This window comes from Microtus pennsylvanicus, chromosome 21 (genome assembly GCF_037038515.1).
Source record: "Microtus pennsylvanicus isolate mMicPen1 chromosome 21, mMicPen1.hap1, whole genome shotgun sequence".
Classification (NCBI taxonomy): Eukaryota; Metazoa; Chordata; class Mammalia; order Rodentia; family Cricetidae; genus Microtus; species Microtus pennsylvanicus.
In genome coordinates this window covers 2795064-3083421 of record NC_134599.1, presented here as the reverse complement: position 1 = coordinate 3083421, position 288358 = coordinate 2795064, and the positions used below count along the sequence as shown (strand labels likewise).

The following is a 288358-nucleotide window of genomic DNA, read 5'->3' as shown; positions in this document are numbered from 1 at the left end:
TCTAAGTGATCCACAGACATTATTTAATCATTTAATCATCAAGGTAACTCAAAGTTGAGCAAATCTCTGTGAGTTTGAGGCCAGCCTGGTCTACATGTAGTGTGTGTGTGTGTGTGTGCATGTGTATGTATGTGTGAAGAGTGTGTAAGGTGTGCATGCATTCTTTCTTGGGAGCAGCCTTATCTGAGAATTCCTCTATCCCAGATCAAGTCCGAAAGCCTGGTGCTCTTGGTAGCTTTGGAAAAGCAGGACTTTGGAACCTGAAGGCTCCTCATGGTCTCTAAGACTCGCTCTGCTGCACTGGTCACTGACCTCAAATCTTTGGGATTGAAAGGAAGAAGATGGCTTAGTGGCTAAACCCTGGCCTCTCTTTGATCTCCTCACGGCTCCCCTATCAAGCCTCTTTCTCCACTGGGGGAAGTACATGGGTAGCCTTGTACATCACGGGTATCCCAAGGCAGGCAAGGCAGACACACCCAGCTCTCTCTTCCCTGTAGGATTCCCAGGGCTCCCCACAAGCACAGGGCTTCCATAAAGGATGGGTCTGATCAGCTCCCACTCTCAGAGGGTGGGATGTGGCAGAGCACCTGCCTGAAGCCATAGAACAGGTCTTCCCTTCCTGCCCCCACACCCAGCCAGGGAGTTACTTACACATGGCCCCACAAAGGAAATTGCTTAGATATTATCTTTCCTTGAATTGTTCCTGGAACTAGTGTTGGAGAGCCTCAAAGCCAGACCTACCTGCCTCTGAACCCAGCCGGAAGAAGGCTAATGGTACATTATGCTTGCCTAGTCAGAGAAGGCTAAACTTCTGGCTGACGCAGGGCCCTGCCTGCACTGAGGATGCCTGGCCATCAGAGAAGGCTCAAGGGAAAACAGGGATAACAGCAGGTCCTAGAAGATGGCATAGGTGTGGCTGTGTAGCAGGCTCTGCAGTGGCCTTGCTTCCTTGGTAGATAGGAGGCTTTTGGTAGAACACCACATATCATCATGTTCTCCCGGCACTACTGTTGGCCCCACTGCCAGCTCCACTCTTTGTTAAAGCTGCCATATTGCACATTCTGTTCTTGCCTCTTCCCACCTATATTGGATGCCGCTTCCTGCCACACCCTGAATGACTGAGTCCTGGAGACCTGACTGAGGCAACAAGGAAGAAAGATTTAGACACACATACAAAAAAGTTGGGGTCTGGCTGGCCATATAAACTCTGTTGAAAACACCAGCAACGACCCGGAAACACTGTGCACTTACTTTATACATCCAAACCAAGGAGCCAGGTCTATTGTATACAACTGAACAAGCAGGTAGGGCTAGCTAATCTGGGCAGGAGGTCTCTGTAACAGAGCAGTCTCAGGCTGCGGTTATCAAGGAGGAGAAAGTAGTCAACATCTGCCAGACCCTGGCCTGGGAACTTGTCATGGGTCTGAGGGACTGGGGTCATCGAAATGACCTTGGCCATGCACTTTGACTCAGGATTTATCAACTCTTTGCTCATTATTTGCTCGCGGGCTTCCTCACCTCCAAACACATTCCAGGCATTGAGTAAGTGCTGACACATCCCCCTTGACCTTGGGCTCCGTGCAGTGTCATCTGGAGCACCTCAGCTGCTCCCTAGTAGGGCTGACATAACCCTGTCTCCTGTCCCCATCCTAGCCTCACTATGAATCAGGGATCGAGTTCTTATTCCTGCAGCGAGCATAAAGAAGGCCTGGATTCTAAGGCTCTGTTTTCAAAACTACAGTGAGGCACGAGGCCCTAGGCACAGCAGAAGGGAATACTTCTTCAGAGCCCTGAGCTGCTGAGAGCTGCCATGAGATTGTTGCTGACCTGTTTCTCACCTGGTTGGGAAGGCTTGTACCAGATGGCTGTAGAGGTGCTCTCCCAGGCCTTGGGACCATCTGACCCAGGGTTTTCTGTCCACCAGCATCCAAGGTTTATAGGTGGAACTCAACCTGAGGCAGGGCTCCTGCTTACTGGATATGAAATCCATCCACACATGGTGTCAACTGGCCTGTCCCCAGCTCGGTGGAAGCCTCAGGCTCCAGGCAAGGGGAAAGCAGGGGTGGAAGGTCCAGTTCTCATATGGATACACAGAGCGGTGCCTCCTGATTCCCCTCTGCCTTTCACAGGGAGAAGGTGACTGTGTTCCTATGCACCTAGGTATACAGCCCAAACACATATACACCTGTTTACAAATATTTATACATGCATATATGCTTGTACATGCACAAATATACCAGAGTGCATGTCTGTGTAATGCTCCCAACCAACGCATACCTGTGCACAGGCATGTACATGAATGCACACACATACGTGTGAGTCACTCTGCAATGGACACATATGCGCACAAATGTATATACATAAGGCACACATGTATATGTGCATATGCACACAGTATGGTGCCTACACACATTTACATACATGCATGTACCCCACCCCCAAATGCTCTGAGCTCCAGAGCAGCCAAGGAACTAAATGCAATACTGCAGCATGATGCGATGAGACCAGAGTTCTCAGGCAAAATAGGCTATCCTGACCCAGCAGGATAACACTGAGCTGGGGATGGCGCTGACTGCCACAGGAGTCTTAGCAGGTCTCTAGAACTCAGCAAACCGGGACAGGGGATATTTGTTAAAGGGATTCTATCACTTTTTTTAAAAATCTACCTCTCTTCTTGTAAGGCCTCCAGTTTAATAACTATCCAGGGCTTACCCTTAAACTCACTGCAGCTTACCACTAAGGACTTTGTGACAGATTTGCCACTCATCTGAGAAGTGGCCTGAATCCAGGTTGTTAGAGCTGATAGATTTATCATAACTCTTGCTGGCTGGGAGCAGGAAAGGAGTCCCCAGCAGCCAAGAGAGGAGATGGGAAGCGTAAGGGAGAATTAGCAGAGGAGCCAGCAGCTGTGATGCAGGAAAGGGGGCCATGGCAGGGTTTAAGAAGTAAATCTCAGAAGATGGAAAGCACCTCTGGTTTCCAAGCCAAGGTGCACACGTTGCTCTCTGCTTCACTGAGGCAGCCCTGCAGATCTCAGCAAGTGTGGAGCAGGCCCAGCTTCAACTTCTGAGACAACAGCCACATGCAGGGCTCCTACACAGGACCTCTGTGAGGCCAGGGAACCTGACAAGCCTGCCTCCCCTGCCCGCTACCCAACTCTACCATTCTACTGAAAATTTACCCAAGCCCCTTGCTCTAAATTCACAGCTGACAGCTGCTGTACAGAGCGGCTCCTCTCAGTGCTCTCTGTACTCTTCGGGGACTTCTCCAGAGAGATGCCTTTAAACCCGCCGCTCTTGCCCTGCTGCTGGGCCCCTTACTTCAGTGACACCTTCTTGCTCAGTCACCAGAGGGCTTATGGCAGCTCTTTTTCTGCATAAACTTGACTGAACCATAGGCTGCCCAGAGAGTCAGTTCAGCAGTGTTTAGTGTTGAGGGCAATTCCCTGAGAGATTGTTGGAACCTGTAGCCCAGGTGGAGATGGTACTACCTCACATGGAGGGCTTCTCCAGTCAGCTGAGGTCTGAACAGAACAATAAAGCTTGAGCAAGAGAATTCAGTCTGCCTGAATGCTCTTTCAAGGACACCGACCTTCTCCTGAGTTCAGCTCAGCCCCTGAGGTCTATGTCTCAGCATTTCTGCCTTGGACGGGAACTGACCCACCAGTGCTGCTGGGCTTTAGCTTGGAGATGAACAGCAGGGGGCTTCTTGTTCTGCAAGGAGCCTATTCCTTGTGATAAATATCACACACACACACAACACAACACATACACACACAGAGAGAGACAGAGAGACACAGAGAGAGACATAGAGAGATGCTTTTTTACCTTGAAAAACACAGGACACGTCTCAGCACCAAGTCAAAGGCAGGGAGAAGACAAAGGTGCCCTCAGACTCCAGCAATTGGAACATTGAGCCCACACCTTGGAGCCTCCTGCTGCTCCCTGGTGCTCTTGGTCTTCTGATCAGCCACTTGTCCGGCTCCTGACAACGGCCCAGAGTCCTCTTTGAAACTGCAGCCTTCTAGCATCCCATCCCACCCACTGGAATCTCTGTCGGATCCCCTCCCACCCAGTGTGCTGCCACACCTCATGGAACCTCAGGTCACATTCGATAGGCCACAGACATGGAGAAAGGGAGGTACCAATGACACATTCGCCATCCTCACACGCTCTTAGCCGCACTAGTTCAACAACCACGGCACATGTGTAGCCGGCACTGGAGACACACAGGTTTGGGAGTTTGCGAATCACTAACTAGTATTGCTCTCTTGCACAAGGCAGCTAGCAGTTTGGCTTGGTGTGGGGGGGGGGGGATGCGGGGGCTGCAGTAAACAGGGCAAGGTTGCAAAAGGCATTGGACACTGAGATCCTAGTTCTGGACTAGAAGAATCTGAGCAGATTTCATTTACCAGTTGTGAACTCAAGTAGCTTAAACACTCAAAATGCCCAGTGTCCTTGTAAATTGGGGATTATAGCTGAGTGGCCATGAGGCTGAAGCAGCCTACACACATCAATCCCTTACATCGTACTCAGTGAATACTCAGCGGAGATCCACGGCCATAGCTTTACCACCATGGCATCCACAAAGCTGCCACCAAAATCAAGGCCTCTTTCCTTATCTTACACACTTGCTGATGTGATCTGACTGCGTGCTGTTGCTGTCTGTTTGGAGGTGGAACCTGGTTCAGGGGCTCCACTGTGGGTTTTGGTGGGGGCTCCCATATACCCCAGCACAGGCTTACAGAACCTACGGTTCTGAATCATCTGAATGTCATGTATAGTGGGGTAGATGCTGAGTTCCCAGAAGGTCCAAAATCCCTTTTAAACAGTGCAGTCCCACGTAGGACATCAGCAGCTTTGTCCAGCTTGTGTTCTGACCAAAGAGACAGAACCACTCAGAGCCCTATATGCATGCCTCCCATGATGCTCCTGTACAGCTCTCCCATGGTATCCCATCCCCTGCTAACACGATGCCTTGCTGAAACATTCATCCACGGGATCAGTAGGCACACCTTATGAGTCCTTAGCCACCTTGGTGTTCAGTCCCCCTGTCTAGACTGTTCAGAAAACGGCAAGAATTCTAGAGGAAACACTGCATGGCCCCTGAAGCTCAGCATTACTCCCCTGTAAAGAGACCTCGGAGAGAGGTGATTGGGGGCCCCCGCTGGAAGAAATGAAACAGGAGACAGTCAGAATGAAGAACGTGCGAGGTAACATGTCCAGCACTCTGTTCACAGGTGAGACGTCTCTGAACAGTGGCCGTGACAAGGGCAGGCCAGAGCCCTTCTGTAGGATTTCTCAGAGCCGTTCTTGGGCTGGATGAGAGACACACAAGAAAAATGTTTGAAAACCAAGGGCTACCCTCCTGGGGACAGTCTTTACATCTCAGGCCCATTCGCCACATCTTACGTCACAGGGGATTTGCTGTGCTTGGTTTTAATTCAATTGGGCAGACATAGTATCGGTGTTAGTTCTGAGGGTGCTTGGGGGCCTCTGATCTATAATTCTCAACCAAGATGCACGCTCGACATCTGGAAATTAAGATGTCAGAATGGGCACGTGTCAGCCTCCGTGATGATCTGCAGCACCACTGGGTGGAAAGATGCTAAGGTTAAAGGCATCGCCCCTGCCTCTTTGAGCCCCAGAGACCATATGGTCAAAGCCACCTGCTAACAAGCAGCCTCTCCACCCTGGGCAGCACCAAGCTCTGCAGACCTTTCCCAAGTGCTTCACAGACTGCACCTCTGTGGACTATCATCAGTGGCCCCATCCCTGCATCCCTGCAGAACTCTGCAGTGAGGGGTCGCTCACTGGGAGAAGCTTTCAGGGATCTTTGGTGAGATAGAAGACGATAGCCCTGCTGCCCTGGGCTCCATTACAGAAAAGAAGATGTACCTAGGTACCTAGGTATGGACAAGCGCTCCCAGCCCAGCCTCCCCTCCCATGAGCTAAGTGACTCAGAACCCCTTGACTCACTATTCTGAAACTCAGGCTCCTCATCTGAAAATGCAGTAGCAGATGCTGATCTGGAGAGGTGGCCAGAGGAAATGCCTCTTGGGAGACTGCTCAGAGCATTGGGGCAACGTGCAGGAGGAAATCTAGGAGTCAGGAGTCGACACAAGAGCCACAGGTGCTCTGGGCAAGTGGCACGCATGACTGAACTCAGCATGGTAGGTGCCCGTCCTGAATCAAGGTGGGATAACAGAGAAGAGAACATGCCTGGGTATTCCCAGATCACCATGTCTGCTGGCAAGTGGTTCAACTGGCCTGAGCAGAGGTCATCAAAGAGCTGTTCCCAGACTGGTTGTGGAGAGGAAAGTGAGTTAGAGGAACTCCAGGAAGTATGACCATCACCTCCTGGGGACCTGTATCCACAGTGGACTGTACTGATGACTCAGGATGTTGCCTGGCCTCTAGCCAGAGCTGGCAGGCAAGTGTCTACACTCTCCCTCCATCCCCTTCCTGTTCCTGCCAGAACAGCTTCAGCATGCTAGCATGCCAGGGCTGGAGGGTTCTGACCACAGCAGTCTGCAACCTTCTTGGATCTTGCCAGCAGCTGTCCAGCTGCTCCTTGATGGCCCTCCTGTTCATGACGGATGCTTCAGGAGGTGAGATGAAAGTCTGTCTGACACAAGGCCTTCAAGCCTCAATATGGGTTGTAGGAAGTATGGGTATCCATCACATGCTCCAAAGGCTGTCCTTTGTGTGTGTGTGTGTCAACAAGACTTATATATACATGCTCAGGCCACAGCCATCCCTGCTCTCTCTTGATTCCTACTCTGAATCTCTAACGGGTCTTTATATCCTTGACCTTGCAGCCCAGGATGGGGATGGGTGAGTGTCCTGTGAACCCCACTAGGGAGAAGGGTTTCTAAACTGCCTCTAAGCAGGGTCCAGGGCAAGTGCTCCTGAGGTGTGCAGGGAAGGCCCCAGGACACAAAAATCTCAAGCAGGAGGCTAGAGGCAGGAACTGGAGCAGAGACCACAGAGACCTGCTCACTGGCTTGCTACTAATGGTTCACTATGCTTGATTAATTTTATACACTCCTGAACCACCATGAGCAGGCCCTTCCAAACCAATTACTAATCAAGAAGATGCCCCACAAACAAGCCCACAAGCCCACAGACCAATCTGATGAAGGGGTATTCTCAGCCGAGGTTCTCTCTTCCCAGATGACTCCAGCTTGTGTCAAGTTGACCTAAACTAACCAGCACAGAAGCAAGGGAAAAGGAAACACAAAGACACCCGCAGCTCTGCAGTCCGTTTTCCATCTTCTAGAACAACCAGATTGGAGCAGTGACCTGAAATGCTATGGGGTCCTGCTACTGGTTGATCCCTTTCAGCCATCTCTGGCCAGGTCTGACCCTAGTGACAAACTTGTATTCCATTAGTAACATCCCACTGGTCTTGCCTGCGTCTTCTTTGGACTTGTAGATACTCATTCTTCTCTTGGCAGACAGAACGAGATGTGCTCTGTAGCTATCATACTCTCCCCATTGATCCCACATGGAAACACCACTTAGAAGTCATAAAGGAGACGCCATTAGCTGTGATCGACTGATCAAAACACACAGACGGCGCGACCACCAATCGCCCCTTAATCTTGATGATGCAACTTGTCATGCTACATCTAAGAGGACTCAGACACCCTCGGGGCAGGAGCTGCCCAAGCCACACAAGGTGGAAGATAAAAGCTCGGTATAGGTATGGCGCAGGGCACAGAAGTCTTTCTGTGGTAATGAATCAGTCTCTGCAATGCTCTATTCTTGAGGAACTGTCTGAACTGGGTAGCTCCCCACCCAGCACACACATTAATAGAATATCTTCCACCTCCCCCACACTCACCTCAGAACAGCATTGTGTTACAGAGCATGATAATACAGCTCTCTAGACTGGTGGCCCTGGAATTAAAAGGATGCACCTCTGTCTCAAGACGTTTCCTGGAGAGACTTAAAGAAATGTCAGTTCCCTCCAGATAATGAAGGCATTGGCCAACCAAAGGAAATACTCTTGTCTGTGATGGTTAATCTTGATTGCCAGTTCAAAAGGATCCAGAATCAACAAAGACTGATATCTGAGCAGATCTGGAAGGCATTTCCAGGGAGGATTTGCTGAGGGAGAGGGAAGATCTTCCCCCAGATCGGGAAGCATCTTCTAGGGCAGCTGGGTATGAGGACGTCCAAGGGAAGCAGAGCTGTTTGCCTGACTGCGTTTGCATCTTATTGGTGAGTGCATCCATTCTGTTCCGGTTGTTCCCGTCTTCTGTTGTCATCAGATGCTGGCTTCTGTAGCTCTCCAGGAATCCTCCAGACCTTCAGCATCAGGTAAAGGTGCTGAAGTGTCCAGCTTGGTGGACTGAGCAGCTACTGGGTTCTTGCCTTTTCCGGTTTTCAAACAGCTGCTGTTGGACCACTCAGTGCCAACCATGCAAGCCAGTCAGTCTAGTGAAACACTCTCGTACATACCCATCATCTAGAGGACCCCGACTAATGCTCTATCCAAATCTGGCTCGCTGAACTAATTCGTTAACTGTGGCTACTTACAGGAGCAGGTAATTCAAAGGCAGCTCTGAGATGCCCCACCTCTTATATCATGGCAAGTAGAGTTCCAGGGACTATGAAGGTTCTCTCAAGAATCCCACAAATCTCTAATCCTCCCCTTCCTCCATGATGGAATGCTTACAGTACACATCTTATGAGGATCTCATGCAGCCACATATTACGAGGGTCTCATGCAGCTGCATCTTATGAGGGTCTCATGCAGCTGCAATCTTATGAGGGTTTCATGCAGTCACATCTTATAAGTGTGTCATGCAGGTCATGAGAGATGCTCTGCTTCAAAATGGAGTCTGTCACGTCCAACCCATCCACTAGGCCTCCCTCTCCAATGTGTCACCACAGCAATGTCTGCAGCAGCCCTGCTTTCTAACGCATGTTGTTAAGCAGGAAACCAATTCCGACTGGCTAAGAAGTGTGTGAGAAATACCTTTAAAAGACAACTCTTCATTCCCAGCCCAGAAATTCTGCTTTGACAACTTTAGGCTCTGGCCAGGATCTGTGACACAAATAGTCCTTCATAGAGAGTGGGACACATGGGCTTTCTGCAAGGAGAAGACCACCTGCTGTGTGTCAGGCTTCCTGATAGGAACCCCAGTCCTTAATCCTGTCTTGCTGACTCTTCACTCTGACCACTCAAGTCCCCGCCCCAGGTCAGAGCCACACTTTGTGATTCCTCTGAGATGGTCAGGACCCGGGGCCTGTCCATTCCTTTCATTGTCTGTATATTATTAGTACGTTGGTTATAACCATATCACATTGAACCAGTAGGTGCCTCTGTGCCCCAAACGGAAAATTAATTAAGTTTAAGGCTTCGGGTTACGTAAAACAAATTAAGTCTCTGCTTCACCAATTTATGTCTCTAAACCTTGACTCTCAGTTTACTTAGGATATGAGATCTTTGAGTAAAACAGAATATACCTTAAAGAATGGAAACCATGTGGTTATGAGATTACATGAACCGATTCAACTTTGGAACTAGGTCAAAAATAAGGTTTTTAACCCCCATGCGTGGGAGAACTCCAGGCCGTTGAATTATTCATGCTACCGTGCACGCCACTGTTTTAAATGAGACGACTGAACGTTGGTTTGGAAGGTCATTACACCCAGGAAAAATGCAAATGGGTTTTTCTTCTTTTTAATTGTCACAGCCCGAGAATCGCCCCCACGTGGAAATTAAATGGAAGCAGGTTCCATCCCCAGTGGGGACACCAGCTCCTCTACTGACACCTCTTCTCAGATGTAGATTGGGAGCCTGTTCCCCAGGGCAACCTCTTCCCCACAGAGACCCCTCCCCACCAACACTTGATGGGTGAGGAAGAGATTGGAGATACTATTTAAAGCACGTTCTAATCATCGAATAATAAGGCGTCTCTTTCTCCGAGAGGGTGGAATTGGGGGCAAAGCTCAATTAGCCTAGAAAATGTCCCCTCAGTCTGACCACTGAGCCTGAGCAGTCCCACGGGATCGCTCCTGGGAGTCTTCTGGGGGCCCAGGGGGACTGGGACTTGCCTGGGGCTGCCAGCTATTTAATGATGAGTGGGTGTTTGACTCCCTTCTGGTCCCCAGCCTGATGCTCTCTTCTCTGTACCTCTGGTCTAACATTGGCAAGCCGAGCAGGAGACACAACAGTTCTGAGCAGGAGTCAGGTTGGCCCCTGAAGAACACTACAGGAGATAGTCTCACTGTCTGGTCACACGTCCCCTCCTGTCCTGAACTCCTGTCCTAAGCCAGGAACTCCCGTCCTCCAGCTGCTACCACCACCCTGACTACAGGTCTACCAGGTGCACAGTAACCCTGGGCAAAGTCAGAAGACTCTCCCGCTCCTGGAACCCCAGGCAGGGGTGGAGAGACATGTTTACAGATTCCCCAGGCTGGGGAAGGACTCCAGCCCCCAAGTTCCAACCACTGTTCCCATCCAGAAGAGCAATGACAAGATCTTTGTGTGCATAGCACTGCCCAAGGAACTTGGGGAAATGTAGATTCTTTGGGTATACCCAGCACTTGGGGTACAAGAGAATGTTAGAGAATAACACACAGATTTCAGCATGACTGTCTGACACCCTCCCCACATCCAGCAAGAATCATTCTGATGGTCAGAGTAGCAACCTAGTAGTAACCTAGGACAAGGCATGCTCTGAACATTCCTGCCATGCCTCTACAGACCCACAGACATGCTCTGTAGACAGAATAATTTTTCCAATCTCTGAACTTGTGACTGTCGCCTTACATAGAAGGGTGTTTGTGGCTGGGACTAACAGGGAAGACCGCGTCGTACCTTCTACTCGCTGCCCTGGCCTTCTAGTCTAACAGACATTGAAAGGCTCTGACTCAGGAGTAAGACGCAAGGCTGACCTGACTGGAGTCCAGGGGTCCATGGGCAGGAGGACAGAGCTGGCTCCTGGGAGTACTGCCCTGTGGCACTCCACAGCTCTCCACTAAACCTCTGCCCACCTGGGCAGACACTCTTCTTTAAAGGAGAAAGCGTAGAGGAATAAGGCCTTGGATCACTTGTCCCCACAGTGGGGAACAGAGAACTCAATGACCCTGTATTCCCAGGGTCCGTGTGGACAGAACCCCACCCCAGAATACAGACAGTTCTGAGCTGAAGTGCTGTCAGGAGGCACCAACACATGGGAGCATCCTAACTGCTTCCTTACTACTGCCTCACCTGCCTTTGCTTGTCTCCCCACCTGCCCTCACTGCCTTCTCATCTGCCCCTATCTGCTTTATCAGCTGCCCACACCTGTCTCCTCACCTGCCCGCACCTGCCTTCCCATCTGCCCCCACCTGCCTTATCACCTGCCCACACCTGTCCCCATCTGCCTACTCACCTGTCCCCCACCTTCCTTCTTACTTGCCTCCACCTGCCCCAACCTGCCTCCCCACCTGCCCTCACCTGCCTTCTTACCTGTCCCCCACCTGCCTTCTCACCTGCCCCCACCTGCCTCCCCACCTGCCCTACTCTGGCCTCAACACCTGGCCCCACCTGCCTTATCACCTGCCCCCACTCCTGCCTCCTCATCTGTCCCTACCTGCCTTCTTTCTTGCCCACATCTGCCTTCTCACCTCCCCCCCACCTGCCTCCCCACCTGTCCCCACCTGTTCCCACCTACCTACTCACCTGTCCCCCACCTGCTTTATCACCTGCCTCCACCTGCAGCTATTAGTTTACATTCTATCTATTTTAATTGTACAAGTTATTGGGATTTGGGGTGCCAGTTCTACATGTGTACCCCATGCATTAGTGAAACCAGCATCCAGTTTTCTTTCCTCCTAACCTCTCCTCATTACTACTCTGTACTCAGGTTGGCTTTTTCTTTGCTTCTACATCAAGAGAACGTGTATGGAGTTTGTCTGTCTCTGTCTGGTTCATTTCATCTCACACGACACTCTCAAGTTCCATCCATTTTGCTGCAGATAACAGTGTTTCATTCTTCTTTATGGCTGAATACTAACACTCCCTGTCCACTCCACATCTTTTCCATCCATCCCTCCTTCAACTGGCATTGAGGCTGGTTTCACATCTGGGTCATTCTGAAGGGTGTGGCAGGTCTCCCTGGTGCAATGACTTCACTCCTTGAATGAGTACCCTGAGTTAGAATAGCTGGTAGCTGGATTATCTCTGGTATGACAGAGAGGAGATGTGAGAGCCAGGGTGCAGAGATACAGCCTGTCCTGCAGAGGGACAGACAGAAACTTTATTGGGACTTCCACTAAAAGGTGAAGTGGTGGGGAGCAGTGCAAATCAGAAGGTACAGAGGCTGGATTCAGATATATGGGAATAAAATGAACATTATGGACGAGTAAGGTTCGTCAATCTAGGGGACATGGCCAGCTACTCTTGCCTGGGAGGAAACTAGAGACTCTACACCAAACACTGGCACTAGGCATGCTCAAATCCAGCACCAGCCTTTCTGAGTGTGACCTAGAGGTGAGTGATGCTGTCCTGACTCTGAGGCCTGTCCTCTTAGCTTCCATAGCTTTGGTGCTAGAAGTGAGAACTCAGTTCCTTGAGGGTCTCATGGTCTCTCGGGGAGAATGAGTCGTGGATGCCAGCGGCTGCATCTGACTGAGGAGGCAGGGCCAGCTCAGAGGGCTCAGAGGAACACATGGCTCTGTCGAGGTTCAGCTCCTAGATGACATTGGCCTCTCATTGGAGTCAATTCCTTCTCCTGATCACGTGGCTCCTTTCTCCTCCACTCCTCTAGCCCAGTTTCAAGAGCCAAGTCCTCCCTGGCTGACTCTCCAAGGCCACTGGCTGTCATGTCCTTCCTTCGTACGAGATGAGGCCATATGTAGTTCCTGTGTGGCCTATAGGCCTTCAACTCTTCCCTCGTTGGCCACACAGGAGTTCGCATTCTTTCTCTGCTCCTGGACTCTACCACATCTGTGTCTCGCTGGACTTTCTTGTCCTTCCTACAGTGACTTCAGCACTCCCCACGGCCTGTTCTGCATTCTACAGATTGTACCCCAGCCTCTCTTAGTTACTGTTCTATTGCTGTGATGAAACAACACGATGGAAGCAACATATAAGAAGAAATATTTAGTTAGGAGCTTGCTTACAGTTTCAGAGGGTTGGCCCATAAACATCATGGCAGGGAGCATGGAGGCGTGCAGACAGACATGGGGCTGGAGCAGGAGCTGAGAGCTTATATCCTGATCTGTAGGCAGAAGGCAGAGAGAGAGGGAAAGAGAGGCTGGGCCTGGCATGGGCTTTTGAAACCTCAAAGCCCACCCACAGTGACACACATCCTCCAACAATCCACAACTCCTAATCCTCATACAGTTCACCAACTGGGAACCAAGCAATATTCAAATATATGAGCCTACAAGGGTCATTCTCATTCAAACCACCTCACCCTCTACAACTTGAATCACTCTAGGCTGGGGACCAGTTTCACTGGTATGAAAAGTATAGTGGCCTTGGACCTGACTGTTATTTGTTCTCAACATAATTCAAGGATGGATAGGAACCACAGGGACAGTGGTAGGCAGCCCACCTGGCCTCCTCCAGCAAGTACCCTCTACAGCTGGACTTTCTTTTCTAACCACAATCCCCAAATAATGACACAGAGACTTATTATTAATTATAAAAGCTTGGGTTTTAGCTTAGGCTTGTTCCCAACTAGCTCTTATAACTTAATCGGATTCTATTGATCTACATTCTACCACGTGGCTTTTTATCTCCCTTCCATTCTGTACATGGAACTTCCTCAGCATCTTGCTGGTGTCTCCTGCCATTCCAGATTCTAACCCCGAGTTCCTCTCTCTGCCCAGAAGTCCTGCCTAGCTACTAACCACGCAGCTTTTTATTAAACTAATCACAATACATCTTCACGCAGTGTAAGCAAATATCCCACAACAAACTTTCTCCCTCCGTGTGTGTGTGTGTGTGTGTGTACATCAGTGTACTCTCCAGGGTGTACAGACTCCAGGAGTCAACATTGGTTGTCTATTGCTCTCTAGTTGAGTTTTTGAGACAGGGTCTTCCACTGAACCTGGACCTTACTGTTTGAGCTAAACTAGCGGCCCAGCAAGCCCTAGATTCTCCTGTGTTCCACCTTTTCTTGTCCTAAGAAGTGGGGTTACAGATCCTTGTCCTACTCAGTCAAGTGTTTATGTGGGTACAAGGGATCAGAACTCAAGTCCTTATGCTTGGGTAGAAAACACATTACCCACCGAGCATCTCCCAGTCCTTCCTCCTCCAACTTTGCCTTCGTCTCGCCCAGGAACCTTGTCCTTCATCTCACTTGAGCCTGTGCTCTGAATATGACTCCCAGTTTACCTCCTCCACACTTCCAGCTCATTCTGAAAGCACCCACCCTGCAGGGAGCTGCAGTCCAGTCCCCTCATGTCATACAGCCCACCCTGTGGGGAACCGCCCACCCCTCTGAGCCATTGCTCTGGTAAGAATCCTTCCTTGTTCTGTCCTCTTCATCTGACTTGCTTGTACCCGGAAGTGTGTACACATCACAGGGGGCGAGGAGTCACAGGGCTCTTGGCACCCCGTTCCTTATAAGCTGGGTTCAGTCAGTGGCCCAGGGTCTACCTCAGGGTTTCTAATCACCCAGGGAACCAGAAAGTGCCTCCCTTCCCATCACTAAGGCATTTTGGAGAGTTAACTGTTTTGTGCCCCTGAGGACTTGATGTCTGTCTTACTCTCGTGCTAGCCAGGAAAATACCATCCAAATGACTTTGGGGGAGTTGGTTCAAGGCATTTCCACTTAAAAAGAACCAGGAGCTTCTGCCCAGTGGCTAGCCTGGATCAACTGTGGACACCAGTCAGTAGCAGACATGGAGAAATGGGGCCCACAGTGATAATGGAGCTGCTCCCATAATTGATGTGGTGCAACTGGGTTACTGCAAAGTTCTGGGGACAGGAAAGTTTGTCATCACGAAAGCCAAGCTCTTCAGCAGAAGAGCTGAGGAGCAGAGAAAAGGTGTTAAGGGCACCTGTGCCCTGGTGGCTTGAAACCACACAGAAAGGTTCATTACATAGTAACACATGGTAACCACACAGGGAGGTTCATTACATAGTAACACATGTTAACCACACAGAAAGGTTCATTACATAGTAACACATGGTAACCACACAGGGAGGTTCATTACATGTTAACAACACTCTCTTCCCATAAATAAATGAATCAAGTAGAGAGCAATAGAGGAAAACATCCGGCCTCAACCCCTGGGCTTCACAAGGTCATACGCAAACTTGTATACACACATAGGAATTCCATTGAGTCCAGACATGGTGGCTCACACTCGTGATCCCAAGGTTTGGGAGACACAGGGAGAAGGATGGAGGCTGAGTTGAAGGTTGGCTTGAACCATACAGGCTGGCCGAGATTATAGGGCATGGCCATGATTTAAAAAGAAAGAAAGAAAGAAAGAAAGAGAGAGAGAGAGAGAGAGAGAGAGAGAGAGAGAGAGAGAGAGAGAAAGAAAGATGCCCTGGACTGTTATTTTGTCAATCACAGGCTTGAAAACAAGGAAGAAGAATTGGGAATCTCACACCAGAAGCTGTGGTGTAAATACAGGGACCATGTAGAGGGGTGCTCGTGTGTCCAACACAGTCTGACACAAGCTAGGAAAGAGCCCCCCGGGGTGCCAGAGACACCTGGAATCCCTGCAGCAGCAGCCTCAGGCTCTGAGGGTTCAGGCACGTCACTCTCACTGCTTGGAAAGCTGAGGCAGGAGGATGGTAGATCGAGGTCAACCCGGGTAAATTAGATTCTGTCTCAAAATAAAAAGTAAAATGAGGCCCCAGTGGTAGAACACTTGCCAAGCATGTGAAAGGCCACGAATTCCACCTCCTCTTACTGTAAAGGAGGAGGGAGGAGAAAGGAAGAGGAGGAGGAGGAAAAGATGAAGAAGGAGGTTGTTTGCCACTTGTTGAAGTTTAACCCCACAGTCATGTGACCTGGCCAGTGAAATCTGCCTTTTGTCTTGAGCTACATATGCACTAGGATTTTCTCCCTGCATGTGAACCAAAAGAATGAGTTGCACAAGCAGAAATGGGAATCCTACCATCTTCTGTTAAGCCAGCCCTTAAAGAAGTGATTAAAAAATTAAAAAAAAATATTACTCTTCATTCTTGAGACTGATCTTCTATTATTTGGGGGATTCAAACAAATATTCACCGAAGCATATTATGTAGTGTATCGCATTGCAACTGAAAATGAATAGATTTACTAGTGTATTTTAAACATTTCAATTTCTAAGACGGTAATAATCAGTAAATAGGTTATCAATAAGCAAATGTGCCTTCAGATCCTCATTAACTTCTTAAGGTGTAAAGAAATCAAAAGGTTTGAGGGTGTTGGTGCACTGCTGCTACATGCCAGCCACACCCCACCTCCTGAGGTTCACCTTCAACAATGAACCTGACAATAATTAAGATAACATACTTGTACCTTCAAGTTGGACAGCTGTCAGGGACTCTAGGCCAGTTCTAGAGTCCTATCCTATTAGGAATAGGTGTGAGGAAGGGCAACCCCCACACCGCACCTTCACCTTCTAACTCCCCCACCCATTCCCAACCCAGCTAAGGAATGGTTTGGGGTTTGGTGACCCAGGACTGGCAAGATCAGGCTGCCGACCTAGGAAGGCAAGGGGTGAATCCTCAGGCCTCCAAGGTCAAGATAAAAGTGTGCCAGAGCAGCTGGGTCAGTAAGACTGGGCCAGCCACTGGGGGCTGGGCAACGGGACGCCAAGCCCACCAGCCCTTCCAGGGGGAGTCTCAGGAGACAGCTCCACGTAGAAGCCTCATTATAGAGAGGTGAGTGGTCAATCATTTGGTGGGAGTTCAAGGCCCCATTCCTCCTTGGCTGATGGCAGGGAGTAGGTTTGGCAGGAAGCGGTCAAGTTCAGAAGGAAACATCAGGGTTGCCATAGCATCTGACCCATCCCCTGTGGCTGGAGAAGTGAGTGAGGGTAATTCAACCCACTGAGATAATTTAACATGAAAGGGGTCGGGGTATAGCCAAACTCCAGCCTTCTGCCTCCCTGCCCAGCAAAGCCCTAACTAAACCTGGTTGCTCGCTCTGGGTAGAACGGTTATTCCCAGCTAGTGGAGCTGGAACTGAGCTCGCTCTGATAGGTCCAAGGAGAGAAAATAGCGTTCTGCCCCTAAGGGTGTCTTTGTCCCTGCCTTTCCAGCTAGGTTCCTCTTCCCCATTCCATCCAGCCAGATATTTAGTCATTTAGACTTTATCTTGTGTCTTCATTGGATGGCAGGCCTTCCCCCCCCCCCCCAACAATAGCTTTTTAACGAGGTGTCTGAATCTCTTGCTAGAGTGATTTTCCCTCTGGGCCACTGAGGATGAGAAGGGGCGCTGATCCGTAATCTCCCCTAACCTCTGACCTCTCCCTCTTCTCCATCTCGCCCCTTCTCCTGTCATCCTCCTTCTCCAGGTTTCTCTAGAAAAACAGCATACAAACTTAAAATTTGCACGTCAGGTAGCTCAGGAGGCAATGACTATGAGGAAGGCATTTCCTCCCAGGTATGAGACTCAGATGTCACTGAGACCCGACTGGTCAGGGAGAGAGAGCCCTCCGCGCGTGCAGGTCGATATCTGTGGATCGATTTCTCTTTCTAAAAGGGGGCGGCGGAGGTTTCAGCTGTAAATGAGGTGGGGAGGTGGTGCCAGGGCGGTTGTGGGTGTCCGCTCCTCCTGTTACCTCCCCCAGTATGAGGGCACAAGGGAAGCAATCGATGATGTTAATTTTAAAAGGTACGAGTTGGCAGTGAGGGCTTTGAAAGACGTAACTATTCAGGGAGGAGACCTTCGCTCCGGAAGCAGCCGGATCAGGTCCCAGGCTGTAAGCTTTTGCCTAGGGTCTCGCGGAGAACTCAGACTTTCCCGAGCGCCAGTGGGGAAAAGGGGTGGTGTCAGCGGGAGCTGTGTCACCAAGGTCGGTGTTGGGTAGCCTTCTAGTCTTCGGGTGGGTGGGGAGTGCTATTGCGGACCGTGTCATTTCGGAGGGCCACCCTTTCACTGAGCCTTGGCAACAGGCTTTGAAGTTCCGGTCTTTGCTCCGGCCCCCTCCGCTGTCCCGCCCTGCGCAGCGCAGCTCCGCGGAGTCCGCCCGCGGTAAACCCAGCTTTGTCGCTAAGCTCTTATTGCAGACGCTCATTGGACCACGTCGGTGGAGCGAGCACAACCCTCTGATCTGTGAGCTGGGAAGAATTCAGCGGTTCATTCACAAATCCGCGCCTAGCGGTCCCTCTGTGTGCTTGGGGGGGGGCACAGGGGAGGAGGGTTCATTCCTGTAGCGTCCAGTAAGCCCTTCAGGGCACGAGATGTAGGGGGCGGGGCTTCGGGAAGCTGGCTTTAGCCTGGGAGGAAAAGCTCTCCGGCCAAACAGCGTCTAAGTCCTTAGTTCTGACTGCCTAGCCCTGGGCCGTGGCGTGCCCGGAGCTCCTCCTCCCTAGAAAGCAACGGCACAGCCCTAGCGCCTTGCTTCAAGCCAGGGGATGCCAGTGCAGACCTCCGTGTCCCTCCCAAAGCTCCCTCTTTGGGCACCTCGGTGCATACATGAAGTCACTAGGAATCAGTCCCAAACTGCTTGCCCAGGAAGTTGCTGCCGGAACAGATGAATGGGTGCCGGATAGCCACAAGGATTTGATTTTTCTCCACTCTTGGAGGAAACTTACCCAAAGTCGCTCTGGGAATCTGACACTAAAAGCTCGGCGAAGGGATTCCTCTAATCAACCTGGTGAAGCGGAGAGGGGCAAGTGGAATTAGGAGACCCGAAAGAGCAGCTGTGCTCCAGAGAGACCACTAATTTGGGGAGGAGAGGCTGGATCACTGGTTTCTTCCCGAGAGAAGCCCTACCCATCGATCCACACGCACCGCCACCTACCCTGGCAATACACAGCCAGCTCTCGCTGACGCGAGCCCTCACGGGACGAGCTCACCGGGCTGAACTACACTGAGACACTACACTCAGGCTAGCCGGGGCGGCCCGGCTCTTTTCTGGGCAGGGGTGCCGTGTGCTCCGTTCTGCAGTGCTGGGTCATTTCACAGGGAAGCGGGGAGCATAGGGCCCCTCTCCTCCCGGTTGGGCTATAGGACTGGATCGCGCAGGGGTGAGGGGGAACGCTCCTATCCTTCGGAGTAGGCCAGTGCCCAGCGCCTCCCTCTCCTCTGCTCTCCACTCTCACTTCCGAGGATTGCAACTACCTGGTTCCCCAGAGAGGGAGCTCTCCTTCAAGTAGCAGGGTCGCTTTTTTTGTCTCTTGGTTTTGTATTTTCCAGAAGTTTCCAATATGGAAAGGAAAATCTTCCCGGAAACGAAGGGTTACAAGCCTGCAACTAGGCTGTTCTCGGACCCTGGCCTACACTCGCGTTTGGGGGAGGGGAAAAATCTTTACCCCAAATCCGTTATGGCATCTGAGAAAATCCATCAATGAGGTTTCCAATCCAAAGAGACAATATCCAGCGTTGGGTTTTCAGGCTGCAGCCCTGAGGGTTGCTTTGCGGGAGGCTCTGCTGAATTTGTGCGTAGTTGAAGGCCGAAAGTGCTAAGTGTCGCCCGGCAAGTGACTTGTTTGAGAAACCTGTGTTTTGTTTACCGAAGAGGTTTTGGAACCTAATATTTTTGGGCCCAGGCTGACGGAGGCCAGAGGGAACCCCTCCCCCAAGGCGCGGCGCCCAACACCTGCAAACCAGAGGCTACACAAGGCTTCCAAGGTCAGCCCTGGCAGAGCAGACTGCGAACTGGAAATGGGCAGCTAATTAGAGCAGCTCGCATTTCTTGCTTCTGATGGATGGGAGAGTGAAAATCCTCAGGAATGTGAAGGCATTAGCTACAAACGCGGGATATCCTCGGCATATCCCATTTCTTTCTCCAGGCCGTGTTAATTCTCCCAACGGTGTAGAGTTGCTCACCTCTGCCTTCTTCTTCAGAGAGGCTGTTTGTCTCACGGGACTAACTGATGAGAGACACACAAAATCCAGAAACGCCCCCGAAATAAAATGATCACAACACAGAGGGGCTTCCAGAGAGAAGGGAAATCTTTTCTGGGTTTTGCTTTCTTTGGGACCAGGGGTGCTGGGATGGGAGTAAAAGGAGAGGTGGGTTTACTGAGAGGCACACAGTGGTGCCCCATGCCTGTTGGCAGTGAAATGGGACATCTGGCTAGGGTAGGCTGGACCTTGGCAAACGAGGTGTGACACTCGAGCCCATTTGAGTGAGTCCATGAAGGTCATAATGGAGGCTTTGTGCCTGAAAAAGGTTGCCACACTTTGATAGCATTTGCCTCTGAAGTTAACACTGAAATTGTCTTGACACAGGGACACCCCCACACACACCCTGCCCCCCCCCCACTGCACGTCTAAGGATGTATACAGGTCAATGGAAAGCACACCAAAGAAATGACCAACTCTGCTTGTCTCAGAAGAATTAGGCAATGGTTTAACGAATGTAAAAGATTCTGAATTGAGTGCACACTTTAGTCACATCTTTATATTTGATAGTGCAAAAATTAACTACTATTATTTCCATTTATTTGTTAAAAAAAAATCCTTCTCCCTTAAGTTAACCAAGTCCTTGTAAGGTGAGTACAAGGGAAAGGGGATAACGTGTGTATATCGTCTTCTCCTAATGGGGTTAGCATCCAAACAGGTGTAGTTCAGCTGGACCCACCCAGATGGCTTAGTTTAGTTTATCAGATAGTATTTCCAAAAGAATTCAGAAAGCCACCTTTCTGTGACACCCATAGGAGGAGTTGTCACATAGGAGGAGTCCTCCCTAGGATTCTCTCTTGAACTTCTTGCTTTCCCCCCTCCACTATAATAAGCAAGAGGAAGATAGTGGGTACCCTGTTCCCATGCTGACCTTGTGGAGTGTGTTCGGTTTTTTTCCCCCCTCAAAACTCATAACCTCAGACCATTCCTTCTAGTTTGGGAATACTTGGTTGGCTGGGCCTAGAGGGCCACCTTGCAAAGCAAACTCAAGTGTATAGTTTCTGGACTTGGTGCCACTTTCTTCTTGGCTGCCATTTGGAAGACATTTTTCCTATCCTTGGGCCATCTTTCCTAACACCCCAGGAAATGGTCTGTACCCCTAAGAGACAGGTGTGGAAGATCCAACCAGAGCCCAAGGCTGTGGCCAAGGCTGTAAGTTTGTTTGACTTCAGTGTTCCCTTTCGGAACAGTGGGCCCTGCTCGGCCTTCCCCAGACTCCACATTTGGGCCAGTCTGAAGACTAGCTCTGCAGCAGAGCCCGCAAGCTTTGGGGCAGCTGCAGGCAATTTGAGGGATTCGGGGTTTGCCAAGGAGAAAGTCCCGGTGGAGAAAACAAACCCAGGGGAGCCTGGGTGGTGACCAGAAGTGTATATCAGCACCAGCAAGGCAATTTGGGGATTCTCTAGAAATCAATTTTCAGGAGAGCTTGCAGAAAGTGGTTTTGAACGCCTCCTCTTGGGCGTGAAAGTCTGTCTGCCTAGTGCATTTTCCTTCTGGCTCTCCAGGCTGTCTTCCCGTGTCTCCAGTGGGTGCTTCGCCCCTTTCTTCCATGACACCAAGGAACCTTGGTTAAGTCATGCTGCTTCCCCAGTGATTCTGGTGTACATAGTCTAGTGGACTGAAAGGGCAGCATTGTGTCAGGCTCAGGAGCCGGGCCTGTGCCGGCACCAACTCACAAACCGGGCTCTGCTAGCCATACAGGGTGCTCCTAAAATCAGAGACTTGAAGACTAAGGGTCTTGGAGATTATGGCATAGTGCCCCCAAGCCTCCTTTCCGGGGCTGTCACTATGCAGTTTAACTTCATCCTTTCTGGGGTTATCTGGAGGTCTTCCTGGCCCTAGTCTAAGTGGGGTCACAGTCTGCAGGCCTGTCCACTCTCAGGTGAGCACAGACATGAGACCTCGAGCTCAGTGTCTGCTGCCCTTGTCCTTCCCACCATCCTTTGATTTTAGCCTTTGTCTAAAGGCGGACACCGACAGCATCAGGAGCCTAGAGCTGCTAGACTCCAGCGTGGAGGTATCTCTGCCGCTGTCCTTACTTCCCACTCAGCATTCAAAATGTGAGCCTCGATCCTGCCAGGGTGCAGGACTGACCCGGCCAGATTTTGCGGGGGGAGGGGGTGTTCTGGAGCTGGTCCGCTGGGGCGACAGGCAGAGACCTCGCACTCACTACTTTCGTTATTTCCTGCGGTGCCGGCATCACAGAAAGCAGCGAGGGCAGTGCGGGGTGGTAGAAGGGACGAGAAAGTCGTCTTCCGGAGGGCTTCGTCTCCGAAATGGGGGAAACAAAACACAACAAAACAAAAAGGCAGCAACGCTGGATGCGCAGCCAGGCACCGGCATTTGGGGCAGCTGCTTTCGATTGCAATCAGCTTCAGAGTTACAAAGTCTGCTGTGTGGGCGCCACTTTCCCCTTTGTGCCCTTGGAGGCCTCTCTCTTTGTCCGTTAGCCTCGGACGCACGGAGCAAGGTTCCATGTAAGCGGGTGCTTTGTGGGCCCGCTGCTGGTCCCTGGTACACGCAGAAGGGAAACGGTGTTCCGAAGTTGGAACCACCAGAAACGCTTCCAGAGGGACAGATGGCAGCTGCTGGTTCTTCTAATGGATCACCTAGGTCTGCGGCCATGGGGGCACTGAAAGCCGAGGAGAACTGGCTCAGCGTAGTTGCTGAGCCGAAGCCAGGGTGCTGGCGTCTCCTCTTCTTAGACTCAGGGTAGAGCTTATTTGGAAAGGTGTCCTTCAAGGCATCCCCTCAAAACACCCTGCCCCTTCCCCAGAAGGCGCAAATACCCAGACTGAACCCCACCCCCCAGCACAGTAGAACCCTGCTGAAATCCGGGTCTATATTTGTGCCACTTAGAATTTCCCCAACCCCAAGGCACTATGGCTTAATGTACCTTCACCACAGCTTCACCCATTGGAAAGGGTCCCCGCCCTTTGCTTGTGCCCATTCTTAAGGATAACTCACTGCTGGAGTTTTCATTTTGGGTAGCCCCATAGCCACCTTGATATTTGTTTTGGGGTTTCTCTATCCTTTCTTCAAAATCTTCCCTTCTACCTTCAGCCCCTCCCTTCCTGGGGACAACCTAAGAACTCACCTCTGTTCTTGGCCTAGTTGGGCTTGTTCCTGCGGGTAAGGCCGATCTTCAGGGCTTATGTTTCAGATCTAAATCTGAGTTTGGTGCAAGGGAAAGAGTACAAAGTCCAGCACCTTTGGCTAATTTAATGCTGGAGCAATCTATTCGAGGCAGAGGTTTCCAAGACATCAGATAAGGGCCTAATCATTTTCATAAGACAGGTAGGAAGATGAACTTGGACTGTGTGCAGGAATCTCGGAGCTCTAGCAGACCATATGTAATCTGGTTTAGGAGACAAGAAGAAATCAGAGCGTTCATTCACTGGCTGGTGATAGTTCAAGAGTCCTAAAATGTTCATAGGATGTTCCCATCTTCACTCACTTGGGCTGTCCCATGTTCGTAGAGACAGGTTTCTCATCTCTTTTCCTCTGTCCTGCTCTGCTTCTCACTAGGAACGACCCACCAGGTATTTTCTTAGTCAAAAACTTTGGTGAAACCCAATGGTGGCTGTTGTGGGCGCTTGCCTTTAATATTAGTACTCGGGGAGAGAGGCAGGTGGATCTCTGTAAGTTTGAGGTCAGCCCGCAATGAGTTTCAGTACAGAGAAATCCTGTCTCAAAAACAAACAAACAAAACAACCAAAAACAAACAAACAAAGAAACAGAACAAAAAACCCATGAACATCAACAACAAAAAAGGTTGTTGGGGACTCCTTTAAACAAGAAGAATAGAGACAGGGAAAGACACACCCTTCTCCCTGATACAGAGTGTCTTCTCCACTTAGACATTCTATCTGTCTGCAGCATGTATCCAGAGCAAGGCCATCTTCAGAAGCGTGAGTCTTGGTGGCAGTTGTGTCTGTGGGCTAACTTCCCCAAGAGACCCCTTTGGGAATTACTGCCTCTGGTGAAACCTGCCAGGAAGACAGGGTGCACAATGAGGCTGGGTGTGGGTCCAAGTCCAGACACAACTGCCAAAAAAAAAAATGGACCACAAAGTCCAGATAGCCTGGCAGGCCTCCGTGCCTGGATGCGCTGTTGGCCATGATCCTTGCCCTTCATCAGGACCTGGCAGCTCAGGACAGGTGCCACCTGGAGTTCAGGTGCGGTGGCCCACCAGGCAGGGAGTCTGAGCAAAGGCAGTCTGGGGCCTCCCTCTGATCCCAGGCTGTCTGAGGACGTTTATTATTATGCCAGCACTCCTGTGCCCTCTCAGTTGCCCTTCTGGGTCTTTCTGAAAGTTAATACATTTCCATAAAAATGCTTTTTTTAATGGACAGGCAAGCCTGTAGTAACCAGTATGTTTGGTGGGGAGAGGAGAGCAAATTGGAAGGACCCTGGGGGGAGGTGGGAGGGAGAGAACAGAGAAGGGCCATTCTTTCAGCAGCCAGAGAGGTTTAGAGGGGAATAAAGACAAGAAAAGGGAAAAACAAATTGGGGCCCCCACCCTGTCACAGCATTCCTATTCTTTCAAATTAGCCTTGCTTTCCCGCAAAACCAGCTTAATGTTTTAAGACAAAGGTAATGAGATGGGTGGCCTTAGCTCAGTGTAGGGGTTGGGGAGCTCTAATGATGGTGTGTGTGTGTGTGTGTGTGTGTGTGTGTGTGTGTGTGTGTGTGTGCCCAGCCGCATACAGGATCACTTTTGCTGCGGATGGTTTTGAGGATTTGGCTAAGCAGTCGTCACTCCCTTCTAATAGAAGATTGCGCTATAACCCTTCTCAAAAAATTCCTTTATTTCTCCTTCCTTAAATGGAGCACTAAATTGTATTCTGGCGTAAAGATCTATGTTCAGGTTCCTGAGGAACCCCCTGTCCACGGGTGGAATCCTTCCGTGTGCGTGCGCCTCCTGCACAGGCATGCATGCTGAGAGTAGGTGTCTGTAGGAGGAGCACCCTGTGTTCTCTCCTGGCGATTAGGACCCAATGCTGCTGGGTAACTAAAGTCAAATATAAGTGACAATTTTCCCCTCCACCAGCAAGGAAAGCGGGTTACAAACCTCTCTTTGTATCTCGGCAGCTCATTTAATCTTATTTATGCATTTTGTGCAAGGAATTGTGGGATCTCTCCCCACCGTAAACAATATAGGAATGTTAAAAATAACGATCTTCCAGCACGTGTCCATTTAGGCGTAGCAGTCACCTGGCAAGACTGTCACAGGTTCCTGACTTTTCCAAGCCGCGAGGAGAAGTGCAAACAAGCACAGAAAACTCGGCGGCCGACCTGGCTAGCTTATAGGCTCCGGAGCCCCAAGCCCTGAGAGCGGCCGCTTTAAGGAGGGGGGAGGGGAGGTGGCGGCGGGGGAGGGGCGGCAGGCGGTTCCTGTCACCAAGCTGCCGCCGGCGCATCACGTGGATACGCGGCGCAGCGGCCATTGGCCCGAGGCACGTGTCCAGGAGACCGGCCCGCGACGTCACTCGAGGGGGCTCTGTTAAAAATAAGAACAAAAATCCAGAGTGAAAGTGTCTCAGGTTGCGCTAAGTGGCCTGAAATTTTCCCGAGCCCGCGCGCAGGCTGAGGCGGCGAGGGCGCGCAGACTGGGAGGGAGCGCGGGAGGCCCAGCCCGGCCCGGCCTCCCGCCCCTCACCCATGCGGCTCGGGCCGCGGTACTGCGCGGGGCTCAGCGGGGGCGCAGCCGCTCGCCCGTGGGGCGCCCCGGCCCGCAGCGGGGCGGTGGCCTGGCGCGGGGAGCCCCGGGGCGGGTGGAGCGCAGTGCGGGCCCGCGGGCCTCCATGTGCATGTTGGCGACGGCGGGCGAGCTGAGCGCTCGCGCCCCGCAGCCTCGAGGGCCGGCCGGGACAGGCGGGCGGCGACGGCCGAGCAGTGGCGGCCCGAGCGGGCCCAGGCGGCGCTGAGCGCGGGGAGCGCGCTGCCTGCATGCGTGCAGCTCTGGCCCGCGGTGGCCGAGGCGGCGGCGCCGGAGCCCAAGGCTTCTGGCCACCGAGAGGAGCGTGGAGCGGGACAGACGTCCTAGGTCCCCGCTGGAGTGCGGTGACCGTCTGAAGCCGGGTGCGTCGCCGAGACCGGGACCTACCTCCTTTGAATCTCCCCGCGTCCTGGCCAGCTAGGAGAGTCTGGTTATTTGCTAACGCACTTCGTGGATACGAACGTGGCTCGGCTAGGAGCGCGCCCGCAGACCTGTAGGACTCCAGCTCTGCACCTCTCGCGCCTTTGGGGGACTCCGCTGGGTGGGGGTTCGCGGGTGTCGGTGTGTGCCGCAGACCGGCCGGAGGTTGCTTTGGAGGAAGGCCGGTGGAGAGGTGGTTTAAGATTTTCTGTGAAGCATGGAGGAGAATGATTCCAAGCCCAGCGAGGCAGCGGCGGAGGCGCAGAGGCTGCCGGAATCCAGCCCCGGCGGCGGCTCGGGCGGCGGTAGCAGCCCGGGCGATTCGGACACCGGCCACCGGCGGGCTCTGATGCTGCCCGCCGTCCTGCAGGCGCCAGGCAACCACCAGCATCCGCACCGCATCACCAACTTTTTCATCGATAACATTCTGCGGCCTGAGTTCGGTCGCCGAAAGGACACGGGGACGTGCTGTACTGGTGCGGGCGGAGCGAGAGGCGGCGAAGGCGGCGCTGGCGGTACAGAGGGTGGCGGCGGCGCAGGCGGAGCCGAACAGCTCCTGGGGTCGGGCGCCAGGGAGTCCCGACCGAACCCAGCGTGCGCGCCCAGCGCGGGAGGTCCGCTCTCCGCCGGCGGCGGCGACTCAGCGGCTGACGGAGAAGGCGGTTCCAAGACACTTTCGCTGCACGGCGGTGCTAAAAAAACTGGCGATCCAGGGGGTTCCTTGGATGGGGCGCTCAAGGCCCGAGGCTTAGGCGGCGGTGACCTGTCGGTGAGCTCCGACTCGGACAGTTCTCAAGCCAGCGCCACCCTGGGCGCGCAGCCCATGCTCTGGCCGGCTTGGGTCTACTGCACGCGCTACTCTGACCGGCCTTCTTCAGGTGAGCCCGTGGGACCGGGTGTCCAAACCCGCTGAGGGGAGACCCGCGGGACTGGGGAGGGTGCTTTCCCGGGAACATACACAGAGGGAAAGAAACACATTTTCTCCTGAACACACACACACAAAGACGCATACTTCTCCCCGACAGTGGCACTGTTTCGCCCATGCTGGACAGTCTAGAAGCAGGACTAGTTCTAGGGATACCGATTTAGGACCTTAAGAAGCAAGATGCAATCTCGTGTTCTCTCTCAGTCTCTCTCTCTGTCTCTGTCTCTGTCTCTGTCCTCTCTCTGACGTCTCGCTGCCATTAATGCCCTGCCCCACAGTAGTCGTTTAATGGGAATGGTGGTAGCTGGAAGGTCCTCAGGAAGTGAGCAACTGAGTCAGCGCCCCCCACACACACACCCCGCACTTGTAAAGTCTGGAACCAGGAAACTTTCTGCCACCCTCAGGTCCAGAGTCCCTCGCAGAGCCGGTTATTCCAAGCCTGGATGCTCTTCTTCTCCACTCTTGGCCTAGGAGCAGAGGAAGGACTGCAGGGCAGTGGTGAAAACTGAGACAGCTTTTCCCTTTGTCACTTTATTTGGCGAACCACGTAGTAACATCACAGCATCCTGCCAGGAAGCAGCTTGAAGAAGGTGCAGCCATCCCAGAGCCACCATCCCCCTAGCAGAAAGGAAGCTTGAAGGGTTTTATGGTGCTGCCAAGACTGAGAAAGAGGCGGTGGGGAGGTTTGAGACGTATTTTTTTCATTCGTTTATAATTTTTTAAGACTTCATAGAAACTACCCGCTACATTAGATGCGGGTCTGTGATCAGGAAGCGCCATTAGCAGTGGGTTTCATTTGTCCGGGAGCTGAGTGAGGCCCCACTACGCCCCCCCCCCCATCTTCAGTTATTTTACGAGTGTCCTTTACCTATGTTCATAGCAAAACTGGGTCGCTCTCGACTGCCTTCTTGTAGCATCCTGTGTGTTTCTGATAAAATCCAAATTTTTGCTGCTAGATCTGAAATTTGCTCCATTGTTCTCGCCTCCCTCCTTTGTTAATATTTAATTAACATATAGGCTCACAAAGCCGACTGGCCTTGAGCCGCGGTCGGCTTTGTGCGGCAGCGCCAGCGCGCGAGTCCCGGCCGCGCCAAGTCGTGGCGGTCCGCGGATCCTGCAGCATGGCCCCGCGTGGTTCGGCTCGCAGCCTTCATAGGCTTAACGAAATCCCTTCCCTTTAAGTAATATTTCTTTCCTGGGCTTTTAAGAAAGAAAGGAGGGCAAAGGGTACTTGCTGAGGTTTGTCTCGGTTTCCCTGAGTTCCCTAAGTGTTTGCCTTTTAAAAGAGAATTCACAGAAAGAGGAACCGAAAGTATGGTTTTAAGGAGACGTCGTTTCTCTGAAATAAGAATTATCAGAGACTGGAGTGTGTGTTATAGAATAGGAACCCCAGGGTGGAGGAGGCTGGAACACAGAGACCTTGTTCTTCCCCGGGGAGGGAACAAGGGGAGTCTGAGATCGGCTCCAGAAGTGGGAGGTCAGAGCTGAGTAGGCCAGGCCTCTTCCACACTCAGTCTCCGGTGCTCTGTGATGGTTCCAGGGTTCGCCCATGACCCTAGAAGCCTCACTGGCAGGGTGAGAGCCAGGTCCAAGGGCTCCAAGCCCGTGCTTCCTTGCCTTCAGCAAGGATGTGAAGGTGACCATGTCCGGAGGCGGGTGTGTGTGACTATGGGTACACCCAAAACATGAGGAGTTGTATCTGCCCCTCCCTGGATCTCCTCTGGTACCCACAGACCCTTTTAGGCTTGCCCTTTGATGAGATCCACTTGGCTGAAGGTGAGGGAGTTCTCACCCGCTCTTGCTAGGTCGGCTGCCCCTGCGCCCGGATGGGTACCGCTCTGGGCAGCTGGTGGAGAAGCCGGGTACCACACAGTCTGTTCCCGAAGTCACCCCCGCAGCGCAGGGCAGAACAGCGAGTCCCAGGCCCTGAAAGGGGAGGGTCCGGCCCTCTCCACCCTCTTCCGCTTCAAGCGGAAGGGGCCTCGATTGAGGGACGGCAAGTCGCCTGGAAAGTTGATTCAGGCTCCTTGCAGAGGAAGAACCAGAAAGAAGGTCTCTGCTTCTAGCCTGTGGCCTGGCTGGCTTTTCCCGCACTCTGTGTACCTTCTGACCCCTACAAAGAGAACCCTCTACCAACACTTTAACCCTTTACCCTTTCCCTCTGATGACTAGGTCCTGGGACCCTACTACCCTCCACACTTGCCTCAAACACTAGCAACTCCACAGGGAGAAAGGGGTGGGAACAGTAGTGGAACCCTTCGTGAGGAAGCTATTGTGAGGGTCACTTTGTGTTCTTGCCCAAGGTCAGTTGGGTGGTTTTTAATGAAGCAACCCCAGGCCTATGGTGGGAGCTGAGAGGGAAAAGCCACCATGGTCAGCACCCTGGCAGGAACCAGGTCCCTCTCTTGGACAGAGAGACTGAAGATGCCAGAGGCTCTCAGCAAAAGAGGTGGTGCTGCATTGGAGTCATTTTAGGAAACACTGAACTTGGGCTCACCAGGCCGCACAAGATAGGACTCAGGTGTGGTGACTCAGCCCTGAACCCTCTTTGCGAACCTACTATGGTACCCTGCCAAGGGTGTGTAGGGAGGATCCCCCCTGACTGACTCGCCTACCCTCTTCTTCAATCTTACCCCATCTCCTTCTTCTCTCACCTACCCGGTTCTCTTTGCTGGGGCAGGGGCAACAAACACAAACAAGGCCAGAAAGTTTTTGGTTGGGCATTCCTTCTTCAGTCAGTGATTATTAGGGTCCCCTAGTTTGCTACCGACCTTTTAGCCAAATCTGCCAATCCACTTCATTTCCACCACCACCCCTACACACACACACACACACACACACACACACACACACACACACACACCACCTTGTTCAGCCTTGTGTGCCTTGGGCGCATCATCTTTCTTCGAAGTCTCTGGAACCTCTCAACTTTGGCTGACGGGGCTTCCTATAAGCGGTAGGCTGCTCCAGCAACCAGTAACTTCTGCCCTCTTCTACAGGTCCCAGGTCCCGAAAACCAAAGAAGAAGAACCCGAACAAAGAGGACAAGCGGCCTCGCACGGCCTTCACTGCGGAGCAGCTGCAGAGGCTCAAGGCTGAGTTTCAGACCAACAGGTACCTGACAGAGCAGCGGCGCCAGAGTCTGGCGCAGGAGCTTAGCCTCAACGAGTCGCAGATCAAGATCTGGTTCCAGAATAAGCGGGCCAAAATCAAGAAAGCCACGGGCAACAAGAACACTCTGGCGGTGCACCTCATGGCACAGGGCCTGTACAACCACTCCACCACCGCCAAGGAGGGCAAGTCGGACAGCGAGTAGGGCGAGCAGGGCGGGGCGGGCCGGCCATCTAGGGCCGCGCGAAACAATGCAATAATTTAAAAACCGTGAACAAAGGGCCAGTGTATAAAGATTATACCAGCATTATCTGTGAAAATCCCGTGTGTTAGCTGTGGTTCTAAAATAATCTATGTACATATAATTTACAGGCGGTGTAAAACCCGAAATATTCGACTATAAAATATTTTTTGAGTTTTTTGTGTTTAAGAGGTTATGCTAATTTTATGTTATTATTATTCTTTCTGCAAAGGGGGCTGTTTAGGGTTTCAGCTCTTTTTTTTTCTTTTTTCTTTTTCTTTTTTAATCCCCCATTATGGGACATCGGACACTTTTTCAACACTTTTTTTTTCAAAAGAAAAAAATTAAAACAACTTGCTAAAGTCCAAAGATTTTTATTGCTGCATCTCACAGGACTGTGAACCGAATAAATAGCTCCTATTTGGTCGGCCGGCTCTGCAGCTTGCTTTGTGCTAGCTTGGCGAATGCTGTAGGACTTGTCAGCTTGGTGGTGGAGAGCTCTGGACTTCAGTGGGGAGAGAGGATGCATTTCCTTGGCTGAGGTCCCACAAAGCCCCCAGCTCTCCAGGCACCTCTCCAGCTGTCTCCTACTGCCTCTCATCCCAACCACCTCAGAGGCCCCAACTGGCCACCGCCATGTGTCTGCTTTTGTGTCGCTGACCCCTGTCCCGCCACAGCCCGGTGGCGACCTGCCAGGGCCAACTCTCCCGCCTTGGACACTGTGGGCAGCGCTTGGGATATAGGAAGAAGGGGAAGTTGACCTGAGGCTTCAAAGCTTCACTGCTGTGCTGCCACATCAGCTAGCCCTGACCCCAAAATCCCACCAGGTCAGCTTGGGGGGCCTGGCAGAGCGAGTTGGTATGTCTTCCTTTCCTTTTTTCCTTTTTTCCCCCACTTATGTTTGAGTGGTGAATACATGTATGTGTACATACTCGTGTATGCATGTGCACGCACACCCCAGGCCTGTGTGAAGCTGGGGTTCTGGAGCTTGCAGCTACCTTGACTTTCAAAGGAACTCGGAACCCTCCTGAATCTAGAGAAAGTGTGTAAATAATCATTTCTTATCACTTTCTGTCTTTTTTTTGTTTTTTTTAAAGAAGATATACATTTTATTTTTGAAGGTGTGGTACTGTGTAAATTAAATATATTCAATATATCCCTCACCAAGTACATATATATATATAAGTAAACACATTATATATAACTCCACACTGTCTTCTGTTTAGTGTATGGGGAAAGGTGTCCAAATGTCCACCTGGGGCCAGGGCAATGGCCCAGGGGTGTTCTCCGCTGAGCTGGGAGTCAAGCTGCCTGCTGAGGACTGACGGTGGATTTCTCTCTTTGCCTTAAACCTCTTTATTTCACTGCGCCAATACTTCCACTTTGTACATATTAGTGCCAACCTTCTGAAAAGGAAGTTATAAAAAAAAGTTGTAATTTAAAAGTCTGTGAACAACCATTTGCTGCTTGGGAATCAGTGAAACGACATGCCTTTTAGCAGGAAGCAAATCTGTCCTTTTTTTAAGTTTATAAGATGTGCATTTTACAGTATGAAATATTTATAATCTTATGAGAAATGGATGAATGTTCCCTACTTACAACTGTGGTTATCAAAATTGTGAACATTCCCACCCGTGCATTTTTGTGTGTTTAAATTCTTGAAAGTTACGTTAAATAAAAAGAAGTGACTCTTTATTATAAAATGTTGGCAGTGGAAGGTGGACTTTTTCCACGTCTGTGTCTGAGCTCAGGAACCACCCCAGGTCTCCCCAGTGCCCAGGTGCTGCACCTACCCTTGAAATAAGAGAAGATAGTCTTTCTAAAGACTGACCTTGGAATATTCAGCACGTAAGCACAGAGGAGAGGAAGTCATTTCTGTCCCCGTTTGGTCTCCAGGAGGAATGAATCAAAACATGCTACCTCCACTCACAGGAGTATCTGTCTCCACATAAGAAAATCTAACAGGTCTCCCCCACCCCCTCCCCACTGTATGCAGACTGGATGCCAGTGCCCACTGCATGGGCTGGGTGGAAGAATTTGTGCTCTTCCAGAGATACTCTTATTTCCCTAAATGCTAGTTTTGTTTCCCCCACCCCCAACCCCCAAAGCAAAGGACTTACTTCATCTCTGGATTCAGATGGGCTATGGACTGGCTGACTCGGAAGCAAGGGTCTTCTGCACTTCATGAAGCTAAACTGCTGTATTCCCAAACTTTCTTGGCTTGAAAGAAAGTTGCTTTGTTTTTCCCAAGAAGAGAAACTCAGTGTCAAGGGTTGTTTGTTGCCAAGGGTGATCTAGGCAGTTTCAGTGCACTGGCCACTGGGCCATCAGGGATTCCCAAGCAGAGGCTGGATCACAGCTCCTGCCACTCAAGGGACCCTCCACTGTGGAGGCACCAAAAGCCTCCATACCACTCCCTAGGAAGGAGCACATACACCTCTGAGGTTTAGCTTCAAAACACTGGCACAATTTACCTGAATCTGTTGGCCTCCCTCTTTAATAAGAACATAACAACATCCATCTATTTTCAAATCCTAACACTGGTTGGGAGGACATAAGGTAATGAGCTCCCAGGTCCCACAGGCAGCCAAGCAGACACCAGCCTGCCAATAATGCCAGAATTTTGGAACTTTAAAATTTGTTTTGTCTGTGATAGGGGACTGAGCTGGAAGGGCCTTCAGATCCTTGGGTTTCGACTTGTTCTGGTGCATGTCGCTTTCTTCTTTTTCTTCAAACGCAAGTTGCCAGAGCTGGTGACTAACGTGGAGCCTTTGCCCGGCTAGGCTTGCTTTCTCACCTGGGGCAAGCAGAAGAAACAATTCCCACAGCCGGACACCTACCGCAGACTCTGGAGCCTGAGGGAGCCCAGACACTGGGACCTGGCTAGGTCACCCTGCAGAAGGTGGGAATCCCAAGTAGGAGAGGCAAGTTCCTTTGTGAAGAACCACTTGCCTTTTGGATCTCAATCGCTCTCCTGCGCCTGGCCTTGGCATGTCTCAGTCTCACCCCAAATCTGCTACTATGGTTCTCCACAAGTCACTGAAAGGAGGGGAGCAGTCAACCCACAGAGAGCTGTGAGACCTGTAGGCCCAACCAGTTGGCCCCCAAAAAGGCCCAGCCTGACACTCATACTAGTCTGACCTGGCTCTGGGGTCCCACACTGTCGTCAGAATCTAGGGGTCAACTCTGCCCAAAGGCAGTCCAGTGTGGACCTGGCGTTAGCTTCCTTTTAAGCAGGAGGAAGAAGACTCACAGGTGGACCCCAGCTTGATCTCACAGAGTTCCAGTTCTGTGGGGTTTTTGTTGTTGTTGCTGTTTTTCTTGAGAGGTCAAGACAAATGTAAGGGGACTATGGCCGCTTGACGCGGGTCTAACTGGTGCACATAACAAATACCCAGGCCCTATGTTTGCCAACTGTCAGCCCAAGCAGGCTGGAAGGCAGAGGTTTTGGCAGGCCTCTGTTAAAAGTCTTTCTAGTCTCCTGCTAGTTTAATATCCGACCTCTACAGTCTTCTTTTGCCTGGGCCCTGCCCTGAGAGCCCTCAGGAGAATCCCGGCTCCACCGAAAACTACTACCTGCCAGGGGGACCCGCCTCTCACTGAGAGGTTAACACGGACTGACGCAGACACAAGGCTACGGTACCACCCCTGAAGGCGTGCACTGCGCCAGCGCCAGCGAGGCAGAAATCACCCTCCCGAGACCGATCTACCCCCACCCCTGAGCTCCCCACGCGGGGCCTCGGGGCTGGAAACCCCTTCTTTGGGCCTTGGTTTCATCCCTGAGGAAGGTTAGCTGTATCTAGGCCTGGAAGTAGGGGAGAAAGGGAGCCACAGAGGGGTTCAGCCTTGGGTTTCTCGGACTCTAGGGTAGCGCCGGTGTGGTGGGGAGTGCTGGCGCGCACATTTGCAAGCAAAGCCCATACCGACTCACAGTTGCGCGGCTGGAACCCTGAGTAGACCATGGCTGTTTTTATTAATAACCTCAATTATGCTATGCTGCCTGCCCACGGAAAAGAAAAGGGCATTCTTGAAATCGCCGGAAATGTAATAATATTCATTAAAGTCGGTCCTAATTATATGATTTAATCAAGTGTGGTGGGCCTGTGCTTTGCTTTTGCCAGCAAGAAAACTGAGGATGGTGTTACTATTGTTAGTGGTGGCACGACCTCGTCCTGGCCGCCAGTAAGACTTCCGGCTCTTCGGCTGAGGCCCAGTGCCCTCAAATGATGAATATAGGGGCGCCCCCCTTAGGGGCAGAGTTCTGCTGGAAAGACTGCTTAGTTGTGAACTCGGGATAAGGTTCAGGCCTAGACCCAAGCAAGACCTAAGCAACTCCTGGGGCTAGGCAGGATTTCTTCTGGCCCTAGGGACCATCTGTGGTGGTGGTGGGGGGGGGGCAACACCAGGGAGGTTTTCTGGGAAAGCAGAACTTCGGGTCCCGCCCCCTCCAGGGCTGAGTCCCGCGCAGCGCCTGGAGTAGAAACAAAGAGTGTTGAAGAGAGATCTGCCTCCCCGGCAGCCTTTTTACCCCCTCAGCCTGGAAGGCATCCCAGAGAGTCCTTTCCCCCTGTCACCACCCCCAAGACACAGAGGAATGAGGAGCCAAAAGCCCAGTGGGCCTGCGTGGCTGTCGTGCCCCGCGCCACTGGTTCTTTAGAGAGGGGGTTAGATGAGCAGCTCAGGCAGGAAGAGCCAGGTCCCATCCAACCTCGGATCCTCTGTGGGGGCTAAGAAAGGTGGGCGCCCCTGTTTAGTCACTGCATGACCGTCCGGGGGAAAAAAACCCGGCCAGGTCCCTGCTTGTTGTTTGACTCATCTGTCCAGACGTGAAACTTGGCCGCGTGGTCCCAGCGCGCTGCCTGCGGAAGGGGCCGGCTTCTCTCCTTTCAGCTGGCGCTTTGGGGTTCTCGCCTCCCGCCAAGTCCTTTGTCTGGGCGGGGACTGTCAGGCTCTGTCACCGTGGCTTGCCCTCCTCCTTTCCCCAACATCTACCCCCTCTACTAACTTCCTTTTCTCTTTTCTCTCCTCCTTGGATGGATAGTCACAGGCCCCAGCTGCAGCACAAGAAGCGTCTGCCCCTCCTGTTGCGACTGCCCGCTTCCCCGCGGGTCGCTAGGACATCCCTCGGTGCCCAGGATTTCGCATCTGGGTTTCTCCTCTAGATCAAAACTTGTCTCCTGGTTTTGAACTCAGAAACAGTAATACATCAATTTAAGTAAGCTGGAGTTCCATTATATTTAGGTGTTAAGAGACAGGGCACCACTATCTGCTCTTTGCAGAATTCAGCTCCTGCCAACCACATCGCTATTACTATGGGCTCCCATGATTTTTTATTGTAGTAAAATGACGACATTCACCATCTTAACCAGTTTCCCGTGTATACTTCTGTGGTGACATCAAACACACTTGTAAATACCCACAATGCTGTGAAATCGTTATTACTGCTCACCTCCGGAGCTAATAAAAAAAAAGGCAAAAGGGAACGGTTCCTTGCCTCTAGCTCCCCACTTTCCTTTTCCACCCCCGCCTTACCTTCAGTCTCTGCTCCACTGCGGTCTGAGCACCTGGAAGGTCCAAGGGTAAGGCACAGTCTCCTGATGGTTTCCAGGGTTAAAACCTCCCGGTGAGAATTGGGACCCTCCAAGTGAAATGATGGAGATGCATTCACGCTGACGTTTTTTCATATAGGGAAGGACTGGCGCCTACAGAGAAAGCATAAGACTGAGAGCTGTGTTTCAGCCTGACGGGAGGCTTACAGTCTTTCACAAATGGTCTGGGGATCACTTGGTTCTGTGTTTTTCATACAAATACTTCTGTCAAGCCTGTAGTGTTTTAAGAAAGGTGGTTCAGTGGAAAACACCTGAGTTTTGTTTGTTTTACTGTGATTTTGTGTGGCTGTTTCGAAGTCAGGGACTAAGAATCCCCCCCCACCCCGTGTGTGTGTGTGTGTGTGTGTGTGTGTGTGTTGTGCATGTGCTCTGCCACTGAGCTACACCCCTAACCCCAAGTTTTGACAGCAGATAGTCCTGTGTTCAAACCCTACTCTGCCGTTTACTTTCTGAGCTAGTGTGTTATAGACTCCCTGGGAGTGGAGTCATTCTTTTTCAAACAGAAAGAACATTTACCTAATGAGTTTCCTGCAAGGGCTTTTTGTGAGCTAATGAGCACAAAGGCCTAGTGCTGAATAGGCTCAGCAAGCGGGGAGGCTTACAGGCTTACTCTCCTCTGCTACTGAGTCCCTGGGTTTCCTCCCAGCTGCGCCCTCCCAGCGCAGGTGTCTCAGGGCTTCAGGCACCCACATTTTGCTTGCTTCTGCTAAGCAGCATGACATCTGTGCAGTTGTTTAGGCAAATGTAGAGAGGGGATAGAAGATGTAATAGCTAGGGGAGACATGTTTCAGGGCAGTCTGATCTAGTCAATAAAACTCATACAGGGAGAGGGAGAGGAAGAGAGAGGAAAAGGGGGAGGGGAAGGGAGGAGAAAGAAAAGGAGAGAAGAAAAAACAATAAAAGAAAAAGGAAAATCTACCTGGTCATAGAAAGTAGGGCAATGACCGGAGTAAGGGAACATGGCAGGACTTTCCAGTACTTTCCAGAAATGCTGCTTCCCCACACTCCATGAAACTGCTATTGTTTTCTTTGTTTCTGTAGCGGGCAAGCATACGCTTCCCATCTCCATTCCAAGGTGGGATTTATTTATCTTCGAACCAGAGTCTCAGGTATCCTGGGCTATCCTTACACTCCCTAAGTAGTTGGTGATGACCTTGAACGTTTGATCCTCTTTCTCTTGTTCCCCAGTGCTAGAATCCAGACCCATCCACCACATGCAGGTTATTTGGTGCTGGCGAGGGAGTCCCAGGGCTTCATGAATACTAAGTAAGCTCTTGAACTACACTCCAACCACTCTAGGGTTTCACTTTGTTGTTTCGTGTTGGTGATTGAACCAAGGGTTTTTTTTTTTTTAGCATACTAAGAATCTCCAACCACTTAGCACACCCCATCTCCCTTTCAGCGTACATATCCCCAACACGCACACAATTGTCTTGACTTCAAATAGGCAAGGCATTCTGCCCTGGGTTTCTATATAGCAGGCATAAAACTTTCCATGCACCTTGCTTTCTGGTCCACTTGATATTTTCTGCCTCAAGTAGAGGTTGCTTGGGGTGAAGTTGCTAATGAGGTCAACCTCACCCCAAGCACAGAAAGGGGACCCTCCCATCCGCAGGCTTCAAACCAAGTTGCATGACTGAAGATCACCTGCAACCCTTGTTTGCGGGTGGTAGGTAGTCTGTGCACACCCCTTGCATCAAGCCATTCTGCCATGTGGCTCCTCCCATAAGGATGAATGGGCGCCCTTATGATATAATGAGCTATTCAATAGCGAAAGCTCCAAGTAACCCTTTTCAATTAATTGATGTTCCTATAGCTAAAAGCATAACAGGCTTTGATTACATGCTAACTAGAACTGAGCATAATCCTGAGTTAATTATGTGGAGATAATTTTATAATTATATCATTCCGTTTAAGAAGCAATGTGTTGTTAACTTCCAATATTAACAGGAGTGACTATTCAGAAGAAAACAACCATGAGCCTGCACCTGTCCAAAGACCTCTTGAGCTGTGCCGTGGCTAATAGTAAGCAGTGGTCACTTGTGTGTAAGAGGAAGCGGAAATCACTCCCTGGGGAATCACAGAAGAGACTTGTTTGAGCAGAGTACTGCCCAGCACTACCCTTGCCTGCTCCCTAGTGCTAACACTATCTTCATTTCTGCTCTCGGCAGCTTGGATGTGCAAGTGATGCCCAAAGGGCCGGTGAGCCTTCGGGAATGCCAGGCCTTTGATGATGCTGCCCAACAGAAAGTCAGTAGAGTATGAGCACGGGCTGAAGGTCAATGCCCAGGCACCCCAGAAATGGTCCATTTCCATTTCTTGCAGAGAGTAACTGCCACAGACTCTAAGGCCAGACATGATAGGCACGCTATCTGAGATAATCCTCTGTCTCTCCTACCTTGTGTCACCACCCTCCAGCCATACTGGAAGAGGCTTCTGGCAGCATTTGTGGAATGTATTGGGTGTCACTCTGGGGTGGCTTGGGGCTTCCTCTGATGACTGGACAGCCTTTTCAAGCAGTCCTGAGGGATATGTGGTAGCTTGCCACAGCATGGTCAATGTGGTCACTTGTGAGTGAGAGAAACTGGAAAATACTTCCTGGGAGATGTATGTTAGCTGAAGGCTGGTGTGAGGAAAGCCCGCCACTTACCCCGCTCTCAGTGCTAAACTGCCTGTCTCTGTCTCTGTGCTGGGAAGCACCGTGAGTCCGGGGTGTTGGGGGAAGAGAGAGAAAGAACCTGACTGAGTTGCAATGTTCTCATTTTTTTTTCTTTTAAGATGATCAAAGACCTATTAGACTCAAGGAATTTTCCTTAGCTGACTGCCCTTCCTAATCGTGGGGTCACTGGGTGGAGGCTCGACATGTGTGTGGAGAAGACTCCTCTTATGCTGAGACGGCAATGCCACGTGGAAAAGCAAACCGCTTGTCGAAGAAGAAAGTAAAATGACTTTACAGGAGTCATAGGCCCAAGCAACTCGTGCGCCTTGCACCCAAGGCCCTTATGCGTGGTTCCAGAATGGACAGACATAGTATCCATCTCCTGAGGCCGGCGGAAGTCACATATACCCTGCCACCCAGGTAAGGACAGTTAGTGTCAGAGCTAGAGCCATCCCTTGCTTTCACCCCCAGGAAGATTTGCAGCTCCCCACCCTATCCCCAAACCCTCCCTCCCCCCAACCGGGATATTTTCATTGGTACTTTTTAAAAGAAATGCTTCCTGGTCAAACTTGAATATGCAATGAGGCACTGGAGCTTTGTGGCGGAAATATAATTAAACTGGTGAAAGATGTAAAAGATGAAGAATGGGATGACATCAGGCTGATTTCACACTTGGCAGTCGGATAGCTGGGCCCAAGCCGGTCTTGCCACGCAAGGCAGATCAAAGTGCCCTGCCACCACTAAAAAGGCAAAAGGAGACTTAAGTATGCTAATCCCCAGGACAAATATATTTTAATCTTGTTAGAATACAAGTTAATGCTGCAGTGCAGTGGCTGAACTTGGTCAGGCAGTGGAGACCCATTTTTATTTTAGCTATGAATAAGGTGGACCTCTTGGTTTTATTCATCAGTAATGAAAGTACATTTACAAAATGAACCCCTCTTCGGACTGCCCTACCCCCCCACTTTAAGCTTCTCTGGCCATGCACAGGGATTCTGGAGGCCCTGGATGGACCTGGTCCATAAATGGAATCACCTCTCCGTGATCTTTCTGCAGAGGGCCCTGACAGCTCAGCTCATTGGTGGGAGAGAAACAGGGAAACTCTGAAATTAATTAAAAGATCCTCCTAAGCCATCCGTTTCCCTTTAGGCCTGTGGTTTGACAACCAGACCAGTTCCTTCTCTCAGCCCTCTCACTTTAATTTTTACAACGTCAATTTTCATTACTATTAATTATTTGCCCAGCTCCAACTGTATATTTGGTGTGGCCCGATTAGCACGAAGCTCTTTAGGTTTGACCTCCCAGTGATTGTGAATGTGAAGGGGTGTGTGTGTGTGTGTGTGTGTGTGTGTGTGTGTGTGCTCTCAGTCACACAAAAGAGAAAAAAAATCACCTATCATGCTCCATTTGAAATACAAGCAAGGCGAGAATACTATACACAGTCATAAATGTATCTGAACAGCTGCCTGGGAGCCAGAGTGTGTGTGAGAGAGAAAGCAGTGTGCTGGCGCCCTGCACAGCTGAGCTGTGAGGTCGCAGAAGGTTAAACTGCCCTGCAGAACCTGCCTGCTGAATATTGCTGATGGCAGCCGTCTAAAAGGCAATTTCTGTCTCTCTGCTCCAGGGTGTGTTAGAATTCCATCCGCCTCAGGCAGAAACCTGGCTTCCCCGGCTGGGAGCCTCTCCTCGCCACATCCCACAGCTGCCTGGGCCCCAGCAGTGTAGTGGGGCAGGCGGAGCTGAGGCACTCAGTCTCCTGGACCTGGTGCAAAGGGGCTGCCAGGCTGCAGGGACAGGCGTCGCCCCCACCCATCCCAGGTGGGTAAAAGCACACAGCACAGAATCACCTAAACATAGCACTGAATGGCAGAATCCAAAGTGCTTGGGGAGGGAAACTAGAGGAAGCTAAGTAATCAGCAAGCAGAGACAGTCCCAGTCCTGTCTCTCTCTGCAACCGCCCAAGCATTCTGTCACCTTTAAAGACACCCTAATGCTTCCTTCCTTCCCATGTCTGCTCCCCAAGCCAGGATTTCCAGATATTTTTTGGCATCCTTCTGCTTGTTTGCTGTTTGCTTGCAGTGCTGGGGTTGAAACCCAGAGCATCACACATGCTAAGTAACTGCCCTATCACCGAGCTACAGCCCAGATCTCTTTCTGTCTAAAACAGTGATACTCAAAATATATTGAGTTCCCGCTATGTGCTAGAGTATTCGTTCATTCACTGGGGCCCCTATAACAGTGCTACAGGCTACGGAACTTAAACACCTAGAGCTCATGGCCTAGGTCTGGAGGCCCTGTCTTCTGTGTCCTTGGCTGTGAGACTCACTGCTCCAGGCTATGTGGCCACATGGCCTTGTACCTAGTGGGTCTCCTTCTTGGGACAGCAGTCATTTTTGACTCATTACCTGTTCGAATTTAGCATGACACTTCCCGCCTCCGGTTTGCTCACATCATCTAGTAACCTCACTTCCAAACGAAGTCATATTTTCAGGTTCACGAATGTGGGGGACAATATTCAGCCCAGGGCAGCCAGGACCAAGCACTTCCTGAAGATTGTTCCCTTCTCGCGGTTGTTATTCTCATGACCTCCCATGAGGGTGACTGAGCCCGGAGGTGGAAGCTGTTTGGTTAGCCAATGTGCAGTTGTGTCTGCCATGTGACATCACTCAGGCTCTGTCTGGGGTGGAGGGGGAGTTGTTACATCATCATGTTGGGGCCCAGCTACACCGCATACCTGAATCCTGCAAGAGACACTGCCCTGGATCCTCTGGAAGAATGACCAGTGTTACTAACTGCTGAGCCATCTCTCCAGCCCCCATTTAGCATCATCATTTTTTTTCATCTTCTAGGGATAGTAAGAGGTTGCGAGCCAAGGCAATGTGGTAGTGTTCCCGTGTGCCTGTCCGGGTGGCTAGGTAAAACCTAGCCTGTGTTGGGTTTGTCAAGCTCTGTCCCTGTACAAGGCTGTGTCCACCACAAGGAAGAAAGTGCCACCCACTCGCCAAGGTTTGCTTATTCCCTGCGACTGTCCAGAGGAGGAGACTTTCTGGATGGACAAGGTAAGAACACACTCAACACCACAAAAGGAAACACGATACCAACAAAAACTAGTGGCCCTACAACAGCAAGATTTGAACACCCCAATATAGATGAAAGGGAAGAAACTGACCTAAAAAATGACTTTTAGGAGAATGTTTGAGGCCCTTAAAGAGAAAATGAAAAATTCCCTCCAAAAAATGGAGGAAAAGACAAACAAAAAATTGGAAGAAATCAACAAATCCCTTAAAGAAAACAAAGAAAAAGCATTTAAGCAGATGAAAGAAACAATTCAAGACTTGAAAATCGAAATAGAGGCAACAAAGAAAGCACAAACCATGGGCTAGAGAGATGGCTCAGCGGTTAAGAGCACTGACTGCTCTTCCAAAGGTCCCGAGTTCGATTCCCAGCACCCACATGGCAGCTCACAACTGTCTGTAATTCCAATTCCAGGGGACCCTACACCCATGGCAAATCACCAATGCACATAAAATAAATAGATAAAAGATTTTTTTTTAAAAAAGAAAGCACAAACCAAGGGAATTCCAGAAATGGCAAATATGGGAAAACAAGCAGGAACCACAAATGCAAGCATAAATAACAGAATACAAGAGATAGAAGAGAGAATCTCAATAGACTGAATCAAAAGAAAAAGGTCCCCTTGTCACATAATAATTAAAACACTAAACGTACAGAATAAAGAGAGAATATTAAGAGCTGCAAAGGAAAAAAGCCAAATAACATATAAAGGCAGAACTATCAGAATTACACCTGACTTCTCAATGGAAACAAGGAAACAATGAAAGCCAGAAGGTCCTGGTCAAGCATTATGCAGACACTAAGAGACCATGGATGCCAGCCTAGACTACTATACCCAGCAAAACTTTCAATGACCATAGATGGACAAAACAAGGCATTTCATGACAGAACCATATTTAACCAATGCCTAGCTACAAACCCAGCCCTACATAAAGTACTAGAAGAAAAACTCCAACCCAAGGAAGTTAGCTACATCCACAAAAACACAGACAATAGATGATCTCACAGCAGCAAATCCCAAAGAAGCAAAAAAGACACAATAACAACACTAACAATGAAAACTAAAATAACAGGAACTAGCAATCACTGTTCATTAATATCCCTTAATATAAATAGACTCAACTCACATATAAAAAGACACAGGCTAACAGATTGGATACAAAAACAGACTCCATCCTTCTGCTGCATACAAGAAACACACCTCAACCTCAGAGACAGACATCACCTCAAAGTAAAGGGTTGGGAAGGATTTTTCCAATCAAATGGACCAAAGAAACAAGCTGGTGTAGCTATCCTAATATTTAACAAAATAGACTTCAAACTAAAATCAATCGAAAGAGACAAAGAAGGACATTTTATATTAGTCACAGGAAAAATCCATCAAGAAGAAATCTCAATACTGAAAATCTATGCCCCAAATCCTAGGGCACCTCATATGTGAAAGAAACAGTCCCAAAGTGAATCACACATTAAATCCCACACACTAATAATGGGAGTCTTAAACACCACACTCTCACCACTGTACAGGTCTGTCAGACAGAAACTTAACAGAGAAATAAGGGAACTAAGAGATGTTATGACTCAAATGGACTTAACAGACATCTATAGAACATTTCATCCAAACATAAAAGATTATACCTTCTTCTCAGCACCTCATGGAACCTTCTCAAAAACTGACCATATACTAGGTAACAAAGCAAACCTCAACAGATAAAAAAAAATTCAGAATAACTCCATGTATCTTATTGTATCACCATGGCTTAAAATTATAATTCAAATACAACATTAATTTCAGAATGCCCACAAACACATGGAAATTAAACAATGCTCACCTGAATCACCAATGGGTCAAGGAAGAAATAAAAGAAGAAATTAAAGACTTCCTAAAATTAAAATGACCACACACATATCCAAATTTATGGGACACAATGAAGGCAGTGTTAAGAAGAAAGTTCATAGCACTAAATGCCTACATAAAGAAGCTGAAAAAATCCCCACTAGTTAGTTAACAGAACACCTGAAAACTCTAAAACAAAAAGAAGCAAACTCACCCAGAAGGACTAGAAGTCAGAAAATAACCAAATTGAGAGCTGAAATCAACAAAATAGAAAAAAGAAAACAATACAGGACATCAATGAGACAAAGAGTTGGTTCTTTGAGAAAACAAAATAGACAAACCTTTATCCAAACTAAATGAAAGGAATAGCCAAATTAACAAAATTAGAAATGAAAGGGGGTCATAACAACAGACATGGAGGAAATCCAGAGAATCATCAGGTCATACTGAAAATCCGTACTCCACAAAATTGGAAAACTTAAAGTTAATGGACAATTTCTGGATAAATATCACTTACCAAAATTAAATCAAGACCAGATGAGCAAATTAAATAGATTTATAACTGAAAAATAAATAGAAACAGTCATCAAAAGTCTCCCAACCAAAAAAAAAAGGTGAAGACCAGATGGTTTCAGTGTAGAATTCTACGAGATTTTCAAAGAACTAATACCAGTATTCTTCAAATTGTTACACACAATAGAAACAGAAGGAACATTGTCATTCTTTTTGTGAGTTTACAATTACCTTGGTACCCAAACCACATAAAGACATTATTAAGAAAGTGAATTACAGACTAGTATCACTCATAAACATTGATGCAAAAATACTCAGTAAAATACTGGCAATCAGAATCTAAGAACACATCAGAAAAATCATCCACCATGACCATGTAGGCTTCATCCCAGAGATGCAGGGATGGTTCAACATACAAACATCTGTCAATGTAATCCACCATATAAACAAACTTAAAAAAAACCCACATGATCATCTCATTATATGCTGAAAAAGCCTTTGACAAAATCCAACATCTCTTCATGATAAAGGTCTTGGAGAGAGCAGGGATACAAGGAACACACCTAAACATATTAAAGGCAATATACAGTAAGCCAGCAGCCAATATCAAAATAATGGAGAGAAATTCACGGCATCCCACTGAAATCAGGAATAAGACAAGGTTGTCCACTCTCTCCATGTCTATTCAATATAGTTCTTGAGGTTCTAGCTAGAGCAATAAGACAACAAAAGGAGATCAAGGAGCTACAAATCAGAAAAGAAGAAGTCAAACTCTCACTATTTGCTGATGATACGATAGTTTACATAAGCAACCCCAAAAATTCTACCAAGGAACTTCTACAACTCATGAACACTTTCAGTAATGTAGCAGGATACAAGATTAACTCAAAAAAGTCAGTAGCCCTTCTGTACATGGTTGATGATAAATGGGTTGAGAAAGAAATTAGAGAAACATCACCCTTCACAATAGCCACAAGTAGCATAAAGTATCTCAGAGTAACTAACCAAACAAGTGGAAGACCTGAATGTTGTAGGGATAAGCCCAGCCCATTAGGGGGCATGTTCGCCTTGGGCTAATGTTTACATATAAATCTGGCGAGCATGAGCCCCGCCTGTCTCTTTTTTTGTATTTCCTGCTCATCGCTGGATCGCTGGTGTTGTAAGATACCCCTTCATTAAAATTTGCTGTTTCGTATTAAGCTAGCCTGGTTGTTGCACCGCCTACAGAATGTCAAGATTTTTAAATCTTTGAAGAAAGAAATTGAAGAAGACACCAGAAAGTGGAAAGATCTCCCATACTCTTGGATAGGTAGAATTAACATAGTAAAAATGACAATTTTACCAAAAGCAATCTACCAATTCAATGCAATGCCCATCAAAATCCCAACAAATTCTTCACAGATGTCAAAAGAACAACATTCAACGTCACATGGAAAAGCAAAAAAACCCAGGATAGCCAGAACAATCCTGTACAATAAAGGAACTTCTAGAGACATCACAATCCCTGCCTTCAAACTCTACTACAGAGCTACAGTACTGAAAACAGCCTGGTATTGGCATAAAAACAGACAGGTGGACTAATGGAATTGAATCTAAGACCTGGATATCAATCCACACACTTATCACTTGATTTTTGACAAAAAAGAATAAAATATGAAATGGAAAAAAAGCATATTCAACAAATGTTGCTGGCATAACTGGACATCAACATGTAGAAGAATGAAAATAGATCCATATCTATCGCCATGCACAAAACTCAAGTCCAAATGGATCAAAGACCTCAACATAAAACCAACCACATTGAGCCTCATAGAAAAGAAAGTGGGAAGTACACTTGCACACATTGGCATAGGAGATCACTTCCTAAATTTAACCCTGGTAGTATAGACACTCAGAGAAACAATTAATAAATGGGACCTCCTGAAACTGAGAAGTTTCTATTAAGCAAAGGATATAGTCAACAAGTCAAAAAGGCAGCCCACACAATTGAAAAAATCTTCACTGACCTCACTTTGGACAGACGACTTATCTCCAAAATACACAAAGAATTCAAGAACTTGGTCATCAAAAACAAAACAAAACAAATAATCCAATAAAAATGGGGTACAGACCTAAACAGAGAACTCTCAACAGAGGAATCTAAAAGACACTTAAGGAAATGCTCAACATCCACTCTGTAATTCTATCTTATGCCTCTAAGAATGGCCAAGAGCAACAACACTGATGACAACTTATGCTGGAGAAGATGTGGGGTAAAGGGAACACTCCTGCATTGCTGGTGGGAATGCAAACTGGTACAGTCCCCTTTGAATATCAGTATGGCAATCTCTCATAAAATTAGGAAACAATCTACCTCAAGACCCAATAATATCACTTTTGGGTATGTACGCAAAGAATGGTCAGTCATACCATAAGAACATGTGCTCAACTATGTTCATAGCAGCATCATTTGACATGCCAGAATATGGACACAACCTGGATGTCTCTCAAGCGAAGAATGGATAAAGATGTGGTACATTTACACAATGGAGTACTATGCAGCAGAAAAAATAATCACAACTTGAAATTTGTGGGCAAATAGATGGAGCTAGAAAGCATCATACTGAGTGAGGTAACCCAGAAAGACAAATATAATATGTACTTATTCATAAGTGGCTTTTTTATATAAAGCAAAGAAAAACTAGACTACATTTCACAATCCCAGGGAACCTAGACAACAAAGAAGACCCTAAGAGCAACGTATGTGGATCTAATGTATATGGGAAATAGAAAAAGACAAGATCTCCTGAGTAAATTGGGAGCATAGGGACCATGGGAGAGGGTAAAAGGGGAGCAGGAGGAAGGTAGGAAGCAGAAAAAACATATAGCTCAATAAAAATTTTTTAAAAAGAGAGACATGAACACATACAAGGGAGATAAGAATGTAGGAGGGAGGGTGGGTAGGAGGAAGAAGGGAGTGGGAGCTGGAGGGAGATTGGGACCAAATGCGGTGACAATGCCCTTGATACAAACAGAAGCTGACCAAAAACTGAAATACTAAAAATAATGAGAAAGGGATGGTGTAAAATGCCCTCCTGTATGCTGCCCATATGTGCTGCTTTTATTGGTTGATGAAAACTGCTTTGTCCTATGACAGGGCGGAATATAGTTAGGCTAGAAAGCCAAACTGAATACAGGGAGAAAGAGGGTGGGGTCAGGGAGATGCCAGCAGTTGCCGGAGAGCAAGGTAATAAGCTCAAGCCTTGTGGTAAAATACAGAATAATAGAAATGGGTTAGTTTGAGTTGTAAGAGCTAGTTAATAATAAGCCTGAGCTAATAGGCCAAACAGTTTGTAATTAATATTAAGCCTCAGAGTTCAGGAACTAGCAGGCCAGAGAGAAACCTCCAGTTACAAATGATCAAACATGTGAGTTTGATGCTTGATATTTTGAATATTCTGATTTCTCCTTAAACTTTTGCCTCTTGATGTTGGACACAGTCATGAGAACCCATCATCTTTCTCTGCTGAAAGCAGTGGGTTCTCTGAGGCCATTCCATAAGTGAGAGGAGCTGGAAGCTTTGGTCTCAGCACTGCACTGCCAAGCTGGAGGTAAGAGGGGTCTGAACTGCCGGGGTCAGGAGCTAGAACTGTGTAGAGGAAGGGCCAGGAGATGATCTTTCTGAGTCACTTCCAAGCAGAAGAGAGCTTTGTCCTACACGTGTCCCCCACACTGAAACTAGGAATTTCCTTGGTTTCTTTGAAGCCCAGAGCTGAAATGCAGGGTGAGGTCTCCTTGCCACTGTCTATGACTATTCCTGTCACACGGGGAGCTGCTCATGCTAGGACATTGATTCCTCACCTCACCTCACTCTGTTCTGGGCCTGGTGGCATCATGCTTTCTCTTCTTTCTTCAATGTATGGATGTTTTCCTTTTATGAGGACTTCTGTGTCTGCACCACTTTCTCATCGCAGGAGGCTGACAGCAGCTCCTTCTCGGGAATGGGGGCCAGGCCGAAAGGCATTGTACAGATGGGCTTTGCTCTGCGAGTCTTGCCTCAAACTTGCCCTCTCTTGGGAACAGACCTGACAGGGAAGTGATCCCTGTCTCCCCTCAGTGTTGCTTTATGTATCTAGTGATTACATACCTGGGTGGAACCATGCTAAGGAACGGGGTCTGCAGAGAACCAGTAAGTCAGACTGGGCACCTCAGCGCTCCATCTCTGAACTGGTGGCCAGTGATGCAATGAGTTGGGTGGTGTGCATACTGGCAACCCACCAGGAGCCCTGCTAAACTGGAGGCAGAGTCACTTCTTGCAGATGTCAGAAAGACCCACACAATGAAGCTGTGCCTGACATGGCCCAGGTGGTTGACAATGACAGTCATACTGTCAGGGTCTCCTTTGTTGTTATGTGCCATCTGACTGGAACCCATGTTAAATTCTAGAAGGAGTAAAGCCTCTGACTCATGGCCAAGACCTGTGTTTGGACTCAAATAAAACTTGGCCGATGTTGTAAGGAGCGGTGGGCTACGTTCCTGGCGCCCGGCCGAAATAATTACATGGAAACTGTATGTTTTTAAACATTGCTTGGCCCATTAGTTTTAGCCTCTTATTGGCTAGCTCTTACATATTGATCTAACCCATTTTTAATATTTTGTGTAGCACCATGAGCTGGCTTACCAGGGAAGATCTTAACCTGCGTCTGTCTGGAGTGGAAGAATCATGGCGACTCCCTGACTTGGCTTCTTTTTTTCCAGCATTCTGTTCTGTTTACTCCGCCTACCTAATTTTTCTGTGAAATTCGTCTATCCAGCGCCCTGCCCTCTTTGACCATGCCTGGGATTTGCCTTGGCTATAGGAAGTCAGTGGTTCAGTAATAATCCTGGGGCTGGCTTCCCTTGCAAGCAGTATGCTTCCAAACATTGGTCTTCCCTAAGCCTGGCTGCCTTCAGGCTGACTCCCCCTCTCCAGTAGCCCCTCCAGTTCTTACCCATACCCAAGCCCTCCAGACTCTTCTGTCCCCCAAATTACGATTGCTCAAAATAGATCACATGGCCTCCAGCACAGGAGGCAATCTGGAGGAGACCAGAGTCCCCGTCTATTTACAAAACTCCCCTGGACAAATGCTGGCTCTGTTCCTGCTATGCCCACCACGAGGTTCAAGGACAAGTTATTGTCATTTAGCAAAGGTGCTTAGTGACCTTTACAAAATTAATTTCTTGGTTGTTGCTGTGAATTCCCAGGAGGTGTGTTCAGATATCAGAACATCATTGCCAAGTCAAAGCTACTGGGGGAAGGGCTAGGCGTTGGGGCGGGGAGGGGGATCGCTCTCAGTGAGGTGCTGAATCTCTGAGCAGCAATGCACACATCTGTTCACCACCCTTTACTGCTCCCCACCCACTGACAGTGAGGCTGAGAGGGGCATGAGGGTCAGAATCTGAAGAATAGCTAGCTCTGGGACTACACGAAGTTTCCTTATTCTATCTGCCTGTTTCCCACATGTGAAACATGAGGAGTATTCATGTTAGGGTGTGTGTGTGTGTGTGTGTGTGTAGGTCAGAAGGCCAGAAGACAACCTCAGGTGAGCTTGTTCAGACACCTTCTTCTTCTTCTTCTTCTTCTTCTTCTTCTTCTTCTTCTTCTTCTTCTTCTTCTTCTTCTTCTTCTTCCTTCCTTCCTTCCTTCCTTCCTTCCTTCCTTCCTTCCTTCCTTCCTTCCTTTTCGAAGACAATGTTTCTCACTGGCCCCAAACTCACCGAATAGGCTAGTTTGGCTACCTAATGAGTCCAAGGGATGCCCCTGTCTCCACCTCCACAGAGGGACATGCCACATGACCAGCTTGGGTTCTGTGGGTTCTGGGGATTGAACTCTGGTCTTTGTGCTTGTACAATAAGCATTTGCGCTTTACCCACAGAACCCTCTTCCAGACCAGACCTCATTTTGCATTGCTATAACAAATACTTGAGAAAGATAAGTTAAAGAAAGTATTTATCTTGGCTCATGGTTTCACAGGTCACGGACCTGGCTTCGCTGATTCTGGTAAGGCATGGGGTCTTACAGCTCATGGTGCTAGAAGTATGTGGAGGGAAGATTATTACTTCATGGCAGACATGTTGTGGAGACCTCCCTCCACCCACAGACCCTCCATAAGCCACCTACTTCTATCTAGACCCCACCTCTGAGAGTTCCCAAAACTGCCCACAATAGTGTCACGAGCTGGGAAACCAGTCACCTACTTCCATGAAGCTGAGCCTCATAAAACCAAAGCAAGAGCTTTTTATGTCAAGCCATGGGCTACCCCCAGGTATGAACCCCTAGGGCTCCTGCTTGCTTACCTGCTTCAGAGGTCTTCCTCCAAGTCAGTCTGGGACCCCTGCCTGGACCAGATCAGAAGCCAGCTGCATCCAAAGATACCTCCACCCCACCCCTTCTGTGCTCTCTCACTTGGGCCTTCTACCTTCTCTCCTACAAGTCTTCTCGTGGGTCTTGACTGGCTCAGTGAATGCCTCCATTGCACGTGACAATGACTGAGACCTGTAACTACATGGCCTTGCATCCACAGCTTTCCAAGGAAACAAGAAGATCAAGGCAAGTTCTGGGGCCTCTTGGTGGCTTTGTGTTTGTGGGTCAGAGTGGTAGACGTATAAGTCCGAGGCTTAGTCAGCGTAGGCACACTCATGTTTATATCTCGGTAAAGCTAGCACGTGTCAGGAACCGGCCAGAGAAGCAATGACTTAGCCCAGAAGTGTCCTGACCTCTCATGAGTCAGGCTCGCAGCTCATCAGTCAGAAAACATGCAGCGGCACCTTCCATGTACCGGCACCATTGCAGCTCTCCATGTTTCTCCTGGGCATCTGCAGTGTGGCTGGTACAGTGAGGAGCATTCCAGTGACACAAGTGTCCTCAGCTTCTGTGTTCATCCACAGGGCCTCACGGCCATCTACCAGCTCTCTCTACCAGAGACATCTCCGCTGGACACAGGGAGAGGACAAGCCCAGAACCCCCAGGCCCCCACGATGTGGGACACTGTCTGCTGACCTGCTGGGTGGCCCATTGCTCTGTCTGACCAGGCAGCCAGCCCCTCTCTCCAGTGTGTCTGCTGACCTGCTGGGTGATCCAGCGACCCACTGCTCTCTGACCAGGCAGCCAGCCCCTCTCTCCAGTGTGTCTGCTGACCTGCTGGGTGATCCAGCGACCACTGCTCTCTGACCAGGCAGCCAGCCCCTCTCTCCAGTGTGTCTGCTGACCTGCTGGGTGATCCAGCGACCCACTGCTCTCTGACCAGGCAGCCAGCCCCTCTCTCCAGTGTGTCTGCTGACCTGCTGGGTGATCCAGCGACCCACTGCTCTCTGACCAGGCAGCCAGCCCCTCTCTCCAGTGTGTCTGCTGACCTGCTGGGTGATCCAGCGACCCACTGCTCTGTCTGACCAGGCAGCCAGCCCCTCTCTCCAGTGTGTCTGCTGACCTGCTGGGTGATCCAGCGACCCACTGCTCTCTGACCAGGCAGTCCCACTCTACAGTCCTGTTACTAAGACCAGAGAGAAGGCATCATGGCAGCCATACACAGCCGAGGCACCCTCATTAAGATCAACACAGAATCAGTTCATTGAGAACAGAGATTTGCAGGCCTTCTTTGCAACCCCAAATCCCCAGGGTCTGTGGCTACAGAGGGAAGAGGGAGGAACCATCTCCCTGCTCTATTCACTTATTCACTGACACGTCCCAGCCACACTGAGACAGACAGAGAGAGCTGCGGGGCAAGTCCCTACCTGTATGGGATATCACCGTCTTCTCCAGCTGTTGATCTAGACGCTTCTCATAGTGTCAAAATCCACACAACACCAAATTGACCATTGTAGCCATTTTTAAGAGTGCATCTTGGTGCTATCAAAGCTCATCCATGTTCCTCTCTGTGACCATCACTGCCACCCAGACTCTGCACTCTCCACCCCAGCCTGCCACCCGCCTTTCTGCGTGTGCTTCTGACTGGCTGCCCGAGAGTCCTCTGTGAGCGGAGCTGTGCTGGCTGACCTTTGTGTCCAACCAGCTTCACTGACCAGTGCAGATGGGCTGGAGTCCAGGCCTAGCATGTGGCCGAGGACGGGGCTCCCCGTACCCCCACTCCTGCCTCAGTTTCCTCAGATGTACAGGAGAAATAGTGATACCAATTTGGAGGAGACTAGAGGGGTATTTTCTCTCTCTCTCTCTCTCTCTCTCTCTCTCTCTCTCTGTGTGTGTGTGTGTGTGTGAGTGTGTGTGTGCAGACATGTGCAGGCCAGAGATGGACATAACTCTCCTGTTATAATGCTCCACCTTGCTTTTCGAGACCGAATCTCTTACTACGCCTGAGCTCCCCAGTTTGGCCACATCAGTTGCCCCAGAAATCCGCTTCTCACTGCTTTCCCAGAGCTGGAAGTACAGGCCCTAGGCTGTTTTTCACACAGATGCTGGGAATCTGAATCCAGGTTCTTGTTATATAGCAAACACTTCACCGGCAGAGCCACCGCCCAACCCTGAGGGTAAGATATTTTCATAAAAAGCTTCAAACAGCCCTCACTTGATCTCCTGCCACCTTTGCTCTCCCAGGAGCCCTTAGCATAGCTCCAGCCACTGCTCAGGGTTTCCCTCCCCTTTCCCAGAAGACTCTCCTGCAACCTTCCCTGTCCTGGACTAAGAAGACACGGTCTGCCACCTGCACCCCCACCCGAGTCTCTGGACACACACTGCCGGGACTTTGGTCCTCACTCTGCCTCTCAAGGTGGAGCCTCAGTTTGCTTCCCAGGGGTTCACAGTCGAGTGCAGAGGAGAGGTCCACTCACCCATGCTGATCTGCTCTGAGGCCTGTTCCTAGAAGCCCCACCACCAAGGGCAGTGTTTGCGTAGGAATTGGTCTTGAGCAAGGTATGCTGGTCATCAAGGTGAACCGTCATCCTTTCTCCTGAAAGCCAGTCTTTAGGTCCAGGCACATGCTGTTCTGGGGAGTGGTGGATGAGGTCCGTGGCTCTGACGGGTACCACGAAAGCTCCTGCCCGCCCCAGTGTGGACAAAGTTCCCACACTGTCAACAGGTGCTCAGCCATCTAGGCTTCCTATATGCAGCTGAAGTCACCACCCCAGGCTAGTTTTTACTAAATTTTTTGCCATGATATTAGTGGTCATATAGAGTACTAACTAATTCTAGAAAAAGGCTTCAGCTGCCTTCCTCTACATGAGGGTTTGAGACTCTGTTTTCTGCAGCGAACCATGAGCACACCTAACGGCCCCAAGACGATGACTTCATCAAGACTATGATGGCACCACTAAACTGAAAAACCCAACCTAAAGATTGGCTTTGGACTACAAACTGCTCAGGACAATTTCAAAGTGGCTCGCTGAGATGATCCAGCCTCACAGACCACTCCAGCCAGGACTCGAGACAAGCCCTGCCCTTTCCCATTACGCAGAGACTGGACAACCAATGATACAGCTACCTCTCTAGGACTTGACAATTAACCCAAGTTTTTCTTCTCAGAAAAATGCCTTCACACCTAGACAACAGGAAGTAAATTTAAGAACATGACGCCCACATTCCCAAGAGGTGAACTGGGTGGTTTATGGCCATTCATCCGGTTATGGACAGTTGTCATTGTTTAGGGGTTTGGCTGCAAGTTGTTAATGATAATGGTCAGGAAGAAAGCTAAGTAGAGGAGATTAGATTTGGGGTTTTTGTTTTGAAAGAAAGGAGATACAGCTATGATAGGATAAAAGGGTAGATTATTGAATCTACTTTTAAAAAGCAACTACTGGTTTTAAGTATTTTACATTGGATTGGATTTTTGTATATTGTATACAAATTTTGTATATTAATACAAATTTGAGATTAATTTTATTAGAACACATTGCACATACATTCCTACTCTTATTCAAGGTATTTTACCTATACAGCTCAATTAACAGTTTAATGCAAATTTTTCGTCCTTGAAAGTTATTATTATCAACTGTTTAGGATAATAAGGAAATGCAGGTTAGTAATTAGTCACTTATTACAATCGAACTTGTAGTCACATTTGGTGTATTTTCAAGGTCAAACAGATATATTTTAGATAGACAGGTCATCTTCAGACACCTCAGAGATCTACAGAATATGGCATTTAGGATGTTTTAATAACACAGTTTTTTTAATGACAATGATACATGTCTGCTCCTGGCAGCACCAATCTACTTTGAAGAAGATGACAGACATCGAAGAAACTCCACATGAAGTTTACTTTCTCATGACAAAAATAACCCACTGGGCAAGAAAGTATCCTTGCTTTGGTTGCTGGCAGTGTACAGTCTAAATAGGACAAGCAGGACACAAAAGAAAGTGACTATTAAACCTTGTCCAGACAAGGTGGGACAGTCCTTCAAAAACCCTGCTTCATAGAAAAGTCTGTTGAATATAGCGGGCCTTTAGGCTGAAGATGGATACTCCAACGTTGCCGAGGAACCTTGGCTGACTGCCCAGGCCGCCAGTTGTTTCTTTCATTTCTCATATCTTTTTGGAAGTTGCTTGCTTGCCTACTCAGTTAATATTATTTCCTTCTTGGGTCTCTGAGGGAGTTGACAACTAGATAGTTATAGTTTTCCTTGTTTATCAGACTCAGAAAAGAAATTCACACAAAAAAAGAAAAGTATATAAGGTTGAGAGACATAAAAAGATACTTTTGAGTTGGTAATGCAGGTTAGAATAGAAAGTGAATTAGGTACAATACTTTGAACTCACCAGCACAGGACAGATATGGACTATTTTCTCTGAATTTGTCAAATGTAAATGGGCTAGACATTGTTGATGTACTTATAGCCCATATATATATATATATATATATATATATATATATATATATATATATATATATCATATAGTCATTGTACTTATTGTACATAGTTTTTCTTATACTAGTTATAACCTTTTTATTTTAGGCAAAAAAGGAGAAATAGTGATATTTTGTTTGTGTTTTATTAAATAAAACTTGTCTGAAGATCAGAGTGCAGAACTAAGCCACTAGAGGCCAGGCGGTGGTGGTTCACACCTTTACTCCCAGCACTGGGGAGGTGGAGACTGGAAGGGATATGGCTGTGCAAAGAAAGAAATAGGAGCAGGGGGGAGATGCTAGGATGCAGTCTGAGGTTTGGTGAAGGGAGTTGTAGTCTGAGGACGCAGTCTGAGGACAGGATCGCCCCTTTGGTCTGAGGATGCGGTAGAGGTAGAAGGTCTCTCTAGTGGCTGACTGCTCTGCTTCTCTGATCACTCAGCTTTCCTCCCCCTAATATCTGACTCCAGGTTTTTATTATTAAGTGCGATTAGAATTCATACTACATGTGCCTGTCTCCTCCCTGATGAAGGCATAGTGAGTGCCTGGGCAGTACAGGTTACACCCTTTGGAACCGTCCTGGGTCCCCAATGCTCTTCAGATATGTTCCCCCAAAGTCAGCTCCTTGGTTTGGGAAGGAGTCCCACAAACACTGGAACACCAACCTTGTGGTTCCTTTGTGGTAAGTGCAGCTCCTCGGGATGGACTTTGCCTCTGTCCTTTTCCACTAATGTGGGAGCAGCCCCCAGTCCTGGGAGGGATGGAAGGACAGAATTCCGGAGAAGGGATTCTAGTACTTACGCAAAGCACACAGCGGGTGGAGCAACTGACTGGACCTTCCTGGGATTCTAAATGTATACATTCCTGCTTGGGATTCTCTTGCCAGGAACTGCTCTTGTGTCCTCATCATGGCAGGTCTTGGGGACCCTCTTCTGTCTTGGCAGGCTCCTAAGAAGTCCCTTGAAACCATGGGTGGACATCTGCAGAAGTGGCTATAAGATGAGGCGCGGGCACCTCTGGGCTTCAGGAGAGCCATTTAGCGGACTGGAATACCAGATGACCTAAGATACTAAGATGACATATGGATGCAGGGATGGAGAATGGCTTATTTGGGTGACATCCAGAGCCACGGGCTGTGTGGGGCTAGGACCAGAGGCCTGCTTCTGGGGACCATAGTAGCAGATGAAAGAAGAGAGGGAAAGAGGCAACCGCAGCGGGATGCTGGGAAGAAAGGCTGGCACAAAGCATGGTGTCTGAACTCAGAAGCAGGTGACAAAGTGGGGCTCTTTGGCTGTTGTCGCTGGGTTTAGCTGCATCCTGCTTCTCCGTTGGGGGAGAGGTCATGTCCTGTGAGCAGCATGGGACACCAGGCACCCTGGCAATGAGCAAGGATGGCATTTTGTGCTGTGTCACTGGTGTACAGAGCCGCATGTGAGCAAGCTCTTCCCAGCCATGGTCCTGGCCGCATGTGAGCAGGCTCTTCCCAGCCATGGTCCTGGCCGCATGTGAGCAGGCTCTTCCCAGCCATGGTCCTGGCCGCATGTGAGCAGGCTCTTCCCAGCCATGGTCCTGGCTGGCACACTGAGAGCTATTGGAGACAGAATCTGTGGAAATGGGGAACTAAAAGCTCAGGGTTCCTTCCCCACCCTTTGCCAAACTGCCGCGGTCAGGACTCCTGCCTAAGAAACCCTCAAGGAGGGCCAAGCAGCGCCGGCTGAGTCTGTGCAGGACCCTGGGAAGAGCCGGTGCTGAATGACTGCTTGGCCTGCATGCATGGCTGCGTCTTCTGTGTTGTGTGTGACTTTAACAGAGGAAATGCCACAGCCCACAGAGAAAGGGAGGCCATCTCTGGAAGTAGTTGCATCCGCTCTCACAAGAGTCAGGACTGGACTCCTCCCCCTTCCCCTGCATGCTTGGTGGTGATGGTGAGACTCAGGACAGCAGTTCCAGGGTAGGGAAAGGCTAAGACATTCTTGTTGGGGAAGGCCTGGCAGGCAGTCTGACCATAAAGGACATCTTACACCAGTGAGCAGAAGCCAGCACTTCCCCATGCGCCTGTTCTTCATTCAGACATTAATATCTGGCATCTGTGTTCTGTCCATTCTCAGCTCCAAGTGTCACTAATGGCAAGGAGGTGTTGCTCCATGTATCTGAAGTTCCCAGTTGTCCCTTGGGACTGCCCAGCTTTGTAGTCTCTGGGGGCTTAGTACCTGGGACTCTGAAATAATCTTTCTTTGTCTCCTGGGAGCCCCAAGCTGCTTTTTATTACCCCTTCCCCAAGGAGGGGAAGCTGAGGCAGCAGCTGAACTACAGACATGCCCCCCCCTCCCATGCCTGTGGTTGCCATGGCTGGCTTCAGGCATCTGGCACTCACAGGAAACAAGGCTGTGGACTCTGTGCAGAGGCCAGAATGGCTAAGGTGAAAGACAGAGATTTCTTTAAGTGAGCAAACAGTGTAGAGAACGCTGCAGAAACAAAAGAGGAGTGGGCAATGGGGATATTCTAACAAAGCCTAGAGAAGAGGGGGAGCAGGACTCTGGGGCAGTGAGGAGCAAGCAGCAAGAAGGGGGAGGCTAAAAGGCTTATAGAAGGGGCTCCAGGGACTGGGTGTGAGCCCCACTAGGGGATGCAAAGGGGTGACTGGGGCAGAGGCGGGTGAACAGAAGGCCAGAGTGGAGGCAGGAACACAGAGGTCAGAGGATAAAGGGCAGTTGATGGGTGAGGGCTAGAATCTCAGAAAACCCATGGCCAGGTTTCTGCCTGCCTGTGGGCAGCCGAGTACTGTGATAAAGACAGCTGGAGGAGTAGGGGGCAGTGTAGGGAGAGGGATAGCTGCCCTGGGAGAGACCGTGCTGTGGGGCACAAGCAGTGAGGGCAGCAATCAGAGCTTCAGGTGTCCCACGAGCTTATTCTGTCCTCACTGAAGCTATGGCCACACATCTGGGGTAGGCGATGAAGAGGCCATCCCACCTCTGGTAGGAAGATGGAGAGTAACCGAGTCCCAAACAGCAGGGCCACAGCAAGGGTCCCCTGGGAACAGGGGAGAGCCATGGGAGTGGTTTGGGGAGGGACTTTCGCAGTACAAAGGATGCAGAACAAAATGCTGAGACTATGGGGAAGGCTCTCCTGGAAGGGTGAGAGACTTGCCAGGCTGCCCATCCCAGCACCGCATAAAATTGGCATGGCGCTGCATGCTAAAGAAGTCAGGAAGTGGAGGTAGGAGGCTCAGAAATTCAAGGTCATCCTTGGCAACATGCAGTCAAATTATTGGTTGAGGGAGTAATCATCACGGGCAGCCATGTTTTGTAGATCTTTCTAGAAATGTATAGTCTTAAAATCTGTTATTTAGAAACCTCCTTTCCCCAATTCCTCTTTTTTATTTTCTTTTTTAGAACATTGATTAACATACGACCCCAAGACCCAGGGTCACACCTTTTGTTTGCCCCCTGACTGTGATAAGTGGAGCCCACTGTTCACTGGTGATAAATATTATTTTCTTTCCCAGCTGGTTGCTGATCTGAGACGTTTCTTCCAGAAAATCCACTGCCCTCCCAAAAAGGAGCATTGGGGATCGCATTAGCCAGCCTTCCACAGCTAAGAGGCAGCTTCTAAGTCCCTGTAATTGGACAGGTCTCTGTGTGGTGTGGACGGTATAGTATCCGTTATTCTTGGGGCGTCTTAAAAGTCTTTTTAGATCAGAGCATGTCACCAGTAGTCTGCCAGGGCAGCAAGGGTGTTGTTAATTCTGTTAGCAGCGTCTGGGAGCAGTGTTTGTTTTAGGATGGCAGCTCCTCAGACCCCATCAGGGAAGTTTCTTTGTGCAATGCTTAACACCAAAACTGAGCGGGTCCCACACAGCACAGAGACTAAGTGCCCGTGGATAACAGCCACCAAAGGGACACTGTATCTATCACCACTTCCTCCCAAGGTCAGGGACCCGTCATCAGAGATAGCACCGAAAGATTGTAGGAGCCAGACAGATACTGGGGAGGGAGGACTCGAGTGAAGCGATGTCTTCTGGGCATCCCAGGACTGCTCACATTTCAGTGTGGAGGCAAGAGGGGCTCCCAAGCTGCCACCCCCTAGCTGAGGAGCTACAGACAGCAGGTGGCTTCTTTAAAGTCGATTTTCTTTAAGAGTGTGGCCCCTGATACATGGCCCACTCTTCAGAAGATGGTCCCACACCTAGGAATATGTGGGCAGCACCGAATGGACTCAATGGGCTATTTAAAAAAGAAAAAAAAGACAAGAAGTTGGAAAGGGTAAGGTGATCTGGGAGGAGGCAGGGAGAGAGATGAGAAGGATTATGACCAAACTGTATGCAAGTTTGAAATTCTCAAAGAATTAATAAAAAGTGTATTTTGAAATAAAAACTGAAACAAGATGCAAAGTTCAGGGAAAGGAAGTCTGGAAGTATTGTGCATAGGTAGAAGCCTGGCTTGCTGTGCTATCCTGGACAGCAACAGATGGCCTCTCTGTTCTTCAGGGCACCACATAGGATCCCTAACCTCTAACAATTCAGGACAGGGCTCTTTTTTGGTTTGTTTGTTTTTTGTTTTTCAAGACAGGGTTTCTCTGTAGCTTTGGAGCCTGTCCTGGAACTAGTTCTTGTAGACCAGGCTAGCCTCAAACTCATAGAGATCTGCTTGCCTCTGCCTCCAGAGTGCTATGATTAAAGGCGTGCACCACTACCACCTGGCCGGAACAGGGTTCTTAATGTAGGTTTTGAGGACTTGGGTGGTGGGGAGGATTCCTTCCTGATCTTTGCTAATTGCTCTCTAACTGATCCCAACCAGCCTTTATCATGTGGAAGACATCAGGCAGGGGAGGGACTCACAGTAGCTGTGACACTGACCAGTTTATTCACAGGGGTCTTCATGTCCCATTGCAGATGTCTCGGAAGGTCATTTTTACTCAAGCCCAGTCAGAAGTCTGTTCATTTCTAGACGGTGGCTAAATCTTGTTCTGAGGTAAGGGAATGGAGAACGTCAAGGAAGGGTTTCCCCAAGTTGCCATGAGGAACCTTAGTATTCAGAAGGGTTGAGAAGGCTGGGTGTAAAAGACAGCTGAACAGCGGAGGGAGGTTTACTGAAGGGAGGGTAGGCTCTCTAGGGCAGTAAATCAAAGGAGCGTGTCCCATGTAAGCAGAACAATCAATGAGACAGACACACCTGACCTGTTGGAGCACCCTAAAATCATTTTATTCAGGGTGGTCTGATGTGGGAGTAATCTCTGTGTGCTGTCATTACCATTAATGAATAAAGAAACTGCCTTGGCCTGTTGATAGGACAGACTTAGGTAGGCAGGGAAGACAGAACTGAATGCTGGGAGAAAGAAGGGCAGAGCCAGAGGACACCATGGATGAATCTGTTGCCAGAGTCAGACATGCCAAATCTTTGCTGGTAAGCCACTGCCATGTGGCAATATACAGATTAATAGAAATGGGTTAATTTCATATAAGAGTTAGCCAATAAGAAGCTAGAGCTAATGGGCCAAGCAGTTATTTAATTAATATAGTTTCTGTGGGGTTATTTCAGGGCTAAGCTATCAGGGTTGCTGGGAACTGGGCAGCAGGACAAACAACGTGCCTTCCTCCTACAGTGGTCTATCCCTGCGAGGGTCTGCTTACCACCACCTGGTCATGCAGAGTCCCTGTGACTGTAACCCTCCTGCATGTTTCAACCAATCATGGAGGGATACAAGTGGCATTATCTCCGGGTCTGTCTGGCCTTCCTTCCTCTGGTCAACATACAGGCTCAATTCATCATTTTTAAGAGTGATATGTCCTGTGGACAAACCCACATCTGAATGTTTAATGAGTGTTAGTTGTCCTGTAGGCATCGTTGTGTTCTCAAGGGAAACCACAGGGCCAACATGAGGACTCCTGAAGTCTCAGTGTGGGTATCCCAACACTCACGAGCCTTGCGAGGACACCAGAGTGCCCCTGCACTTACAGGGCTGGGATCCTAGAGGCAAGGGGCAGAGGATCCCAAGCCTGGAGTCTCTTTCTGAGAAAGGATGCCCAGCTTTGACTGTGACTGTTTATCTTGCTCCACCCCCTGGACACTGTGTCCAAGAGGTGATTTTGGTGGTGTTTCCATACAGTGTTGTCATGGGGATGAACTGGGATAGTGCCGTGGAAGAACCTGAATGTTCACAGCTATCTCTGTGACATTGGGAGCCTAAGTACGTGTCGGTGTTCAGCCCCACGTGATGGGGGCTTAGGACTCTGTGGCAGGACCAGGACAGAAAGTTTTCCAAACAAGAGAAGATTTGTCCAGCTATCCTCTTTAGGGGTGCTCTTCACTAACAGGGGTACCATGTATACTTGGAGGACTAGAATGACATCATGGATTGACCTCAGGCTACGTCTTCTGAGAGCTTTCTAGAACAATTGAGGATCCCGAACAGGACTGTAGGACCTCTCCTGCCACACATTTCCAGGCAGCGTCTCCTCTTTTGTGATGTCATTTGAGGGGAGTTTCTGGAACTTGCTAAAAATCTGGGTACAAAACATTAATCCCTTCATTGTTCATAAGAAGAAAACATTGAAAGCAGCCAAAGCAAATGAAGTAAATATGCCAGAGCCGTTTGAGTTTGGTTGTAGATGGCACTGGGAATTAATTTACATACACCGAGGAAATGGGGGGAAAGGCAAATCTAATTTACATGAGCATACATGTGTGCATCCCATAAGAACATGATGGGACAGTCTTCTGGGTTGTAGGAGTTAGCACAAATTTTTCCTTCTGTTCAAAATCTGCATTTTCTAAAGACATATCACTTCTAAGAAAAATAGATAAGTGTCTGCTTTTCAATTTTTCATTTTGTTTGGTCTGGTTCTATTCATTATTTGTTTGTTTGTCTGGTCTCATACTTGAAATGCCCCTGCCTCAACTTCCCAAGTGCTGGGATTATAAGCATGTACCATCATGTCTGGGACTTAGTCTGTTTTTTTTTCTTTTTTTGCATTTGTTTAAGATTTTATTATTACTTTTTAAAATTTAGATTTATTTTACATGTATGAATGTTTTGCCTGCAAGTATGTATGTGCCTTATGTGTGTGGTGGTCAGAGGGGGCATCACATTCCCTGAACTGGAATTTCATACAGTTGCAAGTCATCATGTAGGTTCTGGGAACTGAATTCAGGTCCTGTGAACCCTCTCACTATGGTGGACACTCTTATGCTAGACCTCAAGGAGGACAAAATGACTAGAGGTCAACTGAGTCATGGACATCAGACAAGCTGCTCAAAGGCTCCTGTCCTGTCTGTGTATTCTCCACCACCAGGCTGCAAACGTCTTAAATCAGGAATGAAAGAACCTCTTCATTGCCAGCCGGCAGAAAGGGATTCATCCTCCCACCCACAGAGCCTGTGCTCAGTTTGGAATTCAAGCAAAGCCCACTCAGTGCCTATAGGCCACCAGGAGTACTGCCTATGGGACAGCCAGCCCTGCAGAAGTTCTCTGTGGGACAAAGGGTCCATTTTACATTTCCGATGGTAGACACCTGAATTCTGTGTGGGGAGGGCTGGATGATGAGAGGCAGTTATTCTGAATCAACCAGCCACCAGCCATCATGACTAGCTAGGTCCCGAGGTGAGCTGTCCACCAACTTGAGAGGCTGAGCCCCTTCACCCCTGGCTTCTGCAGGGTGGGTTACACTCACAATTTTAGGGAGAAACCTTTCTCTAGATGTGACCGAGTGACGCTTGGATTTGCAGTCCAGCCTATGAGAGGCGCCAGAGCTGTGTGCCGAGCATTCGAGGTGTAAATCAATGAGAAAGTAATGGGAAGGGACCCAGCCCCCAGCTCATCACTCATCACGCAGATAAGGCTTTGTCTGAGACACACTGTTCCCTTGGGATCTTTATTGACTGTCCAGGAAAGCCCCTGCTCAAGGGCACAGGCTGCTCAAAGGGGGCTGAAGGTCGGTGAGGGAATCCAGATGGCCCATACAGCAAAGGGGCTGACCTCACTCTCTACTGTGCTGTGGGCAGGGCTGTGACAGATCCCCAGGTATCCTGACTTCCTGTCCTGACTGTAGGAGGAAATGACCTTGTCTGGGCATCAATCAACAGGAACTATAGGAAAAGAATGGGAGTGGAGATCTGCCTGCCGCGAGAGACTCACTCACCGGGAGAAAGAAGAGCAACACTGAGAAACAGCGTGAACCTGTATTCTGTCATTTAGTCCCATGTCCCCTACTCCCGCCCCTCACCTCTGCTTGAGAGCCTGGGTGTCTGCACCCAGCATGGTGCTGTTCGTCTCAAGAAAGATGTTTCCATCCCACTGGCAGGTACCCACAAGAAGCTCGAGCCTCCTAGTTGGCTACGAGAGAAGCACCACTGGCCTGTGATCAGGCATGGCTTCAGCCCTAGCCCGGGTCAGGTATGGCTTTCTAGGCTAGGGCTCCATCACCCACCGGGGGAATGATGGAACTAACTGGCCATCTTTTGCCCACCATTAGTGAGTGTCATTTTAAAATGCTTATATTCACACAGGATATTCTTAGTTCATCAGGGCTTTGATTTCATTTAAGGCAGTTGAAGCATCTGCTTTTACTCTAATGATCTGATACCCTATCTAGGACCTGCATTTGTATCAGCGTTCCCTATTTTTCGTTAAATAGGACCAGACAGTCTCTCTCTTAGAGTTGTGCTTTCTTCCATAACCCAGGGGTTGGTAAATGCTTCACCAGTGTCTTCTGGTGAAGATGCCACCAGAAAGATGGCTCCCACCAGACTGGTGATTGAAATCTGTTACCGCAGTGTCACTTTGGGGTCACAGTCTCCCATTTTCAGCTGATTTCAGACCACCCACTCAGTCACTGGCGTTGCTGGTCAGGCTTCAGCTTTGTGCTGCGTTAGGACGAGACAGCAGACTGGACAGAATGTTCTAGATCTGTGTCCTGTGAGCCTGGAACATTACAGGATTCTACCTTGCACAGCACTTTGGTTTTCAGCAAGCTAGTATCTGAAAACATTTTGCAGCTCTCTTGCTGTTGTAAGATGGGATCACTTCTGTTGTAATTTCAACACTTTTCTCTTTCAGAAATGATTTTGAAGACATGAAGCATAGGAATGCTGTGCTTTCTGTAAGGAGTTAAAAACATTCCAGAAAAAGCTCCACCTGCATTTCCCATGTCCAAATTTTATTTACTATCCTGCGTTTTTTAAACTTTGTATCTTAGTTTTTCTACTTATTTATCTATCTATCCACCCACCGAAACATGCATCCATCTACCTACCCACCTACTGATCCATCCAGCACCTACCTACTAACTAACCTCCACCCATCCATCCATCCGTCCGTCCATCTGTCCGTCTGTTCGTCCGCCCGTCCATCTATCCATCATCCATTTACCTACCCACGGACTCATCCATCCTCAGGCCTATCCATCTGTCCATTCACTGATCCATAGATCCGTTAATCCATCTGTCCATCGATCCATCTGTCCATCCATCCACCATTCATCCATCCATCTATCAAGTATCTACCCACAATCCATCCTTCTACTCACTTCTGGACTTTCTCAGTGAATCAGGAGCAGAGTGAACCTGACTGACATTTCCAAATCTGTTTCCATACACTTCCCTTGTGAGGCAAACCTCCTGCTGGTGATGAAGAAGCAATAGGAAGATCAACCAATATTACACAACCACCATCACTATTATCTTTACCACAGGGCAGGCAATGACAAAGCTTGACCACAGCCCCCTGGCAGTGGGACAATGCCATTCCCTGCAGCTCTTTTTAGGTGATTCTTGGGCAGATCGGTTTTATTTATTGCATTTGATTTTTTTCTATTTACCCTTTTCCTTGTTCTAAAAGCAAATAAACTTATAAAGAGAACTACATTGTAGGCAGGAAGTCATAATAAGAACACGCTGGGTTCTCATAAGTATATTGTTATTGCAATGATTTAATGTACTTCTTTACTGTGTCCAGGTACCAAATGAGGCTACATGCTGACTGCCCTTTAGCATTTCCTTTTTTACATATTTATTTTATGTATATGAGTGACCTGTCTTCACACACATGATGAGCCACCATGTCGTTGCTGGGAATTGAACTCAGGACCTCTGGAAGAGCAGCCAGTGCCCTTAACCACTGAGCCATCTCTCCAGCCCCTTAGCCACTGAGTCATCTCTCCAGCCCCTTAACCACTGAGCCATCTCTCCAGCCCCTTAACCACTGAGCCATCTCTCCAGCCCCTTAACCACTGAGCCATCTCTCCAGCCCCTTAACCACTGAGCCATCTCTCCAGCCCCTAATCACTGAGCCATCTCTCCAGCCCCAGCCTTTAACATTTCCAAGTCTCCAATTAGCACAAGTTTGCGTCAAACTTAAAGCAGACCACACAAGCATCAAAGATTGGCTTTCCTCAATATCCCACCTCCTCTGATACACAGTTTAAACTTTGTTTGTTGCATCGAACTATGCAAGTAAGAATAAACACAATGCCAGCTGAGAAACACAGCTGAGCTCCCTCTCTGACTATATCTTAGGACTTGTCTAAGTGTTGATGTTTCCTGTTGAGACTGTGGCTCAGTTCGACTCTTTGCTCTCTTGTGAAACAGGTTCAGGAGTCTTGGCTTGTTTTTATTAAATAGCAACCTGCAGAGCCAAGATACGAACCTTGTCTTGGCCAGTTCGGTTTGCGGGTTTTGAGGATCCAGGCTTAAGCGATGCTTAATTCACACTCTCCGGACCGGATCTCCTCTTTTTGCCTTTTACCGTTCACCCTCTCTTCCTAGGAATTTTAATATTATGATTTATTTTTTGAGCTCAATCTATCTTGATTTTTGTCAACTCTAAGAAACTTTCATCATGCAGTTTGGGTGGATTTTTTGTTGTTGTTGTTGTTTTTGTTTTTGCTTGTTTTTAGTGGTGGCAGTGGCCCTCACTGACCTTGCATCTTATTTTGCATTTGGCATCATTTTAAAGGCAGGGGAGTGGACAGCCAACACAGTTTCTCTCCCCTACTATTATTCCCCAGCAAAGCAAGCACCTCAGAAGAAGCAGGCAGAGAGACCCATGGCTCTGGGTAATTCTCAACCAAATTGAGGTTTAATCAGAAACTCAGTAAGCTACAGGCATTCACATGAGCTCAACAAGCTTGATATAAAAAAGAATTATGAAAAAACAAGAGTCACCAGATCCCAAAACCAAAGATCCTGTTTGGTGAGAAATCCAAATTTGGAAAATTTGAGAAGTGAAGAGTCTGACTGCATAAAGGCCCCCCAGGAAACCGAGCCTGAGGTGGGGTGTCTCCTCAGAGTCGCTTCTCAGCCTTGAGCCCATGAGGCGAATTTTAAGAAACAGCATTCTAGTGTATATTTACCAAGAAAGCCCAAGTAAGAAAATGCTAAAAAAGACTTCCTATCTCAAAGGCCAAGTTAATCTTTCAGGTTACAGAAATAAGATACAGGGACAAAGACCATCTCCCCTCCTTTGTGGCATCTCCCACTATAGCTCAGGCTATGCTTTAAATAACATTTTCTTCCCTGCTTGTATCTTCTCTTCCTTGTCTGTCTGGAGCCCAGAATCTCAGGGTTACAGTGTGGAGCACAGAATCTCAGGGTTACAGTGTGGACACAGAATCTCAGGGTTACAGTGTGGAGCACAGAATCTCAGGGTTACAGTGTGGACATAGAATCTCAGGGTTACAGTGTGCAGCACAGAATCTCGGGGTTACAGTGTGGAGCACAGAATCTCAGGGTTACAGTGTGGACACAGAATCTCGGGGTTACAGTGTGCAGAACAGAATCTCAGGGTTACAGTGTGGACATAGAATCTCAGGGTTACAGTGTGGACATAGAATCTCGGGGTTACAGTGTGCAGAACAGAATCTCAGGGTTACAGTGTGGACACAGAATCTCGGGGTTACAGTGTGGACATAGAATCTCAGGGTTACAGTGTGGACACAGAATCTCAGGGTTACAGTGTGTAGCACAGAATCTCAGGGTTACAGTGTGGAGCACAGAATCTCAGGGTTACAGTGTGGACACAGAATCTCAGGGTTACAGTGTAGACACAGAATCTCAGGGTTACAGTGTGCAGCACAGAATCTCGGGGTTACAGTGTGGAGCACAGAATCTCAGGGTTACAGTGTGGAGCACAGAATCTCAGGGTTACAGTGTGCAGCACAAATCTCGGGGTTACAGTGTGGAGCACAGAATCTCAGGGTTACAGTGTGGAGCACAGAATCTCAGGGTTACAGTGTGGACACAGAATCTCGGGGTTACAGTGTGCAGAACAGAATCTCAGGGTTACAGTGTGGACACGGAATCTCAGGGTTACAGTGTGGAGCACAGAATCTCGGGGTTACAGTGTGGACACAGAATCTCAGGGTTACAGTGTGGACACAGAATCTCGGGGTTACAGTGTGGAGCACAGAATCTCAGGGTTACAGTGTGGACACAGAATCTCAGGGTTACAGTGTGGACACAGAATCTCGGGGTTACAGTGTGGACATAGAATCTCAGGGTTTCAGTGTGGACACAGAATCTCAGGGTTACAGTGTGCAGCACAGAATCTCGGGGTTACAGTGTGGACACAGAATCTCAGGGTTACAGTGTGGACACAGAATCTCAGGGTTACAGTGTGGACACAGAATCTCGGGGTTACAGTGTGGACATAGAATCTCAGGGTTTCAGTGTGGACACAGAATCTCAGGGTTACAGTGTGCAGCACAGAATCTCGGGGTTACAGTGTGGAGCACAGAATCTCAGGGTTTCAGTGTGGACACAGAATCTCAGGGTTACAGTGTGGACACAGAATCTCGGGGTTACAGTGTGGACATAGAATCTCAGGGTTTCAGTGTGGACACAGAATCTCAGGGTTACAGTGTGCAGCACAGAATCTCGGGGTTACAGTGTGGAGCACAGAATCTCAGGGTTACAGTGTGGACACAGAATCTCAGGGTTACAGTGTGGAGCACAGAATCTCAGGGTTATAGTATGCAACAAAGAATCTCACAGTTGCAGAGGGCCTATAACACCGCTAGCCACAGACACATTGCAAAAGCACACTTTCTCAGGTTCCAAGATAAACAAGTGACATTAAGACTGAATAATACTAGGCAGAATGAAAAAAATAGAAATCTCTTTCCTTCAGTTTGGTAAATTTTTGCAAAGGTAAGGATTAGTCTGGCCGAGGAACCCAGAGAATGACCTGAATTGTATAATTTCTGGATGGTTTTATAAACAACCATTTTAGATCTTCCAGTACAAAATTTGCCTGTTACCCACGCGAGTCTCACTGACGATGAAAATTTCATTAATTAAACAGGTGTAACCTGTATGCTCACATGCTGAATAATTAAAGTTCAATTCCACTGAATGCAAATTTAGCAGAGACAATGAGAACACGCAGCAGTAACTGTTACTACATTTCGTTATACTGTGGTAAAGGTGAATTTCCTTCCCCATCCAAAAATAAATACACAAATAAAAGTCCCATAGGAGAGTGAGAAATCAGGAAGTAGGAAAATCTCCACACTATGATTGGTGAGGGAAAAACAAACCAAGAGAGAGTCAAGCAAGACAAAAAACAAACAAACAAAAACCTCAGCGCTGTATCCTTTGAAACCCACTACGAGTAGCCTTGGGAATCATCTGAACGTACAGTGTAGCCAGGAAAGACGGCGTGAGCACCAGCCATTCCCACTCCTTTAGCTGTGCACCTAAATCTTTTAATTTACTTTTAATGAATTAACCAATTTTTTTTGAGACAGGTTCTCTGTGTAGCCCTGGATGTCTTGGAACTCACTTTGTAGACCAGGCTGGCCTCAAAGTCACTGAGATCTGCCTGCCTCTGCCTCCCAGGTGCTGAGATTTAAAGGCATGTATCACCACCGCCCAGCTCTTTCTACTGAATCTTGGGGATAAAGTTCTAAAATTTAAGAGTGTCCAGATCTGTAAGATCCATTTCCGATTGAAAGGAGTGAATTTACAAGTACCATACAGAACCTTCCAGAATAACCAACCCATGGCATTAGTTGCAAGTGGATGCCTTGAATTTGTAGTTGAACAAATATTTGAGAAATCATACCAAGTTCTTTATAGACAAGCAAACTGTATAAGGACGTGTCAGACACATTTGCTATGAAACACTCATACCCACTCTTAAATCCCTACTGACTCTAAGAAATGGCTTCACTTTTTTCCCCCACAGCTAAATGTAATGCTCTATTGCCGACCCAGCTTCCGTCCAGATATGCAGAGGGGTGTTTAGTTTTATAAACTCCTTTCCACCTAAGAGATGACTTGGGGTTTGTCATGATGCCAAATCAGAGATTTTCAAACCAATATCACGCATGAGACAAGTACAGCGGACATGAGATGAAACCCCTTATCACGGCAGTCACACGACGTTAGGCGCACAGTGACCTTCAGGGCGGTGACTCCACTCCTCACTCCTAGGGTTCAGGATCATTGGTTGGCGTGCCACACAGATCTGGAAAAAGCATAAGAGAGTCACTAATGAGTAAATCCCAGGTCACTGAGTAGTTTTTTTTCCTCTACAGAAGGCCCACACCGGTGGCAGTACATTTTAAAGTTTTCCTTGTTAAAAAATAATAAATGTAAGTACACGGAAAAGTGGAAAGGAGCACATATCTAACCCCCCACTGGATCCTGAGCCCAGCTTCCAGAAAGATTCACAGGCCAACCCAATTGCTCTCATCTCATCTTCTGGTCTTCAGGATCAAGCATAGCTTGCGGTCCCCGACAGGTGCGGGAGTATTGTAGGGAGATTCAAGCAGGGTGTTTCACAGTGAGAATGAGTGAGATGCTGGCAGAGACCTTGGGAGGCACTAATTATTTTGACTCACACTGCTTTAGCTATGTGACTTATTTGCAATATGCTAGCCTTTGAGAGTAATGATTTTTTATGTGAGGTTAGAATCTAAGTTTTCCCTCTCGGGTTGAGAAGTCATATAAAATTAAGGATATTCATCCACTTAAATGTTGGCTATTTCTAGATCCTTGCTCTATTACACCGTGGCTAAGATGTTTCTAAGTGTCGTGGTTGGATATCAGCACAGAGTGATTAATACAGAACACACTTAGATTTCCATTTAGACCCTTCCGTCTCCAGGATAGCAGAGAAGCCATGCACTACCTCGTATGGACACAGTTGTAGTTTGAGTCACGTTCTATATCATATCACGGTTTCAGTCAAGATATCAAAATGACCCTCAGGAGATGCAGGTGTTTTAGGCCACAAGAAGATGTCATTGGAAAACACAGGGAAGTTACTTCTTTTTCTTTTTCCTTTTGTCTATGAAAAAAAGAGACACGAGGACTAACCCTGGCTCCTCCACCTTACACCAAGAGCAGAGTGTGCTTGGTGACCTTTCTTCTACCCAGTGCGTGACAACTCAGCGGCACCCACAGATCCGAGCAGCACCCTCCTTCACTGAGCTCTTCCCCCACCCAGTAGGTAACACCAGCGCTTATGAGGCTCTCAAGGCTGTGGTACTTCATAATTCAAACCCGGCCACCCTGTGACATAGACAGGCCTTCTCATCATTCCCCATGTGTGCCTGCACGTGAGGGCGAATGACTGAGCCTTGACACACTGAAGAGTTGAACTGTGTCCTCATCTGCTCTGCTCCAGAGAAAGGCAGGCAATCTAGACAAAGCAGGAAAGAGTAAAACTCATATGGACAGTGTGTATGTTAGGTATGGAAAGTAAGCTTCCAGCAAATCTTGAGCCCTAGAAACTTCTATTTTCTAAATAATTATTTATCGTCCTGTGAGCAATAGATGAGTGTTTCTTAGTTCTCGGGATGGCGTCTTCCATGTGGTGTACTCCCCACCCGATATACACACTTACATACAGAACACAGCCCTGAGATCCGGTTCACACTGCTGAGATAAGGCCACGGCAAAGCAGTTGCCTAACACAGGACACACTGGTAGAAAGCTGCAGATGACACTTTAAGGCACCAGGAGTGAGTTTTCTGTGACGTGAATGTCACCTTTCATGCCACGGGACTCTGAAGCCACCCCGTGTGTTAAATCACAGCGCTCCTTTGTTACGTTTGCGTTCACTGGGATTTATTTGCTAATGTGTTTTACTTGAGACAGAGTCCACATAGCCCAGGTTAGCCCTGCGGTGTGGTGAGGTGTGTGAGTGTGAGTGTGTGTGTGTGTGTGTGTGTGTGTAACATACTCCCTATTTGTATGTTGGAGGTCAGGCAATTGTACACTAGGTAATAACTACTCCATGAGTATACACTCCATACAAGATGCTATCTTGAGAACGGGGGGAAACACTCGCCTATTGCTTTTAGGGATACAAATAATTATTTAGAGAAGAGATGCCTCTAGAACAAGAGATTGGGCTGGGCGCTTGGCCTCTGTATCATTGGATGTTGTTTTAACTTCTTCCGGCAATAATTTATGTCAGTCTGAAAGAACGGTCTACCTTGCTTTCACGGTGTTAGCCTGCTTCAGTAGGGCCAAAAATGCTCCGTCTCTGAAGTTGCCCCAGTTTTTGGCTTTGGTATAAGCTGCTGTATCCATCACAAGCTTCGTGAAGAAGCCCAGCCGGAAAGAGCTCCTACCCACCATGCTGCCCAAGCACCGCAGCGGCCTTCGGCTCTGCACACCCAGCTGCTGGCAGGAAGGAGTGGTTACATCAGCAGCCCTACGTGTCCCTCTTAGGTTTATCCTCCGCGCTTATATTTTCATTTCTATTTCCAATTACGCCTATACAGAAAATGAAGAGGGGGTGCTAACATTGCTGAAACTGAGTCAGATCACTGGACCTGGGAGCAGTCTTCCCTCCCTAGAATCTTAATTCAGGGCAGTGACTCCCAGAGACAGTGGCTGACACCCCTCAGGTCTTCCTGGAATGCCTCTGTGTTCATGTAGTCATCTCTGGTGTCTATCATAGGCGACATGGGCTGTTTTAGGTATTTCTAGGGAAAACTAGCAAGCGGATTTCCAACCCTGCTCATCGTATGTGCACTAGTAGAGAATGTGCACTTAACACGACTGAAATGACTGAAAACCTTTCTTCGGGAAGTATGGCTTTGAACTTGTGTGAATGCCACAATTCCATCATTATATACCAATATGAAACATCTCAGGCTATCAAACAATCCTCTCGATGTGACTTTACTGCATTTTTCTACAAGCTCCCACAAAAATGGACTTTTAGATAGAAAGCAACCTTATTGTCTGCTCAAAGTGAGAAAACAAATTGTCTCGTTAGTGTAAGGTATGTGGCCCTCTTATCTAGAAACTTTTAATGACATCAACATATAGCTATAAGCACACAGTAATATTCCTTTAAGGACTTGAGCACCACATCTGTGAATATCTGCCGAATTCGACCTGCAGCTTTGCATGGTTTACAGGACACTCCAGTGGGTCAAACCATTGTCTTCATATAAACTCACTCCTTTTCTGCCTAGGACAGCTGAGAAGCCCTGTTCAACAGGCTCACACTGTTCTCATCTCTGTCTAAGCATGTCAGAAGGAGGGCAGAGGTGTGTTCGAGCAGACCGAGGAGGGGCTGGCCATCACAGGCTTCACCTTGGTATACAGTAGATAACATTCTGCTCATTTTTTTTCTTAGCTGCTAAGTAGGCATACAAGTCTCTAAAATATGAAGCAAGTATTATTTAAACATGTCGAGACAGGAAAAAAGCGTTTTAGGTATAGATACTTAGGTGAAAGAACCTGAAAAAAAATATTCATTATAACCCTCAAACCAAACAAGCAAAACCTTTCATGCTTTTTCTTTCAAAATAAAAACCTCACCTTCTGTTGTTAGAACAAATACTTAAGCTATTAAAAGCACATCCCTTCCTGGGCCAGGAAAGAAAAATCTAACATCTAGGACTTTAAAATTAAAGCCATGGGCTTTGGGGTCACCCAGCTCTGAAAAATAGTGGGTTTCTTAACAACTAAAGTTGAGTCTGAATTCTTAAAAAACAAAACAAAACAAAGCAAAAGAAAACAAAACAAACAAACAAAAAACCAAAGAAGGAAAGTCAGCAGGGGAGACTCCAGCCTGGGTTTTAGCAGCTCTACTTTCTGGCACAGGGGTCCTGTTCCCAGAAGCTGAGTGGGAGCTGAGCCCGGCTGGCAGGGAGGCAGTCTGGCTAGGCTGCAGCTGAGCAGAGAGCAGGAGAGTGAGGCTGGGAGCACGTGTTACATCAGACACAGTACCTGATTTTTCACTGCACAGCATGTCAGCTAGATGGTGTGCCTCCTGGGCGATAAGTGCGAAAATCTCATCCTCATACTTTTCAATGATGGCTTCGCACTGCGGAAACACAATAGCAACACGTGTGAGCGGCGGCACATGGGCAGGGCCCCTGATTAGCACAGACTTAGCGACATTTTAGCAGTGGAACACAGGAAAGCATGTAACCAAGGAAGTTCATTTTCCTCGGCCCCTTTGGTTTGATACATCATTGCACAGGAGTAACCTTCCTCTAGGAATGCTAATTGTATCAGACTTAACTAAATGATTACTCTGTTGGAAAACCTCACAGGAGGAGGAAGAGGAGAAGAAAAAAGGAAGAAGGAAAGAAAATGGCTGGCTATGTTTGTTTCTATTCCTGAAGTCTGGAGAGCAGGAGACAGGAAGGAACTGAAAGCTTTCCTCTCCTATTTCCTTCAACATTTTAAAGACCACATTTCCTGGAAATGGATGGATCAGCTTCCTTACAATTTAACAGAATAACTCACTTTGTGGTTTGGAAATTTGAGATAAGTGAGGCTCCTCAGCCATCATAACAATTGCACCTCCCATCACTGGGGAAGCTTCTCTGCAGAGCCTTAGGACTGTTCAAATCCTGCATTTGCTGTCCAAAGCAAATAAAAAATAAAAATAAAACAAGTTCACACTTCAGGCAGGAGGAAGCACAAATTTGCCGTGGGGTCTGAAAGTGTTCAATTCTGCCTGGAGTGTGTCTCTCCCATCAAGAACTATCAGGCGGCCTTTTTTGGAACTGTGGGTTACTGATGGCCATCCACTGGAGACTTGCAAACCATCTCTGAGTTCATTAAGCAAGATACGAAGAATTTTAAATGGCATTCAAAAATATTTAAATTTCACTATAATGTGTTTATTTAAAACCTGTGAAAGACAAACACACTCCCATCGCCATCCAGGTTCCATGGGGCTTTTAGCCTTGAATTATTGCCCTCACTTTTTAATTAAAATGAAATCTCCAAATGTCAGCTACAGCCCCATGTTGGCATTGCAGTATGCCTGACATTTTGGCCACTGTGTGAACTTAATGCATTTTTTAAAAAAACAGTCCTGCCCATCACTGTGTGACTCAACAGCATTAAGTAAGGGGAAATGCATTGCAACTTATTTTGCCAGGCACACCCTACTAAGCCAGAGGCCAACGTTATTGTAAAATCAACTTTATGCTGAAGGAAATGTGGGATTGTGCTCTTAACCCTAAGGCTTGATGTAGCCTAGCCCGAGCAACAAAACTGGAATTAACTGGAGGAAAACATTCTCCTTGAGAAGCCTGTGGGGGATAGAGGAGAGGATCTTGGGGGCTACCACTCCAACACTGAGCTATAAATACTTGAAAAGGACTCTTGGCCTCCATTCGGATTTCAGGGTTTCCGCCTAGAAAACACAACCTCTGCCCTTCCTTAGGTGAAAGTCTGAGACACAGTCCCTTCAAAACAAGACAGGGTGAGGTCACCCCCACACCAGCAGAATGTCCTGATAAAACATGTGCAAATGGTACCAGACAGGGGACACAGGGCACCGTCCATAAAACCCCTTTCAGTCTCCCCACTGATCACGGAAGGCTGCCACGATCCCTGAGATGCCTCCCAAGCCAGATCCCTAAGCTTTCAGTTAAGACTTAAGCAGTGGGCCAGCATAGGACACTGGGGCATGTCAATGTACCTGAATGTCCACTGCTCATCAACAGCTCAAGAGTAGCCACAGGAAGAAAAAGGAGACCCCAACAGACTCTTAGGAGGGTGCTTACCGCGAATTTCAAAGGTTTGAAGGCATCAGAATAAAAGAAGAACTTTTTATATTCTTTGTATATTTTGTCTCCCTTTCTCGGAGCGTATCTCCTGAAATACTTCTGCTTGGTCACTGGGTCGTCCTCCAGCTGGTAATCGTTCATTCGCATACACACTTTATCCAAAAGGTCCACTAGGAACGCCTCGGACTGGGCCAGGGGAACCTATAAGAACAGAACCAGCCAGGACACTTGCCTACGCACTCGCGAGTCCAGCGAATGCGTGGAAGGTCGGCTTCCCAATGGAAAGCAGCTGCACCGTTCTTTATGTAGCTTAAAGAGAGCTTAAATTCTAGCGAGAAAAATAATATGCTTGTCAGTGGACAGTAATAAACTGAACAGTCTAGAAACTGTACGTATAGATGTCATTTTAAAAAGTTGAGTGGAGGCTGAAGCACAGAAAATGGGAGGAGATGGGGGCGTCGATAGCGCATCAGTTCTTTGGGGAAGCCAAACTTCTGCCCATCCCACGTCGCGCTGCCCCCCTCGCCTTCCGGGAATCTTGCGGCCGCTGTGCCGGGTCTATGCCGAGGTGCTCGTAGGTAGCGGGACCCCGGGCGCTTCTCATAGGCCCGGGCTTGTTCTGGGAACAGCTGGCGCGCGTCCCGGGCGCCCCTCTCCCTCCCGGACCTGCCGGGGCGCGCCGGGCTCCGTGCCACCACCTCCGCCCCGGGCGCGGGTCAAAGAGCACCCCGCGCCCTTGGAAACCGAGACAAAACCTCGTGCGGCGTCTAGACGGGTCAAGGTGCAGGAGGCCTGGTCCCCGCGGCTCCTTCCGGAAGGGGCGTGGAGCCGCCAAGGGCGCCCGGCCGGGCCCGCGGCTTTGCGCGCTTTCTCCCTCTCCACCCTCTGCTGATCAAAGAAGGAAGTTTGCATGACAACCGCGCTGAAAGGGGCTGCATGACAAATGAACTCGGTTTCTGCAGTGTTGATATATCCAGCCCCCTTTGTCCCTTTTCACACGCAGTGTGAACCCTTCCGGTGCCAACGACTGCGCGACATTCACAGGCGCGCTCAGGGCGCACAAAGGGTCCCGGTGCTTCCCCGCCATCTGGCCGCAAAGCCGATCTGCAATTAACATGAAAGCGCGGACGGCCTGGCCCGTGAGGAACACCCCCAGGTCGCCGCTGCCCCCAGCGCCCACCAGAAACCGACCCTGAGAGTGCGCTTACGCAGAGCGCAGAAACGGCGCGCCAGGACCGCGCCCGGTCTTCGCCCCGCGCCTGCTGCGGCCCAGGTGAACCTCAGGCCGTCAGGAACTCTCAAAGCCCTGACTTGGCAAAAGCAATTAATTAAATACGTCTGCGAACTAAAATGAGAACACTCCGCAGGCGGTGTCAAGTTCTTCAAATTCACCAAAATATATACAAATATATTGAGAAAACGAAAATTCTACAAGGGCACTTTCAATCACAACTGGTATTTTATTTAAGTTTTTCAAACTTCGTCAGTTGCAAAAGAGAAATTCTCAGGTTTACTGACTCAACTGAAAATCGAGTAGCTCATGGACAGTTCGGTAAACTTGGCGTGGGAGTGGGGCACAGGGAAAGGCAAGAGATCGGCAAAATGGAATCTTACGTTAATCACTCAAGGCGGGCCTTTAACACAAAGTCTGGCCGGCGTTTTCAATGGTGCCAGTGTGTTGAGCGTCTTTCCTTAACGGACACATATAGATGGCAGTTTCTAGTTGTCCACAAAGAAAGATTTTAAGTCACAGCGAAGGGTGGGATCGTTTATAAAAATAAAACAAAACAAAAACCCTAATAGCAATCGGGGAAATTCACTCTGCTTCCCTACCCCATCAGAAAAGAAACAGGACTCTATGCATAGGGGTGGGGCAGGGCTTTGGGGGAGGGCCCAGGATGGGGAAGAGGACCCTGGGAAACCCAGTCCTGTTACCAGGCCAAGATGGTCCTCACACACTGTTTCTAGTCGCTTCCCTAGAAACTGTTTTGCTTTTCTTCCCATTTCAAATTGACCTAATACTCTGAGCTGTGTGCAGAAGATTGCTGGGCCTTGAAAGTCTGGGGCAAAGTCATGGAAGCCTCCTACACATTACTTTTGAGAACTTCGACAAAATTTTTCTGGGTTGCACTTTTTGTAAAAAGTCCTTCACAGTGTCCATAACTGTGAGTTGTTTTTAAAGTACAACCTTAAACCTTTGGATGCCCTGCTTTAACACGAATAGGTTGGTGTGTGTGTGTGTGTGCGCGCGCGCGCTAGAGAGAGAGCATTTCTACAGATTTTTTTTTTAAAGTCTGAAGATTGACAGGTTTTGAATAACCTTAGCTAGCTAGTCCTTTGCAGGAGTCTTTAAAACCAGGCGCAGTTGCTGGCTGAAGTCTTACAGGACATTATAAGCTCCTCCGGAAAAGAGAAGGGAGCCTTCCCAACATGAGGGTGCTGAGGTCATTTTAGGGAAGAGTCTTCAAATTTTGATCTTAAAATCCCCGAGCACCGGATATTGGAAAAATATTTTTAAAAGATGTTTCTCATCACAGTTCTTTATACATGCATTAAAACCTACACTAATATAATTCCACTCAAATGAACCACTACCTTTAGTAAATTTAAAGACTGTACATAGAATAATTGACCCCCCCCAAAAAAAAATTTGTTCCGATTCTAAGAATGCATTAGTACTGAGACAAGTGGAGTAAGAACCAAGTCTTTCTTTGTACACAGTGAGGGTTTTGAATGGAACTTGTCAATAAAGCGACTCCCTTTGTGATCTTCCAGGAACCTCGCCTCCGCCAAGCAAGGACTGTCTCAGAGATACTAGCCTCATTAAAATATGAATGGAAAGGGCCCTTGTCACCACCGCTGTGTCAGTAGAGAACCCGCTCAGGCTTCTCCAACAGTTTTCTCGCTGATTTATGGCGACTCCCATAGAATGTTAGAAATGTAAAAGTGATCCAGTATCGTGTCCTCACTATCCTGGGGAGCCTGAAAGTAAACCCGACACCTCCCAATTTCACCTCTTCGTCCCACGTGGCATATGCACTGTCCAGACACCGCCCCACCACCTTAGGCTTCTCCTAACCACTGGCCTGTGAAGTGAGCAGGGGAAGGGGCGTAGGAGGTGCCAGACCACAACTTTGAAACGGAAGCAAAGTTCTGGCTTGGTTTCTCCAGCGAGGGAGTTGAGGGAGTTGGTTGCAGACTTCTATGACTTCACTTTAATAACGGCCAATTACAGCATGCTCCATGTTTTTCATTACTGTGTCTCTGTTAATCTTGTAGCAAATTTCTTGCTTGATAGCTATCACAACCAGGCAGGAATACAATTATGTCACAGCACAATGGACGTGGAGACGCTAGTAGTGATGCGTCCCCTCTCTGCCATCACAGCCTGACAGTCGCCAATAAACTTCATTCATCCTCATGACTGTTTTGTAGTTTTCCTGCAGACGTGAAGCTGGCACTTAACCTGCTTAGTGGCTGATCATTTCTTATTGTTGCAAAGGTTTTCCTTTCTCGAGGGTTGGTTAATGTAGTCATTATAAGGGCTTTGTAGCAAACATTGGATCCAGTTTAACTGCTAACTTTCCATCCGTAAAGAATGGAACCACCAGAGATATTAGCTTAAAGTCAATATTTAGATGCAAAAAGTTACAGCTGCTCACCTTAGGCTTGGATTCAGGAACTCTTGTGGGCTGATGAGACACACAATTAGTTTTTATGTTAATTGACTGCTATGAGTTTGTTGTATGACATGCCTTCATATAATATGTAAATTGGTCGACTGTTTGGTTTCATTAGACAATATGATTACAAATCTGAAGGAATTCATTTTGATGAAAAATAATAAAAGCTGATGGATTTCCAGCTATATATGTATATATGTGTGTTATATAAACATATATATATGTATACATATATATATATAACTGGAAATTTTATCTGTAGATATATGGGGGGTCATATCCAAACCCAACTGATAAGAGAGCTTTTTTTTCCTGGTAGTCTAAATTTGAAGAGTAATTGGAGCACCACACAATGCTCAGCACTGGTGCTTCAAGATTCCTCAAACTTCCTGACTGGACAGGTGGGCCTGTGAGCAACTGCTACAGGATCCTTGCTTTTGAGAAAACCATTTCTTACCAACTGAATGATGGAAACAATGATTGAAAGGCTACTTTTGCAAGTGTTTTCTGTCCTTATCATTAGAGTATGATGGTTACGGATTAGTAACATATATTTTCAAGGAGTTGAAAATTAGTAGCAAAATGAGAACCCTGTGATTTAGAGGAACCTCCCCTCCAGACTTCAGGCACATGTTTTTACTCTGGAGTTATCTTCAACTGACAATGACAGAAGAGAATAGAAAAGAACCATACCGTGGGTCAGCATTAATGATCACCGAGTGGGGGAGGGTTCATCTAACTCAACTTCTTAAGTTAAAAAATAAGCATCTTTCTTTCCTTATGAAATATTAAATTGTCGCCACTATTAGGTTTATCATTTTTTTAAAAAAATACTCTGCTTTAAAAACTAGGTTTTTTTTTAAAACCTATTAAGTTTTGAATGTATTAGGTAAAATGAAAAACATAGCTACCCATACAAAATATGGCCAATTTCCAACCTCTGTGAAGTCCTGTGAGCAAAGGTCAGGCACAGTGTCTCTATGTGCCTCGCTTTGTCCTGCACTTGGTGCAGAACGGAGAGTCTGCTGCTTCAAAAGCTCCTGATCAGAGGAAGCCAGAGCGCCCACCGGGGCAGTTGCAGACCAGAGTAGGACAAGACTCAGTTTATTTAAGGCTGAGGAAAGCTGGAGACCAGCCTGGGCTACACTGTAAGTTTCTGGGTAGCCTGGACTACAGTGCTCTGTCTCAAAAGATCAAAATTTAAATAGAAATAATATTTTTATTCATTTACCAAAAAATTACTAGGCCCTATCTACAATGTAGACAAACACATTTGTCAAATACAGACTTTAAAAAGATATATTATTGCTTTATTTTATGTGTATAGGCATATGCATGTCTGTGTACCACATGTGTGGCCACAGAGGGCAAAATTATGAGCTGCTATATGGGTCCTGGAAAATAAACAGTCAAGAGCCAGTGCTCTTGACTGCTGAGCCATCTCTCCAATTCCAAATACAGATCTTCTTAAAGACTCTCCATGATTCTGTGGTGTGGGAAGTCCTCTGTCTATGTGTTGCTTTTATTGGCTAGTGAATAAAGCTGTTTCGGCCAGTGGCTTAGCAGAATAGGGTAAGGCAGGAGTTCCAAGTAGATAGAAGATAGAGAGAGTAGGTGGAGTGAACGAGAAGCCATGCAGCCCTACTGGAGACAGACGTCAGACAGAGATGCCGGATAGAACTTTACCCAGTAAGCCACAGCCATGTGGCGATACACAGATTAATAAAAATGGGTTAATTTAAGATATAAGCGCTAGCTAGTAATACGCTTAAGTGATTGGCCAAACAGTATTGCAAATAATATAGTTTCTGTGTGATTTTTTCGAGTCTGAACAGACGGGACTGAAGGAACAGCCCCCATCAACAACTCTGAATTAACTAGAATATATTCCCAGTGGACATCAGCTGGTGATAGTGTGGCTACGTCTATGGTTTGGCTGCCAGAGATTGCCTAAGCACTGTTGCTGCCTCCTTGACTTACAGATGTCTTCCTGTAGGCAGAGTGTTTCTGTGATCTGACAGCCACTCCCAAATAACCACACAGAGACTTATTAATTATAAATGTTTGACCAATAGCTCAGGCTTATTACTAGCTAACTCTTATATTTTAGATTAACCCATATTTCTTATCTACATTCTGCTACCTGGCTTGGTACCTTTTCTCAGTACGGCAAGTTCATCTCCTTCTCTTAGTGTCCTTACTATTCTAAGACTCCTCCTCTTCTTTGTGTTCTCTTTTTGTCTGTAAGTCCCACCTCACCTCTATCTGTCCAGCTCTTAGCCAGTCAGCTTCTTTATTAACCCAATTACAGTGACATATATTCACATAATGTAAAGGAATATTTCACACCTTTCAACCAAAACTTGTCTTTCAGTATTTTGTTCCTGCAAATCTCTCTGTGGTTGCCCAGCTGTCTGTTAACACAGCTCTGCCAAATGTGATCCAATGCAGACAATGGGCAGAGGTACAACTGGGAGTCTACTATAGCATCATTCAACTTTGTCTTTTGCCTGCCATGAGCACATGGCAAGGAAGTGGTGAGATTGCCTGGTGAAGACTGGGAAATCTAAGATGAAGAAGGTCTGGGACTTGAGTGATGAATTAAAATGTGTCACTTCCACATAGGGAAAGCATATACACATCTATGCACATATCCATAGATATGCCTCACACACATGTAGGTATGCAACACACACATATGCATGTGCTCACACACATCCAACACATTTGAACACACACACACACACACACTCACACGCACAAATTATGCAGAGAGCACCAGCTGGCTTCTTAGCTGACAATAAACCTGAGGGCACTGTGAGGCTGGCTCTTGGGTGGGGCTAGTGACAACTGCAGGCAGAATGCTTGCAGCAGATGCTGAAGTCTCCCTCATCAGGAGAGTCCCTGATCACCTGGCCTCCACACCACCGTCCTGGCCTCAAGCCCTCAGTTCACAGGGCCCTTTCATAACTAAGAACAAGCCTGTGTTCTGTGAATGAGTGGCTAATTCCCAGCCTCCAGCTGAGCCTGAGGACACCAGAAGTTGGAACAGGACCTTTTTACACTCCTTTTTGTTATGTTCCTGTGCCGTTCATTCCCCCGTCAAAGGGACCCAGGGACAGCAGGGCTTCTGGGCATTCACGTCACTAGCATGAGCCCTGATCCCCTTCACATGATAGGAATCTGGGTAGGCAGACTGAGCAACTTCCCTAGGCCACCCACAGACTAATCCTGCCTCTCGCAGACTATCTTCATAAGTAAAAGCAGAAAGCAGACATAGAAGAGGGCTGAATCGAGACCTTTCTACAGTATAGTGGAGTTAGCCTCTTTGCAAAGGCCAGCCTTGTGTTCTGATTCCTGAAGGTCATATGAAGAATCAGTTCTTTTTTTCTTTCCTTCCTTCCTTCCTTCCTTCCTTCCTTCCTTCCTTCCTTCCTTCCTTCCTTCCTTCTTTTCTATGTACCTATGTATGTATCTATGTATCTATCATCTATCTATTACTTATCAATCACTCTATCATCTATTTACCTATCACCTATCAATCAATAATCTACCAATCTATCTATTCATCTAATCTATCATCTATTTATATATTATATGCTTGTATAATATATAAGTATTTATCTATTTATCTACCACCTATCATCTACCTATTGTCTAGAGAGATATCTATCTATCATCTATCAATCACTCTATCATCTATCAATCTATCATCTATCTACCTATAATCTATAATCTATCTAATTTATCAATCTATTTATCTATCATCTATCTACCTGTCACCTATCTAGATTCTATATCTATCTATCTATCTATCTATCTATCTATCTATCTATCTATCTATCTATCTATCTATCTATCTATCTATCTTTCTTAAAATTTGCCTGTACAGCCTGGCTGCCTCAGCCTTCCAAGTGTTTCCATTTCAAGTTCTAGGTACCATGCCTGCTGAGATAGTTTTCTTTAAAAAACATTTTTAATACAAGGAATAACACTTCCATTTTATTCCTTTTCAAAAATCCAAAAGGATTAAAAGCATAAAAAATGAGGAAACTAACCTACCCCAGACCTCAGGTCTGAAGGCTCTTCTAGAATTCTCTGTGACCTGATTGAGACCACTGTGACCTCTACCAAAGCCATGGCTGTGCGGGAGTTCCACGGCTTGGCCCTCAGTGTGGTCAGCCATGTCTGCCTCAGGAGAGTCTGGACATGGTCCAGTGTCCTTGAGTTCTGTTTCCCAACCAACCTCAGCAGCCCCTGTTTCTTGTCATGCCCCATTAAAGGACAGAGTGGGGCTTAGGCGAAGGCTGGGTGGTCTTCTCCCAAATTCATACCCCAGGGCCTTAGAACACCACACATCTATAGATACAGTCTTTATGGAGGGAACCAAGGTTAGGGGATATATTTGGGGGTGGCCTTTCGCTGCTGTGTATGTATGTTTCCTTACAAGAAGAGGAGATTGGAGCCAGTTGTGGTGGTACACACCTTTAATCTCAGGCACTCAGTAGGCAGAGGCTTGCAGTTATCTATGAGTTCAAGGTCAGCCTGATTTATGTGGTGAGTTCCAGGCTACCCAAGGCTACCTAGTGAGACCCAGTCTCGAAAAATAAAACGACGAAGAGGAGGAGATTCAGACACAATACACAGAGGGAAGACACAGAGGGAAGAGAGAGGGCTAGCCCTGCTGCACCCTCAACTCCCACTTCAGGAAAGCTGACTAGGATATTGTCTAGGACTTTGTTACGGGGACCTAGCTAACACACATGGATCCTGAAGGCCCAGCTCCCACCTTGCTGACTATAATCCAGGCCCAGCATATTGAACAAACCCAAGGGTTAGGTGATAGTGAGCTGAAGAGACTCCCAAATGCAGAGGTAGCTAGCTATCCAGGCCAAATCCCAGGAAGGCGCTACTTGCCCTATGAAGCTCTGAAATCCTTCGTGTAGCCTGGTTGGGGTGGGGGTTGGGTTTGGGACTGGCCTAAATACAAGAATCTGGTCAGACTATACTTACCCAACTGTGGATAAGGCTGCCAGGGACCTTTGGTCTACCAGAATTCTCTCTGTCAATGGGGCCATAGCAACACCATTTTGTGTATCTGATGAAACATTCGACTAGCCAAGCACACTAACAAAGGCAGAGTCTTGACAGTCTCTGCTGATGGCACAGACTGCCGTAGAATTTGCACACTTTGGTGACATGAATTTCAGGAGAGTAGGGGCCCTCTGTGCTCTTCACAGACAAGTGGTAAGGAGAGGATGCCATGCCCTGCATCCTGACAAGAACAGCTGTGAGTGAGCTCTAGTGAGCACACAGCCACCCTCTGTGCCCCAAAGGTCTCACTGGGAGTGTCTTCTGCCTTCCTCTCCAGCTTCTCAGGGTATGAGAGTTTCTGGGATGGGTGTCAATCATCGGTTCCCAAGCGTGTCCTGGGACCAGCATCGGCTTTCCGTGAGGCTCTCAGGCACAGCAGTCTGTCAGAGCAGAAGGGTAGGAGAGGCTGTCACTGTTGTGCCTTAAAAATATTGTGCTATGTGTATGTATGTGCATGTTTTCTTGTGTGGATGCACACACACATGGGTAGCCACGGAAGACCCAGGAGGGGAGCCAATGCTCTGGAACTGGAGCTACCTGCTCAGCTTAGTGCTGGGAACCAAACTCTGGTCTTTGGAAGAATAACAACCCTCTTACTACTGATGTCACTTTATTTATTTTTTTCCATGTGATGTACCTGGAAAGAGCAGGCCGTAAAAGCCTGGAGGGAGGGCCACTTAGGTCCAGGACCAAGAGGTCCTGAATCCAAACCTTGTCTTTTGGACTCAGGTGAGACACCATAGCACGAGTGAAGTGATCAAAACCAAGAACAAAGAACTTAGGGTGGCAAGATGGCTCAGAGGTCAAAACACTACCGCAAACCTGAGAGCCCAAGCTGGATCCCGCCATCCCATGATAAAGAGAGAGAAGTGACTCTTGAAAGTTGTCCTTTGACCTCTACACATACGTGTGCACTCATGCGCATGTACACCAGGCACACATGCACATAAATACAATAATAAAAATCAATTTAAATTTTTTTTTTTTTTTAGAACTTGAGTGTAGCTGTTAGAAGAATATTTTCCTGGATGAGCCAGGGCCTGGGTTCCACTCTCAGGAAGGTGGAAACGAACAGACTGGGGGTCACTCATGGATGAAAACAGGAAACAGAGGCAGGGGAGGGGTCTCCAGCAGTCCCTGGAGCCTGCTGTGACATCATTGGTGCCATTACAGAACTGAACATTTCAGCACTGTCTGACCTCTCTTCATGTCATCCTTGCTCCTGCCTGTATCTCAGCTTCTCGAGAGACCACTCAGGGGACATGGTGCCCTGGACTGAGGAGCCCACGTGACTGTGCCTTCCTACTGTCTTCAGGAAAGGCTTCTCAGCAGACTCTGTCCTTCCAGACTGGAGTTGAGACATGGGTTTGATGTTTAACATTAGGTGGTCATGTCTCCTCCCAGCTCAGATGTTTGTCTCAGAAACACCAGTTCATGAACAGACAGGTTCAATTTCACATAGGAAAGGGTGGGTGTCACCACCTGGGGAGCTGGTGGGTGGATTATTTGTGCTCTCTTGGCTCTCGTACTATTCTAGAAAACATCTCCTCTGTTTGCATAGGATGAGGGTGAAGTATAAGGAGTCAGCTGTCACACACTGGTCCCGGCACTCAGGAGACAGAAAGAGGCAAATCTCTATTAATTCAAGGCCAGCCTGGCCTACACAGTGAGACCCAGCCTCAAAACAACAACAAACAAAACAAAACAAAAAATAGGGACAAGCCCAATCAATGTCCATGTCCCCAACAAAAGCCAACTTGTCCTCATTAAACAACTTTTGTCTTTGTTGTTTATCTCTTTGGGGGCCATTTGTGATTATCTGTCACACAGTCAATGTGTTCACTACCCAAGAATTTAAGAAAACACCAGCATTACTGCAGTAATGGGATTCAGATATTGCTGTGGTTTGGATAGAAATGGTCCCCATAGGCACATGTATTTGAATGCTTGGCCCATAAGCAGTGGCACTATTAGGAGGTGTGGCCTTGTGGAATAGGCGTGGACTTGTTGGAGGAAGTGCGTTACTGTGGGCCCGCCTTTGAGGTCTCATATGCTCAAGCTATGCTCAGTGTGGCACACAATCTCCTTCTGCTGTCTATGGATAAAGATGTAGAACTCTCAGCTCCTTCTCTGCCTGTGGGCTGCCATGCTTCCCGCCATAATGATAATGGACTAAACCTCTGAACTGCAAACCAGCCCCAATTAAATGTTTTTCTTTATAAGATTTGCTGTGGTCATGTTGTAGCTTTACAGCAACAGATGCCCTAACTAAGAGGGACACGAAGGGAAAAACCCATTTGAAACTTTAGCATCCTGAGGAGCCAAGCTGTTCCTTCCAAGGCTTCACCTGTAAGTACATGGTTCCACCCTCCACCCCACACAGAAGCAGTGACCCCGACACTCCCGTCATTCCACAGTGTGCACATGTATTAGCAGAGTGCTTTGTGAAGAGTCATAGATCTTGGGCTGGTGAGATGTCTCAGTGGGTAGAGATCCTTGTCACTAAGCCTAAAACCTGAGGTCAATCCTCTGAACCCATAGCACAGGAGGAGAAGACAGAGTCCTTTGACCTCCTCGTGTGTGCTATGACACGTGTGTGCCGAGCCATAGACAGACAGACACATACACACTACAAACAAACAAACGAAAACCTATGAGACACCCCCCAATAATCCATAGCTCATTACCCAGTGCCTTAATTTGAAGATATTTTAGTGGGATGATAACATTTAAAAGTTATCAGAAACACCGCTCTGAGTGTTCTGTGCACGCTGTATGTCTTCCTGCTGGGATCTTTTTTCAGGGACTATTTCTAGCTGCAGATACCAAAATGGGGGCATCATTCTCACATGCATTTCCACTTGTTCTGTCTCACATGCATTTCCACTTGTTCTGCCTCACACGCATTTCCACTTGTTCTGTCTCACACGCATTTCCACTTGTTCTGTCTCGCACGCATTTCCACTTGTTCTGTCTCGCACGCATTTCCACTTGTTCTGTCTCACACGCATTTCCACTTGTTCTGTCTCGCACGCATTTCCACTTGTTCTGTCTCGCACGCATTTCCACTTGTTCTGTCTCGCACGCATTTCCACTTGTTCTGTCTCGCACGCATTTCCACTTGTTCTGTCTCGCATGCATTTCCACTCGTTCTGTCTCACACGCATTTCCACTTGTTCTGTCTCACATGCATTTCCACTTGTTCTGTCTCGCATGCATTTCCACTTGTTCTGTCTCACATGCATTTCCACTTGTTCTGTCTCGCATGCATTTCCACTTGTTCTGTCTCACACGCATTTCCACTTGCATTGTCTTGAATGCTGTCTTTCTAAGTAGAGATAGGAGAAGGAGCTTGGCTAACAGATGTCAGTAAGCAAACATAAACCAAAGCAATGAGCAGGTCCTTCCTGATGGCTTCTCCTGCTCTGGAGAGGAACAGGCACCAGCAGGTCAATGACTGCAATTCCCTAACCCTCCGTCTGACTCTAGCCAATCAAGCTGAGAAGGGGGAGGGGTATGGAAGGAGAGAGAGAGAGAAGGAGAGAGAGAGAAGACAGAGAGAGAGAAGACAGAGAGAGAGAGAGAGAGAGAGAGAGAGAGAGAGAGAGAGAGAGAGAATTGGGTATCACTTTCCGTGCTGAAGACCTGTCTCAGCACCTCTGGGGAGTGGCCCGAGGTCACTTCCTTTGCTGTCACACAACTCGTCACCATGCTTATTTGAATATTGGTCTCTTCAGCTGATTCTTCAGCCCTAGTGACCAGTATCAGCTGTACCAGCAAAACAGAAGTTTAACTTCAGTGGTTTATTTCAGGCAATAGATGTGAAACCATTGTCTCTATTCAAACAACATGTTTTCTGCACTATTTAAGGTTAGCAACCCAGGAAATAATGTTGACTGTTTTTGTGCTGGTTGGTGTTTTGACAACTGAACACAACCTAGACATATCTGGGAAGAGGGGGTTTTAGCTGAAGACATGCCTCCGTAAGATTGGTCAGTAGGCAAGTCTGTGGGAGCATTTTATTGATTAATGATTGATGTGGAAGGGCACAGCCCATTGTGGGTGGTGACACCCTTGGGTGGGTAGACCTGGGGGAGGGGTTTATGAAAATGAACTGAGCAAGCTGAGAGGACCAAGCCAGTAAGCACTGGTCTATGGCATCTGCCTCAGTTCCTGCCCTGACGCCCTTCAGTGATGGATGATGATGTGCAACCGTGAGCTGGAATAAACCATTTTCTCCCCACATTGCTTTTGGCCATGGTGCTTTATCACAGCAACAGCCTAAGACATTCTTCTTTCTTAACACTGCATTTGGACAAATGCAATCGCCCTGCTAGCTCATACTCCAGGTGACTTACTCCAGGTGAGAGACTCCTTGGTTGCAGGTAGAATCATGACTGTAAACACCAAGTGCGCTGGATAAATCTCCAGCAGGAGCTCTGTGCTATGGATGATGGAGACAGAGATTAGCGTCACATTCCTATGGACCAAACTTCTTCCTGTGCCAGGAACCAAAGAATGCAGGGGTAGGGGTGGCAATCTATTCTGGATAGAGAGTCAACTCAAATGAGCCCGAAGGTCCCACCTGGTCACTGTGCCCTGAGCAGGAAAGACATGGGTTAGACAGGGGTCATGGCAGTGAAAAGAACGAAGTGGCTCCTGTCCCCAGCACCATGGGCTGGGACTGAAATCACATGCAGAGCATGTGGCCTTGAGGGTGGCCTGCAGGGTCCTGGTCACAGACTGCTTGTGGACAGCCCTGAGCTAAGAGTAGCTTTTTGTGTTTGGAAAGTGTGCAAAGGTCCCATGGTGGTGTGGAAGAGGTACTTTACGATAGGAGAGCATGCAGAACTTACATTTCAGCATCTAAAAGTTCTTTCTTGAGGCACTGAGGATCAAAGCCAGGGCCTCACATATGCTAGGCAAGAGCTCTACACTGAGGTACATCTCCAGTCCACTTAAGTGCAGTTATGTTCACTTATACACTGTCCAAAGCTAAGAGGCGCGGTGGGGTGTGTCTTGGAGCTGGTGACTCCATCAGTCTTTACAGGTAATGCTACACACACTACTCTAACCCTGTGATCCTCTTCAGGGGACTTCACATTCTGCACCTCAACGTGGCCTTACTCCAAGTATAACACAGCCTTGTCCCATGTGCGACGTCACCTTCTCTTCCTGCTGCAGTCTCCTCGCTCCTCTAGATACCAAACAGCAATGCTTTCCTGGAAAACACACCTGTCACTCCACATGTGTGGAACACACACACAAGTACCTGAGAGCACCAAGCTGCTTATCTTGGCATGGCCTAAGGAATCGTTCCCAACAGCCACAGGCATAGCCCTTGTATACCTGGAGAAGTGAGGGTCACTTGCCTGTGTCATAGACCAAGAAACCAGAGTCGTGTTACTGGTCACTCACTCCCCTGGGTGGACCAATGAGACCCTTAGTAGTTTTATTCCATAGACTCTTTCCTTGCTGAAGTCCCCTGCCTGTCTTTTGGGTGTGACAGGGGACTAGTAGGAACAGGGGCCTCTGAAGGTCTTCATCCTAACCGTTCATCTTTCTTCACAGAGGGGAAACATCTCTGCAGCCAAGTTTCTCGCCCATGGTCACAGGCCTAGTTTATATACCAAAGGCAGAAAACAAGCCGGGTCAACCAGATGCCAAAGGCCCTGAGCATCAAGGGCCACAGCGAAGAGCACCTCTGTGGAGAGTGGAGTGCTCCCTGTGAGGTCTGCACTGCCCTGTTTCCTCCCTGGGCTACTAGCGCAGCAAGCCGGCTCCAGCCACAGTGGCCACAGCTCTAGAACACCATTCAGGATGTGTCCTTCCTTCAGAACAATCAGCACTCTTGTTTTCCTGCAAACAGGCAGAGTCAAAGCCAGACTACATCTATTCCATGCGTATGTGCCAGGGCATGGTGGTGCCCATTGTACCACACAGCTCCTTTTGTCCCGAGGGAGAAACAGGCAATCCTTTAAACGCTTCCCCATTATCCTCCGTTCTTTACCCGATTTGTGGATCCACACGATTCTTATTCGGTGGATAAGGAGCAATTAACAAGACTAGGGATTTATTAAGGATAAGTCATGCCAGACGGTTTTGACAGCTTGTTTTGAGTGTGACAGAACTACCAAATCCGAGGTTAGATGCATTATGTATTTAGACTTTAGTGCGGTGTCTAATGCCAAGCCTGCAGAAGCATTTCTGCCAAATGGCAGCAGACAGTCATGTACCAGAAACAGACTCAAAGGTCAGAGATAAAGGACACATGACATGCAGCCACACACCCAGACAGGTTAGGAACGGTGCGGAAGGGGGTGGCATTTCATGAAGAGTCATCAAGGTCAGTGTTAAAGTCTGTTCCCCATGGGGACGTCATCCAGAGGGAGGAGGGGTATACTGCTGACCAGTAGAGATGGTGGGAAGCCACAGCCATCATGAGACAATGCTCACCCGCAGTCTACAGGAAAGCCTGAGCAGCAATGGGGCCGGGCTCATTTCCATCCACCTCCCACCCAGGAATACCTTGCAAGAATGTACTGGGAGATGAGCCCACTCAGCCCCAATGGAACCAGTGTCGTGTCTGGGCCATCCAGCTCTCTCATAAAGCATATGCTCACGTCTTGATGTTTACACGCATGGGTGCACCTGCTTGGGGAAGGGCCTCACTGGTACGGTGACACCGAGGTCCTGTTCTGAAGCCAATGTGATGGGTGCAAGAGTGGAGACACATGGACACACAAGGCCACTGCTATGTGATCACTGGGACGAACCCAGGCAAGGATCCTGCTGAGTAGGGGCTAGAAGATGCTGGGCTAAACTTCCCTTCCCTCTGGGTCCTCCGGTGAGCCACCCTCAGCTCTAATCTTCTGCTCCCTGATCTGGAAGAGGAAGGTGCTGCTTCTCTCATTCCCCTTTGCTGTGAAGCTCCTGATGACAGACAGCCTGCTGTGCCCAGAGACCTACACACCTTCTCCACAAGGTACAAGGCCCTGAAAAGCCACACTTTCCCAGACAGTGACAGGGAAGGGGCTTCTCCTTTCCAGGGCCCCAGAGAAGATTTAGGTCAGTGAAGCTGAGCCCCGGCAGCCATTCACACAGGCAGGGCTCAATCACAGCTTTTGTTTGTGTTTATAAATGAGAGGCACGCATCGCCAGCATTTGGCTAGTTAACCCTAATTCTGCGCTAAGCTACGATAATCTCTCATTCTCTCTCAGTGTTTCGGGCCTGCAGATGGTTATTATTTTTATCTGCTCAGGAGTATTGAATCATCTGTCTTTACCGCCTCCCTGAAGGCAGCAGAGCATCTAGTCTTTCTACATGCTCAAGCAGCAATGACAGGTTTTGTTTCTTAACCAGAGCCCTGGGTTAATGAGGACATTGTGTCTCCACTGTATCACACACACCATTACCAGTTTCTATGCTCAGGTTAGCTGGTGTGATCCTGGCACCCTAGCATGTGTAGGGATGTGCCCTAAGGTCCTTCTCAGACCTACCCTCTGACAGCGGGGCTCATCGTAAGGCAGAATTCTTCTCACGGACAAAAGAGCTCCTGCAAGACTGCGTCACTGCACCTTGCCCATGAACTGGCACCTCCAATCTCACAGGTGGCTCTCTCATTCCACTGGGCATCCCCAGCTAAATCCGACTCACAGCAGCCAGCCACACAGCTGACCTGTGGCCCCTCTTTCCCCATGACTTGCTGTGGCTTTTCTACACTTCACAATGGAGCTAGAGAGGTTTCTCGGTGGTTAGGAGGATTGGCTGCTTTTGCAGAAGACCTGGTTTGTTTCTCCCGCTCCCCACACAGCTGCTCACAGCCATCTGTAACTCCAGCTCTGACAGACCTGACGCCCTCTTCTGGTCTCTTGGGGTACTAGGGATGCACATAGCACACGGACATACACACAGCTAAAACACCCATACATGTAAAATAAAACATTAAAACCTAGGCGTCACAACACAGTAGAAGTAGCCAGTCCCAAAGGACCTTCTGAAACTGATAAAGAAGTAACAGCCATGTCAGCCATTTCTTTCTTCACTGATTTATCTGACAGAACTAGGGGTGCCCTATGAGCAAAATGCTGTGTACTCACAGTATAAAAATGCACTTAAAAATCTGCTTCTCGGGGCTGAGAGATGGCTCAGCAGTTAAGAACATTTCTGGCTTTGCTGGAGGACCCAAGTTTGATGCCCGACATCTATATGGTATGACTTATAACCACATGTTACTCCAGTGCCAGGGGACCCATAACCCTCTTCCAGTCTCTACACGCACACCCACACATATGGCATGCGTTCACACAGACACACATGAACATGTACATACATATTTTTAGTAGATTTCAGGAGGACTGGCTCAGTTGGTAGAATGTTTCCCTAGCACATATGAAGCCCCATGTTCAATCCCTAGACCACATAAGTCAAGCATGATGGTACGCACCTCTAATCTCAGCATTTTAGGGGGAGGTAGGAGGATGAGAAATTCAGGATTTGAGGCAACTTGGGCTACATGAGATGCTGTCTCAAAAAAGCAAAACAAATAATCAAAATTGCAGTATACAAATAATTAAAATAAAAATAGAAAAATATCCACATCTTGAGAAAAATGCACAATTCCTCTGTCCCCCAGAAACTGGACTTTTAAAGGTGACAGACACTGGGCTGGAGAGATGGTTCAGCAGTTAAAAGCACTGGCTTCTCTTCCAGAGGATCCTGGTTTGATTCCCAGCACCCACATGGCAGCTTATAGCCATTTGTAACTTCAGGGTTAGGGAATCCTCTTCCAGACTCCCTGGGTACAATATATGTAAGTATTGCACAGACATACATGCGAGCAAACACTCATAAAGTCAATGAACATTTAGTTTTTAGCAGTAGGGGAAGCAGGCTTATTTAGGAAACAGCGCTGGCACAAAGGACTTGCTGGTCACCGGGGAAGCAAGAGAACTGGACTAAGACCTATGGTACACTGTTAACAGATATGTTCAACACAACCACTACAGGAAGCATAGAAGAGAAGCAGGAATCACGGGTAGAAAACTCAGAAGACCATTAGCATGACAAAGGCAGGCCCCAAATGTCCTGTGAAAGGGGTGGAGTCTGCGTGTGAAGGAGCCCAGCCACACGGGCATCATAGTCCAGGAAGGACGGCAGCAGCGACTCACACAGGCTGTCACACACACACATATACGTAGTAACTAAATTTTTTGAAGTTTAATCAGTATATCACATGAGTATGAATTAACAGCTGAAAATGAATGTGTTATGAACTCCCATTCCATAACCTCCCTAGAGCGAATTACCAAATCAAAGAATCAAAGAGCAATCAGACGGGAGTGCTGGGTGTTGTGTCACACATGGAATTCCTCCTACTTGGGGAAGTGACATTGGATCAAAAACTCATGGGCAGCCTTGGCTACACAAGGCTACATCTCTAAAATGAAAACGACCTTCATGGAGTGGCTCACACCATCTCACCATTCAAGAGGTCGAGGCAGAGGACTCCCACAAGTTCAAGACAGCCTGGGTTTCATAGCAGAATCAAGGCTAGATCGGGCTACAAAGCAAGATCTTACTGCAAAAAACAAACACAAGGGGTTAGGGGTGAAGAGTAAACAGAAACAAGGCATATAAAAGCCCATTTTGCTCACAGAAGCTACACAAACTATAGAATTTAAAAGATTGCTTTTAAGATAATTCCTCATAATTTTGACTTCAAAGAGATGTTTTAGTTAGCTCCATTGCTGTGGTAAAACTCTATAGCCAAAACAAAAGAAAAGAAAAACAAAAACAACAACAAAAACCTTGGGGAGGAAACGTTTATTTTGCAACTTGTAGTTCATCATCCAGGGAAGTCCAAGGCTTGCTCCTCGCGGCTTGCTCAGACTGCTTTCATACAGAATGCAGGAGCACCAGCCAGGGATCACCCTTACAGAACCCTTACCTGCAGTGGGTCCTCTCACACCAGTCATCAATAAAAGAAAGCACAAGCTTGCCCACAGACCAATTCGGTAACAGGATCTTCTCAATTGAGGTTTCTTCTTCCCAAATGACTCCAGCTTGTGCAAGTTGACATGAAGCTGACCAGTATAATATACTAAACAGTTAAATGGTTAAGATCCAGTCAAAATGATTTGCTAAACATCAACGTTTGAAAATGAAAACATTTGGCGTTTTCCTCAAATTATAAGCATTAGGTATACCATTTTGTCTTTACAATATTCCATGAAACACTTCTCCCTAAATTATTTTCTGGAATTTTCTCTCTATTACTTTGGAACCTCAGTGTGATAGCAGGAAACTGAAACTTTTGTAATTGAAAGTGTGAATAAGGGGGACGTTCCATCTGTAGTCAATGTCAAAATATACTATTATAATTTAAAATGTCATTTTGTTTTGTTTTTAAATCATATTTTAAAATTTTTCTGGGGGATGTTGTGGGGGCGAGGCGCAGATATGGAGGGATTGGGAAGCGAGAGGGATTGGGGTGCATGATGTGAAATTCCCAAAGAATCATTAAAAATTAAGTTAAAAAATATCATTGAAGCAACACTTGAAAATCCCAAATAGAATCAACTTTAATCCAGTGCCAGGAAGCAAAGATAGGTGGATCCTTGAGTTTGAGGCCAGCCTGGTCTACAGAAAAAGTTCCTGGACATCTAGGGTTACACAGAGATACCCTGTATCAAAACCCAAAAATAAATGAGTAAATAGAAAAGAAAATCAAAAGTAGAGTCGTTAGACAGAATACATGCTGCGCACCCCTTAGAGCCAATTCAGGATCCCCTAACCCAAGCTGGACCTCTAGGGTTTTTCCTGGGAGCCCCAGGATCCTGTGCTATTCAGTTCCCATCTCAGTGGAAAATATCGAGATGAACTTATGAGGCGCTAGGAGTACTTGTGCAGCACTTCCGGGCCTGAGTCCATGGTAAAGAAAACAGTTCATGTCGTGGCCATCAGGAAGCAAAGATAGGAACGTGTTTAAGAGCACTCCTTAATGGCCTGGCTCTCCCTCCCAGACTCCACTTTCCAATGACTCCATTGTGGCCCAATAATGCCACAGGCTGAGGACAACACCTCAACACACAGGACTGTGGGCATTCGTTCTGCCACAGCAGAGATCCAGTCTAGATACAGCCTTGGAGACCTACAGCAGGAGGGGGCCTTCCTCTGAAGTGTAAGTCCACTTGAGACCATTGTGCTGAGGACTTCCACACGTCCACATTCTACCTCCAATACATATGCACTAATAGATAATAATAATGATTATAAAATAATAATAGTAATAATAATAACTGTATGAGAGGCTGAAGGTCCTGAGTTCTTACAGCTAGGGCATGCTGGGGCTGGGGCCCAAACACTGTCCGGCTGTCTCCACTGGCCTGATTTCCATCTGCGTCTTTCACCAGGCCCTCCTCCCCAGCTTGCTCCTAAGCATAGGATGTCAGCACTTCCCCCACAGATGGGAGTATAGAGCAGGGCAGAGTCGGCATTGAGTGGGGATAATTCCTTATTTGTGCTTCTGCTTCCTGAGAGCTGCTCGCTTGACCCTTTGGGAGCTCTGGCCTCTTTCAGACATGGACAATCACACAGGCAGACAGTGAACAGGAAATCCCTGCAGGAATGTCAGGCTCAGGAGGGCAGGCCCAGGGCCAGGGCTCCATGGAGAGAGGATTCTTTTGCTTCATCACTTCCCCTGAGGGACATATGGCTGGGCCCTGTGACCACCATATCCCAGAATGCCCAAGAGCAACAGCAAGAATCTGGCTGAGGATAGGCTTCTCGGTGTGGTTGGTCCTAGCCACCACGTGTGTCCAGAGCTGCATGTGATCCAGACAGACTTGGGAGCCAGAAAGATCCTAGAGTATGCACACTGTGAAATGTTTGATCAAACTGACAAGCAAGAATCAGCTTCTGCCGAAGTCTGGAGATGTGTTCTACAGTAGAGCTGACCCCAGAGTTTAAGAGCTTCTGAAATTCAGGTGACCCACGACAAAGAAGGTTCTGTCTATGTCTTTCACAGAAGAGAGTCAGTGAGGTCCCTGTGGGCTGTGTCTTCCTCTAGGGCTTTATGAGACAGGGTCTCTCCATATAATCCTGGCTGTTCTGGTCCCTATGCAGACCAGGCTGGCTTTGAACTCACAGAGATCTGCCTGCCTCAGTTTCTCAAGTGCCAGGATTGCTGGGATTAAATGCCCTCACCATCATGTACAGCTTAAGCACATTTTTCAGTGGTTATTTCTAATTGTTTGTATGTATGTGTGGTGGGGTGTGTGAACACAAGTGCAGGTGTCCACAGAAGCCAGAAGAAGGATGTCAGACAGGTGAGCCACCTGACATGAGTGGAATTTGGGTCTTTTATAAAAGCAGTATACACTCTTGACCCCTGGGCCATTTCTCTAGACCCCTTCCTCTAGGTCCTAGTGGCCCCACCACTCTTGTGGAGTGCTCTCCCCCTCCTCACACAGAACATGTATCAGTCCGTGACATAAGTTGCTTTCTTCTGTTGCTCAATACCTTGCTTTGTGAGTCAGTGTCGCACTGAGCCTGAAGCTCGTGGCTTTGCCTAGACTGGCTGGCAGCAGGCCCTAGGGATCCTCTCTGCCTCCCCAGTACCAGATTACAGGCCCTGCTGCCATGCTCAGCTTTTATGTGGTGCTGAGGACCTCTTGTGTGTGAGCAGCAAGTACTTTAGCCACCGGGCAGCTCTGCAGCCCCAGAACGCACAGTTTGATTTTACGATGCCTTCTGCTTCCTTCTCAAAAGTATTCTGGACTTAAAAAAAAATGAAGTCTAGATGAACAACTTGAGGTATAAACCCCACGCAACCTTTAGGAGACTATCCCATATGAAAGTGGAATGCAGTCTGCAGCAGGCTGGCTCCTCCGGCTGAGAGAACAATGTAAGCAAGGTCGAGCTCCTGGGAACCAACTCACTCACACACCACGTCTTCAGAAAACAGAAATCGCTTCTTTACTCCTCATTATTAAATTCCCGATATCCAAACTAGCACCACGCATCTTCTTACAAGGGAAAACTGTGATGTCTCTAGAGAATGCCACGAATAAACGGCACAGGGATGGCCTTCTATACACACAGTGTGACAGGTGACTCAGAAGCTGTCTCCAGGTGCAGTCATCCTGCGAACTCAGGAAGTTCCACACAGGAAGCCTGGGGCCCGAGGACGTGGGAGAAGGAGAGAGCCAGGTACCCCACAGAGCCTGACATTTTTAGCAGGCCAACAAACTAGGCTGCCCTGAGTCTTGGAGTGTGCCATTCTCGAAAGGGGGGAGGTTTCGGCCATTTTCTGGATGGAGCAGAGTTACTGTAAGTGTTCGAGGGAGGAGGAAGAGCACAAGGGAAGTGAGCATCCTTGACCGTAGAACAGTATCAGGGGATTAGGGCGTTTTCACAGAGGAGTTCCTAATTGCCTGGTTCTGGTGCTGAAGCTCCTCCCCACGTCAAATGGACAAACTTTGGGATCTGACTGTCCCTGCATTGTTTCAAAGCCCATGAGGGGGATTAGGACACTCTTTCCCTTTTAATTCGATACCCCTTCCTTCTACCCGTGGAGAAGGCACAAATGTTAAATTCCCTTGATTTAGGGAGGGGGAGGAGCTTGCTAACCCATTGAGGTGATCGAGGATGGGAGGCCCTGGGAGAAAGATCCACCTGCTGGTTCTTCCTGGAACAGCACAAGTGTCTCAGGACTGAGACACCATCCCATGTGTCCTGCCCAGTAAGCAGGAAAGCCCTGGGCTTCCAAGAGCTTCCTAATCAGCCAAAGTGTCACCATTATAGCCAGCACACAGCACCGCACCATCCACAGTGATGCTCAGATTGCTGCTGCTCCCAGGGGCAAATAGAAAGCCTGTGTTTTTGGTGGTCATACACTTATTCACATGTGTGCATGCACACACACACACACATGTGTACACACAGAGATTCGCTTTTACATATGTAAAGAATTAAGATATGCATACACACACTTACACAGGTGCACAGACTCACATACACATGCATGCACATATATACAATTGAGCATACATACCAGGCACACTCATATGCATATTCAGACTGGGATAATTCACTTCCTGGAACCCTGGCTCTCACCAATTTTGGTTCTCATAATTTCCTGTCTGGTGACTTCAGGCTTGCTAGTAAGAAGCTGATTGGGAAGGGAGCCTGGCTGCTGGGACACAGGCTAATCCTGTATCCATCTCAGTGTGTGGTCCAACAGCACTGACCTTGAGGCAACCCTGTTGCCAAGGCCTCAGCACTTTGGAGGTCACCTTTGTGGGATTGTCATGGAGATGTGCAAGTGATGGGACTCTAGAACCAGTGTGGAAGGTGACAGACACCCCACAGCTAACAGGCTGGATAGGTGCACATGGCTGTAGGTACAGTGTCAGCAAGCACGGGGTGCTCCTAAGTCACAGAGGCCAGCTGGGGGATGAAGGCTGCGGGGAACAGCCTCTGCCTCTTAGGTATTCTTTGGAAGTGGACATGAAGATGCTGCTAGGGGTGTGGGAGGATGGGGAAAAGCCTGGGGTAGCCCTAGCTGAGGACGGTGCCAGGCTGACCTAAGCAAAGGGATTGAAAGTGAGTTCCCTGTATTGGTATCAGGCATCATACGACACAGGGCTGGATACTGGTGCTGATCAGTCAGTGAGCTATGCCTGTTGGGTCTCGCCCAGATCCTGAACACATCTGGGCTGCTGTGGTGGACTGGAGGAGACGGCCCTGCTGTTGCTCCTGCTCCTGGTGTGACCACGTTGGAGGAGAGGGGATTGATCACAGGAACATCTCTTGGAGGTGGGGAACCAGAGCCTGCAATTCCCACAACTAAGCCCAAAATAAAAGCCCTATTATCTCTGGCATGGGGAGGCCACTCAAGGTGGTGACAGAGGGGATCTTCCAAGGGGCTAAAAGACAGTGCAAACCCTGAGGGCAATTTTGTGCTCTCCTTGCCACCCACCCTTTCTTTCTTGTCAATTGATGCTCCTGTTTTTGTTGTTGTTCCCGAAGGTTAATGAATATGGAGGTGACATTTGGCTCTTGCACTCCCTGACTTCAGGTGGAACACAACCCTGCTGAGACTCAAGCTCAACCTCTTGAATCGCTCATCCTCGAGCTCTCTCCCACACTAGGCCTCTGGTATATAAGGAGAACAGCCAAGGAATGAGGAGACGGACAGGCTCTTATTTGGGTTTGGGGTTGTTTCTGGTTTTTGTTTTGTTTTTGCAAATACAATGACCGAGGCATAGCTCCAAGGCAGATATCCTGGGCCTGAGCTCATCGCCCTGGCTCGGGCAGGCTGCTTACCTCCTAACTCATTCCACGGGCTGTGACAGAGCCTCCCAGGGTTTAGTGGTGCTGGGTGAAGTGTCCTGCCCCATGCAGTTTTGTGCCCTTCTGTTTATTTGCACTGGGATCTGCCTGGGCAGCCTTTGGGGCAGAAACGGCTGACTGAGACCCAACTTTGCTATTTGAGACACACAAGGAAAGAACCAAATCCTGCAAGTTGTCCTCTGACCTGCACATACATGGCATGTATATTCTTTTTTGTTCTTCCTAATCAAACAAACAATATAATTAAAATATTTTGAATTTTTTCTGTGTAAACTAAGCCAAGGAAACAGAAACTTTACAATAAAATTCAGAGCAACATTGTCAAATAAGTTCTTTTAAGTATTTATGTATAACCCAAGTTTTATAGTCTTGGAGGTCAGGGGTATCCATCCATCCATCCATCCATCCATCCATCCATCCATTTACTTATCTATCCATTCATTTACCTATCCATACATTGATGTAGGAGGTCCTTCTGTATTTGTGTTGCTTTTATTGGTTAAATAAAGAAACTGCTTGGCCTTTTGGTAGGGCAGTACTTAGATAGGCAGGAAGACAGAACTGAAGGCTGGGAGGAGGAAGGCAGACACAGAGAGCAGCCATGAAGCTGCCAGGTCAGACATGCTAAATCTTTCCCGGTAAGCCACCACCTCATGGTGACATACAGATTATTAGAAATGGGTTGAATCAAGATGCGAGAGTTAGCCAATAAGAGGCTAGAGCTTATGGGCCAAGCAGTAATTTAATTAATACAATTTCTGTGTGGTTATTTCAGGGGTTAAGCTAGCCAGGCGGCCGGGAACCAGGAGGCAGGACACAGCCAGCCTGCTCCTCCTAACAACAATACATTCATTCATTTACCCTTCCATCCATTCACCTATCCATCCATTCATTTATCCATTTACCCATGCATCTATTTATCCATCCATCCATCCATCCATCCATCCATCCATCCATCCCTCCATCCATCCATCCACTGGTGTCTGCCCTCTGTGAGATGAGCAGGAGATACAGAGTCAGGAAAAGTAATAGGCTATCCGCTTGCTATTTCTGGTTACAAAGAGTCCTGCTTATGCCATGGAAGGTGGCTAAGAGGTGTGGTCATCTTGATTCAGAAGAACACATCCTTTACCAACTAGAGTAATGGAAAGGAAAGAGGTGTCCTGATATCAAGGAAGGCCCCGCCCTCTGTTTTCTTCACAGGACTCGCCACAGACAACCCATGATCCATTGGCCCCTGAATACTCTGACCTGGATCCATACTTGCAGAGGGTGACACGGGGTGGGTACTAGCTTTCAACTTCGCTCAATACTTGGGACAAGTCAGCACCTTAGCCTTGGCTTAGGTCTGGGTGCTTCTGAGACGGTCATAGAAGGCTCCACACCCAGGGGTTCTGGTGTGTGAGGTGTGAGGGTGAGATTTTCTTCACTGAGGAGGATGGAGCCGGGGGGTGGAAAGTGAGCTGTGATATCCCACTATCATAAAGGAGCATAAGACATTGTTCCTTTTGCCATAACACTAATGTCCATCAAACTGTCTAGCCCCTCCCTCCCAAGGCCTGCTGTGGCCTCCTGCAGCATGGCATTCACACTAGTCTCGGTCATGTCTGACCTCAGTGGTTGGCATGAATCTTTCATGTGATCTACAGTTCTCGGTCTGGAAATCAACTTATGGAGACTTTGAGTCCAGCCCCAAGGATACAGCCACAGGAGCCTGGAGCCAGGGTGGGCCCTGCATGTGGGTGCCCAGTCTGGGCTCTGTCTGTATAAAATTACAGGCCTCTAAACCCAAAGTCACGGACACCAAAGTCTCAGAGAGGCCTGGGATTTTCTGCATAGGCAGCCAGGAATGGGCATGACGTTGTTCAGTCTTCTCAAACAAAGTGTCTTCGGGCTATTGGCCACCTGCTTTTGTGGCTTTTGGATTTTTAGACCTGGTCTAATTTTTATATTAATACGTTATATAAAATAACACAGAATAGACTTCTCTTTTTCTAGAAGATGCATTTAGATGTATTCTTATAACCACCACAGTGAGCTGATTTAAGGCTCACTAAAGTCCCTGACGGACTGAACCCCCATTTGTCTCTGTGTCTGATGTTCCATAATACATGTAATAGAGAGGACACTTTGAAGTTACTTTGAGTCCTGGCAAATCAAAAAAACTCTTTGGACTAAGCTTACCAAGGTGGGTCAAGCAGGAGAGGGGAGTGGTAAATTTAACTCCTTTTTGAGATTAGACACCCAGGAGGGTGCAGCGTTCATACACAGACAGCCTTTGGTGAAGCCACTGCAGGATGCTGCAGGAGGGCGAGAAGGGAGATAGATGCTCAGGCCATTACATCCGACTCCCTGAGCAGCTGTGTGTCTGGCTTTTCCACAGTGGTCAATATCACAGGGTCTTATTTTTTCTGGAAGGTCATCTCCAGGATTAGAAATTGTTTAAGGACTCGATACTGTGGCTCCCGACAAACAGCTACCCATTTCCTTCTGAGCCCTCCTAGCCTTGTGCCCTTTGCCTGCTCTTCCATGGGACAGTAATTGCTTCCTTTATTTTTCCTCAGTTGCCCCATTACTCCATTAAAAAGGTCCATTCTACTGATCCAAGTGATCTAATGACGGATCAGTTAACCCTTACTCAAGTTACTAAAACATGAAAGCTGCTTTTAAAGCAATACTGCTAGCATGTGACCACACACACACACACACACACACACACACACACACACACACACACAACTCCTGTGGCTGTTCAGCTTTACATGGACTAGACTCCATGCAGGGCAGCTATTCTAAGCTCCGGAATTCACTGTCTGTGCTTGGAAGCAGTGGTATCTCCTAAAATGTCTGACCTTCCCTGCGGCGGCTGGCCCTCTTGTATGCAGGTCAAGTCCACTCTCCTTTGCAGCACTGCCACTGAAGACCCTTGGGGCAAGCCCCCTTTGAGTCATTTTGAAGGAGGACCTTTCTTTCCCCAGAGCATGGGCCTGTCTAAGCAGAGAGGAGCTTGCAGCCTGCTCTCGCTGCGCACTGGAAATCTGTAGGACCAGGAAGGAGGAGGGGTGGAGTGCCCAAAAGGGGCCTGATCAGCCTTTGAGCGTCTGCCCTATCACCTCCCTGAGCCCCTGCTGGTCTTGCCCAAGAACCATGGACTTGCTATTTTTCATTCTGATGAACGACGTAGCTGAAATGTCTTCCAACTTGACAAAACACAAAATTTAGGTGCTGAGAGAGATACTTCAATTTCAAGCTTAAAGATTACTTTGGGTCCCCCAGGACTCAGAAGCAATTTAGAGCTGACACCCCGAACAAGAGCAAGGTTAGAAGATTAAGACCAACTGCTGTTTGGATAAATGGCTCGTAATTGCCCATATCCGCAATTAGATACCGGCACAGAATTCCTTTTCCGCTACCTTTTTCCTCTCCTGTGTCCCGTCAGGCCTGATTCGGTAGGAGCCCACCTTGGTTTTCTTCTGTCGAGCCTTGTTGATGTCATGTTCCACCTCATCCATCAGGGCCCTGCATGCTAAACAAGACAGATGGTGTGGTCAGGGGAGGGGAGCAGAATGGGTGGAGGAAGCGCCTGCTGAACCCCTGGGCACAGAGCTCCTGCGGCCACAGATGTGCATGGGCTCTGGCTGAGAGAGAGGATCCCTGCTCTGTAGTTCCCAAGACAGCTGGACCACGCTGCCCTGGATTCTTTATGTCCCTTTTGTACACTGGTCCTTTTGATTTTCTTTATTTCATGTGTATATGTGTATGTCTGTGCATAGTGTGCATGCCTGGTGTGCATGGAGACCATTGGACTGATGGATTTGCTGGGCGCTGGGAATCAAACTTAGGCCTTATATATCTTTCTATCATTGTATTCTGTCTGTTTCGATTGACAAACGACATCCTTACTAAAGCAAAGCAAAGAGACATTCCCCTGAATTTAGGAAGCCATCTTTCCTCTTAACAGTTGGAACCAAACCTGAGTCCTCTGCGTGAACAGCAAGGGCTTTTGACTACTGGACCATCTCTCCAGCCCTGCTACTCTGGCCTTCCAAGCCATATGCTGTCCCTTGCATATAGATGGCACTGTAGTAACTAAGGGACGCTGCCAGTGCCGACAGCTCATCAGATAACCCAGAGCCCCTCTGGTGGTTTGGCTTTGGCCTAAGTAGCCACTTACATCGCAGGAAAGCATTGCTCAAAGTTGCCCCCTGCTCTTAAAAGTCCATCTCTGTGAGCTCCGAAACACACTTCTTAGGGGCTCTCTGGATGATCTCCCCCACTTAAAATCTTTCTCCCTTCCTCTCAGTGCTCAGCATCCAGCTTGAGACAGATGAGTTGTTACTGTAATAAAGCCTTTGGTGCCTCCACACCAACCGCCTCAGCTGGACTGGAAGCCAACTCCGGACTCCTTGTCCCTACCTATCTGTGGACAAGAGGCCAACACCACAGAAGCAGCTCTGGGGATGCTGAAGAAATGCAACAGGAAAAACCTAGGTCCCAAGTACTTTGTGCAGACAGAGCTGTGTGCCAGCCTAGATGGTTCACCAGGATGGTGTGTGACTCAGAAGCCGTCATTTTCACCCTGAATCTCTACCCTGGAGTCTCTTTGCTGGAGCAGTGTAACCTCACACTCCCTGAACTGGCTTTTGGCACTGGAGATCTGACCCTGGGTTAGGTGCTCTTCTGATCGCGCATCAGAATGTAGCAGCAGGTGCCACAGGCTGGGCTAACAAGGCAAGGATGGATGGTGTACGGAGGTAGCTGGTGGAGTGTGTTTGCTGCTTTCCTGTCACTATCTAGGCAGAGGTTGAGATGGTTCTATAGTGGCATGGGTACTGCCCTGTGGCTAATGCTGGAGCCTCCCTCTCTGTGGTGGTCCAGAGCTGCTTCCCTGGTACCTGCACATCCAGCTCGGCAGCTCTGAGCTACCCTCAGCCACAGACTTGGAACTAAGGTATTAGTGTCATGCAAGCCCGGCTACCATCTTGAGCCTGCCGATGACAGCCAGGTCAGAATGGGCTGTTGTCAGTCATTATTACCATGACTGGACCAGCATACAGTCATACCACCCAATCTCATCTGGTCTCAGAAGCTAAGCAGGGTTGGGCCTGGTTAGTACTTGGATGGGAGACTGTTACTGGCTGGTAAATCCTGTGCAGTTAGCCTGAGGCTTCCAGTGGAATGGCTAGGGTTTCTCCTCAACCATGGTCCATGAGGATGGAAGGTTTGCTTGGCCGTGGTCACAGATGTAACTGGCCATGATTCAGTCGGTACTGTGTTGACATAGCCTGTGAGACCGAGAGGCTCCCCTGGGCTATCATTACACTCCTAGGTCATGGAATGCAAGCATGCCTCCCAGTGACACATGCCGGCTCTACAACCGTTTGTTCTGGAAACTCCCAGAAGGGCCAGCTCACCCTTGGTCCTTCTTTTCCTACTACTAGAGTGAAGTTGCTGGCTGAAGCTGGTCTTAGGCAGTGAGGAACAGGAAACAATAAGATGCCCAGTGATGAACTGTGAGGCCAGCGCCTCCCAGTGGGCTTCCATATCCCTCAAGGAGGGTAAAAGAGCAGGGGAGAGCAGGGATGGTAGAATAAAGGATGGGTTTGCACTTCCCTGGCTCTCCCGGGAAGGACTGTGGTTGTGTCTGGAAGCTTTTCAGCTTCAAGTCTCAGGTCATGGTCACCCTCCCTGGGGTGGGCTGTGAACTGGCAAGGCAGGACAGGGATCCTGGCTGTTGAGGCCAAGGGGATCACTGTGGTGTCCACTGTGGATTGCAGATCTATCACTGGGCAAATGTTCCTCTCCTAGCCCATCTTGCTCCTTCCCCTCCCCTCCCAGGGACTAAGCAGAGTACTTCTCTTGTGTGTGACCTACTCACTAAACCAAATCCTAGGATCGGGACCTCAGCATTACTTCTCCGTCTAGGCTCAGCCAGTGTGGGGCTGGAGCATTGAGGAGCTACCCAGAAAACAAAACCCCCAGATGGAGGACCCACAGCCATGGTTTTGGGGTGGGAGGGGTACCCCCGACACTGCCACACTATCCTCTACCTCCCCAAGGAGGAACGGCTCTTTGAGAAAAGATCATTTTAAATTTCTGCCCCAGGTCACAGAACATGTTAAAGGAGAGTCACATCAGCGACCTGGGCTCCATATTTCAAGTCCAGCATTAATTTAAATGTTAATCTGAAATCTTCACATAAGCCACTGGAGTTTAGAGTTTATTAAAGCAGACGGCAGGAGTGGAGCCTCGTGGGGGCACTGGCGGGTCACATTGCCTGCCAGAGGGCAAGCTCCCCCGCCCAGCTGGGTCTCCCTATCCTTTCCACACTGCAGCTCCTCCTCTCTCCCTGCCTTCCTCTTTCTCCATCAGAGGAAGATTTGAAAATGGGGACAGGAAATTCAGGTGAGCTCCTGGTACTCAGGTGCTGGGCCATCCCTAGACATCCACAAGCACAGACCCTGTCTATGCATCACCTCCCAATGCCAGCATGGCACTCAGCCTGGACTGGATACGTTGGAAGCATTTACACAGAAGAACGGGCAGGTGCTGCCTTCCAGGAGCGACTTGCTCTTTGGTGCTGTACTTTCTGGAAGCAAAGGAATCTGATGCTTGACACTGGCTATCATCAAGGTACAAAGACAGTCAGTGAGCGTAAATCACTGCCCTACATTTCAGGAGTGCTTGTCTGCCTGTGAGCTCAGTTCCAGAAGGAAGCCAGACAGTGAGAGGCATCCAAGGGTACCATTGGTACCCACGGACACCTGACCCGTCTGGAGACAGGACCCGTGGAACTTCCTGAAGCCGTCTAGGACAAGGAGCATGGGTTGAGGAGACTACTAACCTCTACATGATCAATTACTTTTAAATTGACATGTGGTGTCCCAACATAAAGGTGTATTGCAAGCTCCACTCCTTTGCAGACATTTAAATAATGGATGGCCTAGCCTGGGTCAATTTCTGTGACAAGAGACACCTGAGCCTTCACTTAGGCTGAGATTACATCTCACTGGGTTGAGGATCACAGCTCACAGTGCGAACACTTAGGGCTCTGCAACTTGGAGTGAGAAAAGCCACTGTCTTAGTTTGGGTTTCTATTGCTGTGAAGAGACACTGTGACCAAGGCAACTTTTAGAAAGGAAACATTTAATTGGGACTGGCTTACAGTTTCAGAGATTTGGTCCATTGTCATCATGGCGGGAAGCCTGGTGGCATGCAGGCAGACAAGGTGCTGGAGAAGGAGCTGGGAGTTCTACTTCTTGATCCACAGTAGGTAAAGAGTATGCCACTGAGCCTGGGCTTAAGCTTCTGAGACCTTAAAGCCCTCCCCCACAGTGACACACTTCCTCCAACAGAGCCACATCTACTCCAACAAGGCCACACCTCCTAAAAGTGCCTTGCCATTCCCAGTAGACCAAGCATTCAAACACATGAGCCTATGGGGATCATTCCTATTCAAACCGCCATAGCCACCTTCATTCCTCCATTGATAGGCTTACAGGTATCTTTCAGAGCTCTGGCATCTTTCAGAAAGGAGGAATTACCTACCAGGAGAATGGGGTGGAAGGTGCAGGTCAGAAAACAGGACTCACACACACTTAGCATCTCCTCCACCCAGGGATATTGAAGTGTCTGTTTTGGCAGTCCTGGGCCTAGCAATACCTGCGACCTGCCTTGATGTGCATAGTAGAGTGGTACTGTGCAAAGTGTGGAGCCCAAGAACCCCCAAAGCCCCTTTGAGCCTCACCACGGCCATCTTAGAGAGACCTGGCCACTGCATAAGGGGTCGTACTGGTTACCTCATCGTGAAAGGTTGCCAGGGTCCCAGCCACATAGGTCTACAGGCTACACTGCAGACACAGGCACAGGGGATGCTTCGGAACAGACTGTGGAAGCGAGCTGATGTCTAATGTCTGAGTTTAGGATAGGTAACACAGACAGGTGGGTGGGTTCCCATGGAGAAAAGGGGAAGACCCTGAAAAGCCACAGAGCCCCAAGAACCAGACATTGCTGACTAGTTGAGTTAGAAAAATCATATATGCAAATACCATGATGGAAAAGTACAAAGTGAGATGGAGGGACGAGAAAAACAAAACAAAGACAAAACCAGGATCCCAGATCCCTGGAGAGGAAGAGAAACTGTGTGCTATGTCCTGAGGCGGCAGGATGGGCTGGGGCAAGTTGTCTGCATTCTGAGCCAAGAGTGGCCAGTCTTCTGATTTAGTGGCCCTTCAGATTTGTATGCTTCTAGATCATTTAGGCCATAGTCAGGAAGATGGAGGAGGGAGGGTCTGGGTGTATACAGGTGAGTAGCTGACTTTTGAACTGCTGCAACCATCCAGGTGAGAGATAACAGATTATAGCTTCATTTACAGCTATGATTAACACAAATGCTAAGAACCCAAAGAATTTGAGAGCACATTGGGAGGTAAAAAATCAAAAGCACTGGTGATGGGGGAGGATGCTCAGGGCAGGGAGTCACAGGGGCTGCCTCCCAGGGACCATTGCTCCCACTTTCTCCTGTGATTAAACACCGCTTGCTCTTCTTGTTGGCCTCTAACTGCACCCTGACCAGCTACTGGTAAGGGATGAGTGTGCATCGTATACATGGAGATGGGATGTGAAGGAAAAAGCTGCTGGAGGTCTTCTTGGAAGCTTCTTCTCTTGACAAAACAGAGACCTGTAGGAGCATCTTAGAGCCAAGGCAGAACAGGGAGAGGGAAGTAGCTGGAGCTCTGGAGACTCGCTGAGACCTTTGTGGGCTCCTGACTTCTAAGGTTTAACCCATCCCCCTGGTGCTGAAGCCATTTTGTTCGGAAGGATGTGGCTTGTCTGTGAAGCCTGTGGTCTTCCGAAGGACAGTGGTGTTCTAGGACTGTGGTAAATGTTGCAGACGGGACTTGACAACAGAAGTCTCTCTCATGACTCTGGAGGCTCACAGTGAGATGAGGGTGTCAAGTACAAGGCAATGCCTCCCAGGGCTTCCTTTCTCAGCGGCCTGGCAACAATGTGTCTCTCCATGGCCGTCCCTGTGTCCCGCACCAGTCATACTGGGCGAGGCCCACCCCACAAATCTAGCTTACTTTAACCTTGTGTTTAAAGGGCCTGTCTCCCAAAACAGCCATGGGGGTAGTTAAGGTTTTAGTATATGGATGGGGAAGGGCACAATTCTACCCCAACAAGCAATAAGAAGGAAACCTGCCTTTTAGAGTAAGGAAGTCAATAGACTGGCCATTCCCCGTTGCTTGCGTCAGCCCCTTGGTGCCCAGCTGGCCCACATCTTGGCAATGCTCTTGGCTTTCCCTGCAGGATACTGGGTATCAGCCATAGTTCCAGGCCTCAGATTCTCCGGCCCCTGCATCTGGGTCTCCCAAGCCTGTCTACTTGTCACTTTAAAGGAATGTATTCCATTTCTGAAGGCCTGATGCCTTAACCAGAGCCATCCTGTGGCCTGACCTCACCTTGTCCCCCACATGGAAACAGTCAGGATCCCTGGCTGAGGCAGGCTGTGACCCACCCTCCAGGGCAAGCGAAGGCCTGGCCCATCCTCCAAAGCTCTTGACTGCTCATTAGCTGGACAAGATCAGGGCTCAGCTAGCAAGTGCGTGTCTAGCCAGAGAGCAGCATCCCGCTCTGCAAGGGTCGGGCACTGGGCAGAGATTCAGGAGGCAGCAGGTGGGGGGAGGTCTGCAACGATGAGGCTCTACCAGCTGGTGCAGACAAAACTGAAGCCCGGGGCTCCTGCAAGTAGCAGCAGGCCTTGCATCCCCCATCCCATCACCACGGCAACCCGGCCAAGGGAGGGGCTCCCTACTGAGTTTTAACCCAAATTATATTTTCCAGGTCTAAAATCAGAGCCACTGTAAGGCAAGAACTCATTTTCACAACTTTAAGATGCTCTTGCTGAGAGACAAAGATGAGGGATGAACGCTGGGAAGGACAAAAAAACAAAACAAAACAAAAAAACCCTACAGAATGCCGCTTTAAAACAAACTGCATGGAGTCAGAATGTTCCTACCCTTGCTTCTGGGAAGATAGGAGATTGGCATTAGGGTGAGGAGGCCACTTTTGGGGGAACTCTCTAGTTTCAGTATCATTCTGTTTATCACAAGCCACACCATCTTCCATGTTCAGGATGAGGCCCTGTGTTCCTAAGGACACAGAGAGCCCAGATTAGAAAATGCTGTTTGCTTTGGTAGAAACATAGACAGATGCACAGTGGGAAGACTTTGGGTGCTAATATCAAAGAAAGCCATCATGCCCAGCCTTCAGGTGGCTGGAAATGCACCTAGCCCAGTCAAACAACACCACACAGACCTTGTTTCCATACTTTTTTATTGGTCAGTCTTAGTTTGAGGGACTTGACTTCCTCCCAGGATGCTGAATCCTTTCTGCAAAATATGTCATTACGTAAAGAAAAGTCTGGACCTAGATGTGATCTGGACCTGCGCATGCTTGTGATCCCAAGCTCAAGTGGGCCACATGAGACTATGCACCTCCCCAAAAAACAATGGGAGGGAGGGAGTGAAGGGGCGGAAAGGCGAGACTAGAAAAAGCCACAGGCTGTGTATTGCTTTGCTGTTTCACAAGACACAGGCAGGTGCTTCCGTGTTGTTCCCCACCCCATGGGGCTTGCAGGTCCTGTGGGTCTGTGTCAGGGAAAAGAAAGCATTATGTAATCAGAGGTACTCTGGGGAGGCTACACCCTAACACTCTTGGGGGAATTGGAGGCCACATGTAACAATAGCAGCTACTGGCCTTCTCTGTTCCCTGTGTGCTCAGCAGCCTGGGTGAGTCCCAGGGTCTGTGTCTCACTCTGTGAGGGCCAAAGGTTTAAAAGCTAGTTGAACTTCCTAACCCGGCTGTCATTTTCTCTGAGGCCCTTCTGAAGCATGTGACTGAGGGGCAGAGAGTGGGCGAGTGGAAGCTCTTCCAGGTACAGCCACAAAAGGGCCCTGACAATCAGACTCTCTTCTGAGAGCCCTTTGAGACTCCAATCACAGCCATATTCAGACAAAGGATCTGGTGGAGTATGCCTGTAATCCCAGAACTCAAGAGGCTGAAGCAGGGGGATCCACGTCAGTTGGGCTACACAGTGAGGTCAAGGTTAACCTGGAGTACATAACAAGAACTTGTCTCAAAAAATTAAGACGAAATAGTCTATGTGTGTCTGGCAGTGGGGACACATGCTTTTCATCCCAACACTTGGGAGGCAGAGGCAGATCTCTGTGAGTTTGAGCCAGCCTGGTCTACAAAGCGAGCTCCAGGACAGTCAGAGCTGTTACACAGAGAAAACTTATCTTGAAAACAACAAGAAAACAAAAACAACATCCAAAAGTCTAGTTGTAGTAAGACTCTGAAATGCAAAGTTCATGTGAGTTCTGACTTAGTGACAGAGCAACCACTTAGGCCAGCTTTGTCTGGTGCCTTGTGAGTTAGACACCTCCGCCGATGGATGTCACTATGACTGAACCCCTGTGATCACATCCAAGAGTACTGGACCTATTCCAGCGGACTCAGAAACCTGTGCTGCCCAGGAAGAAAAATGATGTCTCAATAAAGCCAGTTCCCAAGTTCATTCCAAAGAAGAGCTTGGCTCCCAGCCTGCAGAGCTCAGTCTGGGTAGAGTTTGGTGAGACAGGCAGTTAGTGCTGGGCGTTTTGAGAGCAGAGGCCTATACTCCTCTAGCGCAGCTGACTTCCTCATGGGAGAGCACCCATCTCTGCTCCAATGCTTCAGCTCTAACAAGGGCCCAGGGTGTTTCTCTGTCGTGGCAGGGACACAGGCAAGACTAGCAAGCACCTGGGCTTGTTTCGACACACAGCTCAGTTTCCCATTGGGTCCTACCAGAAAACAGTGAAGACCCCTAATCCGCCAGCTACAGGCACAGAAGCACCCACAGTAGCAACCAAGGCCTGTCTAGCTCCCATATCCCCACACCTAGCCCCCACGTTTTCAGATATGGAGAAGGAAATGTGGTCAACTCAGACTCCACCGTCTGGGGAGGACTAGGAGGTGACCTTGCGAAGGAGTTGCAACATGGCAGGGCACTCTCTCTACTTCCTGCTTGAGGTTCAAGAAGTGATCTCTCAGCTTGCTGCTCTGGCTGCGCTTCCCTGCCTTGGTGGTGATGGATTCTTGTCCTTCTGGAACTATAGGCCAAATAAACCCTTCCGTCTATAAGTTGCCTTAGCCATGGTGTTGCATCACAGCAACAGAAAGAACCTAATACACGTGGGAACCCAAAGGCAAGGGGGCTGCTGTGATATGGGTCTATAGAACAGTGGAAAGTCCGGGTGGGCAGAGGTGAAGCAGTTCCATAGAAAAGGCCCAGATGAGGAGGTTGGACATCCTACACAGATGCAGTCCAGGCTGACTGCTGAAGGAGAGGAAGAAGAGAGGGACCCGGGGACACAAGGGTCATCTGGTCAGTGCAGTCAGGTCAGAAACCCCAATGGAAAAGTAAGGAGGCAGAGTCCCTGAGCTGTCTGGCCTCTCTCCGGAAGTGCTCTGTGGCATGAGTCCATCCATACACCCCCTTGTCACTGTGGGTAGGTCTTAGCGCGTGTTTCCAAAAGTCACCCCCCTTCCGCGAACGCTGTCCATTCCCTAATTCAGAATGAACTTGTTCAAATGTTTTTGGTGTAATGAAAACATTAGCTCTGGTCTCAGAGGAGCGGTTGTCACTAAATCAATAGCCTGTGTTGTCTGTTATGCTGAGGGCTGATGGGCTGAGGTCTGTCAGCAATGTGAGGCAGAAGAGCCCGCTCCCAGTGACGGACAGGTGGGAAGATATGGAAATCTGCTGTCTGCGAGCTGCTGAAACCCCATGAAAGGAGGCCAAGGTGGCGGGTGGTCCACACAGTACAGGCGTCCTCAGGACAGTGGGACTGGCCTTGGAGATGACCTGTTAGACCGCATCGGCACTGTGAGCCCTGCCTGTGGGGCAAGCACAGACCCCGGCACTGTCTATAAGAGCTGGTACCTGCTGGATTCTCACACCACGCTCCCTCTACCTCTTCTCCAACAGACTCACAGACCACAGGGAGAGCTGGTGAAGCTGATGGAGGAATCCACAGAGCCTGAGGACTGGAAGCATGGGTTTCCAGCTCAAACCACCAAACCGCCCCCAGATCCCACATTTGCTTTCTTCCCTTTCCTTCCTAAATTTTTTATTTAAACACACACACACACACACACACACACAGAGAGAGAGAGAGAGAGAGAGAGAGAGAGAGAGAGAGAGAGAGAGAGAGCATGTACATGTACCAAGGCACGCATGTGGAGATCAGAGGACAACCTTCAGTGGCCTGCTCTTGTCTTCCCCTTAGAGAGACAGGATCTCTCTTGTCCTTTTGCCACCTCCATCTTGCCACAGAAGAGCTGGTATTACAAATACACACCCTGAATCCAGCTTTTTACACAAGTTTCTGGGGTCAAGCTCAGGTCATCAGGCTGAGATTTGAGCCGTCTCCCTGGGTCACGATCTAGTTCTCTGAGAAGGGATTGGTTATTAAGAGAAGACAAGCACAAGTTGTTCAAAACAATAACCATTCCAGGCCTGTTGTCATCATAAGACCCACCATATGTGCATGCATGTGCACATGCATCCACACACACACCCATCATGACCCAAAGACACACTTGCACACATACACATACATGACCCACATGATCCAAAGACATATATATGCATGCACACACATACAAATGACCATGACCCCAAAACACATGCACACATGAAATACACATACTTACATACATGCATTCACATATAATCCACATGACCCAAAGACATACATGTACAACACACACATACATGCATACATACACACACACAACCACCACCATGACCCAATGACACATGTATACACACACACACATATATACACAACTCACATGGCCTAAATATATACATGCACATACACACATAACCATCATGCCCAGCAATACACATGCACACATTTGCATACATACATACACATATACACAACCACCATGACTTAAAGACACACAGGATACATACACATACATAAACGATCACATGATTCAAAGACACACACACTCATCTACATATAACCCATATGGCCCAAACACACACATAGAGTTCACATGGCCCAAAGATATACACACACATATGTGCATATACACGCACACACATTGCACATACCCTTTCATACAACTTCTCTAAGAGCAGCATCTGGGATGGAACCAAGTTCCCCACAGCAAGGGCAGGGCACAGAGAGATGAGTCAGAGATAGCAGGGCTGTGTCTGGGTGAGCTCAGGCACCACACGGCTACAGGCCCTACAGAAATAGCTTGGGGACGCTGCGAATATCTGCCATCTATGCCAGAGTGGGAAGCAATCAGGCTGAGGGGGCAGAACAAGTCAGAAGGGGAGAGGCACAGGCAAGTGTGAGCACAGGACACTGGCCAGCTGATGGCAGGTAAAGAGCGCACAGGCGAGGGTCAGCAGTGTCGGGATACAAAACCCACAAAGAGAACTCACCACATCTTTACCTACATAAGGTTATGAGAAAACACAAGGAAAAAAGGCCAGCTGGAAGTGAGCTCAAACCCAATGGCAGTAAAGTGTGACACATGCCATTTATGTACCCGCACTATGGAGTGACCTTGATGTGAATGTGGACTCTGGCTGTTGATGCTGTGTCAGTAAGATTCACCCATTGCAGCTAATGGACCACGTGGGTCATGATGGCGGTGAGACGGTAGGGGGCTGTAGGGTGCTGATGAGGCAGGAGCTGTGGGGAAGCTGGGGGTGAGGGTGGGGATGCTGTGCCCTGTGCCCAGCCCCATGCTGGATACATTCAGAACTCATCAGCATCTCAAAATGCTCAAAGCATCCCCAACACACGTCTACTTAAAATCCACACCAAGGCTGGAAACCCCATTGCACACTGCATACAGCTCAGGGGGGGGGTGGAAGAAGGCAGGCAACATGAATTCTTATCCCATCCCCTCAGCCCTCTGAGCTCCTGCCTCTTCTTGCCAGCCCCAGGGATCCATGTTCTCTATGTCAGCTGCCCCCTCTTTCCCTGGAAAGTGGCCCTCTAGGCCTCCTCAGGCAGCCATCTTCACAGGCAACTCCCTCTAGGGGCCCCCAGCACACCCCTACAGGAGCTGGCCCTGGGCTGGGCCTCCTATTTGCATGAGAGCTTTATGAAATCAGTGACTTGCATCAGAATAAAGACATGCACCAGTGTGGTGTCTGTGCAGAGGGGCTGTTTGACATGGTAGGTTCTCTGTCTCCTCCCTGATGGCCTCTGCCCAAGGGGACTGCAGTGGCGTGCTGAGGGTGGGACGGAAGGGCTCAGCCTACTCTGAGAAGGAGAGGATGGCTCTAGGAAGGGTGCAACACACCCCCTCCTCATCACTACCCTTCAGCACGCCTCCTCAGCCTTACCCCACCCCACACCCTGCCAACTCCCACTGGATAGACCAGTGGTTCTCAACCTGTGGGTTGCAACCCCTTAACAAACTTCTATCTCCAAAAATATTTGGATTGTGATTCACAATAGTAGCAAATTCCAGTTATGAAGTAGCAAAGAAAATCATGTTATAGTCGGGGGTCACCACAACATGAGGAACTATATTAAAGGGTCACAATTTTAGGAATGCTGAGAACCACTGGTACAGACCATCTCCTTGGACTCTGCTCCTCCGTCAGTTCTGTGCTCAGCCCCCTGAGACCCGCACTTGGTGCTTTTGCAACTGTCCCAATCCTGGTCCTAGAGCCAGGCTAGATCCCAACATCGTGTCGTGGAACAGGTTTAACTTCTCGGAAAGAGGCAGTTTGACTGAGCTGCCCCAAACCCAAGTGGAGATTGCAGATGCACAGAAACAGACAGACAACAGAGCCTTCTACTCAAGACCCAAGCATCAATGAACCCAAAGCCAACCAGAAGCATTTGGCTGCACCTCTGTCCCCAGGTTCCCCTCTCCTCCACACATGGCATTCCCCTACCAATGGGGCATTCCAAGGACAGGGATTTTTGTTCGGGGGAGGGGATTATCACCTTCCTGTCCGCCATCTCCCACAGCTTCTATCAACTAGAGGTGCTTACTGTGGATGTCAGAGCTGAGATAAGGTCTGTCCTGTCTTTCGTCCTCCAATAACTGGAGCCACCTGTGAACCCTGTGGACCCAAGGGGTAGACTGACACACAAAACCACAGCAGTGCTTCTTTAGCCGAGCATCACCTCCCTGGTTCCTGGAACTAGCAGCCCATCAAATTACCCAGCGCTGACTGGCACCTGCCTCTGTCTCCAGTCACACTGGGGCTCCAGCCTACCCCAGACAAGGCTGGCAGAGGCAAGGGACTCTCCTTGTTCATACAGATTCACACAGAAGCCACATCAGGACAGCTGGAATGCCAGAACAGCAAGCAGCAAGCTGTGCACTCCAAGACTGGGCCAGCAGCCACATAGCAGGAACCTCAGAGGGCGTCTCCTGAGTACCTGAGACACGGGAGTGATGGTGAAAGGAACCTGTCCAACGGCCTGTATCCTACAGAGTAGGGGCAAGCTGTGTACCCCAGAAGCCTGGAGCTGAGACACCCTACACCCCACCCCCAGCACTCACCTCCACAACGCACATCGGGTTCCTCAGAGTCCTGGGCCAGTGTGGGCCACAGCAGCAGGGCAGGCAGGACCAGCAAGGCCGTGGGCAGCAGGGCAAGACCCATGTCTCTCCAAAGATGCGGGAAGCAGCCACAGGTGCAGGAGCAGAGAAGGGGCACACAAAGGTCCCTAAGCAACTTTGACTTCAGGAGGCCTGCGCATCCTGCCCCGCCCTTCCCACAGGCCTTGCACCTGGCTGGCCTGCAGGTGCACTGCAGCTGCCTCTGGTTGGTTACCAACTGTGCCCACCCGCCTTCCTCTGGGCCACAACCCTGGTGCTGGCCCCGCCCTCATGCTTGAGGCCGAGTCCCTGGGTACCTCTCTGCCCTCAGCAAGTGCTGCACCTGGCTCCACTCCAGGCCTGCAGCTGCCTCTCTCAATCCAGCTAGCCACAGTCCAGACTTAGCCCTCCCCTAGATCTTCACTTTAACCCTGCTGTTACTCCCATCTCGGCATTCACTCAATGGAACATCACCCTTCATTCCCCGACCTTGCCCATCTGAGGTCCCAACCTGCCCACCCCAGCCCGTCTTTGCTGAGGTCTGGGTTCCCAGCACAAAGCCAGGATGAAAATCTTCACCCTGCAGGTAAAGATCAGGGCCTCTTTGGCCTTTACGAGGTCTGAGAAACTCCTGTAGTGGTTACTACAGCAGCAGCAGCAGTGGGCCTTCTTGCTGGGCTCCTGTCTGGGTGCTTATCCACCTTTTCCCACCCTGCTCACTTTTCTTCCTCCCTTCCTCTATCCCCTCACAACTGTCCTCCCTCTGCTCCTCCCGCTCCTCCCACAACCTCCCTGGACTGCCTCTCCTGACCTTGTCCTTGACCCTGTCAACTACCGCCTTGTTAGAATCCAGTCTTAAAAATCATTCAGGCAAGAGGCTGGAGACGTGGTTCAGATGATAGAGGGCTTGCCTAACAGGCGCAAAGCCCTGGCTTCAGTCCCCAGCACTGCATGGATTAGATGTGCTGGTGCACACCTGTATCCCAGCGTGCAGGAGGTGGAAGCAATTTTAAGTCATCCTCAGCTACACAGGAGATCCCACCTCACAACAAACAAACAAACAAACAAACAAACAAACCCCAAAATACCCAGGCAGGTCTCCTGCTTCAAAAACAGAACAGCAGCTGTGACCAACCAAGACTGTCATCTTCCACAGCCTCTCCTTGGCTCCTGGGGGCAGGGACTAGCCCACTGTGGGTAAGGCAGAGCTCACTGGGGACCCCCTTGAGTGCCTGGAGCCCAGACCCTCCCTACTGCCCTGCCTCCAGCAGGGAGAACTGCCCTTGCTTTCACAGCAATTTCAAGCACTTAGTCCTCCAGGCTCAAAGAAGTAAGTGTAGGTCAATCCCCTTGCCTTCTGTTTACCGGCTTTTGCTGTGAGCCTGGCCAGGGCCTTCTGCGGTACTGGCCACTAATTCTCTCCTAACCCCAAGCACAAAGGAAACTGAGCCACAGGGAGCTTTGTACACACAACTTTACTACGTATGGTGGCAGAACTTCATTTTTAATCACGGTGCCCCTCTGCCAGTCACTTTGCTGCTGGAAGTCGCCAGTAAGATATAAGCAGAAGGTATTGCATTAAATTAGGAAGACTGAATCCTTCTTGCTTCCTTTTAGAACAGTAGATTTGCTGGCTGGAATGCCTGCAGGCAGGCATCTTCGAATCTGAGAGTCTCAAGATCAAGAATTTGGAGGTCTTATCTCTAATGACATCATAAAGCGTTTGCTCCAGCCATTGACTCAGTTTTGGACCTTCCCATAGCAAGAAAAAGAAAATTAATTTCTTCTTGGCTTGAGCCATTGTCATTTCAGGTATTCCCAGAAGCTGAGTGAATGCCCAGTCTAAAAGGCAGAGTGGGATGTATGTCCCTTCCTATAGGTTCCACAGCTGACATGATAACCTTGAGACCTGATAACTGGGACCAAGGGAAGAAGCTTGGAGGCCAGCAGACAGTGAGGAGCACACAGACAGGAGAGTGGGCTATGGAGCACCAGGGGGCATGACCCCCAATAGCACAAAGTGGAGAGTGAACGGGTCTACAGCAGGCTGGCCAAAAGCCTTTCAGCATCTTCTCGCCTGGGTGCTGTGTGCATCTCTGGATCTCCAATAAGAAGCCAGTTTTATTTCCACCTGCAGGACCCACAATATACTGTCTTAGTGAGGGTTTCTATGACTGTGATAAAACACCATGGTCAAAAGCAAGCTGGGGAGGAAAGGGCTCATTCTGGCTTACACTTCCACATTGTAGTCCATCATCGAAGGAAGTCAGGACAGGAACTCAAATAGCTTAGAAATCTGGAGTCAGGAGCTGATGCAGAGTCCATGGAGGGTGCTGCTTACTGGCTTGCTCCTCACAACTTGCTCAGCCTGCTTTATTATAGAACCCAGAACCACCAGTCAAGGGATGACCCCACCCACAATGGGGTGGGCTCTTCCACATCATCACTAATTAAGAAAATGCCTTGCAACCAGATATTATGGAGGTATTTTCTGCAATGAGGTCACCTCTTTTCAGATAACTCTAGTTTGTATCAAGTTGACACTGGTCCATCCTGGAAAGTTGGTTGCCAGGCTCTGTAGTTATCCAGGCTCTGTCAGGCCCAGTCCCTCCTCAGTGCCAGGCTTCCAAGGTTGCATCATCTGCATCCTATGGATCTATACAGCTGCACGAGGGAGAGGATGGGAACGGTAGTGATGATGATGGTGCTGATGGTTCTGATTTCAATGGGGTGATGAAAGGGATGATGGAGATGAAGATGGTGATGATGGTGATAATGATGCAGTCTGATCTCCCCATGGACCAGCCCCTCTTCTCTATTTACTAACAAAAGGACTTCTCAAAAGCCAACCTTGGTACCCAAGGAAGAAGAGGATGTCCACCACAAAGGGATTAGTCAACAAGGGCAGTGATGGGGATGTGCCTCAAGACAGATGGACTCCAGATGAATTCAGAAACAGCAGTTACAGGAGAATGCCTTTATCCATATACCCATGCTCAACACACACACACACACACACACACACACACACACACACACATACACACACATGAGAGTAGGGATGAACAGTAGTTTTGTGTGTGTGTGTGTGTGTGTGTGTTTGCACGCGCGCAGTGGAATTGCACTGGATGCTAAAATGGTGAACATGTCTCTCCAGGGCTGGGCAGATGGCTCAGTGAGTAAACGTGCCTGCTGCCAAGCCTGGTGACATGAATTTGATCCCCAGACCCACATGATGAATGGACAGAATCAACCCCTAGAAGGTGTCCTCTGATCTCCATAAGCACACCCACAAACATATACATACATGCACACATAAATAAGTGTATACATGGACAAATAAATGTAATTTTTAAAAATACATTTCTTAAACACAGGACTCAAATGAGAATCAGGCTACAACTGAGGATTCTAAGTGTTACAGTGTCTATCCACAGAGAGTCTTCCATTCTAGCACACACACTGCTGTGGCAGGGGTTAGGGATGGTGGTGGTTGCACAAGGCATTTTTGTAGTTCTGTCAAATAGTGTTGACAACATAAATGTGCTCCTAGAAACGACGTATACCAAAAACAAAATAAAGTTAAAAAAAAAAACAAGGATTGGAATAAAAAAAAAACCAGCAATGTTACAAATTGGGGAATGGAATAGGAGAGGACTTTTTCTTTTGTTGTTGTTCCCAGCACCCCATGGCACCTGACCACTGCCTGTAACCCCAGTTCCAGGGAATTGGCTGCTCTGGTGTTGAATAAGAATGGCTCCCATGGGTTCATATATTCGGATGCTTAGTCACCAGGGAGTGGCACTATTTGAGAGAATTAGAAGGATTAAGAGGTGAGGCCTTGTTGAAGGAAGCATGTCACTGGGGTGGGCTTTGAGGTTTCAATTTCCGTGCCCAGTCAGGAGTCTCTCTCAAGGCCTATGGATGAGGATGTAGTTTTTAGCTACTTTTCCAACCTCACGCATGCCACCACGCTCCCCACCATGATAATGGACTCACCTCTGAAACTGAAAACAAATCCCCAATTAAATGCTTTCTTTTATAAGAGTTACCTTGGTCATCGTTTCTCTTCACAAAAATAGAACAGTGACTAAAACAAAGGCCTTCTTCCAGCCTCTGCAGACACCAGGCACACACCGGTGTACGTACATACATGAGAGCCGCACAGACACCAGGCACACCCCAGTGTACGTACATACATGAGGGCCGCACAGACACCAGGCACACACCAGTGTACGTACATACATGAGGGCCGCACAGACACCAGGCACACACCAGTGTACGTACACAATGTGGGCCGCACAGACACCAGGCACACACCGGTGTACATACACATTTGTGGGCCAAACAACCTACATATAAAATTAGATTTTTAAAAAGAAAAACTAGAAATAAAACCTGGGGAACACAGTAAGACGGCAGGCTGCAAGGAAGCATAGTGTCTCTGTGGGTGTGGGACCAGTGTGGGCTCCTAAACGGGCAGGATCCAAAAGACCACTCAGTGCAAATGCGCTCATCGGGCCACCCACCGGCTTTGCTTCCAGGAATGTGTGCCCCACATACTTGTGTGGCAGTTTCTCTGTGGCAACTCATCACAGTCCGTATCAGCCAAACAGGAAACAATTTACCTCAACAGCAAACAAACTACTGTGTGAGGAGGAGAAGTGTGTACTGCTAGAGACAGTCTCACACATGTGCACACACACATAGGAGCTGGGGAGGGAACCCAGGACCTGTGCATGTTGGTCAGATGCTCTTAAAATAGTTCTAGTGAGTGATTCCAGAGTCGGGGCTGTAGCTCAGTAGCAGAGGACTTGTGAGATGCTCAGGACAGGTTCCCTCCCTCGCACCGCACATCTTGCGATCCCAGCACTTGGAAGCTGGAGACAGGATGATTATAAGTTCAAGGCCATCCTCAGCTACCTAGGGAATTTGAGCTACGTGAGACTGTGGTTAAGAGAGTATGCTGCTGCTCTTGCTGTGGACGCGAGTTTGGTTCTGAGCACCTATGTCAGGTGGCTCACACCCACCTGTAACTCTAGCTCCAGAGGATTCGATGCCTTCTTCAGGCCTCACAGACACAGCACTCTTGCGCATTGTGCATCCTACCGTACAGACACACATGCATGCTGATAGTTCAAACTAAAAATGCGTCTTGCTAGAAGAAAATCTGGAACAGCATTGTATTGAATACCATGCCACCCTCTGCATAAAGCAAACTTCTTCTGGAGGGCATGAAGGCACATAATGGTACCTTATTCTTTATTGATAAAAGCTAGCACCATTTGCCTACTGAGAAACCTTGCCTTGGTCCTTGGTCCTAGGAGGGCACTCTCAAGTGGCAGGGCCATCTTCCTTACTGGATGTAGCTGACTCCAGTGTCCTAAGCCACAGTCCAGTCCTGGCAGCAGGAGCTTCAGGCAGGCTCTCATCCTGCCCTGCAGCATATAGACTGAGTCTCGGGCCCTTCACCTGGCCAGTCACCCCATCAGTCCTGCCTGGGAAACACCCCACACTGCCTGGTTTCGGAGTGGGAAGCAGTGAAGGAAGAGGGGTATCACTGGAGCCACTGTGAAGCTCTTCGTTGGAGTAGACGGCCTGTTTACAAGCACACAACACACAAGATGAAGCTGGCATAAAAAGGATATTTTTCACTTTGAGTGAGGCAAATTGGGGTTGTAATGAATCCACTGCTTTGAACGCATGGCCGAGGCTGACAACATACATTTGGGCTTCACCCAGACTTCTTTACTAGGGACCCCGGTCAGTGCATTTCCCTTTTCTGTGTATTTGTTTGATTTTACCAGCCAGACTTGAGGTGGAAGACCTCTGACCTTGAAGTCAGGTGCACCCCAGTGTCTCCTGTCTAGGCCTCCAGCTCAGGTGGAAAAGGTTCTTTTTTTTTTCCTTTACAGAGAGGCACAGAGGGCTGAGTATTTTAAAGCCGGAAGGGGCTCATGAGGCCCCTGTGCAAGCTCGCAGGGTAGGGACTTGGGACAATTTGTGGAGAAGGCAGGTGGGTCTCTGTTGTATTTCAAGATCACAGCTTTTCTGTGGTCAAAAACAAGGCATTCTAAGACAGTTGTCTGCCACAGAGGGGTTACAGTTGACCCTTCCTACATATGGCTATGAGTTTGTGCCACGGATCCACCCAACTGATGTGAACCTTCAGCCCGGGAGCCATCCCCTAAGTATCCATGGTTTTCCCTCTTTGTTCTCCCCAACACCATGTTTACTTATTCCTGGTGCCATCCCCTGTTCCAGCACCCAGCAGGGTTAGACCTGTCCAGCCTCCATTAGGCCTTGGCTTCAAGGACTGCTGCCATGTTTGTGCTGGTTGGGACAGTGTGATGCAATGCTGTGGGGTGCATAAAGGTAGGGTTCTTCAGATCTGGGAAGGCACACATCTCCCGGGTGTCACCCCAGGCCTTCCCCTGGCCATCAGGATGTATTATTTAGACCAGGGACACCCTAGGGTTTAATCATCCACCACCCCTTGCATTTCAGTCAATAGTGACTAAGCATCACGCATGGGGCCAGGCAGGGCCCTGAGCTCTGAGATAAGCACTGGCCTCGTCCTTGTCACTGTCTGGCCACCAGCCAGGCAAATGAGTTGGGGCATGTCTCCGATATCTACTACACGCAGCTCCTTCCACGGCTGCAGTGAGGAAGAGGACTTTAACCAGCAAGAGGCTCCAGGGTGGGTGTACCGCTCTGCAGGTAGCTTCCTTGGCAAGGCTGGGCACTTCCTATGGGAATATATCATGGTTTCTATGTGAACTGTCCCCGCCCAGGCTCATGTGTTTCCAGTGTTCCCCAGCTGCTGGTATTGGCGTGGGATGTGTGATTTTTAAGAAGTGGAGCCATGCTTCAGGAAGCGGGTCACTAGGAGAGGGCCTTGAGGCTTTCCAGCTCCACCCTACTTGCTGTGCAGCCCCTGGGTCCTGAGTGTAGGCGCAATGTGCACAGCCAGCCTCCTGCTCCGCATCCGCTGCCATCGTAGTCTCTGTCCCTCCGGAACTGTGAGCCAAGGTAGCTCTCCTTTCCTCTAAACTGCTTTGGTCAGCGTGTTTTATCACACAACAGGAAAGTAACTAAGACAGGCTGTCCATGTGGGAGCAACTTGCCCTCTGGACTCAGTTTCCAAATCTGTAAACTGGACTGTTGCAGGATGGCGGTCCAAGAAAGCTTGCTACAAAATGATCCTTGTCCTTCATTCGGCTGAGGTTGCTCACCTCACTCACCTAGGGGAAGCTGGTCAGAAGGAAGCATGGCTGGAAGCAAGCTAAAGCCCGCAAATGCCTGTCTGACAACAGTGGAGCTGGAGAATCCAGGGGTGCAGGCTCAGGAGGACTCAGGAAGGGAAGTTCTTCCTACACTTGATGGCCTTGACAGACTGCACGACAGAGTTTTTAAGTGCGGGAAGGGCTGCGACCTTTGGACATTTGACATGATGTCACCTACAGAGTTTCTGCTCTGGAGCTGAACAATTGAGCTATATACACATGCACACACATTTACATATACAAACACATCCACTCATATGTACACACCCAGAATCCACATCCACACACACACAAACATATAAATATACAAACACATACATACAAAATCACAAAATGCTGTGTGCGTGTGCATGTGTGCGTGTGTGATGGCTCAGCAGGTTCTTTCTGCCAAGCCTGATAGCCTAAGCTCCACCTCCAGGACCCACATGGTAGAAATATAAAATTTTCACACACATGGTAAATTTTCAAATAAAAAAAACCTAAAGTCTCAGTGTTTTAAGTAAGTTCAGAGCTAAGTGTTGGGCTGAATTTATAGCTACTGTTGACTGCATGAGGCCAAAGCCTAGACACTATCTTTGTTCAGAACAGAACATGGGTGCTATGCAGCTCAAGATCTGGCCCATCTTCCAGCAGACCTCTCTGAAGCCTCTCACAAATATGAGGCACAGAGATGTTACCAGCTCAAGGCCACACCATTTGATAACCCAGAGCTGGGTCTGAGCCACCTGCAGAAGCCAGTGTGCCTGGGCGTGGTGAAAGAAGCAAGCAGAAGGGCAGTGTGTCTAAGGCAGAGACGAGGGTGTCTGCTTTTCCACACAGACCAGCAGCCAGAGGCTGCTAGGCTGCAGGTTCCTAGGTACTGGGACAGACTGTCCAACTGCCCTGCATTCCTGGAAACTATGGGGGGGAACTGAGGTGGGGAGTGAAACTGAGCCTCTGAGATTCTGAGGACAAAGAAACCTCTACACTTAGCAGTCCTTCCCTGCTAAAATGGTTAGATCCCCTTTGAAATAGAGGCGATGAGGGTATTAACATAGCAATTGACATTAAAGGATCTGTGGCCAGGTGGTATGGTACCCTCCAGGCAAAAAAGAATGAATAAGAGAAAAAGCCAATAACCTGGGCCCTCTGGGTGGGGAACAGCCTCGTTTAGCAGGAGAAGCATTTTCCTTTCCTTGAATTGTTTTGTCTCTTTTACTTAGAGCCCAAACCTCCTGGGCAGGGTCACATGACCTTCCTGCCCTAAGCATAACCAGCAATAATGGCTTGTAACCATGTGAGGGTCTAAACAGACTCCAAACACTGGGAAGGTGGAAGTGGATAAGTGACTTCCTGTCCCTGAGCAAAGTGGGTGCCACCTGGAACAGCAAAGGGCAGTGGGTGTATCCCCAGCACACTTCTGGCAGGGCCCAGGAGGCAGCAGAGCCTGGGTATTAGTGTGGCTGAGAAGTTGAGGAGGGAGCACTCTCAGTAGCTAGAGAGAAGCCTCAACTCCTCCTCCTCTCCTGTTTTCTTTATTCCCTTTGGTGGATCCTCCTGAGGAAGCTGGGAAGAGATGTTTCATGGGCTGACTCCTGCTAAAGGGTAGAGAAGAGTGTGGAGACAAAAAGGTCCCAAGTTAAAGCAAACATCTCCACACTTGGGCATTCAGACCCTGACTGCGTGGAGCCCTGACCTGAGACTTGTGATGTCTGACATGAACATTTAGAGCCCGCCTTCTAATGACCCCAGAGATTTAGGTTCCAGAGAGACAAAGAGTGCTTGACAAGTCAGGGAAGTCAGCCTGTCCCTCAGGTACAGATCCATGAGATATTGGAAATTGATATGACAGTTTCTCATAAAATTGGGACTCAATCTACCTCTACCTCAAGACCCAGATACACAAATCTTGGACAAATACCCAAAGAATGCTCAAACATACCACAAGGACACTTGCTTAACTTTGTTCATAGTAGAATTATGTGTAATAGCCAGAACCTGGAAGCAACCTAGATGTCCCTCAACTGAAGAACGGATAAAGTAAATGTGGTACTTTACTTTATTGCAGAAAAGAAAACAATGACATCATGAAATTTGCAGGCAAATGGATGGAACTAGAAAAAAAAAATCATCCTGAATGAGGTAACCCAGACCCAGAAAGACAAATGAGTACAAGGTGTGTACTCACTCCTAAGTGGATATTAGCTGTAAAGAATAGGATAACCAACCTCAGTCCACAGCCCCAGGGAGGCTAGGTAACAAGGAAGGCCCAAAGAGGGAGACATGGATTTTCCTGGGAAGGAGAAATGGAAGAGATTTCCTGGGTAAATTGGGGACAGGAAAAAGGAAATGGGGGGATTTGAACCTGAGGGATCGTGTTGGGCAGGTTAGGGGCAGGATGGAGTGGGGGAGAGTAATGAAAGATGACTTGGTAGAGGGGGCCATTTGGGGATTAGGAAGAGACCTGGTGCCAGGAAAACTCCTAGAAACCAGCAAGGATGACCCAACTAAGACTCCCAGCAGTAGCGGAGAGGGCGCCTGAACTGGCCTTCTCCTGTAATCGGATTGGTGCCTACCCTAATTGTCATCTGAGAGCTTTCTTCTAGTAACTGATGGAAGCAGATGCAGAGATCCACAGTTAAGCACTGAAGGGAGGGAGGAGGGATTATATGAGCGTGGGGGGTATGGGGGGGGTAAAGGGGGAGTCAAGATTATGACAAGGGAATCAACAGAGACAGCAGACCTGAGCTCATAGGAGTTCACAGACTGGAGTGACCTAGGCCCTCTACATGTGTGTGGCAGTTGTATAGCTTGACCTGTTTGTGGGACTCCTGCAGTGGGGTCAGGACCTGTCCCTGACACTTAAGCTGGCTTTTGAGAATCTACTCCCCATGCTGGGTTGCCTTGCTCAGCCTCGATGCAGAGGAAGGAGCTTGATCCTGCCTCAACTTAACATGCCATGCTTTGTTGACTCCCATGAGAGGCCTGTTCCTTTCTGAACAGAGATGGAGGGGAGCGGATGGGGAAGAGTAGATGCGAAGTGGGGGGGAGGGAATGGGAGGAGAGGAGGGAGGGGAAACTGTGGTCGGTATGTAAAATAAATGAAAAAATTTAATAATAATAAAAAAGATTGACTTTCCAGTCAGCTGCTACAAAAGATTTCCATCCGTTCTTAGGGAGTTGGAGCATGAAGCCACAGTGGACTTAATAAACATAATTAACAATGGACCTAACAAACCTTCTGGTTATGTGTTTTTGGTAAGGTCATTTACAGCCAATATGTTGCCAGCCCATCACCATTACAAGACAGGCAGGAGCCTTTCTAGACTTTGTATAGGAAGAAGCAGGATTAGGGCAGATCATGAGGGAATAGCCAAGGGGGCATGGAGACCTCAGCTGTGCAGGGCTGGGGAGGCAGCACACATAACTGCACCTGAGATAAACCAGGGATTCAGAACTGTGGAGGCTGGGTAGAGAGTGACCCCAACCCCTAGCACCTATCTGCTTCCCGGGCTTCTCAGGGACAAGATGCATCACTCCAGGCAGAAAACAACTTCTTGTGCAAACTGAGTAATTCCAGGAGGAATACAGACACTGTTCTTGAAGACGTGGGCAGGGCTCTGGGCCAGTTATAGGTCCCCACTGGCGGTGGCACCTGGAGAGCATGGTTACTAGAAAGGCTGAAAGATGACCTCGGTGGAGGGACAGAGGCAGTTACTACCAATCCCATGTCCCCTGGCCTCAGGAGCTCTCAGGCCAAGCTTAACTAGCATGGTGGCACAGGGTGGTGCCTGCCCATCAGAGGTCCTGGATGGGCCTTTTCACGGATTCCCGGAAGCATGCCTCAGCACAAAGTTCAGCGCAGCACAAGTGGGCACCCGAGAGTGATGGCTCCTAAGCAAATCTGCAGCCACCTTCCATCTCTAAGCAGGAAAGGTGGCTTCCAGCCATCCTGGCACTAAAGCCACAGAAACAAAATTTGAAAGAAAAAAAAAAGTGGAATGTGCTCTTGCTTCATCACCCAGGTGACTCGTCATGGATTTGGGCTCCTGGACTGCAGCATTTCTGACCTTGGGACCTGCAATTCTGACAAAACAAATTAACTGCTAAGCATCTCTAACGACCATCGGGCTTCCCCCAGCAGAGGGGCCATGATCAGATGAGACCTCAATTCCAAGCGCGGTTGTAATCAGAGGTTGGAGCCATCTGTGCCACGCTGCCCGAGGCACTGCAAGGCTGTGCTTAACCAGCTCACGCCAGGAAAATAATGTTTGCGTGGATTGTAAACAATATTGTATTAGCATTTTGCATGCTTTTTTTGAGTTTCCTCTGAAAACAGTTGACAGTGTGTGGTATATTATTCTGTATGCCATCACAGGTTTATGAGGTGGGGAACCATGGGGCAGTACAGTGGACACTGCTTTCTGGGCCCTAGCTGTAGCCAGGCCACATGGAGGCTGGGAGCCCATTGGTAGGCGGCTCTAAATGGATGGTTTTCTAAGCTACATACAGGTTGAGTATAGATGTTTCCACACACATGGGGATTCCTAATTCAGAGCCCCGAGAACACTATATCAACTTTGCATGTATATCAAACATATAGAGTGTAGACAGTTCCAAAGATCAAGTGGCTCTGTGGACACCATTGGAGAGCGCAGCTTGGACCCCACCTCCTGTCCCAGTGCTTGCTCTCAGAGGCAATATGAAAACTTTCTGACTGGGTTCCTCCATTATTGAGGCCACCTTTCTAAATACATAGGTGCATACTGCTATTTTGTGGCATTTTGAGGTCAGGTGTTCCCCTGACTTCCTCACTTAGGTTAAGGTTAGTGTGGTAGTGGCTGGATCACATACACAGCTGGGCACACACTCCCTGAGGCAGCCTGCTGCTGTTCTTCCCTGTGTCTAGCATCCAGCTGAGGATGGTGGGGCTATTAGGATGCTAGAGTGTGCTGCCCTTCTTGACTGCATTTGGCCGTCCTGAAGCTAATGAAAAGGCCCGCCTTGCCATTTGTTCTGTTCTCTAGTCCCACCTAAAATTCACAACTGACTTCTCTGAAGGACACTTGACTGAATGACTGGGACATCATTGGGTCTTCTGTGTCCTGGACTCCATGTCCCTGTTTTGGTTTGTTCCTCTCTTGAAGTGTAAAAGGATCTCCAGAACCTACCTCTAGCTCAGGACCAAGCAGAGGAAGTCTATCATGATCCATTCTCAATCCTTGTCCACCTGCCTCTGGTTTCCCAGGTCTGCATTTGTGTCAGAGCTCTGTGAAGTCTCCCTGCTCCCACCCAAGGCTTCTCTGCGATATTCTTGCCTCAGTGCCTCAGCCAAATGCAGAGAAGTTGGCCCAGTCCCTTGCATGATTGACAGTCCTCTGCTCTCTTCCTTGCATGGTTTCAAGTCTTTGGGGCTGGAGTCTATAGTCAGACTTTAAATTTTTGGGCTGCCAGGTTACAAAAAAAATGGCACAGAGACATATTACTAATTATGAAAGCTTGGCCTTAGCTTGGACTTGTTTCTAACAAGCTCTTATATTAAATTAACTCATAATTGGCAAGGGTTAATTTCTGTTCTGTTCTTTTATGAGGCTTAGTTACCTTTATTCTGTATTGCCCACCCTGCTGCCTGCCTCTCCATCTGACTGCTGACTCTACCTTTCTTCTTCCCAGAGCTCTCTCCGCCCAGAAGTCCCTCCTATACCTCCTGCCTAGCTATTGGCCATTTAACTTTTTTTAAAAGATTTATTTATTTATGATGTATACAACATTCCTTCCATGTATGCTTGCAGGCCAGAAGAGGGCACCAGATCTCATTATAGATGGTTATGAGCCACCGTGTGGTTGCTGGGAATTGAACTCAGGACCTTTGGAAGAGCAGTCAGTGCTCTTAACCTCTGAGCCATCTTTCCAGCCCGGCCATTTAACTTTTTATTAAAACAATCACAGTAATATATCTTCATGTAGTGTAAAGGAATATTCCACAACATTCCACCTTTTTAAATAAAAAAGAAAGGTTTTAACTAACACAGTAAAACTTTATACAATGAGAACAATTATCAAGCAAGAATCACATTGATAATGTCCAGTCCATCTGCATTTGACATATTCTATCCTATCTTGAATAATTCAAAGTTTTGTACTTAATTTACTTTCTATCATGGCTAAGAGAAACTGTAACTATATCTATCTAGTCTTCAACCCCATCAGAGACCTGAGAAGGATACAATATTACCTGGGTAAACAGGGAGTGCAGAGCAAGCAACTTCCAAAACAACAGAAACATCTGGCTGCCTGGACAGGCACCCCAGGATTCCTCTGTAATGTTGAGGCGTCCATCTTCATCCTATGGGCCTAGAATATCTGACAGACTTCTGTGAAGCAGGAAGTTTTGGAGGACTTTTCTACCCTCTCTTGGCAAAGTTTGGAAATTTCTTTCTTTTGTGTCCTGCTTGTACAATTTAGACAGTATACTGTCAGCAATTGAGGCAATGCAGTTTCTTTGCCCAGTGGCTAGCTTTTGTCACAAAGAAAGCAAACTCCATATGGAAGTTCTTTGATGCCCAGCATTCTATTTTGAAGTAAGCTAGTGCTGTCAGGAGTAGACACACCTCATTGTTATGAAAAGCCTTATGCTATTAAAACATTAAAATGACTTATTCTGTAGGTCTCTGAAATGTTTGAAGACCATATATCTATTTAAAATGTCTCTGATTGACCTTGAAAATATACCTAACATGATTATAACTTTGATTGTTATAGATGGCTAACCACTAACCTGTATTTCTATATTGTTCTAAATAACTTTCAAGGACTAGAACTTCACATTACATCTTAAAATGAGCTGTATAGGTACAATATCTTAAACAAAAAATAGAAATATATAAACAGTATAACCAAAATAACCTTAAATTTCTATCAATACACAAAAGTCCATACAAATGTAAAATATTTGAGACTAGTAGTTGTTTAAAAGTAGACTCAACAATCTACCCCTTTATCCCATCATTTCTATACTATATCTTCCTTTTTCTTTTCAAAATGAGATTCCTGAATCTAACCTCCCTTGTTTAGCTTTCTCCTTGACCATGACCAGTAACAACTTGTAACCAACCCCCCTAAGACATTCAATGAATGACCAAAAACCATCCACTCCATCTCTTGGGAATGTGGGTGCCATGTTTTCTAGACTGCTTCCTATTGTCTAGGGGTGATGACATCTTTGATGGACCATGAGAAAATTGGGATAATGGTAAAATCCTCAAAAAACTAGCCATAACATGTGTTGTCCAGTATCTCTGCAATGGGAAATTACAAGGCTTCTCTGTAATCCTGGCTGGAACAGTCTGTGAGGCTGGACTATCTCAGTCAGCAGCCTTGAAGCTGTTCTGGATGCGGAACTCTGAGGAAACTGCAACAGAGGCATTCTCAGAGTACGAATCACCTGGGCCAACTGTTTTCCTTGTTGTCTGGTACCCTCACTCTAAAAACACATAAACTTTCAAAAGGAACATACATACCTGCACTAACACAAGCATGGACTGTGTGCTATACAGAATCCAAAGATCATTTTTAGTTTTATGTTTGAGCAGGTAAAATACACATCACCTGTCTTGTAGTTTTTCTAGTTTTTTTAAAAAATTTATTTATTTATTAAAGATTTCTGTCTCTTCCCCACCACCGCCTTCCATTTCCCTCCCCCGTCAGCTCAAAGAGCAATCAGGGTTCCCTGTCCTGTGGGAAGTCCAAGGACCACCCACCTCCATCCAGGTCTAGTAAGGTGAGCATCCAAACTGCCTAGGCTCCCACAAAGCCAGTACGTGCAGTAGGATCAGAAACCCATTGCCTTTGATCTTGAGTTCTCAGTAGTCCTCATTGTCGGCTATGTTCAGTGAGTCCGGCTTTTTCCCAGGCTTTTTCAGACCCAGTCCAGCTGGCCTTGGTGAGTTCCCGATAGAGCATCCCCATTCTCTCAGTGTGTGGGTGCACCCCTCGCGGTCCTGAGTTCCTTGCTCGTGCTCTCTCTCCTTCTGCTCCTGATTTGGACCATGAGATTTCTGTCCGGTGCTCCAATGTGGGTCTCTGTCTCTGTCTCCTTTCAGCGCCTAATGAAGGTTAATATTCAGGAGGATGCCTATATGTTTTTCTTTGGGTTCTCCTTCTTATTTAGCTTCTCTAGGATCACTAATTATAGGCTCAATGTCCTTTATTTATGGCAAGAAACCAAATATGAGTGAGTACATCCCATGTTCCTCTTTTTGGGTCTGGCTTACCTCACTCAGGATAGTGTTTTCTATTTCCATCCATTTGCATGCAAAATTCACAAAGTCCTTGTTTTTTACTGCTGAGTAGTACTCTAATACGTATATATTCCATACTTTCTTCATCCATTCTTCCATTGAAGGGCATCTAGGTTGTTTCCAGGTTCTGGCTATTACAAACAATGCTGCTATGAACATAGTAGAGCATATACTTTTGTTGTATGATAGGTTTTTTTTAATGTCTGTAGCCAGGACTTTCAGGGGGTCTTTCCCAATCAAACCTGATCTCTATCAACCTTGAATGAATACACAACCTTTTGTTTTCAGTGGAAACAAAAGCATAACCTCTTCCCCAAAGCAATTTATTTTCTGACTTACATTTTAAAAGCAAGGCACCCCCAAGGATCCTAGGCTGGTTAAATTCAGTAGTCCCTTTCACAATCCAGTGTCTCTTAATAGCTGTCATTCTTTGTTCATCAGCATTCAAAAAATTAAAAATCAAGAAAACACCATAAAGGATCCAGATTCTTTGTAAATTTTCCATCTTTATGTGGCTTATCCTTCTTATATTATTCTCCCTTTAAAATCTTTATTATTTATAAACTTCATTTTTTTACTATCTATACCCATTTTATTTTCTTAAATCTATGCATATTTTTAAAACACACTGTAACCTGTTTTTTTTTTGGTTTTGTTTTGTTTTATGTCTGGATCTGTCTTTACTGAGCATCTGCAGCATTCTCTGATTGTAGGAGACAAATCTTAAGCTGCTATGTCAGCTGCTACATGGCTCAGCTTAGCTCATGGCATTGGTGGCTATCTCCACTTCGCAGGCAGCAGGTAGTAGCTGTATCTCTGCATACTGCTGAGCCTTTCCAAGAGGCTGTGGTCACTAGGAAGCCACATTTGACTCTGTGTTCTGACTTTTTTTTTCAAGCTTTCTCAGGCCTATGTTGATACACGCAGCCCCACATTGAGCAGCATATGGAGCCAGACTTTCCTTTTGGGCTGCCTCTGTAGTAGGTTGTTCTTGCTCTTTGAGGGGGCCTGCCACCCAGCTCCCAAGTAAACACACATGGAGGCTTCTTTTTACTTATAAACGCAGGACTTTAGCTTGCCTTGCTTGTTTCTAGCCAGCTTTTTTTAAACTTAAATTAACTCTTCTATCTTTTGCCCCTGGGCTTTTTCATTTTCTTATTTCTGTATATCTTACTTTCCTTCTTACTCAATGGCTGGCTGGGTGGCTGGTCCCTAGCTTGTTTCTCTCCTTGTTCTCTTGCTCCTCCTCCCAGATTTCTTCTTCTGTTTGTATTCTCTGCCTGACAACTCTTCCTGTCTCTTCTCCTGCCTCACTATTGGCCGTTCAACGTTTACTAGACCATCAGGTGTTTTAGATAAAGAATCACAGCTTCACAGAGTTAAACAAATGCAACATAAACAAAAGTAACAGAGCTTAAAATAATATTCCCCAATAGCGCTCTGTCAGATGTGCAATTCTTTTCCCTTTCTGTAGGTTGTCCCGTTGTCTGAATGATGATCTTTCTGTAGGTTGTCCCGTTGTCTGAATGATGATCTTTCTGTAGGTTGTCCCGTTGTCTGAATGATGATCTTTCTGTAGGTTGTCCCATTGTCTGAATGATGATCTTTCTGTAGGTTGTCCCGTTGTCTGAATGATGATCTTTCTGTAGGTTGTCCCGTTGTCTGAATGATGATCTTTCTGTAGGTTGTCCCGTTGTCTGAATGGTGATCTTTCTGTAGGTTGTCCCGTTGTCTGAATGATGATCTTTCTGTAGGTTGTCCCGTTGTCTGAATGATGATCTTTTGCAAATGCATTTCAGTTCCATGAGGTCCCGTTTGCTAATTGTTGATCTTAGTGCTTGTGCTAATGGTGGTATTCTTTTCCTGTGGCCTATGAATTCAAGACTATTGCCTACTTTCTTTTCTGGAGCTCCAGTGCATCTTGCCTCATATTAAGTTCTCTTATCCATTTGGAGTTGTGTTTTAAGCAGGATGATAAGTATGGATCTATTTGCATTCTTCCACATGCAGCCATCCAGTGTGATCAGCACCATTTGTTGAACATGCTGTCTTTTTCCTGTTGTGTATGTTTGGCTTCTTTACCAAAAGTCATGTGTCAATAGGTGTGTGGATTTACGTCTGGGTCTTGAATTCCATTCCATTGATTAACATGTTTATTTTTGTGCCAATACTATGCTGTTTTGATTACTATAGCTCTGTAGTACAATTGGAAATCGGGGATGATGGTGATACCTCCTGGAGTTCTGTAGCTCACAGAAGTCTCAACATTTGTATCCCCCCAGGAGAGCAGCCGGTGGGGGTGGGGGGTGGGGGGAGCGAGGAGGCAAACAGCAAACTCTTTAAAAATAGCCACTCATTTCACATCAGGAGCTAGGCAGAGGGCTGGACCTTTTCAGTCCTTCAAAGTACCAAACAGTTGTGGGGCATGCCCTCCTAAGGCCAGCTAACCCCCAGCAGGAAGTCTCCTTAAGGCAAACCAAATCCCTGGTGCCAGATTAGAATGAATACCTAGCTCAGCTAAAAAAGGAAACCCAAAGATATTAGGTGCTGGTCCAGAGAGATGACCTAGCCAGTAGGGGCACTTGCTGTCATGCCTGACTGAGTTAAATCCCCAGAACCTACCTTGTGGGAAGAGAGAATTGCTGTCACAGCTGTCTTCTGACTGCCAAGGCACAAGCGCCCACACACATATAATGCACGCATGCGTGCGCACACACACAAATATAATAAGATAGACATAAAGGTGCTAGCTAGAAGAGGGGCGCTAAAAGGAATGTGTCCTCTCTGAGGGTTCTACTTGCAGCCTTCCCTACTTTTATTGCTCAGTGTTTACGACCCCAGAACTTACACATTGGCATCCTTCCCTTCAAGGTCTGTTATGAGGAGCTGATGTGTTCAGGAGGTCATGATGAACGCGATTCCAGAGAGTTGACTTTTCCCAGCCATCATGTGAGGACGTGGCTAGGCGTAGCAGCTAGGAAGCAGGAAGTGTCTGTCCCTTGCCAGACCCCACTGTGCTGATCCTGGGCTTCCATCTTCCAGAACTGTGAGTGGAGGGATGTCTTGTCGGGTGCTTTCTCATAGCTGCCGCAAAGGCCTCATGGCTTCCTCCCTCCCCTCTCCATGGTCCTGGGGTATTGTGGGATATTTGATCACACTGTGACGCCCTGATGCTGTGCTAATACAGTTAACCTTGAATCAGGGGGCCAAGTTGGTGACTAGCTGACCACAATTAGCCATAGAGACGCCGGGAATATAGATAGAGAATATGCACAGGAAGGAGAAGGGAGGAGCTTAGAGATGGCATGGTCTCTTCAATCTGGGAAGTGTGGAGAGGTCAATTGGTCGCTCCTCCGCTGCTTCTTTGATATCTCAGGTTTTCACCCCAATATTTGACTCCTGAATCTTTACTGAAGGTAGCACAACTTAGACAGACCCATCACTGAGGCGGAATAGAAAGGCAGGAAAACTCACAGCGACATGGGAAGGGAAGGAGCCTCTCACCGCTGTCCAACAAAGCCTCTAGTTAAGAATTCCCAAAAGAGTTAGCAACTGTTAAGGACCTTCCTTCCATCACCTCAGAAAGCCTGTGCTCCTCTAGCCCCCACAGCAGGGCCTTCGAGCCCTTACAGGGAAAGCACATGCACCAGACCCCTGTGCAGTACGAGTGGTACCTGGTTCCACCTTGTCAGCTGTAAGGTCATCCAAGGGACTTCTGGGAGGAGCCCACTATGACCATTTACCATAAAGAGAAAGGGGGAAAGGACTTCTTCACAGCAATATGAGATGGAAGAGAGCCACCGAAATGGTGCTTGTCTGCTGCAAGCCAGCTGAGGCTCTCCTTGAGGAGCCTGGCCAGCCCCGTGCATGTCTGGCTTTCTGGGACCCTTCCTTGAGAAGTGCATACTCACACTTGGCTATGTCTTATTCCTTCTCCTAACTGCTGTGCTTGAAATCTCTTTGAAAGAAAGCCCTTAGCTAAACTGACTCTTTGAGGATCCCACAACCATGTTCTCAGTGTGTTTTCTTCAGCACCTTTCTGCTTTTAATAAAAACTCCAACCCTACTTCACACTGGCTCGTCTTAAAACTCTTTTCTGTGTCAAAGGAACCCTGTGTCTCCCTTAGTTACAGTTCCTAAAAGATCAAGGGAAGTACCTGGGCTGCTAAAGGTGACAGTGTGGAGCTATGCCTCCATCCCTCACTGCCGACAGTCCCACTGTTTCCTGGCTACTCATAAACTGAGTGAGGCTCCTAGATTGCCAGGAGGCTGGGGGACCCCTGGAGCAGCCTGTGCTTGGGTCCTAGGAGGAAGGACACATTCAAACAGTGATTACTAGTTGAATATGATGGTGCACGCTGTCCTCCCAGCCCTTGGGCAGCCGGGAAAGGAGAACAAGTTCAAGTTTAGTCTGGGCAACATACTGAGACCGTCTTGAAACAAAACAAAAATCATGGTTACTAAAAGACAAAGAAAATCCAGTCAAAACCTCGGGCTTAAGAGTTGCAAAGCGTTTTCTTTGAGACCTCTGTGCATGCAAACGGAGGCCTGTAAAGGAAGCGCTGGCACTGTGCCTCTCACGGGATCCCCACGCCCTGTACTAACACCAAAGCCACAGTTCTTTCATGTGTTCTAAAGCACGTTATCGGAGCTTTAAAGACTGTCTGCTGCCTGCAGAGAAAAGGAGTTCTTTCGCAGTATCTTTTCACAGCTCTGTTCTTTGCTCCAAGCAGATCAATACGCTAAGGGGTGTTTAGGGAAACAGGCGCTGCTCATTCTACCAGAGGGAGCGTCAGGCAGCAGCAGAAAGCGAAGCTGTTCTAGAATTGTCCAGACACCCTTCTGCATCCAAACACAAGCACATATTCATTTACTGCATGTCCTGGTTTGCCTCGGTTACTGTGATAAAACATAGATGAAGAACAGCTTGGGGGAAGGAAAGGGTTATCTGGCTAACAAGTTCCCATCACAGTTCATCATTGAGGGAGGTTAGAGAAAGGATCCGAGGCAGGAACTGAAGCAGAGGCCATCGAGGAACGTTGCTTACTGGCTTCTCCCTATGGCTTGCTCGGCCTGCTTTCTTACACAGCTCAAGGCCATCAGCCCAGGGTAGGCTCCACCCACAGTGAACGGGGCCTTTCCACATTAATCACTAATCAAGAAAATTAAAGACATTTTCTTATTTGAGGTTCCCTCTTCCCAGAGGAATCTAACTTTTGTCAAATTGATATAAAACTAACCAGGATAGTTTAGATCCCAGAGATGATGCCTCTGCAGTTGGCACGGCTTTCTATTTCTTCACTCCTCTTCTCTAAAAGGAGGGGAAAATTCTTTGTGATGACCAAAGCAGATAGGATGCCTGAGATCACTCATGTCCTGTATAACCCTTGACCACCAGCTTGTCTCTTCCGGCTCATGGTATCTTTTCAGTTTCATTCTCTGTTCCTACATGAGCAGTAGAATCAGGGCCCATGTGGAATCACACGAGGAGGCAGAGGCTTTGAGTATGTGCAATGTGTCTTTGCTGGGCTCAGCACACTGCTCAGGTTAAGTGGGGGGAGCACGGCCTTGTGAGATTGACTCCTCCTGCACCGGGAACTCCTAAACATCACAAGTGGGATCACACAGTGAACGCCAAGGTTCTGCCAACTCGGTCGTTCCAAAGTTCACTGCAGTAATTGATTTATTCTTGTGATGGAACTGGAGGAATTCTTACCACCCATTTCCTCCCTATAAGAGTCCAAACATACCTAAATATGATTCACCAAAGTTCAACTTGGGGACCAATTTGTTTATTGGGTTAGCTTACAAAACGTGGATAAGGGGTTACTTACAGGAGCACTGGTAACTCCTAGCTGCTGCACCACCAGAAGGTCTCACCAGCACTCAAGACAACTTCCTCATAGCTGCATGGAGAGTGCCCCCTGCCCGTGTCTGTGCGCTCTAGCCCCTCCTGGGGCCAGAAGGCACATGCAATTAGGGCAGAGTTACACGTCAATGGCAGAGGTCCAGCCGGGATCTCAGCTGAGGGTCCAATGATCCTTCTGCACCTCCTATGAGGGGCCATAAACAGTAAACAAGCCCTATCTTTGGGGTCTTGTGCAAGCATTAAGCTGTCCTGGTGACAGGGATGGCTGTTACCATCTGAGAACGGTGCTATGTGACAGGGACCCAGAGCCTGGCCAAGCACGGCAGGTGTCTTGTGCTGAGCTCTGTCTGTGAGTGAAAGTTTCTGGAAAGAACTGAACTTTCTGCGAAAATTCATCCAAATTTCAATGCTATGAAGACGCTGGGATGTTGCAGATCAAGAGCCTAATTTATACTTTATTGCGGGCTAACTCTTAGCCCCTTAATTCCGTGATCACCTCAGTGCCTGACCTAACATATCTGGGACTAATGAGTGAAAGGTCTGGGGATGTGCCAACAGATACAATGGCTTCCATAAACCAAAGGCTAAGGCTACCCTCTACTATCGTTGAGGCCTGCAGTGGGGCTATTAATCTGATTTGCTATAATCTGCCCACCTGATATTCCCACCAATATATTCGAGAATTATCTTTGTTCTGTCACTGTAAAAAAGCTTCATGAAACTGTTACCATGTTGGACCATGAAATCTGGGTATCACAGATCTGTATTCCTAAGTCACGGTCACTTTAATTCCAGAATAAACTATCTCTTCCTGCTTGAGGTGAGAGTGGTGTTTTTGCCTTGGTCTTTTCCTTTTTAACACTCATTTGAGGGATTGAGAACTTGTATCGAGAAGAGCAGGCTTACCTTCACCATTAGGTTAGGAGTGCAGGTGTTCAAACAGGTGTTGTTCTCCATTGCAAATCATGGTCTGGTCCACAAACTTTTGCTTTGCCAGGCATATTGCATAAAGTGGCCCAAGCGAATTTGCTCTGCTCTGACAGGTCAGCCCTCGGGCCCTTCCAGCATGAAATCATTGGGAAATACTATTCCTGCCTAAAGAGGCGGGGGGGGGGGGGGGGGGGGGGGAGGAATGGGTACCTCCTACCAACACTAAAAGGTAAGTGGCTGAGCGCAAGTCTTAGGCAGAAACTAATGTCTCCTCTGGCTCGGTTTTCCCTTTGTCTAATCCAAACAAAATCTGCACAAAAGAATCAAAGAGGACACAGGATTGGTGAGGTTTTGCATTTCAAACTAGTTTTTAAATACTGGGAATGCACTGGAGAAATGGATGATGTGAGTTATGGAAATCCTGTCGGCAGGGCTCTTTTAAATGAAGAAAAAGCTGGGGATACACACACAAATAAAAAGCACTCCAAAAACGTCCTTGAAGAGATGATCAATTTTTTTGTTGTTGTTAAAACAACATCGATTCTTTTAAGCGCAGGGTTGGGGCACGTGTGCACCAAGGTGAGCATTTGGAGGTCAGAACGCCTCTTGTGTGTGAGTTGGCTCTCTACTTCCGCCATCCAGGTGCCAGGGCTTGGCAGGCAGCAAGGCCTTAGCCTGATGAGTTATCTTAATGGACCCTTCAAAAGCTTTATTTTTAAATTACTCACCTTATAAGATCGGGCTTTGAAAATCTTATACTGGGAGACGGGGAGCTGACGATACGGTTCAGCTGGAAAAAGCTCTAGCACCCAAGGCAGACGACCCGAGTTTGATCTCTGAACTCAGGGAAGAAGGTGAGAACTGACTTCCGAAAGTTGTCCTTTGGAGCATTTATTGAACTGTTAAGCCATAGAGCAGGCTGTATAGAATTTATGTTCAAAAGATTTAAAACAGGTGGGGTGTGGTAAGGGGGCACATGCCTATAATCACATCACTTGGGAGGCTGGGGCGAGTGGATCATACACTGAAGGATGGCTCAAGCTACAATAACAAGACTTGTCGCAAACAAGGCAATTATGTTGAAACAGGCTTATCCCCTAACACAGTTTCATTTCCACCCAAATTCCCAAACTGGTTCTTTCTCCAGAGCTGCTCACATGCAGTGCCAATGCTTGTCAGCAGGTGGCGCTAGGAAGGCTCAAGCAGGCCAGCAAACAGATGAGAAAGCCAAGTAAGTGGTGGTCCAGCTCCTACCATGATACATACAGTAAGGGAACCTCCAAAACGCAAACTACATACTCCTGATTTCTTCCTGTTTAGATATATTTGACATACCATCTTTTGTTAACATATTTGTATCTGAGACAATTCTTTGTACACCGCCACACTGCCTTAGCTCAGGGTATCAGTCACAGGTTAGGAAGATCCTACAGAAACATTATGTATGTCTTAATTGTCTTGGAAGCTTGGCAGGGTAATTGAAGAATTCAAAGGTCAAAAAAAATCTACTTTGTCTTTCTTATTTTTCAAAAAACAGGAGTCCAGCAACACGAAGATTGATAGGAATACATTTTTCTTGTCTCTTCCACATGTTGTATTATGTAGTCGAGATGTCAAGCTGACATGACTTTGTTATGTCTTCTGTCTGATAGAAAACATGCTTTAGTACGCCTACTAATAGAGACGCTAACTTATAAAGAAAAGTGATGACTGGAGAAACCGAGAAAGAGACGGAAGGTCGACCCTGGGGAAAGCGTTTCTCCCGATGGGGAAAGTCAGTCCCAAGATGCCACGCCACATTGAAATAATTATCCACGCTGAGGGTCTGCACAAAGGGCCATGTGAGAGAAGACCGATGGAACACTCCTCTAGGAGAGAAAGAAGACGAGGTTCTATTAATATTGTTCGTAGCTGTGAATGCATCATAACTTTTTAGAATCTAACCTTGGGAACAAGGCTGAAATTCAGAGACACAGGGACAGTTGTTTACCACGGGCAGTGGTATGTAGCCCAGGTTGGCCAAACCTCTTTCCCGAGTGCTGGGATTACATATGTGAGTTAGCAAGTCCAACAAGCCGAACTGTAGAATATTTAGGACAGGGTCTCACCATGTATCTCCGACACCTCCCCCACAGCCACCATGTATACTTGGTGAGTAAGCTAAAGCCTCTGCCTGTCCTTGGAGGTAAGCATTTGCGAGCACACGGGCAAGCTGTCTCCAGGGGTGAGTTCAGGAGCTCTCCACACTCTTCTACTTATCTAGGTTCACTAGTTCTAGGCATTGCCTATGTTCGTTTTAGTAATAAAAACCACCAGGAAACTTCATTTAAGTCTGACTTACTTAGTTCCAGACCAGGGCTATCTAGTGAGATCCTGTCTTATAGAAAAGAATCATGTTACAGCTTACACCCATAATTCCAGCACTTGGGAGAAAGGTGAAGGAGGGGACCATCAGTTTGGCCAACCTGGGCTACATAGTGAGTTCTAGGTTAGTCTGAGTTATAATATGAAACTTGATCTCAAAAGTTTTCCTGAGGGGCTGGAGAAGTGGCTCAGGTTAAGAGCACTATCAGTTCTTCCAGAAGACCTGACTTCTATTTCCAGTAGCCGCATGGCAGCTCACAACCTTATGCCACTCAGTTTCAGGAGATCCTGATGCCCTCTCTGGCCCACAGGGGCACCAGACACTCATGTGGTACTCAGACAAATTCATTTAAAAATTTACTGAGTGTTTGATGCATGTGCTCATTGATTTTGCCAAGTTGACACAAACTTAAGCATATCTGGAACAAGGAAATCTTAGTAGAGAAAATGCTCCCATCAGCCTGGACTGTAGGCAAGTCTAGAGGGCATTTTCTTGATGGATGATTTATGTGGAAGGACCCAGCTTGCTGGGCAATGCCACCCCTGGGCAGATGGTCCTTGATGGTCCAAGCAATCGGAGTAAGCAGTGTTCCTGCTTCCAGGTTCCTGCATTGAGTTTCTGGCTTCCCTCAGTGATGGAGAGTTATAAACTGAAAACCCGTTTCCTCCCCTAGCTGCTTTCTGCCATGGTGTTTTATCACAACAATACAAACCCTACCTAAGACATCTATTGTGGGATAATCTTTTCTGTACACTGTAGAGACATGTCTTTGCCAAGGCATCTCCTGATTGGTTTAATAAAGAACTAAACAGCCAATAGCTAGGCGGGAGAGAATAGGTGGGAGTTATGAGATGAGAGAGGAACTGGAGATGAATTTAGGCTTGTGAGAGACACCATCGAGACACGGAGCAAGTCGGACATACAAAATTAAAGAAAGGTAAAAAGCCACATGACAGAACATAGATTTAAGTTATGAGTTAGTTGGGAACAAGCCTAGGCTAAAGGCCAAGCTTTCATAGTTAATAATATTTCTTCATGTCATAGTTTGGGGGCTGGTAATCACCAAGAGAAAGTACTACAGACAACCATGTCACTATAATAAGAGACTAAATATAAAAGAATGTGTATTCTATATACAGTATGAGAAAAATTAAATGAAATGATACAGGTACTAGCAGTTTGTGTGTCAACTTGACACAAGCTAGAGTCATCAGAGGGGAAGGAGCCTCAGTTGAGGAAATGTCCTCATGAGATCCAGCCATAATGCCTTTTCTCAATTAGTGATCAATGGGGGAGGGCCCAGCCAATTGAGGGTTTGTGGTCTTGGTTCTACAAAAAAGAAGGTTGAGCAAACCAGGGGAAGCAAGCCAGTAAGCAGCACCCCTTCATGGTCTTTACATGCTCTTGGCTCCAAGTTTCAGCCATGCTTGAGTTCCTGTCCTGACTTCCTCCAATGAAGGGCTATGATCTGGAAGTGTGAACCAAATAAACTTCCTTTTTGGTCATGGTGTTTCATCGCAGCAATAGAAACCTTAACTAAGACAACTCACATTAATAAAGGAGATACCTATATCTCATATTGGTGAGTCCCTCTCTAGGCAGTGGTGTCTGTGGGTTGAATGTATCCCCTCATAAATTCAGATGTTCAAAAAGACTGGACAATGTGGAAGGATTAAGAGACATGCCTTATGAGAGATTAGGTCTCAAGGGCTCCTCCCATTGTGAATGGGACTGGGATCCTGATAAGAACACCTTTGACTGACTCTTGTCCTTCTCCCCAAGATGTGAGGACAGACAGCCTCTCCCTCCAGAAATGCAGCCACACGGTACCACTTAGAAGCAGAGTGTGGTCCTCATTGGACCCTGAACCTACTAATGCCTTTATCTTAGACTTTGAGCTTCCAGTGCTGTAAGTAATAAACTTCCGCTCTTTATAAATTAACCAGTCAATGGTACTTGGTTACAGTAGCACAAAGGGACCAAGATAAAGGTCGGGTTCATTCTTCTCAACACTTCATGTTTTCTATAATGAAACTTCATTACCTTTAGTATCAGCAAACTATTTTTAATGAAAAAAATTAACTAGAACTCATGTCACAATCAAAATTAACTGAAAATAGATTGGAGACTTAGATGTAAAAACTAAATTACAAAATTTGGCCGGGCGGTGGTGGCGCACGCCTTTAATCCCAGCACTCGGGAGGCAGAGGCAGGCGGATCTCTGTGAGTTCGAGACCAGCCTGGTCTACAAGAGCTAGTTCCAGGACAGGCTCCAAAACCACAGAGAAACCCTGTCTTGAAAAAAAAAATTGTAGAAGAAATCTTTGCCTTATATCAACCAAAGATTAATTAGACAAAAACTAGAAGTCAAAAGGGAAAACTGGTAGACGGACTTCATCTGAACTACAGACTTATTATCTCTTTGAAAGACAGTTACAAATTTGAAGAGAAATTGGGTATGGTGGTGCACGCCTTTAATCACAGCACTCTAGAGGCAGACAGAGTCAGGTGTATCTTTGATCTTGAGGCTAGTCTGGTCTATATAACAAATTCAAGACAGCCTGGGGTCGCCTACACACACACACACACACACAAAACACACTGAAGAGATACGTCTATCAAGGAATATTACTTTAATGAGGCAAAGACGTGCTGCACATGTTTGACTATGTAAAGATGTGTTGCTGTTTCACCTTGCCTGCCTACGGCACCTGATTGGTCTAATAAAAGGCTCAACAGCCAATAGCTAGGTAATAGAGGGATAGGTGGGACTAATGGGCAGATAGAATAGGTAAGAGGAGAAATTTAGGCTTGGGAATGAGGGAGAAAAAGAGGGAGACACCTGGGGCCAGTCAGCTACCAGCCAGCCAGACACAGAGGAAACAGGAAAGTAAGATATACAGAAGGAAAGAAGAAAACATAGATGAAGAGAAACAGGTTAAGTATAAGAGCTAGCAATGAACAAGCCTTAGCTAAGGTAGAGCATTCATAACTGAGACTAAGTCTCTGTGTTACGATTGGAGGATTGGTGGTCTGAGAAAGTTTGCTATACACGTCACCAACTGGAGACTGATCTGTGTATTGGGAGTTGGAGAGCTTCACGGCACATTCACGGTAGTCAAAGAACTCATTTATGGGCATGGGTTCTCTCCTCCCCAAGTGGTTCTAGATTTCAAACTCAGGTCATCAGACTTGGTGGCAAGTGCCTTTAGCCTCTGAACCATCTTACTAGCCTTTTATTTTTGAGACAGGACTTCCCCTCTAACTAGTTTGTCCAACTTGAAGCAGTCTTCTGAGCAAACTGAGTGCTGGGATGCCATCTAGTCTAACAAAACTTGACCTCTTGTTTTCTACTCCCATACTGAGGATTGGACCCAGGGCAAAAAGGTAGTCAAGCATTCTACCCCTGAGCTACATCCTAGCTCTTGTTTCTAATCCATCTTCTTTTTTTTTTTTTTTTTGATTTTTCGAGACAGGGTTTCTCCGTAGCTTTTGGTTCACTGTCCTGGAACTAGCTCTTGTAGACCAGGCTGGTCTCGAACTCACAGAGATCTGCCTGCCTCTGCCTCCCGAGTGCTGGGATTAAAGGTGTGTGCCACCACCGCCCGGCTTCTAATCCATCTTCTTAATCCCTAATCCTTCACACAGTGCATTCCCTCCTCTCCCAGCTTAATTTACAGTGATTATTTCAGTGAGGGAAGCCTCCATCCACACAGGTCAAACCACTTCATCTTCAATTTGTTTCCCAAATGAGGCACCAGCATCTCTCACTTGAATCACTGTTTTCTTGTCCTAACGGGTTCATTCAATGCCTCTTCTTCCCTTGTATTCTGTTCTCTAACATAAGTTTATTGTGTATGGGGGAAGGGAACATGCAGTTGTACATGTGTGCCTGTAGAGACCAGAAGACAACTTCAACTGATACCGCCAGGGTTTCTGTTAGCTTCCTGTGAGGTAGGATCTCTTATTGGTCTCGAGCTGTGTGCACAATTAGACTAGAGTGACTAGCCATTGAGTCCTGGGTATCCTGTCTCTCCCTTATCAGCATTGGGATGACAGATGTGTACTACAAATACCTGGCATTTTATGTGTGTTCTTGGGATTGAACTCTGGTCCTTACGCTTTCAAGGCAAGTTCTTTTTAACAACCGAGCCATCTCTTAAACATGGTTAGCCTGTAGTGGTGCAGACCCGTACTCCCAGTGCTTCAAGAAGCTGAGGTAAGAGACTGTGGATTATAGAACAATCTGGTTTGTATAACAATGTCCTATAAAATACAATGCATACAGTAAAATAAAAGCCTATATTCCTAGCACTCAGGAAGGTGGAGACAGGAGGATCAAAGTTGAAGACTGTCCTCATTCACATAGCTAGTTCCAAGCCATCCTGGGCTCTGTCAGACCCAGTCTCCAAAACATAAACAGGAAACCTACTGGAATTGTTGGGATAAATATTTCGATCCTGCAGTTTGAGACTGAAGTATGGCAGAAAGTGCTGGTAATTCCTATTCCTTCTAACTTTAGATCTTCCATGATAAATTAGGTGTAGTCAAATGAATTCTTCATGTTTTAATATGTATGTAAGACTTTGATGGGGGAAAAGAGTTTATTAAAAAAGACAAACATGCCAGCATCTGAGAAGCAGAGACAAGTGGATTTCTGAGTTAGAGGCTAGTCTACATAAAGAATTCCAGGCTAGCCAGAGCTACCCAATGAGACCCTGTCTCAAAAACTAACTAAAAGTAAAATTTAAAAAGTGAGAAAAAACAAACTACATAAGCCTATGTCCATCATATAAAAACATTCTCAAAACTTGGTAAGAGAAGAAAATCCACCTAAAAATGGGCAAAAGGTTTGAACAGGTGTCACCAAAAAAAAAGTATGTGGAAGGCAGAGCAGAGTAAAACATAGTGTCCTTAAATGTCATTAGGGACATTCACATTAAAGCCACAGTGCAACACCAACCACTACACATCTATTTTAATAGCAGAATCAATTGTTTTTACAAGTGAAAGCCCCAAGTGCTGAGGAGAGCCTGGGACACTGGTGTCTCATGAGCTGCTAGTGCCCATGGGAGATATGGCCTCACTTTGAAAACCAGCAGGCAGTTCCTTATGGGTGACCCCAGGCTTCTCATGTCACCCAGAAATGTCACTTATAAGTGTCTGCTTATCTGCTTGATAAAAACAAAAACATGACTATGTCTTTCTTCCTCCCTCCTTTTCCTTTTCCTCCTCCTCTACTTAATTTTTTTTTAAAGACAGGGTCCCACACTGGCCTTGAGTTTACTCTGTAACTCAGATGGACTCCAAGTCAAACCAATCAATCCTATTTTAGCCTTCTGAGCGCTGAAATGACAGGTATGTATTGTGTGATATTTTACTCTTGTTTTTTTGAGGGGCCTGCCACCCAGATCCCAAATAAATCACACGGGGGCCTATTATTACTTATGAATACCTGGCTTTAGCTTGGCTTGTTTCTTGCCGGCTCTTTTTTAAAGATTTATTTATTGTATATACAACATTCTGCCTCGATATATGCCTGCACACCAGAGGAGGGCGCCAGATCTCCGTACAGATGGTTGTGAGCCATCATGTGGTTGCTGGGAATTGAACTCAGGACCTCTGGAAGAGCAGCCAGTGCTCTTAACCTCTGAGCCATCTCTCCAGCCCCCTTGCCAGCTTTTCTTAACCCAAATACCTTTTGCCCCTGGACTTTTATCTTTCTCTATTCTGTATTTCTCTATTCTATTTCTATACCTTCCTTTGCTTCTTTCTCCCTGGCTTGCTGTGTGTAGCGGGGTGACTGACCCCTGATGTCCTCCTCTCCTTGTTCTCTTGCTGCTTGCCTTCCTCTCAGATTTCTCCTCCTATCCTCTCTGCCTGCCATCCTCACCTATCCTTGCTCCTGCCTCGCTATTGGCTGTTCATCTCTTTATTAGGGCCATCAGGTGTTTCAGACAGGCCCAGTAGCACAGCTTCACAGAGTTAAACAAATGCAGAGTAAACAAAAGTCACCCAAAGAAAAACATATAGGCATCCTCCTGAATATTAACCTTCAGCAAGCGATGAAAGGAGACAGAGACAGAGACCCAAATTGGAGCACAGGACTGAAATCTCAAGGTCCAAATCAGGAGCAGAAGGAGAGAGAGCACGAGCATGGAACTCAGGACCGCGAGGGGTGCACCCACACACTGAGGCAATGGGGATGTTCTATTGGGAACTCACCAAGGCCAGCTGGCCTGGGTCTGGAAAAGCCTGGGATAAAACCGGACTCTCTGAACATAGCAGACAATGAGGACTACTGAGAACTCAAGAACAATGGCAATGGGTTTCTGATCCTACTGCACGCACTGGCTTTGTGGGAGCCTAGGCAGTTTGGATGCTCAACTTACTAGACCTGGATGGAGGTGGGGGTTCCTTGGACTTCCCACAGGACAGGGAACCCTGATTGCTTTTCGGGCTGGGGGGAGACTTAATTGGGGGAGGGGGAGGGAAATGGGAGGCGGTGGCGGGGAAGAGACAGAAATCTTTAATAAATAAATAAATTAATAAAAAAAAAGAAATAGTGGTATTAAGAAAAAAAAGTCACACACCTGAAAATAATATTCCCCACAGGCATGTGCTTCCATGCCTTTTGTGTAGCGCTTTCTTTTTTTTTTTTAATATTTATTTATTTATTATGTATACAATATTCTGTTTGCATGTATGTCTCCAGGCCAGAAGAGGGCACCAGACCTCATTACAGATGGTTGTGAGCCACCATGTGGTTGCTGGGAATTGAACTCAGGACCTTTGGAAGAGCAGGCAATGCTCTTGACCGCTGAGCCATCTCTCCAGCCCCCTGTGTAGCACTTTCTTATCTCCCAAAGACAGCTGGTGAGTAGATAAGGAGAGGAGCGTTCACGGCTGCAGTGGAATACTGCTTGGTAGCAAGAAGGGGGAACACAAACACACCCCGCAGTGGGGAAATTCCAGATGCACTGGTCTGAGGAAGACTGCACAGGGCAAGATTCCATTTCTAAGACTTTCTAGAAAAGGCAACAAAACCCACACAGTGGATCGGAAGGGATGAGCACTGAGGAATAGGAAGGTATGAACTGCAGCTCTTGGTACATCCCAGCTGAGGTGGGGTTTTAGCACTTACGCTTTAGCAGGACTTAGACTTAGGCCAGACTTAAACAACGCTGAATTTCTCTTTCATTTCATTGAGTTTTCACAGTTGTTTATAAAGATGAAGGTATTCTGGAGATGTGTGGGGATGGTTGTTCACCAATACAGCTGTTCTGGATGCTACTGCACTGTGCACTTAGAAATGGCCAAATGATGCATTTTATGCTGTGTGGGTCCCACTTCAGTGGCCTAGTTCTTTAACTGCTTGCTCTTCCAGCATTTACATATGTGTAAAGCAGCTGCTGGCAAAGCTGGTTTGTCTGACACACCATGTGTACCCTTCCCAACTTTTGCCTGATGATCTTGTCTGCTTCCAATTTCCAGGAGGATCTACATATGTTTCTCTTTGGGTTCACCTTATTACTTAGCTTCTCTAGAACCGCAAACTATAGGCTCAATGTCCTTTGTTTATGGCTAGAATCCATTTATGAGTGAGTACATACCATATTCATATTTTTGGGTCTGGGTTATCTCACTCAGGATAGTGTTTTCTATTTCCATCCATTTGCATGAAAAATTCAAGATGTCATTGTTTTTTACTGCTGAGTAGTACTTTAATATGTAGATATTCCACACTTTCTTTATCCATTCTTCCATTGAGGGGCATCTAGGTTGTTTCCAGGTTCTGGCTATTACAAATAATGCTGCTATGAGCATAGCTGAACAAATGCTTTATAGTATAATTGGGCATCTTTTGGGTATATTCCCAAGAGTGGCATTTGCTGGATCCTGAGGTAGGTTGACTCCCAATTTTCTGAGAAACCACCACACTGATTTCCAAAGTGGTTGCACAAGTTTGCATTCCCACCAGCAATGGATGAGTGTTCCCCTTACTCCACATCCTCTCCAGCTTAGGCTATCATTCATGTTTTTGATTTTAGCCATTCTGACAGGTGTAAAATGGTATCTCAAAGTTGTTTTGATTTGCATTTCCCTGACAGCTAAGCAAGTTGAAGATGTCCTTAAGTATCTTTTGGCCATTTGAAATTCTTCTGTTGAGAATTCTCTGTTCAGTTTAGTACCCCATTTTTAATCGGGTTCTTTAAAATTTTATTGTTTAGTTTTTTGAGTTCTTTATATATTTTGGAGATCAGACCTTTGTCTGATGTGGGGTTGGTGAAGATCTTCTCCAATTCAGTAGGTTGCCTTTTTGTCTTAGTGACTGTGTCCTTTGCTTAGATCTCAAATCACACATCAAACCCACATACTAATAGTAGGAGATTTCAACATTCCTCTCTTACCAATGGACAGGTCAACCAGACAGAAACTTAACAGAGAAATAAGAGAACTAACAGATGTAATGAATCAAATGGATTCAACAGACATCTATGGAACATTCCATCCAAACAGGAAAGAATATACCTTCTTCTCAGCATTTCATGGAACCTTCTCGAAAATTGATCACATATTTGGTAACAAAGCAAACATCCACAGATACAAAAAATTGGAGTAACCACCTGTATCTTATCGGATCACCATGGAGTAAAGTTAGAATTTAACAACAATTCCACCCCCAGAAAGCCTACAAACTTATGGAAACTGAACGGTCACCTACTGAATCACCCCTGGGTCAAGGAAGAAATAAAGAAAGGAATTAAAGTCTTCCTTGAATTCAACAAAAATGAAGACACAACATACCTAAGCCTATCGGACACTATGAAAGCAGGGCTAAGACGAAAGTACCCACATAAAGAAAATGGAGAAAGCTCACATTAGAGAGTTAACAGCACACCTGAAAGCTTTAGGGAAAAAAAAGAAGCAGATTCACCCAGGAGGAGTAGAAGACTGGAAATAATCAAACTGAGGGCTGAAATCAACAACATAGAAACACAGAAAACAATCCAAATAATCAATGAAACAAAGAGCTGGTTCTTTGAGAAAATCAACAAGATTGACAAACCCCTATCCAAACTAATTAAAAGGCAGAGAGAGAACACTCAAATTAACAAGATCAGAAATGAAAGGGGGGACATAACAACAGACACTGAGGAAATTCAGAGAATCATTAGGTCTTACTACAAAAGCCCGTATTCCACAAAATTGGAAAATGTAAATGAAATGGACATTTTTTTAGATAAATACCATATACCAAAATTAAATCAAGACCAGGTGAACAATTTAAATAGACCTATAAGTTGCGAGGAAATAGAAGCTGTCATCAAAAACCTCCCAACCAAAAAAAAGCCCAGGACCAGATGGTTTTAGTGCAGAATTCTACCAGAACTTCCAAGAAGAGCTAATACCTATACTCCTTAATGTGTTCCGCATAATAAAACAGAAGAGTCATTGCCAAACTCTTTTTATGAAGTTAGTTACCCTGATACCAAAACCACACAAAGACTCAACCGAGAAAGAGAATTGCAGACCAATCTCACTCATGAACATCGATTCAATTGCACACATTTCTTAAGTGACAGAATCTCTTGGGACAAGAATTATGCCTTGTCCAATGCATCCATGCACTATACCTACTGCTTGTCAATCACTTAGCCATGTCAGTTAAAGGTTGGCTATCACCATGATGTGTGTTCTACTCACCCTTGTTTTAATAATAGCCTGAGGTGAAAACTTTACTCAGCATATCCTTATAATTGTTTCATCATTAGTTACTGGTGCTCATCTTTTATTGTGCCTACCTTATAAAATAAACTTTATCATAGGTATTTATACGGAGGAAGAGCTTATGACAGAGAAAGGTCATTACTCTGGCACTTCACTTACCCACTGGGTGTCAGAAAATGAAGGGACTACTGGATATGTTCAAAGATAATGGCTAGATTTTCAAATTACAATAGAGTTTAATATTCACAAAGGAAAACCCAGTCAGATGTGGTGGTGCTTGCCTGTAATCTAACAATTTGGGTGGTGGAGATGGGAAAATAAGGAGTTCAAGGTCATAGTCAACTACAGAGTTTGGAGCCAGTCTAATCTATCTCAAAAAATAAAATAAAAAAACAACACTAAACAAAACCAGCACTGACTTAGGCCATATGCCCTTTGGCCTGGCTCATGCCACGCAAGCAGCTCCACTTCTTCAGCCCTGCGGTGCCCACAGAGTTGCTGCTGTGTTTGTGATGACCATCTCTTCAACCACATTCAAACTCTTAGGCAGAGCTAACTCAAGCTGCTGTTAACCACGGTAGGCGTGCTGTGGAGAACGCTATAAATGGCAGCTGGCAGGTGGAATGCAAACAATGGTTGGCAAATGCTTTTTGACAGGGTTGTTTAGACTTCATGTCATGGACAAATATTTATCCACGGCTCAGAAGTCCACCATCCTTCCTCTTCTGCTGGTGAAAGGCCCACTGTTTGGCTTGTACTTTAGGAAATTGACTTTAAGGTTGCACAATACCTCTAGTCCCGGATCTTATTGCTGGCTATTGCTTCTCTTCCTTTGAGCCAGGGGATGCTCTGAGGGAAGGGCACAGCCACTGGAACTCTCAGACATTGCCTTCCCAACTCTACTCTGTGAGAAGATGGTCTCCTAACACGGCTGTGGAGTGGAAGGTTCTGGGAAGGGTCCTCACTGGATTCATGCCCCCTCTGAAGACAGGCTCTGCAGACACTGGGGTAGCAAAGCCAGGATTCTACCCAGGGCTCAGCTGCCCAAATTCTGCCCATTCTTCAGCTAGGCTTTTTGGCTCGACAAAGTCTCCCAGCTGTTCCTGCGAGTCACAAATTAGATGGGAGTTAAGAAGATGGCAATTACCCTGAAGAAGAGGGTGATCTCCTTCACAGAGAGAATGATAACACAGTCACCACAGTCATTACACAGGATATGGATCCTGGTCTAGATTGTGGGGCCTTGGCTAAGCCCTTTGTTATCTATGATGCCAGTTTACTTACAAGTTACAAGGTGACAAAAGTCCCATTATTTCAAAACAAATGAGGTCATGTGTTTCTTCCATTCTTAAAAGCTTTGCCAGTATATTCATCTGTCCTAAACTTTAGAAGCTACCAGAACTCTACAGCACACTCATTGGGTAGTCATGTATGATTATGTACCTTAGGAAACTTCAACCACTTTCTCTTAACTTGTTAAATGCTGTCTACAAGGTCGTTTAGTGATTCAGGGATTCTTGAGTATAAAGGGTCCTCTCTCTACTCAACATTCTTGATCCAAGGATCTAGGTTTTCAGGTGCTCATGGTCACCAAAAATGTAAATGGGTCAGGGCTCCAGTTCATGGTCTTACACCAATGAACATTAAAGTTGTACTCTTATGGGACTAAACAAAGTGAAATACAAGATTTACTAAGATATATTAAGGAACAGTAAGAAATTCAGGATAAGTGAAACTCTGGAAAGTGAGAGTAATTCCCAAGAGAAAGAAAAGCCACTGAGCTTCCCTACCTAGGGCCTTTTATAGAACATTAGCAAGAAATGGACAAAGACTGAGGTAATCTGTCCTCAGGTTGGTTCTTTGGGCTCTCATGAGCTAAATCCATGAAGGTCCCCCTGGACCAACTAGAAATGATGATCATGCTCTGTTCAGACACTGCCCATCCAATTAAGGGTGGTGGAAGTGACCCTCTGTCTAACTCTGACTTGTGCTTTGTTAGCTAGTGACCTTCATACCTCAGGCCTGGCGGGTGTCTGAAGCCTTTGCTCTTACGGCTACAAGTAGTAGTTACAGTTGTAATTTGTCAATGTCTTGTCTGTAGGATGGTCTGGCCTCTTTCCTGAGTAGGTGGAGGTATCTTGTTAGAAGCCACTCTTACTTAGAATTTAATTTGTTACAATTAGCTGGATTAGAAGTAGGAAATATATATATATATATATATATATGTGTGTGTGTGTGTGTGTGTGTGTATGTATGTAATAGTGCCTAGCATATGTTCACTGAGTGTGGTGGTTTGGATGAAAATATGCCCCTATAGGCTTAGGGAGAGGTACTATTAGGTGTGGCCTTGTTGAAGTAGGTGTGGCCTTCTTGGAAGTGTGTCGATGGGAGTAGGCTTTGAGGTTTCAAATGCTCAAGCAATCTCTCTCTCTCTCTCTCTCTCTCTCTCTCTCTCTCTCTCTCTCTCTCTCTCTCTCTCTCCATACTGTCTGCTGATCCAGATGAAGAAACTCTCTGCTACCTCTCCAGGACCATGTCTGCCTGCCATGATGATAATGGACCAAACTTTTGAACTGTAAGCCAGTCCCAATTAAATGTTTTTCTTTATAAGAGTTACTGTGGTCATAGTGTCTCTTCACAGCAATAAAACTCTAAGACACTGAGGGTGAGGGAATATCTCATGGAAGCTAGCTAGTTTCTGCCCGTATCTCATGAGGTCCACTTGACTATCTCATTATTATCTGCAAGCTTCTCTGCTTCTCCTGTCTAGTGCTCCTGGCCTCGTCATTTTAACTCTAAATTCTTTCTTAATCCTGATGTCTGTTCTCACTGTAATGTGTGAGCAATCTGTGGTTTTCATCATGGGCTCTATTCTCAGTCTGCTTACTGACAACTGGCTCCTGTAAACAAAGACTCTGCTTTGGTTTCCCAGCCTCCCAGCCCTGCATAATCACACAGAAACTATATTAATTACAACACTGATTGGCCCATGGCTCAGGCATATTTCTACCTGGCTCTTGCATCTTAAATTAACCCATTTCTGTTAGTCTATAGACTAACATGGTCATGGTGTTATCTCATTTTCTACAGGTCTTGTTTCCTCAGCAGCTGGCTGGCGACTGCTTGACTCCACCTACTCTGTATCTCTGTTTGGATTTCCTGCCTGGCTTTACTCTGCTAAGCCACTGGCCAAAACAGCTTTATTCACCAACCAATAAAAGCAACACATATATAGGACATCCCACATGAGGCTCCTGCTTCCACAAATGGGCACAAACAGAAGTCCACATTAGCAGTGACTTGGTTTTGTGCAGGAATACCACTCTCACATCAACTTTGCTTCCCTTGGCGTTCATGATCTCAGCTCTTGTACTGGGGCCACTTTCCTCCCTCTGAAGTACTTCCTTATAGCCTCTTATTCCGGACTTGTGGTTGCAAACGCTATTTTTTGTTCCTCCAAGTATGTCTTTATTGTGTCCACGTGATTGAAGACAGCACTAAGGGGTTTTCAGTTTTCATCAAGAGCTCTAAAGATTCTCTTTCTGTTCTGGCTTCTATTTTTGTGACTGAAAAGGTCTTTTCTTAGCTTATCTTCACAAGGAGATGACCAGATTGTTCTCCCTAACTACTACAAATTTCTTATACTTAAATCTATTGAGGAACAATTCGTATAGAATGAAATGTGCATTTTTGTGTTTGTGATAAGGGTTTCACTACGTAGCTCAAGCTAGCCTTGAACTTGAAATGCTCCTTCCTTAGCTCCTAAGTGTGAGGTTACAGTCATGCACTACCACATCTGGCTGAACATTTCCATGTAATCATGATTGGATGAGCTTGGCAGTTTTATAGGTACTTGTGACTGATGACAATAATATGTTTCATGATGACATCTCCCCCTTTATTCCTTTGCAACAACCTTCCTCACTTGTGACCCTAGCAAACAAGATCTGCTTCCTGTCACCATGGATGACTTAAATAAATGGATGTGTAATATGTACTCTTTTGATATTTGGCTATGGTAGCTGTGACCTCTACCTATGCTGTGTGCATTAGTGGTTTGGTCCAATGACTGCTAAGTGATGCTCCAATATATGTACAAATCACTGATTGCCAATACACTGGATAGAAGCCATTGCACATGGCAGTGTTGTCAAAAATATTTCATGTGCATGTTTTCATTTCTCTTGGATAAAGAAAAGAATTGGTAAATTACAAGTTAAGGGCACTCACCACCTTACTGGAAATAGACCCTAATGTCACACACATGCTAAGCAACTGCTCTACAACTGAGCTATGGATCTCTAGCAAGTCTATTTTTACTTTAGAAAAAGGCTAAACTTTTTCACAAAGGAGCTGTACTACTTTAATATCTGCTGTCAGTGCATGTGTTGCAGTTGGCTACACTCTAAAAGCCTATTTTGTCTTCCTAGTTTTAAACATCCTTGTGAATGCATATTAGAATTTAAATGTGATATTAATTGATCACATTGACTAATGATACATTTTCATGTGCTTATTGGCCATATACCTTCTTCTATGAGGTGCCTGTTTATCTTTTTTTTTCTTCTCTATGTAGAACAGGCTGGTCTTAAACTTAGAGATTAGCCTGCCTTAATTCCTGAGTGCTGGAATGAGTGATATCCACCATCATGCCCAGATCTGTTTATCTTTTTCCATTTGAAAAGAGTGCATTGTTTGTGTTCTTGTAATGTACTTTCTTCTTCCTCCTCCTCCTGTTCTTGTAAAAAGATTTTAAAAATGTGTATGTGCGTATATTTCTGTGTATGTGGATGAGTAGAGATGCCTGCAGAGGCCAGAAGAGGGTGTCCAATATCCTGAAACTGGAGTTCCAGGCAGTTGTAAGCCACCAACATGGGTTGTGGTTACCAAACGAGTCATCTGCAAGAGCAATACCTGCTCAAAACTGTTTAAGCTTCTCTTCAGCTTCTTAGCTCGATTTCTTGTCTTTATTTCTGTGCTTTGAGGCAGGCTCTTAGTTAGGTGACACACATAGTTCTTCCTTTGCTTGGTTAGATATCTTTTTTAATTAATAGCGGTCTTTTTAGAGCAGAAGTTTTAAGTTTTTAGAAAACCTACTTTTCAATTTTCTTCTACAGTTTACTTTCTTTTTATTCCATTAAAACATTTTAGTCAAGCGAGGGGTGCGTCCACCCACTGAGACGGTGTGAATGATCTGATGGGAGCTCACCAAGGCCAGCTGGACTGGGACTGAATGAGCATGTGATCAAACCGGACTCTCTGAATGTGGCTGACAATGAGAGCTGACTGAGAAGCCAATGCTAATGGCACTGGGTTTTGATTCTACTGCATGTACTGGCTTTTTGGGGGACAAGTTTGTTTGGATACACACCTTCCTAGACCTGGATGGAGGGGGGAGGGCCTTGGACTTCCCACAGGACAGGGTACCCTGACTTCTCTTAGGACTGGAGAGGGAGGGGGAGTGAGAGTGGGGGGAGTGGGAGGAGGTGGAAATTTTTAATAATTAAATAATAAAAAAAAGAAAAAAAATTTAGTCAAGCCAAATGCCATGAAGATTTTTCTCCTAGAACACTAGTTCTCAACCTTCCTAATGCTGCAACCCTTTAATGCAGTTCTTCATGTTTTGGTGACTCCCAACCATAAAATTATTTTTGTTGCTACTTCATAACTGCAATTTTGTTGTTGTGAATCATTATGTAAATATCTGTGCTTTCTTTGGTCTTAGACAACCCCTGTGAAAAGGTTGTTTGAGCTCCCAAAAGAGGTCATGACCCACAGGTTGAGAAACGCTGTTCAAGACTATTGCCACACCAGGGTTCATATAAAGGAATATAATACACAGGCTGTTGATTCTTGTGGGGTTATCAAGAGGGTTGGGGTGGGGCTTTTCAGGATGGATATGCAGTCATTTTAAACCATCAATAGATGAGATTAAAGCTACATTTTTTTTTGCACTGATACTGAGGACTGAACCCAGGTCTTACATGTTCTAATTAAGCGATCTACTGACTAGCTAAGCCCTCAACCTTTGTACAGTTGCAGGCTCTGAGAAATGCAGTCATGTATAGGAGGCCACAGAGCTAGTTCTTTATAATCTGTTTCTTATCACCTCACCACCTGACAACCACTGACTGGTTTTCCACTTCTACAGTCTTACTTTTCCAGAACACATATGAACTATGAAGTGCTCAGCCTTCTGAAGGTGTAGCAAAATGCATTTAAAATCCATCCGCGTTGCTGTGTGAATCAACAGTTCATTCATCATTCTGGAGTTGTAGTCCATTACATGAACGTATCAATTCATCTAGTCACCTACTGATGGAAGATTATTATTATTTCTGATACAGATAAGCCTGGTACAAGCACTCACATGCAAGTTATAAACACCCACACAGGTTTTTCTGTGAGCACAAGTCTTTAGTTTTCTTGGGTAAATATATAGGAGAGGCATTCTGAATTGTATAATAAGTGTACTTTAAAATATCTGCTGTCTGTATGCTCTGGCAGTGCATGGAGGCCAGAGAATAAGCTGTGGAAGTCAGTTCTTTCTTTCTACTATGTGAGTTCTGGGAATTAAACTCAGGTTGTCAGGTTTAGTGCGTTTACTTGCTGGGGCATCTCACTGGTCAGATAAATGTACTTTTACTTTTTAAAGAAACTGCCAGGCTTTCCTAAAGTAGCTGCATAAATTTTTTTACATTCATTAGCAACTTTAAGGAGCCTTTATTTTGGGTTCAGCTTTGTGGGGGTGGGTACGGTCAACCTGGTTGCAGGGGCATCATGGCAGGAGTGATTCAGTGGAAGCTTGCTACCTAACTTACTCATACCTTGGCTGATTAGAAATTAGAGATTGGTCTGAATGAGGGTGGGCTATGACCTTCAAAGGCCTACCCCTACTGTCCTACTTCTGCCAGCTAGGCTTCAACTTTAAAGGTTCCACATCCTTGAAATAGCACCTTCAGATGGGATCAAGTGTTTAAACACATGGGGCACACTTCACATGCAAATTATGGTACTGGTTTCTGTGCAGAGATGGTTCCCAATTTCTCTAGTGGTAACGCTTATGAGATATGTGCTTTGGTTTGCTGGTAGTTATTTCCTTTGTCCACTCTTTACCTGGGTTTTGGCTTTTCTTCCTGCTGCATTTTTGTTTTTTTTGGTTTTTCGAGACAGGGTTTCTCTGTGGCTTTGGAGCCTGTCCTGGAACTAGCTCTTGTAGACCAGGCTGGCCTCGAACTCACAGAGATCCGCCTGCCTCTGCCTCCTGAGTGCTGGGATTAAAGGCGTGCGCCACCACCGCCCGGCTTCCTGCTGCATTCTTGACAGAATCAGCCTCTCATGACTTCCACCTGAATTCATCAGTTACTTGCACTAGGCTTTTCCTTCTAATTTTCTATTTTCTTGAGGCAAGGTTTAACTGTAAATTCCTAGCTGGCCTGGAACTTGCTATATAGACCAGGCTGGCCATTCACTTGACAATCTTCTGCCTCTGCCTTTCAAGGGCTGGTATTATAGGTGTGTGTCACCCTGCCCACATGCCCAGTCTTTGACACTTATTTAAAAATCATCTGTCTTCTTTTGGTCGTAGGGATGAAGCCACAGCCTCACACATGCTAGACCAGTGCTTTATCACTGAGTCATACCCCCAGCCCTTTACCACTTGACATTTGTAATTTCCATGGAGGAAGAGGGGAGAGGGGAAGTCCACTGGTGATGGCCAGGCTTGATCATCTCAGGCAGCAGTCTTGAGGCTGTTCTCCATGTAGAACTCAGAGGAAACTCCAACAGAGGTCCTCTGAAATGTTGGATCATCTGGGCTATCCACTCCTATCAGAGATTTTTTAGGGGGTCTTCCTTAATCAAACCTAATTTTTATTAGCTCAGAATGAATCTACAGCCCCCCATTTCCTGTGGAAACAAAAGCAAAACCTGTTCTCCAAAGTAACATATCTTTTGACTTAAATTTTGAAGTCATGGAATTTTCAAAATAGAGATGTTGGATTAATCCACAAGCAGCTATTGCTCTTTCCTCAGCCATCAAGCAATTTAAAGACAACGCAATCACAATAACATACAGTACTCAGATTCTCTGTGTATCTTTACGTGACTTTATTTTAAACTCTATTTATTTTTATTTTCAATTTTTGGTTTTTTGAGACAGGGTTTTCTTTGTGTATCTTTGGCTATCCTGACACTCACTCTGTAGACCAACCAGGCAGTCCTTGAACTCAGGGAGATCTGCCTGCCTCTGCCTCCCAAGTGCTGGGATTAAAGGTGTGTGCCACCACACCCAACTTCTCTCTCTCTCTCTCTCTCTCTTTCCTTTTTCTTTTCTCTTTCAAGCCTACATATATTTTTAAACACACTGTAAACCATTTAGAGGTTTTTTTTTGTCTGAATCTATCTTTACTGTATATCTTTCTTTTTTCTGATCACATGAGTCTTTAATTTGCTAAGCAATAGGGCTAGGATTCTTTAGTTTTGTGAGAGTCTAGCTTCATGGCAGAGGTACTGCCAGGAGCCATGGATACTGTCATAATTCTATGGAGTTTCAAGGCCCTGCCACCACTAAGAAGCATGATGTCTGCTATTTATCAACACCATATAAGTGTTTTGTGGCAGGGCCTCTTAAACGAGCTGCAAGGTTTTTGCAGCTAAAGCTGAGTCTCTTAAATGAAACATGCTTTCCTTTAGCAAACAGAGCCCACCCGAGAAAATGCTGCTACCAAGAAATCATGTTTAACTCTGTTCTTTTGTGTCTAGAATTACTTCCCAAGTTCTCTCAGGTTTTATGTGGATGTAGTTGCCCGTGTTGGTGAGATTTGTAGATGGAGACTGTTTGTTTGTTTCCAGCCCCACCCCCCACCCCCAACCCAAAATATATTGGCTTAGATGATCAGGCCTCACAGAATATTCCAGTAGGGAACTGACAATAATCCTAAATTTTCTTTAGGTCCCCATAATATTATCAGTGCTCCCAATCAGCAGGAGGTATCCTAGAAAACTATGCCAACATTCCCAAAAACTGCATTATGGATGTTTTTTTTTAGAGTGTTGGTTACAAGTTTTTATGCATAATGATCAGAAAAAAAGCTAAACAAAGGAGATTAGATTTAGAGTTCTAGTTTTGAAAAGAAAGGGGAAGTACTGTGGGACAGTTTTCTTGTACCCTGTAAAGATTTGTCACTTGTATTGGTTAATAAAATGCTGATTGGTCAGTAGCCAGGCAGGAAGTATAGGCGGGGCAACCAGAACAGGAGAATTCTGGGAAGAGGTAAGGCTTAGGCTCAGTCTACAGCTGTCACCCAAATGGAAAGGAAGCAAGATGAGAATGCCTCACTGATAAAAGGTACCAAGGCATGTGGCTAACACAGACAAGTATTATGGGTTAATTTAAGATGTAGGAGTTAGTAAATAAGAAGCCTAAGCTACTGGCCAAGAAGTGCTGTAATTAATATAGTTTCTGTGTAATTATTTCGGGTCTGGGTGGGAAAGGAACAAATAGTTTCTGCTTACACAGGTGTCTCTAACCCAAGACACTCAGTTACTTAGTTGCTTTGAAACCTAGACTCTCTTGGATCAAGGGAATGGCACTTTTTCCCAATTGTAAACTCTGTCTAAGTGCTGGGATTAAAGGAGTGGGCCATTACTCTGCCCCCCCCCCCCCCCCCCCCCCCCCCCCGCTATTGTGAATCTTTTTAAAAACGTCTTTCTCAAGATCGCCACTGAAACCATCTTGAAAAAACCCGAGTTGAGCATCCCATCTTGCACAGTGCAATTAGTGACAGGTAACAAGGGGTTCAAGCTGTTTAGATATGAATTTATTAACGTGCTTTCTGACAGAAACCTAGTTATTCAATGATGCGACTGGTTAGGCTTACTTTTATTGGGCAAAGACTTCATGAGGTTAAATTAAGGTGTTTTTTTAAAAATTGTTTTCTTCTGGGGCTTTTTGTTTGTTTGTTTGTTTTTCGAGACAAGGTTTCTCTGTAGCTATGGAGCCTGTCCTGGAACTAGCTCTTGTAGACCAGCCTGGTCTCAAACTCACAGAGGTCCGCCTGCCTCTGTCTCTTGAGTGCTGGGATTAAAGGCGTGTGCCGTCACCACCCTGATCTTGTTTCTTAAATGAACATCATTTATCGACTGCTTATAAATTTATTTATCATCTCCAATATTTTATGAGGAAAAACTTAAGTTGAATTTTATAGGACACGTTCTTTCAGCCCCATGACTTCGAGTGACACTTGCCTCTCCGGGTCTGCAATGCTCAAGAGGCCTCCATCCCGGCCTCTCCAGGGGGGCACCTAAGCTGCCCCTCGGCCTTGCTGGCTACCGTCTGCCCCGAAACCTCCTCTTCTAAGGCGTCGGGCCTGGGCGCTTCCTGGGATGGGAGGCTATGATACCTAGCTAGTGGCGCCCCAGGTCCCCACACCGCAACACACCTCAGCCCCTTTCCCTACGCTCCACACGTTCACCGTCTCAGCAGGCTCGCGTTAACGTGAGTGCGCGTGCGCGCCGCCGGCGTTCCCGCGCCCCATCCCTGATCGCGCGAAAGCCAGGCTCGTCCGTTACTGCCGGGGGCCGCGCTTTGGCTCCACTTGCGACGGCGGCCCGGCCGTCGTAAAGCGCCGCCGTGCCGACTGCTGCAAGGAGACTTAAGTCAGCCTCCGGTTTGACTTACGGCGTGCGGCCGTCCCCATTCCTCCCGCTGAGATCCTTGCGTTTCTCGCCCGGCGGAAGCTGTCTCTCTTAGCGCGCGCCGCCGCACTCTCCCGGGAGGCCGGGCTGCCGGGACCTGGGCGGCCGCCCGCCGCCAGCCGGCTCTTCCGCCCGCCTTCCTCCCGGCGTGCACCGCGGCGCGGCCATGTTGCCGTAGTGTTGTTTTCTTTCTGCGGAGGCGAGGGGCCGCTGCGAACCGAGACGCGCGGGCCTCGCCTCTGCTCCCTCGCGGGCGCCGGCCCTCGCCGCTCCCCCGCCTCCCCGGCCCGCACCAGCGCCGTCGGCCCGCCAGAGGCTCGGGGGACGGCTGAAGGCCGGGCCCGGGGACCACCATGGCGGCCGCCTTGGGCGCGGGCGGAGGAGCAGGCGCTGGAGGTACGTGGGCCGCGGCTGGCGCCGTGGGCCGGGCAGCCTTTGTTTAGGGCCTTCGGGTCTCCCCGTCCCAGCCGGAGCCGTCCTGGGCCTGCCTGTGCCGATCGGGCCTGGAGCTCAGAGCGTTAGGCCCGCGGCGGCGCCGTGAGGTCGGCGGCAGGCCCGGGACGGGGTCGGGGGTCGGGCGGCCCTGGCCATTTCCAGTCTTCGTGCAAGATTCTCCCTGAGCAGCGGCAAGCAGCCCAGTCAGAATGCAGGAGACATTCCGCGGCTTATTAGAGTGCTTTAAATAAACCCATTATCATCTGAGGAAAACCCATGAGTGCTTGGCTGTGTGCTTGAAAGGGATTAATACAGGGGTACAGAGGTTTAGTTATGGAACCAGTTTCTTGAGTAAACGTTTTGCAATCGTAAACGGTATGGAAAGACTAACGAGTTTTAAGTAAAGCCACATTTTGTCGAATGAGAGTGTTTTAGAATAATGTGAACAGTACTTTAAAATGACGTTTCAGGACTTGGATTAAAGGAGACCCTTGGATACTTGAACTATTCTGCATATTCCAGAGGCGTTTTGTGATGCTTCCAGGTGGGCGGGCATATTAAACCAACCCTGCTTAGGGATTCTGGCCCAAATACCAAGGTATTTGTAAGATAAACGCAAAAATAAAACGGCAGAGGCTACATGCCAGAATGTCGTTTGTGGGGAGGATGTTGGGCGGTCTATGTCATTGTCAGCTTACATGGATAATTCTTTTTTTTTTAATCATGTGGATCTGAGGCTTTCTATTTAAATGGTTAAATACATTTTATCTGTCTTACTTGATCAGAGAAGGTAAAAATTAAAAGTTTTATATGTGAGTCGCAGTGTTATGGAAGCCCTTAGGTCAAAGCTGTTTTTAGTGAATTTAATTTTCCATTTGCTTTTAACTAATGTGCATTGAGATCTTCCAGAGGCTTTGTGGAATATAAAGACATGACACTGATGATATTTAGGGACTGTGTGCTTGTATGTTCTTTTAAGTTTCTCATTAAGAAATTTTAAGATAGTAAATACGGGTCAATAGCCATATAAACAAGATTTTGGGGCTATATATTACGTTTTAGGCCAGAAACTTTAAGGGTTGTAATTTGAGAGGGCTAGGTAGGTGTTCCGGAAGTTTGGGATTTTTCTTTCATTTTTTTTTTTTAATTGAGCTAGCGTTCGCATTGCTTAGACCCAAGCAGTTGTGTATGAGTTGGTCCCTGGTACTCACCAGCCCTGCAGTCCTGGAACTACCTGTGCTCCTCACTCCCATGTGCTCTGCTTATAGGGCTGTGTCCTGATTCAGCAGGTTCAGGCTCCTAAGGGAGAAGGCCTTACTGGAGAAATCCCTGACTTATATTTTTTTCCCATCTCTGAGCCTCCCTTTCCATCTAATAGTACTTGTGTTTTCCCTTGAACATTTATATTAATCTGTAATTTTCAATTTTCCCCCTTTTGAATAACTTATAAGACCTGTGAGAAACATGTCTGCCTGCATTGCAGGCACCCCAGGTTCCTGGCCCATAGCATGTGTTCAACAAATACCTGACAAATGAATTAGAGATTGAAATGTTTCCTTAGTAAATCTGGAAAAAATTCTGTGCCCTTACTTTTGTCCATCAGACCCATGTTTGCTGTGTAACCAACAAAACCATTACACTGGGAATATTTGCATTGTAGATAGTATCTTTATATCTACCTCTAAATTAGCATATTACCCGGCCTAGTGGCTTTCTGGCTTTTTCTAGTTACAGCTCACATTGCCATTGACATCGTGATATAGTACTTGTACAAACTTGATGGCTAGTTCTAGTGGGCACTATGTGCCAAGCTCTCAGTTTCTGTTTCATTACATTAAAAGGTTGTGTACCTGGTTTGGGCTTTTAATCCCAACACATGGAAAATCGAGGTGGAGATGTGAGTTTGAGTCCAGCCTGGATTGCATAGTGAGACTCTTTCTTTGCCCTCTCCCTCAACAAAATCTGGTTGTAGCGTAATCTGACTTCGTTATTAAACTAAATCCATTAAATATTCCAGAATTGTCAGTTAAAAATCATTTTGTGTATTGTAAGTAGTTGATGTTTTTGGGGGCCAGTTGGTGAGAGTGGTGATGGTGATATTTTCAGTGTTTATAATGGAGCCAGAAACTAATAGAATCTCTAGGTGGCCAAAATAGATAATGACAGAAGTGAAGTTATGTCGGTGTGAAACTTGGGTGCTTATAGGTATACAGAATGCTCTTAACTTTAGTACTTCTGTAAAGATATTTGCTGTTGCAAGTAAGGGTGGGATAAGCATGAGGGCCTTGCTGGTAAAGACAATATACCTTACTGGTAAAGAGAATATTGGACATTGGAGGTTAGCATGAATGCAGAAGTAGGCTTTAAGGGCACATATTGTAGAACAAATAATACATTTCAAGATCTAGTGCTTACTTTGTAGTGTAAAATACAAAATTAAAATGAAAAGTTGGAACATAAATTTTAGCAACATTCCTTCCAGCTGATTTGTATGTTAAGACCTAACAGTTCATAAAACAGTTCATGAACGTTAGAATCAGTGTCTTGTCTCACAATGTGACAGTATTCTTGTAAATTTTTTTTCTTGGGTTGATCTTACTGAAGAAAAGGATTAAATTAGGAATTTTCAGACATAACTACTAGTAGTAGAATAATGAGCCCAGCATCAACATTTTGATGTTCTTTGACTCAACAGAACTTACTTTTTTTTTTATTGTTTTTTGGCAGTCTTTCTGTATAGCCCTGGCTGTCCTCTATATGTGTCCTCATTATATAGAGCATACTCACCTTGAACTCAACAGAGATCTCTGCCTCTGCCTTTAAGTGCTCGATCTATGACTTACATATGTCCCAGTACCAAATATGGCTCAAAATTGAATTTAATGGGTTGTCAAGATGGTTCACTGGGCAAAGGCACTTGATGCCAACTCTAACAATATGAGTTCCACTCCCGGAACTCACCTGGTGGAAGGAGAGAACTGACTCCCAAGTTGTTCTGTGACTTCCTCATGTGTGTGGTGTCATGCACCCACAATAAAGAAGTAAACTTAAGAAGTGAATTTAAGCATCTAACTTCTGAAACAGCCTAGCTAACTGTAAATGTGCTCAGAAAGCAGTATTGACAGTATTAGCCTGAGAGATGCTGAGAATTCATAGTTTCTGACCATGCTCCCTTTGGGTAGGAGTCTTGAAGCCCTAGGGCATCAGACTCCCTAGAACTGCAGTTATGGACAGATTTATGTGAGCCACCATGTAAGTGCTATCAACTGAACCTGGATTTTCTAGAAGAGCAGCCCTTAATTGCTGAGTCATCTCTTTAGCTCCCTTTAAAATGTTTCATCAAAAATTGGGGAGTGGATAGGACTCTAGTGTTCTTGTTGTGTAGGCCTGCTAGTGGAAAAGGATCTTCAGGTTTGTTTCTCTGATATAAACTTTGGAAATTTTAAATTTTATTTATTTATGAGACAGTATATTGTGTAGCTCTGCCTGGCCTCTTGAATTCAGAGGTCTGCCTGCCTCTGCCTTCCAGGTGCTGGCATTAAAGGCATGTGTGTCATCATGCCCAGTTATTTTTAAGATTGCTTTTTAATTGTGTTTGTATGTGTGTGCACACTTGTGTGTGCGCGTATGCATGGAACTGTAGGTGTCAATGAAGGCCAGAGGTTTTGGATCCCCCTGGAGCACAAATTACAGGTGATTGCAGGCTGCCCAGTGTGGGTAGTGAGAATCAAATTCCACTCCTCTGCCTGAGCAATGAACTCTTAACTGCTAAACCATCTCTTCAGCCCCTCCAGCCTAATTAGCTTTTGAAGGATAGTTTATCAGATGCAGAATTTCTGCTTTGAAGTCTTTCCTCTTTTTTTTTCCTGCATGTTAAGTATTTCATCTTACTGCATTCTGGGCTTTGGTTTCTGATTAGAAATAGACAAATATAATCAAGGATCAATTGTATGTGAGGAGTCATTTCATGAGGATTTCAGATCCTTCTTTGGCTTTGGTTTTGAGAGAGTTTGGTCTTATGTATATGATTGTTGGTATGGATCTCTTAAGTTACTGCTGGAGTTCACTGAGTTCCTAGGGTGTGTAGGCTCATATCTTTCATCAAATTTGGAAATTTGGGGCCATTTCTTCAGATCTTTTTTACTTTGTCTTCTCTGTCATTCTTTAGTGCATGTTCGGATACTCTGGATGGTGTTTTTAGGTTCTCTTAGTCTTTCTTAAGTTTTATTTTAAAAATTATTTTTCCTTTAGACTATAATTTTAGTACTTTTTTATGACTCAGTTTTGGGACTGAAAACAGGTCATATTGAATGTTATAATGTAGTAGTCTGGGGAATTTTAGAATGTATCTGTTCCCCTGGCTGCTTATTACTTGTGATTTGTCTGGTTTTTAAATAACTTTTCCAAACTGATTTCACAGAGACTGTTCTTTCTATGTAGTTACTTAAGTCTCCACCTGTCATCTTAGTGCTCAGCCAGCGAACTGACATATTTTCTTATATTCCTGGAAACTAAAATAATAAAAAGCCCACCCTGGTTTTTTAAATTGGCTGAAATAATTCAGTGTTCATTAGGCCATCTAGGACTCTGCCTTACTCTACCTCCTGCTTACCCAGAGCCCAGTCAGCAGCGAGAGATGTAAATCTGGATTTTCTCAGGTGTTATCTGAGAGTGTATCTGGACCTGGACACACATGAGGTGCTCTTTGAAACCTTTTCCTTACCCTCCACCTCCTGTTTTCCAGGTGTTTTGGTGTGTGCACTGTTTCTTTTGTCTACAGTTGGTCACAGTTGCTTTGGACCACTACTGCCTAGATTGCTACTTTAGCTCTGAGCTCCAAGAGGGTAAAACAAAGGCAGCCTCTCCGTTTACCCCAGAGATCCAATGGGCAGGTCTCAGTGCATAGTCAGATGCTTTGAGGGTGTGAACCAGGCACTCTTAGCCTTAGGAAGCCCTTGGGACATTGTGTACCCTGTTGCTGCTGGACTGGGGAATGGGTTTGCTGTTCTGGTGAGGGAATTCACAGCACTCTGTGCTGCAGCTTAGCAGCTGTTTTCTTTTTTTAAGCTCCCAAGTTTTTGCAAGTTTTTTATTTTATTTTATTTTTAAAATAAGATTCCAAGGTTCAAGGAAGGTTGATTCTGGCAGTTTGTAGTTTTTGTCAGTTTAATGTTGCATCATTGGCCAGACAGGTTCAGCACTGTCTTTAGCAAGTTAGAAGAATTTTACAGTGACTATAAGGTGTGTTTGTCACTCCCCCATGTGTGTTATATATGTATTCATGTGAGTGTATACTTGTGTGCATGTGTGTGAAGGACAGTGTTTCATGCATCACTCGCCACCTTTTTTGAGACAGAATCTCACTGAACATGGAACTCATCCACTTGACTGAGCTAGCTAGAGCTCAAGGGATTTCCCCGTCTATGCCCCATCCAATCCCCTAGCATTCTGAGGTCCTAGTGATGAAGATTTTTTGATGGGCACTAATTGTTGTATGACAGAAGGAAATCTTAGACATTGTTTCTGGTTCCTATTCATGAAATTCTTAAAAATCTTGGAATTTTTTTTATCTTTTTATGCTAATGAAGTGAGTGGAGAGGGGTTTTATAGCTGTGGAAATGGGAGTTGGTTGTTTGCAAAACTAACCATGTGTGTTTAAGGAGTTAGGACTTTCAGCTTCATCTCCTAACCTCCCAGGAATGCAATCCCAGTCATGCCCTTATGGTGGACACATCAGTGAATGGGAGGGTGGCATACTCTGGCTCTTCACTAACTAACTCCTCACTCAGTTGTCTTTGTAAAATTAAAAGATAGCTTGACTTGTAAATTGTTATAATTTAAACAGTCACTTTGTAACATCACTACTTCCCTTTAATTTTGACAACCCCAGAGTTAGGACTCCATTCCACACACAGTACTGCTCCTGCTGAAGATGGTAAATGAGTCCAGGGTATCCACTGTGATGCTCCGGCAGACTCAGGTTGTCAGTTTAGTGGAATGGTTCACAGGGAAAGAGCTCTGTCGGGCTTCTTTTCATTCGCTGGATTGTGACTTTGGAGGAGTAGATGCTGCAGGTTCTGATGATGTCCAGTTTGTCAGATCTTCCATTGGTTTTGGTTTTGCTGTTACATAAACAAATCTTTGCCTAGCACAAGAACAAAGATTTTCTTTTCCTGCTTTTGCAGAGTATTTATTCAGATTCACTTTGTTTAATTTTTATCATGGCCATGCATTGTTGGTGAGTCTTCCCTTGTATTGAGGTATTTAAAGATAACTTTGTTGGGTCACTGGGAGTAGGGATTTCAGTACCCACATTAAAGAAGGGATAGAATAAATAGTCTTTGCAGAAATGGTTTGGAAGTCATTTAATGGACGACAGCTTTCATGAGTAATGGGAGAGATGAATTGTTATTCTGCTGCAGTATTTAAGACACTTAGTTTTAAATGAAAAAAAGAAAATCAGTTTGTACAAAGAACCCAGGAAAGTATGACATACAGGAGGAAAGGAAACAGGAACCACCCACTAGAAGGCCCAGAAACATTTTGAGTGTCTTAAACACTCAGATCTCTTTAAGAAACCCTAGGCCACAAAAGCAGAAACCAGAACAAATGAACAAGCATGCACTAAAAGAATTTGGAGAACAGTGTGCTCAGAAATGGGACAGAGCAATAAAGATAAATTACAAAGAGAAAGCAAGGGACAGTTATAGAGCTGAAAAGTGTAATCTCTGAAATAATCTTTAGGTAGTTCAGTAGGAGAATGAGCAAATGTGGAAGTCTGTGAGAATATCCAGTTAATGGTGAAGGGGGAAAAGCCTGGAGGATCTGTGGGATATCATGAAGTGTACATGCCTGAACACCTGCACACACCCAGGAGAGCTTAGGGAATGGCAGTCAAAGGCTAAGTACCTCCCAGATTCAGATGGAAGATATAAATCTGCATATCTAAATAGCACAAAGTTGGGTAGCTTGGTGGGAACTGATTTATAGTCAGGAGACTAGAAGGTCCCTAGGGAATCTGGATATCATACCCTTAATAGTTTTCCAACAGTTTTCCACAGTACTTGTTTAGAAGCCTTACTTGGCCTTACACGTCCTTTCTCTTGTTTATGTCTTATCTATAAATCTCTTAACAAGGACACCAGCCATTGATTTAGCATTCTCTTATAATGTCCGGTATTATCTTCACTTGAAATCATTTCCATCTTGTTTCAAAAAACAGTGACAGGGAGTCATTTTCACACACCTTTTTGTAGCACATAATTCAATTACTGTGGATCTGCTAGCTACAGAGCTTGTGGTTTTCTGTGCATGTTATTCTCATCTCTGTGGAGGATAGCTTTACAGAACATAGGCACTCCCAGTTCTGTTATCCCACTGCAACCCCAGCTCCTAGTTGTGATGACAAGCCTCATATTCGTGGTTACCTTACAATGATGAGGCCTCTTCTGCTTTCCAGATTTTCTCATTGCTTTTGGCTTTGGGACATTTTAACTGGTATGTGTATCTCTTTTGATTGTGTGGTAAATTTGTTGTGCTTTTCTAGATATGAAAACTGATTTTTTTTAAAAAATTAAATTTGGTAAATTTAAATTATATATTTAGATATTTTTCCTGCTCCTTTGTACCCTCTTTCTGGTATTTCTTTTGTGTGTCTATTCATTGGATAGTGATGATCCAAATTTTCTTCAGTAGTGGTTATTTGATGTTATTTTCTATTTTGCCAGCTTGAATCTTTTTTTATGATCCCTGTAAATGATTTTTTTTTTTTTTGAGGCAGAGTCTTACAGTGTAATCCTGGCTGTCCTAGAACTTCATATTTTTGGGTAGCCTCAAATTTATGGCAATTTATCTACCTCAGTTTCTCAAGTCAGTACTAGTATTACATATGTGCTACCATGCTTGGTTACTGGTTACGCGCATGCGTGCACGTGTGCGCGCATGTACATATATGCTCACATATGTACCCACAGGCCAGAGAATAATTTGCGAGAGTTGGTTCTTTACCTTCACCTTTATGTGTCTTCTTCTGCGGCCCAGTGACAAGCACCTTTACCCTTGCTGAGCCACCTTGCCAGCCCTCATTATTATTTTTAATTTCAAGATTTATTTGGTCTTGTGCTGGTTTGCTTCTTTATTTGTCCTTTGCTATGCCATTGCTACCTTACTTTTTTTTTTCTTCTGGTTTCATTTAGTTCAATGAAGAAATATATGTGATGGCTACTTAAATGTTTTTATAAACCTCTCACAAGTAGTTTTTGTTGCCTGCTTCCTCCCATCCCATACATGAAGGGTTATACCTTTTTGTTTTTTTGATGTCTGCTGTGTCATAAGACTTTTCCTGGGGAGAAGGAACACACACACACACACACACACACACACACACACACACACACCGCAAACTACTTGCCTACACCACCACCAAAGTCTAGCTTGGTGAACCACTGAGTTTTATAGGGGTTACTTAAAGGAATGTGGGTGAGAGGTTTCTTATAGAAGCAGAAAATGACTCAAAGACAGCTGTATCACTAAAGCCCACCCCAGCGTGGGTGACAGTTCCCCAAAACTGAAGAGCCTGGAGCTCACTGCACAGTTTGCAGGCAGCTTATTGTGTGTTGGAAAGTGTCTTTTCCAAGTGACTCAGTTGGTCTAAACCTTTTCTGTGTAGCTGGTCTGGTCTTTTCAGCTTGGCTAGTCTGATTGTCTGAGTGACTTTCAGCAGTTTATTGTTTACTCTTAGGAGGGAGGGGCCTGGTGAATCTGGTTAGTTTTAGGGACTTTCTGAAGCTATTTTGAATTACTTAGCTTTGGCTTAAGGATTTTTCTACAGGATGAACTATTTCATTTCAATCTTGAGGAAACTGCTATGCAACAATGTCTTGTGTCGTGTGATTCCCCCCCCCCCCCCCCCCCCCGCTGATGATGGATATTTGACATTTGAGATAATACCTTGGAGTGACTGTGGGTGCTGGTTTCCCTACTCCGTCTCTCTGGGTTTCTTACTGTTCTTTGCTTGTCGATTCCTTTGCTGACTGCCTATCACCTACCAGTTGTTGAAAGCTTCTATTTCCCTCTTCAGCAGGGATATCTGGGTTGAGTGTCCCACAGGTGGGGCTTAGTGTGGGAGAAAGGTTCCTTCCTCACTGGTATTCCCCTCAGCAGCAGGTAGATTGGGGTGGGATGAAAGATACCAGAAGTTCTATTCCCCAGTGAGAGAACCAGGAACAAGAAGCTCTGATTTTGGAGGAACAGTGAGTCTGCCATAACTATGACCAAACATGTAGTGAATTTCTGTAATACGTCTTTCATAGGTAGTTGTTCTTAGAATCATCTCAGAGATTTTACATAGTCTTTGGAGTCTGTCCTGGAACTTGCTCTGTAGACCAGGCTGCCCTCAAACTCACAGAGATCCACCTGTCTCTGCCTCTTGAGTGCTGGGATTAAAGGCATGTGCCCCCACCACCTGGCGCATAGTCATATTTATAACAGGTTTTGTTTTTTTTTTTTTTTTTTTTTGAGACATGGTCTCACTATATAGCCTTGCCTATTGTGGAATTCACACTTTGTAGACCAGGCTGACTTCATAAAGATCCACCTGCCTTTGCCTCCCAAATTCTGGGATTAAAAGTGTGTACCACTACACCAGCTAAAAACAGTTTTTAATCAGGTTCTCTCAGGAGTCCAGTCAGGTGATGGTTGATATGATTGATGGTTTTGTTAGAACCTTAGTAGTTGATTTTCCAGTCTGAACCAGAGAAATGCTGTAGGCAATAGGAATTTGTGTCACCTATCCAAGTGTTCTGGACTTGGATGGACTACGAACAAACCAACTGCTGCCTCTTTCTTTGCACCCTGTCCCCAACTTAAATTTCAGTTCTTAGTGTTTCCTAACAATAAAAATAACTACCAAGTGCCTCTCCTATTATAAAAATATATTGTCAAATTTAAACTTGCAGCAAATTTGTGAGGTAAAGAATAGGTTGTTGTTTTGTTTGTTTTTTACAAGAAAAGAAAAAAGAAGGACTCTATTTCTGTTGTTCTTCTGAGCTATCTGGTGGCCTCTTGCCATGTAGAGATGTGAGCTGTGCTCTGTGTGTAAAATTTGCACTTAGGACTTCATATGAAGCAAAACACCCACTGCTGCCTTCTGTTGTGAGTCCATGCCTTAGCAGTCAAACTTTGGATATACCAGTAAAAAACAATACAATTAAAATTTTGCCCCTTATGGTTTGACAGTTTTTACTTTTTATAAAATGTGGCTAATAAATAGAAAACTTTTTACATAGTTTGTATTCTACTTCTGTTATTTAGAAAAATGTGAAGGCTGAGAAATTATTATAGGAGTTTAATTTTTTAATAAATCATTTATTCCTTTTGTGAAGTAAAAGTTATAATTTAAAAATTGCTGTTTTCACCAAATTTTCATACCTAGTATTCAACAAATTTTTGGATTGTTTTTATTTTATTTAAAAAAAACTAATGCTTCAGCATGGCTGAGGATTTATAATTGCTATATATAGAACTTCATATCTGGAGAGTTAAGCTGATTCCTAAGGAAGCTAGTATCTTAATTGATTGTCTTGATTTAACAAAACTGATTTGAGTGGACTCTTTTTCACAGATGATGACTTTGACCAGTTTGACAAGCCTGGTGCAGAACGGTCCTGGAGAAGAAGAGCTGCAGATGAGGACTGGGACAGGTGTGTGCACACTTGGACTGCCCTAGGGTGTCATTGTGATGCCTGTGATCATATGAGGATACAGAGATCTTTACCAAAGATAGTGTGCTGGTCCTTTCATGCCTTGTCTTGTGCCTTCTGGGCTGATGGGAGTTCTCTTCAGGCCTCACAAGTGCCTGGTCCAAGCTTGTGTTGTAGGTAACTGAGGAGCATGAACTTGCTTTCCTCTCTGTTTATAGGACAACACCACAACCATTTGGATGTCTCAGTACCTTATGCTGTATATCCTATCCAGTAGTTAGTGACTTTAAATTTTTTGCCATTTCAAAATGTATTGATTTTTAATTTTGTTTTTCTACTAATAGTGTCGGTGAATGTAGTTGCTTAGTAGTCCACTCTTGCACACACATTTGCAAACAGTTGGTGTCAGCTCATTGTGGCGACTCCCTGGGGGGGGAATCTCTACTTTTAGAGGAGGAGTGCAGGAGATGCACAGGCTGGCTGTGTTGGGTCCTGAGGCCAGTGAACAAAAAATATACTAGGGTTATGTACTAATTTTGTTTAAGAGCACGTACCTATAGAAGTTTACAGAATGGTTTACAGTGGAGTCTTTCATGATCAACATAAGGTTGGCTAGCCTTTCCTGACTCATTCAGTGCATCAGCCTGGATTCTAAAGAAAGGACTGTTAGGGTGTGAAAGAGATGTATCTTATTTATGAGGTTGATGGGGGTGGGTATGTATGTATTGTATGGTTCTGACAAAGTTAAGTTTTTAACAATACAGTTGCCTGAAATTGATTACATCAGTTGATATTTAACTTATTCAGACTTACAGGCACACGTGAAAGTATAATATATAGTACATTGAACCCAGTGTACTGACACCCAACTTGAGAGATTATCAGTTTTTAATCTGTACAGTCTGCTAACCCATCAAATCAGTAGTTTCACCTGGAAGCACTTGAATTATTTCTTAAAATACATAGTGTTTACACATACAGACATACTGAGTCCAAGAGAAATCCCTGACTATACATGCCTAGCTAATGTTCATATTTCCCATTACCTTTTATGTTTGCATTTGTGCCTGTGTCAGTGTATTTTAATACAGTGCAGGTACATGACTTTTCTATGGTTTGAATTTATATCCAGATAAAGGTCTGTATTTTAAAGTGTAGGTTTTTTCCGTTTGTGTGTTCTGTTACTATAGTGAAGTGCTTGGACAGTTAACATAGTAAGTTTTGTGTTTTGGCTCATAGTTTTGGGGGCTCCAGTTCAGGCCCATTAGCTTTGGGCCTCTGATAAGGAAGCGGCACATGCCAAGAAAAACTATTCATATTATGAGCCAGGATCATACCCATATCCCACCATCCTCTGTGAACCTTCCTGGGACCTCACACTAGGCACTGTCTCCTGAGTCTCCACAGCACCACCCTGGAGACCATGTCTTTAACTGAGTCATGGCCTTTGGAGACCATATATCAAAACTGAAGCCTTTAGTTCTTTGTGAGAGACAGAATGATATATTTTCTAGGATTTCTGCTTGACGGCTTATTTTTAGATGGCCTAACCCCTTGTGTTTTATGTAAATGCATATTTGTTCCCATTGAAGTCTTAGTATAGAGAGTAAAGGTGTGTGGATGTCTCTTGAGTCTGTTATGTACCCACACTTCTGGAGGATTTAAAGTAGTCACAGTGGTTTTTTTCCTGTAATGTGTCTATTAACTAGGAAGTTTTTCCAAGGCACAGATTAGACAGGAGATTTCCCTGAGCATTGTTTTAGAATACTTTAAGTCATAGACTCTTAGGTCAGTTGTGTTTTATCTGCCGTAGTTATTCTCTTAGTGGTGGTCACATTGTCCTAATATTCCCTCAGTCACAATTTATCCTGGTTGGCTCCTGAGTTTGTCTGATGTTAGGATTTGTAGTTTTTGGCAGTTTCCTTCCTTCCTATTGTGCTGGTTTGTCATGGTGTGAGGCAGCCTGGTTTTATTACTCTTGTCAGTATGGGTAGCAGTTGTCTGAAGGTGTAAGTCACAAACAATCCCACACCAGTTTGGAATTATGATTAATAGAATGGTTATTTATTTAAAGGGAAAAAAACTTACAGATCACCATCCCAGACAAGAGCCCTCTTCGCAATCAGGAAAGGAGTCTAGTAGCCTGAAGTGGAGCCAGAAGCAAGAGAGAGAGAGAAAAGAGGGCTGCCACTGCTTTTTTAAAAAGAGAGACCACGTCCCAGTGGGCTGGTATCTCAGCGGCTATTGGCTGAAGGAGCGGAAGGAGCTCCCACAGCAGTTGTCTCTGTGAACCAGCTTCTGTTCCCACGTGGTCTGCAGTAGGATGTTTGAATATTCAAGGTTCTGTGTTATACCTGTTTTTGATAACTGTTCAAGCATAAAACACCTTCTGTTTGCTTGCATAATGCAGAAGAAGTTTGGAAGAGTGATTATTATGAAAGCCTGCTCTCAAGTATCAGTGGAGATGTGTAAGAGGATACTGTGATGCTGGCTCAGCATCTAAGTTCAAGCAAGACAGGAGCACACTGAGAAGGTCTTAACTGAAAATTTAATGAATGTTTATTTGGGGAGCAGGCTTAGAGAATGAGGAGGACACCCATATCATAAGTAGCTCCTACCCAGGCCCCAGGGAAAGGTACGTCTGAGCAGCCAGGAAAGCTGTACTGGTGTTGGGGGGCTTTCCTTATACTCCCTTGGATTGGTAGTGTTGGAGGGGAGCTGATTTCTATCTTACGATTGATGACATTTCCCTAGGTCCTTTCCATTAGTTTGAATGAATTTAGAAGCCAGAAGTGGGGACAGCTTTTGTGAACCATTCCTGGAGGATATAGTCTAAGTCTAGAATGTGGGCAGGAGCCAGGAGGGCAGGAGACTAGGTTTTCAAGCAGTGGCCATACTGTCATATGTAGCCAGGTGACTGACAACTAAATAAATATACAGTCATTAAGATTTGGTTTCTTCAACGCTGAGATTCCATCTTACACCTATAAGAATGGCCAAGATCAAAAACACTGATAACAACTTAGGCTGGAGAGGATGTGAGGTAAAGGGAACACTCCTCTATTGCTGGTGGGAATGAAATGATATTCCTTTGGATATCAGTATGGTGGTTTCTCAGAAAATTAGGAAACAACCTTCCTCAAGACCCGGAAATACCACTATTGGTATATACCCAAAGGATGCTCAATCGTACCACAAGAACATATGCTCAACTATGCTCATAACAGCATTGTTTATTATAACCAGAACCTGGAAACAACCTAAATGTCTCTCGACTGAAGAATGGATAAGGAAAATGTGATACATTTATACAGTGGAATACTATACAGCAGAAAAAATTAATGACACCTTGAAATTTGCAGGCAAGTAGATAGATCTAGAAAATATATTGAATGAGGTACCCCAGATCCAGAAAGACAATTATCATATGTACTCACTCATAAAAGTGGCTTTTAGACATAAAAACCAGCCTACAATTTACAATCCCAGAGGACCCGAAGAGAGACATACATGGATCTAATGTATATGAGATGTAGAAGGCAAGATCTGAGTAAATTGGGGGAGGGTAGAAGAGGTGGGGAGAGGAAGGGAGGGGAGCAGAGAAAAATATGTACCTCAATAAAAACAATAAAAAAAATTGGTTTCTAATTTTCAAATTCTTATACATGTTAGCAAAAGTTGCATATTCTTTGTAATTTTTTTTTTATGTAATTTTGAACACCTCTTATTACCGTCCCAATTAGTGTGACCTGGGAACATGGTATCACCTTCTATTTTCCATTACAAGCTATGGTATGGAGGAATATTCATTTTCAAAGAGGTACTTTTGTATTTTGGTCATGTAGAATCAGGTTCTCATTTAGGGCATTGACTGGCAGCCTTTCTTCCTGCCTTCATAGGAGGAATGGAATATAGAAAATAATCAAATCCTAGATGTTACTGGCTTTAAAATGTTGGAAGAACCTGTGAAGAAGTCAGAAAGGTGGATTTTGTTTGTTTGTTAGTTTGTTTTCAAGACAGTGTTTCTTTGTGTAGTCCTGGATATCCTGGAACTCTCTTTGTAGATCAGGCTGGCCTTGAGTTTAGAGGTCCACCTGCCACTGCTTCGCAGTGCTGGGATTAAAGGTGTGTGCCACCCCATCCAGCCAGAAAGGTGGATTTTTAACTCCCTGCCTCTCTTTTATGTGACCTTTGGCAGGTTATTTAAGGTCTTGTCCATATTTCTGTTTGTGAAGTGAGGGTATGAGACTAACTACAGGGTAACTTACAGTAACTCAGAGCCTAGCATGTGAACTGAATGGTTTGCCTTGGTGTTTCTAGTTCTGAAAGGCCTTTTCTCTTACAGCTCCATCTCTGAATCCTTAGAGCTCCCAGTGTTGTTCAATACGCTAAAATAGTAAATTAGTGCTGGTGTTAATCTCAAAAATATTGTTTTGACATTTTTTCACTGCTTTGGGGCCTAGATGCTATATATACATACTATCACAATATGTACTGGTGCTTAGAATGTAGAAACAGAACTGCTTTGGAAACAAAGAGTACAAATGGAAATGGGAATACATTATATACCTGAATGAAAATGGCTCTATATAAACCCTGAATAATAAAAAAAACATTTAAAAAATGCAATAGAAGGTATTTTAAGCGTCTTGATATGGTAAAGGCATCCTCTGAGGCCTGAGGAAAACCTGGGCCTAGTCACTTCAGCACAAGAGCATGGTGGGAAACTTGGCAGATGACCACTGTGATTTCCATATCACACTCCTTAGATACTGCTTATAATTTTATAACATAATTTAAAATTTATTTCTTTAAAAGACTTAAAATTTTTATGTGTGTGTGCCATGAGAGTGTAGTGCCATTGGAGGCCAAAAGGGAGTGTTTGATCTCCTAGAGCTGGAAGTGAAAGTGATTGTGAACTGTCTGACACAACTCTGCAAAATCAGGAAGTGCTATGAACTGCTGAGCTACTGCTTCAACTCAATTGTTTTAAATTGCTTTTGGTTTCTGCTAGTTTGATGAGTATTGGATGATTTCTTTTTTCTTTTTTTTTTTGGTTTTTCGAGACGGTTTCTCTGTGGCTTTGGAGCCTGTCCTGGAACTAGCTCTGTAGACCAGGCTGGTCTCGAACTCACAGAGATCCGCCTGCCTCTGCCTCCCGAGTGCTGGGATTAAAGGCGTGCGCCACCATCGCCCGGTTTATCGGATGATTTCTTGTGTGCGTTTTTTTCCTGACTAATGATATTGAACACTTTTTCCTTTATATCATAAGTTTTTAAAGATTAGGAGAAAAATTAGGTCTTCCTTTGTATATATTTCATATTTTGCAGATTATTAAGTAGGTACAGAGGGATTAAAATACTCTACTATGCTGCTAAGCTTCAGCTGAAGTCTAGTAAGCCACCTTCTGTGTTGAACCTGGCCTTAGGTGAAAAGACTTGTTTTTGTGTCCTTGAAGAATGTCTTTATTCATCCTGTAGAGAAAAGGAAGTGTAGTGTAGCAACCTGAAAGTTCAAACACCCTGGAACAGTTACTGGATTTCTGAGTGGCTTCTCCTTTTCTATGCTGTTAGGAATGACACTTTGCATTTCTCTTTCCCCAGTGAACTAGAAGATGATTTGCTTGGAGAAGACTTACTCTCTGGCAAAAAGGTAAGAATTAAGGTCGCTTAAAAGAATTGTTTATTGTAAACACCATCACTTGTACATGGGATGAATTTCTAGAAACCTGAGCATGGACCAGAAGTTTGTAAATGGAGTGATTGTTTTGTTGCTCTATCAAAATTGCCTTAGCACCTCACAGGTGCTCAGCATGCATTCTGTCCTGGAGTTACTCCTCCAGCTCAGCAGAATGGCTGCTCATTAGTAGGTGCTGTGGATATTACCATGAGGAGCAGGCATTTTAGTTCCTGCTGTGTCCAGTGCACTCTAGCAGGTATCAGAATTGGGATAACAGTAGCATAAAAGATGTGCCTAAAGGAATGTAACAGTTATAAGTGTGATTGTGGTTCTAGACTGCACTTCTTGGGAGTATTCACTAATAGCTTAAAGGTAAATTTGTCAAACTATATAACAGATCTGCATGTAAATACTGCTAGAAGTTCTCATGGAAACTTTTCTAGACCTTTTTTTTATCCCCCCCCCTTTTCTAGACCTTTTTGACGAAATACTTTGAAGCATTATCTTTAATATGTGTGTATCTGCCTAACATATACTTCTAATCTGTTTCATATATCATGTGAAAAGTAGAAATGGGAAACAAGGGCTGAAAGTGAGAGATTTATTTTTGTGTATGTGTGTGGGGGCTTACATGGTTGGGAATACTTGTATATACGTGTATCTGGGGGGGTCAGAAGTTGACACTCTTCATCTCTTAGTTACTCTTCTTTTTAATGAAGCTAGGTCTCTTGCTGAGTCTTAAACTAGCTGATTCAGCTAGTCTAGCTAGTCAGCTTTCCCCATCTGCCAAGCTGTTGGGTTATAGGTGGACCATTGTGCACACGCAGTTTTTGCTTGTGTTCTGGGGTTCTGAACTACAACCCTTGCACTTGATTGGCAATTGCTGAAGTGCCTCCCAAGATACCCTAAAGTAAATGAACAGTTTTTGATTCACTAAATAGTTTCAGAACATTTTGTTTTCGCTTAATATTCACATAATTATTTGAAAATGGTGTTTATGAACGTGTACAATGTTTGTGTGTGAGAAAGAGGTTATACATATACTTGTATGTACTTATGTACATGTATGCATGCGGAGGCCAAAGATTGCTGCTGCATGTCTTGTGCAATTGCTTTTCACCTTATTTTTTGAGGCAGGTTTTCTCACTGAACCTGGAGATTACCATTTTAGCTAGACTGGCTGGCTAGTTAGGGAGCCCAAGGGATCATCTCTCTTGACCTCTCTAGTGGTGGAATGTGGGTTCATGCTGCTTCTACACCTGACTTTCACGTAGTGCTGGGAACTAAACTCGGGTCTTTATGCTTGTGTGGAGAGCACTTTGAGCCTTCTCCCCAGGTCCTCAACATAATTCTTTATACTTCATTTTCGAGTCTTAAAATTGTTAGGACTCACGTTCTCAAGAACTAAGCTGAAACTTACTACATTTGCAGTTAAGACTATTTCAGACAGTATAGTAGACTTGGACTGGGGAATCTATCCCTGTCCTGCTGTCTCTCTAACTGTTAACTCTTAGGCCTCATCAGCAGTTTCTCTAGTAACTGAATGTGACTTAGGGTTCTTCCTCAGTCAGATTTCCCCACTGTGTTCTGCTTCTATTGATCATTAGCCTATGTGTCCCCTGGTTTTGATAGCAGTCTTCTCCATTTCAACACATGAATCCTGGGAAATAGTTAAGCTGTGTCTAAATCATAGCAGCTTTATAAACACCAACAAGTGTTCTTTTAAATTTTTTTTTTTAATACATGAGTACTAACTATATATATATAATTCCTACTCCACCCTTTCCAACTTCTCTGGTATTTCCCTTAATGAGATCCTTTCTTTTAAGTATTGATAAATACAAACACACATATATATGACCTGCTGAGTTTATATAGCTTAAATATGTATATATGTTTAAGGCTGACCACTTGGGATTAAATAACCTATCAGGAGAGCTTGTCCTGTGATTCTCTCTCTTCAGCAGGCATTGCCCTTATTTGTTTTTCTAGGATGGGGCCTTGTGAGATATCCCTCATCCATGTTGGGATGCCAGCTGGTTATCATTGTGTGGGTCTTATTTAGATGACCATATTGTTAAGAATTTATAGGTGCAGCTTCCTGACATATAAGGAAGGTGCTGTCTGATTGCTGATTTCCTGGTTCTCTGGCTCTTACAGTCTTTTTACCCTTCTCTTCCCAGTTGTTCCTTGAACCTTCAGTCTGTCTAGTCATTGTGTTGTAGATGTATCAATTGGAGAAGGGCATTCCACAGTCTTTCAGAAAACAACAATTTCAGTTTTCTGCATTTTGACCAGTTGTAGATTTCTGTAATGGTCTTTTTAAGCTGCTAAAAGAATCATTCTTTCTGAGATGAGAGTTGCATTTGCTTGTGAATATAAAAATAGGTTTTTGGAATGAAGTTGAGATTTATACCGTGTGTTGTGTGGTCTTGTGTTAACTTAATACAAACTAGAGTTATCAGAAAAAAAATGGAACCTCCAATACGTCCATAAGATCCAGTTGTAAGACATTTTATTTTCTTAGTTAGTGATTGATGGGAGAGTGCCCAGCCCATGGTGGTTGGTGCCATCCCTGGATTAGTGGCCCTGGGCTCTATAAGAAAGCAGGCTGAGCAAGCCATGGGGAGCAAACCAGTAAGCAGCTCTCCTCCATGGCCCTTGATTGTATTTAATGGTGAACTATCATGTGAAAGTGTAAAACCAAATGAACCCTTTCTTCCCCAACTTGCTTTTTGGCTGTGGTGTTTCATCACAGCAATAGTAACCCTAGCTAAGACACACTGGTTTTGGCAGTAGTAGGTCCTTCTAGGTCCATGACCTCACCAGCTGCAGATTAGTTGTCTAAGTGCACAGTTTTCACCTGTGTGTTTCCTCTTGTTGAGTAGGCCTTAAGTCTAATTAAGTGGTTGTTGGTTACTTTTGAGGTATAAGTGCCATTTTTGTGCCCCTGGGTTTATCTTGCTGTGCTAGTCATTATTGTAATTTGTAGGCTAACTGGGTAGAATTTTTAATTACTTTTCTCCATTGGCAGTTTATATAGCACCTATTAGATACTGGAAGAATTATTCCTCAGGGAGGGGTTTTCCAAGGTCAGTCCTAGCTTGATTCCTTCAAGTTTTCTCTTGGAAGTAATGTTTTCAGCAATGGGATCTTATCATTAAGTTTTGAGAGGCAACCAAGGGTGATAACAGCAGCATATATTGTTTGGCGAGTCTCTTTGGATCCCCAGGTTTCTCATGACTGGCAATATTAGATTTCATGGCTCTTGGAGGAGCATTATTACCCCTAGTGGAGTAATTTCATTCAAATTATTTATATATGTATATGTTTACTTGCTATATATGGATGTTTTTTTTGTTTTTGTTTGTATGGGTTTTTTTGGAGACAGAGTCTCTCTATATAGGTCCTGACTGTTTGTTGTGGAACTTACTATGTAGACTAGGCTGGCTTCTAACTCAAAGAGCCTGTCTGTTTCCAACATACCCAGCAATACATGTGTGCTTTTAGGTAAGCATAAAATAATGTGTTTCTCTCTGGCTTTTTTATTCTCCCTCTTTCCTCCTTTTTCAATATTGTCCTCTTTTTCTCCCTTTGTAGATAAAGTTGTCCCCCATTCCCATCTTCCCCTCCATAGCACTTGTGTCTACTATCCCCCTCTCTAGCACTGTCCCCTCATCTGATCCCTTTTTCTTTGCTGGTTTCTCTGGCTCCTCCAGGATATGTACTCACATTAAACTTGAGTGGAAACTCAAGGAAGAAGAGAGAATGGTATAGTTGATTCTGGTGGGGCTTTACCCAGCGTCATCAGATTTTAGCGAGAGGTGGTCTTGCTTCAAAGTTACTCGTTTACTCCTTCCTGACTTAATTTGAAGAGTACTTCAGATATGTTGTTTTAATGTATAACTCTCAATGTGCTTAAGGATCTTCTTTGGCAGTCTGTTGTGGTAGTTCTGGTCTCCGGGTTTGGCATTTCAAGACTATCTTGCCAAGTTGCTTCCTGGAAATGTTTGATTAGCTTTTGTTCCTAATAACAGTGTGTCTTGGTATCTACCACCTTGCTTTTGCACAGGTCTGATACTGCTTTTAAGAAAGAATCTTTGTCAGTGTGACTGATCTTAATGATTGCTTGTTGTTTAATTCATAATTATTTGATTTCTAGTAAAGATTGGACCTTTCTCAATGTATTTGTTTTGCAAGTTTATTGCTCTTGTTTGTGGTGACACTGGGTGCCTGTAATCTGCTTTCCATTGGAACAGGTGGGAAAAGGTATGTCTTTGTAGTTATATGTAGGCCCTCGTGACAGTGGAGAGTGTCTAGGGCTGGGTTTTAATTGTGTTGAAAAGGCAAGGCTGCAAACTGAGAAAGAGGATAGGATGACTGAGATGGAGCTAGGGTGCTAGTTTGTAAATCCTTTCTTCTGTTTTACTCTGGCGTCACCTTCATATCCAGACAGGAGTCTCTGTCATAAGTGCCAATGTTGGAGAATGTTTTAAGACCATTTTGTACCCATCTTTAAACCCCTGATACCCCGTGGAAAGTCCTCATTCTTGGGAGTTTTGGAGGGAACGTTTTTCTATCTTCTTGGGAAGGTGAGGCAAAGGATTTCACAAGCACTCACTGCCATTCTTTGTCCTTCTTTATACCTGCAAGTATTGTTTTCTTCTTGACATTTTGAGCAGAATTCTCTTAACCTTTCTGCTTGCCTGAAAAATAGTTCACTCCAGTTCAGTGGGATTTGCTGAAAGCCATCTCTGAGTTGCTGCTTTAGTGTTTCCCTTTGAGGATTAAAGCTTTTCCAGGGAAGTGGACAGAAAAGCTCAATCCTCAGAACTGAGGTTTGACAACTACTGGGACCTATCATAATATATATTTCATTTCATTTTTTTACCTATTTGTTTGCTTGTTTGATAATTACTACTTGAATGATTTTGAAACTGGTAGTTAGGAGTTTAAACACAAATGCATACACACAAAGAATTTCCTTGAAGTTTAAATACATGTGTTCCTTTGCACGAGTGCGCACACACACACACACTCGCATATACCCAGAAATGACTCCTGCAGTTTAAACATACAGCATACACACAGGCAAACATACAAATGTTTGACACACACTGAAGCAGCCTTTCTTGAAGTTCACTGGATTATTAATTTTTAAGCATTTCCTAAGGTTTTATTTGCTGAGATGGAGAGTAAACTTAGGTTTGTTCATAGCAGGCATGATTACTGTGTAGTATCTGCTTCACTCTCAGAACTGGCCCTTTTGGATGGCTGGTTGTGTCACTAACAAACAGCAAATTTCTTTTGGATCTGTGAGTTACTGTGTTTTCTTATACAAATCCATCCTGCTGTGTTGGAAGCATGGCTTTGGGTAGCTTATTTAACTTCAGAAGTAGATGAGGCCTTTTGAACTAATAAATTTTCTTAGAATTATTTTTGACTATCAAAAGTACTGTAATAAAAAATACACAGTCAAGTTTAACTTATTCTGCAAGATGTAGATGCCAGACTGATTGTTCAGTTAAGGAGCAGAAAATCAAGTCAGTTTCTTCTCCTTTCCCCTCCTGAAAGAGAGAGAGAGAGAGAGAGAGAGAGAGAGAGAGAGAGAGAGAGAGAGAGAGACACAGAGAGAGACAGAGAGAGAGAGAGACACAGAGAGAGACAGAGAGAGATAGATATTACTTGACTACCCTTTGGAAGGGTATGCCCCATTTAGACTTAGGAATGCTTTTAGTAGAGGATGGAAGTTGACCCACTCCCCAGTCTAATATTGAGACATATTTAACCCAGGCTGGAATTTAGAACTCTAGCAAATCACTTTACTGTCTTTGCATATTAATTAGGTGTGTGACAACATTGAATTGAAATTGCTGAGCTGTTACTTGTATTTTCATGTCATCTATATAGGGAAGCCAAAGATATTTTTTAATTGGTTTAATTTCCAGTCCTTAAAAGCAGCTTTTATAGGAATTGTATCTCTTGCATTATTTGAAAACTTCAGAATTTTATTTCTGTCATTGTTAGTCATTTTATGGCCATTCTTCTGGGTGTTTTGGTGGGAAAATTGTTTAGCAGATACCCTTCTAGGTATGTATTACTTAATCTTTTTCTTTTATGTTAGAATTAGAATAAATTTGACCATTATACTTACTCCTTGATACTTACTTGTCTGTGGCATTTAAAAATTGCTCAGGGATTAGCAAGTAGTCTGTATATGGGCTCTTTGGATTCTCTATGGCAATGCCAGACAATACAAACCTTCTGGGTGTCAAGAGGTCAAGCAGCAAGAGATTAGAAACAACCCTCTCATGGTAAGCTTGTGCTTGGTAACAGGTCTTTTTATGGAAGTGACACACATTAATTAGATTTCTTGTTTTAATTAGAATCAGTCGGATTTGTCAGATGAAGAGCTGAACGATGATCTTCTACAGAGTGATAATGAAGAGGAAGAAAATTTCAGGTGCTCAATATTAATTCATGAAAACTGGGCCATATTTAAGTAAATTGATTGACGTGTTTATAAACTTTATAACTATAATGAGTAATTGAATAATGTGGTATTGGACTTCTAACATACATTACATTCTGAGTGAGATATTGGTGTATTCTGATATGGAAATCATATGTAGATTGTTTCCATAAATAGGTCAGTGGCTTAAAGTTACTTATGTTAGAGCAGTTTGTGAAGGCTCAGTGCTTTATGTGCATGGAGTGTAGTGGTCTCTCACTTCATGCAGGCGACTGCAGTTTGATGTTGCTCTCTTTATTTTCCTTTCAGACAGTTTTTATTGATGCCATTCTGGAAAGGTACTTGGAAATACTCAGAAAAATTTCCAAGTTGTAGGAAGAAACATGAGAAAAATACACACACCTTTTTGGGTTATAAATATGATTGCAAAACATATGAAAAAGGCCATAGATTTGAAACTTGTTTTCTCACATAGTTTGTGGCTAAAAGTATAGTTTTAAATTATTTTACCAGTGAGATGCATTTGCCAATTCTCTTCTTTGATATCATGAACTATATTTTGATCTTTTGAATGAAGTTAGCCTTAAAATGTATCTTTGGAGTTTGGCCAGAAGCTTGAAGTCTATGGTATGCTCTGTGTTGCTGTATAGGCTGCCTTTTTTTTTTTTAATATTTTTGTTTAATTAAAAAAATTTTGCCTGAATGCATGTCTTTTTACTACTTGTCTGCCCTCTGAAGTCAGAAGAGGGCATCAGATCCTCTGAAAATGGAAGTACCAATGCTTGTGAGCCACCATGTGGATGCTGGGAATAGAGACTGAGTCCTCTGGAAGAACAAGCCAGTGTTCTTAACAGCTGAGCCATATCTGCAGCTCCTGCATTTGTACTCTTATCTTGAAATGTTTGCCCTTTAGGAGTTAGTGGGTTTCGTGGCTTTAAGACCTTTTCCTGTCTTATGAAGAAATTGCTGATTTGTTTGGTTTAGTTTTTGAGACAAGGATCATATGGTAGTGTTCTGTAACTCAGGCCAGTCCTTCTTCCTCAGCCTTCTGAGTGCTGGGGTAATAGACATGTGCCACTACAGCTGGTGGTGTATCATTTATTTATTTATTTATTTTTTAATACAGTTGTGATTAGTATACATTTATTTGAATGTTGAGATGTACTTTGATACTGAGTTTTATGTTTTGGTTTTATTAGAGAAGACCTTACAATTTGCATAATCTTTTTAAAAGGAAACTAAATTTTTCTCAACATTCTAATGGTGGGTGCTGGAGAAACGACTCAGCAGTTAAGAATACTTACTGCTCCTGCAGAGGAATCTGGATTTGTTTCCAGCTCCTAAATCAGGCTACCTGCAATCCCCTATAATTCCAGGGGATCCTATACTCTCTTGTGATCTGTGGGCACCAGGCTACATGCAGTGCAAATACTACATGCAGGCAATCATACAATAAAGAAATTTAAATAAGCCTTAAGAATAATCCTATGATTTTCTGATCATTGAGTAGTACTCATGTTTTCTGTTGACAGTCATACCATCCAGGTTTCATCTGTTTCATAGTAGATACCTTTAATTACCAGCATTCAAATGGCAGAGGCACAGATTGCTGAGTTTGAGGCCAACCTAGTCTGCAGAGTCAGAGTTCCTGGGCAGCCAGAGCTACATAAGGAAACCCTGTCTCAAAAAAAAAAAAAAAAAGAAGAAGAAGAAGAAGAAAAATTAAATGTAGACAAAGGTTCAAAATGTTTAGGCTCTTGTCTTGGATGTTTGACAACTAGACCAGCTTCTTCATCAGGCTGACTTCATTCTTTTGGTCAGAAAGCAGAGCTGACAAATGGAGATACTGTCTGCATTGTGGGGCAGTGGCCCTGGGCCATTTCGAATCTAGTGCAGCTGTATTTTCATGGATTGTTAAGAGTGTACTCACCCATTGGGATTACTTGTAACCAGTGGTTGTTTGAGCATCACAACTCAATTATGTAATGATTCAGCTTTGTGCTTCCTCTCTATATGTCTTTTTTTTTTTTCCAATATTTCTTTCACTGTGTTTGTCTTCTAGTTCTCAGGGTGTCACCATCAGTCTGAAGACCACCTCTGGCATAGTTACATCATTTGAAATGCCTGACAATACCAACGACCAATCCGGGGAGCAGGAATCTGAGTATGAACAAGGAGAAGATGAGCTAGCCTACCATAAACCCGAAGAACAAGAACTATATACTCAAGAGTACCCAGAGGAAGGACAATATGAAGGCCATGATCCTGAGTTGACAGAAGACCAAATAGAATATGGGGATGAGCCAGAGGAGGAGCAGCTCTACAATGATGAAGTGCTGGACATTGAAATCAATGAGCCTTTAGATGAATTTACAGTGAGTCTTTTCTCTTTTGAATGGCCAAAGATAACATGGCTTCCTGCACATAGGTTTCTAGACTGATTTGAAATCTATTTACCTCCCATGGGAAGGAGAGAAATTAGACCTTATTATCACTGTCTGCCAGTTTCTTTATCAGAGCTATAACAAAGTTTGTGTTGACAGCTTGTTTGGCCAGCATTAATGCTCCTTTGTCATTCTGGAAGGCTGCAAAGAATTGTGACCTTGAGGATTGCACCCTAAGGAAGAAAACAGCTTTGTGTGGTAGAAGCACACTGTCAATGTTAGAAGTACTTAATGCAGAGCTTTTATCCAGGCTTTAGACAAGATCTGATAAAGTCCTTCTAAGGTGAAAAGATTATTGACCTGCTAAAGACATCTTTAAGGTGCTAATATTCCACAATGATTGATGTCCTGTTTTCATTCATCCCTTTCTTACTAAGAACTGTCTAAACCTGAATAAAGAGGTTGAGGTTAGTTTAGAAAATGTCACACATAATTTGTTATCTGTAATCAGCAAGGTAAGGTGGTGCTGGTCTTTATTTCAGAATGATGGCTTTGGTAGGTAGTGTTTATTTTTATTAAACACCAGGAAAGGAAGAGGTACTGGTATAAGATTGGCCATGTATCATAATGGTACATTACCAGAAGATGTTTGTGTTTTTAAAAAATCACCTAATGACATTCATGCTGGAAAGATGTTATTGCTGCATTGTGTGATGCCTAAGGGTTTCCTTTCACTGGGGTCCTATGAAGGCAGAGTAGAGATGAGGCTGCTGAGATGCGTTCGAGAGGTGTAGGATCAGGACCTATAGAAAGAACTCTTGTTGGTAGGAGTAGTGCTCTCACATTTGGAGTCTTCGTTTAGCATGTGCTTGCGTTTGAGGACTGCAGCCAACAGTTAATGAATTGTGGTCTTCTATGTGTATAGCGGTCTGCTTTACAAGTGGTTGATGATAAAGAGCCTGCAAATATTTGGTTCATTCATGACTGTGCTTTGATGTCTCAGGAGGTAGAGGCTTATTCTTCAGAAAGTATATGTAGTTTGTGGTCAGTAGAGTCATGAAACAGTATCATGGAGCCTGCTGTCTGTGGTCCTATAATGATGTAATTTAGTAATCCGTCTTTCAATAGATGGACAGTGTCTTCTGATACTGGTGTGCTTGCTTATGTGAGACACTGCAGTTTAACATGCTTGTTGAATTAACCAAGGTCTTTTGAAAATGTTGCTGTTTTCTTGTATTTGACTGTTTGCTATTCATTTGTGACATTAGCTGTTCATTTCTTGGGTCTTTTACTCTTTAAATAGTCAGCACATCTTTACTAACCATAAAAAGTATGGAAAGTGTGTGCAGGGGAGTTTGCTCAGCCACTTTTGTGGTGCTTGTTGTCTTGTAAACTTATAATCAGTGAAAAATTTTCTTCTTAAATATTTTGTTGTCCAATTTAGGACCACATAAAGTCCCAAGAATAATACAAAATCTACCTATGTAATTCAGCATCCTGTGGTCCAAGATTCAGGTATTGAAAAGAATAAAATATTCCAATTCAAACATTTAAAAAACTCCTTTGCATTAAAATGAATTTTTCAAAATTTAAAAACTCAAAAACTTTAATATATCATTTAGAAATTCTGAGTTTGCTAGTATTTCACAGCTGAGTGTTCAGTGAACAGTGGCAGCCTACCTTACTATTTGGTATTAGAGCCACAGCTATCATTTTTTTAATTCATGGATACCACAGTGGTAGTGTCTGAAGTGACTGCCCTGGGTGGGAAGAGATCAGAATTAAGCTGTGGAATGCTTTGCTCTTGTCCAACAGCCAGGTCTTGTCTCAGACCGTCTCTGAGGTGCGTATTGTCATTTTATCAGTAAAGATGCTATAGATCGTGTCCCCATTTACCCTAGGGGTATGGAGTTTGTCGAGTGGTTTAAACTGGTTCCTTGTCCTAGTCAGAATTTGTCAGCCTCTTCTCTAAAGCCAGACTTAACTCTGAAATGTGACCCTCACAAGCATGTGCTTTCTTGTGAGAGCCCACCTGTAAAACCATGCATTTGTTAAATCCTTAAGACCACAGACTTTGTAACTAGAAGGGATTGTGTCACCTTTGAAGAAAGGGAGATCCCAGAGATGTTGAAAGACTGGTCAGCATAGCTGTTCTGTTGTGTTAAGTGAATTTTGCAGGCATTATTGTTGATGAACATAATTTCATCTTACAATTTGTACTCTGGTAGCAATACAGCAAGAACTGTATTGTTCAGTAGCCAACAGAATAGTATTTGTTGGTGACATGAGGGTGTATTCACTGTGACGTCAGCACCAAATGAGATTTCATAAAACATTGTTTTGTAAAATCGAGTTTAAATTTACTATTTGTGTAGAGAGTAGCTGACTATTCCATTGTGTTATTTGACTGAAATGTTGATTAGCATCTCCACTTCTTTTTGATGGGATGCTAATAGTTTTTGTGCAAAGTGGATTGCAGTGTTAGGATCGTCTTGAGAAGCAGGTGGGTCAGTTTTCTCTACCTCATTACTTGTTGGTAATGCCAGCAGCAGTCTGCTTTCTTGCCAGTGTGGTGATCTCCAGTCACCTTGCCTGCTTACATTGCCTCAGCCCAAAAGGGACAAACTTGCCTACTGATAAGCCCTTTCCATTTCATGAAAAACATGGAATCATCCTTTCACCCAAGGGAAGAAAGGCCTGATGAATAGTCCACTGTAGTGTGATGCCTGAAAAGCACTTTGCTCTGTCAAATTGCCCTGCTCCTAATGTTTCTGTTGACCTTAAGTTGTCGAGGAACATAGGTGACCACCTGCTGCTTCCAAGCTTCTCAGTGAGCACACAAGCCTGGTTTTTGTAAGGCTTTTCTCATTTGGGTGCAGCAGGGGCTTGGTTATGAAGCTGAGCCATTGTTATTCTCCTCATTTCTGGACCACCATGTACGCTTGGTTTGCATGACCTTGCAGAAGAAGCTCCTATGCTGTATGCTCGGTCAGGCCATCACCACAGTAGAGTGTGTTAGAATAACTCCACATGAATCGTACATGAAAAGTGGTTGAAAACACCCAAAAGCTTTGTGAGAAAAATGTTTCTTCTCTTTAATGGCCGTTAGGATGAAGAATACTTGCAGGCTTATGGTGGGCAACAAGGGCTGCAAGTGCGGGAAGACTGTGAGGCTGAAGATGACTTAGATGAGATTACTGATTCCCAGGTTGCTTCTGAGACCCACGAGGTACTTGTTCAACTTCTACAGTTTCCTGAGTTTCTTTCCTTCCAGATTTAAAACAAGAATTTTTTTCTTAAGTATTAGTGCAAAGGTGATGCATGTGTGAACTGTGCATTGTAGTAGAAACCCAAGTCTGTACCTAGAGAGGTGAGTTGTGGTGCCTGGTGCCTGTGAGAAGTATGTATCCTGGATCAGCAATGCTTGTCTTTTTAAATGCTTGTTTTTATTGTGTGTTTATTGTGTGTGTGTGTGTGTGTGTGTGTGTTTGCCTGTAAGTGTCTCTTCATGGCACACATGTGGTCAGACAGTCAGAGGACAGCTTGTGGAGTCTCTTCTCTCCTTTTACCATTTTTTGGGTTTTGAAGGGTCAGGCCTTTACAACAAGTGCTTCTCCTGCTGAGTATAGCAGCTGGCCCAAGTGGTAGTGTTGAAAGTGAGTTTTAGGGCTGACTTTTGTTATCAGTGCCTTGAAATCAGTGCTGTAATTATTTTAATTAGTTTATATTAGCTTATTTGGACCATTATTCAAGAAACAATGCAAGGTTTTCTGTTTTAGCTTCTGTCTTAGGTGTTGAAGAAACAGTGACAATCCTGGGTTTCTACCCCCCATAGGAAGAAGTTGTTAAAAATTACCATTATGTACAGCAAAAAGTGACAGATCCCAGGAGTATGGAAGGGGCTTGTTGAGGAGGGTCTATGGCTGAGGCTGAATTGAAGAAATGACCCCTGAAGTACTCTTGAAAGAACAGTGGGTCTCTGGTTGGTCTGAGCTGTTCTCTTCTGAGAACTGGTAGGCACTGTGGTTAGGTCTGTAACAGGTTATGAAATCTTAGCCCTGGGAACTTTCTTAGAAGTTAACATTTGTTTCCTCCAATAATTTCCTTAATGTTTTTTCTTGCCTGCCAGAGAAAAGATAAGCAAAAGCCAGTGTTTCCTGGCTTAAGCCATTTTATTTGCATTGGGTGTTAATATTAGGGCTTTAAAAGACTCCTCCCAACCTTACCTCGTGAGTGCTAGGTATAAAACAGGAACCTTTCCCTTAAGCAGAATTTGGACTTTTTCTTTTGTACTTTGTATCTTATTCTCACTCTTAGAAATAAATTAAAACATAGAGAACAAACTGAGACTAATGGAAGAGACTCTTCACCCTGATTGTGTAGTTACAGAAAAAGGTTTCTAATCCACGGTCCCATGGCAAAATTGGAGACACAGGACAAGCAGCCTGGTTGCCTCATAGCTTTCAGTATCTTTCTCCCCAGCACACTGTTTACCCAGTTTGCTCAGGCCTACAGGAATACTTGAGATAGAAATCAAGATCTGACAGGTTTCAGAGCAGCTGAAAAGCTGCCAAGGAAGTCTTTGGGTGGTCAAAGTTTAGAAAGGAGAAGTTTGGTGCATATGACACACGTGTCTCTGCAGGATAAACAAATGAGCTATAAGCACATGAAAATATATTTAGTAAGGTAAGGATTAAATCTATTTTAATTTTAATATTTTAAATTTTAATAATAAAATAATAAATTTTAATAATAAAATATTTAATTAATATTTTAATATTGGCAGAACCTGAGATTATTGGGAGATGTAGTCTTTGTTGGGAAATGTGTGCTAGAAATGTCATAAACGCATTTCTCTGAAATCTGCATATTTGTGAACAGGTAACTACTTGGTCTTTGTTGTAGAATCAATCTCTGTCCAGGTGTGTTCCTGTACCCAGTGACCTTGAAAGAAAGGATCTTCTTCCAGGGCAGGTCTGTTTAGGTCAGAATAGAGGTCCCACGTTGAGTTCATCCTTAAGCATTGATCCCTCTGGATGTGATCACAGGGCCCTGCAGCAGGGCCTCAGGGAAGTGCTGTTGCTGGGGAGGTGACTCATGATTCAGCCCAGTTCCACCAAGTCTTGGTCTTTCCATGTCTTCCACGAGTCTCTGTTAGACCACTTTGCTAGTTTTCAACACCCTCACTGTCCTTGACAGACTCAACAACCCAGAAGTATGTTGTCCTTTGACTCAACACTTCTACTTTAATGAATTTATTTAAAGGGATAATCTAAGATGGATTCAAAGCCCTAGTACATGTTTGTGTTGGCAGTGTAAGCATTCCATTAAGTTACCTTAGTGGCCCCGTAAGAGAGGAACTCATATCTTCCTTTTGCTGTCCAGCATGGGAATATACGTCTAATTAAGTAAAAAGTGCTAGGCAATATGTTTTGCTCTCAGCTTTGCCATACTCTTCTGTATCTAAATTTCTTGTAATTCTAAAAACAAATAGTCAAAAGTCTGAAGATAAAGTAACCATAGTGTTTGCTTTTAGACTATGGGATTGTTTAGTCATGACCAGAGCTTTCTGTTATGCCATTATTGGAGTGTTAAATAGAAAAGTGGATCCTCAGAGTTCTCTAGTAAGATAGAAGACCCTGTCTATGGGGTTAAGGGAGAGATTGATAGAAGACACCCAGAGACCTCCTCTGGCATATGTGTGTGTGTGTGCATGCCACCCACTCCCACACACGCATGCAGAGTAATAGTTTATATTCAGTGAGTCAGTCATATAGATATCAACTGATTATAAGTTTTTATTCATGCATATACCCATCTTACCATCTTGTCAGCAGCGGTGGGGTGCAAGTCAGGAACACAGCTCTGCACAACCACCTACAGCAGCCTAATTTCTTTTCTGAGACTTCCTTCTAGTTAGGTGAAACTGGGATTCTTGACTTCACCACAAGAAAGAATTTCAGGACAAACAAGTATGAAGCAGAGTTGGTATTCATAGAGACAGACAGATTGCTTGGAATTAAAAGAAAGACTTCTAGGGAAAAGATAGGAACCCCTTCTAGCATTAGTCACACTGTATTACATGTCTTTATAAGAGGCCTGTATCTGTAAAGACACAGGAGGATATTTCAGGATGCTGAGAAGTTTAAATAAGATTGTAGGGAGCTTCCTGAAGTGCTTTGATAGGATTTCAGTTAATGAGGTCATAGGAATTTCTAATTGAGTTAGAATGTTTTCATTGTAAACTAAAGTTAATAGTGGTGTTTATTAGGAGATTCTCATAAAATATCTGGGGAAGGAACACGGACAAACTCAAAAAGAAAAAGATCTGAGTAGTCCTTTAGAGCCCTGATATTAGCACCCAGTAAGACACATTCTTCAATAACTGCACAGTTGGGGTGAAGAGTCTTACACTGATCTCATTTTTTCCCCCTAAGTTTTAATTTATTTCAAAGAGTGATAGTGAGACACAAAGTACAAAAAGTCATATTCAACCTAAGGAAGGGCTCAGAGGTAAGGTGAGAGGAGTCTTTTAAAGCCCTGATATTGGCACCCAATGCAAATAAATGTCTTAAGCTAGGAAACACTGGGCTTTTTTCTTAAAGTCTTGGCTTTACAGAGGCTAATACTTCTCCACCCTACTTGATCTAATTATACTAGAAGTTCACCTTAGTGTTTACCTGCTCCCCCCCCCCCCTTTGTTTTTGTGATATTGGGATTGAACATAGAATCTCAAGCATGTTAAACAAGGGCTATGCCACTGAGCTACACCCATAACCTCACGTAGCTGTTTTTGCTTAACATAGTTTTGAATTAATTCAAATACTTACATGTAGCAATAATTATTCTGTTTATTGATATGCCTTATTGTTTCTTTTCCTCTTGTTAGATATTTGGATTGTTTCTAGTTTTTTTTTGTGTGTGTTATGGATGAATGCTCACATTTTGTGGATATACATTTTTGTTTTGTTAGGTATTGGTAGAATTACTGAGCTAGACTAGCATGGTGCTTGTCTGTCTGTCTGTCTATCTATCTATCTATCTATCTATCTATCTATCTATCTATCTATCTATCTATCTATCTGACTAGCATGGTGCCTATCTATCTATCTATCTATCTATCTATCTATCTATCTATCTATCTATCTATCTATCTATCTATCCATCCATCCATCCATCCATCCATCCATCCTTATCTATTTTAAGGTAATTACCAAATTGTTTTCCAGAAGCGATTGTGCCATTTTATACCCTTCATCTGGTGAGAGTTCTCATTGTTCCTTCTTATTTGGTATCAGTTTTTTCCTTCACCCTTCAATGACTGCATCATTGTGGGTTTTGTTTGCATTTCTTTGATGGCTAATGATATTGAGTACTGTTCATATATTCTTTTCGACTTTATATAGTCCATTGGTTTGGTTTTAGCTGCCTTTTCTTTAAAGTAGGTTATCTCTTATTTATATAAGCTACAAACTGTATAAGGTCTTCAAAATAGATTGCTTATATATTTGTACTCTACATAGACAATATAATTTGTGTTTATTTTCTTAGTGTCTATAATTGAGATAATACATTAACAGATAGTGTGTATATATTCTAGATATCAAGTCCATTGGCAGACTGTGAAAATTTTTTTCTGAACCTCCAAATTATGTTTAATTTTCTTAATTTTAAGTTTTTTAAATAAGATAAGGTGTATTCAGGGTGATGTGGCTGTAAACAAATTTAAGTTTTTAAAAATGTCTTTATTATATGGGAGTTTTGTCTATAATACATGCTGGTGTGCCATGTGTGTGCAATGCCTTTGGAGGTCAAAAGAGAGGACATCAGACCTCCCGGGTCTTCTGTTGAGTCATCTCCCCAGTATTCAAATTTATTTTTTTTAAGTAGAAAATAAGTTAAATGATGATTAAGTGGGTTTTTTTTTCCCTAAGAAAATTTTGACTACCCAAGACTATAAAATTGGCTTGCTCTTTTCTTGTGGAAGCTTTGTGTCATTAGCTACTGTTAGTTTAGAGCTAGAGACTGCCTTGTCTAATAGCATTTGAAGTATGAGAGCAATCCATTGTTTTTAAATAAAAAAGGTTTTTCCAGTTCTTCCCCTGGTATGAAGGCTTCCTTCCCATCCAATGTAGTCTTTGTGTTGTCAACCGACTTTTTACCCTCAGGCGCTTCTACTCCATTAATTTGTTTTTATAAAGTCTGTATGTTAACAGTACAGCAGGTTGGAATAATGGAACATGAAACCAGGTAGTGCAAACCCACCAACTTTATTCTTTTCTAAGATTCTTTTGTGTATTGTATTTGTCAGTATCTGCTAGAAGTCCTGCTAGGGTTTTCATAGAGATGGCCATGTGTCGTTAGATCAAAATAAACAGGTTCATTATTTTAAGTTTATTTTAATTTTTAAAGGCTTTATTTTTATACTGCTCCATGTGTGCGCGCGCGCGCCCGTGTGTGTGTGTGTGTGTGTGTGTGTGTGTGTGTGTGTGTGTGTGTGTGTGTGTTTGGTTATGTACATGAGCGCATGTGCCCAAGGGATACCAGAAGAGTGTATATGGTCTGCCCGTGCTGGAGTTACTGGTGTTTGTAAGTCACCTGATGTGGGTGCTGAAAACTCAGTTTAGTTCCTTTGATAGAACAGTATGTACTTTTAAACACTGAGATGTCTCTTCAGCCCGTAGGTTATTTTATTTTTAATAATTTTACCTGTTAATAAAAACATTTTACTTCTTTCACTGTAATTAGAATCCTTTTATTTACTCTACCTTACTGACTCGGTGCAAGTGCTACTTACAGCAGAAGACTAGCTTCAAAGCAGACTTTCCTGCTGTATATATAGTGCTGGGAGCCAAGACACTAAGTGCTAGCTTAAGTTTTGTTCTCAGATTGAAGATGTTCTTTTTGATTCTAGTTTGGTGGTGATCTTCTAATTAATACCAAATTTTAGTAATCCCTTCTTTATGTCTATTGTAATCATATGGTTAATATAATTGCCACAATAAAGTCTTTGCTTTGGTGGATATGATTTCTTTGCTGTGGCATATTACTGAATGTGGTCTGTGTATCCAAGAGTTGGCCTCCCTGGGAGCTTGTGAGGAATGTGGACTCTCAGGTCCCGCTCTGGACCTCCCAGGTCTGAATCTGCTTTTGAACGGGATTTCCAGTCACTGGGGTACATGCTAACAGAGAGCAGTCCTGCCTAAGCAGAGGTACAACAGGGACATTGTGGCCTTGGTGCCTTGAGGACTCATCATAGATCTGACTTACTCTATTTTCAGATTTTATACAGTGATGCAGGAAAGGTAGTGTTACACTAACAAGAATGTGAAATTCTGGGGCTGCAGAATTTTCCAGCATGTTGTTCCTCACAGCACTGAAAAGTCATAGTCATACTGAAAGTGGCATTTGTATTCCTAGAACCAATGGTACTATTTTTATAGTTAGCTTTTCACGTTGAGAATGTCTGGGAAAGGAAATTTACAGTGATTGTCTGTAGGTTTAACTTCTTATGTATTTTCTAATAGTGTGTCTTTGTTTCTTTTAAGAATAAAGAATCATTCATTCATGACAATGAAAAAGCAAGCTGTGTTTTTTTTTTTTTATTACACTGGTAGAGAGTGTTTAAATGAACCCTGTACTCGGTGCATGCTTGTCTTCATCTGCCAGTGTGCTACTGAGACTGACCTAAGAGGGAGGTGATAGTGCTCAGGAGCTCAGAAGGAAAAATTGTATGAAAAATGTGCTTTAGTTTAGGTTGGCACTGGAGGGAATTTTTGTAAGGGACTCTGCTAAAATAGAACTTGGTTTTATTTAGTATAGAGAAGTGGAGAAGAAATGATTTTGTCTTTTACTGGTCTCAGCACTAAGTGTGTGGTAAGTTAACACTAAACAACAAGCATGAAGTAAATAGGAAGGGGGAGGGTTGGGGAGGGTTCGTGATGAAGAAGTGTTGTGAAGGCTAGAACAGGAGCAAGCAGCCACAAACTCCAAAACTGACAGGGACAGCTGACAAAAGGTCAAAGTATGTGGTTAGGGACTGTAAACTGTTCAGCTTACATGGCTGAAAGTAGCCATTGCAGCTATAAGATGGATTCTGTGCTGCTAACTCTAGTGTTACAGATGTTAGCTTGTGGGAATTCTGCTGTGGTCTGGACTAGATGTCAGGCAGCAGGGATATTTAACCAGTGTCTGTTCTGGCAAGTACGAGTAGCAGCAGTGCGGAGATCACAGGCAGGAATTTGAGGGTTTTCTAAAAGTAAATTTCTTTTAATATTTGAAGTTTTCCTCCCACTGGAGTTGGCTTCATGTTTCACGTAGCCTTTTTCTAGGATCTTTGAAGTATACTTACATTTTATGTGGCTATGGACTTACCTCTCCCTGTTTTTCCTGTGTGCTTCTAGGGAGGAATGGAAACCTTAGAACTCCAGAAAGACATAAAAGAAGAGTCAGATGAAGAAGATGACGACGATGAAGAATCTGGAAGATTGCGTTTCAAAACTGAAAGGAAAGAAGGAACAATTATTAGGCTCTCTGATGTAACTAGAGAAAGAAGGAACATTCCAGAAACTTTGGGTAATTTTTGGTTTTGACCTGTGGGTAATTTTTTTCTTTTCTCCCCCTTGCTCCTTTTTTTCTGGCCTGTTTCCCCCATCTTCGTTTCTACTGCAGATACCTCTATATCTTCCTGTGATTGTTGTTGAGGGTGTGTGATATATGGGAGGCTGGTGCTCAGATGTGCTGTGTTCGTCATTCTGCCACACAACCACTTCTGTGTTATGAGTGTTTGAATGAAATATTTAAAAGTATTTTTTTAGTAGTTTTCTTTGGGAGTATATGACCTAAAGCTACTCTCCTTCATGCCCTGTGTTCCTGGGTGTACTGAGGTGTGGCATGGGGATCCTTATCCTTGGCAGGGATGCTGGCTATTATCTACTAGGCTGTCCCTCAGGTAGCCAGTGCTAAATTGGTTTTATTTTGCATTTGTAAAATCCTTGTAGTCATCTTTTTGGGTTCTCTTTGTCTCTTGTTCCTGAGTGTTCAGTGATTAACTTATGGAGATCATTAACTGGATGTTAAGAGTCTGCTGTTGAAGCCCTTCCTCAGACTGTTGCTGGGTGACAGCAGTGACCCTACCCCACCTACAGTTTGTGTCATTTTCCACTTGATCATTGGATTTGATTGGAGTGCCACAGTCACCCCATGGCCTGGAAATGTTGCTTAGTGGTAGAAGCATTTGTCTTATAGACATTTAGGTTTTTGAAAGTAGCCATTTTGAGTCTTTAGACCCAGGCAGTGCCTAGGAAGATTGCATTTTCAGTGTGCTGCTTGGACTTTTTAAGAACAGGAGTACCAGGGTTTGACTTTCTAAGGAGGAAGGCAAGGCTCACAGGACAGCAGGGTCTACCTGCCTTCCTATTTAGGTCAGAGTAAAAATCAAGATCAAGGCCTCATCATTACCTTGATGATATATGTCTGTGTCTTGACTGTCTGTCTGTCTGTCTCTGTCTTTGCCTTTCTGTATATGTATGTGTGTGTGTGTATTGGTTTGTAATAGTTATTTTCTATTGCTGTGACAATTCTATGGTCAGAGCAACTTAAAAAAAATGTTGTTGGACTTACAGTTTTAGAGGGTTTGAGCTCATGATGGCAAAGCAAAGACATGGTGGCAGGAACAGCTAAGAGCTCAAGTCCTGATCCACAGATAGGAGCCAGAGAGAGCAGCACAGACATTAGTATGGTGTGAGTCATCTGACACCTCAGATTCTACCCCTAGTGACACACCTGTCCAACAAGGCCACATCTCCTAATCCTTCCCAAACAGTTCCACCAACTGGGATCAAGCATTCAAATATCTGAGCTTATGTACCTTGTCGTTCAAAGCTAGGAACAGTTAGGAAATGAAGAAAAGACAGACACACATACAGTGAAGCTGGGATCAGGTGAGGTTCTAACATTACCTTGAGATACCTCCAGCTACTTGGAACCTCAACTTTTTCGTTATGTTGAACACAGGGGAAGGGGCTAGCTAGTCTTGGTAGGAAATCTGTGTAGGGGAGCAGCCTCAGGCTATAAATAAATATCTGGGAGGAGGAAGCTGATAGCCTTTGCCTACACAGATCAGTTGTTCATACTTGGACTCTGACTCAAAGGAAAGTTTTGCCACTTCTCTTGAGCCAAACCCACATGGGTGTAATGATTTTTGCCAACTTTCCCTGGTCAGTTGGCCCTGGAGTCCTTGAAATGGTCATGTGCATCTCAACTCTCTCAGGAATTGATTCACTTGGGGCTTCCCCCACTACTTAACCTATAAGGGCCATTTTCATTCAAAACACAACATGGTTGTTTTTTGCCACTAAATGGGAGCAAGCAGCATGTTTCAGGGGCACATACAAATTCTCTGGGTGAACACTAAGCTGCCCTCATTCACTAATATAGTTCCAATTCATTGTCATAGTTGTTAGTATTCATTTTATTTCCTTCCGAGGATGTGAGTATGGTTGTCCTGAAACATTCCATTTGTCTGTATTTGTACTTTTGTTTCGTACATCCCTTTTTCAGCATCTTTGCCTTCTTCCTTTCTTTTCTGAGTTATTTATACTTTTCTTTATTCAGAAATCTATCAAGTCTGCTTTCTTTTCAAGTTACCTGACACCTGTTAACTAGTTGTCTTTAGAGACAAAGGCTTGGGGTGTTGTTTTGTTGTAGACAAGTTACACCCTTGGAACTCTTGGGAAAAGAGGGCTTGGAACCCTTACAAACAGTGCTATAAGGGTAAATAATTGGATTGTTTACCGTCCTTCTAAAAAGGACTAGGAGTATTTTTGTAGAATGTGGTAATTTGGCTAGGTAATTAGACAAAGAAAAGTTTTGTTTCACTGAGTGGTGGTGGAAAATGCATTTAATACTAGCACTTTGAAGGTAGAGACAGACAGATTTTTGTGAGTTCGAGGCCAACTTGGTCTTCATAGTGAGTTCCAGGACATCCAGGCCTAACACAATGAGACCCTGTTTACCAATAACTTCAAAGTTGGGGTCATTCTCAATATGCAGAGATATCACCACCCATCAGAAGACTGGTTTCCTGAAAGAGCTTCCTGTTAGGGCTCGCACTTTCCCAGATAGAGTAGGTGTATACATAACTTGATGAGAAAGAGAGCTGGACCTGTTAGCTTGTGTCCCTAGCCCAATATGGAGTTTATTGAATTGTAAAGCAGTTTGCCTGCTTTTATACTGAGATAAAAGTGTGTTTCTACTAGAGACCCTGTATTCTCTGGTGATATATAGTTTTTGGACAGTTGATTTATTTATTTTTGTCATTTTGTTTACAAATAAAAACTTTTAAAAATTAGATTTATTTTTTGTGTTTTGAGTGTTTGCCTGAATGTGTGTACGTGTATCATATTTTGTTAGTGCTTCGGGAGCTTAGAAAAGGGGGCAGGATCCACTGGAATTGGGGTGCTTATGAGTGGCCATGTGGGCGCTGGGAATTGAACCCAGGTCCTCTGGAATTGGAGTTGGAGATGATGATAAGCCACCAAGTGGTTGCTGGGATTGAACCCCAGTGCTCTTGAAGAGCAGCCAGTGAGTGTTCTTAACTCCTGATCATCTCTGCAGCCCACAAATAACAGCTTACTACCTTAGTGATAGATAGCCTTTATTAATGTTGAGAATCTTTTGTTCTTTAAAGAATAATCAGATGCTGCCATGGTACCGCCCATTTCTGACTCTGAAAGCACGTGTGTGAAGTGAGTGATGAGTTCTTTTTGAGATCTAGAAGGGAGTTTGGTCACTTTCAAACACAATGTACCCTCGTGTGAAGAGCACTAATTCACACACATGACTCTCTCCACTCTTAAAGAGCTGTATGTCAGGTTTTGATTGGGGTATTTGCTTCCGGCTGGGTTAAAAGTATACTTTGGGGCTTTCATTTAAGTTAGTATTACTTAATTGATTATCCTTTTTCTCAGTCAGGATTCTATAAGTTAACCTTACAGAAAACTGGTTAAAAAATACTTTTTTCTGTTTTGCCAAGGATGACGCCAACTGTGAATTCAGAACATAAATTATTCTGTGCAGATGATGTCACTGGTGTCGGTGGTAGAGCCCAGTTGAGCAAGATTGTAGACCAAGTGTGTGAAGGGTTTGTTCATTGTGTATGAAAATGCCAGGGTGTGCTCTACACATGGACACTTTGACCATTTTTTCTCTAGGCTGAACCTGGAAGTAAAGAGCAGTGGCTTCTCTTGTGCTCAAGAAAGCAGACGTGGACTTGGACGGTCTTTAAAAGTAGTGTGGGCTGGGAGGGAAAGTGCTTTTTATTTTTTGAAGCTAAGCTTTTTGTTCACTCTGATTTTTTTTTTTTTTTTTTGTTCAGCCTCACTGGCCACATGCATCATGTTAAATTACTTTTTATTGCTTTAGCTTAAAGAACTGCTTGGCAATCCTTACTTCTAGTTCTGTTGAACTAACACCCTGGCTGCCTTCATTGATGACCAAAGACCTTTGGGAAGAACCTTTGATCTAGTGGCAGTGGGAGTTGTTAATGCTAGTAGCCACATACTCACCTGTTAATACTATAGTCCTTGTTTTTTGTTGATTTTAAAAGTTTTGGGGGGTTCAGTTATCTTTTGAGATTTGCCATTTTGATTTGCCAAACTGTATTCCATAAGTATCTATCCATTTCTAGCTACTCTAGTATTTGGAAGCAAATATGTTACTAGTTAAAAAAAGGATAGGGTAGTATAATTATAGTTACTTTATAATATATCTCTTTACTCTAGGATCTGGACATAGTTCAGAAAACACTTATGGGGAAATTAACATTTCAGTTGAAGTTACAAATGTAATTTCTGTCCTGTCATATTTTGGTGACCTTTTGTGACAGCTTGTCTCAATTGGAGGAGAGCATTTTTCCTTGCTGATTAAAGATGTCATTTGAAACCATTTTATTACTGAGGATAGTAAAATTAATCTTGACACTCAGAACCACTAGAAAAATAATTGCTGATTCACTGCGTAAAATGTGTGTGTGAAACAATCATGTAGTCAAGATTAAAATAAAAATCTCTGCTAGTTACAGCGAGATTATTACGTTTTCTTTCTAGTAGGTTCATATTCATTTGAAAGAGATGGGATACCATATCAACATTTTCAAGAAAATAAATCATAACTTACAGATTATTAAAATCTCTCCCCAGTAGAGAAGAAAGGCTTCCAGTAGTGTTTAGTGATGTTTTGACAAAATACACATTTACTATTAAAACATGTATTGCCACATTTAGACACTACTGTAAAAGAAAGGGACCCTGTTTGGATGAAAGGGCTCTTCCCCCTTAGGGGCTTAGAATAATGTGCTATTGGAAGGTTCTTAGGGTCGTGTTTATTGTTCCCTGAAGCATGGGAGAGACACAAGTGGCTATGTGAAGGTTCCTGCAGTGTTTAAAGTAGCCAGCTTTTCTTTGCATGGCTTTTCTTCTCTTTTGACATGGTATCCATATCTGATTGTGTAGACACACAATGGTCTTTTTATAGCCTGACATATATACTAATGAATATAAAAGTTTAAAGTGAATGCAATGTTCATTCTTTAGGAATTATCTTTAATAATTTTGCTTTAGAAGGTCAGTAGTGGCTTTGATTTACATCAGAACACTCAGAGTATTTTTTCCTGATTCTGTGCCATTGCTCATTAGTAGCATTTTCTTTTCTGTTTCCTTCCTTCCTTCCTTCCTTCCTTCCTTCCTTCCTTCCTTCCTTCCTTCCTTCCTTCCTTCCTTCCTTCCTTCCTTCCGTTGTTGTTGTTATTTTTGTAGACTGGGTTGCCCTGACTGCCCTGGAGCTCACTCTGTAGACCAGGCTGGCCTCGAATTCAATGTAGATCTGCCTACCTTTGCCTCCCAGGTGCTGGGACTAAAGAAAGGTATGTTCTCCCATGCCTGGCTAGTGGCATTTTCTTACTGGTCTAATTGTATCCCAGTAGTAGAGGAGGAGAGTTTCCAACTGTACTGCTCTGTAAATATTGGCTGCTTTTTATATTCACTTGGCACACTGTGAAAGTGAAAGCATTTTAAGATTGATAGATGATTTATGTTTCGAGAGATTGCTACTTGGTTCTTACTGTTCTCTTTCAATAGATATATGTAGTATGGGCTTCATTTAACACCTGTTCATCTTCTTACATAGAGCTTTCAGCAGAAGCCAAAGCTGCATTGCTTGAATTTGAAGAAAGAGAGCGACAGCATAAGCAGGGACGTTATGGTTCCCGGCGGGGAGGAAGGCGAGGAGGCTCTCTGATGTGCCGTGGAATGGGAGACCAGAGGCGAGAGAACACTGAGAGGGGAAGGATGAAGGAGCACAGGCCCGCCCTACTTCCTACACAGCCTCCTGTTGTGGTAAGTATGGGGTTTTATTGCTGTATTTAACAGTTTTGGAGCAATAAAAACACTCCTGTGAGTCACACAATTCACACTCACCTTTTCTGAAATGACACTGAAGCAGTAGAAGCAGTGGTTGAAGTTCTGGGTTTTGGTTTATGGTATGATTTGTAATTTAAAGATTTACTCCTTCTATTATTGGGTAGTTAAAAAATCCACCTCAGGGCTGGAGAGATGGCTCAGTGGTTAAGAGCCCTTGCTGCACTTCCAGAGGACCTGGATTCAATTTCCAGCACCCCCATGGCAGCTCTCACCTGTTTGTAACTCTAGTTCCAGGGGGCCTGATACCCTCACACAGACATACAGGTAGGCAAAACACCAATGAACATGAAATAAAAATAAATTAGAAAAAATTCACCTCAGTGCTTTCATTGAACTTGCATTGGTGGCTTGTGTGGCTGCAGTGGAACCCTGCTGTTCTCCTTTATATCAGTGACACCCTCGCAAGTTTTTGATATGCTGATGTTAATACAGATAGACTCTAGGCCATACTCATAAAGTGGTTTTTTTATATATATATAGATTTTCCCTTTAGTATCAGATTTTCTTAATTATTGTATCTTATAAAGCTGTTCATGACCTGAGACTGAATTATGTAGTTAAACTTGGATAAATGTCTTCTGGGATGTCTCAGAAGCAAAGATAGGAGTCATAGTGTTTGTTGTCCTTTTGTCAGCTAGAGGTAAACTTCATGGCTTTCTCCTTTGGAAGTCAGTGTTAGGAAGAAACATAATGCAAGATGTGTCCCTAGTGTATACCACATACCCTTCTGAGGCTTGCTGCCTACACTTGGCCTTTGTTAACAATGCTTCGGGTACCATCAATTGTTGAGATGATGCAGTAGAAAGGGTGATTGTTGGTCTTGTATGAATCTAGTTTTAATGTACCTCAAGGGAAGAAAATGATAGCACTTGAAAGTTTTGTGACATCAGTACATAGCTCTTTTGCACACAGTTGGTCGGTTTTCCATCAGGGTAAATAAGTTATCCAGCCTGGTTTTGTATCATCACAAGTGCTACAGAACTCTTTTTTCAATTTACAGGTGAGGGAGGTGAGTGGAGGGAGGGTTGGAGGTAATATTGACAGGCAGTCAGAAAGCAAAGGTAACCCGCATCCTGATACAATAGCTGTGCCTTAGGCTCCTGGTGTGACTGACCACCTGGTGGGTTGCATGGCCACCAAACAGCCGCTAGACTGAGTCTGACCAGCAGCTGTGCATTTAAATTGGGCTCACAGCATCCAGCAGAAACTAGCCAAGGAAATTATGTAGCGTTTCCAATTTAACTCTTTCTTGATTGATACGCGCCCCACGTCTAAAATTCCTATCTGTCCTTTACACTGTGGATATTTTAGCTATTTTATATTTTATATCATAGGATAACAATGGTAAGATCTGTTAGAAATGGTTTACCTGCTAGCTATTATATATCTCAGTAACATGATGTTTTTAGTCTTGGGCAGTTTGCTGTTCTCTTTCCTCTTTGTCAAAAAGTTAGAGGGCAACAAACATACTAGGATCTGAAATGGGGAAGAGGCACCCTCCAGTTTCAGTGGCAGCCTCTCAGTGAGCTCAGCAACACAACAATTTCCCAATTTTGTGCACTACACACTTGTGTACATAAAGGCAGAAAGGTGTGTCCTCGATTCTGAGAATAGGAGAGTTCAGGTTTATTGGTTCCTGTATCTTGAGGAACATCCTTTCTGAGGAAAGACAGCCCACCAATGAGCATATACAATTTAACTTTATAATCTTCTTTTTCCACTGAAGTCTCTCCTTGTCCTTCATCAGACTGGGGCTGTTTCTGCTATTTGCCTTTTGCCAGGACCTGTGTTGATCTTTTTCATCTGCCATGATGAGCATTCACTTTATTAGAGAAGGCTTCATTGGAGCTTCCTCGCCATGTGTGTTGTAGTTTTCATTTGGAACACAATTTTGACTACTAATTGGCAGCATAGCTGATTTGATTTGTGGATAGAAGTAAAACTCTTGAAGTCAGATCGTCTGAATCCAACTTTCTGGCATTGTCAGGAGTAGACTGCTACTTCCTGTCCAGGCTTCCAGTGGAGACTTGAGATAGGGGCTGTAGCAGGTTGGAGCCACTTTTATGCTTTCATTTATTTGTTTATTTTTGGTTCCAGTCCTCTTAGCATCTGCTTTTACATTCTATACCCCTCTCTCCTGCTTTTTGACCAAATAGGACGGCCTTTCTCCTGGTTTTCTCCATTTGTGGTTTGTTTGTTGTTCTCTCTGTACAATACATTCCTTTCTGCAATGGAGGCTTGGCCCACATAACACTTGCTCAAAGCCGCTTCTTGGAATAGCTTTCTGTAGCCCTGACCCTTTCTTAAAGACAGGCTTTTGGAGTTCTCTCCTATCTGTCCCCTGTATCCTCAAGGAAAGGCAGGGCTAGCTGTGCTTAGAAACTATGGGTAGCTTTGCTTGTTAGGGGCAGTTTTGTTTTCTGGGCTGAATTTTAAGAGTCTCATGCTCAACTGACTGAGCTAGCCGGGCGTTTCTGGGCTGAATTTTATTTTTCAGAATTTATGCTGTGTGCTTTGGGCTGTCATTTTTTTTTCTCTCCTCGCCAAGGACTGTGCTGCACAGTTTATTCTGTGTACACAATTTATGTATAGGTTGTTAATGTAAGCTTATTTCTAAGAAGTTAATGGGTATAAGCGTGGTAACACATCAGCATTACTTCAGTTTTCTTCTAAATGTTGATTTGTTACTTTTTCTTTTTTGGTGATTTTTCAGGCTCACTCTCCAAGATTAATCCCTCCTCCACAGCCACAGCCTCCTCCACCACCGCCACCACCTCAGCAGCAGCCAATCAGAAGCCTTTTCCAGCAGCAGCAGCTGCAGCCTCTACTCCCCTTACAGCACCCCCATCACCCCTCCCCACCTCAGGGAGTGCACATGCCCCCCCAGATTGAGACTCCAAGGATGATGCTGACACCTCCCCCAGTGACTCCTCAGCAGCCCAAGAACATCCATATCAATCCACACTTCAAGGGGACAGTGGTGACCCCTGTTCAAGGTGCGTGTTCTTTCCTGGTATGTGTTGAAGGACTTTGGTAGCAGATTTACAAAGCCACCACAGTAGCAGCAGATTCACAATCAGGTCTATAAGGATGCATAGAAACAATTTAGCTTGGCTTATAATTGCCTTTCTTCAGAATGTCTGTCTCTTACTTTGTGATTGGATGGAAATACTGTGCCATTGTCAGTGTGAGGCCCACCTGGAGGTAGTTGTTAAAGGGTCTAAATGCTTACTTTATATGTCTCGTGGCAAGAATGTTGGAAGTGATGAGTATTCTTCTTAGGTCCTCGGTGTGTCTCATTAGTTTATGTTATCTGGAAAAGACCAGCCTAGCTTCCATTTGTTAACTGTATTGCTATGACAGAAAAGGTACTGGAGCTGGGAGCAGCTTCTCTGAAACAGTTGCCTCTGTGTCTGTCCCACCTGTTCCAGGCACCTTGGCTTTGTTGGAGAACAGAGCAGACAAGAGTTCTGTCCATGTTCTTGCTTCTTTGTGGGCAGAGGCAGTCCATCAGCACCCAGGGTTGGTAAATAGGGCTTGTGGGGCATCTAGATCCAGATGAAGAGGAAGAATAGAGCAGAGTTCAGGAGGGGAGTGGATACAGATGAGGGAAGATGGTCACACGTCTTGGAGAGGTACACACTACTAGGACTGGCTGTTGTTGGTAGTGAGCACAAGCCTTGCATTTGAAGTAATTAAGAGAGACACGATCAACACTTTGTGGGGTGACAAAAGGAGGGAAGTGCATAGGGTCCTGCTTGTCTGGACCACTGTAAGGACTTATTTTTTACTGGGAGGAGTGCCTGGGTTATAGTATGTGAAGCTGGAGTAAAAAAGAATTGTGGTTCTCACGTAGCTGAAACTGGCCCTTTGCCAGTAGAATGCATTTTTCTGTGCTTCTGTTTATGCATCATTCTAATGCTTTTTTTTTTTTTGCTCTTTTTTTACTAATGATTTCTTACTACTTATTTGATCCTTATACTATGGAAAAGATGTTAGGCCATAAAAAACCTGTAGTGATTCTCTTGCCTGAGTAAGAAATGGGCCACTGTGGAGACAACTGGAAACATCAACAACACATTTGGCCCCAAAGCCACTAGTCTAGTGACTGTGCAGTATAGTGGTGGATCAAGAAAGAGCACGGCATAAGACATCAGAAGTTACAGTGATGACAGAGCAGTTGTTGAAACGGGTACTCTTAGAGCTCAGTGTGCTGCTCAATAGTCACTTAGCATTTGAGCAAACTGGAAAGGTATAAAGGCTCCATAGGTGGGTTCCTCATGAGCTGACTGGAAAAAAAACCAAACAAACAAACTTCATTTTGTCTCAATTCTATTCAACAACAACAACAAACTATTTCTTGATTAGATTATGATGTGGTGAAAGGTGCATAGTCCATGATGGTGCATGAAAATGAGCTCAGTGGTTGGACCGGGAGGGTGCAGTAGAGTACTCTCCAGCAAAAAGGTTATAATCATTGTTTGCTCTCTGTCTGCGGCCATCTGCTCCTTTATAACTTGTGAGCCTCAGTGTAGCCATTTTACCTGAGACATGTGCCAGCAAATGAGAAGATGCACTGACAGTCAATGCCTGCCAGGCAGTGGTGGTGCACACCTATAATCCCAGCACCTGGGAGGCAGAGGCAGGTGAATCTCTCTGTGAGTTCAAGGTTAGCCTGGTCTACAGAGTGAGTTCCAGAACAGCCAGGGCTAGACAGAGAACAATCAAAACAAAATGCAGTGCTTACGGCTGCACTGTCCAGTGGGAAAGCCCAGTTCTTTACCATAATGATTTTACACTGCACAACCTGTGCTTCCAACGTTGAATAAATTAACCTATGATGTTTTGAGTTATCTGCCATGTTCTCCTGACTTCACCCCAACTGACTGATACTCTTTGAGCATCTCAGTGACTTTTTGCAGGAATTTTTTTTTTCTATAATCTGCAAGCTGTAGAAAGTGTTCCTGAAGCATGGATAGAGACGTGCTATATGGGAATATACACACTTTTTATTGCAAAAAAAATGTGTTGATAATGGTAGTCCCAATTTTGATTACTAAGGATGCATGTGAGCTTATTTATGATGACTTAAAATTCTTTTTCAGGATCTACAGGGCCTTTTGCACCAATATGGTGTTTAAGGGAAGACTGTGGGACACCAAGGGAGAAGTGTGTGTCCAGCTTGCTGGGGGTCATAGGAGAGTGCAGAAGAGGCAGTGAGAGGCTACATGTGATACAGGTGGATTGGATGACTAGGGGAGGGAGGCTGAGAATCTGGGAGGGTGCTGGTGACTAATGAGCAACAGCCATTTCAAATGACCTGGGCTAATGATTCAAATTGGGCATTGCTAGTGTATAGAGGGTCTAGAATAGTGGTTCTCAGTTTGAATCCCGACTCCTATGGAGAGTAGTCAAACAGCCCTTTCACAGGGGTTGCCTGTTACCAGATATTTGTATTAAGATTCATAACAGTAGCAAAATTACAGTTATGAAGTAACAACAAAAATAATTTTTATGGTGGGGGGGTCACCACAACAGGAGCATATTATAGGGTTTCAGCATTAGGAGGTTGAGATCCACTGGTCTAGAACTCTAGTAGAGGTGCAGGGATATAGAGAAGAGGTATGAATCAGAGCAGGAGAATCTGGCAGAGCTGCTGGGGGCAGATTCGGGAGCTGAAGAAGCATTGCTGGGCAGGCTGTTGATTGCCCTGGACTGTAGGAAGACCTCAGTTCTGCTAGTGGCTTGTGAAATGAAAGTGGTAGGAAGGAGCCTGACTAAATTGTCCTCAGAATGGGAAGGTTCTGATGTGTGCTGACAGACTTTCTTTCCATTGTGTTCTCTAAAACACTATGTTTGTTGTTGGGGAAGGGGAAGAAGGCTTGAGAAAGGTTCAAGCAGGGAGAGTCACATCCCCACACTTAGGGAAGGGCTAGCTGCACAGGGGGGAACATCACTGATCTAGGTGAGACGGAAGGCTTATCCTGGCAGGAGCCTGTGTGCCAGGAGTAGGCATGGGGAATTTACAGGCTTGGGGCCAGGGACAGCAGTGTGAGTGCAGAAGGTGGCCTTGTGTGCATGGTGGTAGATGCAGAATCTTAGATAAGTTCTTATGATGGCAGAAGTTTTCTTAGTGAGCAAATTGGGGGTAGAATATGTGGGAACGTCTGAAGAGAGAAGTCTTGAAGCCATGTTCTGGGAGCCCCACATTTGGAAGGAATGACTGGAGGCGAGAATTGGCACAATATTGTGTGTCACTGGCTGTGCTTGTTATTCTGGGTGTGTTATGAACAGCTGTGTCCACAGAATAGTGGATACGCTAGTCCTGAAATTGATGAGTCCTGTGAAGAGAAAACCCCAGAGGAGGAGGTAATTATTGAAACTGGTCCTGGAGGAAGACGGAGGTAGAGTGCTGAGAGCTGCATGGAAAGGGTGGCGTCTTCATGCAGTGACAGTGAGCTTGGGGTAGAGAGCTAGGAAGATGGTGGCAACGACTCAGGAACTGATTTTACAAAGTAAAGGAAGAGCTTTAGGTGCCCTGAGGTCTGGGTTTGGGACTGCAGTGGGATTGGAAAGGAGACCACCTGTCCTGAAGAATGGGAGGAATCGTCGTCACTTAGGGGCTCCTGAGGAAGGAACAGTGTTGCTGATTCTTTCTGGTGAGCTCAGGAGGTAAAGGAATTTCATAAGTTGAGAGAGAAAGCACAGGGTCCCTTGCCAAACCAAGAGCTCACCAGTTTGGCTAGTCAAGTTGCTAACTTTTTCTGGACATTCTCCATCTTTGCCTTCCCAATGCTGGGATTGCAGGTAGGTTATATATCCATGTAACATCTGCAGGTGCTAGGGATCTAAACTTTAGTTTCCATACTTTGACTTCTGAGATGTCCCTTCAGCCCCCACCATGTCTTCTCTGTTTCCTAAATTGAACTCAATAGTTGCCCTGTACCAGCATCAGTTACTTAGATAGTTCCTTGTAAATTTCAGTGGAAAACTGATGGCTGGTAAGATGCATAGATTTTCAGCCTATTAGAAGTACGATAGTATTGGAATATAATAAAGCTGTAAAAAGGTTCTGGAATGTTCTGTAGACTAAATGGTGTCACTTGCTAGAAGTTATTAGGCTGGAAAGTAATAAATGCAGATCCCTCATCAAGGAGCTTGATGGACTCAGTAAATGGTGAGTCCATTTGAAGCTATTTAAGGTCACCATGAATCCAGGAGCTTTGATGCTACTTGATCCTTGTGTTTCATGTACCTGATGCTGGAGAGAAGAAAACCTTATTCTTGCTGGGCACATATGAGGTCCTAGCAATATTTGATTTAGTACTTTGTAAATTAGCTTAAATTGAAGCCCCAATTCATGGGAGAGGCTGAGTGCCTTTACATGCAAAGTACAGATTAAACTAGCACTTCTCTGTGTTAATAGCTAAGTACACTTAAAAACTTTTTAAAGCGTACGGCTTTAATCTCAGCAATTGGGAGGCAGAGGCAGGTGGATCTCTGTGAGTTTGGGGCCAGCCTATTCTATATCGTTTCAGGACAGCTAGAGGTACATAGTAAGACCCTGTCTCAAGACAAACAATAAAAAAGAATATTTCCATCCATCCATCATCAATCCAGGGTCTCAGTATGTAGCCTTGGTTGGCCTGGAACAAACTGTATCAGGCCAGGCTGGCCTCAAATTTACAGAGAGCTGCCTGCCTCTGATTTATGGGTGCTAGAACTAAAGGCGTGTATCCCTATGCCTAGATAAATTTATTTTTAATTATTTGTATATATGTATCTGTGTAGAGGTGTGTGCATGTGTATGCATTGTCCATGAAGGCCCAGAGGTATTGGATGGCTTGAGCTGGAATTACAGGTGGTTGTGAGCTGTCCAATATGGGGCTATGAATAGGATGAGTTCTCTGCAAGAGCAGCATGCACTCTTAACCACTGAATTATCTCTACATTCTCGCTGAAAATCTTTTCATTATTAGCATATAAGCTGAGTAGTTATATGAATATGTTTGCATGTGTGTATATACGTGGTGCTGGAAGTCAGAGCCTACCCAATGCTGGGTGCTAGATAAGTGCTTTTCCACTAAGATAGGCTCCCCAGCCCTTGCATGTCTTTTATAAATCAGTCTGTTTTCTTTCTGAGGGTAAAAGACTGCTCCATTGTAATATAATTAAACCAGTTTGATGGACACTTAAGTTGTTCTTCTGATATCCATTCTTACAATTGTAATAAACTGAAAATGTCTCCTGTTATATACATAAGATGCTTCATAAATAATAAATACCAAATTTTTAGGTACAAGGTTTAGCTAGACCGGTGTAAACATCAGAAGTTTTAAGTTTCCTTCTGTTCCATGTGGTACCTGGCGAGGGGTTAGGTCTTGATCCTATTGCTCTCTGGATTGGGCTGAAACACCTGCTTCCATGCCCTGCTCTTCCTCTGTGAGTTCTGTATACTATTTATTTCTTGAAGAAAGAGGGCAGAGACTTTGTCAGTGTTGCCAGCTCCTCAGAGGTCATGTTAATAAACCCATTCATTAGAATCAGCTCTCGTCTCCTGATTTCTTACTGGGCTGTGTTGGAGTTGTTTAGTTCCTATAAATGGTTTGGTAGTGGAGCTCGGTGTTTTGTATGTGGTGCTTGATTTAAAAATATTGTCTGTCTGTTGTTAAATGTGTCATTCTTTTCTTCACCTTCATTATCTTCTGAGATGAGAATACTCTTTTTTTTCCTTATTCAATAGCATGTTCTTTCCCTTTTGATGCCTAACTTCTATGTGTCTTCTTACAGTAAGTCTTGTGTTGGAATAGACTCTCAGGGAGGTTTGGACTTCTGCTAGTTTGACATTCTGTAAGAGGAAGTTTCAGTTACATTTGCTTTGATCAGATAGTGAGATGGCCCACACAATCAGTTAACATTGAGCCTGTAAAGTGTGATGTTAATTATACTATTCTTGATACAGTTCAATGTATGGGATTCATTTTGTAACTGTAGAAAATAAAAGTTTGGTGTGTCACTATTTTAAAGTGATTGGGCTTATTCTTCAGGTGCATTTTTGTGCCAGTATTTCTCATTTCCCAGAGTCCTCTTATTAAAGTTGTGCTGTATTAAAACTTTAATTAATAGTTTACTGAGGCTGCTGTAACAAGCACTACCAAGAGGTGTAGGCATGGGCAGGCTGATTCCCCTGGGCTCAATTCTTGGGTTGCAGATGACTTCCCCATGTTCTCACATGGTGTCTCTGTGAGCATGTGTTTGCATTTCTCCTTTTCTCTAGGATGCTAGTTAGGTTGGATTAGTGCTCATCATTCTGACCTCTTTAAAGACCTCTCCAGATGTATCACATTTTAGGTGATCATATGAGAGGTTTCTGGGTGCATCTAGCACCATGTTTGACTGTAAGCTCCTATACCACACCAGTGATGAGTTCTTCCAAATCCTGTCAGTGAGATCAGCATAATGTGCAGCACATTCCAAAGAGGGCAGACATGCTTGTGTCCTAAGGACTTTGCCCTTGTTTTTTGTCCTAAGGACTTAGCCCTTGTCTTTTGCTACCATGATATATCCTCTGAAAACAATTGGACTTCTTGATCTAGTAGACTGTCGAGAATTTGACCACTTGGAAAATAAAACCAACCTGCAAGTTTCAGCATGGTAATTTACTTCCCCGTCATTCTCTGTAAGGGTACACAAGCATCATTTCACCCTTCCTCTTCCTGCCTCTTCTTCTTCCTCTTTCTCCCTCTCTTCTGATTCTGTAGGATTCACATTTCAATTTGTATAACTGGGCAGGGCTTACTATGTAAGCCAGACTGGTCTAATGCTCACTGTGTAACCCAGACTGGCCTCAAACTTGTAACAGTCTTCCTTCTTCAGACTTCATGAATGGTAGGGTTATAAGAGTACCCTACCATGGCACATCTCACTGAAACTAGGTCTTTTAATTTCAAAAAAAGATTATCTTCTTTTGTTGTAAAAATATTTTAATTCTAAAGTAATTCTCTGTTAGAACTTAAGCTTCATATTGGGCTGTTTTATTCTGGGGCCAAAAATACCCTCCCCTCTCCTCTTATGAAATTATCAAAAGTACCAAGTGTGTGTAGGTCTAGTCTAAACTTAATGTTACTGTGTGCCCAGTGTATGCAGTATATGTTTTGTGTGAGATTTCATGTGTTGTCTTCTCCCATCCAGTCTGATGCTAAGTGATTGTAATGCAAGCTGTTTTCTTACAGTGCCCTTGCTGCCAGTTCCAAGCCAGCCGAGGCCTGCCGTGGGACCCCAAAGATTCCCAGTGAGTAGCAGCTGTTCTTCTTTCTGGCAGGGGGGAAGCACATGCTGACTGAGAGATACTGGTACTGCACTTGCCCAGCCAGATACAGTGTGGGCATTGGTGAATGTTGACTGCAGTCTCTGCAGTGGAAAATATGTTTTAAAACCTTAAGGTCAGTGGATGTTTGAGAGTGAAATTAGTGTTAACTATACAATTGCTGAATCAAGACTCGCAGCAGAAATTCTCTCATCTTAAAGAATATGAATTCTGATTTTGTCACGGTTGTGTTGAGGGCACATCTTACAGGCATGGGACATCTGTGAGTTTATGTCAGATTCCAGGAAATAAGAATGATGTGCTTAGTTATTAAAAGAGCTGGGAGTACTCCTGAGCAACAGGTTTCTTGTTCTTAAATAAAAAATTTAGATATGAACCAAAGTACACACTTACGTGCTTCTTGTCATTTATCTGTAACTAAAAGAAAAATGTCCATTATTTGGGTAAATAAATGTATTTTACTTTCTTTGAATTCTTCGTTTATTAAAACCCTGAATATTGTTCTTCTTAAGAACCGTGAGGAATTAGTTCAGACAATGAAATTCTAATGTCATTTGGATAGGAAAAGGGAAGTGAGTATGTGTGTGTGTGGCCTATTGATGATGAGCAGTAAATGGATGTCTGGTAGCCCCAGACAGGTTAGATGGAGAGCCTGCCTACGGTTTGGAGTAATTTTTAGACACTCTTGCTTTCTGGCTATTATTTGTGGTACCATCTGAAACTGGTTCTTTCTGGCCTTGTTCTCATATTTAGCTAAGTTTTTTTCTTAGATTGCTGTTTACATTGTATAAATTTAGTTTTTGATTAGTTGTTTTTGGTTACCAATCCCTATTCAGAACATATTTGTGAATGACTGTGTCCTCCAGGCTGCCATGGTATCATTCCATGTACTTCTAAGGAAATCTTGCTTCCTTTTCCTCAGGCCTGTGTGAAATTTGCTATTGGTCCTGTTTTCATGTTTAATTCACATCATGGTGCTAGAATTTGATGTAAAAATGCAATTCTGGTTTTCAGAAATGCATGTATTTTAATATTTTTATGAAACAATGTGCTTATCAATATGAAATTAGTAATTTACAATTTTCACTTTTATTTTTCAATTGTACAAATAGATTTTTATATGATATTAGAAGCGGGGAACCTCATGTTTTAAGGATATTACTAGAGTAAATGAAAGCTTAGCACTTAGAGGTAAGAGGACAGCTTGAAGAAAAATTGGTTCTCTCCTCCTACCATGTCGGTTCTAGGTTGGAACTCCAGTTGTAAGACTTAGTGGCCAGCATCTTTACTCTCTGCCTTAGTCACTGTTCTGTTGCTGTGAAGAGACACCATGACCAAGAAAACTTAGAAAAGAAAATATTTAATTGGGGGCTTGCCTACAGGGTAAGTCCCTGATCATCATTGTGGGAAGTATTCAGGCATGGTACTGGAGCAGTAGCTGAGAGCTTTACAACCTGATGAGAGAGATAGGTGGAGACTTGACCTGGCCTGTGGTGGGGTGGGCTTTTGAAATCTCAAAGCTCACCCAAAAGAAACACTTCCACCAACAAGGCTGACACCTCCTAATCCTTTTCAAACAGTTTCACTCACAGGTGACTGAGCATTCAAATATATATGCCTATGGGATTAATTCTCATTTAAATCACCATATCCTCTGAGCCTTCTCCCTGATCTCTAAATTTATTCATTTAATAGTGTTAAGCATTTGCTCTTTTGTATTTTTTTTTAAATTGGTGTTTTGTCTGTCTGTATATATGTCTGTTGAGTGTGTTGATTCTGGAGTTACAGACAGTTGTGAGCTGCCATATGGGTGTTGGGAATTAAACTCAGGTCCCTTGGAAGAGACATTAGTGCTCTTAACTCCTGAACCACCTTTACACACACACACACACACACACACACACACACACACACACACACTTTATTTTTTTTAAGATCTAAAGACTACTCTGAAGGTGGCATTAAGATTTCTGAACCTTCCTTCCATTTGAGAAGGTAGCAGCCTGTACTGGAAAGTAGTTGGGCTAGATGTTGGCTGTGTGTATAACTAAAGAAACCCTGCAGGTCTTTGTTGGTCACCGTCTTAATAAATGTCTACTTTATGTGACATGGCCTAGCGACTAGATAAAAAAGCTAAGTCATGGTGAGCTAATTGAAAATATGCAGGGCTTCAGCTACTCTTTTAGTCTTTCAGAGAAATCAATATGGGATTTGTTTTTCAAGTATAGCAGAGATACCATGGTTTTTTTTTTTTTTTTAAATCCTTCAGAACATGTTTGGAAGGGAGATAAACTCAGGGCTGTCTTCTGACATTTATTTAAACTGGAACTTTAAAACAACAACCAAAAAGGTTTTTCCCCCCCCCCTTCTACCACTATTTTAAGCTTGATTGACATGAATATAAACTTGATATTATAAATATTAGACAAGGATCTGTTTTATGGCAGTTCACAACTATTACGGACCAAGAAGAATTAAATGAAGCCCAAGTTGGATCTTTCCTTAATACCTGAGTACAATGATTAAAAACAACAAAAACAATATTGTGGCCTAATTAAGCCTTTGACCATTTATTTCTGCTGGCCATATGCACTGCAGATCAAATCCAGCCTTCCTTAAAAATTGAGAGACAGTGTTTATTACACAGACTCTTGCTTTATAAAATGACCCATAATCTCTTTACAGTGGCACATGCCTATAATCCTAGCACTTGGGAGACTGAGGTAAGAGAATCCTGAGGTAGGTGCTAGTGCTTTAAAAAAAAAAAAGGAGGAGGGGCTGGAGATTATAGCTCAGTAGTAGAATGCTGTTCAAAGTTTTGAGTTCTGTCTTTAGCATCAAGTCACATACACATGTGCACAAAGACTACACAGAAATGATAAACTATTTAGTTAAGAACCCAAATTTAGACTTTCTAGGTGTAGTGGATTCACTTTTTTCCCGTGGTACGTAAAATTAGGTTTGAATTTGGAAGTCTTTGTACCAGTTTAAATAGAATTAGAACTTAACTAAAGTCAAATTTATTTTGTTCATCTTTCCCAAGTGGATCTCTTCTATATATGCATTCTCGTCTCCCTGAGGATAGATGTTATCTTGGGCAATGCTGCACACACAATGCATAGCTGCTTCTTCTGTTAGTTAGTGGAGTTGTGTGACAAAATGTTTCCTGGGGAGATGGAATACATATGTCTACTCACCCCAAATATGAATTCCACACAGACCAAGGTGTGGATACCATTAATTTCAGCTTTGATGAAACAGTGAGTTTATTGGGGTTACTTAAAAAATATGGGTCAGGGGCTGGAGAGATGGCTCAGTGGTTAAGAGCACTGGCTGCTCTTCCAGAGGTTCTGAGTTTAATTCCCAGCAACCACATGGTGGCTCACAACCATCTATAATGAGATCTGGTGCCCTCTTCTGGCCTGCAGGCATACATGGAGGCAGAATGTTGTATACATAATAAATAAATAATATCTTTAAAAAAAGATATGGGTCAGGGATCACTTACTGGAGCAGAAATGAATCAAAGATGGCCGCTTGACTAAAGTCCACCCCATTATGTATGCCATCTCACAAAAATCTGGGAGCCTGGAGCACACTGCACAGCCTGCAGGTGGCTCAACAAATTGGAGAGTTCCTTTTTCAGATGCCTCAGTTAGTCTAAACCTCTTCCAGGTAGCTCTGCTGCTTTCTGCTTCTTCCAGGCAGCTGGTCTGGTCTCAGAGTCTTCTTGCAGCTTTTCTCCTGAGTCTTCCTTGAAGCTCAGTTCCTTGTGAGGGGACTCTCAGTATTTATTGCTTACTCTGGCAGGGATGGGCCTACTGAATCTGGTCAGTTTCAGAAACTTTGTGAAGCTATTTTGAGTTGCTTCCCTTTGATTTAAGGAGCTTCCTGCACAATGGAATGTTTCAACTTGAGGAAACTTACACAACATTTGAGTTGAGAGTTTACTGGTACTTGTGAAAGTGAGTAGTGTAGAGAAGAAAGGATGTTTAAGTTTTTATATTTCTTGCTTTGTAAACTTCAGTGATACATTGAACTTGTATCAGAGGATTAGGAGGTACATACTGAACTAAAAACAATTCTTCTCTTTTCCTCACTCACTGGGGAAGCAGACAGGACAGACATGGGTAAGGGTGGCCCCAGCTCCAGGTCTGGAAAGGACGGTGGTGCATGCATGCATTTACCACTCAGCCTGAGCAAGTTTTCTCTTCCCCACTAGAGGTAACAGCACTAGCTTAAAAGGCCATTTTTACCGGCTATTTTATGAAGACTTCAGAAATGACTATGAACTAGCGTATTGCAGGATGTTTGATCACACTGTGAACCCCCAGATTGCGTTATTTACTGGAAGAACCTGTTTCTCATTGTGGTATAGCTCAGCCCTGGCACACACCTTTAATCCAAGAATGTTCTACTTGAATATTGTAAACAGGATTAAATAAAATCAGTCATAGGTCAAGAGGCAGGGCAGATAACCATGTTGACAAGAGGTGAATATAAAATTTTTAAGAAAAAACCATAGAGGCTGGAGAGATGGCTCAGAGATACAAAGCACTGACTGCTCTTCCAGAGATCCTGAGTTCAACTTCCAGCAACCACATGGTGGCTCACAGCCATCTGTAATGAGATCTGGTGCCCTCTTCTGTCCTGCAGCAGACATGCGGACAGAACACTGTATACATAATTAATAAATAAATCTTGAAAAAATGAAAAAGAAAAAACCATAGAAAGTAAAAGGGAGTCAGGAGGACAGATAGACACACAGTAAGTAGAAGGGAGGGACATTGGGTTTGAAGAGACTTGTTTGTTATGGTAGGAGAAGAGAGGCTTCTGGAACAAGGGCAGAGGAGGAAGGTCAGCTATGTGTTTTCTCTTCCTCCCTGAGCTAGCAGGCTTTCATTCCAGCATCTAGTTCCAGTCTTTATTGGTAAAATCAAATGATGGAGATTTGGGTAAAAACAAACTAGTAGATGGAAAATTTTCTTAGTGACAGTTTCCTCTAGATTTGCTGGTGTAATACGGTTTTTGTTGTTGTGTTTTGAGTGGTGCTGGGGCTTGAACCCAGATTACTCTCTCAGCCTTGCCTCCATTACATAGATGCACAGCCTGCCAATCAGCCTAACAGTCCGTTTGCATGCAATGACTTAGCATTATTTTAGATATTCACTCTTAATGTATTGTAGGCGGTTGGTGTAAGATTGACAGTGACTATTAGGTAATTAGAACAAACTCTTAGTTGTCGAGGTGAGAAATGCTCTAAGCAGGTCCTGTTTTAAGTACTTAGTTTTGAGAACTGCTATAAAGGCACTTGGGTCATGGTTTATTCGTCATGTTTGTCTTCACACATGGATATGGTTTCTAACCCCATCCACACATGTACAGTATTCCTTAGTACTTTGTGATTTAAACTTCAGGCTAAAAATTAGGTCTATGCACTGGATTTCCTTTTTTAATTTCCAGATCAGACTTAAGAATGTCTTACAAATATAAATTATATCTCAGTTGTTACTGATCAAAGAACAGCTATGTTTCTCCTTTATCTTGAGTCACTGTTAGTCTTTTGAATATAATGTACACCTTTTATTTAAGTAATAGATGCCCACAGGCCCTAGTAGAAGAACAAGTAGCATCAAAGGCAGGGATCATAGGGTCTCCATTGTGCCTGTTAGTAACCACCACTGCAGACAGTGCTCACTGCGTGGACCAGAGCTTGTCAGTGTCAATTCACAGCACATTTGTGTCTTGTTTTTATAAGAGGAAGAACTAGTTTACCTTATATACAGGTCCTGTCTTTTTTTCTATCTTTGTTTCTGTTTGAATTCTACTTTAAACGTGTGTTTCTGTTTTCATGTTAAAAATCTTTCTGGTTTCACTACACAGAGACAGCATGCCCTATTTTGTATGCCATTACCATGGTTGGTTGTGAGTCTTTTAAGTATAGTTTTTTAGTTGTTTGTTCTAGAAAAGACATTGCTTGCTCACAGCAATGCTAAAATGTCAATTGTAGTAAATCTTACTTTGATAACTTTCATTTTGAGTCCCATTGCTGTTTTATATATAAATCTCCATTTAAAGCAGTTGTTCTCAGCCTTTGGATCTCAACCCCTTGGGAGGATCAACTGACCCTTTCACCAGGATTGTCTAAGACCATCAGAAAACACAGTTATTTACATTATGATTCATAACAGTAGCAAAACTACAGTTATAAAGTAGCAACAAAAATAATTTTATGGTTGGGGTCACCACAATATGAGGAGCTGAATTAAAGGGTCACAGCTTTAGGAAGGTTGGGAAGCACTGATATCCTTACAGAATAATAAAGCTGTTTCAGTCCTTCGAATTTGCACTGATGTATTAGGCTGATGATGTTTCTGGTGACCAACAACATACGGGTAGGCTGTGGAAATTTTTCTTTATTAAATTTTTTTCGTACAGTATATTTTTATATTCTTTCCCCTTCCCTAGATCCTTCCCATCTTCCTACTCACCCAACTTCATGTTCTCTCTATTAAAGCACACACACAAAACAGTAAAACCAGATGTCAAACAAAAACTCAGTAAGAGACAGACACACACACACACACACACACACACACGCCACAAAACCATAGCGTCTCCTGGGTAAGCGGCTTGACCTGGAGTGTGGTTGATATACCCAGTTACACTTCATTGAAGAAAATTGATTTTTCCTCTCCCAGCAGGTATCACTTGCAAATAGCTTCTTGGTTAGGGGTGGGACTTTGTGTCTACTTTCCTTTCTTCATGCCGGTGTCGAATGATTTCTTGTTCTTTGTTTAAATTCAGGATGGAAATGTGTGTACTTTTAAGTTGGAACTAGTCTTTAGTAGTGGCTGTATTGCTTGGCCTGACCTGGCAAATGAGGCTGATATGCAGCAGGGCTCTGGGCATACTGTGGTTCGTGGTATCAGGTGCTGATGATCGGGGCTTGCTGGCTGGGTCCTGAGTGCTATTTCATGCAAATCATGTCTGAGAGACTGCTGCAGCAAATCCCATTTCTTTTCTGATTATAGCCTCACCGATGAGAATCAAGACTATGCTCTCCAGGAAGGAAAGTCTTGCTTTTGAGTGCTTACAGTTTTTACAACATGGCTGCATTGCCTTATAATTATTACCACTTAAGATAGGGAAGGGATGATGGACATTTCCTCTTATCAGATCTTTGAGTAGTAGCAGGAGAATGTGGTAGGAGATCCTTCCAGCTGTCAGATATTGTCAGGCTTGCAAGCAGAGAATGCAGTTTAAAATGCAGGTGACATAATACCCAGCATCCTCCACTTGCTTCTGGGTTTCTGATTAATCATGATTACCATACATTATCATACCATCAAATTTAATCATATCAATGAATGCCCATCTGCAGCAGTAACAAGAGCAGCTAAACACAGTGGAAACAGCCATTAAAGGGAGAGATGGTTTATCAGATTCAATAACCCATTAGCTTGACTCTGCAGTGTTGGCATGCCTTATACACAGGACTAGAGGTAGGACTGGGTTAAAGGCCACACTAATAACCCAAAGGCTAGGAAATAGCCATTGAAATTGTTTCTTACTGATTTTTTTTTTTTGTGCAGTAATCAGAATCATTGCAATATTCTGTAAAAACTACATTATAAAATAAACTATTTGTCTGCTTTGGGTAAAAGTATTAAATTGGCAATAGCACATCATCCTGAATTGTGCAGTGCCATACAAGTGGACTTGTATCTTTTTTACATTTGAGGTGCATGTGTGTGCGCACACGCATGCTTTCATGTGTACACCTATGCATGCCTTGGCATTCTTACATAGTTCAGAGAACAGCTTTTTAGAGTTGGTACTCTCCTTCTACCATGAGGGTTCTCAGGTATTCAGGCTTGGCAGCAAAAGCCTTTTACCCAGTGAGCCACTTTCCTATCCCTCGACCTAACTCCTGAGTCTAATTTTTCCATCTACAATATAGTAATGTAGCCCACCAATGTTGCAGTTTAGTCATGCAGTCATCAGTGTTGCAGTTTAGTATGCAGCCATACATGTTGGACAGTGATAGAAAGTTAAAACCATGGAATTGCCCTCTACACTAAGAAAATCTCTTCATGTTTTATCTTTAATCGTAGTGTGCTCTCCAATTATTTTGTTTTATTATGTTTGAGAGAGTACACATGCACATACCTAGGTTATTAGCGATTATTCTTCAGGATCGTTTTATTTATTTTGTAGCAGGATTAATCACTGGAATCTGGGGTTTGTGGGTTTTTTATGCTAGGATGGCTGCCTAGTGAGCCATTGGATCCATTCCTGTATTTACTTCCCCAGGACTAGGATTGCATGTATGCCACCATACCTGACTTTTTTCCTGGGTACCCAGGACCAAACTCAGGTCCTCAGACTTACCTAGCAGGCACTTTCCAACTGACCCATCTTCCTAGTCCTTAGCATTTATTTCCCCAGGAGTTTTTAAGACACTCCTAAATAAGTTCAGGTACATTTTTTAAAAGAAATTTTATCATCATTGTGAGGGGTAGGGCACAAGTGCCACAACGTATGTGCAGAGGTCAGAAGACAAGTAGTATGAGTTGATTTTCTTCTATCATGGGTTCTGGGGATGGAACTCAGATTGACAGGCTTGTGCAACATTTTTTCCCCTGAGCCATTCTGCCAATCCTTGATACATTTTAAAGATAAACTTGGAAAGATGTCCTAATACACATTGAAATGCATTTCTTCCCAGTGATTAGAATTTTTTCTCCCACTTAAAATAGTATTTTTGTTATAATAGTCTGTGAGCTCTTTATTAGTGCCATCAAACAGGGTCTGTGTTGTCCCTGCCAGCTCTTAAATGTGTCTGTTTGGAGTCTGGCTCCTTTCCTGGGGCATAAGGCACCTGAGATTCACTGGCTTTGTTGCACCAGCTGGTAACTCATTGCTATGTAGTATTCCAGTGCTGGAGTTAGTTTATTCACTACAGTGTTGCTGGAAGCATGTCCTTATCTTTAGCTTGTCAGAAATGTGGTCACAGATGGGAATTTATGGGCTCTACATTTTTCCTCCATGTAGCTGGACCATGACTTTGGGGTTGGTTTTTTTGTTGTTTGTTTTTGAGGCCTTTTTTTTTTTTTTTTTTTTTTGGTTAACCCTGGCTGTCCTGGAGCAGTGTCCTTAGTACTGGCTGTTCTCGCTCTATAGACCAGACTGGCATTACTCCCAAGTCCTGTGTTTAAGGGTGTATGCCACCATCATGTAGCTATGTCTTTACTTTTTAATTGCTTCTTTTTTCTTTAAAAAAAAAAAAGTCTTAACAGTGTTATTGTTAAAGATGAAACATGAGCTAAAATGTTACTGGTAGATTACTACATTTTAGATTTTTCTCATAGCTTATGTCCAGCAACCTTAGGAAGCAGAGATGTTACTATTTTCTCTGTTTTACAAACTGGGAGGCTGAGAATTGGGAGAATTAATTGCTTAAGCTTACATAGCAGTGCAGATGTAGCATTTGAATCAAGGGTAGTCCATGCCCAGCATCCTTCTTTTCATGTTTATGCTGACTTGTCCTTATATATCAACATGCATTGATTTTATTATTGTATGTGTATGTGCTTGTACATGTGTGGAGTTCAGGGGACAGCTTATGAGGCTCAGTTCTCTCTTTCTACCATGTGAATTCAGGGACTCAAACTCAGGCTGTGAGGCTTGGCAGCACAAGTGACCCTTACCCACTCACCTGTCACACTAGCTCTCAACATGTACTGTAATAAACTTTGCCTTTTAAGAAAGAGCTTGAAACCCAAGAACCTGAACCAGTTCTGCAGGACTGTAACAGTCCTTGGTATGCTCATAGAGGATTTGCTAGAGGGACCTTGCTGGTTCGCATGGCTGTGACAAAAGCGAGTGCAGGACTCGTGCATTGCCTTATTTTGTGACAGAATGCAGGGTTTTTTTGTTTGTTTTCTTCAAAAGTAGTATTTTAGACAGAAGTTTTAAGCTAACAGTCACTGTTCTAGTTTACTACTTGAACCAAAAGTGCCTTGCATAAATTCACTCAGTGTTCCTGAACATAAAATTTACACTTCTTTCTTTGGAATGTTCAACTTGTATCTATAAATATAAAAATACCTTCTAGGAAAATCAATATATTTAAACAAGTCACATGTTAAAAAAAACCATGGAAAATGCTCAGATAAGAGGATTAACACATTGTGATAGAAGGTTGTAATTTTAATTATGTCAGAGGTCACTGGTGGTCTTTATTCTTTGCTTTTAACCCACTTAATCAGAATTAACCAAGAGGTGTTCTTAAGTGTCAATTGGTTTCTTATACAGTTCTTTGCATTTTAAGTGAGATTAATAAATGAAAACATGTTATACAGGAAGGTTGAAATTTATTGAAAGAGCCACGAAATTTCAGTACCATTGTTAAAGTATTTAATTAGTCTTATTAAAACATACCAACTGACCCTTTTAGAGAAGCTGATAAGTGGCATAATAGCAGTTGAAGCCGTTTTATTCTTGCCTTTATACGATTAAGTTTTTGCTAAGCAATTTATGCAAAGTTTCCATCTTTTCTTTTTGTAACTGAAGTTATCAGTTCTTTCTGAATAGGATTAATATAATGTCATGTAATTAACAAGAGATGCAAAAAAAATGAAAGCACAGTCTGTATAGGAATTATGAGAGGATGATAATCTCTTATCTTGGATTTTTAAAGGGATATAAAGAAAAGCAAAACAGCAGTTTGAATGGATTAGACTAGTCTTTTCTTTCCAATGGTAGAAGTGCTTTAACACTCAAAGTTCCATAACAGCACAGTTGTAAAAGAATTCTACATTTGGTGGCGGGAACTAGTAATCTGTTAACCTTTATACCCTGCAGTGGTAGGAGTCACCACAGGAATGACTTGGTGAGTCAGAACTCAGAATTGTGTCTTCTGTGGCTTAAGCATTGAGCTGAGGTAGATAGAAAGAATCTCATGTGTGGGGTTTTGTTCTGAGCTGCCATTCATCTATGGTAGTCTTCCCATACTATTAAGGAGTAGTTGCTTCTTGCACCGATTCTCTGGATTGTCTGTATGCTAGGTGAATATTGTACCTGATGTGTGTTGGCCAGGGTGTGAGCAATACAGCAGATCTCAGTTGGTAATTTTAAAGAGTAAGAAAGTGAAAGTTTGGGTTAATGACAGTTCAATGATGTTTTGGGGATTTTAATTACTTTTCTGCTCAATTGCTACCTGAATATGTGTGCCTACTTTCCAGACTAAGGCTGGGTTGATGCTGCATGCTAGCTGAAGCACCCTGGGATTAAAGGAAATAGATAGCATTGTTGCTGTGGTCTTCTGGGATCCTGGATTGGAGTGATGGCCATGGGGGCTGAATCTGAGGGTAACAGAAGCACAGCCTGCCTGGGCAGAGGAAAGCAGGACAAAACGGATATGAAACAAGGCTGGGTTGTGGTTCCAGCTAAGAGTCCTGAGCCCCAACCTGTTACTTAATTCAGGATCTTGACTCCCAGCTGTAATCAGCATGTATGGGTAAGGGCTCTCCCTCTTGCTGTTAGGCCAGCTTCAGAAAAGCAGTGAGCCTGGGTGGTGTTTGAGACATCTGCAGATGTGGTTTTGATACCTAGATGACTTCAAAGTGCCCTTTACAGGAGCACACATTGGAGCGGGCTGACTTCACAGATGGAACTACAGGTGTGCTTACCTCTTGGTTTGTATATCTGATCGTGGTGAGCCCTCTACATTTGCAGGCATCTGGGAAAAGAACAAAAATAATTTATGGGAAGTTTAGCTTTTTATGTTAGAGATTTTATTCATTGTATATGTTCTCTGACCACATGGCCTTTAGGAAAGGCTCCATATCTGAACCTTGCTGGTTTCCAAAAGATGACAGACACACTTGGGGAACTCTAGCAGCTAGCTGTCTTTAGAGTACTGAGACTCAGATTTGTGTAAAGCAGATGGCACTGGTGTATACTGGTATTTTATTAGCAACAGGATATTTTTTATTTTTTCTGTTAACTGCCATCCACGGACAAAATTGTTGTCTAGCACTCGGACAAATTCAGGAAATTACTTGCATAAACACTGTAATGGATGAATAAGTCTGCCATGGAGCAGACTCTTCCTGTTATCTTCTTATTTTTTGATAAACTTCTGCCTTAAGGAGGGTGTTTCTAATTTATTGATCTGCTTTTATATTTGGGTCTAACCCTGAAAAATACTTGCTAATGTGTGTATGGTAAATGATTATGGCAGGACTTTGTGTGTCTTAGAGGTGTTTAAGTCTCAGTTCAATCTGTAGCAGAGCAAGGGAGGCTGGCAGGAGTCTTGGGAGACCAGACTGTTCAAATAACTGACTCTTCACAGAAAAGATGTCTCTAAGAATTGAGGAGACAGATTCTATGCTTATCTCAGAAAATCTTGTGTGCTTTTCTTAATTTTCTTTTGTCCTTAAATCTGTGGTCACCTGCTCTGGGTGGCAGCTGGGAAGTGACTGGGGAGAAGGCAGGGTTGAGGCGACTGTCGGTTAGCACTGGGTTCTTCTACTCTTCATTGGAGCAAGTGCTACAATTATTGTGATTGTGAACCTCTGTTTTCAACTGGGCCCTTATAGGTTCATCCTGAAGCCAGAATACTTTGCTTTACTATGAATCTTAAAAAGCATTTATGTTCTGCTAAACCAGAGAACTATCGTGTGAGAATCTGGAGGCTTTGCTGCATACCCCACACATTCTAATGCTTGTAAATATTCATCCAAGCCGCATATGGGTACTTAGAAAAGAAAAGAAAACAGCATTAACATTCTGGGGAGGCAAAATTTGAAATTCCAGAATAATTTCAGTTAATATAAAAGGCGTCTTTAGAAGTTCTAAAGATTTAAAATATTCTGTGGAGTCTGGATAGAGATTCCTGGGGACAGGGGCATAGCTCAGTTGGCAAAGTTCTTGCCATGCAAGGATGAAGATCTCAATTCAGTACCAAGCACACTTAGCAAAGCTGAGTTTGTTTGAAATCACAACTCTGGTGAAGCAGACAGGAGGATCCTTGGGATTTGCTGAGCAACCAGCCTGGCTTACTTGGCCAGAGACCTGCCTCAGAAAATGGGTGTATACTACCTGACAAGGGGAGTGAGAGCTGCAGTTGGACTCCAGTGACCATATACACCTTCACACACATGCATGATCACCGAGAAGCAGTATATCTAGTTTGCCATAGCTTGAAGTTCTTGTTGGAAACTGTGTGCTGGCCTCCTTGGTGTCCTGACTGACCACTAGTTGGGACAGGGATATGGGTTAAGAAGAGAGCAATGCTCTGATCTCTCTGTGACAGTAGAACTCATCATACCTTCACTCTGGCAGTGTGGAAGCCAGTCTGCTCTTCCAGTTCCATTGGCCTTACCTATAAGAAAACCTTTCCATGGATGACTCAAAACTGTTTGGAGAGAGGGAAAACAAAAAGTTATAAAAAGCCCTGTGCCCAGACTCAGTGCGCGTGTGACTGCAGATTTCACATGGGAAGCAACACACTTTCTAGGTCTGTGTGTCCAGTAACAGAAACAGACAAGAATGCTGGGCTTAATTACACTCAGATGTAAAGTCTGTATGAGGAAATGAGAATAAAGGGAAACTGGAGCTTGCTTCTCCCTGAGATCTGAACAGAAAGGGCAACTGCAGAGGGTCGTATCTAGAAAGCCAAGTGCATCCTGCAGCAAGTCACTCTGTTTCTGGAAGGAGATAGGCGCATTCAGCCAGGTGCACTCTGTAATGTAGTCACTCTGGTTCTAAAACGGAGATAGTGGGGTTGAGTCGGGTGGGGAAAGCAGCAGTGCACTGGTGGCGGCGGCAGCTGCAGTTGCAGCGTGTGATGATGAATGGTAAATAAATTAGGCTTGTTGCACTCTTCATCAAAATTGGTGACAGCTGTAAGTTGATAAGAGTTTGTACGCTGAGTGTTGCTCATTTCCAGCTATCAGTACTAGTGTTGTGTAGGTGTTAAGTGATACATTCTCTCTTCATTTCTTCCTACATCTGCTTTTTGTCAGCTTGTTAACATAGCTAAAAATTTATGCTTTCAGTGCTTGTTGTAATTTAGTATACTGTTTGTTTTTATGAAAAAATGACTAAATGCAGTAATAAAATGAAAACTTAGATTATCTTAAATTGGCTGCTGCTAAAAATTAGCACATTTGTTACTAGTGACTGTAGACGATATTTGGATGCAGTGAGGCTGCCCAGACTGTTGCAGACATGGGAGCAGCTGTGTTGCAGATCAGAACCAAAAGATGATCAGTTGGAAAGTGACCCGGGCAGGGGGAAAAGGAGCTGACTAGGAATAGGAGAAAGACTGCCCAGTCATTATGGACCATTTAAAATTAAATACACACTTGGTGATTCTAATCTGCTCTAATGGGCCTTCACATCAGTAGGCGGGAAGTGAGAGTGTAGGTCATCATCCATGGTCTGCTCCAGGGTGGGTCTCTGAAACAAATCTCAAAGAGTAGAGTTAGAGTTAGTCAGGGCCTGTCTGGAATGAGGAAGGAAGGCAGAGAGTTCCATTTCTACCAGAGAAGTTGTTCCCAGGGGGATTTTGTATTTTTGTCTAAAACAAAAACATGAAAGTTTCCAGAGAATTAGATGCAGTGTAGAAGTTTGTTTTTTGTTTTGTTTTTTCGCAGTAGTTTTGGAGCCTGTCCTGCCAATGGTGATGGCACTGTCTTTGATCAGAGCATCTCTGGTCCTCAGCAAATGAGCATGAAATAGATGATTATAAAGCCTAAATTCTGACTGGTTCTTGTTGGATTCTTATGGTAGTTATTAAAATTCTGTGAGAATCACTGTAAGGTAGAGAGTATGATCTTTCATTCAGACCCATTCTCCCAACTCCCCTGACCTTAAGACTAACTGTATAACCAGACAACCAACAGTGTATCCACGTGGCCCACTGTTTCTGATTTTCCATTTTAGACTGCTCCTCAGGTGGCAATTCTACACATCTTTTGAGGACAACTGTCTAATTGGAAAAGATCAGAATTGCTGATTTGCTTGGTGTGCAGGCAAGTTTTATGTCAGCTTGGCACAAGCTAGAGTCATTTTGGAAGAGTGAGCCCTGAGAAAAATGTTACTACCATGCCTGTGGATAAGCCTTCAGGGCATTTTCTGATTGATGATTGATGTGGGGGGCCCAGCACATTGTGGGGTGGTGCTACCCTGGGCTGATACAGTCCTGGATGGCATAAGAAAGCAGGTAGAGATGAAATAAGGCCATTCCTCCCCCAAGTTTAATTTTCATGGTGTTTTATCACAATAATAGAAACCCTTTATTAGAAGCCACATGATAAGTTAGATCTCTTCACATACCAGAGGTATGTAAATTGGTTCCCATTCATTCATTCATTCATTCATTCATTCATTCATTACTTTTTCCTCCCTTCTCTCCCCCTTATCAGTTGCTGCATAAGTATGTTTGCTAATTTATCATTCAGGGAGTTTTGAAACGTAAGTTCTGAAATGGTCAGGACCAGAGTATTTCAGATTTCAGAGTTTTCTAGTTTTGGGGATGCATATCCTGGATTTTGCCCATTGAGTACCCTTAAGCCAAAATTGAAATCTGCAGTGTGAAACTTTTGAGTGTGAGTGACTTAGAGAGTTACCGGTTTTTCATAGTAAGGATGCTGAAGTTGTATATGCCAGAATATGCTGATATGTGAAGCTGAAGCTGGAGTGCTCACAGTGTGCTTTTACACATAAAGAATATGAGGTACAATGCACGTGATGTTTCATTGACTTCATAGCAGAATAGGCATGCCCATTAAAACTCCTCTTGTAGATTTATTAAGTATAAACTTGCTAACTGTTTTGATAGAAAAGGCTTTTCTGCATGTTATCAAAGTGAAGATGTTAAAGAATACTCTCAAAGCATCAGGGTTGTGATATCTCTAGCTAGCACCATTTTGTGCTTGTTCAGTTAAAGAGAAAGTCTTTCTGAGGATGGACAGGTATGATATGTATTCTCAAGTTTCTCATTGTTGGCTGTGCTTTGAGGGTGAGGTATCTCGCTCGATGTGGTAGCAAGAAGCAGTGCTCTTTAGACTTCATTATGGTGAGGGTTGCCTCAGTCTCACTTGAAGTAGCAAGTAACAGCTAAAAAGAATGTAAGCTTTGGGATTTCTGTCTTTTTCAAGAAATCACAATGTTTTGTTTTTTTAGAAAGATGTAATCTTTGCATTTCAAACCTCATTTTATTGGCATTTTAGCTAACTGGCTTACAATTTTGTGGTAAATGGGAACATTTCTTTGGCAGTTTTGTTTTGTTTTTTAAGGTAGGGTTTCTCTGTGTAGCTCTTGCTGTCTTGGAACTTGCTCTGTAGACCGTGCTGGCCTTGATCCGCCTGCCACTGCCTCGTTAGTGCTGGGATTAAAGGTGTGCACCACCCTTGCCTGGCTGTCAGTATTTTACTGTGCTCTGAGGTTCTCTCTCTCTCTCTCTCTCTCTCTCTCTCTCTCTCTCTCTCTCTCTCTCTCTCTCTCTCCCCCCCCCCACCGTCCCTCCCTCCCTTTCTCTCTCTCCCCCTCCCTCCGTCCCTCCCTCTCTCCCTCTCTTCCTTTCTCTCCCCTCTTCTCTCTTCTGTCTTTTTCACTCTGTGTCTGGGTGTGTTTATGTGGGGTATGTGTGTATGTGTCTTGTGTATGGTTACACATGTAGAGGCTAGAAATTGTTGGTAGATGTCTTCCTCAGTTAGTTTTCCACCTTACTTTTGATAGTTTGCCATTAAATCTGGAGCTATTTTAGCTAGACTGGCTAGCCAGTAAGCTCTAGGAATACTGTTTCTTTTCCCCAATGCTGGACTTTGAGGTCTGTGCTGCCACATCCTGTGTTTATTTGAGTGCAGAGGATCAGAACTCAGGTCTTGATGCTTATACAAATATCACTGAGACATCTTCCCAGCTCCAAAGTAGACTTTTACATTGGTTTATTATTTCTATGTGCTTGTATGTATGGGTGCACGCGTGGAGGTCAGAGGACAATTTGCAGGAGTTAGTTTTTTCCTCCACGATGTAGCTTCTGGGAATCAAACTCATCTCATCAGGTTTCGTGTGAAACATTTTTCACTTACTGTGTCATTTTGCTGTCCCCAGAACAAACTTTTAAAGGCAACAGAAAAAGTATTTCTGATATTACAAAATGGGTAGCATTTCCTTAGATACTGGCATTGTAGTTTAACTATCTCAGTGAAGCACACCAGCTCCCAAATCAGGACACAGAGACCTTTTATTATGAAATGCTCAGCCTTATTTTGTTTGTCCCACTAGCTCTTCTAACTGTTTCTCTTTATCTTTGTTTTGCCTCGGGCTTTTTACCTTTCTTTCCTACTTTCCTGCTGCTTGTTTCTGGCTGGCTGCTGCCTGGCTTCTGACCCCAGGTGTGGCCCTCTCTTTCTCCCTTGTTCTCATCTCACCACCACCCCCGCCTGCCCTTTTTCTTGCCTAGATTTCTCCTCTTACATATTCTCTGTGCCTGCCAACCCTACCTATCTCTTTCCTTCCTAGCTACTGGCCATTCAACTTTTTATTAGACCAATCAGGTGCCTTAGGCAGGCAAGGTGAAACAATGTAACACACCTTTACACAATTGAGGTAATATTCCACGACAGCTTTATAGTAATGTTAAAATTCTGAATTAAGTTTTTGATGTTGCATTTTGAGTTTTGACTGTTTCTGGACTGTTTTATTATGGCAAAAATCACTTTTATGTAAATTCATTTAGATTTTGCACATAGGTATTTATATTCATTTATGTTCATGCGTAGAGACAATAGAAAGAAGTAGGCTGACCATAAGAAATGAGTTATGATATTGTTAAGCTTAGGATTGTATGTATATTCTGAAAACTACATGATTTTTTTTTCTTGTTTCATTGTTCTTTAGGGCCCTCCAGAATTTCCACAGCACACACCCGGACCTGTTCCTAACAGTTTTAACCAACCACCACGACTTCCTCTCCAGGACCAGTGGAGAGCCCCACCACCACCTCAGGAACGAGACCCTTTCTTCTTGGGAGGTACTTGAAGGGGTATGATCCACCCAAGGTGGAGTGACAGAAGCTACATTGAATGGTTCCTGCTAAAACAGAATTTATCTTCCACTAGAAAATGTGTCATAATGATTCTGCCAATCTTTTCAGTGGCTAAAATTTGACAGTAATTGAATCTGAAATATGATACTCTTATACAAAGAAGGAAATGTTTATAGAAAACGACCCACAAAACCATTCCAAGATAGCTAAAATCTAGAATTCTTTATAAAATATGCTCCTAACATTTGGGAATGGTAAGGTAGTTCCTGAAAATGATTGTCTTTCTAATAATGTTGTGTTACTGTTCAGTTTCAGGTGAACCAAGGTTCCCCAGCCATCTTTTCTTGGAACAGCGAAGTCCTCCACCGCCTCCCCCTCCCACGCTCCTGAACAGCAGCCATCCTGTCCCCACTCAGAGTCCCTTACCATTCACTCAGCCTGGACCAGCGTTTAATCAGCAAGGACAGCAGCCAGTTTTCCCTAGAGAGAGGCCTGTAAGACCAGCCTTACAGCCCCCAGGCCCAGTGGGGATCCTGCACTTTAGCCAGCCAGGGTCAGCAACCGCCAGGCCTTTCATTCCTCCTAGACAGCCGTTCCTACCCAGCCCAGGACAGCCATTCCTGCCTACACATGCACAGCCTAACCTCCAGGTATGCACATGAGCCAGCCTTGAGGTAAACTATCTGTGTGGTGCTGATCCTTTGTGATTCCTGAAAGGAAAGTTTCAGGTTTTGGTTGTTTCTGCCAACTTAACATTATGTAAAGGGTATGAGTACTAGTCTTAAGTATACTGTTTTTTTACAGCCAGCCTTCATAACAGTATTTCTTAAGTACTAGGGAATATGAAAAAAGTGGTTCTCATTTTCTTGGAGCTGAGCTTTGTCATCCTTGGAATTTTAAAGAGTGACTTTACCATTAGACTACTGAACCTAATGTTACAGTATGCCCTGATGCTGTGTTTGCTCATCTGGGGTAGTATTTTCCCACCACACCTTTCTGCTAGGAAGGGAAAGGCCTTGGTGGGGAAGAACACTACAGCTTCTCACTCTGTATGTGACAGGCTTGTGCGCCCTCTGCTGGTTGGTATTTACTGGCCAGTACACGTGTTTGAGACATTTTCCCTACCTGGTATATTTTCTTCATTTTTTTAACCTACAAGATGCATAGAGATTGAGCAAGGTGCGGTGGCATTCCTTAATCCCAGCATTTGGGAGATGTTGTCTACCCAAAGAAGGGGGAGAGAGAGTTGGTGTAATAGTACACTTGACTCAACTGTTTAGATACATAGAAAATATATAAGAGTGTGTACCTAGGGGCTGGAGAGATCTTTAAGTCATAAAGAGCCATTGCTGCTTTTCTAGAGGATGGGATTCAATCCCCAGCACCCACATGGTGACTCACAACCATCTATAATTCCAGTCCCACACGATCCCAGCCTTCCTTTGGCTGCGGTAGGCACCAGACGTGTCCATGGTGCATAAACATTCATTCACCTAAAATAACCGTACACATAAATCAGTTATTAAATAGTATATCTAGGGATGCAGAGATAACTTAGTAGGTGAAAGCACCTGTTAACAAATCTGAGCACCCCAGTTTGACCCCTAGGTGGAAGGATTAGAACTGACTCTAGCAAGTTGTCCCCTGGCCTCCATGTGTATATTGTGGCACATGTTTGTGTTGGTGCACATATACTCACATATACACACAGCCAGTAGAGCAATAAGTAAAGGAAATTAAAAAAATATTAAAGCTGAAAAGAGAAAATAACTATTTTCAGTGTTCAAAGAGGTTATTAAATATTTTGAATTTTATCTAAAAAATGGAACCTCTGTTATAGAAACATTAGAATATAGGTGAGTTTAAAGCAATTATATCATCCCATTACCGAGCAGCTCTTGCCATGACCATGTGGGTGTGTCTTTTTTTTTTTTTTTTGGTAGGAAAGCAGTGTGTCCTTGTCTATGTACTTTTATCTTTAGGTAATTTAGTCACTGTGGTCTTTCTCGTCTAGTGGACTGCCTTTGGTGTACCATCTAAACTTGCTGTAGAAAGTTGCCTTTTATGATGGTGCATATGTTTTAGGCATACAAAGGTAATGCCACCAGCTGATAGCTGCATTTATGACGCTGTTCTCACCATGCATCTTCTTGTGCCGAGATTTATAAGGAAAACAGTGGAATGAAATCTGCCTAGCACTGTTTGTAAGCTGTTGTTTCTCTTTCTTTTGGAATGGAAGGGACCCTTGCATCCTCCGTTGCCGCCACCTCATCAACCACAGCCCCAGCCTCAGCAGCCCCAGCAGCAGCCCCAGCATCACCAGCACCAGCCACCTCTTCAGCCTCCCCTCCAGCCTCCACATCAGCCTCCTCCACAGCATCAGCCTCCCCCTCAGCATCAGCCACAGCAGCACCAGCATCACCACCACCTTTCCGCTCCTCCGCCTCCTCTGATGCCCATGTCTCAGCCGCAGTTCAGACCACATGTGCAGACTGCTCAGCCTCAGCCCAACAGCAGTCGGATGCAGTGCACCTCGCGTCAGGGCCTACGGCATGTGAGTACTACATGTGGCTCAACTTAAAATTCCTGTGGTAGATCATTTTCCAGCTGTTTTCTTAATTAATAAATTTGCCATATATTTTCCAAAGTGAAACTGTAATTTTTTAATAGCACTTTGGGGAAGATTTTAAACTATAGATACTAAGTTATCCTTTTGAGCCTTAAAGGCTATGTTAATATTTACTTAGTTCTTGTATTTGGGTTTTCTGTAGTGATTAGACAGTACTGTTGGGTGGTAGTCATTCCACCAGTGCAAGCCGCTTAGCCTTTCTAGGTTATCCGCCTCTGGGGGTTCGGAATTAGAGCTTACATTCAGTTGTGGGAAGTTAACTTGCGTTTGTGGTGGTACATTGTACATACTGTCAGCAAATGTGGCTCTTGTCATGCATCGAAAGGAACTGGAAGGTGACAGGTTGCTGTGACAGTAAAATGTAGCTGCCATTGCCTTGTCCATTAGTAACTGACATTACTGTCTCTTTCAGGACAAAACGGAATATTGCTTACTGTTCCTGTCTATAAGTCTTCTTTTTAGTTCTGTGCTTTTATCCTCATAGTTTGAGCAGGTCACCAAACTGCTTTGAATCTATTTTCCTAACCCTGCCTCTTTGTGTGCGTGTGTATGCACATGTGTGTTTGTTTGTTTTGCTTTTTTTATTTGATTGGTTGGTTTTTCGAGACAGGATTTCTCTGTAGCTTTGGTTCCTGTCCTGAAAATAGCTCTGTAGACCAGGCTGGCCTCTAGCTCCCAGAGATCCACCTGTCTCTGCCTCCCGAGTGCTGGGATTAAAGGCGTGCATCTCCACCGGCAATATCTTAATATGACTTAGATGAAAACATCAAGGGGATTTCTAGGTAGAGGAAAGGCATGTGAGACTAGATTTCCCTTTTAAGGTAATGGCCTGACTCAATCACCTCTATCTCTTGATTTATGGGTTCTTTCCCAGGCATGTTCAGGGGGAAGATAACCAAGACTTTCCTTGTGATAGAACCTTGCTGCACCTTTCTCCTCCAGAAAGCTTTTTATAATATTGAAACATGGCGTCAGGTTCTCCTGCTCAATTTTAAACTTAGGTGAAATAGGAATAACATTGATTATATTCGGGTCCTTGATGGGTTTTTTTTGTTGTTATTTTAGCCCATACTTCTGTTAAAAATGTTGGTTTATATACTGAAAAAATGACTGGGTTTGACCTTTACAAATGAAAACTATATCTTTATGGAACCAAGTCCTAAGCATCAGGGCACACAGCAACATTTGTATTTGCCAGAGTAAGGGATCTACCCCTCACAAGACAAGGCAGCTGTTGATGACAGCGATCCCTCGTGTTTTTACTCACTAATAAGCTTGTGTTTCTTTTTGTGACAGAATGCAGCATCTCAGAGTATAAGCAAACGGCCCATGCAGCAGATGCAACCCACCGCTCCCAGAAACAGTAATCTGCGTGAACTCCCCATAGCGCCTTCACACGTTTTAGAAATGAGTGGTAATCGCTCTTCCTCCACACCTGCAGCTCAGGTGAAGCCCATTGTCAACACATCTCCACCCTCCAGGGCTGTGGTGGCTTCTAGGAGCTCCCAGGGAAAATCTGATGCAAAAGTCAAGCCGCTTAGCCCTGGGGCTCAACCTAAGGAAGAAACAAAAGCAGAACCAGAGGTAAGACCTCTTTCCTGGGACTTGTTTGTTCTGAAATAGGGAGCCTGACTGTCAGTATGTTCTGCTTAGTTGGCTTATCCAGAAACTCTGTCCACTTATTCCCCCCAAGTAGATACTTCTTTTAACCTAAAAGACATGTTCATAAAAAATACTCTTATTGCTGTGGGATGTAGCTCAGTGACAGAGCACCTTAAGCAGCTTGTATTTTCAGTCCTTGGTGTATGCGTGAGTACTCTGACATTCTCACTGGTCTATTTGTATAATTATTATCTTATATAAAATCAATATATACCCAGGTTTAGCAGATATTTTCTTTAAAGGATCCCAGATTTTATAAATGTTTTAGATCAGCATAATCATTCAGCTCTGCCATTGTGGATCAAGGCGGTTTATAAATAGTTCTTACAGGCACAGATGTGGTCTGTACCAACAAACTCTACTCACAAAACCAGCTGGTTCTGTGGCCTTACTTATATTTGGTAATTTAAAATAGGTGTAGACTTTTTGTGGATCAGTATTTTATGTGTATTTTAAAGTCCTTAGTTTCTCACAAGCCTCAACTTTCTTACCTGTTGAATGAGGATGAAACAAAATAGGGTATACCTGGGAGCTGGGCACAGACAAGTGCAGGGAGTTATGTGAGCACCGGTGAAATTCATGCTGAATGTAACAAAGCAGTTAACCAGTTAGCTGATTATTACAGTGTTCAGTGTGATGATAGCATGGAGCATTTCCTTAAGTAAGAATTTAAGGAATTCATTCATTCTTTCTAAAAACCAGCTTATACTGTTTTAATCTTTTAATTAGGTTTTTGTCATTTAAGTCTTCTGATAAATTACTATGATGGTTTTAATTGTATCACAGAAAAATTATGAAGTCAGATGTTTGGATGTCTTTTAATAAACTGTCATTAAAAGGAAGATTGTGGGTTTCATAATCAGTGTATGAAAGAAAACTATGAAACTACTGACTGGAACGGAGTGGTTTGTAAAAAATTCTTTGTGAGCTAGGTCTTGGGTTGCAGTCTTATAATCTTAGCTACTCTGAAGGCTGAGGCAGGAAAATCACTAGTTCAAGGCCAGTCTGGACAACTTAGATCCTTCTCAAACTTTTTTTTTAAAGGGGGGGGGTAATAAAGAGGTATTATTAGACACACTCCAAATAATAAAAAGTGGTTCTTTGCTAAAAATTTGATAGTGCCTTTGGTTTGTTTATATAGCTAGCTTAGAACTTGTATATGTGTTCAGTCTGGTTCACATACACATTTCTTGCATGATAGCAATGGCTAAATAGCACAAGGAAAGGAAGAATCAGCCTTGGTTTTTATTTCATTTTAGACTTAACCACAAATTCTTCTGTAAAGTTAGATAATTTATAAAGGTAAAATAGAAAGTTGAGAGGTTGCATTGGTATAGGTTGAATGCCTTAATTTATTTTAGTTTAGTTTTTTGTACACATAAGTGGAATCAGGCTTGTATTTTCTTCTTCTAGAGAAATACATTTATTTTGCTTAGCTATGGGTAGCTTAATGACTCTGATTCATTTAGTTGGTATTGGCTTAGAAAGGAATAAATCTTAAGTATTTTTATCTATATCTCTGAACCTGCTTTAACTCTTTTTTGACCCCTTGTAAAACAAATGTTGACAAATTACTGCTGTGTTAGGAAATAGTGCATCTGGATCCTGCTCCTGCATCGTTTGCTGTTGGACTGCAGGTTTCTTACTCAGGCCTGCTGAGTAACAATCTCTCACTCACCTACCTTTAGTTTTGTTTGAAATGTGCCCATGACTTTGTCCTAGGACAAGAAGCAGGTCAGCCCACGCCCTGAAGTCCATGGAGTACCTACTCAACTCTCCAGCTCTGTGCTTGTTTTACATTTCTAATTCTTGAGATTTACACAAGATAGGCAAGATTTGTAATTAGGTGAATCCCAGATAGGTTGAATCTCATTTTTCTGTAAAGACTATGGAGAGGTGATCATAAAAAAAAAAACACATTATTTTTAAGCTATAAACTTTCTTCATTGGATTTTTTAGTAAAAAAATTTACTGGACTTTTGAAAGGAATTCTCTGTATTGACTTTTAGTGTAATTTGGGTCTGGGATATTCAGGGGATTCACTTACCATTAATATTCCAATACTGCAATTGGCAGCATTTTGATTCTGAGGAGGGTGTGTGAGTTCAAGGTCAGAAAGATTGACTTGTGCTGTTCATTATAACCAATTATTCTGTGACAAATGAGTTTGAGATCAGGCTGAAAATTCTGTACGAAAAATCAATAGTTCTAATCAGGGCCTTTCAGGTCATTTACACCCCACCTTTTGTTGGTTTGTCAGGGAAGAGCCAGATAAAACCCCTGTGACAGTGGGGACTCATGGCTATTGCCATTCCCATTTGAAATATATTTTGATATCTTAAATGAATAGTTTAATTGGTTTCAAACTTGTAAATGAGTGGAAATTTACATTATTTCATTTTTAATATTCTGATAAGATCTTTCCAAATTAGGTTTAGCTGTATAATTTTTCCCCTCCCTAGAGGAGTTATATATCTTGTTAAGCTGATTTTTGAATGTCTTCTTTCAAATAATGAATTGAAAGGTTTAGGGGAAATTCATTTGTTTGAAATGGCCATCCTGCCCTATAAAGCAAAGTGAACCTTGTTTTCCATTTCAGTTCCCTGATGAAGATGAGGAGACAAGGCTATATCGTTTAAAGATAGAGGAGCAGAAACGCCTGAGAGAAGAAATCCTGAAACAGAAGGAGTTACGAAGGCAGCAGCAGGCTGGTGCCAGAAAGAAGGAGTTACTGGAAAGACTTGCACAGCAGCAGCAGCAGCAGCAGCAGCAGCAACAGCAGCAGCAGCAGCAACAACAACAGATCTATGGTCCACAGAACCCTGCAGAGCAAGAGGAGCTGGCAGCTACGCCATCACCCACAAATGGTAACCCACTGTTGCCTTTTCCAGGGACACAGTGCAGGCAGAATGTGAAAACCAGACTTCTTGTTAAAAACCAAGATGCTACCATTGCTAATGTTCAGCCCAAGGCAGTAAACTTTGTCCCGCCTGGTGCTAACATGCAGCATCAAGGACAGCATGTGAGACCACTGAAACATCTTCGACAGCTGCCACACAAAGTCCTCCAAGTCAAGCCTATGGACATGGAGGAGGCCCCCCACTCCCCACAGGCAGCCAGAGTGACGTCCCTCCAGGGCCGGCCTCAGGACACCAAGCCAGGGGTGAAGAGGACTGTCATGCACAGGGCCAACAGTGGAGGTGGTGGAGATGGGCCACATGTCAGCTCCAAGGTCAGGGTGATTAAGTTGTCTGGAGGGGTAAGTTGACAAAATTTTATGCATTTCACTGTAAATTTGTTTGCCTTAGAGAGTTTTAGTCTCCACAAAAGAATTGAGTTTGGCCTTTGGTAGAGTCATGTAGATTAGCCAAACCTCAAGGTTGGTATGTCATGCAAAATCTGCCTCTGTCTGGGTCTGTTATCTCAGCTGTCTTGAGCATAGTGAACAGCCATTGTGATGTCCTGCAGCTACACCTTTCTGAGTTTTAGTTTCTTTTGTAAATAACAGTGTACTAAACAGATTTCTCATAATCCAACAAACTTGAACTTCAAGTTTGTCATAGAAGTAAAATTTCCTATACACATGATAGTTGTTTATAGCTTTGGGGTCACTGAGCGTGTGTGGTCAGAGGGGAAGGCATCCACTTTCAAACAGCATGGACTATTATTAAACCTGTGCTCAAGACCCTTTTCCCTGTTATATTTTGAAGAGAAATCCTACTTTGAAAACATGTCACCTTACCATGTCATTTCAAGCAGGATATGTGGTGCATGCCTGCAATCACCCAAAGGAAGTGGTGCTATGAGGAGGTGTGGCGTTGATGGAGAAGGCAAGGCCTTGTCAAAGGAAACATGTTACTGTGGGGGCACGCTCTGAGGTCTCATATATGCTGTAGCACACGCTTTTAATCCCAGCACTGGGGAGGCAGAGGCAGGAGGATCTCTGAGTTCAAGGACAGCCTGGTCTACAGAGTGAGTTCCAGGACAGGCTCCAAAGCTACAGAGAAATCCTGTCTCGAAAAACCAAAAGGGGAATAATAATAATAATTTAAAAAAACCCGGCTCCTTCTCTAGCACTATGTCTACCTGAATGCTGCCTTGCTTCCCACCATGAGGATAACAGACTAAACCAGAACAGTAAGTGAGTCACCACAATAAGTGCCTTCCTGTGGTCACAGTGTCTCTTCACAGCTATAGAAAACTTAACTAAGACAGGTGCCACGTTACAAGCTTGTCTTCCCCACACTCCCAGGTAGCCCAATTGTTACACCTGGCTCTGTGCAGACTCCTAACAAGATTCTTAGAGGCGGAGCATAAGCACAGGCAAGCAGAGACAATATTGAGCAGTTCTGATCATGGAGCCCATACCCTGGCTAGAGAATGGCACCAGAAAGGAGACACTACTAGACACTTTAGATTTAATTACATAAATTCTAGGTTGAACAACAATAAAAGAGGTAGCTCTAAGGAAGCCTGTGCTCATTTCTGACATAAAATAAAAAAAAATGTTCTCCAATGGCCATCCCTAAAAAATATAAGTAACATTATACAGGCTGAGCAAATTGCAGTTATTTATTTAGGAAAACACACAAAAACTAAAACAGTAGGTTCTCGACCTGTGGGTCCCAACGTTTTCATAGGGGTAGCCTAAGACTAAAAGAAAACACAGACAGATACATTACGATTCATAACAGTAGCAAAATTATGGTTATGAAGAAGCAACAAAAATAATTTTATGGTTGGGAGTCATCACAACATGAGGAACTATACTAAAGGGTCGCAACACTGGGAAGATCGAGAAACACTGAACTAAAGAAAAAGAGACCATGAATTTGAAATACAGCGAGTTAGGGGTACTACAAGGGAGGGTTTGGAAGCAGCAAAGGGAAGGGGGAAATGATATAAGTATGTTAATCTTCAACAATGAAATATATATACTGAAATACACATACATCTGTACATATATTCACACACACACACATATATTATACATGTATAGATACAGATGTATCTTTCATGATATTCTTGCCTGTGCCACCAGATGCTCAAATTAAAGCCACCATACCTGGCTTTCTTAGGATTTTTTTTTAAACTGTATTTTGTTAAAGATGGAGACCTGGGCTTAAGACAGTAAGTTCTAGGCCTGTCTTTTCTTTAATTACGTTACCTTTAAAACCTGTTTCCATTTATCCTAAGGCAGTTTCTAGTTGTTGTACGTCAGTCATCTTTATTGAAACTATTTGGGTCTTCTTTATTAAAACTATTGCATTGTGGTGGCAGGAAACATTCCTAAAGATTTTATAAGAATGATTTTTTGATACTGTTTCTTGTGTAGTTTTTGATGGTTGAAGGAAAATGGTCCATTTTGTACAGGGCTTGTCGTTGGCATTGTATCTGGCATTGGCTGCTCTGAAACTTACATCATGGCACAGAGCTTGAAGCGCTCCTTCTCTAGGGTCAAGCTAACTTTCTTGTGTGACACTGTGACACATAGAAGTTTTCCAGCTTTGTGTGCAGAAAATCCATGTTTGGGTAGTTGCCTATCTCGACTGCTTCTGTCACACAAAACAATCTTTTTTTTTTTCCTTCTTAATCTGAATTTCCTACCTATGAATGGGCTTAATCTGGATGCTGGGAGGAGTTCTAAAAGAAAAGTGCTGGCAGATGGAGATGGTTCACGAGGCCCTGAAGAGGTCTGTGCTTCTTGCTGGCATTTGTAGTGTCTACTGTTTGTCCAGGGTTGAGCATGCCCACAGTCCATGAGGCAGGCAGAGTGGCATTCTCATTTCACAGGGAAGTAAACTGAGTCTCAGGGAGATTATGTGACCCACCTGGTGCCACACAACAAAGCAGTAGGTCCAGACATAAGCTGTTTTTAATTCTGAGTCTTGGCCTGTTTAATTATTAAAGCTAAGGTAGAAAATATAAAAAGTTTATATACTATGAACTGCTGGAGTCATCAATCGTTCTTTCTTATTAAGCACAGAAACAAACAATTAAAATAAGTGTATGTTTGGGGAAAAGCCCCACAGCCTCATCTGGTTCGTGGGAGATGGCATCCAGTTCATCTCTGAGTGACCTCAGTGACTTGGATTAATTGACCTACTTTGCCTATCATTAAATGAGAGGTTGGACGAGAATGAAGTGCATTCTTTAGGCTATGGTCATTGCTCAGTAAACATTGCAACACCATCCTTTAGTTGAAGAAAGAAAGAACTGTTTAGTATCAGGAAAGCAGGCAGATTTTATCCTGACCCAGTTTATGAAAATTTTAGAAATTTGGCAGTAAATAAAGAAAACAGTTGTTGGTTCTATGGGCACATAGAGAAATGGGAGAAATGCAGGACCCCAGCAGGACAGCCTGCTGTTTGGCTATGGCTCTTTTGTATTATGTTTAAAGGATGTCAGAATACTTCTTTTGGAAGGTCCCAGTTGTCCTGTGGGTGCTTGCGTTGGAAAATTGGGTGAATTTGTCCATCTCTTTCCCCATCCTTATTGTCATTACTAGGCTTCCTTTAGAAGTAGAGAGGCAGTGCATGGGTCCCTCTCTTTGTGGGCCATGGAAGAACTTTGTTTTGTTACACTTTCAGTGAAAGAAGTTCTGAGGCCTTGCCTCTTTACTGCTTTCACCAAGTGCTTATATCTCACTACGTTTGCTCCCCCACCTCACCCCACTCTGCCTCTTTGTCTTTTTTTTTTAACTGAGCTCTACATTTTTCTCTGCTACCCTCCCTGCCTTTCCCCTCCCCTTCAACCCTCTCCCAAGGTCCCCATGCTCCCAATTTACACAGGAGATCTTGTCTTTTTCTTCTTCCTATGTAGGTTAGATTTATGTATGTTTTAGGGTCCTCATTACTGTCTAGGTTCTCTGGGATTGTGATTTATGGACTGGTTTTTCTTTGCTTTATGTTTAAAAACCACCTATGAGTGAGTACATGTGATAATTGTCTTTCTGTGTCTGGGTTACCTCACTCAAAATGATGTTTTCTAGCTCCATCTATTTGCCTGCAAAATTTAAGGTGTCAATTTTTTCTGCTGTGTAGTACTTCATTGTATAAATGTACCACATTTTCCTTATCCATTCTTCGGTCGAGGGGTATTTAGGTTGTTTCCAGGTTCTGGCTATGACAAACAAAGCTGTTATGAACATAGTTGAGCACCGGTCCTTGTGGCACGATTGAGCATCCTTTGGGTATATACCCAAAAGTGGTATGATTGGGTCTTGATGAAGGTTGTTTTCCTAATTTTCTGAGAAATCACCATACTGACATCCAAAGGGGCTGTACCAGCTTGCACTCCCACCAGCATTGCAGGAGTGTTCCCTTTACTCCACAACCTCTCCAGCATAAGTTGTCTTTTAATGTCCATTCATCATTGATCACTTTGTCTTCCTCAGATGGTTTATGAGAAGGTTGGAGGCAGAGTGTGTTGACTTGGGCCAGAGATACTAGAGACTACAGCTGCATACTATCGTACATCAGCCTCACCTGGGTTTTCACCCAGAATCACATGTTTGGTTTCTGGTCTTTTAATCTTAAGCAGTCCCTTGACCCTTGTGTTCCTTGTTGTTGGCATTTTAAAGGGCAAAACCAGTGATTTTGTGGCTTATGCTTCCTCCTGATAAGTTTGAGGTTGTTTATGTTTGGTGGGCTGCTTACAGAAAGTAGCCTATCCTTGGTGTAACTGTGCAGACTTAGCCTATATTGCTGAGCTTAGCTTTGGTGACTTGGGTCAGCTAATGTTTCCCAAGTCTTTCCTGTAGCTGGCCTCCCCTGGTTGTTTCTGTAAGTTGTAGTTGGGAAGGAGCTCCACTTCTGGCTTCTCCCCACCAGCCAGCAGTGCTGTGGCCGATTCCAGCATGCCTTGTTTATTTCTCAGCTGTCATACTCTAAGCCTTGTCTTCACCCTCATTTACTTTTTTTTAAATCTAACATCAAATAAGGTGTGGGCTTTGATTTTTTTCAATGAACTGTCACTGCTGTTATTACTTTGATGCTAGATCTAGTCCTGATTGGCCAGAAAGAGCCTCTTTCTGCTGGCTTCTGTGTCCATTGAGAACTCTCCATTGTTCTCTAAACATATGCCTACTTGCTGTACTCAAGCTTGTCTGACGTGTCTTGGCCTTTTTCTGTATGGCTCTGGGGTAGGTCCTATCTTTATAAGGCTTCAGTTCCTTGGAGCACAGGTGCCAGAGGCTACTGTGATCATCAGCTTTCCATTGCTGTGATAAGGTGAGGTTTGAAGGAGGAAGATGTTTATCTTGTCTCACCAGGTCAGAGGTTTTGGTCCACAGTTTCTCCAAGCTCCACCTCTTCAAGGCTGTTTGACACATCATGGCAGAGAAGGCCTGGCTGTCTCCCAGCAGCTGGATAGAGAGGCAGACAAAGAAAAGAGCAGAGGTCCCTAAAATCTCATGAGCTCTTGCATTAATACTGCATTAATTTCCTGGGGAGACATATTTGTCCCATGGATCCCAATGGCAGATCAAAGTTCAGCTTGATGAACCAGTGAGTTTACAGAGCATAGGGGGAAAGGAACTTACAGTGATATGAGTGACCCCCGAATAGTTGTATCACTACTAAGTCCCACTCTATCATAGACAATGATAGATGGAAGATGCATCATGGGTTCCACTTTGTGGAACCTTCTATGTTTTGTATCTCTAGCATTCCCAAGATGACTTGCAGCTGTCGGAGAGCAGGAAGTAGTCAAGACAGGAATGTCAGAAAAGACTCTTATGACCACCTCCTCCATTACCATCGTATTGACCTGGCTACCGCTGTGTTGCTTTGCTTTTAGTGGTTCTTCCTACTATGCCACAGTATTCTCTACACCCAAGATAGCCTCATTATGTTTGGAGAGAGAAGTACCATATAACTAGGGCACTTTCCAGAAACACCACAGATTGGGAACAAAGCATACCTTTAACCATGGCCTTTGGAGGTCATGTAAGATCATGACCTTCAGGGATTAGTACATCATTGCCCTTAATGCATATCTGTGCCTTCCTCTGGGGGTTGCAAAGAGAACTAGGCACTGCTGTACCTGCTGGGTTTTGCTGAGGGTGCATATTTCTTGAAAGAGTATTAGCAGGCAATGTATAGATATGCATGTATATTTTTTTACTACATTTTGTTATGGTTGTTTTGTATTCAAAAGAGAAATTGAATATATTTAAGGTTTGTTTGTTTTGGTTTTTCAAGACAGGGTTTCTCTGTGTAGTCCTGGCTGTCCTGGAACTCACTTTGTAGACCAGGCTTCCCTCAAACTCAGATCCACCTGCCTCTGCCTTCCAAGTGTCAGGATTAAAAGTTCACACCTCTCTCACTTAGCATGTTTAAATTCAGTACCTCAAGGGACTCGCCAAGACATGCCCCTGTGTACTAGCCAGGAGACAGGACACCTGATGGTAGGAAAGGCTGTTTGGGACTTACCTTTTGTGGGAAGGTTATTGGATTCTGGTGTTTGTGTGTATTGGTGAGGCCTTCTGGCTTCCCCAGTTACTCAGGGAGGAAGTATGTGGTAATGGTGTCAGCAGAGCAGCTGTGGTCTCTGTTGTCACAGCACTAGGCCTGCCTTTGTGGAGCTTTACAGTGAGCTGAGCACTCTGTGGACCCTGTGTGTAACAGTAGGTATAAGCATGTTATCGGAGGCTGCTTGTTCGTTTCCTGGCCACCCAGACTCAAAATAATTACACTGAAAACTGTAGTAGTTGTAATACTGTTTGGCCTATTAGCTTATGCATATTTCTGGCTAGCTCTTACATCTTAAATTAACCCTTTCCTATTAATTTGTGTATTGTCACATGGTTGTGGCCTACCTGTAAGGTTCTGTTTGGTGTCTGTCTGACTCCATCTACTTTCTCGTTATATCTCTTCCAGCCTGACTATATTCTGCCCTGCTATAGGACAAAGCAGATTCTTTTATTAACCAATGGTTGTAAAACATATTAACAGCATACAGAGGAGAATCCCACATCATAAGCAGAAGTGAAGTGGGGAAGTGGGATGAGTAACATAACAGGGAGACCCGAAGAAATGGCTTCTGAGTGGAGAAGAAAGCAGGGTAAAGGAGTGAGTCTTCTAGGTATGTGTGGGGAGGGTGGGGTATGTGTAACTGTGGCAGTTTCTAGCTGAAGGAAGGACACTGGGTTGAGTACAGAGAGTGAGTGAGTTTGGAGATGGGCCTTGCATAAGCTGTTTGGGTCTTAATTTATAGAGCAGTGAGAGCCACTTGAAAGTTCTGGTGAGCTGATGTTCTCACTCTGTTTTGCTGGCTTAGGGGGAAAAAACTAGAAAAATATAAAACTGGCAGATTTGGGGTTGAGTTCTATTTTAAACATTATATACAAGACGATATAAGACATAACTAATCACCTGAGTATTAGGGTTGAGATGAACAGAAATGTTCATTTTATCCCTCAAATCTTTGTCACTTTGGGAAGTACCAGTCTGACAGAGAGTTAAACACCTCTCCATGGCCAAAGGCTGATGTAGAATTTGCCACACCCTTTCTTGTTGTCTAGAGACGCCATGTCTCAAGCCTCTATATTGCTCAGGACTTGCTGTTGTGGGTTCTGCCGATGCTGCTCCATGTGCTCTGCCCTGCCTGCCACCCAGAGCTTCCCATCCTTTAGAGCTCTAGCTCCAGCCCCTGACCACTGCTCCTTCTTGAAGGGCTGTCTGCCTTCTGTTCCATATTTGTCACTAGAACCAAGGACAGTTTCAAGGGTGTCTTAAGTAAGGTTTCCATTGCTACAACGAAACACCACGACCGAAAGTCAAGTTGGGGAGGAAAACTTCAGCGTTGCTGTTCATCACTGGAGGAAGTCAGGACAGGAACTCAAATAGGGCAGGATCCCGGAAGCCATAGCTGATGCAGAGGCCATGGAGGGGTCCTGCTTACTGGCTTGCTTGCTTAGTCTACCTTTTTATAGAATCTAGGACCACCATCCCAAGATGGTACCACATTGATCACTAAATGAGAAAATGCTTTATTGCTGGATCTCAAGGAGAGCTCCATTTCCTCAGCTGAGGCTCTAACTTGTGTTAAGTTGACACATAAAACCAGCCAGTATAAAGGATATTAAAAATACTTAAGAAACTTAATATGAAACTAAAACTTTCTGCATAGTTGGATTTCTTGTTTCAGAGCAGAAGTGAAGTGGACACAGTATCTCTCCGGTGTCTGAGAATGAGCAGGGCAGTTGTTCCCTAGCCTTGTCGGTAATACCAGGAAATGAGCAAAACGGGCAGGGTCCAGGATAACATTGATCTTTACTGTTAATCCTTTCAGCCACCTTCTGCTTTTCCCCCCAAATCCCTTTTTCATTTGGTTTGCAGAATAGGATTGCATTGTAAGGTCTGTTTGCTACTTTTGAGCTTTAAAAATGCTCGTAATTATTTATTCTGGTGATAGGTTGTGCCACGGTTTACATGTGAAGGTCAGAAGACTTGTGGGAGTTGGCTCTTTCCATCATGTGGTTCTCAGGCATAGAATTTAGGTCATCAGGCTTGGCATCATACACCCCTACCCACAGAACCATCTTGTCAGCCTTCTGTTTGGAACTTTGAAGTAGTCAATCTGTCACATTTGCTAGTTTGAAATTGTTATTTTGGGGACACGGCTCTGCCCTGTCTGGTTCTGGAGAAGCTAGCTTTGTAGGCAGTATGGCAGTATAGGTGGCTCAGGTGGAGGGAGGTAAAGGTCGAGGTAGAATTGACTGGGACCGTAGTCTTTGCAGGTATAAAGGACAGGACCATGGATAGAGTTCCGGGGAGATGGTTGTTGACATGGGTGGGCAGCAGGTAACAGGGTTGTACTGGGAAGGCCCCTGCAGCCTCACCTCTGAAAAAACCAGCTTACAGCCCCACTGCCTGAGCAGCCTCGGTATTGTACAGAGCAGAGCCTTACTTCTGGTACATTTTCATTTTCACCTGCTAAGTTTGTGCCAGCTGCCCCTGGACCTTGTTTCTCCTCAGAAGTTCAAGGCTTTGGTGGTGTTTTTTGGTTTTGATTTCCTTTAAAGACAAGCTAATTCTTCTCTTTAAAGCTTTCTTCATACATACCTAGTCTCAGAATGGAAGATTATTACATGGGTAAGCACTTACAAATAACTGCCAGGCTCTCATATGGTAGAGTGGGACACATTCACGCCCCTCACGAAGTGAAGTTCAGTAGTTAGATGTGGCTAGTCAAGTGGCTTTGGCCTTTCAGATTTGGTTTGTAGTTGCCCTCTGGACCCATTACCTGAAGAAATATTCCAGATTTCTGTCCCCAGTGTGCTTGCTTGCTGGTTTGTAAGCATGCCTGAAGACGGGGGTGGGGGGGGGTGGGAGGGCTGGGAGGGGGTGGGACAGACTGCAAATGTAAGATGTTCTAACACCCCACACAGCACCTGGGGCAAGGAGGTTAGGGTTGGCTTGTTTCTGCCCTGTCTCTCCTGTAGTCCAGCAGTCTATAGAGAGAAAATAGAATTCTACACATATTTGTGCTTGGAAACTTCACATAGCTTGCATATCATTTATTGTGCTGTTCTGAACAAGCCTCCCAGAGATTGCTGGGATAGGCTTGTATTGTTGTCCTTAATAGAAACCTGTGTGACAGGGCTGTGGCTGCATCATCATCTACATTGCTGGTGACAGTGAAGTGTGGCCTTATCAGGAGGAGAATTCATAAGAGGCTGCCCTGGGACACCACGCCACTGTCCTTCTGTGTGTCCTGACAATGTTATCTGTCCTTTCAGTGCTGAGTATCAAATGTCTGTCATGAGGACAGAAATTAATTTAATGTCACCTGAAGACATGCAATTAATCTTTTAGAGGTTTTTATAATACCTTTACAGAAAGAGTTGCCAGTTTGGTGGATTTGGATTTTGGGGTTTAGAAGAAGATAAGGAAAATTAATTTTTCATCAGGGTTAATACAAGCTAGCAGGGCCACAAAGGCTGAGGAAAATGATTGGGGAATTTGTCAAGTGTTGTCACTCCAGAATAATGCTGCTTAATGCCTGATAGGTATAATCAAGGGCTGAGGTTCTATGGAGAGGGATTAATCAATTTGCCTGCTAGTGAATGCAACTCAGCGATACCGCCTCTTCATGGGCTTTGAAGAATAAAAATAAGATTTGATCTGTCAAATTGCAAGAAGCTCTGACAGTATCAGTAAGCATTTTTATCTGTACATTTAAGCCATTTGTTATAAATAAATTTGTCCTGCTAATGTTGATGGCCACAAACCTCATTTTTTGGTAAGATTAAGCTGATAAAAAGTATTCCCTGGGCTTACTTAATTCAGATGGGTATTTTAAAAACCAAATACTAGTCTAAAGAGACATTTTTATTGTATTCATTAAAAGGCAATCATTTTAGAGCAATTCAGCAGTATGTTTCTACATGGGCACACCTTCTTCCCCTTATCTGCTTTAGAGAAACTGTTGTGCCAGAAGTCACAGCATGCCCCATGATGCCTAGGAGACTGCTCGTCCTGAAGACTTGCTTCTGCATTGGAATGTAATCTGCCATCACTCGAGGACACTGGCTTGCTTACATCTCAGCAGCAGATTTCTGAGATGCCTATTTGAAGCAGTACCTTCAAAATATTTGAAGTATTTTAAACCGTGTGTAACTTCAGACTAATAATTACAGTTCTCTTTTCAGTGCTGGAACTGATTGTACAGGCCAATGTAGGGTCGATTTAGTTTGACTTGTCTCTCTGCATTACTATGGATATAGAAATGTGTTCCTGAACATGGTCTATTAGCATACCCAGTGATCATTTTCTAGTGGTAATCCAGAGTAAAAAAAAAAAAATCAGCTTTTCTTTGGACAAATATAGTATTTGTTCTCTCAATTGGGAAAAAAAAATGTTTCTTTAAGTTTTTTTTCTTTTCTTTTTTTTATTTTTATTTTTATTTATTTATTTTTTTGGTTTTTCGAGACAGGGTTTCTCTGTAGCTTTGGAGCCTTTCCTGGAACTAGCTCTTGTAGACCAGGCTGGCCTTGAACTCCCAGAGATCCGCCTGCCTCTGCCTCCCGAGTGCTGGGATTAAAGGCATGCGCCACCACCACCCGGCTTCTTTTCTTTTTTTCAAAAGGAAATAGGGGGCTGGAGAGATGGCTCAGAGGTTAAGAGAACTGGCTGCTCTTCCGAAGGTCCTGAGTTCAATTCCCAGCAACCACATGGTGGCTGACAACCATCTGTACTGAGATCTGGCGCCCTCCTCTGGCGTGCGGGCATACATTGAGACAGAATGTTGTATACATAATAAATAAATAAATAAATCTTTTAAAAAAAGGAAATAGATTGTTTCTATTTAAGCCTTGAGTGCTTAGAATGAGTTTCATAAAAAGTTAAAGTACAGCATTATGATGACTTAATTAGAACAGTCTAGTTGAGAGGTATATAAGCTTAGCAGTGGAAGGCTGACATAGGAGGATCACCACAAGGTTTCAGGCCAGCCTGAGCCATAGAAGGAGATGCTTACATTCTATAATATTTAAGAAGTGATTGGACTATCTCTTTTTATACATACTGAAGAATTTCCATGGTAAAATGTTTTAAATGACCTGCCTGTCCTCTCTGGGGGGAAGGAGTAGACTGTAGTGCCCCTCAGGTGGGCCTAGCTGTCCTCAGGTGGATCATGTTATGGTTCACTAGTTATTAAAGACTTAAATTATACTCGGCCATAGTTTGAGGTGCTTTTTCTGACAGCTAATATCTTGAAGGTGCTTTGTTTGTTCATGTGTATGTTTCTGAGAGATGTTCTTTAATAGGGGTCTTGGTATCTTTTCTTTGTGATGTCGGTGGCTTTGTGTTCCGTATGTTAACTGACTTGGAGAATGAACCAGAACATGGGCCTTCCATCCTCCCTTTTTACCTGAAGGAGACTGAAGTAGCTAACAATTTTACTTTAGCTCTGTGGTAAAATCCCCTGGGAGGAAGGGGAGTCTTTCTTTGTAAGAAGTGTCTTTTCATTAGCTGCACATCCTTGCTCTTTGGTGCTCTATCATCACTGTTTGCTGACTCAATTTGGGTCTATATGTGTTTTGTACGGTTGGCGCATTTCATGTAAGTTGATTGATACGATGGCATCGTGTTCAAATATTCCTTCCACTACGTGGGGGCATCGTTATGGTCCCTCTATTTTCCAGTTTGGAATATTTGTCTTTTGCCCATTTTTCTTGTTCAGGATAATCAAAGGAGTGTGGAGTTTGTTCTCAGAGCAGCCTTTGGTACTGATGGAGAAGAGGCTTCTCTGTTCCCACTCTTGAGTATGAGCTTCATTGTCTCTTTCTTCCTGCTTTGTTTGGAAGTGGGACTGGTTTCTCTTAAAGTTTCAACTTGATCTTAGGTCTTTTCCCCTTCTTTTTGTTATAACTGTAGTATTTGAATCCCTGAATTTTGATGTATTATATATATCTGCTTTACATGTTTTCTTTTTAATTATTGGTTCTTAGCATGACTTCCTTAGTGCTAGACGGGTACTTTTTAGCTTAGCACAGCCCTTCAGATCAACTTTCTCCCCCAGCCTACAGGCATGCTGAGGAAAGTGCCTGGAATCTGACTTTTTCAGCCTTCAGACAGGACCACAGCCCTAGAAGCTTGTGGGTCCATGGGTCGAGGAAAGAAAGGCGGCGGCAGCGCACACATATGCAGTCCTGGAAAGCAGCACTCTGTCACCTGTTTCAGTGTTGATTCCATTGCCCCCAAATGATTGTTTAGCAAATCTGTGAAGTTTTGGAGAGACCAGACTTGGCAGTTTCTGCATGCTGCAGTGAGCCAAAGCTCTGTCTCCTTGTAACAGTTTAAAGCTTATTTTTTTTCTTGGGTTATAATTACATTGGTGTAGTAGGAGGCCGCTTGTTTGTTTCCTGGCTGCCCAGACTCCAGAAATAATCACATAGAAACTATATTATTTAAATCACTGCTTGGCCAGTCACTTAAACGTATTGCTAGCTAGCTCTTAACATCTAGAATTAACCCATTCCATTATTTATATTTGCCATGAGGTTTGTTGCCTACTGGCAAGGTTCCGGCTGACAGCTCCTGTCTTTCCCTTCGGGTGGCTACACGGTGTTTCACTTGACTCCGCCTTCTTTCTCCCAGCATTCAGTTTAGTTTTCTCCGCCTAGTTGTATTTTGCCCTATCACAGGCCGAAGCAGCTTCTCTTTATAAATTAACCAATAAATGCAACACATAGGCAGAAGGACTTTCAACACCACATTAGTTGCTTTTCCTTGAAAGCCCGTTTGTCCATTAGCTTGTTTCTAAAAGATAAATTTGGAGGTTTTCTAAGTCTTGGTTATAATAAAATACCAGATGCTGGATATAGAAAAGAGGTTAAATTTGATTCTTGATTCTCCGGGTTGGGAAATTTCAGAGCATGGTACCAGGATCCAAATTCTGATGAGGGCCTCATGGAGGAAAGTCAGACAGGTGCTTGCAGAAGAGAGGAGGATATAAGAAGCCAGGTGCTTTTTGATAGCTAGTGGCATATCTAATCCATTCTCACAGAATCACATTAATCAGTTCATAAGGGTGCAGCCCCTTTGACCAAAACCCCTTTGAGTGAGGCCTGCACCGACAATTAAACTTCAGCATGGTTTTGGTGGGGATAAACTACAATCCACCTACAGCAGAGTGGGAATTGGAGATGTATATAGACATGTACTTCTTTTGAAATCATTTGCTAAGTCACCACCCGTTACTTTCATGACTGTGCAACCTGTGTGGAAAGGTTATCAACCACTAGCTGATATATGCCTCTTCAGGTCAGGAGGAGTACAAGTTTAGTGCCGCTTCTCAAGGCCCAGCATTCATTTCTAATAAGATTGCATTGTAACAGGGCAGAATTCTTTTCATCTATTCTTTCTGTCCTGCCCACCAGTCATTCTTTGAAACTTGCTGAAAACTGCAGATTGCCCATAGGTCTCGCCCACAGGCTGCTTGGTAGTACAGTAGACTCAGATGCCAGCTTGATGTGGGCATGCCTCACAGACATTCCTCATGGTCTTTATAGTCAGGAGCAATTGAGATTGGGAGTAGTAGGAACAGAAAACAGGTTGTAAATGTTTCCAAAGCTCTTAGCCCAGCACTTATGCTACTTCTCTGACATTCACCCACTATGAAACCTGCTGGTGGTATATATCCTCAAATGGGAGTCTCCTGCAACAGACACTGGGGTCAGGCAGCTTCCCTATTGTGGTGGGTTTGAGCAGCACCTACAAAGTTTTAAGACCACTACCTGTACACACTATCAGTTTTCAACAAAAGTGTTCTTGGTAATAAAAAATGAAGTAGTTTTACAATTTAACCAGTACAAATTAGGTAGTACCTGTGTTCATTGCAGCTCATTTAAATAGATATATTCGTTAATAGAAAACTTAACGTTTTAAATTTTAAAAATACTGCATTTAAAACCTTAACCACTGCCCAATGAGAAGTTTCCCTACTGGCTCCAGGGAAAACACAGCTTTGGTATTATTTATGTCTGAAAGGTTCTGTTTCGGTCAGCAATCGCAGTGGGCGCCAGTGCATGGCCAGAATGGTGAGCAGACACTGATCCTCCTGCTACCTTGTTGATTTCAGCAGGGAGGAGAGAGCGATGGCTTTTCTCACACAGAGAGCCAGCCCCAGCGGCTTCCCCAGCCTCCGGACATGAGACAGCAGCCTGCTCGCAAGGTGACGCTGACCAAGGGGAGTCCTCAGCAGCCCCAGCACCTGCCTGTGGGGCCCCACATGTACCCGGCTATTTCTCCAGGGATCAAAAGCATCCAAGGGATTCACCCAGCCAAGAAGGTACTGAAGTGGAAGGGTCCTGCCTCTTATAAGTTTCCTGGTCACTGGCTGAAAGAAATTGGAGTTAGGTGGTTTTTCTGGCATTTGCTAATGTTCACATTGGTAAATGAGCCATTGTTTTCTTAGTCCTGTACTGTACAGACAGTACTGGGCTCCTGTGTTCCTTCTACCCACTTGACCCCAGAGATGTCCCTAATGGAGAACTAGGACTGTGCCCTTCCTGCCTGCAATTACCCATCAGCTCAAGAGTACAGACAAAGGGGACTGGAGAGATGACTCAGAGGTTAAGAGCACTGACTGCTCTTCCAGAGGTCCTGAGTTCAATTCCCAGCAACTATAATGAGATCTGGTGCCCTCTTCTGGCATGCAAGCATACATGGAAGGAATGTTGTATACATAATAATAAATAAATCTTTGAAAGAATAGAGACATTTAATCCCAGCACTCGGGAGGCAGAGGCAGGCGGATCTCTGTGAGTTTGAGACCAGCCTGGTCTACAGAGCTAGTTCCAGGACAGGCTCCAAAGCCATAGAGAAACCCTGCCTCAAAAAACCAAAAAAAAAAGAAAGAAAGAAAGAAAAAGAATAGAGACAAAGTCCTGTGGAGATGTGGAGTCATGAAGGTGAATGAAGGTCATTTCCTCCGGGCCCAGCCTATCTGTGGACTCCTTACCCTTCTTGAGGAGGCCAGTCTAGTCATGTTGCAGGCAGCGAAGTGACAGTGTACTCTTCCTCAGTTTCTGGGGGAAAGGCAACCTTCTACTTTTCCAAAGCAGATGGATACAGAGTCATCCATGTCTAAGGAACAGGTGAGGCCAGGCAGAGGGAGCCTGGTGCTGGCGCTGCCCCTCTTCAGATGTGGGGTCTGCTCATGCAGTGTTCCATTTCACCTGTGTGTCCTGTCAGTAGATGACTCTGCTGCTACAGCAGGCCAGATGTGCACGTATTAGTGATAAATCCAGCAATAAAATGGTTGATCTCACAGCCTGTTCCAGGCTGCATTTCAGACCTAACCCCTGGCTGCATTAGAACATAGCTTTAGAAAATTTCATGTGGGTATACTAGAGATGCTTCACCCACCCTCAGCCCTCTTAGCTCTCCTTTAAGAGGCCAGTGGTGTTTCTCACTTGTTAGAGCTATTGTGAGGCATTTATAAGATAATTATGGCAAAACCTACTATCTGGTTGAAATTTGTGACTTCCTGTAATGAAAGCAGAAGGCTGGTTTATTCACTTTTGCGTTGTCTCCTGTGTGAGTCCTGGAACAGTCTCCACTTCCCCACAGCTTGTCTCACAGCAGTAGTGGTGGCCTTCTGTAGATGAACCTCTAGTTGTATTCCTCTAGAGATCCATACTTGTGGTAGCATTGCATATCCTAGGCATCAGCTATGGCTTTCTACCTTTTCTTAGGAGGTGGCAGCATTTGTTGAATTGTTCCTTTTAACCAAACGCTGGTACAGAATTAGGGTAGGACATGGGTGAGGTCCAGTGTGCTTCAGTTCCACTGTCTCTGCATTCCTAGTTAGATAACTGCAGAATTAGGTCATCTCTTTTTAATTGTTGTACTAGTTGAAAATACTGGAAATGCCAGATATTCCTTTTTAAAGGCTCTTCATTGTAGTTCCGACACTTGGGTGGCTTTGAAAAATGATGCTTTTGAGGTTCTTTTACCCCTTTTTGGTATATGATTATGTAAGAGCTCTGGAGGTGATTGTCACAGAAGACCAGGTGAAGTCCTGTTTCAAAGAGTGAATATAACTTGTCGTGTGTGACACATTATTGATGTTAGCGAGCTAGCACTGTGTATACCATGTGTCCATTAGCCTTTGCCATGGTGGGAAGAGTTGTGTGCTTAGGGCAGTTAAGATGGGTTCTGCCACACACACACACCCCTCCCCCGTGTGCTAATGGCAGCCAGTGCCTGTATCCTTACAGTGTTTGTATCATGAATGAAAGTAACACCAGAATCCCTCCCAATTATAGCTGCAGAACTCTGCTGGGCTTCCATCTTAGCCTCATTGTACTTGCTGGTGTTGCTTCAGTTAGCTATTAGGCCACCCTCTAAGGTTTGATTAACACAGAGAAGATTCTGTGACTCATAGCATGTCCTCATGAACCCTGGGCACATGCTTGCTTTGTACTTTATTAGCTACTACAGGAAGAATCCACTCGGGTATCAGAATACATCTTCTTTGTCATTACCAGGCCATCATGCATGGACGAGGCCGAGGAGTAGCAGGTCCCATGGGCCGAGGGCGCCTAATGCCAAATAAGCAGAACCTTCGAGTGGTGGAATGCAAACCACAGCCCTGTGTGGTGTCCGTGGAAGGACTCTCCTCATCCACTACTGATGCCCAGCTGAAGAGCCTGCTGATGTCTGTGGGGCCAATCCAGGTGGGTTTCCTGCAGGTGGTGACGATGCCAGTGAGTCATCTCTCCAGATAAAACCGCTATGTCATACGTGAGCACTGTGGGCCCTTGTGGGTTACATTGTATTAAGATGGTACTGGAGAAGAAAGAAGTAGTGCTCTAGTAGAACATATTATCCTTTGAAATCTGCCTCTGAAGTTCACATGTGTACACATACCTATCCTTTTTCTCAAATCACATTTTACTTGTGATAATTTCTTAGAATTTCAAATAATTAGCTACTTTGTCTTATTTTTCTGAAGCTCTCTCACATAGTCACAATTCTGATGCTCATTTTAGTATCTACAGGACACATGCAGCAGTTACTTGTACTTTGTTGTCATGTCCTTTCAAATGACAGAGTCTGATGCTTCAGGTCTGAGCTTATTACCAGTGGTGTGAAGGATGGAGACAGACATCATCCCATGTCTGCTATAGGCAAGTTTACCCTGCATTCTCTTCTGCAGGTAGTCTTCAGAGTCATGCCTGGCCAGTGAAAAATGCAAGTTACCCAGAGAATGTTACATTTCTGAGCAGAATGAAGGGCCTACTTTTACTTTAGTTCTTGACTAAGGTGTTTCCGACCTCCATTTACATATAGGTGTAGTGGTTCAGGCCTTTAATCCCAGCATTTGGGAGGCAGAGGCAGGAGGACTTCTGTGAGTTTGAGCCCAGCCTATTCTACATAACAGGTTCTGGGCTAGGATTATATAGCAAGAAAGATCCTGTCTCAAACAGATATGTTTCCTGTTTACTATTAAGAGGTCTTAAAGTGAATAGATTTCTCAGAGAAAGCCTTCTAAAACTGAGCCTAGTGTTTAGGTATTTGAGTTTAATGATAGCCATCTTCATTATGGGATTCTTGAGAGGCTGTTAAATTTAATTTAATATTTATTATTGAGAAGTTAACCTTCAGACTTTGGCTCCCACGTGTAGCAGGTGTTGGTAACGCTTTGTCTTTAAGGATAGGTGGTTTTAGCCGCTGTAGTGGTGCACACCTGGAATCTCAGCACTGAGAAACTCACACAGAAGGAGCACAAGTTTGAGGCCATCTGGGGTACATGTTGAGACTGTCTAAAAGGGGATAGATGCTTTCTGAGTAGTTGATTGTAGCATGGTTTATTTGTAGAAACAGAATTAATAATAGAGAATTGTAGATGTATTAACATGTCAGACAAAATAATAATTGAAAATTCTGGTTCACATAATAGCCCAGATTCCAACACTAGAGCCTGCACCATGGCTTCAGATGCTTGCTAAATGAAGGCTTGCTAAATGGGTCTTGTGTTTATTCTCACTTTCCAGAATTTATGCCCTAAGTGTGAGGGCAGCTGTAGCACTGTTGCCATGTGCCCTGGCTTCACCGTAAGCAATCCTGGGTATTCTCTTTACTCTGGTTATCCCCAGCAGATGGTCCAGTGGGACTCACAGGCTGCCTGGAGATAAATAGTTGAAACAATGTGACCTCTGTCTTACTTGTCTCATACAATAAGTTTTGTACTTTGATTAATATAAACCTCTTAAGTGGCTTTCTCCTCCTTTTATTTGCCACTTTGTGTATGTGTGTGTTCTGAAAACAATCAGAATAATTGTGTGCCACTTTGTGTGTGTGTGTGTGTTCTGAAAACAATCAGAATAATTGTGGTTTTGTTTTTTTTTTTTTGATTTTTCAAGACAGGGTTTCTCTGTAGCTTTTGGTTCCTGTCCTGGAACTAGCTCTTGTAGACCAGGCTGGCCTCGAACTCACAGAGATCCGCCTGCCTCTGCCTCCCGAGTGCTGGGATTAAAGGCGTGCGCCACCACCACCCGGCAATAATTGTGTTTTAAATGAAGTTGATTGTGGCCCTCCCCAGTCCCAAGCATAAGAGATGCTGCTGTTGATAAATGGCATGTGTTAGAGAGGAAGGCCTGAGAGCCAATGGAGAGTTTTCTAGGTTACACCACCCATGCCTACCCTTTAGATGAGTTAGAAGCTTCAGTGCTGTGTTAAACCCTGGGAGTCCCTGAGGAACTGATGGGCCAAGGCCTATTCACCCTGGAAGCAGAGCAGTTTGACTCCTTCTGGTCTTAGGTCAGTGGGATGGTTTTGAGTAGGATTGTGTGGATTTTCTCAGCATCTGTAAATTACTTCTTTTCTTCTTCTTCTTCCTCCTCCTCCTCCTCCTTCTCCTCTTCCTCCTCCTCCTCTTCTTCCTCCCTTCTCCTTCCTCCCCCTCCCCTCCCCTCCCCTCTCTTCCCTTTCTTCTTTTGTTTGGCTTTTCAGGACAGGGTTTCTCTGTGTGACCCTGGTTGTCTTAGAACTCACTCTATACACCAGCCTGGTCTTGAACCCAGAGATCCAACTGCCTCTGCCTCCCAAGTTCTGGATTAAAGGCGTATAGCAACCAAGCAAAACAAGGTCTCGTAGTATTTAATGGGTAAAGAAGTGACTGAGCACTTTTAATGGCTCAGCAGTTAAGAGTTTATATTGTTCTTAAAGAGGACTAGAATTCAATTCCCAGCACCCACATTAGGTAACTCATAGGTAAACATTTGATACATCTGACTTTCTTGGGCACATACACACACACTCAACTTTTAATAATTTTTTTAAGTGATAGAAATGTGATTTCAAGAGTGCTTGATTGCTTTGACAGGTTTAAATACAGATATCAAAGAAATGGTGTTAAGTGGTAGAATTAGATCTCCATCCAGCACTGTTGTCTTTCTTTGAGAAGAAGCAGTGTGTTTTTTCTCTTTGGGGAATTATATTTCAAAATGAAATGTAGGGTCGATGTGCTTTGGGTATGGCACCACCTAGTGCTCACTTTCTTAGTACTGGTGTTGGCCAAGAGGACACCTGTTCTTTCAAGCCTTTTACTTGAGAGAGTGATGGTAAACCATACTTGAGTACCTGTCAGAATTGAGAATTGTGTTTGGTCAGGCAGTGATTCCATAGAAACTTCTGATCTCCATTAGCATGCTACTGCCGAACACTCTCTCAGCTCTTCTAGACCAAAGGAGACTGGTGAAAGGTTGAGCAAGAGATAGATGAGGTGTAAGGCTCCTGATGTTTAAGTTTCAGATGGAGAGGGTGCAGTTAGTTGAGACCTGTGAGTCAGAAGTCACTCTGTTCTGAGAGCAGAGCCAGGTTAAAGCTTAGAGCCAAGAAAATAAGTTCACTGTAATTTCAAGGCCCCTCTGCTTGAAGAAATCTGTTTGCCAGGTTTTGCCTGAAATTGTTTTAAGAAGAAAATTAAGTTTTTACCCCATGAACCTGAGGTATCTGAGAACAAAAAGTCACTCCTTCCCATGTGGCTCAGTGACAATGACTTCAAGGCAAGTACTGGGTTTGAGCCATAATGTAGTGATAACTGATTCCTGCCTCTGGCCAGATTTTCATTTTTTGTGTTAGCATTTTGTTTGTTTGTTCTAGTAGTTCTGTGGACTAGATTGAAATGCCCAGCCTTGTGAGTTTGTTTCTCACTGCCATATTGACTATTGGAAAGGTAGCTAGCCAAAGCAGTGAGATAACAGGCTCTGGGGCCTGCATGACTTAAGATCCCGTTTTGCCATTTCTCAGTGTGCAGCTTTTGTCAGCATTCTCACTTGCAAGCCAGGTTTGCTACATCTGTAGAAATGTAGAGCTGAGAAAAATCCAAAGCTCTGGGGTACAATGTGCCATCCATGCATAGAGTCCCTCACCCAGAGTGGACACTCGGTGAATATGTTATGTATCCAGTGCCGTGTGGCCATAACCCATTTACTCTGTGGTAAACCAGGGATAAGAGTCATTCTTTAGACAGATGAGGACACCATCAAAAGGCATAGGGAAAGAGTTTTTACCCATGGGTACCTGTGTCAGTCTCAGAGTGGAGAGGGATCTGAATATCATACTATAGGGTAGAGTGCTACTCCCCAGCTAATCAGCAGCATTGCTTTGCACAGGTGCCCAGGGAGGCAACGAAGGACAGGTAGCTTGTTTTCATGTTTCAGGTGACAACCTCGCCTGCTGCTTTGTATAGAAACTTAAAATATGTAATTGCTCATATTCTATGTCACAATTGGCATTAATTGTCTTTGTTTTCTTCCCATAGAGTTTACAGATGCTTCCTCAGCAGCGGAAAGCCATAGCCAAGTTCAAGGAGCCAGCCCACGCACTAGCATTTCAGCAGAAATTCCACAGGTAGCCTCTGTGCTCTGTAGTTGGTAACTGCAGGGGGGGGGGGGCGATGGGATGAGGGAGTGCTGTACTGTATAGAGGTGCAGACCATGGCTACATATCTTTCCTGTAATCTACTTTTGTTGTCTGGAGAAGGCCCATTCTGCTTTCATATACCTTGGGTTTTTCTCATTAGGTTCTACTTCACTTCTGTGCACGTTGGTGAATTGCTGCCATCAAGAGTTTGTGTTAACTGTTTTTTCAAATTTCCACAGGCACATGATTGATCTGTCCCACATAAATGTGGCCCTGATAGTGGAGTGATCTTGAATGGGAAAACCTGACCTCATGCTGCACACACTGTGGAATTTCTTCAAGGAAGCTATAGGTTGGCACAGGATCTCCAGAAGTGTAGGTCTCTCCAGTCTGCAGTTTGCCATCTTGTCTGCACGCCAACCAGCCACAGGGTGATTCCAGAAGCGAGTTAAACTGGTGGACATGGGATTGGAGTCTGGTGTTAGATCGCTTTGAATTCTGTCGTCCACAGAACTCTGTCCTCATGTTCTCTTGTTTCCAAGTGCTTACAATGCATGTAGACCTTGTTCTTCATGATCCTACTATGTGATTGGTCACAGTATTAGATTCAGGAAAGAATGTTACCAGCTCAAATTCCAAGGATTTTTCCACAGTAAAGAATATTTGATAATGGTTGCACTTATCTTCAGTACAGGCTAGAAAAGAGTTCTCAACCAGGCTTAACTGGAGTGATCTCAGAAAGCCCTCACAGGCTCTGGTAAAACAAAGGTAAAAATTCGAGTGATTATGATTGCACTCAGCTGCCCTGGAAAGCCAGGGTGTGAGATGGGTGGCTGGGAATGGTGCCATGGAAGTGGCAATTCTGCTTCTTGTAAATACCTCCACAGTGCTGCCTGTCTCAGCAGAAACTCTGAGGTGGGCACAGTGCTAGCTAAGCAGCGCAGGGAGTTCCAGGTCCAGTGGCTCTGTCACCTCACAGGCAGCCCTCTTGGCCTAGTTTCTTGGCACAGGTTGAGGCACAGCTTGAAAGGTGGTCAGACCTACTTGGCCCTCTGCTCTTTAAATGCCCTAGCTCTGTAGTGTGTGCTGTCATTGCTTTGATTACCTCACTGTCCTCCAGGGCTCTGAGTTTCCTTTGGGTTGCCCTTCTATCACATGCGGAGGGATGGATTTCTCAGCAGGGCTGGATGCTGCCCAAGATAAGTGGGTCTGTCCACATTAGTCATTTTGGTCAGTTCTACCAGGCGAGACTCACTTTCTAAAAAAACATCCCATGGAAGTCCATGCTGGGCAGACACTGAATACAGTGCCTTATTATGTTTCCCCATGAACGCTCAGTGTTTGGGACATGCTCTAAACTGGGCAATGACACTAGGACACACTCAGGACTTTTAGTTGTATTTTATACCTGTGATTTTATCTTTCATATCTTAATAGGACTGAGGGAAGTAGAGGTCTGTTGTCATTTACTGTCGCTGGGTAATGAGGAGTAGGTGTAGGATGTGAAGTCGCTGGCTTCCACAGCTGAAGTTTTACATTACGTTCTCAATTAAGTTGCCAGTGTTAAGAACCGGAGAATGGTATTCCAGGCCCTGTGAAACTTCATAGGGCCAATTGTGAGATGATATTATATGCTAGCAAGGAGCACTGGGGGCAATATAGTAGTTACTTGGGTTCCAGGCAATTGAGGTGAGGCATTTATAAGATGTCCTAGAAGACCTTGTGGCTATGGTGCCACCTCTGACCACAATGCCTCTGCCTCAGCCCTGGCAGGTGCATTGAGGGCCAGCCCCACTGGGCCTTTACCAAGCTTGCCCAGTCCATCCAAGTGCTATCTGGTCACCCCACTGTCTCTCCCACTCATTTCTCTTAGACACAGGGGTCATTAAGATATTTCACTAAATTGGTGAGTTTGATAATATGTTAGCTCTATTTGGACAAGATAGAGGCCATGTAGGAGATTGAGGATTAGGACACAGAAAAAGAAGTTTAAGATGTTTGCTTCTTTCTGAAATAGTTTTGAGTGCTGGGCCTTTAAAACCCAAATCTACATTTTTTTTTATTTGTCTGAAACATAGGCACTGACGCATTGAAGTCATTTAAGGAAACAACCTCATCAGCAGCACTCTTCACCTCAGGCCCCAGGGCCACTTTGTGTGCGATGAGGTATCCAGGAGCATGTGTGTCCCTTAACTGTCTACACACATGAACTAGCTTTCTCTATATTGCAGTGTCCTGAGAGACCAGCTCCAAGTACTGCTTAGAACAGCTGCTCACTCTGGCCTTGGTACACATCCACCAGGTGTGGACTGTCAGACCAGGAGGGCCAGCCTTAAAGGCTTAAACTTCTGTGAAGGAAACCACAGGAAGTGAAAGAAGCAGAATTAGAAAGAACGTTCCCCACCTGCAGCGCACTTCTCACAGTGAAGTCAAACCACCACCCGAACTCAACCCGTGGAAGATCTGCTGCAACCATTATCTCTGTTCTTTCTTTATCATGCATTTAAAATGAGAAGGAAAAGCATTAGCATTCTGTGTAAATATGGACCTGTAAGATTAAAGTGTTATTGGAGATGCTTTCAACTCAAACAGCAACATCTTAGCTATTTGTTAGTTCTCTTTTTTGTTGTCTTATCAAAGTTTAATGGAGACACTTTCATAACTGTTGTTGTGTACATTCGATTTTCATAAAGATGGTAGTAAGTCAATACATTAACCCTCATCTGTGTATTATTTGTTCACAAGTTCCAGAAGGTTGAAGGAATGATCTCGCATCTGTCCTTAGGTGGAGAGTAGGGGGAGGGGACGAATAACTTTCCCTCTTTGCCTTGTTTATTTTGTGCTGTAATGATTGTGAGTTCACTTAGCTGCTTACCTCAACATAACCTTGTGTTGCCCTTGGCTTGGCCACATTTGTTAAATCCTTATTTTGAAACTCTTTTTGAGGGGGAAAATCTTACCTTTTCTTTTTCAAAAGAGATTCTGAGGTAAACTTCCACCCTGCCCCCCCCCACAATCCAAATAGGCAGCTTCTTATGCAGGTCCTGTGCCCATACCTTGCCGTGGAGGAGTGTGGTGGATGGGGTGGGAGGTGGGTTTTCCATGACCATTTTCATCTGGATAGCTCTCATGTGATGTGCAAAGGTCCGGGATGGTTGTCTGAATCAGGATGGAGCTTAGGTCCTGCACCCAGGGGTGCGCCCCCCCCCCCCCCCCCCCGCAACATTCTGCCTGAAGCAGGTAGAAGAAGATTTTGCTGCTCACGGAAGCTGTCAGGGAACCTAAAAGGCATGGGAGGGAGGACTGGACAATGGTCCGGTGGGCGAGGATCGAGTCTTAAGGATGGGAATGTCAGTGATGTACACCTCCAATGGGACCCCAAGCTTGGTCCTTCAGTAAGGCGAAGAGCCCCACAGATGAGCAAGTGAGGGAATTTTTGGAGTGACATAGGCCAGTTGAAGGGTCTTTCTTGGAGGACTAGGCTTAAAGACTATACCTGTCTTCTGTCTTTTGGTTTTTGTTTTGTTTGTCTTTTATCTCCTTGTGGCAATATTGGGAAGGTAAGCTTGATGTAGACCATTGGCTTCGATGCTAGTCGAAGATAGGTCCTAGTGATGTAAAGGCACTAGCCCAAGAGGTCTATGCAGTAGCTAAGTATTGTTCTTGGTCATTATTGGGTGCTCCGAGGCTCTTTTCTCCGTGTCCTCTGACCCAAGACAAAATGAACGAGTCAGTAAGCACATCCCTGTGCCAGGCTTTGGGCCACAAAGGGCGGCTCCGTTGCTTGCTGTTTCCCTTCCTGGGAATCAGCTTTAATTCCTGCCTCTTACTTGTTGGACCCAGCTTTGACTTTGCATCCTTAATCTCCTGCCCACTTATTTTTGTTTCTCAGAAAGGAAGAAAAGGCCTGGGAGAGCTAGTGGGGAAGGTGTTGGCCATCTGAGACTGTATCTTGAGGCACTCTGCAAAGGAACTAACTAATGGGGCACAGGGTGGGCAAGAACAAGACCCCTCCCCACAGGGGAAGCCATTAGAAGCTTAGCTCAGTTATGGGAGAGTCTTTAGATACTTTACCATGTTTAATAATACTGCCATGATGGTTTAGGAATTTTAAAATTTGTCAAGTGTTATTTTTATATTCTTAAGTATAAACTTTGAAAGGCAGTTAGCCTTGACTTATTAAATCCTAAGGATTTTCTGTAAGGTTTTTTGCAACCTATTTAGTTTTGTCATTTGAAATGCCTAACTTCTTAGGTACACAAACCCATGGCTTTGTGTACTGGAACCAGAGTAATCCACTGATTCATATTGGATCCCAGGTATACCTTCTGTTGGTATCAAGTGTCAGGAAGGGGCACTTGTTAATGCACCTCACCTGACTTCCCTAGAGACTGCTGATCATCTACTCTTTCTGTTGTGTGATGGTAGGACAGTTGAAAGGACAGGCATTTTCACTGAGCAGCTCTTTCCTTGTCCCTTAGACCTACCGTAGGGAGAGGTTCTAAGTGTTCTCCCTGGTTCAGTTTACTGATTTGAAAAGGTTTGTGGGGAAAGGCAGGCGATTTAGAGAAAACCTGTATAATTTTTGTCTCACAAGTCCCACAGGTGGGATGGGCAGGTGCATGTTATTGTGTTCTGTGTTTGGAAGTTTAGTGTGCTCTAGACAGTAGACCTCTTGACCTTCTTACATGACTTCCTGCTAAACTGCTTTTTATTTTAAGGACACGTGCAGCGGAGGCTGGTTGGGGGACTAACACCTTTTGCATTCTGCACTGTTGTCTTAGAACACACACACTGTAGACAGCATGTTGCACCCAGACCACACTGACTGGCCCCTGAGGAGCACATAACCACTCGTTCTTTACATTTCACAGGTGTGGGATCCAGAGCTGTGTCCTCTGTGAGGACTTCCCTCCTAGGCTTTAATTTTGCTGTTTAATTTGCAGGTGCAGCAGTGATGGAGAGTGGTTTCCTTTTGCTATAAGAGTGTCTGATGTTGTGTTCTCTTCTCCACTCTTGGCTCTACTCCCCTGCCCTGGCAAGGGCTCTGGCTCCCTCCTCACCTTCTGCTTTCTTCCCTCTTCACACCTGAGGTATTGTCACTGTTTCCCCTCCCAGCGATTCTCCTGTTTGCATGCTCTCTCCCTCCACTTCCATGGTTTCCACGCTTGCAGTGGCCACTGATAATTGAGTCAGGTTCCCTCTGGCAGGAGGGAACATTGTGGATGTCTGCACCAGGGCCACATCTCCAGTTTCTCTAACCCTTTTGCCTCAACAGGTCTTTCCTTGGGATTTGCTCCTCCAGAACCTGAATTGGAGAGCCTGACTTTTGCTTGTTATTTTGCAGTTTGACTCTGGGCCTAAAGATGCCAGTGCCTCTCAGCTGTGGTCTGCATGTTATTAACCAGCCCTCTCTGTTTTTACTCCTCTACCTTTGCAGGACCCAGGGCGTGGGTCAGTGTTAGTGGTAGCGTGCTCTCATTCGCTTGGAAGTGGTGGCCGTGTGGCCGTTACACTGCCCTTGCTGATATGGCCCTCCTCGTCGTGTAATGTGTGTGCGCCTCCCTGCTGTGCAGGCAGCTTGGAGTGCGGGCTATGTTGCTGGAAGTGCGCTGGCTGCTTAGAAACCACGAGACACCGCCTTGCTTTCTTCTGGCCTCACTGTTTCTGCCAGTCACGTGCTCTTCCCATATGAGTGACACTGCTGTGCTTTACTTCAGTTTTCCTTGGCATTAACCACTTGGGAACTCTTGCAGGCTGTATATGTGAACAATAGTAGTGACATAGGTGAAAAGAAAATGTATTGTTTGTGTATCATTTGTGTGGTTTCATAGCAAACAATGTTTGAACTGTACTGTAACCAAAAAGTCTGTCAATAAAATATTAAGAGGTTCTCCTGACTGAAGAATTTACTTCCTCTTGCGTCTGTCGGGCCCCACACCATGTTCTGGGCACTGACTAGTCCTGGGTGGGTGGGATTGGGGAGAGGTGCCTCTCAGCACAGCCCAAAGCTGCATCATAGGTGTTTCCTTAGTGGAACCATGAAATCAGGTAACCGCTCTCCACTGTCCTGTTTTGCAGGACTTGGAACTGACCAAACGATGACAGGACCTTGCTGGGCAAGTTGGGGAGTTCATCTCTCCTTAGATCTAGTAATACATTCATATGTAATTGTACAGCTTGCAAGAAATGCATATTTTGTCGCAGTGCTCTCAAGAGCCGAGACATGGAGACATGAGCCACAACACCACGTTGTCCCACCTTGCAGCTGCTAGCTTTGTTCCATGCAGATCTTGTATTCCCAATCTGTTTTGAGAATGAAGCCTTATAAAGCTACACTGCTCCTGGGTATGGATTCAAAGAGTAGTCAGACAGTGCTGTGCCATGGGGCTAGGCTTCATCCTGGCCCAGGCCATCTCCCTTCTCCCGTTACCCTGTGTAGCTCTCCCCTTGTCTGGACTAGCTACTCTTGTGCACAGAAGTACTCATACCTGCTCCTTGACTTTCTTGAGAAGGAGTACACGTTGCACCTGAGCCAGACAGACCTTCATCGGCCAGTGCCTGTGAGTGAGGATAAGACAGGCGGTACACATGCAGCCATGCCTTGTCTGTCAGGCCGAGGCTATGTGTTGGCAGTCAATAGGAGGGGACTTGGGGCCAAGCTCCAGTTATCTAAGCAGGAAGAAAACCCTGTCCAGCCTTACATCCCACATAGCCGAGTTGTGGGTCATTTTTTTAAATTTTGGCTAGCAAAATAGCCCGGGGTTCATAAAGGGCTATATATCCAAGCATCAGCCGGAGGACAGGACCAGAGACCCATTCCAAACATGTTTCTGAAGTGTGCCCATTCTAGTCATGCCGGTGAGCCAGCTGCAAAAATGTTCCCTTTGCCCACAGGGCAGACGACTCAAAGGAAGCACTTGGAGTGGAGATCCACCGTGTTCTGCAGAGAGCCTGGGTGTTCTCAGCTTCTAGTCATTGCTGAGAATGGTAGTTTGATTTGGCTGCATTTTCTTTTACTAACAAGTGCAGAAACCCTTGGACTTGGTCAAGAAGAAAACATTTTAATAAAGTAAAAATAAAACCCTGTTTCTCAAAAAGTCAAAGTATGCTAAGAAAAAAAAGAGGAAGCATGACAGGTTACCGATGACGCAGTAGAGAGTATCCTTAGGTTTGTGTGTGGTTGTGATCGAGTGTGCTGTCCTCGGAGGTATCGCTTCACACCTCTGCGGCCCTGCCATGGTGCAGAACCCTTTTCATCCTTGGTCAACTTGGTTCTGTCCCCACTCAACACCTGACTCCCAGCTGTTACTATTCTGCGCTGTAAGGATTTCATGGCTAAGGAATCATGCAGAATTTTTTTCTTTTGTGACATTTTTGTCCTCAAGGTCTATTCATGCAGATCATTTTAGGAATTCCTTTGTAGTCGCTAGTTAGCCACACCTTGCTTCCGGGTAGCTTATACTTTGTTACTGTGAAGACATGAACATGAGCATTTAGATGTCTGTAAATCCTGTATTCAGTAGTTTTGGCTGTGCATCCAGCAATGAATGGTGGATCACACGGTAACTCTGTTTTAAGTTTTGAGGCGCCACTGTCTTGATCTCTGTAGAGGCTTCATCATCGTACGGCCTCATCAGTGGCGTCTGGCGCTCCCACCCGCTTCTCGCCAGCATGTTTTACAGACAGCTGGTCCTGTCAGGTAGGCAGTGATGTTGGTAGTTTCGATTTGCATTCTGATGAAGCTGAATACCCTTTTGTGCTCATGGCCGTTTGTGTTAGGAATAAAGTCATCAAAGCCAGCTTTGCAGATCTGTGCAAATAAAAATATGGATGATACAGACATTTTCCAGTTTATTAAGAGTGGACATCTAGCTTGAACTGTTCTCTGGGGGAGCAGCAACATGATGAGCTCGTCATAATGGAGATGCAGCCGTGTCCACACAAATCAACCCATCACTATTCTGGTTATCAGTGCAACAGAAACCCTAAAGAAAGTACCCGAGACCAAATACTACATTGAGAAGTACGATACTGGACTGGGAGAGATGACTAAGTACTTTTTGTTCAAGCATGAGGACCTGCGTTTGGGTCCCCAGCATAGACATAAAAAGCTGACTGTGAAGGCATACATCTGTAATCCCAGTGGTGGGGGAGGTAAAGATAGGTGAGTCTGCTTTTCAAAGCAGATTTTTACAGAGTCCTGGAATCTTCGAGCAGTCTGGATTGAGCATCACAGCCTCACGGTTTCATGCATTGGCCCCCATTGCCTGGACTGTGAAGCCTTCCCCTGGAAACTAGTTGAAGCCTCTGGCAGACAAACTGGAATGCCTGGGAGCAGACCCAGCCGTGTGTGGAGGCCTGCAGAGCAGGCTTTCTGATCCCTGGGCCTAGTCGCCAACCCATGTGTCAGAGAGAGTAACTCACTGCAGGAAACAAATGATAGGAAGTTTGTTGCTCACGCTGGGGAAACTGAACACATTTGGAAAACAAAGATCCTCATGGAACACATTTGGAAACCCCATGGTTCTCGTGGGCATGTGAGTGCTGGTGATAAAGCTCGCAGAGTGTCCTTTGTGGCTCCCAAAGCCACTTAGATTTCTCCTATAGCTTCTTACTCATGGAGGAAGGGTACACTGCAGTCACAGAATGTCCTCATGGTAGCGATGCCATGACAGCTGTAGCCACAGCCCAGAGAGAAGGGCAGTGCATGCACATGGGGCCCACTAGGGAAGAGCATCAACTGCGTGGGTAGTGGGGGGGGGGGGCAAGCTGTGCTCCTTGTGTCATTTTTCTAATTGCTGTGGCACAATATCTGATAAAAGTGACTTAAGGTAAGAAGAGGCTCCCAGTTTGAGAGTGTGGTCCATGAGGAGGACCATGCTGGCAAGAGCTGAGCTAGCTGGGCAATGGGACCATGGGGCTGAAGTGAGACACAAAAATCCATTTAACAATTTATTAAGGGGTGCAATGAAAAGCAAACTCATGAATACAGAACAAGAAAGACGCTTCTGGTCTAGCTGCTGCTGTCCCGTTGCTCTCCCAGGGGAGATGAGGACCAACCACAAGGCTTGCTCTGGCTCCGACCACCCACAAGAGGATGCATGACCCTTATCCAGAGAAAATCACACCCATGGCAAAGTCACCCCCAGATGTCATTGGGTAAACAGAGCTCCCACAACATGGGGCCACTTGCTAGTTACCTCCCAATGCCTTCGAGAAGCAGAGAGAAGGCTTCTGTCCTTACTGTTTGGGGTTGGTGCCCAGGGACAGTGCTGCCCACCTTCAGGGTGGGTCTTCCCTCCTCAGTTAAGCTTGTCTGGAGACATTCTCACAGACATGACTGGATATGTCTCAGTCCAGTCAAGCTGACAGTGCACACCAGTCACCGCAGCATCCTAGAACTGCTAAGAAGAAGCCTGGGGCCCCACTGTAGCCTGGGGCTTCATCAGAAACTGTCTCCTAATCCTGAAGGCTGGACATCTGAGATCAAGGTATCTTAGCATGATGAGAGAGGGTGTTGTGTGGCAATGTTCCAGGGAGACAATAAACATCTGACCATCCGATAGGTTACTGGAAACAGACCAAAATACAGATCCCACCTGTCCTACCTAGGGATCTGTTGTTTTTATCAGCCCAACACAAGCTGGTGTTATCTGGGAAGAGGAACCTCAAGGGAGAAAATGCCTGCCTCAGATTGCCTACAGGCAAGTCTGTGGGATGTTTTGTTGATTAATGGTTGATGACGGAGAGCCCAGCCACCGGGTCGTGCCACCCCTGGGCTGGTGGTCCTGGATTGTATAAGCAAGCCAGCTGAGCAAGCTGGTTAGCAGTGCTCTTCCATGGTCTCCGCTTCAATTCCTGCCTCTAGGTTCCTGTCCTGGCGCCCCCTGATGATGGACTGTAACCTGCAAGCCAAGTAAACCCTTTCTTCTCAAGTTGCTTTTGATTGTGGAATTTTAGCAAAGCAATAGAAAGCAAGCTAAGACACTATTGAAGTCCAGTTGATAAAGCAATGAGTTTTATTGGGTTACTTACAGGAATATGGGTGGGTGAGGGGTTACATACAGGGCCAGAAATGACTCAAAGACAGTTGCATCACCAGAAGCCCCCTCCCCAGCATGGGTGGGAACCTCGGGTTCACTGCACAGCCTGCAGATAGCTCAACAGGTTGGCGGGTGTCCCTTCCAGGTGACTCAGTTGGTCTGAGCCTCTTCCAGTCAGCTCAGCTGGTCTCCGCTTCTTCCAGGGAGCTCAGCCGGTCTGAGTCTCAGTCATCCTTATTATACGTGGGGAGTGAGGGAGCAAGAGGAGACCGGGCTAGCTGGGATGGGAAACACCCTTCAGAGGCATTTCCCTAATGATTGTTTCCTGAAATCAGGTCCCACCTCCTGCTCAGTATTAATTCATTATTGGGGTAACTCATTAACAAAGTCAGCGCTCTTGGCTAGGCTGTCCCTTCCACTGTGACAGAGGCAGGATTTGAGCTCACGATCGTAGGGTTTTAGACCCTGGCTGGCAGCCTGTGCGGCAGAGCATCATGGCTGAAGGCTGTGGTCAGGGAAAAGTCACCTCCCTTGTGACAGGCAGGAAGCCAAGGCAACGAGGAGCACTGGAAAATATGTGGCTCCAAGGACAGCACCCAGTAACCTCCTCCCTTCATCAAGGCCCAACATCCTCATTTCTACCACTCCCCAACAATGCTATCAGAATAGGATAATTCACCGTGGAGGGCAACTCCCTCCAGAGAGCAATTACTTACCAAAGGCCTCAGATCCGACCTCTTCACAGCATCAAGCCCCGACCACCAAGCCTTCAACGTTTTGAGGGGACACTGTATCCAGATCATGACACTCTAGAGCCGTTGTCTTCCTAATGCTACAGCACTTTAATACAGTTCCTCATATTGTTCCCCAATAATAAAATTACTTTCATTACTACTTCATAACTGTAATTTGCTACTGGTATATATCATAATGTAAATATCTGATATGTGACCTCTGTGAAAGACTCATTCAACCGCCAAGGGGTATGCGACCCCAAGGGTTGGGAACCACTGCTCTAGAATGTTCCCATCTAGGCTCCTTTCACCTATGGCCACTATCTGGGTTGCTCTGGCCCGAGGCTCTGGTGGCTGCCTGTAGTGCCAGCAGCTGACACAAGGCTTTTCTCTAGTGATCGGGGTGAAAGGTCCAAAACAGACATGGCCTCTTTCCTGCTCACCGTGTGGCTGCCTGGGAAACATTAAGAAGTTGGAGAGGGGGCTGGAGAGATGGCTCAGAAGTTAAGAGCACTGGCTGCTCTTCCAGAGGTCCTGAGTTCAATTTCCAGCAACCACATGGTGGCTCACAACCATCTGTAATGAGATCTGGTGCCCTCTTCTGGTGTGCAGGCATACATGCAGATAGAGTGCTTGTATACATAAAATAAGTAAACAAATCTTGGAAAAAAATTTTAAAAAGAAGCTGGAGGGGAGAGTGTGAACACCCAAAGGGCCCTCCCAGCAATGGGGGGAGGGGATGCTCACTGCATCTGGTCCCAGCTGTTATTAACCCCTGCCCCCAACTGCTAGGTTCCACACCCTCTGTTGCCACAGGGCTGCCCCAGACAGGAGCCCTCCATGGCCAGCACCACTCAGAATCACTCCCCAGGGAGGATTTGGTTGTGAGTGATGGCCTCTGTTGGCACGCTCACACCTTGCCCCACCTCTATCTAGTATTTGCACATGAGCTCACCATGGCATGTAGCACATTAAGAGACCCACATGCAAATAGCACATATTCAAAGGCACATACAAACACGGTCCCACTTCTCTACACACATCCATGTGCAAGCACTTTTGCACACCAGGTGATAAGTAAGAACATACTTACACAGCTCCCTCTCACATCAGCCAAAGCCCGTGTGGTCACCAGCAAGCCCACGTTCTCTGTAATAGGGAGAAAACAGCCTAGCCGAAGTCACCGCTGGAGAGCCTCTAAGGTCAAGGGCTTCCTGGCCTTCATGAGTGTAGAGGTCACAGACCACAAGAGGTGCCGGAAGACTTCTGGGGACTCTGCCCCAGAATGTAGCAGTTGTGGTGTTTGTGACAACAGTGGCCAGTTAGTGGAAGCTCTGTGGTAGGGAAGTGACAGAAAGTCTCCCCATCCCCCCCCATCTAACACATTGTAGACAGGCCAAAGCACTTTAAAACTCATTTCCCTGACCTAAAAAGGATGTTTTGATGGAATACTTTGTCTTGGAAGACTGACTAGGGACGATTGTCTATAAATATCTTAGAATGAAGATGGAGGGCATGATGCCAATGCTGCTGCAGCCTGACAAACCAGAGCCACCCTGCCTTGAACTCCAGAACTGGACAGAGTGAGATGGTTCTGGGTTTTACATTCTTTTGAGCAAGCCCAGAGGTGTATCCAAGACACACTTCACAGTGCAGGGACTTGCAAGGAGTCTGGGGATTTCAAAATGAGGTGTGGGCAGGACCCAGAGCTACCACAATGTGGGATGGCTTGGGTGCTGAACTCTGTACACTTTGAAGTAGTTCCTTTCCTTTCTTTTGTGTGTGTGTGTGTGTGTGTGTGTGTGTGTGTGTGTGTAGATATATACATGTGTGGAGGCTGGGTGTCTTTCTCAATCGTTCTCCACCTTGTTTTTTGAGACAAAGTCTTTCAGTGGCCTGAAGATCGCTGATTCAGCTAAGCTAACTGGTCAGTGAGGCCCAGCAACCCAGGACTGGGATTTCTGGTACATACCACTTTCATGGGGGTATCAGGGATTGAACTCAGGTCCTTATGTTTGCATAGAAAGCACTTTGCTGACTGAGCCACCTCCCCAGACCAAAGTAAGTCTATTCTTTTTGTCCCAAGGAACTCCTTGCTTGAAGCCAGGAGGACGGGGCAGAAAGAGCAGAGTCCTCTCCACCCTCCACCTCAAAGTGTGCCTTACAGGTGCTGGGCTGTCTGTAGGGTGTGTGACATCCTGCACGCAGGAGTCCATTGCCACTGCTCTTTCGTTATTCTGTCTATTATGGTGGTCTGTATAACAGCCTTTGTTATTCCTGTATTTAAATCTTTTAAAATCGAACGTGTGTGTGTGTGTGTGTGTGTGTGTGTGTGTGTGTGTGTTTGACTGTCCATACCATGGCATGCCTGAGGAGGTCAGAGGACAACTTGGGGAGAGGAGGCTATTTTCTCCTCCCATGTGGTTTCTGGTAGTTGAATTCAGGTCATCTGGCTTACCTGTCAAAGGCATCTCTCTGATCTTCACCTTGCTGTTTTCTGAGATAATAATATTGAAATAAGACCAGTTAATCACTGTGTGATTATTAGCATCTAAATATCCAAGTGCAAGCATGAGGCTTTCAGGTTAAATAAAAAGTTGAGATGATTGGGCTTAGCCAAGAGGGCTAAGGTCAGCCTAAAGCAAGGCCTCTTGCACCGAGTGGATAGCCAAGTTCTTAGTGCTGAGGAAACCTGGAAGGCAATTGAAGTGCAGCTCCATTGAGCACACTAGTGATAAGAAAGTGGAGCAGCCATGTTGCCGATGAGGAGTCACAATGGAGAGGCCAATCCAGCCTCGGCTTTCCCTCCGGTCACTGCATGACCCGGAGAGCGTTCCGATGCTCTTGGTCTAGGTCAGAGATGTGGTGAAGCTGCAGAGGCTCACGGAGAGTAGCTGAAGAGGTGACATTCAATGACATGCTGCCAGTGTAAAGTAAACCATCTTTTGTTGGATAAAGCTTCTCCTGAGGACATTCATGGCTGGAGAGAAGCCAGTGCCTGGAGAAGGAGAGACAAACACTTGACAGGAGCTGCCATGGTTTTTAGGAATCATGGATGGACGGCCTGTTCTCTGATAGAACAGGAGAGAACAGCAGAATAACAGCAAAGCCAGGAGGACCACGCCCACCTCTGCTAACCATGTGACTAATATGACTACTGCTCAGACAAAAGGCTCCCCTTGGCACATTGAGATTTCCACACCACTCTCAATAGCTAAGCAGTAGAGTAAAGTGTCCAACAACATGTAGTGATAGGAGCGGCGAGCTGTGGCCCGGCTCCCGGCTAGCTTTACCTGAAATAATTACACGGAAACTGTATTCATTTAAACACTGCCTGGCCTGTTAGTTCTAGCTTCTTATTGGCTAACTCTCACATTTTGATTAACCCATTTCTAATAATCTGTGTAGCACCATGAGGTGGTGGCTTACCGGGAAGATTCTAACTTGCGTCCATCTCGGAGAGGAGAGCTATGGCATCAGCCTCATTGCCTTCTTTCAGCATTCTGTTTTGTCTTCCCCGCCTACCTATGTTCTGACCTATCAGGCCAAGCAGTTTTCTTTATTAATTAACCAACGAAAGCAACAGATAGATAGAAGACACTCCTACATCAGCAACAGAGGAATGGGAATGTGTTACTATGAGGACCAGCTAAATGGCTCTGTAGCCAAGCCAATCCCTGGAACCCACCCACATGGTGGAAGGAGAGAACCAACTCCCACATGTGACCTCTGATTCTCACATGCACCCTGGACAAGCATGTGCCGCCCAAAACAAAACTAAATTAAGAATAAATAAAATTTAAAATGTACAAAAAGAATGTCATACACAATGGGTATTTTTTTCACAAAGAAGAATGAAGGTATGTTATCTGCAGGAGAATGGACACAACCGGAGACTATCACATGAGTGAATTAAGTCAGCCACAGAAAGACAAATACGTCTCACTCCGAGATTATCTACCCATGTTGTGTGTATTTATGATGGAAAAACAGAATATGAATAATATTTATGAATAATAAAATACTGACACTATCCTAGGTAGAGGCACACAGGTCGTGTTTCCATGTGTGTGGTCACAGTGCAGCCCACAGAATAGGGAAGAATCGCGACTCTGGTCTGATGAGAAGCCCATTTGCAGGGATGTCGCTCTGGTGGGCAGAGGCTCCCTTGACAGATCTGAGCAAAGGGAGTCGACAGCCTTCTGAAAGGAACCTGCCCTTCTAGACACCATTTAGAATGTTTCCGATTCCTGGAAGGACAGAGTCTCTGCACTGGCAGACATTTGGAAGGCAGTTGTAGCCCACAGGGGAGGAGGAGGCTACAGTTCTTGGAACAGCAGGCAGGCTTGACTTGACCTGGGGCCAAAGTCTGGATTGCCTGTAGATAGCTGAGGAGCTGGGCTTAGGGCTGACCACAGGAGGGCACTTCTTTCTTTTAAAAATTTAAAAAATTATATAAATCCTGTATGTACTTTACTTCTTAAAAGACTTTTTAAAAAAATTATGTGTGCACATTTATGTATGTACACAGATGTGTGTCTTTGTGTGTATGTGTGTGTGTGTGCTCACTGGGTTTCCTTATGACTTCATGAGTGGCGTCAGACACCCCCTGGAGCTATAGTTATAGGGGAGTGTGAGTTGCTGAACATGGGTTCTGGGAACTGAATTCAGGTTCTTGCAAGAGCCTTATGCACGTTTGAAAAGAATGTGTGTCTGTATGTGGTTATGTGCACAAGAATGCAGGTGTCCATAGAGAATGGAGGTTTCGGGTCTCCTGGAGCTGGAGTTACAGATGGTTGGAAGTTGCCTGATAAAGGTGCTGGGGATTGAGCTTGAGTCCAGAGGAAGAGGACTCAAGTACTCTTAACTGCTGAGCCAGCTCTGCAGCTCCTGTACTTTATTTTTGTAATTAATTTTCCAGTTAGTATTCAAAATAATGGGTTTCCTTATGAGATTTTCATACACTCACGTCATTTGTAAGAAGAAACCCTGCCCCACTACCTTTTTTAAACCTCCTCTTGCTGGCCCTTGTCAACAAGGAAGTAGTTTCTTTCTGTGTGAGTGTTAGTTGTTCCGTTCATGTGTCAGCTTGACCCGCGAGAGTCACCGGGGAACAAGGAACCACAAGGGAGGAACCGCCTCCTTCAGACTGACCTGTAGGCACATCTGGGGGGCACCTTCTCGACTAGTATTGCTGTGGGAGGATCGAACCCACTATGGGTGGTGCCATGTTGGGCAGGTAGAGAGCAAGCCAGTAAGCGCTCCTCCATGCCCTCTGCATCAGTTCCTGTCTCCAGCTTCCTGCCTGGAGTTCCTGTACTGACTTCCTTCAGTGTTGGACTGTGATGTAGAAGTATAAACCGAATGAACCCTTTTCTCCCCAAGTTGCTTTTTTGGTAATAATGTTTTATAATAGCAATAGAAAGCAAGCTAAAACAGAAAGCAATTGCATGTCCATATGCATATTGAGGTCAGAGGACAACCTCAGACATCATTCCTCGGAGTCTCTTTCTCTTTTGTTTGAGACAGGGTCTCTCAATGGCCAGGGCCCCTGCCTCCACCCTCCAGAATGCTGAGTTGATTGGCTGATCATTTACTGCAGGCATCTACTTGTTTTTGTCTCATAGCATGCCATCATTGGGGTCAAGGGCACTCCATCACGCAAGCTCATTTTTTCCATGTGTGTGTGGGTTTATTGGTGTTCATGTGTGTGTGTGTGTATGTGCATACACACACACACACGGAGGCTAAATGTTGATATCAGGTGTCTTTCTCCAGCATTCCCCACTTTTTATTGAGGCAGGAACTCCTGCTGAACCTGGAGCTTGTTGGGCCAGTGTAGTTAGTGTGCCCGGGAAATATACTATCTCTGCCTCCTGAGTGCTAGACTTATAGGTAGTTGCTGCCCGCGTCTGTTTTTTTATCTAAGTGCTGGGCATTTGAATCCTCATTGTCACACTTTCAGGGCAAATGTTTTATCCACTGAACCGTCTCCCCAGCCCAAGTTTGACTCTTCACATGGTTTCTGGGAATCCAGACTTGGGGTCTTCCCACTTTTGTGGCAACTGACTTACTGAGGAGTAACCTCCTTAGCCTCCAGGAAGGAGGCTTCTTGAGAAGAAATCCACCCCTGTGACAAAGTGACAAAAGATGAGTCACAGTATCCCATAACTTAGTTAAAAAGTGGCAACAGGGTTGGAGAGGACCGCTCTAGTATTGAGAGACATGTGTCACAATCTGCAGGGAGTGCCTTGGTGGGAGGCGTGAACAGACGTGGTACACGCCACTATCTCAATAAGATAAAAAGTCACGTTGTCCACCCCAGCCTTCCACAGCCACCACCCTGATCAGTCAGCAGCCATCGTGTGTGTGTGTGTGTGTGTGTGTGTCTGACTACATAAGGCACTACACGTCTAATAGGACTTGAGGAACAGGGCCTGGCAGTACAGGCCCGTAAACCCAGCTGAAGTGGCTGCAGCAGGAACATTGCCAGGTTCAAGGCCTACCTGCCTTACAGAGTAAACTCAAGGCCAAAGGAGATAACTGAAATTCTGTTTCAAAATAAAAAGTGTAAAGAAGGCAGTTCCCACAGTCCACGGGCAGGTCCTGAAGTCTGTCACCCAAGGGAGAGAGCTGAGAGAAAGCCAGAGCCAGGGGAGCTGGGCATACACATGCTTGGTCTTGGGTCATGTGTACAGGTGCCAGCCCGGAAGGATGGAACTGCATGAGGCTTGGTGGCAACACTTGTGTCAGATTCTAGCAGAAAGGGGGCACCAATGCCCTGTTCTATTGTCTCCCTTCAATAAATGTTCATTTTTTTTTAGAAATTTATTTATTTATTTATTAAGGATTTCTGCCTCCTCCCTGCCACCGCCTCCCATTTCCCTCCCCCTCCCCCGATCAAGTTCCCCTCCCTCATCAGCTCGAAGAGCAATCAGGGTTCCCTGACCTGTGGGGAGTCCAAGGACCACCCACCTCCATCCAGGTCTAGTAAGGTGAGCATCCAAACTGCCTAGGCTCCCCCAAAGCCAGTACGTGCAGTAGGATCAAAAACCCATTGCCATTGTTCTTGAGTTCTTAGTAGTCCTCATTGTCCGCTATGTTCAGCGAGTCCGGTTTTATCCCATGCTTTTTCAGACCCAGGCCAGCTGGCCTTAGTGGGTTCCCGATAGAACCTCCCCATTGTCTCAGTGTGTGGGTGCACCCCTCGCTGTCCTGAGTTCCTTGCTCGTGCTCTCTCTCCTTCTGCTCTGTTACAGCTGTGTGGGCACCTCTGCCCTCCGTGAATGCCTCTATATGTTACAGCTGTGTGGGCATCTCTGCCCTCCACCCTTGGTCAGCAGGTGGCTTCCATGTCTAGATTGCACCTTTCCTCCTTGCTTGTCTTCATGGCTAGCATGACCTTGGACCTTTCCATATTCCTTCCTCAGGGGCCCAGTCCAGTGTGGGCAACACTGTTCTTGGGGACATAGTTTTGGGCTGCATGTAGAAGCTAGAAAAGCATGAGCCAATGAGAAAGCCAGCAACAGCATTCTCTGTGGGTTTTGCTTCAAGTTTCTGCTCTGACTTCCCTCGATGATGGGCCGTAAGCTGTGAGTTGAAATAAACCCATTTCTCCCGAGTTGCTTTTGGTCAGAGCTTCCGAATAGAAACTGAAACAGTGCGGGTCCCTTCAAGACTTTCGAGTCCCGTGCAGAAGTGGTACCTTACTCTCCCCTACCTGGTCTGAAGTCATTGGCAGCCCAGCTTATCTCAGCCAACGCTGAACCCATATGGCTGGACAGACAAGGACCCGCATGTCCACTGTCACAGAGAAGGGTCAGTACAGTGCTCCTAATTTGGCTTTTTTTTTTTTTACATTTTTTTTCTTATGTGTAACTAAGTATGTATCTGCGCAGTGCCTGGCCATGCCGTTGTCCATAAGACTTTCTCCTAACTTGGCCAGCAGAGGGCGCGCGGCCTCCACGCAGGAAAGTACTGTCTTAGTTTGGGTCTCCTAGCTATAGGCAAGGCTGGACAGCAGGGAATTCACAGCACCTAGAAAATGAAGAGCACACCCTCACCCATGCTTTATGCTCCTGGGACAAATGAGAGTCAGAGAAGGAAGACGATCTAGATATATGTGAGCAAAAGACCCAGAGCCAATTCTTCTGCAACGAGCATCTTCTACACTTACATCTGAAGGAGAGTGGCCGGAGCGCCCAGAAAGTCAGCTTTGTGAACTTCCAAGGAGAAACGGAACCACCTGCAATCCCCTCCACGGCTGCCTTTGGACAGCCTGTCTCCGCAGGCGTTGGTGGTACTAGTAGGGGTCCTTGCAGCTGACCGTGCAGTTTGACCTGGCAGACTTGGAGATTCCTAGAAGGCAGAAGAAGAACAGACAGAGCAAGATACCTGATATTGACCTTGGCCTTCACATGCACACCCCCCCCCATACACAGTGAACACAGAAACAAACATATAGATACACATTTGCCACATACGCAAAATAAATAGATTAGTCAATTCACTAAAAGCAAAAATTGGCTTTGGGAGCTGGAGACGGGGCCTGGACTTCAGGGGCCGGCTACCATCAGAAGTAGGAGTATCTTTTACTTGAATTCACAGGGCTGCATGCAATGCCTTCCTCCCGCAGAACAAGAAAGGACCTCAAAGGGGTTTTGGTCCAGAGCAGTGGACAGTCATTTGTGTGTGTGTGTGTGTGTGTGTGTGTGTGTGTGTGTGTGTGTGTATGTGTGTGTGTGTGTATGTGTGTGTGTGTGTGTGTATGTGTGTGTATGTGTGTGTGTGTGTGTATGTGTGTGTGTGTGTGTGTGTGTGTATGTGTGTGTGTGTGTGTATGTGTGTGTGTGTGTGTGTGTGTGTATGTGTGTGTGTGTGTGTATGTGTGTGTGTGTGTATGTGTGTGTGTGTGTGTGTATGTGTGTGTATGTGTGTGTGTGTGTGTATGTGTGTGTGTGTGTGTGTATGTGTGTGTGTGTGTGTATGTGTGTGTATGTGTGTGTGTGTGTGTGTATGTGTGTGTGTGTGTGTGTGTGTGTGTATGTGTGTATGTGTGTATGTGTGTGTGTGTGTGTATGTGTGTGTGTATGTGTGTGTGTGTGTGTGTATGTGTGTGTGTGTGTGTGTATGTGTGTGTGTGTGTGTATGTGTGTGTGTGTATGTGTGTGTGTGTGTGTGTGTGTGTGTGTGTGTGTATGGGAAATGGTACACCAGATATCATCCTGTTTATTCTCCATCCATGTCTTTTAGGAACCTCTGAGTCTATTTGTTCTAGTGATGTGAACAGCTCAGATGGTTGCTGTCAATCTCCTGGGTCCCATTCCCTTGCCCCACTGCCTCATCTGCCCTCTTAGTCAGAGATGGGTGGCCGCAGGAGTTGTCAGCTGGAGCCCCATGGACTTGGTAGGCAGACATCAACATGGGTCTGGGCCCTGACGCTCCTCTCAAGGATGTGGGTTAGCCTTTTAGGCCACGGGGACCTAAAAGCCAGTCCTTGAACTACTGGGCTAGCTGGAAGCAATTCTGGCTGGAATGGGGCTGAGTCAGGGGAAAGAGTGTCACTTCTCTGGAGAAGCCACACACCGGTCCTCACCTTGCACACAAGACTCCATTAAGGAATCAGTTTTGGGTGGGGCAGGTTTTTTTCTGTAATTTATGTTGTGTTATCGGTTCTCCCTCTATGGACTTCTTGGCCTGCTAAGGTCAATCCAGCTTCCCATCTGGAGGCATGGCTGCCCTGCTGAACACCAGAGTGGACAATGACGGCGAACTCCATGTCGGAGACACGCCTCCTTCCAATAGGCCCAGCACTTTTAGTGTGGTAAAAATGTGTGTTGGTAATACATTTTCTTAACTTGAGAATCAAGCTCTAGGAAAAACAGGTATTTCCTTCCTAATACCAGGCTCCTGTTTTGGGGTGATTTGGGAGGTTTCTTTTGGGGAGTGGTGCCTCTGGGCCTGGGCTGTTCTCTCTGACCAAGCCCATCTTTGGTTGGCATTCAGTTTTGCTGTTTCACCACCAGGTGGGGTGGCTGCTCACTGCCCTGGACCCACACACACCCTCTGAGGTCCTCTCTTGCTCCCAGGGAGGAAGGTATCATGTATCCCGTGGATTCTAGTGAAAGATACCCCTACTTCTGATGACAGCAGGCCTCTGCAGCCTGGTCCCTAGGCCCCAAGCCAAATTTTTAAAAAAGATTTTATTTTAGTTTATTTTATGTGCATTAGTGTGAAGGTGTGGGATTCCCTGGAACTGGAGTTACAGACAGTTGTGAGCCACCATGTGGGTGCTGGGAATTGAACTCAGGTTCTCTGGAAGGGCAACCACTGCTCTTAATGACTGAGCCATCTCTCCAGTCCCAATTTTTTTTTTTTCAGTTAAAGCTGAAGCTCACCCTTTGGCCATGTTAGCTGGACGGCAAACCCCTGGATTCTCCTGTCTTCATTCCACCAGGGCTGCAATCACAGGAAAGAGTTGTGCCTTGGTTCCTCAAGTTTGTCCCATAAGCACTTCACTGACCAAACCACAGTCTCAGCCCTGTGTGGAACCCACAAAGAGAACTAGGAACAGCCTTGTCTGGAGCAGTACATACCCAGGGCTCCACTGGCATCATGATCTCTGCTGTATCCAGAAGCTCTGTCACACAGGCAGGGAGGAGGCCCTGGGCAGTGTGCTGTGCGCATGCCTGGTGTGTCCCAGTGAAACTGTACTGATGGGCTGAGTTTCATGTAGTTTTCAGGCGCCATGAAATATCATCCTTTAGAGTCTCTGTTTCAGGCATTTCAAGGTGCTAAAAACAATTTAAGCTCATGAATTATGCAGAAGTAGGCCTTGGACTAGATCTGTCTCAGAGCCACAGCTTGCTACCTCTGTCTTTGAATGTATTCCCAGCAGAGTGCTTGAACCAAGCCAAGACCTGAGAAGCAGCTTGTGATTTGTTCCTACGGACTCATGTGCCGGCCACATCCCTGGACAACCACAGGGAAGGGTGGCCTAGCTTTCCTGGGTCTTAGGAAGCCCAGAAGGCTGAGTACAGGTCAGCTTCCTTGTGTCAGCTTGAGTCCCTGGCAGGTACTTTGGGCTTTCTGGCCAAACCCTGCAGCTAACCGGCATTCTTGGCACGTGTGCCCAGCATTTCCCATTGGGGAGGACCACTCTGTCCCCCTCTACCAGTAGCTCATTCACACGCCTTCCTGCGCAGGAGAAATCCCCGCAGCTTGACTCAATCCACCCATTGAGAGAGTGACACCCACCTTCTCCATGGGAGTTTTCTCTCACATTTGCAGCCTGCTCCCGTGGAGGGACGTGAAGAATGTGACTGACAGCATGGGACAGGGATTCCGACACATAACAACAGTGCGAGGAAGTCTCTATGATTTCTCCAATTATTCAAACCGTATAGCACAAAGATGCCAGTTCTGAGAACACCCTGATGTCGTTTTTCTGTAAGAACAGATGCGCGCTTGCGTGAGGGGACGGCAATGAGCGCCACATGCATTTTGCACAAATTCTTGCCACCACCAATCCTGGAGAGAGTCATGGTGCACGGCCAGGGTGGGGTGGCCTGTACTTTCTTCAGGGCCTCAACTTGTCACCCCTGTGTGATGTCTTTCTTTCATGCCTATAGAAAGATCTTTCAGGTTCAGGACTGAGGGAACTTGGGAGGTGGGCAGCAGGACTGTGCCACCTGGACCCTCCAGGCGTGGGCACTGATGGGAGTTTAATAGTCCATGGTGCCCGTGTTTGCAGAATTCCTCTTAGGTCATGGCAACTTGTTGGGCTGGGTGGATGTCCAGCTCCTGCCTCTGACTGATTGCTACCTGGGTAGTTTGGTCAGGTTGCTCGGCAGAGTCAGGGTGGTTGGTGGGCACAATCATTCTGGTTTGCCTTTGATGGACTAATCAGAAAGGACAAAAGAAGAGCAACAGCCAAGTCCAAGAGGCACTGTGAACACCAGCCTTGAAACTGTTTACCACCTATGAGACCAAAGAAAAATCTTCTGTGGAGCGAAACCAAGGCCTGCTGCTGCCCAGGGGGTTGGTTGGTCTTGTGAATGCAGGCAGAGGACAAACCCCTGGCCCCAGGCTACCATAGTGGGCACAGTCTCCAGGGCAAACCTCTGAGGTTAGGCTCTCATCAAGAAGCTCCTCAGGGCTGTAGGCACCAATGAAGGCCTCTCCTCAGGGAGTCAGGCTGGCCAGGCGCTTAGAAGCTTCACTGAGTACAGTTTCTTAAACCAGGGCCAGCTCCTGCTCTGGTTCCATCTGCCCAGAGACCTCTCCATCTGGTCAAAGCTTTTTCAGATAGTCCCCTCCAAGTCACACAGTAGGACTTATTTTGGTAAACTAAAGAACCAGGAGTGATCCTAGGCCTGGACCTTGCCCTGGTTAAGGGCAGAGTCCTCTTGAACACAAGGCTGGGCTTCAGTAAACGGGAAGGGATCCTCCCATCAGACCTAGCTAACACTGAGCCCTGAGAATAAACTACAGGCTTTGCCATTGTTACAGATAGACATGGACCCGCCATACTAAAGAGGCCCGAGGTCCCTGGCAACATCCACCCTCTAGCAGGTAGCTTACCAGGCCCAGATGGGCCATGCTAGGAGGGCTGAAAGAGCTAAGCTCCTGTGGGACCCTGCCTGGAAAGGACACAGCATCTTAAGCCTGTTCCCTACATGTAGATGGGAGACCACAGGCCAGAGAAAGGCTCCCGGTTACCACGCAAAGGAGTATGTGGATGCTGGGCATCTCCTCTCTGCCTACAAAGAAGGCTTTGCTGGTGAAGAGATGGGGTTGGGGTAAGACTGTCCCCCAAACACCACCAGCTCTGGGGAGTGTGGACAGAGCTTTGCATAGCAAGTACAGGACTGAGGTATCTCCATGGAAGGGGGCAGACAGTGGATTTGTTCTGTTGACTTTGGTTTCCCAAGCCAGAGGGTTTGAATTCATAGTAGAAGCATTACAATTCCACAGAATACTGGGGCTCCAGATTTCCCAGAAAATGAAGCCAAAAAAGAAAACAAAAAGGGCGGCAACAGGAATTCTCAGGAAATATCTACTAACCACTGGGTGCGTGGCACACTTTATTTCTATAAAACTATTACAAAATATTCAAAAATACATTTTAGTAAATTTACAGCAGTTATTTCTCAGTTTATTAATGCAAAAACATCCTTTTTTTCTCTGTACAAACTACAGGCTCCATCCTCATGGGCTGACCGCTATGTGCGCTTTTAAAAAATATTATTTTCTAATAAATTCTTTGAAGTTAAAAATAACAGAGTTCTTCCAGTTTGTCAAAAAAAAAAAGTGTGTGTGTGTGCGTTAACAGTCTTGGTTTCCAAGAACGTGACCAAAGTGGCGGATACAAAGCAAATACAAACCATGAAGGCAGTACAGAAGACAGCTGTTACATTGGAAAATAGTTAAATTAAAATAATATATTTTCATATTTTACACTATTTCAAAAAATGAAATGTCATTCAGTTAAGTATTGATCTCTCAAAAATCTAATTTACAATTCTGTGTATAAAAATATAATTTGTGGACCCCCATGGAGCATGTTTTAGTTTACGCTAGCCGCAAAGCAGGAGCCTAGCAGACGAGGGATGCGGAGTTTTGCCTTCTGATGCGCAGGGCGAGGGAGTGTAGAAAAATAGACTCTCAGCAGGTTGCTTGGCCTCACAAAATAATCTTTCCCCCCCTGTGAGAACAGTTCACACGATAATAAATTATCCAAGACACAAACTAGTTAAGGCTCTTGAAGGTCCGTTCATATTATTTAAAACATCTATTCATAGCAAACAAATAAATAGCCAGGAGAGGAGAAAAAAATAACCCAAATAAGACAATAACGAAAAAAATTCAAAAATATATATAAACTAAACACAACAACAGAACTTCCCGGGGTCTTTGCTTTCTTATAGCCTACTTTGGACTGTCCTACTTATTATTATTATTATTAATTATTCTTATAATTAAAAGTCTCCTTCCGTGCGCTTTCCCGCGTCGGTTGCTTATCTCGCAGTCGCTCCCCGCCCCGCCCGCCCCCACACCCCCTACCCAGTCCCCTCCGACTTCAGCTGGATTTGACCGCCATTCCCAAGGGATGCAAGGTCTCGCTGTCCAACAGCCAGGTGCCAATTTGGTAGAGCAGCTGCGAGTACCAGTGGATGCCCGAGGCCGGCCCTGAGCCCCTCGCCTCCGCTGCGGGTTGGGGTGCCGGGACGCTGCCCCCACCCCCGGCGTCCGTGCGGGTGGGTGCCAACGCGGCCAGGAGCGCGTGTGCCAAGCGAAAGGGCGCGAAGGCCCGGTGCGCCCAGCCGTGCTCCTCGATGACGGCGTAGCACGAGGCTAGCACCCGGTTGATGAGGATGGTGCCGTGCGCCGTGAGCGGTGCGTACGCGCCCGCGGCCTCCTCACGCAGCGTCACGCTGTGCACCGCGGCTGGCAGCAGCCGGCGGTCCCCGTTGCGTTCGGCCACCACGTACACACGCTGGCCGGGGCGCACGCGGCTGGCGAAGAGCGCGCTCGGTCCCGATCCCGGTGCGGGCTCCGCGGCTCCCGAGTCGTTGTGCGGTGCCACGAAGAGCAGGTGCGCGGCGGTGAGCAGCAGGCGTTCGCGCGGCTCCCGCGTCTCGATAACGTAGAAGACCTTCTTGGCGCCTTCGTCGCGGTCCAGGAAGGTGAGGAAGTCGCTGTACAGCAGCCGGCCCTGGTCGTCAGCCGCCAACACGCGGTCTCCTGGACGCAGGTCCTTCACCAGCTTGGTGCCACCCTGCTCCAGGTGCACTGTGGCGGATCCCGGGAAGCAGCCCCCAGATTTGGCAGCCACGGAGTTCTCTGCCGGGAAGAGAGAAGAGAGACGGGGTGTTGAGTGCCAAAGGAGACAGGTACGCCCGGAGTGTTCACGTGCGTGCGTACGTGCCTGACGGTTCACGTTCGGGCCCCACTGGGTCGGACCAGGGGCGAGAGGTTGGTGGTGAGACTGTGGTGGAGGGTGATTGTTGCCGATCCAGACTGGTCTAGCTCAGACCGCCCTGCGCCAGCGCCCCAGTAAGTAAATTCAGAGGCAGGCACATTCCTAAACGACCCTTCAAGATTGCACCCGCACCAAGAAAAGTTAGCTGGCATCTCCTGCAGGAGGCGGGGGACACTCCCAACCTTCCTCCTGCCTCTGGTCCCATCCCCCTCTCTCGCACCCAGCCTCGCCGCGAACCCAGAAGGATATTTACTCTCCACTTGGATTCCTCAGGAAGCCTCCTTGAGCCCGCGCGGGCGCCGGGCGCACCCTCCTCTCTCGCGCCCGGACAGTAGGGCGCGGCGCCTGCCTCCCAGTGTGCGGTGTGAGGAGGCTGCGCCCGGGGAACCCAGACCACCCCCCCCCCCCCGCCTCCCGCTTCACCAGTGAAGGCCTTGGCGTTGGCCAGTGGATGGCCAGGGGGTGGGGAGCGAAAAATAGCTGTAGTCGTTGTAGCAACTGGACAAACATTCCAGAGGTTTGCCCGAGGTGTGAAAGCCCAAGACTTGTGTGGATTTTCTAATTAAAATCCAATAAAGGGCCTGGTATTGTCATTGTGATTTGTGGGATAAATGGGAAAAGGGGACACTTCCATTTCTCCCTCCTCCCCATTCTCAGCTCACTCTCCAGCTCGCTGGCCGCCCCCTCCCTATTTGCTCAGGTGCAACCTTCCTCCCCCTCGTGCAGTTCACACACAGGGACTCTCCAGAAGCCCGGGCCTCACAAGGCACTATTTGCACAGCCCGGCCTCTCTTCCAAGCACTCGAGATGTATATTTGAATTTTAAATGGCCAGGCCTGCTCAGAGCGCTGGAAGCGCGGGTTCTCAAGGCCCCTTGACTACCCGCTTTACCCAGCCCTCTGTAGCTCTTGGAGGCTCACTGTCCGAGAGGACAATAATTGAGGATGGGGCGGAGCGCAGGGGGCCCGGGAGGAGGAGTGGGGAGGTCCCAGTCTTCTTTGCATTCCAATCTCCAGGATCATGCTTTTGGCAAATAGAGATTGCCAGAAAGAATCTTCCTGCTGGAATTACAGAAGGCTTTTAATCTTCTCATCGGTTTCTCCGGCATGAAGTGCGGGACTGGCGGTTGGAAGCACTCCATAGCCCCCCAGAATGCGACCCGGGATTCTAGCGAGCTGGAATCGTCGAGTCGCACGACCCCGCTTGACACACAAGGCACAGCGTCCCAGCCCGCGTGCGCAGAATGCCAATGAGCTGCCCTTCGCGGCCGGGGTCTGCACTGCCTGCGAGACCCTCGGGGCCGGATTACCGCTGCTCATTTGGGAGGAGATCCCCTAGGGACTCCCGCCAGAGGGACTCCGCGAACCGGGGTGACTGGAAGGCCTTGTGTGTCCAGTGCAGACTTGAGGTCCAGGGGAGAGCTTACTCAGAGCCTGGGCCATTCTGCCACCTGTGTTTCTCATCCTGACTTGAGAGGAGCGGCCGCACGAGGAGGCGGGGGAGGGGGGGTGGTGGTGGGTTACAGGGGCTGACACCTTGCCACAGGCCTTCCAGTCTCCTTCACGTCCTAGCCAGCTATTGTTGCCAGATCCACACTTTCCCTTACCTTCTCAGTGTTTCTTGACGTTTAAATAATTTCCTACTAATATATGCAGTTAAAATACACTTTAGGAAACTTGGGAAGTTGGGGTGGGAGAGGGCGACGCCAGAACTCTAGGGAAAGTCACTGTAGCAAGTTAAGCTGCCTTGCCAGAGTACACAATCCCTAGAGGCTGAGCAGGCTGCCTGCCTTCCTAGCTGTTCCTTCCTGCAACAGAGTGTGGCGTTGCAGACCCAGGGAACTACGCCTCACACCGGCTGGGGGCAACTGCTCCGGGCTGGAATCGCTTTCCGCAGTCTAGCCAGGGGCTTTCTGTAACCCAGCTGGGCTCCTAATAAGAACGGATGCTTCTGGGCTTGCGGCCTCCTGAAGTTGGAAGTACAGAGTTTATTACCTCCCACCAGGCCTTTCCCCGCACAGGCTTAGCAAGTGAGTTAAGTTAGTTTTGAATCCACAGGAGCCCAGCGGGGAGAAGCCAGTACCTGGGCTTATGCCCTGGACAGACCCTTCTGCCCCTGGTGTGTGTGGGGGAGAGATGGGGAGATGGGAGGGGGAGCTGGCAGTAGGTTAAGCCCTAAATGAGTAAGAAGATCAAGGCAAGCACTGGCTAAACCAGGAATCATCAGAAGAGTCTTAGGACCCCCTTCCACAATGTTCTAGACACCCCTGTCTCTACTACCTGAAGCAAGGGGCTTTGAAAACCACACAGCCTAGGAATCCAGGCATGTAGAGATGTTGGCCAGTGGCCTAAAAGGTTGCAGAGGTACCTGGCTGGGGTGGAGTGATGGGATGTCATAGGAAATTTCCCCACAACAGAAATCTATTCATTATCAAGAGCATTCCCCTCTTTTCATGGCTTTTTATCCTCCACCCTCCTTTCCTTCCAGACCTTC

General features: G+C 45.4%; 4 protein-coding genes across 7 annotated transcripts in view; 2 read left to right on the top strand and 2 right to left on the bottom strand.

The window, feature by feature from the left end:
• Positions 1 to 26250: 26250 nt before the first annotated feature.
• On the top strand, positions 26251 to 32154 carry En2 (engrailed homeobox 2). The gene is made up of 2 exons (XM_075955583.1): positions 26251 to 27052; positions 30099 to 32154. Exons 1-2 carry the CDS (start codon positions 26392 to 26394, stop codon positions 30413 to 30415), a joined length of 978 nt encoding a protein of 325 aa, XP_075811698.1. The 5' UTR covers positions 26251 to 26391; the 3' UTR covers positions 30416 to 32154.
• Positions 32155 to 68617: 36463 nt separating this feature from the next.
• Positions 68618 to 102598, bottom strand: Cnpy1 (canopy FGF signaling regulator 1). The gene is made up of 4 exons (XM_075955315.1): positions 102500 to 102598; positions 74949 to 75152; positions 73150 to 73246; positions 68618 to 69418 (listed from the first exon to the last, which is right to left on the bottom strand). Exons 1-4 carry the CDS (start codon positions 102596 to 102598, stop codon positions 69381 to 69383), a joined length of 438 nt encoding a protein of 145 aa, XP_075811430.1. The 3' UTR covers positions 68618 to 69380.
• Positions 102599 to 161057: 58459 nt separating this feature from the next.
• On the top strand, positions 161058 to 263318 carry Rbm33 (RNA binding motif protein 33). Of its 4 annotated transcripts, none has more exons than XM_075955660.1 (19): positions 161058 to 161282; positions 171943 to 172021; positions 177625 to 177673; positions 184087 to 184163; positions 186235 to 186547; positions 189666 to 189785; positions 196960 to 197131; positions 202742 to 202950; positions 205748 to 206030; positions 213267 to 213325; positions 231281 to 231413; positions 231738 to 232078; positions 233668 to 233982; positions 235354 to 235641; positions 238319 to 238978; positions 253312 to 253518; positions 255722 to 255910; positions 260002 to 260090; positions 260342 to 263318. In XM_075955660.1, the coding sequence occupies exons 1-19, from the start codon at positions 161240 to 161242 to the stop codon at positions 260388 to 260390; spliced, it is 3675 nt and encodes a 1224-aa protein (XP_075811775.1). In that variant the 5' UTR covers positions 161058 to 161239; the 3' UTR covers positions 260391 to 263318. The 4 variants fall into 4 exon arrangements, with proteins under 4 accessions (XP_075811775.1, XP_075811774.1, XP_075811777.1 ...); XM_075955659.1 differs by having other exon boundaries at positions 253309 to 253518; XM_075955662.1 differs by lacking the exon at positions 189666 to 189785 and having other exon boundaries at positions 161059 to 161282.
• A 21639-nt stretch (positions 263319 to 284957) lies between these two features.
• Positions 284958 to 288358, bottom strand: part of Shh (sonic hedgehog signaling molecule) — a 9152-nt gene continuing 5751 nt past the window's right edge. The window contains exon 3 of the mRNA XM_075955055.1: positions 284958 to 285726. Coding sequence (XP_075811170.1) covers positions 284963 to 285726 — 764 coding nt within the window. The 3' untranslated portion in view covers positions 284958 to 284962. The remainder of the gene's footprint in view (positions 285727 to 288358) is intronic.

Excerpts from the sequence above, each read along its gene's own strand:
- En2 (XM_075955583.1), top strand. The coding sequence starts at position 26,392 with ATGGAGGAGAATGATTCCAAGCCCAGCGAGGCAGCGGCGGAGGCGCAG. Across the intron at positions 27,053-30,098 it reads CTCTGACCGGCCTTCTTCAG|GTCCCAGGTCCCGAAAACCA; the intron begins GTGAGCCCGTGG and ends CCTCTTCTACAG.
- Cnpy1 (XM_075955315.1), bottom strand. The coding sequence starts at position 102,598 with ATGGATGAGGTGGAACATGACATCAACAAGGCTCGACAGAAGAAAACC. Across the intron at positions 75,153-102,499 it reads GGACACAGGAGAGGAAAAAG|GTTCCCCTGGCCCAGTCCGA; the intron begins GTAGCGGAAAAG and ends CTGTTCTTATAG. Across the intron at positions 69,419-73,149 it reads GCTGTGCAGTGAAAAATCAG|ATCTGTGTGGCACGCCAACC; the intron begins GTACTGTGTCTG and ends TGCTTTTTCCAG.
- Rbm33 (XM_075955659.1), top strand. The coding sequence starts at position 161,240 with ATGGCGGCCGCCTTGGGCGCGGGCGGAGGAGCAGGCGCTGGAG. Across the intron at positions 172,022-177,624 it reads GCAGATGAGGACTGGGACAG|TGAACTAGAAGATGATTTGC; the intron begins GTGTGTGCACAC and ends CTCTTTCCCCAG. Across the intron at positions 186,548-189,665 it reads AGCCTTTAGATGAATTTACA|GATGAAGAATACTTGCAGGC; the intron begins GTGAGTCTTTTC and ends AATGGCCGTTAG.